Below are 282,769 nucleotides of genomic sequence, written 5' to 3'. Positions count from 1 at the left end.
AGCCTAAGAGAATACACGGTTGAGAAATGCCTTTCATGTCATGCATCCGATGGCAACCCCAAAAACTTCATGGCATGTTTGAAAGCAAAGATTAAACCAACGGTGGGTAAGCAACAACCCAATATCCCCCCAAATTTACCCACTTTATTTCTTTATATATATTGTTGGAGACAATCCATGAACAGCATTTTATCCGTTTTATACTCCTAATCTCATCAAATAGACAAATGAGTCCGCCGTCGTCGAATGGCGTATTACTCATAAGAAGTCGCTTCACTTTTGAAAACAAATTAAGGTTAGTTAGCAGACTATGCCCAGCTTTGTTCAGTAATCGGTCCAATTCACACTCATTTCATGGTTGCATGAGGATGAATAAGATGAATCGGAATTATATCGGGTTTTTTTATTTAAAAATATATTAAAATAATATATATTTTTGTTTTTAAAAAAATATTTTTAACACCGATACATCACATCATAAAAATAAATAGAGCCTCTTGTATATGAAGTGTTTGATAATATTCTAGTGTTAAATTTAATTAATATTAAGAAATAGAATTTTAGGTTATAGTTCAAAAAATTGAAAGAACAATTATCAAAATTAATAAAAACAAATAGAGCCTTTTTCATTTTTAATCTTAAAAAGACATGGAAAACTTAAGTGTAGTCCTTGAAGTTTTAATTTTAACATGTTGATCTCTATTGTTATATGAATTAATGTTTTGTTTCTAAAATTTATTTTTCATGTTTCAATCCCTGAATGATGAGAAAACAGAGAAAAAGAATTTGGTTCATCACATTCTAACCATAAAAAAAAAGTTTTTTTTCTTATTTCAATGGGTTTGTTTTAAAAAAAATTTAAAAGAGATGGTGGTTTTGTCATTCAAACATGCTAGAAAAATTAAACGAATCAATGAAGTTTTAAGGATTTAAATAAATTTTATTTTTTAGAAATGATTATAGAGTGTTTTAGGTTAAAAATTTGATGTATTAAGGTTTATAGGATATATTTTGAGATATTTTTTTTTTTTTGTAAAAATAAACTGAAATTTGGATTTTTAGGTTATAAAACTTGAACCTAAACTTTTTATCCATCAAAGGTGGTAGGAGAATTCACTTGTGAACAACATATCTTCTAGCCAGGTGAACAATGTGTTATTTGCCCTACAGAACATGCCGTAGGTCCTTCAAAAAATAAATGAGACACTCCTAGATGATTTTTCTTTTGGACCAAGCGCTTAGGCCAATTCTCCTAACCTTGATACACACACACTAGAATCTAAATCATTAATTTTTTTTTATAAATATTTATTTTATTTTTTATAAAATTAAATAAAATTAGATTTTCAAAAATATTATTCCATCACAGGCATACTTTCTAGTATCTAAACTAGTGTTGAAATTATAAAAACAAAATATTGAACCTCATCAGTCTTTTACTGTGGGGTTAGATTTATTACATTATGGATTACTACAGTGTAATAACATCTTTGCCTAAGCGAGGTAAAATTATCATTACAAAAATTAGATGGCCTTTCACCAGGTAAAATTGTCTTTTTCAAAGGATTAATTTGGTATTATAAAATTATTTGGGGTATAATAGTCTATCAACTTTTTTTGCATAATAAAATGATATAAATGCCCTTGAAAAGTAAACAAAAAGTTAAACTATAAGAGGCCCTTTTGTGTCATTTCATTTTTTTAAATAGTGAAATTACTTGATTGCCCTTCAAGTAAAAAAAAAGTTAAAGAGGAGATCAAGGGGTATTTTGGTATTTTCATCATAGTTTTTTTTTGTTATAATCTATTTTAATTAGGGGTAAATTAGTCTTCTAACAAATAAAAAAAATAGTTTGCGCGAGCATAGCGCACACAAGCAAGCGGACACCGCTCGCGTTTTTCGAGCGATGCGTTCAAAGTCTTACTACGGCAAAAAAGATTTAACCGCTATGTTATTTGGAATGTGCAATGCTTGTGTAGTTGTGATGCATGTTGTACAATTCATGATGGTTTGGTGTCGATGAGATTTTTTTTCTTCCTCTTTTTTTCTCTCTCCTCTTCTTGAAATACGAGCTGGGTAAGCCAAGATTAATAGTTGTCTTCCTATTTATTTTTTCTTTCAATTGTTGTCCTCTTATATATATATATATATATATATTCTTCTTTTGATTTTTCCCACAACATTTTATTGCATTTATTTTTTTTATGAAATTCTGGTTCTCGTGCTTTTAATTGTTTTTTTTTTTATCATTTTCTTATTTTATAGGGTTATCATGAGTCGTAGATTAGTCAAGTCAACCTGGGTTGTTACACATTTGCTTTTAATGTTTTTTTTTTAATTTTTTTTTCAATTTAACCTTTTGACATTAGGCTATCCAGTCTTAAACTTTCTGATTTTTTATGCTTTTCCTTTCTATATGGTTATCCCAGGTCATGGTTAGTCAAGTTAACACAGGGTGAATCCAGTTTTTTCTCAATGATTTTTTATTTATTTAACTTTGATCATATTTTAGGTTATTTTTTTAAAATGATTTTTAAATTTTGATTTCTTATCACCGATGGCGGGTTAGTAGAATAAACCCCGGTTGACTTTGGTTTTTTTCTTCAACTTTTTTTAAAAAATTTTGATTTTTTTTCAATTTTATTCTTTAAGATTAGATTATTAGGCCTTGAGTTTTGTGGTTTTTTCCACCTTCTATTCTACAAGGTATCTCAATCTCATATCTCATGTGTTTGTTAAGTTAACCTAAATTGACTCAGATTATCATTACCTAGACCTTTTTAATTTTATGTTAGAAAAAATTTGACTCGACCTATAATATAGTGAGAAATCTAGTTATTAATATTTTGATGCATACTAAATGCGCGCCAAGAATTATGCTTGACAAAAGTAGAAAGCCCAAATCCCACCTGATATTATGAGAAACTAGAGGAGTTCATGATCCGGTCCGATTTGATTTTGGATAAAAATTCTAACCAAACTTTTTCTTAATATCTTGAAATTTTGACCTAGACTAAATTGAAAATCGATTCAAATTGATCTAGTCTAGCTCGATTTTTTTCTTTCAAAACCAAAAAAACTCAATGCCTTTAAAATGTGCTTGTTTTTTGGGTTTATAATAAGCCTATTTTAAATTGAACTTTAAGAGTTTTTTATTTGCTTAGTTTTTTAGGCTTTATTAACAAACCTTTTGTATTGAGCTTTTTAAACAAACAAGCCCAACTCCATCCAACCCATTATACAATACCTTTAAATTCCAAAAACTGCAAATTCATTCAGAAAGGAGTGATGTTCTACCTTTCAATATCAAAGTTACCATTTACAAATAAGACATGCAAAAAGATTTACAACCGAATCAAGCCAAGCAATAAAAATCCAAGCAAGTTGCAAACTGAAACTAAAGATATTCAAGAACCACAAGTGCGAAACTGAAACTAATACAAGTGCTCAAAAACAAGAAAATTCAATTAAGTGACTGAGTGCGTGGTAGCGTTTGATTTTTTCTTAGAAATGCATTAAAATAATATTTTTTTTATTTTTTAAAAATTATTTTTGACATCAGCACATCAAAATAATATAAAAATACCAAAAATATTAATTTAAAATAAAAAATAAAAAATAATTTTTTTCAAAAACAATTTTAATATATAAAAATAATTAAACTCAAGCAAAAAATAAAAATAATCAGTTGTCCACTAGTGGACACATTCAACCCCAAGCAAACATAAATCCAACAAGTGTAATTTTAAGTCAGCAAGAAAACCAACAAGTAACTAATAAAAAGATACAGCAAGTAAGATCTAACAGGTAATGTTCGGCATTATATTTTTGAAAGTATTTTTAAAAAAGTTTAATTTTTTTTATATTTTATTAATATAATAATATAAAAAATAATTTAAAAAAATAAAAAAATATATTATTTTAATATATTTTAAAATAAAACCATACTAGTACATTAGCAGTAATGTAAATTTTGTTTTTATGGAGATTTTTTGGACCCTGCAACAAAATCAAATTCATCATTTTGTTTACAAATAAACGAGTGAAGATTAAGAAAGATGAGCAAAAGAAACCCTCAAGATACAACTAAAAAACACAATTTTTTCAAGCTAAATAAATAGGCTTTAAGCACTGAATATGTTTCAGTCATAACAAAAGATCTAAGCATTAAAGTTGATATTGCTGACCTACTTTTCCCATAACCATAATCATAACACGCATAAAAGGGGAAAAAAAAGGGGCATTAGCATAAATCTCAGAAGTTCTATCTCAGAAGTAATTGCAATAATCGAAGAGGAAAAGAGAGGCAGAAACCAGTGATGGAGGCCGCCGTAGCTTGATATTGACAGACCAGGGAGATAGAGACTAGAGATTATGGGTGTCGTTGTCTTTAGCTTTCGGTGAACTGAATTTAGAGTGGATCTCGATGAAGCCCTTGACCAATTAGAGAAAAGGAGATATTAATTTGGTACCACACCGAACAAGCAATCAGATTTAGTTGCCATGGCAATTGTCAAGCTTAGGCAGACGGGGCAACGGGGGAGAATGAGAGAGAGAAGAGAGGGAGAAGTGTAGTGCGACTTTAGTGTCGCTAAGTAATTAGTAGTGATTTAGGATTCGGTGAAACTTCCCTTATATATCCTTTTTTTTTTTTTTTTTGAAGTTAAATAAGTTTGGTTGAACCGATTCAGCTCAATCGGTTTTAACTTTTTGAAATCAAAATCAAACCTGACTGAATGCTTTTTCTTGTTTTTTAATTGGGTTTTTTTTTCTTAGTTTAGTTTTTTCAGTTTTTTTAGTCAATTGTTTTTTAACACCCTTTCTATTTTTCTTCTTCCTGGTCTAGGCGTCAAAAAATGCAATCAAGAATCTATTAGTCTTTTCTGTTTTGCTGTTGCTTCTGCTTGCTTTCGTTTTTTTACAGCAGTTGTTTTGATCATTGGCTAAGAGACACCTACTTTTGAGCTATGTCATTAGCTACTTCATTTGTCATTATGCAGATTTTCAACTTCTTCCAAGTTTTCCAAATCAAACTCTGTTTCGCTGGGAACTTGCATACATTTTCATGCACTTTTGTGATGCTAGGAAATTCTTTAAACACTTTGACATTTCATTCTTCTAGTCTATCACTTGGTATATTGATGCGCTTTGACATTCCATCGTCTTAACTACCACTACATTTGTATCTTCATCTGCTTCTTTTTTCCCTTCCAGAAAGTTAATGTCACTTTCACTTTGCATATGTAAGGCTGCATGCGAGTTCCAAAACTTGCAGGATGTTGGGTTGGTGGCCATTAATGTGCAACAACCATTGACAATTGCAGCAGCTACAGCTGGAGTTGCACCAACCATGTACACCCATCCAATATGTCAAAGGTTGACAGCCACCATTGTTGAAGAAGAGATGGAGTTGGCAGCCATCTTTGTTAAAGAAAAGCTGGAGCTGTGGCACCATTTTTGCCTATAAATAGGCACCGAGAAAGAGAGCAAAACTGAGTGAGGGAGTGCAGAATGTGAGAGACCAAGAGAGAAAGTGAGGGGCTGTCAAGGGCAGCAACCCTGCTGCCATGTGCAGCAGTGTGAGAGAGCTTGGAGTAGAGTTTGAGTGAAGTGATCCTCCTCCTCCATGTGTGTTGTAATCCTTTCTCTATCTGTCTCTAATAATATTGACTTCTCCCGTGGATGTAGGCGGTTTTGCCGAACCACGTTAAATATTGTGTGCCAGTGTGCTTAGCCTCCTATGAGCAATTATCAGTACACCACCGGTCCGCGCATGGGGAGCCGGAATTCCCCAACAATTGGTGGTGTTCTGATAATTGCTCAAAGGAGTATAAGCACACTGAGACAATATTTAACGTGGTTCGGTAAAACCGCCTACATCCACGGGAGATGTTCATTTTATTAGAGATTAGAGAAATGATACAAAACAAATACATGGAGGAGGAGGATCACTTCACTCTAACTCAACTCCCAGCTCTTATTGCTGCACTTGCAGCTGCTGCAATGGCAGCAGCCTGGCAGCTCTCTCTTTCTCTCTACTCTCTTCACATTCTCACAACCCTCTGCACTCTCTCGTCTCTGTCTCCATTTATACAAGAAAGAAGAGTCTTGGCAGCAACCCATGTGCAGCCTAATAAATGCCAACCAACTACTACAAGACTATCGTGGTTGAAAAGGAGAGGGTGGTTGATGGTGGATGAGAAAAAATGTTGACAATTTGCTACACAGGAGTATTCTTTCTTCACTTTTTGACAAAAGTTTTCCTTCAATTCCATCACTAGTGTAAAAAGATTCTTCCACTTTTCTTCCTTTGTTACCATTTCATGCGTTGAGCCTCCAATAACCCACCCTTTGCTGTTATTTTCAAAGATTTCCTTTTTCATTTTTTTCTTTCCAACACAGTTGAAACAGACAGTTAGCCTGTTGTCATGTTCTTCAAGACGTTGTTGTTGCGCTACCCACTGTCACTTTTTCTTCTTTTTTTTGCTTTTTTGGTGGCTGAACAATAGTTTCTTCTCATCCCTTTTGTGTTTGAGCTGAATTGGTATTTGGTAAAGGTTGGGCTTCATCTTGGAATGCTTTTTTGACAACTACCGATTTTTCCAGTTTTCTAAGCTGTACCTACGTACCCCCATGCTTTGCAATCTGTAATTTTGATTTCATTTGTTGCTTGCCACTATCCTTTCCCACTACTACATTTAAATCCTCCATGCTAACTTAGCTTCGCATTCAGACTTAAACTTCATAAGAAACAATAAATCCTGCAAGATTTTTTTTTAACTCTAATTCTTCCCCCACCTCTCCCCTTGTATCATTCAGATATTAATATTGATGGCATTCGAAGAAATTTATCTTTGCTCATTTTTCCTTTTAGTTAGTCTTCAATGAGTCGCACATTGATTTCCATTTTAGCTTCAAGTTGCTCTATGTTTGTGATGTTTTGAAAATAAAAGAGAAAGAATTCTATATGATAAAGTATTAAAATACCTTTGCTAATAGGAAAGTGTTAGTTTTTGTACACATCGTATTCGAATTATAGTTGGTAGGGAAAGTCATCAACCTGTGGCGACTGATCATCCCACAGTCTAGAGCGTCATGCTCTTTACATTTTGATTTTCTAACGAGTCTTACCTTATGATAATTCTTATTATGACTTGCTTGTAAAACTTTTTTGTAAAAACCTAAAGTCAAAATTGTATATGCTTTTCTTTGCCGTATTTTCTCTTATATGTATATTGAACATTATCTATTTATTGAGTTGTTGAACTCACCCTCTTGTTATTTTGTTTTCATGCTTATAGCTGTGTTAGCATGTTATTTTTTATTGAACTTCCATAACTTGTTTTTTTATTTGTAACTTGTTTTTTTGTTTGTAAATTTTGTTATCCATTATGTCTAGTTAGAGCTCTATAATTACAAAATTTATATTAACTTTTGTATTAAGATGTTGATTTATATAATAAAATTAATTATGTTATTAATGTTATGTAGAATTGTATAAATTTGTATGTAAATTTGATTTCGATAAAAAAGGACCCTTGCTTATGTTTCATTTATGGATACAAGAATAAGTCGTGTCACTTTTTGATAGTTTCTGAATTCAATTGCCAATATCTATTTAGCATTTTCTCTTTCACTTGCACCTTTTCACTTACCATGCATGCTACCAACTTCGTTTAAATGTAGGAAAACTTGCTCTGAAGCTTTTGTTGTACGCTTTGTAAATGACTCAGATCAACTTGCTGTGTGTTTTTGCCTTTCCTTGGAAATGGTTGCTTATCTTCACCGTTGACGTTCCAGCTACGGTGGTCATCCAAAAATATACTCCTGTGCCACTCTTCTATCATTGGATTTTATTAGAGTTTATTATTGGGTTTAATTTATATTATTTTGCTGTACGATTTGTTTAAAGAGTTATAATCCTAATTATTTTGTAAACCAATTTTTTATACATATATTAATCAAGATCAAAATATATCATGAAAATTATAAGCAAGTAATGTTAGAACTTATAAATATTACAAATTATTGAATCATGAAGATTCTTGTCATATTTAAAAGACAAAAACAAATCCAAATTCATATTAATGCTACTTTGGATACATAATTGTTTTTACTAGAGATAATAAGATTCACAAATCTAAATTCATGAGCAAGATGACATGATCGATTTAGGCTATACGTACTTGAATTTAGGTTCACAATTTGTTTTTAAATTGTTTTTTATTTTAAAATATATCAAATTATTACTTTTTTTAGATTTTTTTTATAATATTAATACAAAAAATAAAAAATATATTAAAAATATATATTATAATATATTTTTAATTAAAAAACATAATAACCACAATATAAACACACATTTGACCACAAATGGCAAATCAAGCCGCTCCATTCGTGATGATGTCCAATCAACTTACATATTTTTATCAGTAGATACTTGATAGTTAAGCATATTATTAAATCATTACAAAAGAAAATTTGATTTTAATCATTGTCATTGAATAAATAAATAAAAAAACTATCAATTGTGTGCCTCAAATCAATGGAATGTTCACACTTTAATATCTTTCTCCTCTCTTTTTTTTGCCATACTTGAGGAAGTCTAAAATACCCTTATACTTTTGATATTATAACACCAATGGTCATCGAGTCATTGAATTTAAATACAGCAGCAATTTTAATTTTCGAAATATCAATTTTATTCTCCTTCTCTTTTTAGCTTTGTTTTCTCCTCTACAGTAACTTGTTCACAAACCGAAGCCAGCTCAGCATGTTAAGAAGACATAAGGATTAAAAAAGTGGTTTTCTGAACTTGTGATACTAACTTGTTAGTCTCTTAAGAGTATAGGTATTAAAGTGTAATTTAATAAAAATATTCACCCTCCGAGAGTATTAAAATAACAGACGGCAAAAGAGATTCATCCAACTCCTCTCTCTTTTGTACAGGTGCAAAAACGAGTTGGAATCGGACCTTGTTTCTTATATTGGGTCGAATCTCTTTCTGATTTGCCTTTTTGTGTGTGTGTGTGTGTGTTTATATTCCCATTACCACCCGAATCACCTTACCTTACCTGCAACGACCAGTGCCAAAAGAGAGGTGATAGATTTCTCTCCAGAAAACTTCGTTCCCTCCTCGTACACTGATCAGCACTCTCTCTCTCTCTCTCTGGTAAGTTATTTCTTCTGCATGCATCCAATGCATGTAGTTTTTTCAGCGTAGTCTTGTTAGAATCTTTTTCATTGTTTTTGTTTTTGTTTTTGTTTTTGTATTAATGATGACTGATCCTTTTCTGCTTTCTTGAGCGTCTGTGTGGTACATTTGAGGACTTTTTTTTTTTTTTCTATGATCATCTCAAAAAAGAAACAAGAGGACTTTTTCTATTTTTTTGCTATGATATTTTTGTTTTTTGTGTTAACTTTGGGATTTTGGTTTCTGAGAGTCATCACCTCATCTAGCTAGTCTTTCCATTTGCCAGATGGGTTTTGCTCTTTACACTGAAATAAAAATTCTCTGATGCTTTCGGCATGGTTTAAAGCAACTTTTTGTATTTGTGTATCTCTCTTGTTTTTTTATTTTATGTAAAGGTAATTATTCTTGGATTCTATGGTGATTTATGGTTATCTCTTTGTTGTTTTCTAGTGCTATCTATCAGATAAAGATGACCCTATATTATTCTTTTTTATCTGTCTAAAAATAAAAGAAATCCTTTTTTTTATCCAATTATATTGGCATGGGATTTGGTTTAATTGGGTTTGGTTATTTTCTGATCTCTTCTTCTTCTTGTTTTTTTTCTTTTCTTTCCTTTTATATAAGCATGATTTCTGAGATGTGTGCTAAATCTACGAGTACAATTTTTATTTTTATTCTCAACTAGAGTTCCTGTGAATCAGATTCTCAGTAGTAAACTGAAGAATTAGCTCTGAATTAGTTTACTTGGCAAGAAGGAAAAGAAAAATATTGTGAAACTAGCCGGCACCAATTGGTGCAAGCTAAGTCAACAAAGTGAGCACCAATTGATGCCACTTGCCTTGCTCTTGTCTTCTGCAAGACAAAGGCAAGGATGGTTGCCTATAAAAGTGCATCCTTGCTATATAAATCACACCAAAAAGAGAGAAACAAGAGAGCAAGAAGAGAGAGTGAAGGAGAGTAATCCCACGAAGTTGTGAGGTATTTGTGAAATAGTAAGTGAGGTGTTTTCTCCTAGTAATAGAGAGATTTCAGTTGTTCTCCTATTAGTAGAGAGAGGTTGTAATTCCCACATTACTTAGTAAAATCCTTCTATACTTGTCCGTGGACGTAACTAATTGGGTGAACTACGTAAATTCTTGTGTGTCTCATTTCTCATTTTATCTTGTCCCTTACCTTTTATCTTGTCGAGTTTGCATGCCAGTATCCTAACAAATATTACTAGTTATGTGTGATGAATGAATTTATAATTCTGAATATATAGCAAGTGAAATCTGCAAATTATGTTCTCTGTTTGTGAAGTCAGGGGAAAAAAAGATTTGGTTCATGAATGTATGAGTGCATTTTATTGAAATGGCTGAGCTAGTATTCACTGTCTTAATTAGAGTTAGAAATAATTACAATCCTGCTATGTATTTTAAGCATTAGAATATTGTCTTAATTTCTCCGAGTCTAATGTTTGATTTTAAGGACGATCTACTAATTTTATATTAAATATCAAGTCTAACCAAAGCAAGCGTGATGCAGGTCACCAAAAAAATTATGGCACAAGACGATTACTCAAACGATGGGACGGTGGATATCAAAGGAAATCCAGCAAATAAAAAGAAAACCGGAAACTGGAAGGCTGGCCGCTTTATTCTTGGTATGATATTTTGTCGTTATCTTTTCTAGGCCAAATTCCTTGTATCGTATCTGACTTCAGGTTTCCCTTCTGTATCCATACACTAAAATTGTTTATAATTTCCTTGCAGGAAATGAATGCTGTGAGAGGTTGGCATACTATGGGATGAGTACCAATCTAGTGAATTATCTTGAGGACCGTCTCAACCAGGGAAATGTCGCTGCATCAAACAATGTTACCAATTGGTCTGGAACTTGCTATATCACACCACTGATTGGAGCTTTTCTAGCCGATTCATATTTGGGAAGGTATTGGACAATTGCGAGTTTTGTTGTCATCTATATCATTGTAAGTTTGCTTTAGAACAAGTTCCATCTGACCTGTAAATTATATGAAAGTGAACTGAGTTTTCCCATATCTTTGATCAATGTTTTTTTATGTCAGTTTACATCGAGGGTTTCATTTCTGTTTATGCTCTTCATTTTGAGCCATTCTAAAATGTCATCTCTGCAAAAAGTTTGTCTTGGTCTGCACATTATCAAGACATTTTATAGTCGATGGAATACTTATTTGTTAATTTCTCAGAACTTGGTTCCACAAAATTGATTTTCTAACAGCATTTATGCAAAGATTTTTGGTTGAAAAAATCTTAATTTTTGTTTCTCTTTTGGAAATTTTAAGAGAATATTCTCAGGCTTGGTTTTATTTTTCTTGAGATTTTCTCTTTGTTTCTAAAAGTAGATTGACGGTCTTAAGCCATCCTAGAAATTTGGTCATATATCGTGAACTTTCTTTCGAAACTATGTATATGTGGAAATAATGAACTCTTCTTGTAGGGAATGACACTCTTAACATTGTCTGCTTCAGTCCCTGGGTTAGAGTCATCATGTGACAAGGATTCTTGCCACCCGACCACAGGACAAACCACAGCATTCTTTGTAGCACTTTACTTTATTGCTCTTGGAACTGGAGGAATCAAACCATGTGTTTCATCTTTTGGAGCCGATCAATTTGATGAAACAGATGAGACAGAGAGGAAAAAGAAGAGCTCCTTTTTTAATTGGTTTTACCTTTCAATCAACATAGGTGCGCTTATTGCATCTTCTGTTTTGGTCTGGATACAAATGAATGTTGGTTGGGGGTGGGGATTTGGAATCCCTGCAGTTGCGATGGCTGTAGCAGTTGTGTTTTTCTTCTTGGGAAGTAAGCTATACCGAATTCAAAAACCTGGTGGGAGTCCCATTACAAGGATTGTCCAGGTTATAGTTGCATCCTTCAGAAAGTACCATGTTCAAGTTCCTGCTGATAAATCTCTTCTTTATGAGACTGCAGAAGAGGAAAGTCAAATCCAAGGAAGTCGTAAGCTCGAACACACGGATAAATTCAAGTAAGTTCCCTGAAGCCAATAATTTTAAGATTTACAACGCAAGTTGATTGAATCCATAGGTCCAAGTTTAGTCACTTCTGAATTTTTCTAGTTCTTTTTTCGATCCACAAAATTCTCCATGTTGATTTTATTCCTCTCCTATATATTTCCAAATATTTAGTAGCTCAAGAAATTTGTCACGACCCGAATCCCGGATCCATGACCGGCACATAGGCAAGATTCCCCTCCAAAGTTCCATACCTATGCGAACCCAAACTTACACACAAACTTATCCTAACTCAATCAGAGTTCAACGCAGCATTAATAACAAAATCAACTTCATAATATAATTGAATTGTCTTAATACAAGAGTTAATATAATTTCATAGTTTTGGAACACTAACTAGACATAAAGAAAAATGTACAAAGTACAACCAAAGAGCAGGTTCTGAAGGTTCAACAAAAGTGACATGCTATCAAGCTATAAGCCTGAAAAGGTAAATAATGAGATGGTGAGTTCAACAACTCAGTGAGTAGATAACATTCAATATACACACACGAGGTAATAAAACAATGAGAAATATATATACAAGTATGGCTCTAGGTTCTTATCGAAAGGTTTCTCAAATAGGCCATAACAAGAATATCAGAAGGTAAAGCTCGTCAGAAAATCAAAATGCAATGAGCATGAGGCTCCGTACTGTGAGATGATCAGTCCACACAGGTTGGTGACTCCCCCGACCAATTAGGGTTCAGATACGATGTGCACAAAGACTAACACTATCATGTTAGCATGGGTATTCTGACTGACATACCATAGGTTCATAATCATAATCAAACAGACATATTCATATCTAAAGGCTCAACTCATGACATCAATCAAATGAGGAGCTACCAATTCAGAAGTCAATTCAGAATATATATACTGGTTCATATCAATAATTCAGATTCAACAATTGATCATGCTTATCATAACAAGGATAATAATCAACATATATATTATCAAGAAGCATGATCCAATTCATATTAACAAATCAAATATTTATAATATTTCTCATGCATATGAAAAATTATCCACTCACCTGACTTGAAAGCAACAAAACTCAAAGCTGATATCGAAGAAAATCCTACTGACGTCCCGCCGGTAGAATATCAGGATTATCTGAATATAAAGGAGACATATTTAAGAATGACTCAAAAGAATATATATAACCTATTTAATACACTTATCTAAGGGTATATTCCATAACCCTAAATGTTTTTGAACTAACTAGTTATATTTCCTAAAAACCCAACATTTAACGGTTTTCCCGAAATCTAATCCATAATAAAACAAATAATAAAATTGGTAATAATTCACTAAATAATCCTCAATTATTCATCAAACCAATCTGGAAAAGGTAATATTACAGCTAGGGACTAATCTGTAATTATCATATTTTTAGGGCTAAATTGTAATTTTCATCTAATTGAAGGACCAAACTAAAAATATCATAAATCCATTACTATACTGAAATTCTGACCATAATTAGTCCTCATTTCTGTCCATATCATCTCATTATACTCCAAGGACCATTCTGGAATTTTACCAAATTTTTAGGGTCAAATTGTAATTTTTGTCAAATTGAAGGACTAAATTGAAAGTGTTAAAATTTCATAATTATACAGGAATTCTGCCCATAATTCATCTTTTATTCTATTCAGAATCTCGGAATAGGCTCCAGGGACCAATCTGTAAATTTTCCAAAGTTTGGGAACTAAACTGTAATTTTCCAAAATTGAGGGACCAAGCCGAAATTTTCGTCATCTTCAACCTCAAACCCAGAATTTTCACAGATTACCTACTGTTATCCCCTGATTTCTAACACAAATTCACCATTCAAACAAAATCATAACTCAAAATCATCATTTTTATCTACAATCTCTCAAATTCAACTTAACAATCCATTACCCACAACAATCAACCATATAACATTCAATTTAATTCATCAATTAAACCCAAAACACAAATTTTCAAAACCCTAACATTCATCAAAACTGAAATTAAAGCTAAAGAAAACACATTATACACATTTAAGCATATTCTTACCCTTTTTACTTATTTCCTCCAACTCCTTTCTATTTTCCTTCTAATTTCCCTCTTTTCTCTTCTTCCTCTTCTTTCTCCCTTCTCTCCTGCCGTTTCTCTCTCAAAATATTCAGATCTCTTCTTCTTCTTTTTTTTCTTCCTTCTATTTATATTTATCATCTCTTTATTCAATTACTACTATACCCCTCATTCATTTATTCCAACTTTTAAGCCTCCAAGGGCTTTGTAGCCTTTTCCCAACTCTTTTAATTCAAAACATTACAAAATTCCTTCATCAATTGGCTTGTACAAGTTGATCGTAAGAATAAGCATGTCAATAAATCTTATGTTGCAATCGATCGGAAGCGTTTGGGAACGCGGTTCAACCCGCGTTCCCAAAAAATTTGAATTTTTTTTTTTTTGCTAAAATTTAATATGGTTCGTACGTTTTAGATCGTTTTGATGTGCTGATGTCACAAAAGATTTTTAAAAAATGAAAAAACATCATTGGCATGCATTTTGGCACGAAAAGTTATTTGAAAAGCACCCGCAACCACACTGTCAAACACGCTCCCAAACAATGGATGTTTTGGGTACTTAAGAAGTGTGTTTTCTGAATATGACCAAGAAACCAGGCAACGTTGTTAATACTTTGCACCATGAATGGAGAAGGCTGTATTTTGCAACAAAAGTGACTAACGGGAATCTTCACCCGTATTCCCAGTCAGAGTTACACTTATGCTAATTAGCCAACAAGCATAAAGAGCAGTTTTTTATCTTCTTTTACACTTGCATTTCCCAAATGCAAACCTTGCTTTGAAATACTCCTAGGCTGATTCTCATTATCTATCCTTGATCTAATCGAAATTTGTTAAGTTTCAGGTTCTTTGACAAGGCTGCTGTGGAAACCCAAACTGACAATATCAAGGACTTAACAAACCCATGGAGACTCTGCACAGTAACCCAAGTTGAAGAGCTCAAGTCCATTGTCAGGTTGCTCCCAGTATGGGCATCTGGAATAGTCTTTGCAACTGTATACAGTCAAATGAGCATCATGTTCGTTTTGCAAGGAAATACTATGGACCAACATATGGGTCCCCATTTCAAGATTCCATCAGCATCGCTCTCCCTCTTTGGTTACCTCAGTGTCATCTTCTGGGCTCCTGTATATGATCGTATCATTGTCCCATACGCAAGGAAGTTCACGGGTCATGAACGAGGCTTTACTCAGCTCCAACGTATGGGCATTGGCCTCGTCATATCAATTGTCTCCATGATCGTTGCTGGGGTATTGGAGGTTGTTCGACTCAACTTTGTCCGAGAGAACAATTACTATGATCTTGAGTACATCCCAATGACCATTTTCTGGCAAGTACCGCAGTACTTTCTCATAGGATGTGCAGAAGTTTTTACCTTCATTGGACAGTTGGAGTTTTTCTATGACCAGGCACCTGATGCTATGAGAAGTTTGTGCTCAGCTCTCTCTCTTACTACCGTCGCATTAGGAAATTACCTGAGCACTCTGCTTGTTACCATTGTAACTAAAGTTACAACGAGAGGTGGGAAGCTTGGTTGGATCCCTGATAATTTGAATAGGGGCCATCTTGATTACTTCTACTGGCTCTTGGCAATTCTCAGCTTCCTGAACTTCACTGCGTATCTCTGGATTTCAAAGTGGTATGCCTACAAGAAAGCTACAGAGCGTCCTCATTGAGACAGAATGGTTGGTGGACAGTGCAGGAATCACATTTCAATTTGTTACATCTCTTTGCAACATCATAGATGGATGGCCTGTTGTTGTCCATGACCTAGGCTTATTTGTTTGTTCGTGAGGAAGTGGCTTCCTGAAAAATACCTTTTACTTTCCCATGTTTGCTGGAATCGTGAGGAATAAGTTGACGGAATTTATTTTCTCGTCAAAACTCCAAATGACTGGAGGAAACTTGTGCGGTGGAAAGAAATTGCTTGAGATCTCATCAAGTATACAAAATGGTCAAGGGAAAAATACTAATTTGTGGCGGGATTGCTGGCTCCCACATGGTCCTTTATTTAAGAGATATGGCATTCAAATTCACGGTCCTCTCTTGATGCCAGAATTCATGAGGTCATTCAAGGTGGTGATTGGAGATGACGAGGAGCAAGAAGGAGATGGAATGATAATACCAACATATTATTTTATTTTATTTTATTTTTTTAAAAAAAACCCAATCTGTTTAGGCCAACCCAAAGGGCTTATCTCGACCCAACCTAAGAACAAATATATCATTTGGGCCTCGACCCAATATCATGGCCCAACAATTAACACAGATAACATTTCAGATTACGAGTTCTAAAAAGTCAAAACAGTGCCATGCACCACCCACAGACCTACCAATGCTTACAAGGTCAATGCGGCACTTACCTTTTTCGCCAATGGCAATCACAGACCTACCAGTCTCACCAAAAGCTACCATCACCAGCCTATATGTCTTGCCTATAACTACCATTAATAGTAAGTACAATGCCTACCATGTCTAGTGAGTGACGCCTACACTCTCATCAACTCATTTTACGATTACCTGTGCAAAAATGGTATCTCTTCTCGATCCCCTACTCCTTCGTCTAGGAGACCACTTGGTCTCAAAAGCCATGGATATAAATACCTCATGCCACCTACACAAGGCAACAGAGAATAACACAAAGCAGAGCAAGCCAAGTTCCTCTCCCCACATTATCATGCTCCTCATATATACTCCTCCCCTACTCCTCACACTCTCCTGCATGCTCCCATACTTATGCTCCTCACACTATCATCTTATGCATTAATTTACTGTTACATCTACTAATCGGAGGGTTTTTCATTATGATAGAAGACTTGTTTCTGCAAGATAGCATCGACTCATAAACTAGTGGCCAAATCCAATCACCTCGTCAACCCATCGAGACATAGAAAGACCTAGCTAGATCTAATTCAAAGTTTTTCCGACTTCATGAGGAATAATTTTTCTTTTTCCTGATGCAAATGATGAAGTTATCAGAAAGCTCTCTGTTGATTATAAGTTATCATTAAGAAGTGCATGGGATTATGTCAGGAATAGAGGAGTAAAAGTGGACTAGCACAATCTCATTTGGGTGCCTTGGCGCGCATATATCAAAACGTAGTTTTAATTAACTGGCTTGCTAATTAAGCTCAACACACTTTCTACTAGAATATTAAAGTAGGCTAATCACAATTCTGAAGCTGATGTTATTAGTTATTTGAGTTCTTCATATTGCTAAAAGCACATTGACCAACTAAAAAAAGATGTGTGCTTTGAGCTATGCAATTGTTGGCAGTTTTTATTCATGAGTGATTTAGGCTCGTTTATGAGTATTCCAAAACTGTTTATGAGCTGGGATAATTTTAGTATTGACCTCTTTATTAGCTCTACGCGCCTCTCAATGAGTTGGACGAATGATGCAGGCTTGTTAACAAGTTATGATGATTTTTAAATTTAATTAGATTATATGCTTTAATGTTATAAGAATTATGAATTTAGTTTAAATTTATAAAATGAATTGTGAATTGTATTTAATTATGAATTGTGAATTTTAATGAAATTTGAATTGAGAAGTGTATTGATTTTTTAATTATGATAAGTGTTGGATTAAGAATTATTGTATTGGTTTTTTTATGGCGAGGAGTTTGGACACTAGAAAAATAGTTTCATCCATTGATGAGTTTAGAGATGTTACATGTGATTATCGAATTATATTATTTTTCTAAATATTTTTTAAATTTTGTTATTTTCCCTTTTTTTTTAACTGTTAATTTAAAAAAGAAATCCAGATTGCAATGTCAAATTCGAAAGTCAATGGGCAAACTTGAACAAATATTATACTCATAAATAAGGGATAATGTCCACACCCAACGAAAGGCCCAAAATAAAACAACTGCCCATATAACGTCCCTCCCCTTTCCTACTCTCTCTATCTCTCTCCCTCTGAAAAATGTTTTCCCTCAAAGCCATCAACACCTCATTCGCTCCTACAAATCATGGTTTTTTCCACACTAGAAAGCCATCCAACACAAAGAACTCCATCCTGTTCCTTTGCAAGTCGAATGATTCTGACTCTGAGGCTCCCCCACCTGAAGGTGATACTAAAAAACAAGAACTGCTTGCGAAGATAGCCATGCTTCAAGCTCAAAAAGTCCGTCTCACTGATTACTTGGACGAGAGATCAGATTATCTAACTCAATTTGCTGAAGAAGCCAATGCTGAGTTTGATAAAATTGGAGAGGATGCTCTAAAAGGACTTGATGAAGCAGGTGCCAGGGTCTGTTCAACTCCTTCATTCTCAATGCAAATTATGAAATGCTAAAGGAACAACAAAATGGTGTTGCTTAGCACCTCTGTTGATAACCTGCTTCTTATTCATTATTTATGCTTAGCAGATAATGGAGAACATAGAGAGCCAGATGCAAGCTTTTGAGGAATCTGCAGAATTGAACAGAACGGAAATTGAGAAGAACGATAATAAGGTAGCAGATTTTGAAGTTCAAATGGAAAACGACCGGAATGAGGGGATGTTCTTCAAGAGCCTTGGCCAGAAAGCACCAGTTGATAAAGCCAAAGCTAAGGAGGAAGCACAGAAGATTAAAGATCTGACTAACGCAAAAGCAGGGTCAAAAACCAGGAAGAACATTTACCTTGCTTTAATGGGTGTACTAGCCATAGTGATTGCTGATTCCTTCCTCTCTTCTTCACCTGATTGGCGAAAAGTTGCAGTTCTCGGAGCAATTTTAGTGGGTTTGATCACTCAGTTCAGCTACGAGCAGAGATTAGCATCAGACATAGAAAGAGCAGAAAAGGAACAGACGGACAAAGAAAAGTAAAGTCCTCCTTTTTTCTCAGTATAAGGAATTTATAGTGTAAAATCTTAGACATGCCATTTTGAATGAATATAGCATGATAAAATAACCCCAAGTGAAAACTTCCAACTTGGATTTGATACATCAAGCTATTTTCTTTTGCATCATCTACATCTGATCTTGGTGATATTACTGCATCACCAATATCCAAGTAACTGGGTTTTGATGCTTTGCTAACTTTCCTATCACTGTATCCAAACAGCCAAAAGGCCGTAGTACTCACGTTGTTGTGACAATTTTCTGAGAAATTTTTATAATCATCTTCAAATACTTTTTGCTGTACAGCTATTTTTCTGGCTAAGCACTTTCGTGAAATTGCTTGAAGTGTTTATATATATATGCTGAGCAAACCAGAGAAAAGAAGCATAAGAATTCAAAGGTCTAGGAGAAAGATAACATACTTGGGACTTCTAGGAGTCAAAATGTTTGATACTGAACGTTACTCATCCATAATGAAAAAGAAGATTTATGGGCCCTGAATTAAAATGATCAAGCAAAAACTAGATGTTGAAGGGCTAGATTGGCTATCTGGGCCGTGGATGCTCGCTGTTTGCCTAACAGATGGTTGAAGGTTGTGTTCAGGTTTGTCACGAGGAAGATCCAATCACATCTGCAAATATTGTCATGACAACACGAAAACAACATCACCTGCAATTAAAGTAATCATAGTGTCTATGTCCAGCTGAAACCCATATTTGAACATGCAAGCCCACATCACTGATGCCTTTTCACACTCGCTGGCCTTTTAAATCCCGTCCATAAGTGTGTTATGGGCAACAAGATTGGGAAGGCAGTTCAATTCGACTGCTTCATATTTGAATAGAACAGCAAAGCATCTCCAATTTTCCCAGCAGAGCAAGGCCATGCATCAAAATGTTACATAAGGCTCCACTCCCCTTCCTACGCATGAGTTCCCAAACAGAAACAGCTCCACTCCCCTTCCTACGCATGAGTTCCCAAACAGAAACAGCTCCACTCCCCTACTTCAACCTTCCTATATTCAGACAATCCTCTAAGAAATATATTGTAACTAACAACATTGCGACAATTCTCCTTCCTCGTTATAACCCACAACTCAAAACTCTCCTTATAGATTACTCTTCAAAGTTGTTTCCTTTTGAAAAATATACCCCCCCCCCCCCCATTTCTTTATAAATCTTCACAGCTCCATCAAAATTTCCCGCCTCACATAACCCACATTTCAAACTGCTATACTGAAACGAATCCATTCCTTCTTCATCCTCTCCCACATTTCCAAGCTCTCATCAATCCTCCTCATTTTACACAACCCAATAAATCATAACAATATACGTAACCACATTTGAATAAACACAGGACCCTTTAACCAACCTTTCCCAAATCTCTTTCCCCTTGACATATTCTCCTCTTTTGAAAAACCGATCAATCATTATTCATTATACGACAACATATCACATCAGGAACTAAGCCCCTTTCAAACATTTCATCAAACACCTCAAGTGCACGCACCAAACCCTCATTTTAAACCATCTCACAAATCATAGTGCTATAGCTATACACATCAGGCTTTAAATCTTTACCCCACATCCAATCCATGCCTTGACGAATTGTCTCTTCTTAACAGAAATCTTGATCAAAATATTATATGTTTGCAAATTAAGCAAGATACCCACTGTTTCAAAATAATCGGAAAAAAAAAAACTGCTTTTTCTAACTGATTGACTTTGATAAAAGCATTGTAAGATCTTATTCCATGCTTGCACCCAAAAATCTCCTCCAATTTCTTAAAGCAATCTAAGGCTTGGTTTGGCATCTTGTTTTTTGCATAAGCTTTTAGTAGCGTTTGTTTGGTCGACAAAATAACTGTATTTTCCAAGATAGAATAAAATATAAAAAATATATTTTACTCTTAATATATGAAGATCTAACTTGTGGCAATTCTACCCTTTCTTGGTCGGTTTCTTTGTTTATCCTCTTCAGAAATAGCAACCTCTAGTATCATCTAATGCTCCTAGACCTATTAAAAAAATAGATAAGAAAATTATTAAAATATCATTTTAATTATTTTTAATTAAGTAATGCTACAAAATAGATCTACAAAATCTACTTAATTACCTTAAGCCATTTTCATCTTGGATCTACGTTATTCTTGGGCACCGGCTCAGCTTTCGCAAACAATAAGCTTTGTACATGTATAACTAACCATAAAACTTTGATCTCAAGATATGTGGAGTGATATCTTCGGTTGACTTGATTTTGATTAATAAAATTATAAATTAATATTTTTTTGGTGTTTTTAAATCATTTTGATATGTTAATTTTAAAAATAATTTTAAAAAAATAAAAATAATACTATTTTGATATATTTCATTGTATTCCTTTATTCTCGTGACACTACTTTGTTTTCTTAGGATTGTTTTAACAATTTTGAACTATTTGAGTATTTTGCCTGCAGCATGACGAAGATTGACCATGAGTTAAACCTAACATCCTAGCAACCATCTCCTTAAGATGATGACCAATGACAAGAACAAATTTCAAGACTATTGTATAGAATACTTTTTCCCTCTGGAATTACATTGAATTATTATACAAGTCTGACTCACTAAAAAGCCATTAACACAAAATGATGAGTGCCATAATTATTTTATGGTGAATCTCAAATAATTTATGGGAGCATGCTTCATGATGAGCTTTGCCCAGTTAACCCCTACGGCATTCTTTGCTATCTCAACGTTCTGTCCTCAGAGATCGTGTGAGAGATGCTAGATGGGCTTGACATGCCAAATAAATCCATTGCAGATAAGGTGCTTTTGCCAGTGAGCTGAGCCCATTTCAGGACGTGTATTTATTTTACATTATAATTTTATTTATTAATTAATTTTGATAAGAAGATGAGTCGAGATTCCACCATTACTATTAAAAATATCTCAACAAGATAAATTTAACAACATTAAATAACGATGACATGAGAGGGACAAGCTTTTTTTTGCGGCAAGTATGATCCACTCGGGTCACCATTGGTGACTTTTTTAGTGTTGTTGGATTCGTTTTGTCAAGATCTTTATAATAATATCAGTAGTGTCGTAATCAGAGTTTCGATGTGTTGCTGAGATCCTTTTCTTTTTTCTTTTCTTTTCTTTCTCTTTTCTCCTGCTATTTAATATTTTTTTAAAAGATATCATTATTCTAAATAGCGACAAGCTATAAAAATTATAATTTTTAATTATAATAAGTATAAATTGTGCTATTTTATTAAAAAATCAATTATATTATTTTGTTAATATTTTTTTAAAAGTACACTAAAAACAAAAAAAAAAATAGCCGAATTCCAGTTGAAGAAAAACATCACAAGAAAACAAAAATAAAGTGCATGTTTTTGCGTTAAAATTATACGAAGGGCTGTATAAAACCGTTGACAAAATGAGCTTCTACCCATTACAGCCCACAATTCTTGAGAAGCAATATATAAAAATTATGAGTGTCACTGCCCACTTCAAACTTAAGCCTTAATGGGGTAAGTAATAACTTGATATTTCATTGGGTTTCGAGCCATTCCCTTCTTTTCTCTTTCTTTCTTTATATCATCCATGAAGGAGAACATGCTGGGATGTTTTTCTAGTTACCTTTTGACTTTAGAGGCAAATTTGTTGATCATGGAGCTTTTGCAGATATAGAGAAAAAAGCAGAAAAGCATGATCTCAATCTTATTTGATTTGATCGGGTAGACCGTTTGATGTCCAAATACGAGAACAAAAATCTTGTAAATCATATGAAATAATCATTGCTTAGCTTGATTTCTGTTCTGGTAATGGGATTTGAGCCCTACTGATGTTCAAGGAGCATGTTGTGTAGCCCACCACTAGTAAACGTTATGGCTGGATTATTTGGCAATACTTCACAGAGAATTTAAAGCGCTATTAAGCTCTTTCCTTGTCTTCATTTTGCAAGTTTAGGCTTTGGATTGACGGTTGGTTGACATTCACAAAATGCAGATGGTAAAAGTAAAACCACAGAAACTTAAAGCTCTCTCCATGGCTTTGTTAAGGAACAATTCCAACTTCAGAAAGGAACAGCCACCGCCAGAAAAGAATGGAGTAAAAAACTGCGCAGTGTAATTAGATAAACTCCTACGCTTGTGCAAGGCATACTTGTTTGGAACTCATCCACCATGGTAGACAGCAAAACCACAAGCTAAACTGTGAGTACAGCATTCCACGGGAGAGAGAAAACACTGTAATGACTTCACAACAAGTTCATGCACTTACATTACAGGAAAATCTGCTATCTTTTGACAAACCCCAAGTGATCCCAAGTTCCGACTCAACCACCAATGGGGGGATAATTTGACAAAATCACAGGATATAAAAGATGGTCATGTCAGTTGAATTGGATATGACGTTTAGCACAGAAGGAATGGACTTCAAATATACGGGGAAAAAAATAAGAAACGAAGAAAGAAACAACAAATGTTTTTAATAAATGTTGACATGATCTTCTATCCATCCATACAAATGTATTATCAGCGCAGAGGACCATTGAAGCTCCACGATCATAACAAAGAAATCAGAGAAACCTTACTCAAATTACAAAAAGTTGCCTGGTTAGTCAATACTGAATGAATTGGCAGTACATTGTTGATTTGGAAACAGTGACAAAAGGGAGCATGAGCCCACATCATGAAACTCTTTTGTCCCAAAGAAAATGTACTATGCCAAATATTTGAGTAAGATGTCTGAAACAACCTCGCAGCCTTCGCACAGTCCATCAGCAAAATCTTTGCTATGTAGGACAAGGATGAAAAGAAGGAAAAAACCAATTAAATTCAAGGGCAAGAACATCTGCACAAATAGGCACGCATATTCTCTGTCCTAACCAGTTCTGGTAAAAAGACAAATCAGCATAACAAAACGCGAGACGGGAAAAAGAATTCAGCAATTAACAAGAGGGTGACTGGAGACACCGAGAAAAGAACACTAAAAATCTCTTGTTATTAGAATAATTGAAAAGAAGCAATGCAATTCACAGTAAAGGCAACAAATTTAGGGGTGCTTTTTATCCAACCAACCAACCAACAGATGAAGAATACATTAGGCATGTGCGCTTACACAACAAATGCATCAAAATTAACATTAAACCAAAGAAACACCTTATGGACTTGCCGATTCAGTATAATCGCAATACGCTCCTTGCAATGGATTGTGCATGACTGGACTTACTCTTCCCCCAACCATTTCGACGACTGTTCCTCAACGGCGTCAGGTAGAACCTTAACAGTCCATTATCCATGTTGTTTGGTGAATACCTTGCACTCCTGTTCCTCTCCAACACAAACTCATCCCTCTTCTTTCTCCCATTCCCATTAGTCTCAACACTGCTCTTCCTTGCACTGCTAAAAGATCCACCGCCAAAATTATGTGAATTTCTCCAACTAACACTGCTGTTGCTCCTCAACATCTTCGGATTAAAACCCCCCCTTACATCTCCATTTCGTTCCCCTCTCAATTCTGGCCAAGACTCTGAAAAGGACCTCTCTACCCCATTTGCTCTGCTATACCTATCCTCATCCTCATCTTTGTTAACACTTCTTCTGTGTATAAAACCCCAAATACTCCACGCCTTGCTCCATCTCCGAGGTTTCTTGACCCCTTTCCTTTCACCATTCCCCACGACAGATGCATTGTCTCTGAACCCCATGTCAAAATTCTCAGAGCAATCATCCCTCAAAGAATTCGAGTTCGAATCCCTAAAATCCCTATCAGGAACCACCAGCTTAGGTCCATGGATATAATCCACAGTTGCTGGGGTCACTTTAGCATTGGAAACAGCCTTCAACTCATCAATCTCAGCCACCACAGCCGCAGCAGTCTTCCTAATAGAATTAGACCTGTCAAGACTCTTCCTCCTCCTCGATGAAGAATCAGAGTAATAATCCCTAGTTTGGACAGACCCACCAGGGACAGTCTCATCTTCATCATCTTCATTGATTGAATTCATAGATATTCGCGGCGGTTCCTCAACTGGGATTTGAGTATCAGACCTTGAAACAACATTAACAACATTAACAGGAGCATCCTCAACGACAGATACCATTGTAGGCATTCTTGGAAATGTCCTTCCAATCAGATATCCATCCCAAGAAGCACGAGGCTCGTCGAAAGAATACCTAGGATCATCAAAAGAAATCCTCCCAGCATCAAGAGAGAACCTCGGATCCGTGTCACAAGACCTTCTACCAAACCCATAATCAGCAATCTCCGACTGAGTCTCCCTATACTGCCTCCCAATTGGCTTTTCTACAGGCAACGTAGCTGAACCAGGACCGCCATTTCTCTGCTTCTTAAGCTTCTGCTTTTGCCTCCATTTCTGCAATTTCTTGCTGAAAACCGAAGCAGCAGACCAGAAACTACCAGCAATCTCTTTCAAGTCCCTCCCTGAGGTTTTTTTAGACTGCGAATCAAGATCTATATGGTCCTTCATAGTCTTAAGCTCCTCCAAAACTGTTTCGTGAACTGGCTCTGGCTCTATAATAATCCCTTCTTCTTCGTCCTCGTCTTCGTCTTCGTCTTCCTCTTCCTCTATAATTTCATCAATTGGGTTTGCATTCGAATTTCTCGCAGTCAAATTAGACTCCTCTAAAACCCCATTAACCAAAATATCTCCACCAATATTAGCATTGACGCTGGTATTCGCATTCTCATTTTCAGTGTCGGTTTCGCTTTCGATTTCTTCTTCTTCTTTGGACTCAAAAACCGGACCTCGAACACTAGAACAAGAAATTCTGGGCTCAACAGCCTCAATTTCAGGTCCTCCTTTAAAGGGCTCTTTTTTAACAGATGGGTTTCTCTCGTCGTCCTGAGTGAAGAGAGACCAAAGAGTATATCTCTCTCGAACGTCACAAGATTTTCTTTGAGGCTCAAAAACCCCGGAAAACCCTTCGTTTTTAGAGGCAGAAAAGGATTTAGTACGGCGGAGCTCAGGAAAAAATGAAGACGACTTGTTATTGTTATTATTATTATTATTATTATTATTACTGGAGCTAGACAGTTGAGAAGGCTTGAAGATGGCTTTAAGGGCGGCGGTGGCAGTGGGTTTGCGGGAAGAGGAAGAAGAAGCGGCGGAGGAGGTGTTGGGATCGAGCACGGCAAGACGCTCGCAGAGGCATGAAGGGCAAAAACCAGTGAAATGTTCTTCTGGGTGACGGTCACAAGAAGTGGAATGACGGTGGGGTTGCGGTGGTTGGGGTGGCTGAAGTTGTGGTGGTTCAGTGGTGGGATTCATAACCGGTGGTGGTGTGTAATGCACCCTCTGCTCATATTAGAATGAAAGAAAGAAAGAAAGAGAGAGTGAGGGGGGGATTTTCTGTTTGGTTCCAACGGACAGTTAGGGGGGGAGAGAGTGAGAAAAAATGATGGAATCAACGGGAAAAATAAAGAAATGCTAAGAAAAAGAAAAAGAAAATCGACGCGACGAAATTAGAATGCCCCACTCAGACAGTCTTTTTTTATTTTATTTTTATTTTATTTTTTCTAAATTCTCTAGCCTAGGGGCACTCGATTGTGAAAGGACTATTTTGGGGCTATGATTACTCTATATCCTTAATTTCATGTCAGTCTGTCTAGATGTCCAGGTTCAGTTTTGTTTGCCAACTGGTTCCGATAGTGTTAAATCCTGGATAACCTCTTTTCTTAATCAAGCTTTAGAGCATTCCATTCCTGATCACCATGTCTATATCACAAGGACTAGCTAGCTCATATGCATGCCCAAATTCTATTCATTACTCATCATTTCGGAGCTCTAGGACCGTCCATCATCCTACTTTTAGATAATGCAACCTTGTTAATATCCAGTTTTAGGTTTGAATTCTAGTTCAATTTGTAGTAATTATTGATGAAAAATAAGGGGTTTCTGAGCATGATATTTCTAATTCTAGTTCAATTTGCTATCATTCTTTCTTTTTTTCTTTTTTGAAGTGTTCCTGCTTATGTTTTTTAGTATTTTTTAAAGTTTTTTTTTTTTTGCTTTAAAAAGTATTTAATTGATGGTATTTTTAATTTTTCTAATAATTTTGATATATTAATATTAAAAATAAAAAATATATATAGTTTTAAGTAAAAATTATTTAAAAAAAACACTAAAAACCGTATTCACACAAATATACACTTTGTTGAGGGAACTTTGAGATAAAAATTTAAGAGAAGATTCGTATAAGTGGGTGCTTGTTAAACCAATAAATGTGATTAAAATAGTAAAAGAAATGATTAATTAAATCAAAATTCAATATCTAAATATACTTGTAGATCATGTCAGTATCATAGCAACCCTTCTTGAATTTCCATTTTGCAAGCTTTCAGAAAATCAATGAACAACCCATCATGATTTCGGATGCTTGATCGATCAAACATAGTACCATGAACGGGATCATGTCTTTCGATTCTCAATTTCTTTAACTCTTCTTTTTTTTTTTTCTTTTATCGGGATATTTCCCCCCTTTTTTTTATTTTTACTTAAAGGATGCCTTTCGATTTTCAAAGATTCCTGTCGAGAGAAAAAGCAAAAGCAAACCACGCCATCACTAGAGGGAGGTGGTGAAAAAGAGAGAGAGGCTGTGGCCTGTGTGTGTTTTTTCTCTATCCCTCTCTCTCTCTCTCTCTCTCTCTCTCTCTCATTTCGCTTTCTTTTTTCTCTCTTTTTTTTCCATCTTCACTTTTTCTTTTTTCCCTGTCTGTGGCTCTTTTTGTTTTTCCTGCTTTCTTTTTCTCCCAGACATGCTGATAAATCTGTTTTTTCTTATGGTTTTCCCACTCGGATTTATTTCGTGCCACCAACCTGTATGTTTCACCAATGGGTGCGTGCACGAATTATGTACTCTCCTTGTCATGCTCTTACACGAAAGAGACACCAAGACAGGAGGATGGTCAGTCTCAAGAACCAAAACAGAGTTCCTTTGGCATTTGGACCTTTCATTATTCAAACCATGTACGTACGTAAATAGATGTAGTTTTGCCCCCCCCCCCCCCCTTTTTTCCCTCTCGAAATGAAGCTTTGAGCTTGGCTTTGATCACTCTGAGCTTGTATTTGGTAAAAAGGATTCATAAATGGTGCATCTTCTTACAAGGGCTCCATCAAATACACGAATAAGGAATGACAGCATGCTAGGCGAGAGCTACGTACAGGCTCCCCAGCCCGTTTCTTCCAGTGGGAAACTTGCCTTTCCGAAACAAGCACTCCTTTTTCCGGAAGGAAAATATATAATTCCAATCAAATCCCGTCCTGTCACTCTTCTAAAAACAACAACTTGGCATGCATGCATGCATGCATGATTGAGTAAATCCTATTAATTAATTGAGGAAAATATATAATAATTGATTAATTCTTGCTTCTCTTTAGGATCTGTAAAGTCAAATAAAGAGAGCGACGATGGAATCAACATTTGTGGCTGATAACTTCATTTTCGCAGGCAAACAAAAGCTTGTATATTTTACTAGGTGTCTTCTTCCTTTTACTAAAGGGAGAATAAAAAAAAAAGTGCCAATTTCTAAGCCAGCTTACCGGCTCTGGGGCTCCGTTCTAGATAGGAACAATTGAGATCTCGGAAGAAGGGGAAAAAAATTATCTATTAATTTCAGTACATTACAAGAGGAACGCCTAAAACTAAAATTCCTGATATTCAGATAATCCAATAAAGAGCTGAAATGTGAAGAATAAACATACATCTCACGAAAATCTAATTTCTTGGTGTCAATGTTATGTCATTCTTACACTGCTTCTGTCGCTTCTTGATCACTTTCCTCCTCCTCCTTTTTTAATTGTGTTCTATACACACGGGATGTTTTTCATATGCTAAATAATTAACTCGTTGCACATATATTTTATGGGTAGATCGATTTTATAAAACAACTTTGGTTTGGTGATTTGGTTGGATTCACTGTTTTAATGAGTACGCCTATAATAATATTTAAAGAACTAGATTTTCTATTAAATATATATTCATTATATATTCTGATCACTTAGATCTTAATTCACATGATATTTGACACACATATCATATTAATACTCTTTTGAGATATGTAGTGATACTCATCAATTTTTTAGTAAGTTTTATACTTTTTATTATAATTTTAGCACAATTTATATTATACACTATATATGCTAGTATATTGTTCCAATCTATGTTACGGGTCGAATTAACTTTTTTTAATGTAAAAAAATGTCTATGAACTTTTTGGTATTGTTATTAAACCCGATCCAATCGATCAAAACCTCCTAACTCAACTTCTTGTCTAGTCCGAATTTAAAATTAACTCATATAGGAGTTGTCTTAATATGACCTAGTCAACTTGACGAGTCCAAAAATAACCTTAACAACTAGTAAAAAGCATGGTTTGACTTTAAAAAAAATTCAAGATGATTTTTTTTTAATAATGAGACAACAACATATTGTATTACCGGAATTTTTTGATTTACCGACAGAATTTTCCATTGATATTTATTTTCACAGTTCATCGGCACGAATTTTCCCAACGGTCTCACGGACAAAAATAATCCGTCAGAAAACTCTCGTTAGTGATTTGTACGTAGTCTGTCGGTAATAAATTTATCAATGGATTTAATGATTGAAAAAGCGCATAAAAAAAAATTTACTCGCTTTATTCCGTCGGTATTTCCATTGAAGAATATAATATATAATCAACAGAAAAATTGTATGTCATTCCATCGGTTTTTTTTGTCCGTTAGTATTTCCTTTAATGAATTTGACATATAACCATCAAATAGATTGTCTGTTATATATTCTGTTGGTGAGTAAAAAATGGTTGTGACATATAACCATCTAGTCGTCTTAGCACTAAGTCGTTCATAATCAGGAGCAAGATGAGTTGTCCTAGCTTGAACTCACTAGTCTAAAATCACCTCGAACTCTGAAATTTAAGTACTCGAAATCGATTGTGAGCATCCACCAGTTGGAACATTATGAGTTGTTCGCAAGTCTTCGACCGTAGTGTTAGAGAGACCGCACACCAGATTTCTATCGGGTCCACCGGACAATCTTGCCTCCAAGCATAAATTCATATTGAGATTCAGATTGGTCAAATGATCATCACCGTATCTCTCCTTCTTCGGGTGTTCTACGTATCCTGTAAAAAAAAGTTAGCAAATTCAAAAAAATAATAATTTAAGAAAAAATGGTTGAAAACCAACATACCACAAAGTATTGAGCTCGGCTATCCATAAGCCACTACACCCCTTTTTGACGGTCATCAATCTGAACATGCGTTTCCACAAAAAGTTCTATCGGGCTTGACTCACATCCAAGAATCATAGTCTGCAAGAGAAAATTATTGTTGGTTAAATATATTTATAAAAAAAACAAATAAAAAATGGATGTGATTAAAAAATAATCTTATTATTCACTCCGCATACAAAACGAACGGAACGAATCCACTGGTGTGCGTGGTAAGAGAACCGAGAACATGCTAGTTCTAATTCTCCGCACCAGAGTGTGATCATTGCATGAAATGTTCATACATCACGTGTTGAATATATTCCACCTACACGACCTCCAAGACGTACCGCGGTCTGAAATCCTTTCAAACGATCATCTCCTTCCAGCCTGGAAGCTCTATTTGTTCCGTGTATATGTTTGCTTCTTTTTTTTGGCATCTCGTACTAAAAATCACGCAACATATATGACACAAATGAATTATTTGTTAGTAAATGAAAAATAGAATTGAATAAAAGGATTAATTTTTTTTATCTTGATTCCAATCTTACTTAGTTGCAGTGTGATTCTCTCAAACCTTCATTGCAATAGCATTGCCAGTTCTATCTCATTCAAATTGTTTCCTTGTAGTTAAAATTTGTAAAAGAAAAATCCATTAATATTAATAAACTAACCGAATTAACATTCATCTATATTAGATTGGACCTCCAATTTTTGACTCGAACGGTAGATGTATTGGTAGATGTTTTATTAAGTCTAAGAAAGATAGAGGGAATATCATCTCAAGCTTACAGATTGTTTGGATGATATTCATTTCGAGCCTCTCTTTGTGTTGTGTCCGCAACTTGTTGAGGCATATATCTTTAAAGAAATAACTGATTTTTATGAGTGCATCTCATACCTTGTTTGATAATAATCCTTATTTTTAAAATTATTTTTTAATTAATGATATGATAACAAAAATAGACGTTCATAAAATTGACCAACCAACCAAATATTGAGATGTTTGTTTGAAACTACAATAATCTCATAGAAAATGCATAATTAATAAATTATAAAGAGCAATTCAAAATCAACCAAATATTAAAGAATAAAATTGTTAAAAAAACTAAAAAAGATCAATAAAAAAAAGGAAGAGGAAATTAGAGGAAAAAAAACAAGGTTTCCTAGCTCACCTACTAGTAAAACCCTAATTCTTTTTGTTATATGGAAAATACTTGAGTGAAGTGCAAGAAATGATATGTGCTTGATTGCTAATGATATATATTTTTATTGTTTTATTTTTTTAGAATATATATATAGATGAGAGATCAACCTTATTATATATATATATAAAAATTCTTCTTAATTATCAAATCAATCTATTAAAACTAAATAATGAAAATGTGTTGCGCGGTAGGAAGGAAACTCTATATGAATAAGTAACAAAAACATGTTCAAACAAAAAAATTTCTATGGTTGTACATTTATATATATGTACTATGTAGTATCCAGACAAGAAAAACTCGGTGGAAAAAAAATCCGACAAGAATCCTGCTGGAACGGTGCGCTGGCAATAAAATTTGGGCAAGAAAATACCGTATATAGAAAGAATAATAAGCAAATAAGAGAGTACATTTGTCTACGTATATTGCAGAGCAGCAGGAGTGGTATTTTAAAATAGAGGAGTATATTGTTTCGTATAGTATAAGTTATTCTAGTCATTCCAGATTGAGATAGATCGATTAGGATAACGGAGTATTTATACAGAGCCTGTGGTAGTCACGTCTCCGTATCCAAACACCATAAAACATAGGCCCACATAGTATACTCACCTACTTGATGGTAGGGGTAATTATCTATCTATCTATATATTTTGAAAGCTATGCAGATGCATGTGATTTGAAAGTTGTATTATAGTATTCTCACGTGTGGCAAAGGACACTACGCCGTCTGGCGGGAGAAACCATCGCTCCAGGCCAGACACGAACGACATGACATCGTAGTCGTTCGGGTATGGCCTAGATAACAAGAAAGTCTAGCCTGCATAATTCAACCCACAACGACTCATCACACAAGCTATTCAATACTATGTTCTGAGGATACACCTTAGACCTTACGTATCGCTGTGGTTTCTTATTGCGCACCACCGACTGATGCACACCTTCACGCATATAAATTCTCTGTGCATGTTAGAAGCACAACCTTTCTATTAATGGTTTTTTTTTCATTTATTATGAGGGCATTTTTTTATCATTATTTCACTTATAATTAATGAGGTAAATTTAGTAAATTTTATTTTTATATATGCAATTAAATTACTTCGTTATCTTTAAAAACTAAGAAAATAAGCCTTTTTGTCCAGGGATTTTTATGTATTTTTAAATTTATTTGCATAATTAAAGGAGAATAATATCCTTAAAAGCTCATAAGTTTTGGCATTGCAGAGAGGGTTTTTTCGTCTTTGTGTATTTTTTTCTACAGTAAAATAACATGTCTAGCCTTTGACTTTAAAAAATTTAAGCCTGGCAAGGGAGGGCGTTTTTATCTTTGCCACATGTTTTTTTTTTTGTAATATTAAGATGCCCTCAAAGGATTTTTAGTAATTTTAATTATTAAAATATTAATAAATTAATATAAAAGGTTGACGTGTGCTACGCAAGCGTCGGCACGTCATCATCCCCCCGCCAAACAAGAGGTGCATGAGACATATTACAATGGCTAAAATCCACCAACCACCGTGTCATCCGACACGTCAGGTGGCGGCATAACTGTTGGTGTGGCGTGATTGGTGGCGATTCGGTGGCAATGAAAGTTTTGTATTTAATTTGGTCTTCATTTTTTTTATTGCTATTTATTGATCCTTTGCATTACTTTTTTTCCCTTTAGAATTTAATTTAATTTTGTTTTGTTTTCAATTTTGGTCCTTATTTTTTTATTGTTTTTTTTTTATCATTTTCTTCATTTTTTTTTCAATTTAATCCCTAATTATTATCTTTTAGTTATATTTGTTTTTGACTTTATCATTGGACAATAATCTTGATTTTGTTTTTCAATTTCATCATCTAGGTTTGCTGGTATTTTTTTTCCTTCTTTTTATTCATTGATTTTTTATTTTATTTTATGTTTAATCGATTGTATTCCTAGGGATTAATGGTCGGTATTTTTTTCCGTTCTCTTACTAAGATGTGTCGCTGTTAATTTTTTTTCTTCAAAGAAATCAGGTGAGCTCTGAGCGCGCGGACAAACTAGCTAGTACGATGAACTAAAAGTAAAGAGGAGAGACCCTTTGGTAGTTAGTAAAAGAAAAAACTCCTAACTCCAAGCCACGAGCGTAATTAGCAAGCCAGTCCGCTAAACAATTGCCTTCATGAAGATTACAGAGACATCCCCATTCCTTTTTAAGATCATCTCATGCGACGGTATCAACCATCAACACCTCCTCTGCAGACTGCAGCAAACAGACCGGTGGCTACCACTACCGAATCAACCTGACCTTCTGATAGCCTAGCTAGTGGTTGCCAAGCATAATTAAGAAATCCCATAACTCAACTTGCATAGAGGAGAAGATATATGCCAGGATTAATTAGCACCAAAACAGAAAATTAAAGCCATCATTTCCCCTAATCAAACCACCCCTAATAACGTTGCCTCGATTGCTGAGAGTACTATATCCATCCATATTCACCTGAACCCGTCATTTTTTACTACGTAGAAAAATAAAAATAATTATAATAAAGATTTTGCTGGATTTGATTGTTATGATTTTACTTTCTTGTATAAGATGTTGGTCTTGATGATGCGACACAAGCAAAAAACAATGGAATTAATGGTGAGTTTTTCTTTAATGAATCTTCATATAGATTTGTATTTAGAGTTACTGGTTTTATGAGAATAATTAATTAATCATGGTATATTCCATTAATTATATCAGTTGTGAAGATTTGTTTAGCTAATTTGTTCAAAAAAATAAAAATCGAATGAATATTTTTTTTAATTAACTACGAGTTGGCTATTATTTTTATTTTTTAATTTGAATAAATCTTTTATTTAGTATTTGTTGGTTTAATTTTTTACTATTGCAAATTCTTCATATAGAAAAATATAAATAATAGAAAGATAAATTCGAAAACAATTTATATTTTTCTACGTACCAAAAAGTTATTAATGGGAAAGCCAAAATACTAGATATTTTTTTTTTAAGTTCGTAAATTTAAATTGAGAAATTAAAAGATTTAGACATTATATATTTAATTCATTGAAAGCTCATTGAGTGTATTTTGGCTATATAGTATTTGGTATCAACATATCAAAATAATTTTAAAATATTAAAAAAAATCTAATTTAAAATAAAAAAAATTAATTTTTTTTTAAAAAACTCAATATCACCGTGAAAACCAGTATCATCATATAGTGGTAGAAGTTACACCCCCACGTCCCTGTATCACACTCAATCCCTCCAAAGGCTTGAACCTAAGATGTGCTAGTAGGATTTTCAAATCTAAGGGTTAATTGATACATCTACTCTTATATATTAATTAATCAAAATTCTTTTATAAGTATTTTAAATAATTTTCCAGTACTACTATTGAAGAAAAAACTTGATAAATGAATTAGCTTTGATTGATCATATAGAGGTAGAAGTTTCTTTTAAAAAACTTGAAGAAAAAGAAAAGAAAACTGGAGTTTATCCTACCACAAAAACATGAATCAAAGTAAGATTACATGAAAATCGAATACAAAACCATTATCTACATATTGTAGGAAAACTAGGGTCTGAAGAAGTTCCTTTAATATCTCGGTTCTATACAATTAACAACAGACAATTTGACAGATCCATTTAAGTCAACTCACAGGGAGCGGGATACCAGTACTGTTGCATGCACTCTTTGATTTCTTTTGCTTCAATGTGCCATCAATGGCAGCATTCCAGGCTATGATCCTAACAAGAATAGGTGGGAAGGTTCCCTTAAGCACTAGGCTATATATATTCACTCTAGTTAATCACAATCTTTTAAGATTTAATTACTGATTAGAACCATCAATATTGATTGAAGAATGTTCAAGAATGATTCACCATCGTTCTAAAAACAGAAGGAGGAAAAAAAGAAGCAGCAGAAAGACTGATTCACCAATATCATCAGTGCAGTATACAAGTATCAATGCTAACATTCTCGTAAAACATAACGAACGATTAATGTAGATGCACCTTCAATGGAAGGACATGCATGCGCGGGGGGCTTGAAGCCTTGAAGGTGATGCGACCCGCCGCTGAGTCACGAGATAAGCCCGGCAACTTTATTTATTAAGTAGAGCTCCAGCCTCCAGCTATCTACTTCACTTAGCAAGTGGACATGTCTCCCTTATGGGTCCATTCGCCAGCCTCTTTCGGTTGCACATCACGAGGGTCCCAGAAACAAACCCTGGCACTTGCAATTAATGAGGAGAAACCCAAAAAACTATATACAGCCGCAACATATTCTGAGGCTTCCTTGGTGGTGTTATGATATTTTAGTAGGATTTATGTTTCTACAGTACACTATTCTCTGTATAATTTTTCCTATATAAAGAAATGCGTGTAAGCGGCATAATAAGTGATTGAAACTTACATCTGTTTAATTACAACGAAATTACGCTTTTACATAGAATCAATATATATATATATCAAGTAGATTTTAATTGATGACAATAATGCAAGCAAGCACATCCAATGTCTATATAAAGGATTGATGGGATATGATATGAGTATGAAAAGTGAGCAAAGCATGTGGGAGAGGTCCATGCAATTTGTTGTTGGTGATGGCGGTGGTGGGGATCTAGCTAGGCCAAACATATAGGAATTGTATTAATTTGTGCGTGGAATGATTCGTAAAGCGAAACCATGTCCTCTACCTTTATCCTCGTGTTTTCTCAACACAACCGATTTATTAATCTAAAGAACAACAAGGGTTAAGGGTTTGTCTCTCTTTGTTATCCTCTTTAGGGGTTTGTCTTTTTAGGGTTTTGTTTGTTCATGTATCGAAGTGGACATGTGCCAAGAAAGTTTTTAAGTGGGAATAAAAAGATTTGGGACAAGAATTCTCTCCCTAGTGGCCTGTGGCCCCATGCCCATATGATCCCATCACCCATTTTCAAAGTCATTTCCCTCCCCCCCAAAAAAAAAAAAAAAGAGCTGTAGCTATTTTTTCAAATAGCTTTATCCATGTATGATGTGTATGTGTTTTCTAATCTGCGTAGCAAGTTCATGTTGTTTACACTGTTGTAGTCCAACATAGCCCCCACCAAAAGTTATGTATATTAGACAACTTGGCAATCGGCCTGTCTCTCTCCAATCAATCATTGTGTTATATGCTATGGTCGTTGGAAATATTGTTTGCATTATTGCATCTATTACTTGATATATTCTTGTTGTCGCTTAATCTTCACCAGTTGATGTCCAGTATGGACATATGTTAGTGTATTATTATTGTCATTGCAACAAGAACAATGTCGTCTTTGTTTAATCTGTACTTCCCCTGCAGCATTGCGCATAATTACAACGCAGTATCAGATGCCAAAATTAATGGAGTAGTATAGCTAGCGATCGATATGGTGCCTTGGCTCGCGTGAGTATGGGAGATAGAGAGCAGGTTAAGCCATTGGAGGGTTCACGTCTGATGAAAGGGCAGTTTCTCTTCTGTACATGGTGTCGCGTTTTTCCTTGAGATGACATGGAAAGGAGCTGATTAGTACCGTCCAAACATGCAAACAGAAGATTAGGAGGATCCGAAACATGCACCTTTGGATTTCGGAAGACAAATTTTTTAAGTTTGTTCTCTGTTCTTTTGTGAGAACTGAAGATTCTGCAGTCAGACTACTATAATCCTGTCTCTCCCAGGCTTTTATGCAGTGAGAATTGTTTTTTCTTTATTAATTTTTTTATCTTTTGCTATTTTTCTAAATGAAATGCAAAATCAAACCTCAACAAAATATAGCACTGCAAAACCTTATAAAAAACACACACATGACAAGGTCTATTGTGGGGGCATCACTACCTTACTGGAAATCACTCCAGTCTGGGATTCTACGTACAATAATTATGCTGTGGATCTTCCCTTACATCATTAATTCATTATCCCTCTTGCACACAGAACCTTAATAATGATCATAAGCATCCTTCACAACCACAGTATGATCCATGTTAGCACCGAGGGGTGATGCAACGTACATTACTCGAAATTATGATGACACTATATATATATATATATATATATATATATATATATATATATATATATAACAATATAGTGCTTCTACTGTAACACCATTGATTAATTCATCATCCCTCGATCGTCCATGTACAGTTCTTGCTCTTTATAGGGGGCTGTTATACATATGATTAAATGGAGTATCTGATTCTTCGGGTTCATTCATTTCAAGTTTTACTTTTAGAACTATAATAAGGCTGCGAGCCTGCGACTGTGTATGAAAATGTTTTTCAAGTGCATTTGAATTGAAAAAAAAAATATATCAATTTTCATTTGTTTTTAGATGGATTTAATATAATGATGTCAAAGCTATAGAAAACGCCCGGTGATTTTTCAATCCAAAAAAAAAATTATCAAAAATTAAATAGGAAGAGACTAGTCTTGGTGCATTCATTGCGGTGCTGTTTTTTTTTTCCGCAAAAAATGATGTTCAATTATCACAAGTATGTTTTATTTTATAAAAAAAAATATGACACTCGAATTATATACTCAACTGAATTGAATAAATAGGCTTTATTTTAATTAGACAAAAAGAACAACAGTAAATGAATTAAATTTAAAAAGAAAAGTGATAAGAATAACCTGAGAAAAAAAAATTCAAAAGGAAATAAATGATGCATCACAATTCATAGCTTATTAAATACAGAAGAACTAAATGAGATAAGAAAAAAAACACAAAAAAAACCGATCCTGGTTAACCCGAGTTAGCATGACAAACCTGTAACTTTAGTAATCAGGATCGAGCTAACTAGGATATCCTGCAAAACTCACCATTCAAATCATGAGATTGGAATAACATGATAAAAAATTAAAGAGAATTATAAAACATTATATATATATATATTAACTTTTCAAACTCATGACCCAAGTCAGTAGACCTGAAACACCCTGTTTGATAAAATCATGAAGTCCAATTCTCAATTAATCAAATATTAAATAATTAAATTGAAAAAAGTAATTTCATTACAAGGGCATTTTTGGATGCCGGGAGGTGCCACATGCACCGCCCCAAATACATGGGTGCCTCCCACGTGCCTTCTGGTGTTGTACACGTGTCTGTCCTCTTTAAATTTTTTATTTATTTAGCTAAATATCAAATTGTCACTAAATTTACTTAATAATAACCAAAAAAACCATTGTGAAAAGATGTAAAAGCATCTTAACTCTAGTTTTAAGATTTTTGCTTTTAAGGATATTTTGATCGTTTTACTGTGTTTTTTAATTGTTTATTATTTTTTATATTTGATTAAATATCAAATTGTTCCTCTGCTAACATTATAATAATGAAAAAACCATTTTAAAAATATAAAAATACCCGTTGAGATTAATTTTATTCGCTTCACCGTGCAATTGAGATACGGAAATACTTATTTGTTCCTGGGTTAATTTGATGAGGACTATAGTCATGAAAAAAAACTTTAATACCCTTGAAAGTTAGTGTTATTTTTCTAGTGGAGAGATAAAAACTATTATTATACTGTTTCAGTTAACAGTTTAACAGTGTATCCAGATAAGGAGCTACAGTGTTTTTCCATGTAGAACTATGTTATTTTAATGGATAACAAGCTTTGGAGCTGTGGAGCTCGCCTTTAAAATCATGGACATGAAGAGTGGCTTTAGCTTGGCACATCTCTTGTCAAATAATGCAAAGATAAACGTGCGCACCCAATAGATTCCACAAATCTCGCCAAAGCCATGATATTCAATAATGTTGTCTTACTGGAAGGCTTAAAACATTATAGTCCATAATTACTTAAACCGATTTCCTCTTCGTCTTTTAGGAGAGGAGGATTGGAAAGAAAATGGGTTTGCAAATAAATACCACATTCAACTGTGAATAAAAGAGCAAAAGGTAATAAGCACATCATTACAAAGGAAATATGAACGCAAAAAGGACAGTCTAATTGAGAGCCCTTTACCCCACACAGACATACAGCTCATATTTATTCAGAGCCTTTTTTATTTTCCCAGTTTAAAAACAATGTAACAAATGATAGTCCGCTTTAGACAATGCCTCTGTTTTGGACCCCGCATGCCTACCAGTGCAACACTCTCTTCACATTTGCCCATCACTAGGGTTTTATCTTGATTTATTTACTCCATGCGGCATCTTCCCCATAGAAATACAGGGATGGCTCTATCCTTGATGCTTTCCCAGTACAAACCTGTATCATCAATCTGTTTCACGGTACTTTATTCTGGGATTTGTTTTTTGGGCTTGTACATGAGTTATAGTATGAGAATTTGTGAGACTCCGAGAAGTGAAAGACGGCCGTTCCTACGGGCCTCTCTATAGAGTCTAAAATGGTCATGATTAACCTAATCTTTAGGGATTAGATGTACATGAACACAGTTTCTAATCCTTAAAATTCTAGCAATCATAGGTTCGAAAAACCTATGGTAATTATTCATGTGGAGTGAAGGAATCCCAAGAAAGAATTGCGAGTTTGGCATGTTACTAAAGCAAGACAAAGTCATACATACGTACAAGAACATATTTTCCAGGCATACCTTCATAGGGATTTACAAATATTCCAACATATCTCTGCTAGTGTTATCGCTAGTGCTAGGAGACCTACATTATTGACTGACATGCCTTGAAACTTACAAGAATGGTGGCCAAGTCGTGTAGTTTAATATTAAAATCGCACGAAAAATCACAAGCAGAACTAATTCTCAAGGGTGAGAGAGAGGAAAAAGGTAAAGATGATCCTGGCTTTTGCCCTTTTTCTTTTTTTATTTTAAAGTATTGAGGCCCGTGAAATATGCACAAAAGCATGTACATGAAATGTACAAGCAAGAAAGATCCAAAATCTTTCACCATTCCTTTTAGATGGATCTCGGCTTGCTGATTCCAGTGCAACAAGATCATGGCTTCACAAAACTTGTGGCAATGAGGCTATCAATGGGCCAGACAAAGCATTAGCAGGCCCACCTCTTCTTTGAGCCGAGTTGGCAGTTGGTCCGCAATTTGAACCCTTTTTCTTTTACATGGGCTCTCTCCTCAAGTTGTGGGGTCTAGAACCTTTAGTTTTGTGACGTTGAAGGATGAAAAACAAGTTAATCCTTGCTCTTGGTTAGGTTCTTCTTCAGTATCTCGACTACCCTTTCGGATAGACTCTCAGCAAATGTTCCTAACAAAGGTTCCAGTCCTGAAACTTCAACCCTACTCTTGCATGAAATGTGGCTCCTACATTGCACCAGTTCAGCAATTGCATTGAGCTTATTGGCGATTGATGGAAGTAGCTTACCTGCGTCGCCATATAACTTAGCTCCAGGACTGTTTGATATTTCTTCTGTGGAGACCATAGTTCCTAATTCTGAAAATAAATGGACTGCATTGTCAGCTGCATTGTCCAAATTTATTAGTGCTTCCCAGCATGCAGTTAGTCTTTGCTGCAGATCGTTTCCTTCAGTTTCAGGAGTGCGTTCCTTTTGATCCATGGCCTCTGTTAATTTCATGTTTAAAGAATCTTCTGCGAGATCGCAGTTAGTCAATTCACCTTGTGAGAGAGCATGAGTTGAGATCAGCAAGCCCTGTGTTGAGTTCTTTAGGTCCTGCAAGAGGCATAAACAGTCAAAACAATTCAATGTAGCGATCTGGGGTTGTCTTTTCTTTGTAGGAAGTAAGAACACATTAATTCCTTGAAGCTGTTCTTGAAACGTCGAAATTTCTTTTCATATGATTGATTAAGTGCTTCATAATTTGTCTGGATAATACATTAAACCAAAAGAAACATATCCATCTTCAACACATGGTACTTGAATTATCCATAGAAAAAAAAAACGCAAATATTGTTTCTTAGATATAATAAAACAAAACCCCACACGTAATCATCAAAACCCTTACCTTCTACTTTCTAGTTTTCACTTTTTCCAAGGTCTGTTAATTCAAGTACAACAAAAGAACATGAACCATGAGGATTTGAAACAAATTGAAAGACAGACCTGTTTAGAAGATTCTCTCTCTTTCTGTTCTTCCGGATTCTGGGTCATTGGATCCTCCAAGGTAATATGCGGGACAGATTCTGCCTTGTAGGTCGAGATTTTACTGTGAAGATTTTGAACAGGTGTGTCAAACAGGCTCTTGCCTCCTCCAGCATAGTCCTGGCGCACCACATATTTTGCAGAGTACCTTCTTCGAACAAAAGGGTTACTTCCGTCCACCTGTAAACAAGATATTACATGGTGAATATTACTGTAAATCTGTAAAGCTTCACGTCCTAAGTATTTGGGTCAACGAAACAGTGGTATTGTATTATATTTCCTCTGTCCTGTCCTGTTATTTTAGTATGTCATCGAACTCTATTTGGATAAATACCTATCAGTTTAATTTCTCACAATCCAATTCTCAAAAAAAGTGGTCAAAATATCTCCGTTCCTTATCATGTAGCAGTTTGTAACATTTGTGCATACCAAAACCCCTGCCCAGTCCCCAAAATAAGTAGAAATATTTTCCACATATACTGCAAAAAATAGTACCAACCTTGCATGCGGTTGATAAACTGCCAAAATAATGCTTGAAAAAATCACTTCCTTCTGACTTCATATGATCAGCTTCGTCTTCCATTGCTTCTTGAATTTGGCATCCCGATTTATGTGAATGCAACTGCTCTGTCACATGACCAGCAACTGCCTTATGGCATTTACTTGTACTGTGGATGCCAGATAAATTTTCACTTTTCCCAAGAAAGCCATAATTATTGGAACAGGCATGTCTTTTTGAACTAGCTTTGCGCTCTTCTTTTACAGCAAGGTTAGCTTGCGCGGAAGAGCACTCACCATTACTTGGTATTTCTGTTGAATTTTGTCATACAACAAACCAGTTATAAGAAGAAGAAAGTCATTTTAAAACAGGAATGACTTACAATCTCTAATCATGGACTTTTAATGTTCTATAAACTTGGCCTTCAATAGATGCTTGGCAAAACACCTAGTCAGGAGATGCGTATCATATTATAATCACAGCACCACCATTTAGCTTAATTTAGTAGATGCTGTGAGAAAGCTAAAATGAAAACAAAACATTAAATCACAAACAAGAGGGGGAACTGATCTACCTCAAATTAAAAGGTATAAACTCCGAGCCAATCCTTTTTCCATGTCAGCAACACAAAAGGATGGCCAGTATTTACCAGACAAATGTTCCAACAAACAGCAATATCAAGCTTCAAAATGAAATCCCCTAGCACATGATTCAAGCAAGTATAGCTAGTATTTTCCACAACCACAAGGGTCATGACACAGACAGGTTGCAACGAAAGAGAGAACAATGTGATAGAAATGCAAAAGTGGGGGCAATAAAAATAGCTCTCTCTGCACCTAGAACCTTTTTTCCACAACCACAAGGATCATAACACAGACAAATTTGATTATTTAGGCAAAAGGTCTATCAAACCAACTTCATCAATACACCAGATAGAATTTTACTTCAATTAGTGATGGAAAGAACTACTACTGTAAATTAAACCAGCGATGACACAATGGCTCAATTTGCAGACAATGATGTCACCTAGCTAGCACCCATTGAGTTTATCAGTGTTTCGAGACAAACCAGAGAAATATGCTTCCTCCAAAGTCATTGTGTAGCCTCCAAAGTCATTGTGTAGCCTGCTGGAGTACTTAATAACTAGTACCAGTGTGCTACATAATATTGCGGTTCTTATAAAAATAACTATCCTAATGGGTTGGGAAATCACATTTACTGACAAGCACTGAGTAGGAGACAGTGAAGGAATGTTGACACAACCACGTGAATTCATGACAAGGTGATGCATAAAGCAAGGTCTTAAAAGTGTGCTACTTGATATCTGTATCCCCTCTGGTCAACATAATATTTCCTAGAGAAGTTACAGTAGGCTTGGTTTGAAAACTGTCATATTTATCCTCTGTGCCAGCTTTGTTCATCAAGAAAAGTGACTAAGATGTCATGTGGGAGAATAAGATCAGCCTTACTCGAATTTGGTGAGGCAACTAACATGTTCGGATCTGCTAAATGAGGCATCTCCGGAGAATTGAGTGGATCCAAACATACAGTATAAACGTTGAGCCAACGTTTGTCCATGGCAAAGCAACTGAAGCACAAATGTGGCAATGAGAAGGAGAGAATAGAGTGCCTACTATTTCCAACAAATAGTTAATTGACATCACTACTGCATGCTTACCTACGAGTATCTAGAGGCGTTGGTGAGCTTTGGTTGTTTTCACTAGCAGAACTTCCAGATAAGCTACTGATGTATGAATCCCTGCTTCCCACAACAGTACCGAGTGGACTTTGAACTTCTGGGCACAATGCACCACATTCCCCACCGTCAACATCCGGAGGGCAAGTTTTTAGTTCTGGTTGCTGCTGTGGTAGGCATCAACAGTAGGAACCATCAAGGAGAAGATAGCAATCAGAATAAAAAATGTACAGAATATCTATACTTCATGAAACTTGCTACAGAGCTAGAAGAATGAGTACAAACTTCTTGAACAGATAAAGTAAGGGATTTACTTTTAGAAAATAATTCCAACTGAAAGTTTAAGAGTTTTTATTTAGCGGAATCAACAGCATTTGATTGATGAACAACTTAACTGAATATACATGGTATATGAAATCCTAATGTTTATAATGTTGTGAGTTACTACTGATGCCATAAATAGTATGGTCCATTGTTTTCTTAAACATCTCAAACCAGCACAGATATCTGTTATCCAGTACATTCTTAAATTCTATATATAAAAAAATTATTTCTGGAGATTAATGAAGTTCAAAAGTCTCGCTTAAAAGTGTGCTAAAATGAAACATGTTGGGATAAAAATCCTGAAGTGAAATATTATAATGCAAGCAAAGGTGCGAAAAGGAATATGAAATTTGATTTTATTAACAAACAAAAAACCTAACAACACATGTTTTCATATTTGTATGTTGAGGTCCTATAAAATTACCTGAAATGAAGTGATATCTGGATTTTTTGAAACACTATTAGAGCCTTCAACTTTAGCTTGTGCCCATCTTGGAAGTCTCGAAACGCTAAATCTAAACATTGAGATCCGTGGAGACCGCTCTCCTTGATAAAACTTTTTTTCTCCAAATTGGTTGGAGTTTTCAGGCAAAAGTATTTTTTCAGCATTGTATGTGCACTGCTGGTCTTCTGCTTCAGAAAACACGATTTGATTAAAAGCAGATGGTGGGCCCAGGTCTTTTGGGGACAAGGGAACAGCATTTTCCTTCATTCGCTGCAGCATCCTGGAAGACATACGACTCGGTAGTTTCCACACAAAAATACAACTATCGCCCCCAACCTGACAACAAAGTTAGGGATGCGTGCATCATATGAGAAAGGAAAGGCTATGCAAAAGCCATGTTAAAAAAAAAAAAAAATCATTTTTACTAATCAGAAAAATAAAAATCAGTGATCTTAAAGGGGATCACTGGATGGTGCTGTCAAAAAGGTCTTCAGCTAACGAATCGCATGCATGCAAGCCCACACGTCTTGCCATACCAACATGAATGAATTTTCCTATCTACCCTTAGATCTCTTCCTATGTGCAAGTAATGAGAAAAGTTCAGAAGGAACGGTTCCTATTTATCCTAATGCTATGTTATTCAATCAATGACGATCCAATATAGATGCTTTTCAAATCAGGTAAACCTCTAACATGAACCAGAAAAGTGTCATATGATTATTCAATCAATGACGATCCAATATAGATGCTTTTCAAATCAGGTAAACCTCTAACATGAACCAGAAAAGTGTCATATGATTATAATTTGAACTGATTTATGTTGAGAGAGGCGGTATTCTGCACCATTAGATTATAGAAGCCTGATGACTCATGGTGATGAAGCTACAAATATATGCATAATTATGAGTTGGTTGAGTACAGAAGATTCCATAGACATGATGCATGTTAATCAACAACTAATAGGCATGATAAGGACTCACAGATACCACATGCTTGCAGTCAGGCAAAAAGATCACACCAGTTATTACTTCACCATGTCCCACAGCTCGTGTGACCAACTCTCCACTGATTGCATCATACATGCACAAAGACTTGTTAGAGTAGGAGCATGCCAAATAACTGCAGCTTGGGTCCATTGAGACCTGTAAAACATGATTACTCTCAGCTTCTGAACATGATGATGCTGCATTGCCAAGCTAATCATTAATGTAACTCACCTTTATTGGGTCTCCAAAATCTTTATCCTGCTTGAATGATCTAGTTAGCTTCCCAGAAGCAATGTCGAATGTGTTTATCTTCTTATCCTGTTAGGAGATCAACTAAATCAATAACCATGCAAGTTCTGGCATCCAAAAATTAGAGGACTTTGCTACTTGTGTCATAGGCTGCTAAATCAACAGATGCTTTGTTTGCATAATGTAAACACATGGGGAGCAGTTTGATTGGGTGCACTTAAACCGGTAGTGGACACTGGAAGTTCCACTACCCACTCATCATAAAATAATTCACTTCTGTTTAGGAAACTTTTAATGTTAGTTACCTGCCCAACTGTAACAACAAACTCCATTGCTGGATCCAAAGCCATGTCATACACGGTTCCATGAGACGCCATTTGATGATGACGTCGAGAGATCTTACAACAGCTCTCTACAACACAAACATCTCGGAACACTAGTGACCTATTGAAAGAAACCACAAGGTCAACTATGAAAGAGCACCAGCTAAAAAATGTAATAGCAGTCATAATTTGTCTTAAAACTGACATAATGCATGAAAAAAAAAAGTTCATTTCAAATTTCAAAATAGATTGATTTCATTCCATTCTTTTTTTGCAAGCTCTCATGAAAATTAAAGTTTCAAAGGTTTCTTAGTGCATATAAAAAAGTGAATATGTAGCGGCCTACCTATCAGCACTGCAACTGAGAATCTTATGACCATGGAAAGTGAGTTTTACAGAAGTGACGGCGGCTGAATGGTCATCAATACTTCCAATGAGATCAAAATTCCTGAAAAGTAGACGAAACCAAATCAACCAAGAGAACAAACAGGCTGAAAAGATCATGAACTAAGTAAAGTTAACCTTTCGACATCATAAAGATGGATAATTCGATCTCGCCCCCCTGATGCGAGGAAGCAATTGCTATCCACCACATCTCCAGAAATAACATGTTTCTTGCTTGACAAGCTGAAGCTCAATGAGAGGATCTCTGCGTCATGAATGCCCTGCCAGAATAGCCCATATTTATTCATCATAAGTCATACTGTACTTAAACTTCCTCTCATGCGAAAACATAACTTATTGGCTTATATTGATTTATTTCTTGAAGTAAGCATTCCAAAATGATAGTTAGGTGCCTAATTTTTACCTGAAAACATGCATAATCAGAAGTTAGTAGGTTATATATGTGAAGATTTCCCTCGCAATCACCAGCAACCAGGTACTTTCCATCTGAACTAGCAGCCATTGACCGAAACCCTTGAGTGTCAACTCCTGCCTCTGCAGTGTCTCGCTCCAAAATCCCAGAACTTACTGCATCAACAAGGACAACGGAGACAGTTGACCATGCAAAAACACCAAGATGAGTTCAACAAGTAACTACTATAAGGCTTGCCACATGCTCTTAACATTGTTCATGCATCTGTGCATATACATTTTTAAAGAAGTGTGATGGGCATTGCAATCTTGGAAATTTACCTAAACGTGTGCCGCCCATTTGTTTGGCCTTCAAGGATTGTTGATCTGCATCATCCTCTACCAAATTGGATTGCAAAGTAAGATCCCACAACCTAATAGTACCATCTGCCGAGCATGTTGCAAATGAAACTCCACCAGAACAACCTCTTGCAACACATGCTAGAGATGGATCGTGCATGTTTTCACAACAAAGATTCTTGACATCCCAAATGCATGCAGAGTGTGAAACTAATGCATAGCACCTCGTTGCCTGGAAGGATAAGAAAGGTTAGGTTGCAATGAGCTGGCAATCTATGTACAAGTTCCATTAAAATAACTTTGGAAGCCGAACTTGAGCAACAAGCAATCAACATGCATGGAACAGAAAACAAATGAAATGTATAAGCTTTTCAAGCAAATAAACAAGAACTACAAGAACCAAGAATATACATTAAGCAATTACCTCTTTCATATCATGAATATTCCATATATAGAGAGTATGATCTCCATAAACAACCACTACAAAGCACAAAGAGTGGTTATTTTAAGTTGCAATCAAGGTGGATTCACACCAATAAGAAAATAAACACTTACCCAACTTTTCTGAGGTAGAGAATTGACAAGCAATTGCATCAGGCAGAGCAGGCACAAGTTGAGAATCCTTTTGAACTTCTGTAGTCTGAAAATGAAAATTAGTGTCCCCCTGGAAACTTTTGGCATTTGAATATAGCAGAGTTCCGGCATGATTGAGTGTCTCACTAGTAAAGAGTTTTACAATTCCATTACAACAAGCACAAGCAATGAGCTTATCGGATGCAGATAGTGCATAGCCTTGTTCTACCTGCAATTTAAGATTTAAAATTGTAAAACAAAGAGCTGAAATCAGAAAAGAATGATGTATTTAACAGACATTGTGCAATTTTGATTCTTTCCCATTCAGAAAGCTTTAATCTATCAATACAAACCTTAAAGTACCATCAATCCAGCCATTGTAATTTATGGGTCACAACACAGCATTCAGAATAGAAAAATTGAAATTAGGTCTATGAAGAATTTATTAGGTTGTGACCCCTGTGCTTCTATACAATCAGAATCAACTCCTGGGGAATCAAATCCCAATCTACCTTTGCTAAGACAGAAGATGATATCTAGAATCCATCATGAATGTATGAGATAATTATGTAAGCACACCTTTAAGTCCACCGTCTTTCTTACTGACAGCCCAGAATCCACAAGGCATAAAGTACCTGTAAATAAAAGAAGCAGAATTGGACTAACATCAAGAACTCCAGTGCATTAAACATCATAGAGTGATGGTATAGGAAATCCAACCTTCATCCGTCAACACATAAATGGGAAACAAATCACCAGCTTGTTCAGGTGTGTCAGGACTATTATTCATCCCGATTGCAGATGTGACAGAAATGAATGAACTTCCTTTCTGAGGTCCAAGATTAACAGGTTTTCCATGCATTGCAAGTGATCCTGTCCCATTACTTAAGCGAGTCCCTGGAGAAGATCCAACTGTCCAGAATTTCAAGTGCTTTTTTCCAGCAGTTACAATGAATTTCGCATCGGACGAGAAGCTCACAGATGTAACAGCAGAACAAGATGAACTTGCTTTAAGCTTGGTCACCAAAATCCCACTTCTCCAATCCCAAAGATATATGTATCCTCCAACCGAAACAACATGCTCTCCTTGAAATACCAAAAAAAAAAAAAAACAAGAAACACGTATGGATAAAATTTCTAATAAGCTGTGACAGGAACCACTGAGAAACAAAAGCATCAAATTGATTGATTGGAACTAACCGTTGGGTGAGAAAGCAATACATTCAACTCCATAAAGATGACCCTTCAGTTCAGATACAAAACTCATGGTCGAACAGTCCCACACTAACACTGCAGGTTGATTCCCAGACTGCAAAATCATATCAGATGCATACAGATAGAAAAACACCTTTCTTAAATCACAACCTAACTTCTTTGAAAAACTTGTTAAACACATATACCTTGAATTAAACATAATATTTTATCCGATTACAACCCGGACTTTTAATCACTTAATTTTCATTCAAAATCACGAAAGCTCATTCGAATTCAATTCGCAATCACGTCTAATTGGTTGTAATCCAATTTAAGATAATTAAACAAATAACATAAACTAATCAAATTAAAAAATCAAATTTCTATACCTCTCCAGCAGCTATGAACCGGCCATCACGTGACATGGCAACACAAGTCAAGGGTTTGGGCGGTCTATGAGACACCAAGAGATGCGATTGAGTAGTTGAATCCACATTGTAAACAACCACAACACATCCTGCAATATAAGCAAATCTTGCCGTTGATGTATTTGAAGCTAGTCCGTTAGCATTCTTCGTTGTTAATCCAATAATTTCTTCCAAAACCAGCTGAAAATTTTTGAAAAACGCCAGAATTAGGGTTTATAAAAAAAGTTGGGGATTATGAGAATCTTTATAATATTAGTAATGGTTCTTACCTTTGAAGATGACGATGTTTCTGATTTCTTGAGTTTGCGATTGTTGATTTTCATTTTTATTATATTATTTTCAGAAAAAGAAAATCGTGATGCGAGAGAGAGAGAGAGATTTTTTTACGACTAGAGAGATTTTACAGGGTAGGCCGTAGCCGTTAGGCTTTTTGAAGAGGAATGAAGCGGGAATTCTCTTCAAAATTGTAAATGAGAGGAGTTTTTATTAAATTATGCGTTACATATTTCAGGAAAATTGCGTTTGTTTGTTGGAGATAGAATTTTTTTCAGAAAATGATTGGAAATTCTTTTTTGATGTTTATTTTGTATGAAAAATAAGTTTTTTTTATAACAAGTAAATGAAAAAAGATAATGTATAAGAATATACAAATATTACGTATGAGTAGGTATAAATATTAAAAAAAAATTAAGAATATGTATAAATTATTAGATTAGTACTGTAATTTCTTCTAGATTTTTCTAAATATTTAACATTTCTTATTACATGTATATTTATTGTCATAATAAATAATCATTCTATTATATTTTGTGTTCTCATTCAATATAGAAAGTACTATATAGATAGTTCATATTATCTCATGGGTTGGGTTTTTTTTTTTTCAACATAAAAAAAATTATGTTTAACCAATGCCAGTAATTTTAAAGAAACTAGAAAAATCTGAAACTCTAGTTACTGACTTGGTTGAGTTTAATAAATTCGATTAATTTAATAATATGGTAAAAAACCATTAATAGTAAATAAAGCGAGAAAGATTTTTTTTTGCAATAATTAACTATAAAAAATAAGTTGTTAATATCATATCGGGATGAGAAGAAAAAAAACTCATGAAAACTCATCATCGCTCCGATGTGGACACCGCTCCACAACCAGAAAGTGCTCACTAAGATAGTTCTAACACCACCGTGAAAAGCTGCACGATGATACCAAAAAAAATCGCACGCGCCATCAGAGCAATGACCTAGAAAGCAAACCAAATAAAATATCATGAAGTGAGCATCTCATATTTAATTTAATTTAATTCAAAAACAAGGTTTCTTTTTAAAAAAACTAAATTTAACAAAGAACGACAAATAAAAAGACTCAAGATAACCTGAGTCATTTTTAAAATTAGTGAAAATCTATATAAAAAAAAAACAAATAACGGGGTCCAATCTCTGATTAAATAAATGTCGAGGGCTAAAACTGAGAAAACATTAGTTTAAAAAAAGAAAGTAAAGAAAAAAGCAAACACAAGTGAATCTCCTAGACCTAGGTTAATCTTCCAAACTCACAACCCGTAAAATCTTAAACCATGGCTCAATTAAGAAGTTCAATTCTCAACTAATTTAATGTTGAATGATGAAATTAAAAAAAAAACAATTTAAAAAATTTATCAAGGTAAAAAAAATAACAATCGAAAGAATGATGATCAAATCTGATAGAAAATAAAATTGAAGGAGGATGAAATCATAAAAAAATATCTTCAATAAAAAAAATAGGGATCAAATATGAGAAATAAAAAAAATTGGAAAACAATTCCAAGTTTATATATTATTTCAAATAAAAACAAAACGTAATCAAAAGAATATGGATCAAGTATGATGAAAAAACAAATTGAAGGGCTGCTTTGAAAATTTAAAAGGTCAGGTGTAAAAATCAAGAATAAAAGAGAAAAGAAAGTGGAGAAAGGTCACTCGCGTCAAACTGGAGGTCAGTTGGCCACACGCGTTGCCTAAGAATTGAAGGGTCATTGAGACGATTCCAACGCTACCCTAGAAACCACTATTTGTATGTTGAAGACCCCCCTATGTGCTTCCCAAATGGCACGACAACAACCTAAATTCTGATGAGTGCAACGCATCAGTCACTTTTTAAATAATATTATTTATATTTATTAAAATATCAAATTGTCTCTAATTCAACTTGATTATAACAAAAAAAAACTAGGATGAAAATACAAAAAAAAAAATTGTATGCTAGTTAAATAAATTTTGCTTTTAAAGGCTTTTTAGTCATTTTATTGTACTTTAAAAAGTGAAATTATATATATATAAAAAAACCCTTAGATGCTAGTTTAAAAAAATGATTTTAAGGATAATTTAGTCATTTTAGTGTATTTTAAAAAAAATTTAAAAAAACTTATTTGTCCCTTATTAATATGATAATGATTAATGGATCCTTGTAAAAAGATCGCATTACCATCAATAGTTAGTTCATTGGTTTTTTTTAAAGGTAAAATGGTTATTATACTATTCCAATCTATAATGCAATGTGTCTTGATCCACGGTGAAAGATTGACCCCTATTAGTTTTGTTTTTTAAAATTCTCATAATTTAAAAGTTTAATTGTTTTCTTTAAGAATAAATTATTTTCTCACTTTTCTTAATTAGCAAAGTGAGCAAATGCTTAAAGAAAATGTTTAGTGAAAGAATATTTTTTCACAAAACTAATATAATATATTTTTTCTTTTTTTTTTCTCCTAGTAGACATAGGTATTAGTACAAGGTGATGATCTAGAATAACAGGCCATTTAGATGAGACTTTACCTATCAAATGCTCATTATACTCTCTAAGCACTCTAATATTATTTGGTTATCAAGCATGAAAGGTTTTGGATGAGAAATTAAGACAATTGAATGAAAATTAAAGAATCAAAATGATTTTTTAATGGGAAATTTACTCATCAGGTATATACTTTGACACTCTATTATTGTTTGGTTATTGGGAATGAAAGGTTTTGGATGAGAAATGAAGAATTTTTAATGAAAAATAAATAATCAAAATGATTTTTTAATGGAAAAATCACATTGAGTTTCTTATAGTTTGATTGTTTTTTCACTTTGCATCCGTATTTTGAAAAATTATACTTTACCTTCTTGGTCAAACTAAAATTTCAAACCATGTTAAATGAAATTACTACCTGTATCAATTATTTCAAACCTAAGAAAACAACAAAACACTCACTTTCACTCTTAACTCTCCCTCTCTCTCGCCAGGACACTCTCTCTCCATATAACTAAAAAACCTAAATCGAAAAAGATTGTTTAACCAAATTAGATTTTTTTAATCAAATCTCTTAGAATCCCATGATGTTTGTGGTTGAAGAAGAACAAGTCGTCCCTTGAGGTGTTTGGAAGCTCATCTTAAAGTCTAAGATTATTTAATAGGTATGTTCAAATTTTTTTAACCAAATTGAGATATCAAAATCTGTTAGATGTGCATTTTGTTTATGTTAAATATTGTCACTTGATTAATATATGTGTTATTCTCAATTGATTTAACTATAAATTGCAAAATGCCTAGGGATTTGATGAGTACAGACTAAACCTTTAATAAACTCTAATTAATTCAAATTTTTCTTGGATAATGACAATATTGAGAAAATAAAATATGTTTTGGTCATTGTTCATAATTTATCATGTGTTGTTAGAAATCATAAAAAATCCTAATAGGCTAGTGGGTCACTTGGTTCATCAAACCCTAATTTTAAAATATTGATGCAAAATGTGATTAATTGATATCTAATCATTAGATAATATTTTTTTTTCATTTTTTAACTTTATTAAGTAAGTTTAACCCTAAAACTTTAAAAATCTTCAAATTATAGGTGATTGGTTATTGTCCATTAAACCCTAATTGAATAATATGTGATTGTAATTTGTTCACTTGATGTTAAAAGCTATTATAGCCTATGTTCAACCATTGTTTAAGATAATTATGCATGTTTTAAACATTGTTTAACAATATGTAATTTTGCTTTGTTTATCATTTTAGGATACAAAATGTCATATGTTGTTGCTCACCATGACAACTTGTTATATGTTGAAAAAAAGTTGATGTTATGACTATATTGCTTATATGGACATATGATTCATGTACATGCAATTCTTTGGCATAGACTTGTATGGTTTTCAAATAAGGGATGACAAAGAAAATTGAACATTTAATGATGCATAAACGTTAAAGATGTTGAATTTTCACAAAGGCAAAAATGAGATTTATATCTATGTTGATGTTAATCATGTTGTTGGTTATCTAACAATAAGGATGCCAAGGTGTTTCATAGGCAAGTTTGATGATAGTAAGAAAACTAGAAAAAAAATACTTTAAGGACGTTGATGTTGAAAACAAAGTTATTTTTAAATTTTATGCAAATGATTTGGATTTTGATGGTGATGTTGTTGTTGTTGACATCATTATAAATGTTGATAATATTGGCATGAATATAAATGATGACAGTTTTAGTACTAAAAACAAGTGGAAGGATTGATGTTGCAATTTAAGTAGTGGAAGAAGTGAAAGGCTTAATGTTGTCACTTGTAGTGTATATAAGGAAGATGATGAGGAGGAGGAAAATGATGACTATATTCCTCCCGGTGAGAAAGGATTTGAAATTTACTAATAAAACAAAAAATGAAAGAATAAGTGAAAAATAAACAGTGACGAGGATGATTTTTTATGTTGGAGCTTTATCATCTCAACACTAACCCAGACTAGTTGTATTGATTGAAGTATGTACAAGAACATATAGATTTGATGGGTTTTATCTTGGGTTGTTGTTAGATACTGTGAATAATATTTTATGGATCATTTATTAATGTCATGGAATGTTTAAACATTAGATTTTACTTTATGTTTAGTGCAACTCAAATATAAATTTTATAGTGTTATTCATTTCATTTGATCATAATGAATAATATCATAGTTAGAAATATTAAAATTAAACACACTAAATTAGCTATCAATTACAAAGCTAGTCTCCATATTGTGATTCTTAATCTAAACTCTACATAATTCATCTTTAATTTTCTTCATTTTATCTAGTATTTTATTGATATAATTTGCACCTTCTCTTACTCGAACAATTAATTCATTGTCATTAATAGGTTTGCACCAAGAAATGAATGTATAGTCACACGATTTGTCATCATATTTGTAGAATAACTTGTTTTTATTTGCATTTGATTTCGATATCCTAACAACTATTTTATATATATATATTGCACTTCCTATTATTGAACTTTAATCAATCCAAGTTGTTTTAAAATTATAGACTAATAACATTTGATGAATACGATGACATGTATTCAACAACATAGGTTATAAATTTTGGGTTATTGTTGACAATGTGTATTTAGGCTGTCGTTAGTTCTAAAGAGCTAAATTTTATGTTGGCAATATGTGTACTGGGTTTTGGGGGTTAGATTGCACTAATACAATGGTGGATTTTGTGTTGTAATGATGTTGGGTAACTTGATTGAAATGGTGAATAACTATTGAGAAAATTTTATTGGTGTGTTCTTTAATTTGATGACTGTGTTTATTGGAAATGTTAAGGGATGAGAGAGAGCATTTGTTAATGGTTGCGTTTACTATAAATGTTGAGGGAAGAGGGACTGAATTTGTTTTAAAGATGAACATAATGGCCTTTTATAAATATAAAGCCATTGTCAAAGAGCTATTTTTTCAAAATATTTGCCAGCGGTCACGTGGTGGTAATTTTATTATTTTTAAGTGAAATGAGTTTTTTAATTATTAAGTTTAAAATAATAGCAAGCCCGTAAATATTCCAATATTTTTTATTGATGTTTTTTTAGCATCAAAGCTGGAGGATGTAAAGTGTTGTATAATATTAAAATTAAGGATGTAAAGTGTAATTTCACAAAATACAGAGGTAAAGTGAAAAATTGATTAAACTATAGAAGACTCAATGTAATTTTTTATTTTTAACTTGAATACTACGTGTAGAATATTAAAAAAGACTCAATGTAATTGATTAAACATATAGACTTCTGAAAACAAAATACATACACTCTCTGTATTAATTTTTAAAGGGTGGTTTTATTCTCACTCCATGAATTGTTAATCCCACTTCATGTTTATTAAGAGTTTTATTGATAGGTTATATTATATCCTATACTTTTAGTATAATCACGGAGTATCTTGTTTTGATAAAATCAAATATTATTTTATAATATTAAAATTCATAAATAAAAGTTGAAGTTTTCAATATTTTAATGACTCTATTATATTTCTTGCTATAGATATCTTATTGTTGTATAATATTTGGAGACATAAAACAAGAACAAGGTAGTATGACTAAGTTTTTCCTTTAGAATAAATTAAATTTGGTGATAAAAATTAAAGACAAAATTTAAATATCCTGATTATAAAAAAGAAGGGGTTCTAATTTGAGAAAAATCTAATTAATGGTTTGATCTAATAACTAATTGGTTATGAACTGAGAATAACGTCTCCTTCTTATTGTGCTCAACTCATTGTTAACGGTAGTTAGCTAGTCAGGAGGTTAATGGTTCATAATTAACAGAACAAGAGATGGATTGAACTTATTTAGCATTACGACTCGAAAAAGGACCTAATTACCACTACAAGAAGAGTTCAAGGGCTACTGTGTCATCTCTCAAATATGTGGAGTTAAACAATCTGACTCCCCATGCTAAAAGCCTAAAAACACGGATACATGATAATACATTTTGTATATTAATTAACACGTACTAAGTAGTGATTTTGTTTTTTTAATTTAGTCCTTTGAGGTTTTTTTATTATTTATTTTTAAGTTGAAAGTTAGTTGATGTTTTTTTTTAATTTTAATTTTCAATATTGGATTTAATAGGTATTAGATTTCATAATTTATTTCAGTTTACTTTCTATTGTGTTATTCAAGTTTTATGACTCGGGTTTAGCAGGTTAACTCGAGTTAATTGAGGTAATTTTCTTGTTTTTTTTAATTATTTTTTCTTAACTTCATCATTTAACGTTAGATTGATTGAGAATTAAGTTTTATATTTTTTATATTTTTTTATTATGAGTTTATCACGATCTCATGACCAACTTTAACTTTTAAAAAACATGTCAAAAAATATTAAATAACCAATATTTATATGAAATTAAAAAAAGAATCAAAATTATTAGGTGATCAATCTTAACTCTTAAATTTTAAAATGTATTTAAATTGTAAATGACCACAAGAATTTCAAAATTAGATAAAAAAAATCTCAAAACAATAAATATAGAAAAATATTTTACTTTTTATCTTTATTGATTTTGTCTTTTATATCTCGAAACAGTCGAGACAGACCGTAAAAAAAAAAATTAACTTAACATTGATTGATATAATTAAAATTTTTGATTATTTGATAAATATATCTATTTCAATAATTATGCAAATCATGATCCGTAATTCAATAATGCTATTTATGGAAATTAAATGATCCCATTAATATATGTTAAAACCGTGTGCAAGGAAAGGATATGCAGTAATACCAAGGTGAATAAATAGAAAAAGAAAAAGAAAAAGAAAACGAGGAAACAAGATTTGCTTCCCTTTCTGGTTCGAATAATTATTATTATTCTTAAATAGCATCAAACTTCCAAATAAAGTATGCCCGTTTTAGTTTTCTGGCACCTCTTTAAAGGGACTGAGAATACCATGAGACCGTAAAACGAGAGATAAAGAAGTTACAGACTCCGTCCAAAACGATAGAAAAAACGATGGTGTTTTTCTGTCAACATCCATCATGGATATCCTTCATTCTTTTATTTGCAATAAGCTTTGCATTTTGCCTCGCTGAAGTGGACTCATCATCGCCATTGAAGGGCTGGAACTTTGGAGAACTTCCCAAGCATACTCCTATTCCTACATCTGGGCCTAGCAGAGGCAGCTCAGATTTTCCACCACCACCTCCAAGGCTATTGCTTAAGGGTTGGAACTTTGGACAACTCCCTAAATATACTCCTATTCATCCATCCGGGCCTAGTAGGAGAAGCTCAGATTATCCACCACCACCACCACCACCTCCCACCTCCTCGTTTAAGGGTTGGAGCTTTGGACAACTCCCTAAATATACTCCTATTCCTCCATCCGGGCCCAGTAGGAGAAGCTCAGATTATCCACCACCACCACCTCCCACCTCCTCGTTTAAGGGTTGGAACTTTGGACAACTCCCTAAATATACTCCTATTCCTCCATCCGGGCCTAGTAGGGGCAGTTCAGATTACCCATCGCCACCACCACCTTCGTCATTCAAGAATTAGAATTTCGGAATGTAATTTAAAGCTCTGAATAATCGAGGCTTAGTTGCGGTAAAAGTTATGAATTGTTTAAATTGTTTTAACCACATACAAGTGATGTCAGGCGGACTGAAAAACTCAATGAAATGCACAAACTTCCCCGCGTCACCTTAAATAGTTGTTTCAGATCACATTACTGACAATGATATTAAGCTCACTTTTTTTGCTTAAATTCAATTTATGAGTAATTAAGCGATCTAATTTTGGGACCCCTTTTTTTTTATGCTGTATTTGTTTGAAGCTTTATTTGCCCACTATGATTGCCCCTACGAGCATTACGAGTATATTTGTTCATCTTTGCTAATTTTTCATCACAAAGAAATTGTTTCCTTCAATACTCATGGTTTGTGATGGAGTTCTTAAAATTATTGCTTAGTTATTGTCATTGTGATGGATTCAAACAAATAGAGTCGCCTCTAGTTGTGTTCATCTTTTCTGATAATCATCATTATTTTTGTTAAAAAATTTGTGAACTAGTCGAATGAAATTTTTTGTTGTAAAACATTTTATTTTTGCTTCTTTCAAGTTTTGGAATCAAGTATTTCTGTTGGCACACAATGAAATAGCTATTGGTTGAAAAGGAATAGTTAATGGTACACGAGCCAAGCCTTTCATTAGCCAGGTGTATGGATAGGCCTACACGCCTAGTCTATTTGTTTTTTTATTTTTTATTTCATGTAATTTCAACTTTTAAATTTTTTTTAAAAAAATACATCTTTTCATGGTTTTCTTTTTTTAAAAAAAGGTTTTTTTTTTTACTCCAGGAGCTGCTAACCACTCCACCGTCGCCCTCTTGGCCATTCGATCATTTTTTGGACTCACTGAGGGTGCTGCTTTGCCTTCATGGTAATGCCATTCTAGTTTGTAACCCGCGCGTGTTGCATACATGTGTTACATTCAAATAAAATCAGTAATGCTTAACTATGTCCTTGTCTATCTGTGGTTAGGTGGTTTCCAAGCCATGAACGAGCAACTGCAGTCGGAATTTCAATGGCTGGATTTCATCGTGGCAATGTCGTAGCCTCGTAGGCTTATTATTAACTCCAATTATGTTGCCAGCAATTGGATTTTCTGGCCCTTTTGTTCTCTTCTCGTCTCTATGGCTAACAAGATGGGCGAAAGGGGTCACCAGTGATCCAAGAGATGGCCCTTTTGTTAGCAAATCAAAGCTGAGGTTAATCCAAGCTGGTAAAACTGATTCTCCAGCAAATAATAGTGGCCAGCTTCCTCCACTTACGTCTCCTATTATCAAACGCTCTAAGTTACAGGGATATTTTGTTCTTCTATCTTGGATGCCTATTTATTTCAACACTGTAAGTTATTATTACCTCTTATCTTTTATTTTATTAACGTCGAAGGATCATGGTGAGAGCTTTGTGCTTAAAAATCAGCTCTTATGAGACGATATGCTATTTTGAATCAGTAAATAGCATATTTAAAACTTGTATGATTAGTTAATCACAAATTTCTTTTTGAATGCAGGTATTTAATGTGAATTTGAAGCAAGCGGCATGGTTTAGCGCTGTTCCATGGGGAACAATGGCGATTTCTGGTTACATTGCAGGGGTATAATCCGATTCGTTGATCAAGGCTGGCTACTCTTTGACGGTAGTCCGAAAGATCATGCAGGTAATTCCTCTACTCATTAAGGGAAAGTGTGCCTTAGATACTTGGCCTGTGATTCTTGTTTTAATTGGAAAATAACCAGAAAAAGAAATAAATAAAAAGGAAAAAGAGAGCAGGGGGAGCTGAATTGATTGTAAATCACAGTATTAGTGAGCTCTCTTATCTTAGGTATGTTTTTGGAAGACCAAACCGTGGAAGCTCAGATCTTATACATTGGTTTTGAAGTAAAATTTTAACTCGCTTGATATGGCAGGCACCTTTTCATATGACTGCTCGGCTGATTAATTTTTAAATGTACAGTCTATTGGATTCTTTGGACCTGGTGTTTCATTGCTCTGCTTAAATTATGCCAAGACACCAGTGGCTGCAGCTGTTCTAATGACAATAGCACTGAGCTTGAGCTCTCTAAGCCAAGCTGGCTTCTTCTCAACATGCAAGCAAGTTTAACCATCATGTAGCTTGTTAATTAGCTCTACGAGTAGACTCACTGCTTCTCCAGCTAGTTGGATCACCTCCAGTTGAGCTCATTTTCATTTATTATTTTCTTTTTAATCAGGATATAGCACCTCAGTATGCAGGATTTCTCCATGGTAAGTTCAGGGCTCCTTGGCGATGTTTTCAACTAGATAATCAATGTTCTTTTAAATACCTACACTTAAACTTTTGTCACCAAATGTAATGACTTGCTGTACAGGAATAGCAAGTTCAGCTGGAACATTAGCAGCAATAATCTGCGCGACTGGAACAGGTTATTTTGTTCAGTGGTCAGGATCTTCTCAGGTGTTCCTCAGAGTCACTGCAGGGCTCTATTTCGTTACAGCCATCTTTTGGAACTTGTTTGCTACAGGAGAGCGAGTTTTCTAGACTAGACTCGAGTGTAAGTGAAGTTTCCACTATTCTGGAAACAGCTCAGGTCTAGAACTAGGAATAATATCTATGTAAAAGGGTGAAGAATATGAGTTGATGTAGGTTAAAATCTTAAGTCAAATCAATCTAGGCATGAAATGTTTAGAATGGAGGGAATTGGTGGTGTGCAGTCTGTTTACTGCGTGCATTTATGCATTCCTTGTGTTCTTTAGTGGTTAGTTTTCACTTCGATATGTCCATTAGAATGAACTTGTACAAGGAATTAGTGTACACAATATCAAACTGTAAGACAAAATTAGTGTCAAGCAACATAAATAATCATCTTTGTAACTTCTTGTTTATACTGGACTGGAGAGTCAAGTGCTCGATTCCGATTTCAAAATCTGCTATGCACAGCCAACGTCTTTGTTTTTTGAGTGCCTTGAAGGCCTATGGAGCCGATTCCTAACAACATTACTGGATAAATTTCATAATAATTGATTTAATTTTTCCAAGAAAAAAAACAAAAAAAACGTTGAACGAATTATTAAATTTACAAGATGAGTTGATAACAAACAATAGCTCCTTTTATTTTACTTTTTTTTTTTTTTTTGCTTGTATCTTGGTTGGATATCTTATCCCAAATTTTCTCCATCACATAATTTTTTCCCAAATGAGCACCGAACCAACTTTCATTTCTCCACTATTAAAAATGAGACAGCCAGCAACTATTCACCCTTCAAACTCAAAAAACCACTCAACTTATGTTTATTGGTTGTTGGATCTTCAATTATATATATATATATATAAAAGCTAGGTGGGGAGTTAAAGACTCCACCAAAATCCATCTTGAAAACTTTCTCGCTCGAATTTACAGTCAACTCCGCCAAAAAAAAAATCCCTTGCTTTCTGCTTCCAATTATCGTCTCAGCTTTGAAGCCTATAACCTTTACCCAGCACCTTACAAGGCTGCATCCCTCGTTAGTCTCTTGGTAGCCACACCAAGCCCAGATAGAATTCTTGCTGTGTTTCATAATTGGATTTCAAAGATCATCTACCAATCAAGAATTTGAGCTACAAGTCAAAGCAATCAAGATTCGTGAACTTGGTTCTCCTTGTTTTGTTGCTTGTCGAAGATAATGAATTTCAGGAGCTTAGAAGAGTTTTGGTCTTTCTATGTGACTCAACATTCAAAACCATCAACAAGACGTTGGCATTTTGTGGGCACGCTTTCAAGTATACTGTTATTGCTGTACTCTCTTGTTTTCAATTTGTGGTTTTTGTTCTTTGTGCCGCTGGTTGGGTATGGATTCGCTTGGTACAGCCATTTCTTTGTGGAAGGGAATGTTCCTACAAGTTTTGGGCATCCAGTATGGTCTTTTCGATGTGATTGCAAGATGTTTGGATTGATGCTCACTGGTCAGATGGATAGAGAAATCAAGAGGCTCGGAAAGAGGCCTATTTTGCAGGGATTTTGATTATGTTGTAAACACCTTTTCTGTTTCACCAAAGAAATAATCATGCATGGAAATTCTCCATTCCCAATCTTGCCGCCTTTTGACTGTTTCTTTGTTTCTCTCTAATGTAAACATGTGTCTAAATTACATGCTCTGAGTATAGAAATGTGTACATTCCAGAATCGAACCCCTCTGTTTATATTTTTTCGGTCTTTTGAGAATGAAAAGCGAAAACCTTCTAATTCAAGTTTGGTGTTTTTGAATCACGGTACGGTTACTCCCGTACCTACAATTCACCACCGTCATCATCAGTGGCCAATATTGAAGATGAGATTCTAGTCGATCTTTCTATCAATACCCATTGTTTTGTTGGTTGCCCAAATTAATCGTCTTCCTCGCTGCCCAAGTAGCTAGCTAATCCAGCTTGGCCACTATTTTCTTAACCACCATCCTTTACTTGGCTTATTGGTAATGGTTGGGAATGCAGGCTAGCATTAGTTCACATCGTGTAAAGGACTCGCATCCTGGCACCGCGATTCATTTTGTTTACTGCTAGGCAAAGGAAATGAAAAATCACGGGCTACACACCACCGTAAACAGGATAAAACAGGATAGTGGGCAGCATGTTCCGACCCCTCGTAATGTAATGCAGTTAACTAATACGAAATACAATACCAGAAAGAGAATAAAGCGATTACCTAGGGAGCTTCAAAAGTAAATAATCTATTGATTGCCTCAAGGATTGTGACCTCTGACCCTTCAGAACTTGTTTCTGATTTTGGAGAGAACATTTTTGTTCATTCTCCAGGTTTTGGTGTAAAAAATTCAATTCACCAACTCAGTTCAAGTATGTTACAAGTTCCAACATCCTATAGCCCAAAACTCACTTCCTTTGATATTCAACATAGCCAAAGATCTGTGATATCAGCCGCCAAAACTTTTTTCATGGTCATGAATTTTTTTTTTATCTCGACGTCCATTAGTTTCTGGCCTTTGTTCGGCTGAAACTATCATCCCCTTTGGTCAACTTGGCACATTACAGGCATTGAGTAGAAGATGATTATCACAAGTCAGTATTCCTTGAAAATGATGGTAAGGGCATGGCCTCTTGTGGACGAAGGATGACAAGCACACAAAACATTCCAAGCATTGGGAGGACTAGGAGCCACTTCAGCAGTTTATAGTAATGCATGTGAAATGTAAGGGAGAAGTCATCTGAGAAATAGAGCCCGTTCTTATCAACCATCTCCACCAAAACAGTTCCAGTAGTCCTCACTCCAACTGTTGGAAGTTTTACCCGATAATTTCCTGGACGGTCAAAGATTTGGCTTTGCTTTATTCGTCTCTCACCTTGATAATTGCCAGGAACTAAAAGGGTTGTCTGCATTGTTCCCAATGAAAATTGGAATTTTAAGGAGCTCTTTGGATTGCTGTTGAAAACCATAATTTAAATGTACAAGGAGCAACTTACAGTGACATTATAAGGTGCTTGAGACCCAGATGGGAATCTATACTTGTCTACAATCTCAAATTCCACCCAGAAGCTCTTTCCCTCCTCATCACGAAAACTTCTTGATGAAGGTGTGACATAAACCCCTTCACGGTTGTAGCGGTTCACCACGTTGTTTCTTCCTTGATTAGAAGATCTCCAAGCCTGAGAATTGCACAATATGCTTAATACTTAAAGCATATAACATACAAGAAGTCACCACAAATATAGATTCACAACTATCATGCCTTGAGAGGGTGATGTGGAACAGGAGTTGAAAAGCAAAAGACATTCCCATTCATTGTTGAGACTATGAGATCTAGATCATCTCCACCATCAACATTATCTGCCAAGACCATGCTGTATCTGAGCAAAGAGAGACATGATTTGGATAAATCACATAGTGCAATAAATAAATTGAAGAGTCAAAACTTAAAAGGATACAAGCATATCTTACGAAGTTTCACCAATATCAACAACATCAGCACAAGAAGTTGGTCCGTCTATAAGGTACAAATAACCATCAAATGATGTTGTAACAAGTGTGAGTCCCTTGCTTTTCTCCCCACGTTTACTCAAGTCAACGAGAAGAACTTGATTCATCACTCTCCCGTGAGTTCTATATGGGTAAGGCCGAACAATAGAACCATCCTTGCCACTAAGAACGTATATGTTCCCTGATAGAGTAGGAACTACAATATCAGTACGACCATCCCCATCAACATCACCTATAGTTGGACCCTGAGGAATGTCGCAATCTATGTTAGATCACTCATCATCAAACACGCATGCAATTAAATCTTATTTAAACGAAGGAAGATAGCACACAAGTTGCATGCATTCCAAGAATCAAACAGTCTTGTCATATCACTTTATCATCAAACACTCGAGCACTTTTTTGCTAAAATCTTCATTTATGAATTGGGGAAATTTCTTCATTATTCTTGGCATAATAATGTTTATTACATCGTTTCATTAATGGTTACAATTTTTAGGTTTCTTCAAATATGGCTCGGAAGTTCCTGTCCAGGATTATCTTTATTTACCTTGTATTTGAATCCTTTTTTCTGTTTAGATTAGGACTTTAGTTTAATTAATATTTTACTATTTAGAGATCATAATGTCAGATGAATTATATTAGTTGTGTATGTTTTAATTAGGAATCTTTTTCTATAAAAGGTTTTAGGTCTAAAACTAGAATAAATAAGGATGTCTAATTTATTTTGATATTGAGTTTCAGACTATTATTCAGATTTTATAAAACACTACAAAGTTTTCTCTACATTTCTCTACAACTTAGGTTTATAACCTTAGGGCTTATCAGATTTTATAAAATACTATAAAGTTTTCTCTACATTTCTCTACAACTTAGGTTTATAACCTTAAGGCTTAAGAACTCTAGCTTGTATCCACGTTATACGCCGTGTCAATTGGTATTAGAGCAGTTGGTCTGTTTGATGGACAAAGACAATAGCAACCCATTCTGCGATGCAGGAGTGGAGGTCATCTAAGGGCTCAAAAGGCAGCGCAAGGAACCAATCGCAGAAACTAGATTGTTTTGAGCAAACAACGGTGGCAATATTGACTAATTTGGAACATATCATTCGAATGATGGGAGGCACAAATAGGGATCATGAAAAAGAAGAGGAATTTGCCTAGAGACTTACCTCAAGGCAGGCCAAACTCCGAACCTATTCCTGAACTTTATGAGATTCCATTCTATGATGAGAGATTTTCAAAAAAAAGATTTATTAACTGAGATAGAGTTGGAAGCTTACTTTTATTTCAACAAGGTTCCTTATCATCAAAAGATAAGACTTGTCGCACACAAACTTTCTTATGGTGGTTTGAATTTCTAGACTTTAAAACTCATATTGGTATGCTTTTAATCCCATCTTGACAAGATTTGAGACGATCATTAATTTTGGAATTTATATAGGATGATTATGAAGAGATTTTATATAGAATAGATAAGCAATTCGATTGTTATTATTTGTCTTTTATTCAATCTTCTAAAATAGCAAGGAAGGAAATTAGGGAGGAGATGTCATCTTCAAAGTAGACAGTTTCAACATCACAACAGAGACAACAACATTGCTACAAATACTACTCTACTTGTTGATGTTTCATCTACTAATGGTGAAGAATAAATCTAGAAAGCTCATAAATTAGTATCTTGTAGTGATTCCGGAGATCTTGCAAACAAGGAAATGGAGGATATGATAATTTCTGACAATTCTTCTAAAGATATTATGAAAGATTATCTTGAAGTTTTTTTTTATACAAGGGTTGAAGTATTAGAGGTCGTTGATGATGATGAACTCAAGGTTGAAGTAAAAGAATGTGGAAATGAACTACAAGCGGACTCCATAGGAACATAAAGTATTAACATTAAATATGGATTTTTCTTTAGCATACACACATCATAAATTAAATTTTGGAGTTCACAAGTCAAAGACATGCTACTTCATGAATGTGTTGGCTACATTGCTATATTCGAAGTATTTGTTTATTTGAAGTGGAAGAGTTCAATTCTTGACAAATCACTCGAGGGCAAGTTTTTTGGAAGTAGAGGGGACTGACGTAGAGAAATTTCTTCATTATTCTTGGCATAATAATGTTCATTGCATTGTCATTAATGGTTAAGATTCTTAGGTTTTGAAAAGTTTAAGAGTCCATGGTAAATCAAGCATGATTTTTAATCTGACTATTGAATCGAGCTGAAATTTTAACAGAAGATTCTGAAAGCCCTGTTTCCTATTAAATTAAAATTTCATGATCGAAGATCGAAAAGACCTTCAAATAATGCTTAGAAGTTACTACGAGGGAATGTCTTTATTTACCTTTTTCTATTTTGATTCTTTTTCCTATTTAAATTAGGAATTTTAGTTTAATTATCATTTTACTATTTAGAAATCCCAATGCCAAATGGATTATATTAGTTAGGTAAGTTTTAATTAGAAATCTTTTCCTGTAAAGGATTTTAGGTCTATAACTAGAATAAATAAGGATGTCTAGTTAATTTTGAGATTGAGATTTAGATTATTATTCGGATTTTATAAATTACCAGAGTTTTCTCTAAATTTCTCTACAGCTTAGGTTTGTAACCTTAGGGCATGAGAACCTTAGCTTGTATTCACGCTACATGTCACATCAATTTAAATGAAGATTGTACACAAGTTGGGATTCAGTTTGTAGTTTCACATTCAAACCGTTGTAAACACATAAAGTATCATCCTATGATATGTAATTACATGTATGTATGTAGACATGACCATTATATTGATGGTTGGCATGCCTAGCAGTGCTCTCCAAAAGAAGAGGGGCAAGGTCTTGGGTTCAAAACCTACCTCCATGCCATCTACAAAGTATAGACAATGTTTGATTTTTTTTTTTCTTGTGCCGAGTCGAAGGTCAAAAGCATGATTGCCATCACCACCCCTACCCCCACTCCAATCTATATTGTACAAGCATGATTTTAGAATCATAATTTTAGAATAATATTAGACAATGCTCATACACAAAAAGGAGAGACAAACAAGCATATCCTCCATGCAAATAATATTAGAATCATAATTTTTGCATTGAATGACAAATTCCTGTACGAGCATGACTTGCTTCTACAAGATAAGGAATGAAGTTTCTATTGCTCTAGAATTTCACATCCTCTACCGCAAGTAATAAAGCATCATGACACTTGTTTTTGCACAGTTACACCCATAATACAATAACAATTTCTTCGGTGATTTTGTGTGTTTCTATACAAGTAATATGTGGAAACAAAGTACCTTACTTTTGTCAGATTTTGCAAGAATCTAAATCTGGAACAAGACAAGACCCCTTCCAGATCAAGCAATGAAGCACCCATTGCTCAATCTTACAATTGTACCACCAGTAGACCAATATTAACTATGAAATACAGTTAGTGGACATCAAATATAGGAGATCATACTTAATTCATACAGACATCATCATAAGAAGAAGAAAGTAAGAAATAGAGATCCAACTGACCTGGGGAATAAGACTCTTAAGGTTTCTTTCCCAAATTTCTTTTCCTTGTGATGTCCACGCAGCAACATTTCCATGTACATCAGTGGTCACTAGTTCAATTTTCCCATCATCATTGATATCAGCTGCAACTACAGCACCTTGAATTTCAGCCATTTCAAGAGGGAATTTTTCCCTAATATTTCCTGAATAAAAGACGAACTTTAGATTCTAACTTCATTTGGAGAATTGGAACACCACACTTGATAAGCCAGTTAAAATGGAAGAAAATACTCTCAGATTTCTGCATAAACATTATTTTGTTTGCAAGGCATGAAGCTCAAAAGTAAATACATCAGATTTTGATTTGTAAAAATTGTAAGGCATGAAACTCAAAAGTAAAAACATCAGAAATTCCCTTTTCATGTCATTCTAAAAATATATCAGGTAAAATTTAATAGTTCTCTAGATACTGCACAGATTAATAGTTGGATTGCATGCATTTAAATTGAAAAGCAAAGAGTGTTGATATAAGACAGATTTTTCTTGTTCATCTTTCAAACCACTTTGAATTCCCTCAGAGAACTCTAAAACAGGAAAGTAATAATAAATTGATCCATGTAGTGACAAGTAAAAGAATGTATCAGTTGAACAACCACATTCCAACTCAGCAACCAGAAAAAAAGTGAAAACGATCATAAAATGCCTATGAAGCTAAGAGAGTTTCACAATCTATTCCAGAGTAAATAGGCATGATACGAGAGTTTGGATGCCAATTCCTATGTTGCATTTAGAACAGGAAAATATCACATGAAAATTTGTACTCAAGTGATTTTGTATGAAGAATAACATAGCTGATAAAGCTGGAAGATAAAAAGAAAAAATCAATGAAAGCTCATTTAGTAGAAGATAGGATGACATGATACAAAGAGGAAATGGTAAAGAAAATGAAGGACACAAACTCGAGTTTACCGTGATGATCCAGGACATAGAACAAGCCAAATGAAGTCCCAACAAGAATGTCCAAATTCCCATCACCATCCAAATCAACCACTGAAGGTGAAGAGTATATATACGCACGGAAGTTTGCAGTATTTGTACTTAAATCTAGTTCTCGAGTCCACTTAACTAGCTTTGTATCAAGGTTGAATACAACAATAGAACTGGCAACATATTTCCCAACATCTATATCACCGAGTTCTTTCAAATGCTCTGGATTGTCATAATACCTGTCAATCAAATAAAACCATTCGCATGAACTTCATTAACTTAAAATCAACATTACTTCATTGACTGAGAGCGATAGGCTGGTCATTGTTCCAATATTCAATTAGGTTGCTAAAGTTCATTTTAAAAACCAGTGCACGATTAATATCTGATTTTCACTATATAAGAATATGGAAAATATACAGTGGTGACACCATAAAGAGAACTCACTCGTTATCAAAGAAATATGAAACTGCAACAATCATTTCAGCTACTCCATCATTATCAATGTCAGCTATCACCTGGTGAAAACAAGAGAGAGAAAAATGTCATCTGATTGCTATAACTACATCTTACTTGCATCTGTGAACAAAATTCATCTATTGCAATGCATTACTGCTATTAGGTTTTAGACTCACAGGTGTGCACAAGATATGTGAGTCAATATTCACATAATCCTCCAATTTCTCATGTTGCCCTTCTGTCCATTCTTCATCTCCCCACATGGATTCGTCTACGTAATCATTGTAATCATAACTGTACTCATCGGTTAATTCATCACTATCACGGAATAACTCGAAAGATGAATCAGCATCTGCTTCTAACCCTTCATCATTTTCAACAGTTGCTGCATGAACATTTTCATGGTCATTCTCTTTAGATTCTGAGCCACCTTCATGTGAACCCTTTGAATTGTCATCTTCGAGAAGCCTTCTCCCAGTGTTTGTTCTATTTTCTGCATTATTGGTTCCCTTATCTACCGTATTGGTTCCATTATGTGCATTACTGGTTCCACTCTCAGCTTTATCGGTTCCATTTGACCTGGCACCTAGAGAAGAGTTATCCACATGCAAGGGCAGTTTGATAATTGGTTCCGTTTGATTCTCGTTCATTTTCTTTTCAGTCTCACTGGATGCATTTGCTGGATGACTATTCTCTGTTGATGTAGAAATCGAAGAGTCCGTTTCAGGTGTATTTTGATGTGCACTTCCAGTTGTGTCTGCAAATTAAAAACAGTCAACATTTACCAAACAAAGTCAGTTTCTCGAAGTTTCTTGGATTTTTTCCATCATATAATGCCAGATCAGGCTCAAATACACCTGGACAGGGTTCAGGTTATCATATAGATGTTAGAATTTCCTTGAAAAAGAAAAATTGATATTCTGCTTGCACTCCTGAACCAAGCTCAAATAAAAATCAATACAAGAAATGGCAGCACAATATGCATCCAGGCCTAAATGTGTATAAGGAGCCAATTGAAGCTTGGAAAACTGTTGAAGACATTGGAGATTATCACCCATATTTTGCTGCTTTCTAGTTCCTCCTATGCTTAGATTACCACTGAATTGAACGATGTGATTATGTTTTTTCTTTGCCTTCCAAATTAAAAAGAACATAATTGGTACAATTATGATTTCAGCATCTTCAGTACTGTCATCCTTAAGGGGGGCCTGTTTGTCAACTTGGAATAAAGACTAGCAATGAGAATAGATAGGAAAGTTCATTCATTCACATCTCTGGAGGTAGGTACACAATAGTAAAATGGGCATGCGAAGTAGAGAAGAAATGAAAGGACATTCTTCCATATTTTATAACCACTGACAGGATCCAGGTTTTAAAACCAAGGCCAATAACACATCCGCACCACTACACTCGTAACATCCACTCCCACCACCCCTACCCCACCCCAACCCAAAAGGTCAATACCCCTATTCCCTAAGGCTGTCATTACCATCATACAGTCAAATTTATTATTGATGTCATGTAGCTCTAATCTCCTTCCTAGTTCTTCACACCATGCATGTTAACGCCACTCATTTGCATTCAGATTCCCTATCCATCATTCTAGGTTACCAAATGTGCCTGTAGACAAATGGAATGTAATGTCTTAGTTCTAATTAATCATGAAGTGTGATTCTACGCTGTCTCATTTCTTTAGGTACATTTCAAGATTCCGTGGGGTTTTTAGCCATGCAATGGGGAGCAGCCCTTCCCACATCCATAAACCCTCACACTCCCCGCTTAAAAGATTTGAACTCAGGACCTCCAAGTTCAAATTCCAAGCTCAAACCATTGGCATCCCTTATGGACTCTGTGCCATATATATAAACATAAAGGAAGATCAAACCAGCTGAGCAAAGCTTCAAAAGATAAAGAAAACAGGGACCGCAGGCAGCTTACTCAGATGACCAGTAAAAGATTGACGCTAAAGCAAATAAAATAAGCAGCACCAGAGGTACAAACTGTTATGAATCCAACATTTAACTTACGAGACTCGGATTTCTTCTCAGAAGCCTCCAAGACAAGTTGGTCATCGTGAACATCTGGATGAGAACGATCCACAGGATCCAGATCCAGACCCACATACCAATTCTTTTTAACTCTCCTACGAGGTACTTCCAGTTTATCAGTCATCATGTATCCTGACACCCTAGAATGGAAAACATAAATGACAAGTGAGCTCGAGCACACCAAAACAAAATATCCCAAGCCATTAACATAGCATTAGTACAAACATGCCTGAAAAAGAGAACTTCTCCATTGTAGGTAGCCAAAGCAATCTCCCTCACACCATCCTTGTCAATATCATACAAGAGAGGACTTGCGTGCACTGTTGACTGGTGAAATGCAGGCCAACCTGATGAAAACGTTGCAGTTTAACTCCTATTCATAGCATCAAAGTGATCCAATCCAAGATAAACGAAACTTTACCTGCCATTTTGTCTCCATCGGAACCTTCTAGAACTTCAAGATAGTGAACAAAAGAAGGAACCACTATATCAAGTTTTCCATCACTAAAAACAAATGCATACAAATTAACATTAAAATCCAAATAATAATTTAAAAGATAAAGTAAATAAATAAATAAAATGATGGGAGTTGTTTTTATCACCTATTGATATCGGCGATCAACGGAGTAGCGTAAACGCTAGAGCTCACTTCAGTTTGCCACCTCAGCTCTAAATTTCTAGGGCACTGCGTATTCAACAAAGCATCCTCATCTCTAAACACACAGGAATTCAAATTAACCAAAATTATATGTATATCTGTCTATCATCAGTTTAGCAGAACTCATTAAAAAGAAAAGGATTGAAATGTGAACTCACAAGTGAGGGTAACCAAGGGCATCATCGGTAGCTTCTCGGTCTCGAAATTTACTCTTGTTGGATTCCTCTCCATGGATGGAAGAGGTGAATAATAAGAAGCAGACCAAGAGAACCCTAAGCGCTGAGGGTTCCATGTGATCGTGTTTTTGGTTTTTCAATGAATGTACGATTTCTGGATTTAACAGAATGCAGAAATGAGGAATATAAACCCTGCGCCTTGCCCTGGTTAGGGTTCCTTCTATGGGTGGGATCTAATGAGTTTTCAGGATGAAGAAGAGACGAGTAGATTTAAATGTTTATTTTCGAAATGCCCCTTTGGTTTTTTGTTGTGTTATTATTACTATTATTATTATTACTTTGCTATTATTACATGCAGGTAGTATTTAATTTAATAGGGTCAACTGATTTTTTATGCTCCCAGTCCCGGCTACGTTACAACAGTGTCGATGAGAGTATTTTATTTTTTGTTTTTTTAAAATAAAGGGCGGAGAGTTGTTCTCCACAGTCCACTCCGTAGCTCAAATCTAGTGAAAGGAGAAAAGCAACAATTAACCAAAAACAACTAGATGAGCATTTAACTGTTCAAAAACCACTGCACGCACTCCATTTTACTGTTAATTCACTATTATTTTTTTCACTTTCTTACATCTTGATCCCTGTAGTTTTGCACAGTTTATAATTCAATTACTGAACTTTATTTCTTTTCAATTTCATATCTTGAAGTTATGTTTTCAAGGTTTTGAGTGCTGAATTTTGTTTTTAATTTTTTTTATTGATGTTTCATTAAATTGTCTAGCATTAAATTCACGACCAATTTTATGAAACAAAGTTTTAGTTTTTGTTAAAAACGAATTGAGAGATGGAGGACCAAGATTGACATGAAGGAGCAAACAAAACTCTTTCCCACAAAAAGGCCCGCAAAAGTTATATTTGGTCCCTCAAGTTTCAATTTTTTCACATCCCATCCCTACTCTCCACGTTATAATGATTTGGTCTTAAATTTTATTTATGTTTCAATCCTTAAAGGTTAAGTGAAGAGACAAAAAGTCATCAGAATTTTTAAAAAGAAAGCAAGCTCTCGACCACTAATAACTTTAATATTGGTGTCTATGGATTTGATATTGAGAAATGAACTCAATAGGGGTGGTTTTCACATATAATGACGCTTGAAAAAAATGGATTGCAACTCAATAAAATTTAAATTTTGATTTGGTTTTGAGTTTTTAAGATGATTAAAATATGTTTTGTTGTTGAAGTTGAGTTTTAAAGATTTACAAGATTTTTTTTTCATGCTATTGGGTGAAAAAAAAAACCAAAAAGTAGGTATGGGTCTAAAAGTTTTAATCTTGATTTTTTAATAACTAGACTGGCCTCTAATAACCAACAAAAGTTGAAAAACAAAGTTAAAAAAAAAAGGCAATGAGCAAGCAACACACTACTATTTCAATTAAAAAAAATTAGGGGTAGTTGATTGCTGTTTGTCATTTAAGAAAAAAATACTAGGTATGCTTGAGTTTTTTTTATTATGGGCTAGATGTGCTGGCCTATTTTTCTAGCCCACACGCGACTAACCCTTCTTTTTATAATGGTCATTTAATTTTTCTTATTTTTTTATTTTATAAATAATTTAATTTAAATGATATATAGATAATTATTCTATTAAGTAAATGTTTTCAAATAATATTAGCATTTTTATAGTAAATATTACTTTCTAAATAATTACATACTAACTTAATATGCATAGTTTTTTAAAATATTTACTCATAAATATTCAATGCCATGGAACATATTTTGTTATTTTTTTTATTGTAATATTTTATATATATTTTTTAAAAAATTATATTCTTATATTTTAAAAACATTCGCATCAAAATTATCAATTCAAAAAAAATTATTTTTTATTAAATTTTTCTTTTAAAATCATGATAAGTTTCCATTTAAAAACAATATTTCAAATAAAAGAACATCTTGTCAAGTGAAAGGAACGCACAAAGAGGGTTTGGTTAAAAAAAATACTTTTATTTTCTCCTTATTTCAAATCATCGAGATTTTTTTTTCATATAATTTTTTTAATTGCTTTCAATTTCTATGCAATAACACATTGCTAAAAAATATATGTTTTTTGTTAAAAAAATATACATTAACAAGAAAAGGAGAATTTAGAATAAAAAATATATATTATATACTGAATCTAAATCATTACATTTCTTATAAAATTCAATTTTTATTATCATATAATTAAGTAAAATATCCAAAAAAATATGTTATGGCATGAGATAAAATATTTGCATGTGCATAGGCATCTCCTGTTATGTCGTCAACGGGGCCAAATTATTCCTAACATTAAGGATGCTCAAGCATTGCTAGCATTTTTAAAGAAGTAAGAAAAATCTAAGACTTGAATTATTGACTCCAATTAGTTTAATAAGTTCAGTTAATTTAATAATATGATTAAAAAAAGACAACAACGTTAAATAAATCGAGATAAACAATAAAAAAGGCAATGGTTAACTGCAAAAAAATAAATGTTTGCCAATATCATAAAAAGATATCCTCTTGGTATTCTTATAAGGTCTCCATGATCTTATTTGATAACACAACAAAATCAAATGAGAATGAAATAACCTTATAAAAAGAAAAAAAAATAAAGTTCAATTCATAGTAAATCAAATGTTGAAGGACGAAGTTGAAGAAAAAAAAATTTAAAAAAAGGAAAGAAAAACCTTAGTCCACTTGAGTTAGTTTGTTGAATCGCTGACTTGATCGTGAAATCATGATAAACTTGTAGAAAGCAAATTAAATAAACTACAAATCTCAATTCTCAATTCAATCTAATTTTAAAAGATGAAATTGAAAGTAAATCATTGTTTAAAAATTGTAATGAAAAAATAAGACTTGAGTTAACTCAAGCTAACTCGTCAAGCTCACAATCCAAGATTTAAGATCAAGATAACTTTATAAAAAAAAAAGTGAAATAAACGACAGAGCTCACTCCCCAACTAACTCAATGTTAAATAATAAAATTAAAAAAAATCAATTTTAAAAACTTAAAAAAATATTAAAGTCAACTCAAGCTAATCTTCCAAGCCCATGACTTGGGTCATAAGGCCGTGATTACCTCATTAAAAGGAAAACTCAAAAAAATCATGATGATAAATTCTCAATCAACCAAATACTTATGGATGAAATAAAAAAAAATCAAAAAAGATTCAAAAAATAAACAAATAGCAATAAAAAAAATATGGGTTAAATTTGACATAAAAAAAATGAAACCAAATGTTAAAGGGTGAAAAAAAAGCTCAATTAAGAAAATGATCCAAAACAAAACAAATAGCAATCAAAAGAATAATGATTAAATTTGATATAAATTTTAAATGAAACAAAATGTCGAGCGATAAAATTAAAAACAAAAATCAATTCAAAAAAGAATTCAAAACAAAATAAATAGTAAAAGGTATAAAATTTGATGCAAAAACAAAGTGATTGAACACCTTTTATTTTTTAAAAACCAACATGAATCCCGATCAAAGGAGAGAGAAAATAAGGAGAAGAAGAAAGAAAAGATTGTTAGAGTCTCACGACCAATCGATCACCAACCCACGTCAGACAATTAAAAAGATTGGTGCACAATTTCCAACTTAATCTTAGACAACGCTGTTATGTCATTAGACAAAGTTGCACATGACGCTAGAGTATGATAGCTTCACACATATTAGTGTGTGCGTTGCACGCATTGAAAAATTTGTCACGCCTATTCTTTTTAGTGTGTGGAATTGTTTTGGTGTCAAATTGGATCCCTCAAGCCTTAGTTTTTTTTAATCAATAAAATTAAAATTTATTTTGTAAAATTGAGCATCAAACCCATGTTAGAATTTTTCCATCACATCATGGGATCCCCATGTATAGGCAACTGAAAAAAAAAACTATCAATTCTAATAATAATGATAAAAAAAAAACTCAATGTAAAAGGATCAAATTGAAAAACGAAAAATAAAAAAAAAAGTTTTGAATTTCTCCCGTTCCTGTGCAATTCAGTCCCTGGTGTCTGCAAGAAAAAAAGTGCTCAATACTTGTCCAGTGTTACTTTAATTTTTTTGATTCAATTCAATTTTTCCAAATCAAGTCGTTACTTTAATTTTTTTGATTCAATTCAATTTTTCCAAATCAAGCATTAACCAAGAACTGATTTCCTTTCTTGACACCACGAGTAACCAATACCAAGCCAAACAAAGCAGACAATTAACTTCAATTCCAAATTAATAAACGATCAATTAAAAAAAATAAGTGAATGAAAAAAAAAAGATGTTTGAATCCACAATGTTTCCTCTTATAGAGCACAATACATCATCGAGCTCTTTTATTTTTTTATATAATTAGCGTTAGCAACAATTTTTTTTATGATTTATTGGTATGATATATTTTTCAATTTATTTTATTAAACACAAGCATCAACTTTACAATTCATAATTAAAAAATCTTATGGTACTAAAAACATGCTCACAACACCTAAACCTTATTCTTTTGGTTTAGAAATTAACTTCAAATCTTACCCGCGATGTAACTCGGTACTTAACTAGTGTAAAATTAAATTGTTGATATTTTCGTTGTAAAAATGATTTTCTTTCAAATTTCAATAACATCAAGAGATTGCAACTTTACAATCATTTTGGTTTGTATATCTCTAACAAAATTAAAGGAAATTTCTTGTTTGTGAAAATTTCATATCACTTGAAAGATTCTAGGATGAACAAAGTGGCATATAAGCATAGTTGTTAAATTCATCCTGATTAGATAGAATCTAAAATTTAACCGAAGTTAGGTTTTATGTTGAAATTATTGTTATTAAATTAATCAATAACACAGTAATCCAAACTGTTTATGAATCAGTCCCCAATTGGAGTAGACAACCCTGCAGATAAGACACATCTCAATTGGCCACGTGAGTGTACAACATATAGCCGAAAAAGGGTGATGAAAATCCATGCGTCTTCCCATTCAAGCAATTCCTTTTTTAATCCGACTTATTTTAATCGGTTAAAGTGTCCACTGAAAATAAAATATAAAAAAAAACGTGAATTTTAGCGATTTTTCTCTTAAATTTTCAATTCTAATATTATCCCTTCTTTCCACCCCTCTTTTCTAACTAGAATATGTAAAAGGTGGTTTGAGTTTTGATTTCCTATATATCCTGCTCTCTTGTCTAACCGATCTTTTGTTTGCCCTCCCCATCACGGCGTCCAAAAACAAGATCTCCCAAATCCTCCTCCCAACATTGATCACCTGAATGGCCCCACCAAATTAGTGGTTCGAATGAAGGCATACGGTCGGGGATGAGAGTGAGGCAGAAAGACAGCCCGTCTTCCTCATGACCCAATATGGTAGTGTCATGGGTAGCAGCTGCTTGTCATGTCTTGTTTTAGCACAGCGACATCAGCTGCCCTACCAAAAACACAAAGCGACATCAGCTGCCCTACCAAAAACACAAAGGAATAACCGCGGCCAACCATTCAGGCTCGGAAAGAGCTAAATGAAGGGGGAAATAGCACAAGTGAGAGAACCATCGCCACATTCCAAAACATATTCACATCAAGAGATGAGGTGAAAACCATGTCCGGGAACTTGTTTCTACTAATAAAAAATGACTAAAACTTATTAATCACTACATAAAAAGAAAAAAAAGAAGAATATACACGGAGATCCTAGTATCCTAATTCTCCTGATCTGGGCAACTATGACAGACATAATTTGGGTCTGATGCTGAAAACTATTCTAGTGCACTAAGTGCATCATATAACTCACCAGCACAGCACCCACTAGGTGGTTACCATTAGAGCTACAGCTAATTACATAACATCACAGTGACCCTCTAGTTGATAAGCTCCAGTACATACCCAACCTCAACCAAGTAAAACCAGCAAAGACCTAGAGCAAGCAAGCATCAAAGGTCCAGTATTGGGTTCTTCTACTTCTGCTAGCACCTTTAAGCATAGTGCCTACTCACCATTCTGTCCATCACTTACGACGTACCGCATTTGCATGCTGCTGAGCTTTACTCTCAATCCTGATCCTATCAGCATACATGGGCAGGCAAACGATCTCATAAATCTCATTCAACAACACATCCTCTGTTATATTGTCATTGATGCTTCGCATAACCTATGTTGTGCATCAGAAAGAAGCTTCATTTAGTCCACTTGAGGAATTCATCAAATGCATCAGTGTGAAATTGATATGATATTAGCATATAGGTTAAAGCATGGCAAATACATGAGACATACATAAATAAGAATTGATATATACATACAGATATGATCGCATATAAAGGTGATAGAACAGACCTTCTTGTAGGTATTGAAATCATTTGGTGTTGATTTATCAGTCCGGATCCGCATACAGACCCACACACGTTCCTCTGAATCCCAAGAACACTCAACTATCTTCCCAGAGTATGAAGAGGGATCTAGAGCATCTGCAAGTTTTTAAGTCTTCAGATCAAGAATGAAAACAAAAAATGGAAAGCCAGTAAAAAAAACCAAGAAAAAAGAAAAGAAGAAAAAGTAGAAACATATAGCGAGCCAGGAACATGCCCAGAGGAAGAGATACAAGAATATGTGAAAAATGGATTTCAGCTCAAAGCAATGGACACCAATACAAATTGCTAGCATTAACAAGAGATACAGTAACTACCAATCTGAGTGGCAAACTACCACTATCCAAAAACATAAGACCAAGTATATGATTAGCAACAGCTGAAATAGGTTATCAATTGAAATCCCAGTGTTTTCAGTATTAATGCAAGGGTTGCATATATTCATGATTTTTTATAGTAGAATGAAACACATGACATCAAAAGAAAGTTTGAAGGTATGAAAAATCACACCAACCTTTGAAGGAAACTCGGTGGCCTTCCATCAGTTTCTTTTTCCCTCGCTCGTGCAGATAAAGCAACTGACGGTCATCATCATCAACCTGCAACACATGTATTTTCACATCAGGATGAAAACATTAAATGAGAATTTCCAGTCAATAAGGCAAAGGGATGAAGATGGAAAAGCACCAAAACATCAAAGATAAACAGCTAGCTTGGTGGTGAGGTTGACAGACACACCTCAAATAGAAAGTCAACTGAGTTCATTTCAGGATATTTCCACTTCAGAAGGCCTTCATGAGTGCGAGTAACATAGGGATCATCCCAACCCTGGCACATAATATCATGAGTAATCTCTTGTTCACACCAGAATAATTACACTATAAAAGCATATGAGATGACAAGTCTTTCCCTGTATGATATGTAAGAGGTGTAATGTTCACAATTTTCAGGTGGTGATTGTACATGATATTTGTTAGATCATTGACCACGAGCTTCAATATTGGATAAAAATTCTAAAAATATTTTAGAACGAAAATCTCCAGTGGATGGATTGTGCAAAAAGTTCACAAGCAATCCTAATCACCTGAAAAATAAGACCATCTGCATCATGTGAAAGCCTTGGAATAAATTCCTTTAGGACCTTGGTAACAGTAGAAAGCAGCCAGAAATCCTTTCTTCTCACCTGGTAAACAATTCAAAAAAACATCATTAGTTAATAAGATAAAAGAGGAAAAGCATCATATATTGCAAATTCAATAAATTTTCTTCTCATACCCTGAAGGGTTCCAGGTCATATCTATAATTTGGATTTCGACTCTGGTAAATACTTTGGCGTTCAGTATTTCGGGGCTCAATCACTTCTTTTTCAAGCATCTTCCATCGTTCATGAAAGGGCCGCTGCAGAAATTTTGGATCAACGAAGCTCATAATTAGTAGATGGAATGAAGAACATTAGGGGAAAAGCATTTAATTAGATTGATGGTATACAGCATACTGTGGTATGTATTCCTGAAACAGGCACAGCATATTCATCTAAATGTATGATTCTAATTACTCAAAATACTCCAAAATATATAGCTGAAAATCAGTAAAACATAATTCAGAAGAGATCATTCCAAATAAAAACAGAAAAGGCCATTTGAGTATGATTTGCTCCTCCTTTTTACTCCTGGCAAACAAAATTAATTGCCAAACATTTGCTGATCAATTAAAAAAAGTTATCAAAGGATTAGCATACAAACAGCTTTCTCCACATTCCCAGTTATTCTTCGTGTTGTTTGGTAGCTCATATTGGGGCCCACGTAGTTAATTAACCTGCTTCCTATCACTTGTTACACTTGTAGCAAATGATTAGCATCAGCACTCGAGAGATCCGACCCAATTAGTCTAGATAGGATAAAAAAAGTCTGCAATTATTTTTTTAAGCCATTCCAAACAAAATGAAGCTTATTACAAAGCTGCAACAGGGTGAGAACTATTTCCATCAGCCAGCTTTGAACAAAAGCCTCATGTAGCCCTGCTTAGTGCTGATTTTAATGTTAAAATACACAAATAGAAAAATCCTCTCCCCTTCAAATCATCCCTAAATTTCAGGCAAGTAAACCTATATCTTTATACCATATTGGATCTAAAAATATCAGTGCATCCCCAAAAGTAAGCCAAAGATGGGGATGATGTTCAAGAATGAACTGACAAAAGGTTGCCACAGAGAGGTATAAATAATTAAGCATTTCTGCCAACGGCACATGAATGCACTTCATGATTGCACAATATCAATCAGGGTTGCACCACCAGGGGCAGATCCATAGTGGATCCAAAGTGGGGAGATTAGTCCACATTGCCCACTGCCCCCACAAATTACACCATTTTTCATGTAGTTCACCACTAGATCAAAGATTGATTTTAGCCCTCGTTAGATGACCAAATATTGCTCCCAGCACTTGACTTAAAATACATAAATAAATAGCTCTCACAAAAAGCCTGTGATGGTGCATTGCTTTAGGGAAGAATGAAAACAAAACAATAAATGACTTTGTCTGCAGAAATAATATTAATTTCCATAAATATCATTGTAAATCTAACCTCTATGACAGACACTTGGTTGACTGCCATCATATCATAGATAAGGTATCTTCTCTCCTGCTTCTGTGAGTCCGGCATAGTATCAATAATCATCTCCCCATCAAGTAATGTAAAGTGGTGCATCTTATCAGCTGGACCCTTAACAAAAAAAGACACAAGTAGTCATGTCAAAGATCATCCGAACAAGATGCCAACTATAATGATGAGTCTTGAAGCGAGAAACCATCCTAGAAGAAGAAATGCATAGTTACGTACTTCATTGGTGTATCTACAAGGAAATCTCATCTGTACCCTTCGGAATTTAAAATTCCTATCTATCAAAAAGCACCCATCCACTGTAATTAACATCATGTATCTTGTTCCATCAGCCTTCCATGTTGCATAATAATAACGCTGCCTTAACAGCTGTAAGTTGTCCCTGCATGCCACAAAATTGAAATCCCATTCTTATGAAGTGATACTGAGAAGAAAATTGATTAAACAGCCCACAAGCTCAAGGAGCACTGTAGCTGAATTGGAATAAACTATAATGACCCGTGAACAAAACCACGTCTATTAATTCCTAATTTGAAAAGGGCAAAAAAGATAAAAAAAAATTGTTGAATTCAATATCAGTCTGCTGTAAAATTCAGGCTTCACTGCATTCATGGTAAAGCCAAAAAAACACAAATTTCCTTGTCGCAACCACAACATAAACAGCCGTTTTGAGTTAAGCACATGGAAAGGTCTACATGGCCCACTTTTGCAGTTCCCACTGCCCACCCCCTTTAAAGAAAAGGTCAGATATCATATAGCATCAGTATCTTTAGACATTTTTCCACCATGATAGATACATATTCAAGCCACTCCAAAGTGGAAGCAAACAAAAATATATCTTATATATGAAGTGAACCGAGTTATGAATGATCGTTCATTATCTATTTCCCCTAAATATTATTCTTGCTGTAGTACATACAAGTGACAGCAACCTATTCAGTTGTTGATCGTAATGCCAGGACTTCAATTGCTCTACAACACTCTCGCTTCGCTTCTTCATTACTATAAGATTTATAGCTACCATGGAAAATTATCATATTTGATGGTTTCATGTTTTTAACCTAAACCATAGGCATAGATATTAGGGTTTTATATATATATATCCTTGCACATCTAAATCATAGCATAAGAGCTAGCAATTTGAGGCACCTTTATTCCAAGTCGTAGAGATCCTACCTTAACAAACTGAAGCACCTCCACGTAATACATATAGCAAAGCATAACAAACAACACAAAATAACAATGATTGAAGAAAATGCAGTTTAACCTGCTTAGAGAAACGGGGTGTGATCCTGGGAATTGTGAATTTCCTCTTCCCTGAAATTTAAGAAAAAAGTCACTACAAACTAAAGTCTGAATGAAGACATTTCAAGTTCAGGATTTTAACAATTAAAAACCTATGAACAACATATTTTTTCACTTGTGATCTGGACACATTCCAAAATCAAATTTTGAACCTTTTTTATGTGAACATAAAAAAACAATTAATGGCATTTGTACATAAAACCTAGGAAGTGCAGGATGTGAAACAAAGAAAACTAAAATAGAGCAAATCCCATTTCAGTCAGTTTTATTCAATTCAAAGATGACCAAAAGAAAATATTGATAAAGAATAAATTACATGAACTTAGAAGAACCAAAGACTTATATTTCTATGCAATAATTTCGACTAAGGAATTCACCCATTTTGACTGATTGTATCCATTTGGGATAATGCTAATTTATTTTTATTTTTAAAAAAAGATAAGGTTTACAAAAAATGAGATTCAGGAGAAAATGGTTTCTTTAGAAGTGTGGGATCAAACTAGGTATATGTAATACATGTAATCGTTATAAGTCAGCTTTCCTTTATAGATGTTTCTAAAAATGTTTTTAAAATCTGACTGAATACAAGATACAAATGGTTGGCTTATGTTAAAGAAAGAAAGGAATGCATAAATGTAATGTTAGGATAGTTATATGTGAAGATATATCTAATCCGCACACCTATTGCTGAGAATCTGGATAGGGATTCCAATAAAAGCCCTTATGTTTCATTCGTAACTGTGAATTAAATTCAATATTGAATAAAGAAACTCAATCAAGAAAAAAGAACAAAGAACAAAGAATTTGAATTTAAAGAATGGTTTGGAACAAAGAAAGAAATGGAAAAACAAAAGTTTGTATGAATTCTGGGACGACATGATCAAGACAATACATTAGTGCATACATGTAACTGGAGGAGTAAAACAACATGGGTGCCACACCAAATCTAAGATATCACAAATAAACGAGCAGCAGCATACAACAAAGCTTGAACAGAGGCAAAGAAATATTACATTCAACTTAAGTGCTTGGTAGCAAAACTGCCGCAGTGCATCCAGCTGGTCATTAGGTATTTCATCCCCCAGAACATCGTCATTTGTCATTGTGACAGCCATCTCATGATTGCCCTGAAATGACAAATGGCATGCGCAAAATCTAAACAAACAGGACACTGCAATTTTCTACGGAAATTTAAGCTAAATGAGAGGCATTACTTCTGAATTCATGAAGCAAAAGAAAAAGAAAAAGACATGAATCCCCTATCAACTTATTATAGCAATAAACTACCACCACATATTTCATTTCAAAAATTATCTAGATTACATTTTACAGCTGGAAACATTTATGTTTGACTTATAAAGGAAGAATAACACCAACAGAAAACTAAAAATAATTAACAACAAAGCTTTCAACCTAAACTCAGCATCGGTCTCTAATGCCTGCAACCTCCAAACATTTTCTTGCTAGTATGAAGTTAGTATAGAGCAAGAACATCCACTTCACAGCTTCCTAAACGGAATAACTGAGCTTTCTTAAGAAAAAAAAAATTGAATAAAAAAGAACTCTTTTAAAAATTTTGATCATCCTTACTATATAGATCCAGAACATACAAAAAACCACATGGAAAAATTATGGGAAATAGTTCAATAACATGTAGCATTGCCATTTCTTAACTTTAAGCATGCGATAAAGAATAACATGTACTCGCCTATCATCAGACACCCATTATGTTATTGATGTAAAAAAAAACCCCATCAAACTAGAACCTTCTAACTATAAAAGCACCACATTTTAAAATGTTCACTAGATTCAAGAGTCCTTCGGGCAGGCATAAAAGCTATCCTCCCTTAAAACACATGAAGTAAAGAAAAAGATCCCCATGCAACTTGAAACCTAAGACATGTCATTTAACTCTAAAATGCTAGTAAAACTCAAGCAAAGCAAAGAAAAATATTCCACAACACAGAGGCTTTGGAATCAATTTCACATATTAGGATACTCAGAGTCACTATAACTAAGGCCCTTTTTTCCCTGACTTGTTACCAACTCCAAATGAGAGTTTGAAACTGACATGTAGTCAAGTACAATTGAGCAATTACCAACAATACATCTGTCACTATGTCTGCTGCCGCATTTTTCTTTGTGGGCCTAAATAATAATAGTTCTCCTAATGCTGAAGTCAATAGTTCCAAAATCAGTTCTCAGGTAGAAACAGCAACATACACGCAAAACAACTCTCCACAACAACACCAGTTTATATCATGCCACCACAAAAAAATTTGACAACTAGATGTTACATCAAAGAATTTGCATACATGCACGCTAGTAGCTGAACCTCCATCATCATCATCATCATCAGGCACTGCCTCACCATTGAGATCAAATTCAGAAGACCTCTTCCACTCTGGAGTTGGTGGGCAAACAACCGTTATTGGCTTTCTTTCATGATAGAATGAGTACAAGGCATCGATATAATCTGGCTTGTATATTCCTGGAGGACGTGCTTCAGCAAATATGTCTATTGCCTGCGCAATTAGCAAAAGAAATTTCAAAACAATGACTTGTAGAATAAAACCAACTGAGATACACGTGAAAGGAGACATTGGAAACTTACCTGAGTGACAGACATTAGTTGTGAACGCATTAAATAATGAGCTATCATATATCCTGTACGATTATGCCCATGTGTACAATGAACAAGAATATACTTCTTTGTATGTTTCTGACGCAAGAGGAATTGCATGACCTGAAAAAATGATGTACATGCAGGACCGTTGAGTACAATATTACACTCATTCAACATTGTGTGTTTAGGTATGAATGGTTCCTGAGATAAGGATATGCTGCCTTCACATGGATCACTAAATACCCCAGTTCACTGGGGTATTGTAGATTCTGTTTGGTTGGGAAGGGAGGAAGAGGGTGATGGTTTGACTTGGTGACAAGAAAGAATCACAATCAACCATTGCTTGCAACATATGCACATATGGACATATGAGGCATAGGCATGCAAGCACACACATGCACATGGCATGTTCACAAGCAAACTTGTGCTCACATATGAGATTCTCGGTTCGTATATGAAGCTCTATCCTGGCATTGTTTACTACAACTAGAGGTTCAAAACAGTGATAGCTTAATAGCATAAAAGAGCCATAAAACCTTAAAAACTACCATGAAACCAAGCTAATGGCCTGTGCAGCACACAAAATTTGGGAAAAAACATATATGCTACAAGAAGGTCCGGGGGAGGAAAAAACATGAAAAAACCTGAGAAGGTATTGTAAAAGAAGCATACCTCATAAACAAAGGTATTTACAGCTGTATTCTCTGGTACAGCATCACGCCCCTTGCAATATATCTGGAAAATCAAAGAAAAGAAGTTGATAATCAGGTGAGCAACTCTACAATAAAATTAGAGACTGAAGAAAATTAATATTGTCATTGCCAATTCACCTTGACATGCTTGATACCTTCTTTCTTCAAATCTACTGTTGAATAGTAGCGAGTAGTATTTGTCAAATCAATCACCAGACCAAGCTGAAAAATCAGTGGATAAACTTAGAATTATTCAAGATAATATTCTTTTTTCCTGCAGAGAAGAATTTATACTTCATTACTCCTTATGGTAGCAAATTACAAATATTGCAACCTTAATTGTGTAGCAACATAACCCTGCTAAATTGTGGAACATTTCCTCTAATTTGGCTCTATAGATAGATGATACAGATGATTCAGAAAATGCCAGGTTATTGAGAAATTAATTGTGTGGTCATGCCTAGTTTTCCCACTGATAGTAGAAGAGATTTACTAGGAAGCAAAGGAGGTAAAAATGACTTTTAAGTTCAAAGTACTTACTTTCCTTCCTAAAACTCTTTGTTGATGAATGACTTGTTTAAAGGAGTATCTTTTACCAGGAGGAATGCAGTCATTGTAAGCTTCACCGAGTGGAACCTTAGAAGGAACGATACAATTTATTTCCTGGCCAAATGCAGGACAGTCCAACCAGCCTGCAGTTATGGATAGTAAATTATTGAATGAAAGTAATGATACCTAAGATGAAACAAACAGTGTCCTTAAACTAAGGAAAGCATATGAAAAACTGCAGAAACATAGACTAATCAAATGCTTAGAGATATAGTGAAGGGTTAAAAGGATAAAGGAAGAAGACCACAGCTCAGAGAACCATTCAATAATCTCTTTTTATTCTCTTTTCCCCCCTTCTCTGAGTTCTTAAGCTAACAAAGACAATATCCAATCCTCCCCTACCACAGCTTTGCAATGAGGAATACTACCATGCCAAATACCCATCAGCAGAACCATTCACTAGTATCAACAATACAAGATGACAACTAGTTTTCTAATATTTGTGGCTAAAACTATGTTTTATTGACAAAGGGTCCTCAGCCAAGGGAATCACCGCAGTAATATAAGACAAAACTATGACTGACTTCCAGGGAATAGCTCATAAGCATAATCATCTCCAGTACACTTAATTCATTAATTTCAGGTTTTGAGAAATCAATGTCTGCAGTAGTAATAAAAAAAAAGCACAGAACAGTCTTGTTATTACCTTGGTAATGTAGGATGGGAATAGAAGGTAAGGGAGGAGATACGGAAAGAAATGTAAGTGATAAAACAGAGGCGCAGGAAGAAAATGTCAAGTTCTTTCAATAGTCAACAGCTAATTGTCAATCACTAAATAAGTTCCGTTTAAACATAGGATGTGCTCTTATATGGATGCCAAAACTAAACCAAATAGAAATAAGAATTCCTGAAGAGGAAAATCGAAGCAACCAATACTGAATAGGAAAAAAATGAATTCTTGAATCAATACTACTGTGATAGGAAATAAAGCCAAACTCCTAAGTAAATAATATGCCTAACATCTAAGATTCTAAACAACCATGTAACTAAAGAGCAATCTTACAAATGTTGCATGTAAACCACCTTTTTGCTAAGCATTTTGGACATCAAAATTGGTGAAGAGCTAATGATTAAGATCTCTGAGACTCCCATCCTGCGGCCAATCCCAAACAATGGAGGAATAGTTGTGGTGGCCTAAAGGTACCCACAAATACCCCACTGCTTATAAATATCAAAAGAAAAATGACAATTGTTTCATAGCCCTTTTTTCATTTTCAGTAGCAAGCCAGATCCACCAGGTTACGAATTTAACCATCAAACAATCCAACAATAGATTGATATTCAGAAATGTAGCGAGGCAGTATCATACACCTCTAATAGATAACTAATTCCATAGAACAATGGTTTCTGTAAACACCATTTAAAACCATCATAATGCAAGCCACAGAAACCATTTCTGCATAGAGCAATTAGACAAGAAACTTACCAGGAGGAAGTTTGCTTTTATCATATGATTTATAGCGTTTAGATGGAAAAAATTGATCGTGCACTGGTTGCTGAGACACATGTACAGGTCTGTCATCTGAGCATTCATTTCTCAAACGCTTACGTCTTTCTTCACGTTCCTAATCAAGATGAACATAAGATCAACAACCATGCATATAAATGGAAGACAAACAAATGCCCCAATGCCATTATATTAATCATCAAAAAAACATAAAAGGAAAAAAGAGAACCCAGATGTGGGAATGAGCAAGGGAGGGAAACAAAATGTCATCTTACACACAAGTCCACAAAATATGTTGGTACTTTAACCCCAATCAAATAGAGAGTGCCTATGCTTCAGTATTCAAAAACTTCAAGGCATTCCATTTCACAGCACTAAAGATAGTAATGACAACATGTTAGTTGAAGGGAAGTTTTGTGTGCACTCTATAGCTACAGAATAGTCATTATTTTCCTTTGGGACTCAATGATCACAAACAAGTCTTTAATTGTTAAGTTTACTAGCTTTACACTCTTCTCTCCATCTGCCAAGCTTTAAGATTAAACAGCCATTATATCCATAATGAAGCTAAATTTCCACACCTTTGTTCCTAATGTGCTTGCATAATTGCATTTGTATATTAACCAGGAAAAAGTGATAAATTGATTACATTATAAGATCCTCATCCTCAAGTTCCTGCAACTGTTACAGACTTACAACAACTGAAGCAGAAAAGTAATACATCCTACGGCACAAACCCATTCCCAGTATTAAAGTGCCACTCACCAGAGAAAACAACAAAAATATGATTTATAACTTCATAAAATCTTAAAATGATCTCCAGATTCAATCAAAATACTTAATCCAGTTGCTATAATATAACAAATTGGGGCCCAATGCCAAAGTTCCATGCGGCGACGGCAACTTCAAATCCTGTTTCCTGATAAAATATAGCAGCCACAAGGTTGGAATGACTGTTCAGATTACTGAATGATTCTTTACATATAACCAAACCACTTAGGAGTCATAAAAAGAGCCGTCATGTAAAAAAACCAGATACAAACATCACAGCAATATATTTCATTCTTCCAGAATAGCAAAGCTCTGATAAAATCTTTCCTGATTATTATCATTCACCAAAGTAACGCCATAATTTGGAACAAAAGTCGATTCTTCTAATGCAAAATACTGGAAACAGAAAGCAAGAATAGAATTTAGAAATACCCTGCGGGCAGTTTCGACAGCAGACTCTGACCGTTCACCAGCAGGACTGTATTCTTCTACGTGCCCTTCAGAATTATCTTCGTCGCCTTCAGGTACCGGCGACACATTTAAATCCATGGTAACAACCATTCAACATTTACCAGCATGAAAAATATCAAATTCTCTTCTTATAACAGCAGCACCTACTGTTGCAGAACCAAATTAACATATTAAATCACCAATTAAACTAAGTATCAAGTTTTGAGGTTGACCTAAAATCTAATAAAACAAAAGTACCTAACTCATTTTGAGTAATTATAATTTTTTTTTCTAAACCAACTGATTGCACCCTAAATAATAAAATCAGGGAGTGGAAAGGATTTGTAGAAAGCGAGAAGTGAAGAAGAGTTCAGAACCTCACCATTATCAAGAAATCGAGGATAAATCAGGGTCTAAAGGACTAGACAGTGCAGGTTAAGTAGGTGTGGCACAGAGTCTCGGCCGATCAAAACCCTAGAATTATGGAGCGGGAGTTGTATGCGTACGTTTCTGCTTGAAATCTTTTTCGGGTTCGAAACCCTAGAGAGAAAGAGAGGGGTGGGGTTTGTTGGCTTAGAGAGAGACAGGGCGAAGTGAAGATGTGTTTGTTTTTTTCTCTTTTTTTTTTTATTTAAGTATCAAACCCATGTCGAGAGAGACATCACGAGAGAGAGAGAGAGAGAGGAGACGAAATTCACGAATCGGAGCTAAAGTATTCATGGGGATAAATAAATAGAAAAATACTGGGATTATTTTATTATTCAGCCGTGCTTAAATGGAAAAACACAAAAGTTATATATTAACAATTATTAATATTAATTAACAAATGAAAGGATTGCCACACTCATGAAATAGTGTTTTTTATTATTGAGGTTTTTTTTCTTTTTAATTTTACCTTTTAACAATATAATTTTTTAATTTATTTTATTTTACTTTCTTTTTTTAATATTATATTATTTTAAAAATTATATTTTATAATTTTTCTTAATTTATTTTATGTAGAGTTATCATAGTCTTATAATTTTAATTTTTTTTTAATTTCAATGTTTAGCATTGAAAATATTAGAAATGAAGCTTAATAATTTATTTATTTTATTTTTATGAAGTTAGCCTGGTTAACTTGAATTAGTATTTTTTTTTATTTGATCTTATTTTTCAACTCTATTCTTCAATATTGGATTTATTAGAAATTGAGTTTCGTGAATTTTTTTATTTATTTTCTATGATATTATCCTAATCACATGATCTGAACTATGGGTATGGTAAGTTAACTCAGGTTGACTTGGATAGTTTTTTTGTTTTTTTTTAATGTAATATTTTTTTCAATTATATCCTTCAACATTGAGTTAATCATGAATTGATCTTTATAATTTATTTTGATTTATTTTCTACAAGGTTATCATTGTCTTATTACATGGGTTGTAGATTTGACAGATTAATCCAGGTCAATTCAATATATCATCATCTCAATATTTGAAAAAAAAAATGACATCTAATATGTGATTGTATTAATATTTAAAAAGATGTTGTCCAACATGCATTATATTTTGAGTTCATGATTAATTTTTTTATTAGAAAGCATGTTAGCAACGCTTTGATTTTTTTATGTTAAAAAAATTAATCTGACCTGAAACATCGCATAAACCAATGATCTAGTAAAGAAACTAAAAACAAGATATACATTCATTATAGAAACAACATTCTTGTGATTTTTTAAAACTCTTCATCTTTTCTTTTCTTTTTTACATGTTGCACAATTGTGTTGTTATTTATATATTTTTTCTTAACTTAGGTTTCATCCACGTTAGTGTAGGAGAATTATTAATGTTGTGACATGTTTTCCTATTTTTTTTTTCTTTTCTCCTAATAGCCACCATCCCTTTGTTCTTATCTTAGAAGATAGTAGAAGTTTACTTCGATCAGGTTTTATATGCTTATGGTTCTTTTTTCACATCAACAAAAAACAAAAAACATCTTTCAAATTTAATCTCAATTTCAGGTTTTAAATATATGGATTCACAATCAAAAGCAACCCACAATGGTATCATCAATGGTTGTTATTGAATTGTAACAAATCCATCGTCTAACACAACCCACATGTTTTACAGCCTCTTTTTAGATTTAGTTAACATGACCTTGGATGGAGAAGTAGGTCGATAGTTCTGTTTGTTTGCCTCATGCTTTTCACCTATTCTGGTTCTATTTTTCTTTATTTTTCTTATGTTTTGGGATTTTCTTAGCGTTTATATGGTTCCACATAATCTATTGTTTTCCTTTTCTTTTTCCACCTTCTCTACCATTAACGAAAGAAACAATCTGCTCATAAATTGTGTTTCTTTAGGTGGGATGTGTTGGTAGATAGATGTGCTATTTTGTTTAGATTTTTGGCGTGGTGGTGGTCCTCTATAAACAATTATTTTAATTCATTAAAGCTTCCATGTCAAATTAAAATATATGTTTTAAAAAAATCTCGAATGCAATTATTATTTTCTTATTCCTTGACCTTTAGAATAAAGGTTTTTTTACATGGATTTGACATTTTTCCTCTGATTTTAGTTTGCCCTAAAGGATGGTTCTAGCATAGATTCATAAGACATGGTTGCTCAGTTATTCTATATGGTTTTTGGTTTTTCGATTTAAGTTGTGTTGGTCTTTGAAATGAAAGTTTCTAGAATTTTGCTTATGCCAATTTTGATTGTGTGCTCTTACTCCAGATTTGTTTACTATTTGGCCTAATAAAATTTGCTAAAAAAATCTATGCTTGTTAATTTCTAAATATCTCATGATTTTCATTATTATGTCTTGCTTCTTTTAGCAATTATAGGACTTGTATTGTAGTACTTAAATGCTCTTAAATATGAGTTTTTTTCATCATGTTTGCTTTATGCTTTGGTTTAAAAGCTTAATCACGTTATGACCATGCGTTTAACATCTTTTACCACATTATTCATCATTACTTACACCTTTTTACCCCAACTTAATAATAAAAAATGAAAATTAGACCTACACATGTAAAACTCAATAAAACATTATAGCAAATCCTTGATATGATGAGAATGTTAGCTTTAACCAAACTATTATAGTGTACGAACGCATATGTAAGCAATTTTGGTCCACAAGTTGAACACCTTATTCTTGTCTTTAAAAACACTAAAAAAAGTAGATTTGAGGAAACAAAATCTACCAATTTATTTATATCAAAATGGTTGGACATGGCATAAAGTTTTTTTTATTGCTTTTGGATTAAACTAATTACAATATTAGGTATAATTCTTTTTAACTGGGTTTGAATTTACTAGTTTTGCCCAAGTTTGAAAATGCTTTCCTCACAACATTGTTGTCTTTATATTCAGGTGACCATTTGCTTTTTACTTCTCTAAGAAGTGGCATAATTTTTTTTCAACATAAAATCTCTAAGTTGGAATTCTCTAATACATATCATTTTATTATAAGCCTTGGCAATCTTTTTTTATAAAACAAACCATGATAAATGGTAATCAATATCTTTCTACTAATCAGATTCAATTATTCATATCGGACCCTAACCCATTTTGATTCATAATGTTATGCTTTTTTCGATATCCTCAAATATGAGATTTCAACCTCTAAAGGTAAAATTGCTTTCATCCCATGAGTTAAAGAATACGAGGTTGCTCTCGTGGATGTCTTTACTATTGTTTAGTAGACTAACAAGGTACAAGGAAGCGTTTATGCCATTCTCTATGGGTAATCACCATCTTTTCAATTATTTTTTGGATGTTTTTGTTATTTGTTTCTACTGTGTCATTCATCTTAAAATAATAAGAAGAGAAATTCAAGTTTCTCACCTTCTACCGGGTGCATAAATTTAAAATCATCTTACTATTAAATTTGTAGCATTATTAGTGATGATGGTTAATGGAGCACCGTATCGATAAATGATGTTATTCTTTATTAATTAACTAACCACTCGTTGAGTAATATTGGTGTAAGAATATGCTTTTATCCACTTGGTAAAGTAGTCAATGACCATTAAAATGAAACAGTGATCATTGTTAGCCTTTGAATTGATAGGACTAATCTTGTCTAGCCCCTATATTGAGAAAGGCTATGGTGACATCATATTACACATTAGCATAGGTAAAGCATTGATTTTATCATAATACACCTGACATTTGTGGCATTTATAAACATGTTTGATGCAATCATTTTCCATAGTTATCCAAAGTAACTATTTTTGTATTTATCATGACATCATATGCCTATTAGCATGCGTAGCATAAACACCTTCATGAATTTCTTCTATTACTTTATCTAAATATCTAAGAAAAGTATTATCAAACACTTTTTTGTACAAAATCCCTCCATCTAAGTAGAGATTTATGGCTAACCAGCACATAGTTTTCCTATATATCCTGGTGGCTTTATCAGGATATTCTTGATTCTTAAGGAAATTTTTGATATCATGATACTAAGGTTCCTCCTTTGTTTCCTTATCAATGTGGACGCAATCAATAACTAGAAAATTCTTTAATTCGATGCAAAAAAGTTGTACTTGGACCTCCATCATCGAGTTGAGCCATCAAAGCTACAGTTATGAAGCATTGACAAACTAATTCTTTTCCTTCCTCAAGTGTGTGAACTCAATTTCTTCAAATTCCTCTTCTAATTTAGTGAGGTATTTATGATAAAAAACTAGCCCTTCATCTTTAGTTTTTCATTCACCTTTAACTTAATATATAATTAGAATGAAATCCTTGTACATTTTTAACTTCTTCACTTTTAACTTATAAGTCGTTTATAACCCTTAATACATTCTTCATATATAGTTATGTTGTTAATATAAGTGATTGTAGCTTGATTGCAACTAGATACTATTTTTTTTTATCAAGAGAGATGATGATTGCTCTAATACTATTTCTAGATACACTAACAGCTTCATTGAAATACATTGTTTACAAATCACTTTTAACCCTTATTTAGGTTTTAACACTAAAATATCTTTAACATGAATTCAAAATTCAATGGCTTGTAATCATAAACTGTATTATCTACTAAGTGATCAATAATAACATTTCATTTCTTTCCAAATTATATAAGCAATATTGTATTCAGTTAAGGACACCTGCCAACATGCAAATTTATTGGATAAATAAGATTTTTCAATAAGATATTTCATGGTGTAATAAAATATATATTGCCTGAGACACTTTGTACACTACATCAAAGCACAATAAGTTTTCTTTACAGTATTATATCGGGATTCACGTTTAGTAAACTTTTTGCTCAAATAGTAAATGACTTGCTTTTTACTTTTAGAATCATCTTTTTGACTTAACATGCAACCCACAACATTATCTATAACTATTAACTATAAAATTAGGTCTTTTAGGTACGATTGGTACCAATATCAGTGGCTTCTATAAGTACTATTTTATCTTCTCAAAAGCTTTTTAACATTTCTTATCCCAAGTCCCAGGGTTTTTCTTGTAAAGTAATTGGAAGATTGTCTCATATATAGCAATAAGTTATGAAATAAACCTAGCAATATAATTAAACATTTAAAGGGAACTTCAAACCTCCTTCTCTACAGTAGGCACGAACAAAACTTAGGTATCTTTGATCTTTTCTAGATATATTTTATTTATTTTTTCTCTTACTATAAATTCTAATAACTTTCAAGATTTGACTCCAAATAAACACTTGGCTGGATTGAGCCTTAACTTGTACCTCCTTAGTTTTTTAAACAATTTACTTAACACTTGCATATGATCTTAATCCTTTATTGATTTGGCAATCATGTCATCAAAATACATCTTGATCTTCTTGTGTATCATACAATTAATAGAGTTACTATTGCCTTTTAATATATAGCCATGGTATTCTTTAATTCAAATGACATAACTTTGTTGCAAAATGTTCCCCGATAAGTAATTAAGGTAATTTTTTCTTTATCCTCTACCATTTTGATTCGGTTATACCGATAAAACCTATTCATAAAGGAGTATGTTGCACTTTTATCCATATTGTCTACCAAGATGTTTATGTATCGTAACAAGAAATCATCTTATAGGTTTGCATCGTTCAGATTATGATAATTCATACACATCTTGATCCTTTCATCATTTTGTCTTATTAACATAATGCTGGATACCCATAACGAATACTTTATAACTTCAATAAAACTTGCACTCAATTGTTTATGAATTTCATCTTTAAATTTTAATGGTAGTTTGTCTTAATTTCTTTAGTTTATGCTTTACAGGTTTGGAATTTACAAGCAAAGAAATATTATGCATTATAATATCAATGTCTAATCCTAGCATATCAGTGTAGGACCACGCAAAAACATTGGAATATCAACTCAATAAATCAATCAACCTTTTCTTTCTTATGTTGAAACTAAAATGCTTATTTTAAGTTCTTGCTTATTCTCTTTAATGCCAATGTCTATTATTATTCATCTTAGTATGATAAAACAACATGTTCTAATTGATCTATCAACTTAATGAATTTCTCAATTACAATTGTCTTATCGTCCAAATCATTTTCATTTATAATGATTAATTATTCAAGATGCCAAACATTTTTAATGTGAATATTTGATGGTGATCATTTTTAAGATCTCTAAAGTAGAAAAATAGAATTGAAAACATTTTTATTAAAACTGTAGAAAAATAGAATTGAAAACATTTTTATTAAAACTTAAAAACTTAAACAATATATCCATACAATAAGAATAACCTAATTAAAGCTAGGTTCAATACAAAATATTTATTTTTAGCATTTTCACCCTAATATTGAAAATTAAGGAAATGCTATAATGAATCACTTCATTTTGATGATTGTTGGAACCTTTTTTTCTTCCTCCTATTTGCCAAACTTTTCTCTAAGAGTGAACTTCTTGACAAATGAATCAGCCTCAACTCTTTCCTCTACTGTGTTGATGGTCAATAGTGGCGTCATAACAACTCTAGATCTTTCTCTAGCAGCTTTAATTCTTTCATATGTAAAGTATAGCCCATGATTTTTTTACCTGGCTGGATGACATGACTCAAACAAGGAAATATATCTTGGATATATGGAATCACCATCTTTAGATCATTGGGTTCACGTCCCTCCATTTTAGCCATTAGTCTATCCTTCCTTTTCTCCATTATCCTTTGAAAATATTTTCAGCAAGGTCAGAATCCCAGGCCAAATCAGTAATTATTATATATTTCTAGCTTGAATTTGAATAAATCATCTCTATCGGGAGATTCAAGTTTCATCTTGCTTTGGACCATGCATTTAGTCGTCATCCTTGTAGCTTGAGATCATTTTGACCTTTCTATGAATGTATTTTTAGGAATTAAATTGGTGTTGATAATTTAAAAAAAAATACAAATTACCATTGTGAGTTCCTTTATATTATATATAGAGGACATAGGTATTCCTTAACAATATTAAATGTTCTTCAACTTTTACAATCACCAATTACCTTTTAGCTATGTATTTAACAATTTAATGTAATAAAATGGTCATTGCCCTAACAAAGTGCAACAAAGACTTTCCTAATAACATGTTGTATGTTGATTGAATATCAACCAAAGCCTTTCTAGTAACATGTTGTATGTTGATTGAATATCAATTACTTAAAAAGTGATTAGAAATTAATGAGACTTAATATCCATATTAATTTTAATTTTTCCAAGTACTTGTTAAAGGGTGCCATCGTAATCATGTGTCATTATATGGTTGTGCTTTATATGGGATTAGTTAATTGGTAAGCAACCCATGATATGATAAGGCAATACATTAAGTGCAAAACCATTGTTAATGAAGACCTTAACAACGACACTATCTTTATATTTTATAAACATATATAAGGCTAGATATCTGGAAGCCAAAATACTTAAGGAGTATTTATCTGCGAAGACGAGCCTAGATACGAATGATGAACTTACAGACCCTCGGGACCATTTCCAGAATGTGAGGGGGAGTCTAAAACTGGTCATCCATGACAATGACGTGATGTGCAAGATATTTCCCACTACCTTTAGAGGGAACGTGAGAACATGGTACAACAGCCTGAAATCAGGGTCAATTCTAAGTTTCCAGGATCTATATGCTAACCTGGTAGCATGTTTCAGTACCAACATCCCTATGAAAAAAAGCTCCGCTGAATTATTTGGTGTTATCCAAGGCGAGAAGGAGTCCATTCGGGCCTATCTGAGGAGATTTAATGAAGAAATGCTCCAGGTTGAGGATCTCTAGAGCCCATAGCCTACGAGGCTTTAATTAAAGGGGTCAGAAATGAAAAGTTGTGGAAATAACTCCACCCGCTACGGAACAAAATTCTCATGAGGGTGAAACAGATGATTAAGAGTCATATAAGAGTAGAGGAAGCCTTAGCTGCTCATAGAAGCTCTACTCAAGTCCATAAATGAGGGATCAGTGACGAATCCCCCAACAAGAATCATTCCCCTGTTAGACGACAAAAGGCTAAGAAGAAAGGCCCCTTCAGGGAACCTCCCAACAAGCCCGAAAGGGTTTATACCCATGTAAATGCCAGTTACAAAGAGATCTACATGACCTTAAGGGGTCAAAACTTGCTCCAGTGTCCTCCTTTCTTAAAGCCTAATCTCAGCCTTAAGTTCTTCAAGAAGTTCTGCCAATTTCATAGGGAGAAGGGATATGACACCGAGAATTGTTATGCTCTCAAAAAAGAGGTGGAGAGACTCTTGGCACAAGGATACCTCAAACAATGCTTAAAAAAGGATCCATCCCTAGAAGGGGAGGGAGACGAAGCGAGACAACAGGGACCAATGCTCCCAGAGGTCCTTGTCATACTGGGAGGGCTCATCAACCAATGTGGGTGTTGCCAACAATAAGAGAACAAGGTTGGGGGATCAAGACCTAGTTACAATGGGCCAAGAAAAGTTTTGGCATAAACTCATCACATTCACCCCTGTTGATGGACAAGGGATTAAATACCCACATAGAGATGCCTTGGTGTTTTCCATTATAATGGAGGGACACAGGGTTCACAGGATACTAGTGGATAGTGGCAGCTCAATGAACATCCTATCAACCAAGGCTATAACAAACATGGGCATAGATGCCTCCAGAATGACTCTAGTGTCAACACCCCTCATCGGGATAGAAGGGTCAGCGGTGCCCGTAAAGGGAGCAACAAGGTTGATCGTCATTATGGGAACTGCACCTTGTTGTGTGACTCTCCAAAAAACTTTTATCATAATTGATACTCATCCCCCATACAATGCCATTATTGGGAGGCCACTGCTCCATCAGCTTAGTGCAGTAATCAGCATTAAGTATCTGACCCTAAATTCCCAACTAATAAAGGAGTAGTTGTGGTGAAAGGAAATCAGGAAGCCACAGGCAACAGAGAGAGTAGAGGAAAACTAGCTCCAAAATAGGATGGCCTGTTTAGGGTGACACGGGTGACTAGAGCTAACACCTATCATTTGCAAGATCCACAAGGTTGACCTTCCTCATGCGTGGCACTCAGGCCACCTTAAGTTGTATCATTGTTAAATACGTGAATTAAGAATATTTGTTTTACCACTTGTGTTCTTATTTAATTTTACGTTTCTTTCTCAGGAATACTTCCTACCGATCCAATCGGGGTTCCACACCCCTGTGGCATCCGAGGCCCACTTCTCTAGGATGGTAGCGAAGCCCAAAGTGAGCATCAACCTCTATTATCACCAATCGGGGTTTCACACCCCTATGGTGTCTAAGACCCACTTCTCTGGGGCAGTAGTAGGAGATCAATGCTTCACTCTTCAGGGCGGCTTTCAACTCCCCCTCCCTTCCTTCTGTCTAGCCTTTTTAGTTGGAAATAAGAGCACTTGAGTGACCTTATCAAGTCCATCATGTCTGTCCAAACGGCCTACATACCCATGTGTGCGGTCTGGGACCTACATTTCTTCTTAACAACATAAGACCAGTCTTTATGGCATTTAAGAGTGTTGGGCAGCCTTATCAGGCTCACCCCGTCTATCCAACCCGGGTTACACACATTGTATGTGGTCTAGGACCTATATTTCTCCTGGATAACACGGGTACCAGGCTCTACGACATCAAGAAATGCAGAAGCCAGCCCTTCTATAGTAGCGCCTCCTATTGGTCCAAGTAGGGTTATACACCCCTGTGACGTCTAAGACCCACTTCTCCGGGGCATTAGTGACAGTCCAACACTTTTAAAAAAAAGGACTAGGAATATATCTTGAAGATTTGAACAAAAAACTCTCTAAGAACACCATCCCTACTAGTAAGGCCCTAAAAGGGGGAGCATAAAGGACACCCTAACCAAGGTCATGATTGAACTAAGGTTAGTCAAAAATCTCTTTAGTCTTAAGTCTCCCCATTTCTCTAAAAATGAGCAAACTTGAAGGGCTACTAATGGGTCATGGTTTCTCAAATCAACCCCATTTAAAAGACAACACACGAAAGTCATAACCCAAGATGAGATTATATCTTTCTCGGTGCCCAACTCTAAGTTGAGGAGTGGATAATTGTGCCCAACCCCCCTGTTGGGCCTGGACGCGTCCGCGCCCGACCCCACGATGGGTCTGGACGTGACCGCGCCCAAACAAAAGTCATAACCCAAGATGAGATTATATATTTCTCAGTGCCTAACTTTAAGTTGGGGAGGGGGATGACTGTGTCCAACCCCCTGTTGGGCATGCACGCAACCGCGCCCAACCCTTGTTGGGCCTGGATGCGTTCGTATTCAACCCCGTGTGGGGTGAGGGCTCGTCCGCCTGGATGTGTCCTTGCCCGACCCCACGATGGGTCTGGACACGACCGTGCCCAACCCCCTGTTGGGCTTAGATGTGTCCAACCTCGTGTTGGGTGAGGGGCCTAATCCCCTGTTGAGCAGTGACACGACTGTCTCTGATCATTCTTGGGTGTAATCGCGAACTGGGCCCGTTTTCTCCTGGGCTCCAGGTATGATGAGCCCAACACCCCTCAGATTGGGTGCGTAATTGAAGGGTCACTCTATACTAAGCCTCTCATACCTTGAGCCTGAATTAATAATTATGATGCCTATCACATTCTCATTAAATACGAACAAACAGTCCATTCTTACATTAATTAGATATGATGGTTCAAGCAATAAGACAATATTATTTTAATCATACAAGATTACTTTTCTACCCTCCTACGTTGCATGAGGCAGTTAAAATCAAGGGACTTTGTGCAGGTATTTATTCCAGAAGAGTTTTATATCCCCTAAGAGAGATATTTGCCCAAAGAGAAGCCTACGTGGTCTTGAAGTAGAGGTCATTGAATTCACCATAAATGATATATGAGAATTTCTAGGAATAATTCATTCCAGAATATTCCCTGTAATTTTTATAACCTCATCAGGTTGTATTAGTTGTACATAAGGTAGTTAAGCCATGTAATTAGCATGAGGTAACCTATAGATTTGTGGTGTGAAAGATATCTTGTAAGTGATCACGTCTATATTGGGTTAAATCTGATGTGATGCTTATTGTACAGGCATATGATACTTAACATGAGGTTGAGGACTTTCAAACATTTCTATTAAAGTGTTGGTTATGGTAGTGTATCCTTACACTTACCCTTATATATTTAGACAAAAAAAAAAATGCTTGATTGACTATATGTAAGTTTGTTTTAAATTTGATTGAGTTATTCAACCATAATTTGCATAGTCATGATAACTATTACAATATTATTGTGACAAGTTGTATTGGTTGTATTTTCCATATCTAGCCAGATAACCTTTAAAATCAATATTAGAGAGGTTTAAATTCTAATTAAAAGACATACATTTAGAAGGAGTTGTTATTAGTTAATTGGAGTTTGGCTAAACTAGTTGTGACCTTTTGATCATGCAACTAAACCCCTAAAAGGGATAACCATGAGGTTAAACTAAAGGTATAAAAATATATTAGTATACCTCCTAAAATTTGGTAGAGGCAATAATATTGGGAAAGTTAGAAGCGTTATAAACTTTGAGATGTTTTTTGCCCTTCATACTCCTTGAAAAAATAGTTTGGCGCTCGAGAAGTTTTTAGAATCTAGGTTGATATTTCATTTTTGGACTGATTAAATGATAACTTAAGACTATAAACGGGTTTAATGAGGTCTCTAGAGTGTTTATTTGGTGTTTCTGGTTTAAAACTGATGAGAGAAATGGATTTTTTTAGGCTTATTGATGTCTGGCCTGACTTCCAAGGCATTGTATATGGTCGAAAAGTGAACCAATAAACAACACGATACCAAAAAAAACTAATATGGCTCAGTGATTTCCTGTAGTATGTGAGGAGAAACATTGTAGATTCAGACAGCATATTAACCATTATATCCTTCATTGCACTGAACAAATGTCTTGCTAGTTAGGGTAAAGTCGTCTTTTCTAGGGAATCAAAATGTTATTTGTCAATTGATCAGAGATAATTTAGTCATTTAATGTTTTTTATATACATTAAAATCACTTTGTCGCCCTTAAAAGCTAAAAAATAGGATTTTTGTCCAGGTACTTTTGTGTATTTTCAATTTTATTTGCATAGTTAAAGAACGATGATACCATTAAAACCTCAAAAGTATTGACCTTGTAAAGAAGGGTGTTTTGTCTTTACACATTTTTTGTACAGTTAAATGAGATGTTTAACCTTTGACTTAAAAAAAATCTAACCCTGGCTTGGGAGGGCATTTTCATCTTTGTTGCATGTTTTTTTTTTGTAATATTAAGATGTCTTTAAGGGATTTTTAGTAATTTGAAATATTTAAATATTAATAAATCAATATAAAAGGTCGTCAGCGTGTCAACATCCCCTGTGCCAAACTGGAGGCGCATGAGGTGTTTTTGATGGTCAAAATCTATCGATTGACATTTCATCCAAAGCATTAGGTGGTGGCACAATTATTAGAGTGGCGTGTTTGGTCTGGTTCACGGTAGTTTGATGATAATGAAAGTTTTTCCTCCTCCTATTTTTCTCTCTCATATGCCTTGGTGTTCGTGCCGAGCCTTTAAAAAATCAGTTGTGTCCTCCAATTTGTATTTGTTTTAAAATTAGTTATCGTTCTTTTGATTTTTATTTGTTTTTATTTTAGTGCTTCTTAAAGTTTTTTTATTTTAATTTCATCCCTCAACATTTTATTTCATTTAATTTTTTTTTATCCAATTTGGTTCTCATTCTTTTTATTGTTATTTTTTTATCCTTTACATCATTATTTTTTTATTTTGTCCTTTAGAATTTAATTTAATTTAATTTGGTCCTATTTTTTATTGCTTTTTTTTTCATTTTCTTCGTTTATTTTGTTTTTTAATTTAATCCCTGAATATTTTCTTTCAATTATTTTGTGAGCAAGATTTAGTTCTCATTATTTTTTATTTTTTTCAATTTTTATATGATTGAGAATTTAGGTTCGTTATTTTTCCATGTTTGTCTTCTACAATCATGACCCGATCAACGAGTTTCGATGATTAACCATGTTTAAGTTCAGTCTTTTAAAAAAAAATTAAAGTTTTTTTATTTTCATCATTCGACATTGACTTATTGGACCTTAACAATGTGGTTTGTTCTGCTTTTCTTTTTGTGAGGTTATCTCTATCTCATATCATATGTCGCATGTTATTAAAGTTAAGTTGGGTTGACTCAAGGTTTTTTTTTTTGTTTCATCATCCAATGTATTTTCCCATTTTTTATGGGATTTTTTTTTGAATTTTTTAGAGTAACACGAGTTGCTTTGGATTTTTTTTTTATCTTTGCTAGATCTACCTCTTTTAGAAGGAATACTTTTAATTTGATTCAATTAATTTATTTCATTCTTCAATATTAATTTGGTCTGACATTGTCTCGATTGTTTGGTGCTCTTTGTTAGATCTTGTTATTTTAATAAGATTTTTTTGTAATTAAATTAATTTATCTCACCCTTCAGTATTGAATTTGATTTATATTGACATTCTTAGTTGAGTTTATATTTGGAATTTAATAATTTACGAATTTAAGAGATTAACTTTGGTTTAAAAAGTGCACCTACATTTGTTTGGTTACCCCCCTTTTGTTAGCTTATTTTTTTCGATTTCATCCTTGAATGTTTTCTTACTTTTTTCCATTTTCTACGGGATTTTTCATTTATTTTGAAAAAAACACTTTACATAAAGCTCTTTTTTTCGAGCTTTGTTCAATTTAGTTTTTTTTTTAGGGTTTTTGTTTTTGAATTAAATATAAGCATCAAATGTCTTTCGTGCTTTGTTCCAATTACTTTTGAAACATGGGCTAAGCCGACTTAAGCCCTAGGTCCTTTAGATCACGAGTCAATCCGTCAGGTTTAACATTTTGAGCATCAAATAGTGTATTTTAATTTTAATTTTTTCAAAAAAAAAATTCAAATTTGTTCCTCACTCATTTGATTTTTATTTTTGTTTTGAATTTTTTTGTGAATTTGTTGGCTTAAGAATTTTCAATTTTACCCTTCATTTCAATATTTAATGATATTTGAGATTTTCACCCATAATGTTTTGATCTTTAATTTTTATTCTTAGCTATTTTATCAAATTTTAGTTTATTTTTAATTTTTTCATTGGATCCATAATCTTGATTTTTTTTTAATTTCATCACATGGATTTGCTTATATCTTATTTTTACTTTTTTTCATTTATTTTTCTTTCGATTTTATCTTTCATTAATTTAATTCTTGAGAATTAACTATTGTTATTTTTTTCAGTTCTTTTTCTATAATATAGAGTAGTTAATTTTTTTTTCTTTTTTAAAATACACTTGCAGCCTTTAAATATCGTTTTTTTACATTTCAAGAAAATCAACCCAGATTGCAGTTTTTATGCTTCAAAAAAATCAACTCGACTTGTAGCCCAACACAGGCAAGCTATCTATTCGTCTACCATAACATTTTTTAAAAATATTCGATGTACGCATTAATAAAATCAAGCCCATGTGCACATGGCCGCTGAGTTAGGCATGCAATTGACCTGCTAGGCCAACACTTGTGAGTATTTTTTTTTTATTTGCAGTTTTTTTTTAAAAAAAATTAGCTTTGATTTAATTAAATAAAATAAATACAATTTTTTTTGGACATTATTCCATTAAAACAAATTTTTTTAAAAAAATTTGGATTTATTTTTAAATAAAATTATAATTTTTTTTTTGTTGAATTAGCAAGCATTGTATATACAGCGCTTCAAGATTCTTTTATTATTTAACTAGTCTTTGATTAACGTCAAGGTTTTTTTAATATTTTGTAGTGCATATATAATTCTCTTACATGAAAATCGAAAAGGCATCAATAACGCCTACACACTTTTTTTTCTTGTAAAAAAAAATAAAATGGTCTAACCTTTTCCTTGGAACAAAACCCTGTGGTGTACAACAATAATGCACGAGGTTGAATATCTTCTGATAAGAAGAGCATGGTGCAGTTCTGACTGCTTCGATGAAAGGCTGTAATCTCTTCTTTCTAAGCCATCCCCACCAGCTGCATACCTAGAAGGAAAGAGTCGTGAAATGAATGCAATAACTCAACTAGTTTATGCAAATTAAATATATTCCCTTCAGTGCCAGAAATACATAGCAGTCTATTTATTTACTAACTCTTTGAAATAAATTGAACTCTACAATGCCATAGCAAAGGAAAGGCATGCTGAATTATGCAAATTGAACCGAGTCCACTTCGAGAAAGACCACTTGTGTTCTTCATCAGAGAGGACAAATAATAGCATGGCTTAAGAAACTAACACCCTCGGCCTAGAGGATGTACCCTTAAACAAAACTTAAAAGAGAAAGCTATATGTATACTTTATCCATCAGAGAACAAGGAGACGTAAGAATCAAAGAACTCACTCTTAAGTGAAGCTGCGATTTGCACCCAAATTAATTTATACCCTGGATTCATCATACTTGGAACTTGCTTCCTTTAGATCATCATTTTTCAAACTCCCATTTAATCCCCCATCACCTTCTAGCGCTTTGATCTCTGCCTGCAGCTCTTCGTGCTTCTCCTTTATTTCTGAGGAGCTAATGGCAGCTGAAAGCTTCCGCTTTATTTGTTGTTCTAAAGCCTCAATTTTATTTTTTAATGCAGCATCGGGTGTTTTCCCTGCCTTGGCCATTTCCAACTTCAGTAACTTGATAGTGTTTTTAAGATCCGATGACTTCATTAGATTTTCAATTTTCTTGTTAGTTTCCTCCTCTAAACTTTCTACCTTAGCCTTCAAATCTTGATCGATGAGTTCCTTGGCCCTTACAATTTCAACATTCAAATCCATGGACTTTAGGACACTCGCCAATTCCAACTCTATCTCTTTCTTCATCTTTGATATGCTCTCCTTTGTGCCATCATCTAAATCTGCAGCACTGGAAGCCCCTGACTTCTGAACTTCTGCCTTCAGAGCTTGCATCTTCTCCTTCATTTCAGGCTGATCCATAACCTCTTTGAGTTTCTTATTGATATCCAGTTTCAGTTCCTCACCCTTGCCCTTCTTCTCCAAGTTGCTTTTGGCTATAGAAAACTCCTTCAACATGTCAAGCTTATACTTCAGGCTGGTATAGTTAGGAGCAGTTGGCAGGCCCTTGTTAAATTCATCACTGAGTTTTTCAATCCTGTCCATTAGAACTGGATGCATGAGTTGGTCCTGTGAATTTGCTTTTAAACATTCTTCCCGCAAATTCAAAAACCTGTCCTTTAAGCCCATCGCTTCAACAGCTGCAGAATATTCAAGATCAATCTCCTTCTTTAGTTTCTCTATCATCTCATTTAAAGCCAACTCCGTGGGCTTGCTAGATGACTCCTTGGCCTTTGAAATTTGCTGTTTCAGTTTTTCAACCTCATACTCCAATTCTATAACTGGAGTCTTTCCTGCAACGGGTTCTTCTTTCTTCTTCATGTTGACTTTTTTTATAGGATCAACCGGGACCCCTTCTTGAAACCCACCAATTTTTCGGAACTTAAGCATGCGATGTTTTAGTAGTGCTTCTGTGTCCATTTTGTTGAGCTCCTGTTAAAATCCAAGATTAATTTTAGGATATGATATTTAAAATTTGATTCTTAAAGAAGCATTGCAAGTGGCACTCACATCCATAGCTTCATTAATTGCATTCTTTATCTGTTGTGAGGTCCATGATGGATCTGCATGTGCTCCTCCCAATGGCTCCTGTTAAATTTTTTTTTTTAAAAAAACAGAATTCTTCAAGATGTCACAGAAACTAACATAAAGATCCAAAAGCTGAAAAAAACAAAAGTGAAGCAGCTGTTATTTATAAAGGTAACAATATCTAGAGAGGCAGTCCAATATTGTTTTACAAGTAGCATCCCAGCATCATGAATTTGAACTAAAGTTCAATAAGAATGTCTCTATAAGTACATGCATAGCTTCCTGATTCAGCCACCCACCCCCTCCCATCCCGCAGCATACTTTATCATTTGTGAAACATGCATTTCATCATGGATTAATATCTTATCACAGCTTTATAAAAGAAAATCTTAAAAAGAATATAATTACAGGTATGATTCCATCTGCAACTTGCAGCTTGCACAACTCGGGACCAGTGATTTTAAGCTTCTCAGCTGCCTGCAGGAGAAGAAAAGAGGGGGGGTTATTATAATCAATTAGAAGTCCAAAAACAAACAAAGTCCAACAGTCAGAAGACTGTATAAACCTTTGGAGCAGCTTTGGCAGTCTTCCATAAAATTGCTGCACATGCTTCAGGACTGTAACACAAAAAAAGTTTAAAAAATATTAAGAAATATAATATTGATCGGCACATTGGTGTGAAAAATAAAAAATTAATTTGGAGCATAAAACAACATATCCTTATAAAAGAGAGAATGTGGAGAACAGTTGATGCCTTGCAAAGTTGGAGCCTCAAAATAAAATAAAGTTGTTAATCATCACACTTCCTTGCCTAGGCCAGAAATATAATCTTGCTTAACCAGACAACTTCTAATCTAAGTCAACAGGAGAATCATGGCAAGAAGTGAGAACTGCGATAAAATAGACAGTCATCTCGCCAGTGACTGTATGTGCGAATCATGACAAGAAGTGAGAACTGCGCTAAAATAGACAGTCATCTCGCCAGTGACTGTATGTGCACAATGCCACAAATACAAATTGTTATATCCTCCAAATTGACTATTCACTATAAGCAACAGGGTAAAGTAAGTCGTTCAGAAAAAAACCACCAAACCTCAGCACCATCAGAAAATGAAAGAACAACTTAAGGGTAATTTTGCCACCATATTCTCAACTAACAGTGAAAGCCAAAGGGAGTTTGCCAAACATATTTTCCTAAATCCTTTTCTTCTGTACAAGTTATAGGGTACAGGGTGATAATTTCTACAGCTGATTACATGAGCCCCCTCTTTTCAACAAGACAAGACAAGACAAGCAAATGTCCAACAGTAAATTTGCACAAACATTAGGAGTTTGGAATAAATGGAGCGAAACAAAACTAGAATTACCTTGCCACATAGAAAACTGCATTTTCAAGCATTAACAATTTATTAGCACATCCAATTGCCAGAGCACCACCAGAGCCACCTTCCCCAATAACAATAGAAACAATTGGAACCTTTAGGCCGAACATGGTCCTCAAATTATGAGCAATGGCTTCACCCTGTGCATATAAATAGCAGACAAATTAGCTAAATCTATTTAAAGAATGCCTTGAAAAAATTGTTGTACGATTATCCACACACTTGGCCTAGTTCCTCAGATTTAAGGTCTGCAAATGCTCCAGGTGTATCAATTAAAGTAACTATAGGGAAGCCATGGTGATCCGCATAATACATCATGCGTAAAGCCTTCCGATAGCTGTTAAAAAACAGACATCTATCAGTCCATGACAGATACTAAATATTTAACTCTCCAAGTGGATTGCATAATGTGTGGGATAGAAATCATAAACTCACTTCGAAGTATATTAAAGATACATGCATGCATGTGTAATTGAACATACCCATGAGGAGTAGGCATCCCAAAGTTACGCATAATGTTCTCTTTTGTGTTTCTTCCCTTTTGGTGACCCATGAACATGTATCTTCTACCATCTATTGTTCCTATTCCAGTAACAATAGCAGGATCATCATAGCCTGCTCGATCTCCATGAAGCTCTACAAACTGGACATTTAAGCATACATAGATATTCACTAAGATAGTTCTATAGTATCAACACAAAATATCAGAATTAAGAACAGTGCAATTAGGAAAATCTAAAAGTTAAATGAGCTCGTGAGTAGCAAACCTTTTCAGTTATGCTAAATATGTGATCAAGGAATGTTGGCCTGTTCGGATGGCGTGCAATATTCACACGTTGTATAGGAGTCAAATGTGTGTATAAATCCTTAAGAGCCTGAAATCAATAGTTGAAAATCATGAAAATACTCAAAGCAACAGAATCCATTACCAATTTATCCCAGGCCTAAAACCTTAAGACTCTGACAGCATTAAGCAGAATGATTTGTGTTTTTTTTCCTGCTTTCAAAAGAGGTTCTGAAAATGGCAGAAATGCATTAGATATGTGCATCCCTATCATTAATTTCCGTCCCTTCTCCTAATCATACATTCTTATCATTCTGGGGGAAAGCATCACAAATTGTCAGGTCTCACCATGATGCACAGAGAACAATAGACTAGCTCATCCAAATGAATTTTGATAGCTTATCACTTTCAGTTTCAGTTCAGATTTCCCAAATCCACAACTCTAGCAACCTTATCCACTTAGAAAGTAGCAGAAGCACGGAAACAGAAATTTAGACAAACAAAAAAGGGCGTGTCAGGACCACAATGATGAAATCCAAAACTATTAGAAACCATCAACACTCATTCTGGCTGTGATCACATCATGTTTAAAATGATACTATGATCAGATTAATGATATTACACTTGCTCTCAATCCAACAATTTTCATAATCACTGTACCGCAACATAACAAATACGGCATAAGAAGATTTCATATTATCAGTATCGAAATCAACTAATCAGCCTTCGCAAACCTGTTGATATTTATTCTCTAACGAGGCAATCTGATCGCTGAAGTCCAAACCAGTTTCATTCGCCATCTTCCGCACCTACAACAAACAAAAATGCACCAACAGTTAAACCAACCAGTAACAAACTAGCAACTTGAAAATTCAAACTAGGACAAAAGCTTAAAGTGAATTACATCAATGATCTTCTTTTCCAGAGCAACAAGTGGTTTCTCGAAATCCAATGTAACTGGTTTAGGCTTCTCTTTAAGAGGCTTAAAATGCGAGAGATGAGTTAAAACCCCGCCTTTCACATTCGGATCCGGATCCTCAGGCCATGGATACTCATGCTTCTTAACTTTTCTAACCTTCGCAACCACCGATAAATCCCTGGTTTTCACACTGAATCGCGCTTTTCCTAGGGTTCTCAGAGGAATACCATTAGCACCACCACTCTTCGAGCTTCGAAGAAGATCAGAAGCTGTCGTTCCAGTAAATGCAACTGCCGAATTCGATATAGAAGCCATGACAAAAATCTCCAGAGCTGTCAGCCCCTCAAAAAAATCTCAATCTAGATCTTCAGATTTCCAAATTTAGACTCGTGTAAACTCAATTTAATCTGTGAAAACAGAAAAGAAAATAACATATTAGTCCATCTTTTTTTTTTCCAGAAGACGTGGAAGTAGTAGTTTTGGAATAAAAACAAACTGCTAAAAGTTTCCACAACTTTATACACAAAATGGACTAAAAATACATTACTCAGAGGAGAGAAAAGGACAGGTCTGGTTACCAATGAGATCTCTCTAGAGAAGAGAGGGAGGGAGGGAGGGGGGGTCTAAAGAGAAGGAGAGGGTTGTTTGGCAAACAACTAAAGAAATGAGAGGGGAGATTAATATTTATTTAAAGCAGAGGAAAACGAGGGAAACATCGTAGAGATCGTCAATGAGTTAGAGAAGAGAGGAGAAGGCCTTTGTTTGTGTGGTTTGGTTTGTTTTCTGTTCGATACTTCTTATGTTAAGAGAGAGACATGTACTCGAGTTGATTATAAACTCAGTACCTGTGTTCTTTTAAAACTCATTGATTAATAATTACATTATCAAATTATGTTGCTAATTAATGGATCAATGTATCTTTAATGTTTTTTTTTTTTTTTTTTGCCTAAATCCATTTTCAGATGGCCAAAGATAATATGATAATATAATATTTTTGGGCAGTTGTTGAGTATTTAATTAGAATAATGATATTTAATAAATATCACGTTTTTAAAAAGCATGACGTTGTTAAATTATTTTATTTCATTAATTTTATTTTGAAACGGTGTTATTCTATCAAATTTTTATATTAACTAAGCTAATTTTACAAAAAAAAAATCCAATTATATTTTTGATACTGTAATATTTTTTATTTAAAAATATATTAAAATAATTTCTTAAAATTTTCTTTTTATTTTTAACCATAGCACATTAAAATTATTAAAAACACTTAAAAAATACTAATTTAATTTTTTTTTAAGCTAAATATATTTTTAAAATACACCAAAACACAATTTAAAACATAAAAACAAATGGTGCCTAACTATTTTTTTTATATTCTTTATTTTTATAAATTTAAAAGTTTTACATGAAAATATAATTTTCATTTTCAAAACATTGTCAAAATGATTTTGAATTTTTTTGGCAGTAATTTTTTTTTTTTAACAAACACGCCATTCTAGTGGGAAAATAACTGTCCCACCCTACATATTATTTAATCTGTAGAGAGAATAGAAAATTTAACATCTATACTTATTCCACAAATGGATATTTTCTAGAACATAAAGTTTAATACCTCTACTTCGTCTACAACTCCGTTATTTTCGACTCACTATGCAGGCACTTAGAAACAAAACTAATGAGTATACCAACGCTAATTTTTAATGTGAAATAAAAAGGTAATGAAACTGATAAGTAAAAGAAAATATACGTGTAAATTTTACATGTTAAAAAAAAAAGGCTTGTTATAAATTGAAACCTTTAAAAATAAAAATAAAAACACCTTAATTATGAAGAGATATCTAAAATATAAATTTTTCATTCATCAAAGTATTGTTTGTCAAAAAAATAATACAACTCGAAAAAAACTAAAAAGGAAACTCTATTAATACTTAATAGAAAAATACAATAAAAAAATATTCTTTTCAAATTAAAAAAACAAGAATAATTGAGCTCTGATATTAACAAATATATTTATACATTTATGAGTGTTAAATAATAAGATTTGTTATAAATCAAAACTGTCAAAGTCTCATTTGACAAGAGATTATTACAGCTCTTTATATATATATATATAACCCTGTAAAACCTTATTAACACTAAATAAAAAAAAATTGAAGAATTATAAACTTAAAAATAAAAAATCTAAACCGATAAAGGAAAAAATAAAAACATCAAAATGTTTTATCTTGAATTTTATTTTTATTTTATACATTTTCTTTTATAAACATTATATTTGTTACTATAAATAAATCATGCAAAAATACAACTAATTTACGGGAAGAAGTTAATGATAAATTAAAATTATATATTTTAAGTATTATAAAATTATAAAAATAATTCAAAAGATAAATTAATATAAAAAAGTTATTATTAATAAAAAATCAAATTAAAAAAAATAATATTTTTTTTAATCAGGTGTACTGATGGGCTTAGCAAGTTAGGCATACTTGTCTAGTTTACAACTAATTTTTAGCCTCATCCAGTTGCTCTTGGCGGCCTCTCAATTCTAGGGTAGTTGGTGTGGAAAAAAAACATCTGTTTTGGTGTTAATAATTCTTTTTATTTATTTATTTTTTTCTTTCATGTAAATTCCTGTATTTTTTCAAAGCAGTTATTCAATTTATTTTCCCTTCACTTTTGATTTATATTCTTTTGATTACTATTTATTTTATTTGAGATAATTTATAAAATTATAATTTTTTTCAATCTCATTCTTAAATTTTTTCTCATCTATCATATTTAGTCTCTATTATTTTAATTGCTGTTTTTTTGTTTTTTTTCCTTGTCTTGATTTATTTTATTTTTCAATTTTATCTTTCATATTTTATTTTATTTATTTTTTATACCAGATTTGATTCTCATCATTCTGATTGTTATTTTTTAATTTTTTTCTTGATTTATTTTATATTTCAATTTCATCATTTATTGTTTTATTTCATTTAATTTTTATATCAGATTTGGTCCTTATTTTTTTAATTATTATTTATTTAGTTTTTTTTATATATATTTTAGATGATTGAGAATTTTGTTTTATGAGTTTTTTGGGTTTGTCTCATATAGAATAACCTGGTCTCATGACCCGAGACACAGGTTTCAAATATTAACCCGATTTTTTAAAAAAATTATTTAATTCTCACATCCCAAGTTACGATTATTCAAGTTAACCCAGATTAACTTGAGTTTTTTTATCAGTTTTTTTATTGAATTTTGTTTTTTATTTTACCTTTCATTTTTTAATTTGTTTAAAAGTTGAACTCTAATATTTTATTTAATTTTTCTTATACAAGGTTCTTCCGACTTTACAATTGAGTTGTAAATTTTACATACTAACTCGAGTTAAGTTTTTTTATTGTTTATAATATTTTTTCAATTTATCTTTTAACATTTGATTTATGAACTCCTAATTTTTTTTATAAGGTTTCTCATCTAATTTTTTTTTTTTGAAATCAAATGAGATTTTTAAAACATTTTAAAAATATTTAGAAAACATCTTTTTATAATATTGATAAATATTTCATTTTTTAATTAATTTTTATTTTTTTTAATTTTTATATTTTAATAATAATATTATTATTATTATATTAGCCAAATTTAAAACATGAAAATAGAAAAAATTTCAACAGGCGCGCGGGCTACTATGAAATCTCGACTGTATCTTCTCGTCTCTTCTGTTTGGAGATGATAACCAAACTTATTCAAGTGACAATTTTTTTTACACGTGTTAGTCAGTTCTTTTGCACGTGCTATTAACACTTTCATTCATAAATTCAACTTCCAGGCGAAGTGGAAAAATTGGAGAAAAGAGCTTAATATAACTGCAACTGACAATCCAAAAACCTCATATAAAAAAACGCAGAGGAGAGTCCTAGGGTTTCCAATCTCGCGAAATTCGATCAATCAAAATGGAAATGGAAGGAGTGAGCAATGGAGGGATGTTGTACCACGAGGTACAAGAGGCCAAGCTATGCGCCGTACATTGCGTTAACACAGTGTTACAAGGACCTTTCTTTTCAGAATTCGATTTGGCGGCGCTTGCTTCCGATCTCGATTCAAAAGAACGCCAGATGATGCAAGAGGGAAACTTCTTCACCTCATCCGTTGGTGATTACCTCTCCGCCGAGTCCCATAATGTGTCCTTAGGCGGTGATTTTAGTATCCAGGTTCGCTTCCTTTCCTTCGTTTTTTTCTTGTCAATTATTAAAGCTGTACGTTTTTTCTTCTCTAAAAATTAAAGCAAAAGATGAGGGTATTGGATCAACTAGTTCGAGTCATTAATTGTTTAAGAACGAAAAAATCAGAAATTTTCATTGGTGACGCCTTTGGTTAACGTATTGTTTGCTTACTATAGTCGAAGCCAATCATGATTGTGCAATTTTTTCTTATTCATGCTGAGAAACCTGGAATTAAGAAAAGAAGTTTGATGTTAGACGGTACTTTTATTATTATTATTATTATGCTGCCTTGTTTCGAAGTTAACTCAAATTGAGTGAAAGTTGAGGCAGGTTTTGTTAGTATTGCATCAGAACAAACGAAAACCACATGTCCTGGGTGGACAATTATGGACCTTTTTAAAATTTTAGCAATAACTCTGTGTTTAGTGGGGAGGACAAAAAATGGTTTAGAGAGAAGGGAAGTATTAGCACGTTTATAGTCCTTCCTCAGAGGTTCAAAATTTGAGGCATTTTGAGAGATGTAGCTGGGTATAATGAATCATTTAGTTGATTAGTGTGCAAATTATTTTACTTTGGAGCATAAAAGTAGGGATTCAGATTGATGCTTTGACCATTCAGCTAGTATTGGTGAAATGTATCATATGGCTAGTGGAACCTTTGTTGTTGATTTATGGATAATCAGGTGGCTGGTATACTTTTATAAAGCATGCGTGGCTTGAGGTGGGAGATGGAAAGATGGTAAATTTTTGGAAAAGTTGTGTGATTTAGCACTCGCCATATTTTAAATCTCTTAGAGTAAACAATATGATTAATGTCAGTGTGTGGATAAATTCTTCGATAGACTTTTATGAAGTGCATGTCATGGTGTGAGGATAAGATATGAGATCAGCTCATATATTTCAGAAATGTGGAAACCCCTGTGTTTGGTGATCTGGATCACACCTTTTGGATTGCAGTACATTTATGTATGGGATCGAGGTGGTTTGCGATATGGATTGTGAAAATTGGTGACCCATTTTTAATAACAAAAATCTGTATTAATGGAAAGAAATTGAAAAAAAAATCAGACTTCGCTTGATTTTCCTCAAAGAGCTGAGAGAGAAGCCATAAAGAAAGAACAAAAAATTGAAGGAAAAAAAAAATTCATCTGGTGGCGAGAAACAAAGAAACATGCTTGACTTTTGAGAAAGACAGTTTTAAGACAGCTGAGATGTTGATAATTAAACCTAATAACAAGAGAAGTCTTGGCCTTAGTAAAAAGGAGAAGTTTGGACCTTCAGTTTTACTTTGGCCCAATATTCTTTCACACTCAGGTCTGGTTTTTAATTATATTCTGGCAAACCTACTTTATTTTGTATTATTAATCCAATTTATTTGAAAAAACTAAAGTTCTTTCTATTCTCTTATTTATTAGAAATGAAAACAACATTTTTGTTTGAAGTTTTCTTCCTTTATACTATTACCTCATAACGTTTGTGCCATCAACAAACCGAAAAAATGTTCCAAGTGTACAACATTCAAACTAATGTACCAATCTACCCCCTATGCACTGTAAATTAATCAAACTGCATATCCCATCTCTGAAACTTGCACCAGAACCAAAATGTTAAACGTTTCTGGTAATTATGGACCAGTAAATAGAGGAAAGACTCACCTGAAAACTGTTTCAGTGATGGAAGTTTGTTGTAGGTTTAGATGAGGGTGGAAACACCCACTATACAGTGCAGATTAACTGGGAACATGAGCATGCAAAGTTTCATTGTAGGTTTTGCCACTCATTCAGGCACTAATTCTCATTTTCAACTATGCAACCTTTAGAATTCATGTTATGTGTGCGAGTATCCGTTCAGTATGTATGATGAACATTCACTTTTTATTCTTTACATGAGATTCCTTAAGAAATTACTGAACTGGCATGTCCTGGTCATAAATTACATTCATGTTCTCTAGTTTTGTTTTACCGGTGAATTATTAATTACTAACCATGCATGGTCCATGTTGTCATTCACTAGTCGAAAACTTTTTATGTAATCATATAAATGGGCTTATTGAACAGTGCTACTTACATAGATGCATCCCTTCTGAGCCACAAACTGGTATCATACTTGCATAGATTAACTTAAAAGCATATAAAGTATGCTCCTTGTTTTCCTGGTGACTATTTCCTGGTATGCCTATGGAGTTGTACAAACTTAACTTCTTGTGAGAATTCTTGTTTGCAGGTTTTACAAAAGGCTTTAGAGGTGTGGGATTTGCAGGTCATTGCCTTTGACAGTCCAGTTGCTGAGCATGCGCAGATTGACCCTGATCTAGGAAATGCATTTATTTGTCATTTGCATGATCATTGGTTCTGCATTAGGAAAGTGAATGGGGAGTGGTATAACTTTGACAGCCTCTATGCAGCTCCGCAACACTTATCCAAGTTTTACCTTGCAGCCTGCATGGATTCTTTTAAAGATTCTGGCTGGAGCATTTTCCTGGTGATAGGAAACTTCCCAAAAGAGTTTCCCATTGAATCCTCTGAAGCTCCCAACGGTTATGGACAGTGGCTGTCTCCTGAAGATGCTGAGAGGATTACTAAATCCTGCAACACAACAGAGTCTCCACAGACAATCGATTCCACTCAACAGGCATATCAAGAAACTCTGTTAAAAAAATAAGACCAGAACTTGAAAGCTGCATTAGCTGCCAGCAAGATGGAATCTTCCCAAAGCCGTGGCTAGGGTGGAAACCAGTAGTCCTCAAAATGACGAGGAAGATACCGAAGATGGCAATGAAGATAGAAAGACAAAAACACACAATAAGAACTATTCATTTGCATTTAATTTGCAATGAAAACTCATTTGCAAACAAAAAGGTTTTGAGTTACAAGAAGGCAAGAATTTAATTTTCATTTGATTAGAAAATAATGCTCACTGCTAGATTTGATAGTTTACTGACAAAATTTTCTGTTGGTATGTACATTTATAGTTTGTTGATACTTATTTTACCGATGGGATTATGAACAAAAGCAATCCATCCAAAAACTATTGTTGTTAATTTATGGTATGTCAGTAATAAATTTACCGATCGATAAATTTATAGACAGATAAATTACGACAAAAAATATTTATCCGTTTCATTTTATAATATCATTAAATTGAATTTTAACATATCACTGACAAGAAAATCATATTTAATTTTATTGGTGTTTTTATTTGTTCATTGGTATATTCTGAACAACCTTGATACAACTCATGAGTTTGGTTTTTACTATGAATAACCTAAGTGTTAATCAAAGGTATTAATTTCTTTAGCAAGTTTTAAACGTTCGTGTCATTTGATCGTGCCTTCAAATAAATCAATTTATAATGATTATTGTTTGGATATTTAGAGACTGGGGCAGAAAAACTTCATTCAACAAAAATTATGAGTGAACAATAATGCTATAGGATAAATGAACTTGAAAAGGTTATTAACTGTGAGTTACTGTTGTATAAACAAAATGTTTAGCGACAACTTTTCCTAGAATAAGGGTTGGGTTCAATTAGCTAGTGTTAGTGCAGTATTGACTTACACATGCCCATTCAGCTATTCATCATCTTGACTTGATAGACTATTAATAGTCATAAGTTTTGGATTTGGAGTAAATGATTGTAAATATATCAATTCATCAAGCAACTGGAAGTGACAAAGACAATCTAGACTTTAGAATAAATAGATTCAAATTCATACATTCATTTAAGGTTTAATTTATTGTAGCAGATTTATTCTCACTCGTGTAGATAAACCACTAGTTTTAAACATAACAGATCATTAGAAAGAGAAAACAAATGATAATATAACTTATTTTAGATATGAGCTTTAAAGTAATAGTGTCTTACATCTAGTATAATTAGTTTTTTATTTTGAAACTCTAAAGATTATTTCAGGTTTTTAATGACCATAATATAAATTAATATAGGTGATAACTTATTTTTATAAGTTACACGTTATTCTCCATCACAACACAAAAAATTGCAACAATGCCGTGTAAAGTTTTTTTTGTAGTAAAACCCGATTGTGACTAGGCCTACCAAATAATGGTTAAAGCCTTCAAATTAACTAGATCATATATTTAACTCTCACCCAATTTAAACCATAATATTTAAATTGGTTAAAAAAACATTCTGATAATATTAATATTTATTAGTGCATAGAAGCTTTAATTAATTTTATTAAATGTAAACTAAGTTTTAAATTCACAATCAAAATTTTTCTTCCCGTTAGAAAACACATTGAAAACTATTGCACATTTTTTATATATATATTGATCCAACCTACAGTGAGAAGTAGACCAGGTAACTAGTTTTAACTAAGAGTTCCCGTGGGAGAAAAATAAACACAAATAATGCCCATAATAGAGAAAAACAAATACAGGCAGGGGAATGAAGCAAAAACTGGTAGGCTATATAGGCATATAGCTGGTCCAAGCAAGAGTTCCCTAAAATTCAATACAAGGTACAGCAGCAAAACAAAACAATTTCTCTACTCTTGCCCACTTCCAAAACCATCACGGTTCTCATGCTGCCATCCAAAATCAGGTCCCTCATGGCCCATATCCCCAGAATAATATTTACCCCGTTTGGACTGTGATGCATGAGGCAAGGGAGGCGGAGGTGGTGGTGGATGTTTAAAGGGCTGTGGTGCCAATATACCTTTGCCATCTCGATGATCCATATTACCAGCATGTATAGCTTCCATCCCCTTGTTGGCAGTGGGTGGGGGAGGAGGGACCATTGGTAGAATTCCTGGATTTCGTCCATAGTCTCCTTGATAAAATGCAATATTTCCCTGAGAATCTGACGAGTTTGCAAAAGCATCAGGAATTCCCTGGCTCCCTGGTGCTGGTCCAGAATTCCAGGGCTGAGAATAATTTGCCATGAAATTCATACCACCTGCTGGGCCTGGTGGGAAGCCCAACAAAGACCCTTGTTCTGCTCCACCATCTGGTGCTGAATCTGGCCTGGCCATCTGGCCCATCTCATAGGGTGCAACATAGAATGGCTGAGCTCCCTCAGTTTGGAAAGGAGGAAGACCAAATTGAGGAGTTAATAGAGGATTCGAATTCATTGGCACAACAAAGTTTGGTGGTTGAATGGAATGCATAGGCGGGTATTCAGGCATGGGGGTCTCAGATACCATTCCCTGTTGCTTGTCTGCAAACTGGCTGGATTCTTGCTGTGGATGACCCTGTGTGATCTGTTGAAAATGACTCTGTTGGCCAGGTCGGTCAAACCCTGGAGGATGGTTATTATTTAGCTGAGGCTCCAATAGGTAATTTTGGGCTTGCCCAAAATATGGCGGTTTTGACATCATTGGCCTTTGTAGTGGTTCTCTAGGCTGCTGCCGACGAGCTTTGTCTTCAAAATCAAGAAGCTGAGAACTTGAACCAGGTGAAATAACTGGCCTTGGAGGAGCTCGAACAGTGGAATCTGATGCTGTTGGTTGTTTAGTACTCTGAACTTCATACTCGTTGCCCTCATCTTTCACTGCATTTGGTTGTAGAAGGTCAGCATGGCTATCATGAATATGAGCTTCAAACTCAGAACTCTTCAGGAAAGACTTAAGACAATGAGGAGCTGCACAGATGAAGATCCCCTCCATCATTTTGATTGTCTGAATCTTCTGAATACGTTCATCACAACTGTGTTCCATGAAAGATCAGAAACAGATAGTGAATTCTTCATAGATAAGGTAAGAATTTGAATATAGATTGAATTAATGAACCTTAGAAAAATTGCTCTCTTTTGTTAAGTCTACCCCACATAACTACAGTTATAGTAGCATAGTTCTATATTCTCATCAAGACAATAGCAGGCAAACCAAACTAAGGTCATTATAGATATGCCAATAGGAAACAGAGATACTGGCAGCTAGTCTAGCATCAACAGACTTTATCATCCTCCAATGTTTTATATACAAGCGAGAGTCACATCATGTAGATGAAATAAAATGAAGACACAACTATACAACACCAAGCATATCTTCAGGTTTGCTGCAAGAGGAACTTGAGTGGACCTGCCCTTTGATGGCAGCATGTACGGATAAAGATATTAGCAGTTGCTAGAGTTGCAAATTCACAATTAAAGCATAAGAAATAAAATGTTCTCACTCTCTCTGTCTCTCTCTCTGTTTGTGTGTGTTGTTCTTTTTGGAGAAAAGGGTTGTCTCTTAATTTTTGGCTCAGTAAAACAGTTAGGGATTTTTTTCAAGGCTGAAACTCAACATAAATCTGATTTACAAGACACTATAAATTCCAATAAATTCCGATTGTGGTTGAAAAAGGTAGAGGCATGAAAAACTGACATCTTGTAATGATTCACTCCTAGTTACTAAAGAATTCAAGGAGTCTCAACATAAATTCTTAGAAGCCTCCAGGAATTATTTCTCAGCTTCTCACATGAAATTAATTGATCGTCACTCTGAGAAAAGAAGCTCAAAATCACATTTCAAAATTCTGGAAAGCTACAAAAACAACTTCGCACTACATGTATTGAAAATCGTATATTTCAGTGGCACTATACAACTCGTAACTTTGTTGCAAGTATACAAAAGTTCAGAAATCTCCTTACAGATAGCATATTGAATCGCTCCTAGCACAATCAAGACAGAAAGCATGCTCGCAAGGACTCTGCATAAACATAATTTTGTTAGCTCCCACATCAAGCTCTTAGAATAACTACACAACACACAGAAGTATATTATCAAGCTATTATAACACTTCTAGCATTAAACAGAGGATCTTGGATTAATATGCACAAACAGATGTGACCATTTGTTCCGAGACACAGATTGCACTGAAAGGAGCATTGACGATCTGTGCTTCGTACTGGAACACAGTATAAATTTTCAAAACCTCACATATATGAAGCATTACCTTCTCAAATTCATGGTTCAATATAGTAGCCAAACCATTTTGAGTGGCTCTTCATTCAACTTATTAACAATGACTGCCACCTCCACCTACCTACAATGCTTTTAGTTTTCAAACATCCATTTAACATTCCCATCTCCACTGCACTTGTTTTTATAGTCCCTTCAAGTTTTTCATTAATAAGAAAAAAAAAGCTTCAGGACACACAAAAGAAGAGCACAGCAGCCGTTAGCCAACACTTCTGCTCCGACTGGTATCAATATCAATACTACAAACCCGAAATGTTTATTCAGATGGGTGAATATCAACATCATTTAGCAGCCAAGAATCTCGAAAATGTTCTAAGACTATATTACCCCCTACCATGTTTCTTCAATTTTCCCCTTTCGATAAAATTTAAACATTTCTTTATCTAAATTCTCCATTCAGTTTCGATTAAATTGTTAATTTTTAATTATTGATGTCACCAAAAACATAAATAAATAAGACAAAACAGGAACACTCAAAATTAATTTACCAGGCGACCGTAGATGGCAATTGGGAAATCACAGCGGACGCAAAAATGGACTCGCTCGCCAAGCTGACGCCGCGATCTGCGGCCCACAGTCTTGACAATGGTAGCAGCGGTTGCACTCCCAATGCCTTTTGCTACGGGAAGGTCAGCAAGTACAAGGTGGTCTGGGCAAGCAACCGTCACTGTTTCTGCCGTTGAGGGTTTCACGACCGCCCCTCCTCCACCACCAGCAGCACCGCCGCCACCAGTTTCTGATGATGGCTTGCTAAGTCGAATCAGCATCTTTCCACCAAACCCTAAACAATCTGAAATGATAACTGGGATTTTTCTTCAATAGGGAAGGCTCTTTGTATTCTTTTTTGAGTAATTGTAAACGACGGCTCGTGTCGATTTAGAGGTTGCAGCCACTTGTCGTCTGCCAGCTAATAAACAAAAATCCTCTTATCATGTGATGAAACGAATTTAAAACAGTTATTACATTAATAATAAATAAAATAAAAATAAACGAGGATCCACAAATCCTAATTATACAACTAATAACAAGTCATGGAAATCATGAATATTTATTCTGAATTAAAATCAATCAGACACCCAAAAAAAAAAATTACAAAGACAGAAAAAACATCTCTTTTGAAGGTCAAAACTTTTGAGTTTTTAAAGCTATTTTTATTTTTTAATTTGTACAAGGCTATTATTTAATAAAATATTCTAAAAATAAATAAAGTATATTTATTAATTATATTTTATAAAATAAAAAGTGCCCTCACTAAACAAAAAACTCCAAGTACAAAATAAACATTGCCTAAAGTCCCAGTTATTAGATATATATAAAAAATAAAAATAAAATCTTTAATATTTTAAAAAGCTACATTTATAATTTTGTTTAAGACCACCATTCACTTAAGCCTCCTTTGGAGATAATAATGTCCTCTGGTTTCACGAACCATAAAGATCACAAAGGATAGGGATTATTAAATCTGTGATTTAGTTTTGTGAGATTTTGAGTGTTGTTGAGGTGTGAGATTTGGTGTTCATGGCAGAGGAGAAAAGAAATCGCAAAGTGAAATCCATCTATTTTTGGATAATTCATCTAATCGGTGTGTTTTCATGCGTTATATCTATTTTTATGTTTTAAAAATATTTTTAAAAGAATTTAAAATATTTTTTAAATTAATTTTTTTTAATATTTTTAAATTATTTTGATTTAAAAATTAAAAATATTATTTTAATATATATTTTTTTAAAAAATACGACTTCGAAGTTTATAATATTAATATTATAATATTGTTGTACACAATTAATCAAGAAGAAACAAAGTCTGTGTGAGGAAGAATGGGCCAAAACTTAATTACAGATTAGACTTGATAACAATCCAGACTTATGTAAATAACGGGCTGTTTCAGATATGAATGGATCATTTAACAGATACACCCACAATTCGTAATATACATCCATCAAGGCACTTGATTGTGCTATTATTAATAGAGGAACAACTCAATTTATAAAAATTAAAGTTGATGCGTTCAATTGCAAAAATAAAAAAAATCCAAACACTTAAATATCATTATCTTGATTTGTAAAGAGCTTGCCGATAAAGATATGTTTATGATTTATATCCAAGATGTGAGGAAAATAAGCAATCTCCTTGGATAGAGAGATTTCTTCGGAGGAATGGTTAACACTGAGTTGGTGTTGCAGAGGCCTGCGAGGGATCAGGGAAGAACAGCAAAGCCTCGAACCCAAACTAGCTGGAGAACAGTATATTTTGGAAAAATAAAATTGAACATAAAAAAAGAATTCTAGCGATAAAAGAAATAAAATGGTAACAAGTTCATTCTATGATAATTCCAAGTTCGATCCTTTTACGAAAAGGAAACAATTAGGACCCAAGAGGGCAAATCAAGAAGTAAGAAAACTCGAGTACCAAAAAATTATTTCAAAGGTTTTTTGAGTTACTATGATTTCCCTTGCAGGACTCCTCATCTAAAGAAGAGAAATGACAAAGACAGACGAGGAACTTATTGTTATAGGGACTACTTCCATCATCCCCATGCATTGTAGCTTTCCCATCATGTTGAAGCTCAAGATGATTCCAAGTTTCTGACAAATTTCTTTGCCTGACATAGGAAAGAAAAAAAAATAAAAATAAAGTGTTAAGCCACTAAAAGTAATTAGTAGACAAACAACCAAACGTGTGCCTGCTGAAAATAATTACATAAAGAAATGACCGAATATGTTTGAGACACACGCTACCTGAAGGAAGTTGAAAACCAGTGCGCAGGCCAGATTATTAAAAACACCGCAGAAATTGAAAGAAACCAAGCTATTAAAAAGGAGAAACAAATACCAATTGGAGAACGAATTTCTACAACTTGTACCTGCTCTAAAGTTAGAAACATTATCACATTCCAAGATCCCAGCCTTCCAAAATTTGGAATAAAGCCCTTATAGAAAGCGAGCGGGCCCTGCAAAAAACATCATATTCTATAGTAATTCGCTCTAATTACTTGCACATGTAGATATGTTGAAAACATAAAATGGCCTAGAATATTCATGCAAAACAAACGCTTCCCCTTAAAGTTAAAAGCATGAGCATATGCTAGAGATGCTAACCTAGTTTGCTAAATTTCTTTTATTAACTACTAAAGTGACATCTGAGAGATGATAAATTAATAATCAATTTTGATCATGGTATGTATGGAACAAATATGATAGGGCCATGTCATCATGATTTTATCAACTTTCCTATGTGCTGACAATTAGTAAATGATTATTTGCAAACTTTTAGCATCCCTAGCATTACTCGAAACATAAATGTTATTCTGGATTAAATAGAATCTAAGATGCAATAATATCTAACATAAAGTACTTGTACTTGGCTTATGATATAATTAATAGTAAACTTATTAACATGTCAATGACTGGAGAACTAGTTTTACTTTCCAGAAGAGAGATATATAAATTGAAAGGTAATCAATCATACATCATTCTTCAAAGTCTTGATGAAACAATCAAGTGTGCTTTTGTATGCAGAATCTCCCATCATTCTCGACTTGACCTGCAACAATAAATTAAAAAAAAAACAAAAAGCATTAAAACGAGGCATGCAACTGAAATATACTTGGCAGGAATATAATAAACAGGTCATTGACCCAAGAGGCCAAGACCAGTGGGAATGTAAATGAACAGACTAGTTCATAAACAAAAGTTGCTAACTGCATTGTAGATGCTGGTTAATTTTGAACTAGTTATAATTTGAGCACATATTGCATATAATATCCTTATGAAATATTAGTGTTTATACAGATAAAGACAGTTTACCACATCAACTGGGGAACCGATACAAACAGCGAAAAAACCAGCTCCCAGACCAGCAAAAAGATGAGTGACAATATTATCTGTGAATCCAGGAATTTTCAAAATTGTCTGCATTGAATAGTAAAATTAGAAATAGTACATAATATTCAATGCAATTGTGGAAAAGGCATCAAATTGTTGCATATTGAGTTCACCTGCTTCACTTGATCATAGCTGGCCAGTTCGGCAGCATTTATAATAGCATTTCTTGCTACATTGGGTCCAATCCCAGTCCAGAGCGCCCGAACTCCTTCCTGAACGTTAGAAAACTGGGTTAAAACAGACTGACTAATATAAAGGCTATATTTTTCAATTGTCTTTATCTTCATTTCGATACCTGTCTCACAATCGTTGAGTATGCATTCAAAGCTCCAGAATAGCGCCTTGGTACACCAGGTGGTAATTTCCCTTCAGCCTGAAGTCTAACTTTCACAAGATCAGTTGGATTTGCCACAGTGATTCCAATGGCACCTGATTGATGAGAGAAGTGCATCACCAACACGGGAAAAAGAAAAAATCAGGCATCCAGTAATTGTATCAGAATCAAGAATGTACATATTAGTAGACAAATTTTTCTTTCAAGTTATTTCTAAACATTGGCAAATTAAGCTCACCAGTAGTAAGTGCAGCAAGAATCTTCTTGGTCAAAGGAACATCTCCAACAAAGTCACTGCCCACATAATAGTTCTTAACCTGACAACCATCGAGTTTTAATTGTCACAATAATCAGCAATCATACAGCACATAATGAATTAACTCACTACTTCACAATAGAAGACCATTTAGAAACCCACCGGCTCGTATAACCCAATTCTTAACCCTCCAAAAACACATTGTCGATGCAATCCAGGTACAATTCCTTTCCAAAGCGCTGACAACCCTTCTTCCCTAGCAATGGTAGCAACCGTGCCCAACATACCCCTGTATTTTGGCAAGGCCAATCCATCCCCTGCAACAGCCGACTTTTGTAACTGCAGCCTAACCTTTGCAGTGTCCAACGGAATTGTGCATATCTGCATTCATAGACAGTCAGCCTTAATCAGCTCTCTTGACCCAATTATAAAACTTAGTCATTGCTCATCTAGGCTAATAAATAAAGAAAGCGCAATTCCAACAATTTAACTCAACAGATATAGCCTAAAAACAGCATAATTCAAGATGCAATCTGTATGAAAAAATGATTGCACAGTAACCATTGATTTTCAATTAACATAATTAAACTGATTATTATGGATGATAAGATAAAGGAACTAGATTCAATTTAAATGGAATGAGTGATTTGTTTTTTTCTAAAAAAAAATTACAGCAAGTTTTTAACTGATGATAAGAGTGATACAAAAGAACAAAACCGTGTTAAAGGACAAAGATGTAGCTTTCACTAAAATATAAAATCTTCATTGAAAATCTTAATTTCGGATTATTACATTAGATTAGCTCAGATGTCAAAATCTTTTAAACAGAAAGACATGATTAAATCAACAAGACAAAAGCATGATCATCAGGAGCAAAGAAATGGGGACTAATTCATGTATCGTTACCTCAGCCAAACAAGCGGCAAAAGCACTACTGGCAAAAGTTCCGGCGAAGGAGATATCGGATTTACCTTTGGAATCGGCCACCATCTTTGCTTCAATTATTTTAGCTGGAGAGAAAATGAGAAAGAAAGAGGGAAAATAAATAAAGGAAGGGGAAAAGGAAACAATGGGATTTGTGCAAATCGAATCTTGGGAAAAGAGACCAACCAACTCGAGCCAAGCCGCAGGTGGCGCAAATGGTTCTTTTTTGATCTGTCTTGTTCACTTCTGCTCTTCATCGTCATCCCTCATTTATTCTTTTGCACCCCACCACTCAAGATTATTAAGATTAAGAATTAATTAAGAAAAATAACAAAATTGATCAGTATCTCGCTGTGTGAGAGGAGTCTGCGTATTGGAATAAGGATTCCTTTAATATATATATCCCTAAATCATCTATTCAATTTTTTTTTTCAAATTCCTTCTTATACATTATATTGATCGGGATTTTGGGTTATCACGCCTTAAAAAACATATTCAAGACTTAATTTGATGTTTGATTTAACAGAATAATATTTAATCTAATAGTTTGAAAATGATTGAAGCTTTGAGAATGAAATCAAATTTGATATTTAAATAAAATATAGCCTTTTGTTCACTTTTTTATTGTTCGTGAGATTTTTTTTAAATTTAGTCCCTAGAGTTTCTGCATTTTTCTTTTTTGGTCCTTTTAGTTCTTAAATTTTTAATTTTGATTCAAAACTTTATTTTGCTTGTTTTTCAATTTTTAAGCTTTCATTTGACCACTTTTTGGCAATATAAAAATATAAAAGTATGATATTTATGTTTATGATTTTCATTTTACAAAAGAGAAATATCATTTAAATATTTTTTATCTTTTATTTTATCATAATAGATATATCGGGCTTTGGAAATTTTATTTTTTATTTGTTTTTATTTTTTGATTGATTAAATGGTGGTTTAAGGTTACAAATAGGTTTGTTGAGATATTTACAGTATTGAGTGTTTTTCATTTGAAAAATCATTGAAAATTAATTCTTTTTTTTGCTAGACCCTGACTTTCCAAACACCTTTTTGGTAGTCGGATTTTGCACTAGCAAACAACGTGTTCTCTGCCACTACAAACGATGCATCATCTTTTTTTTATGTTTTTAAAAATATCATTATTTGTACAATTAAAAAAATAAAAATAAATAAACCCAGATATACTAGTTTAATCTTACTGACCCGCATGCATAACCTTCTTTGTTGTGGGTCAAAGTCTAGCACATGCAGCCCATGCCTTTGGGCTCTTTCCTTTCTATTTTTATTTTTTTAATTTCAATTAAAATCATTTCAAATAAAATAATTATATTTTTTTAACCTTTTCAAATAAAAGTATAATAATTAAAATTAAAATTTATGTTTTTTTGGATATTATTTCATTGAATACCATTTGATTTTGAATTTCATTTTCAAATAAGACATATATATATATATATATATATATATATATATATATGGCTTTTTTTATAATGTTAATGATTATTTATTTAGTTATTATACATAAATATTAGATTTTTTTTAATGTTTTTGGTCATGAATATTCTATAAAAATGAAGTTCAAGTCATTATAGTTATTGTCAATATATTTTTTTAATTGCTTCTACTTTTTATTTGATGAAATATTTAATGAACTATTCTTTTTATAAATAAAAAAACTTTTTATTGTCAAAAAATGAAAAATTAAATTAATAAAAAAGGATTGGTCAAAAAAATGCATCTTTTCTCTATTATGTTATTCATTATATTTTCTACAAATATTTTTCTTATTATTATATAATTAATTAAAAATTAAATTCTAAAAAGTTTCATTTCATAATTAAATTTTCTCTTGATGCTCGAAAATACGTTGAAAAGGCCTTTACAATTTGTTTTTCGTTAGAAAAAGTTAATCCAATTTACAAAGGAGCACGAGTCAACTTACTATTTACTAGTATTCTTTGTCTGAACAATACATGGAAGTGTCATTTTATCCCATTATGTTATTTACCAAATAAAAATACATTAGATTTATCTACATTGAATATGAATATGTAGTGGCCTAGTATGGTTTTTTTTTTTTTTTTTCTAAAACAAGATTATTTGATTTTCTTAACTATAAAGTTTTTAGCGATAATGTGTAAAAATATTAATTTAATTTAATCTCTAATTCTAGATCTTTAACTATTATGTCATTTACATTCAATAAATATAATAGAAACAATTGATTAAGAAAAACATACTTGAAGATGATAGCTTTCTTGTTTTTAAACAATAATTATGTGCAAAATTTTAAAAACTATTTTCTCTCTATAATGGAGAGAAATAGTGATAGAGTTTTTTATTAAGTCAAATATCCTAATGGACATTATAAACAAAGTTGTAAGTGCATTTATTTATTGACAATCAACTAGTTATTACAAATAATCAAGAATTTAAATGTACTAGGCTAATCTTATGCTCTCTATATGGTTGGCAAATACTTTAATTTAAAAAGCTTTAGTTATAAGATCAACTATCATATCATATGTAGCTACATGTTCAATTATGACTTCTTGATTCTTGATTTTATCCCGGACAACCAAATACTTTATGTCAATATGCTTACCATAGCTCCTACTTTTGATGTTTTTCAAGAAGAAAACAGCTGTTGATTTATCACAGTAAGTCGTTAATGGCTTTGCTGTTGAATCCATAACCCGAAGCCCGGTGATTAAACTCCTAAAACATTTCACTTGTGAAGTTGCTTCAAAACATGCTATAAATTCTGCCTCTATTATGGATGATGCAACAATTGTCTATTTGGCACTCTTATATGATATCACACCTCCAACTAGCATGGAGATCTATTCTGAAGTGGATTTTCTAGAATCTTGACATCTAGCAAAATCTAAATTTGAACATCCAATCACTTCTAGATTCTTAACATGTTTATAAAATAACATGTAATTCTTGGTTCCTTGTAGATATCTCATAACTTTCTTGGCGGCTTTCCAATAAACAATTCTTGGATTACTTTGATATCTATCAAGCATTACTATTGTAAATGTTATGCCAGGCATGATACATACCTGGGCATGCATCAAACTGCCAACCAAAGATGTATAAGGAGTGTTTTTCATTTCTTGCTTTTTTAAGGCATTTTTCATACATTGAATTAGATTAAATTTATTGTCCTTCACTATAAGTGTTGCATTAACTTTGCACTTACTCATCTTGAATTTATTTAGAACTCTTTCAATATAGGCCTTATAAGATAGACCTAATGTCCTTTTAAACCAGTCTATATGAATCTATATGCCAATAACATAATTGAATTCACTCATATTATTTATTTCAAAGTTCTTTGAAAAAAAAATCTTTAGTATCCTTTAGTAAAGCTCATATCCTTCATTATAGTACCTGAATTAATCCACCACGTATTTCATGGAGAGTCTAAGAAATTAGATTCATAACATATAAGGGTAGTATAATTACCTTTCTTTTGAAGCCATTGTTTATGTTTTAAGCAATCTTTCTACTTGTGTCCCCTTTCCTTGTAGAATAAGCAAACTGTTATATTGCTTGATCTAACATGTCCAGGTCCTTTGAAAAGCACCTTTCCCTTATTCTTTTACTATGCATTGTTAACTCATTTTCTTCTTATTTTATTCTTTTTCACTTTATGAGTGACATAGTTGACACTTTCATGTTTTTCATGTTTCATCATTTCCTTCTTTTTATACACACATGATTAAAAGCTCATTAACAAACCATTTCTCTTTATATGTATTATAAAAAATCTTGAGTGGTTTATACTATATAAGGAGAGTGTTGAGTATCAGATGAATGATGAAGGATTCACAAATGTTAACTTCTAGAGACTTAAATTGAGCAGCAATGTCTCTCATTTCTATTATATGTTCACGCACACTCTTTGATTTGCAATGTTTCATCATAGACAACTTATCCATAAAGGTGCTAGCCAATGCTTTATCAAAACTAACAAATTGCTCTTTTGTAGCCTTTATGTAGTCCTTGACCTTATTGCATTCAGGAATTGAGTCTCTAATGTTCTTGCCAATATGGGCCTTTATAAGCATCATACTCAAATGGTTATATCCTCTTACCTTTAATATCTCATTCTATATATGATGAAACTTGATTTCGTTGTCACATGTGGCTCATCCACACAAAATACAAGGTCCAAATCCATACACCCTGATGTTAAAAGGATTTTGTCTTCCCATTTAAAAAAAAATCCCATTCAAAAAAGGAATACGGGAATCATTGTTTATAAAAATATTAAAAGCAGCTATAAAAATCAAGAATTTAAGTAACATTCAGAAACAACATAATAATATGAAAAACCATAATAATTTTAAAAGCAAAATCTAAACCTTCTAGTGAGTAGAGGCGCATTCTATATATAAGATTTACTTCCTTAATCATATACATTTAATAGCTAAATCTAAATATTATTGTGGGTAGATGTGCATTACTGTATAAAATTATTAATTATGATTATTTTAAAACTTTATTAAACCTTCAATGTTATTAAGATTTTGTAGCTATTCTTAATAACAATGATGTTTGCTTAAATGTATTATTACAATTTAAATCTATTTATTTATTTTATGAGTTTAGGTTCTTATATTAGCCTAAGCCTATGTAGTGATTGGATTTAAAAAGATAAGCTCAAAATTAACCATATTAGGTTTTCCTTAGCCCAATCTAATTTCTATAGGTTTTAATTAAACCAAGCCTAAACCTAATTAATTTGAGTTTTAATTTAAACCTAAAATATAATCAGATTGATTATTTCTTTATAAGGCTCAATTTCTATTTGGTTTTTAATTCTAGCCCAATTTAGTTTTATTAGACATATTGATTAATTATTATTTGCCCCAAACCTTAAACTCAATAACTTATATAAAAAATCTAGCCCAACCAAAATTTTAACTAACAAACTTTTATTTTGAATTGGATTTCTATCTAAGCCCAAACCAATTTTAATTTTGCTCAAGATTAAAAATCATACAGCCTTAAACTAAACCTGAATCTAATTAATTTATTTCGGCCTAAAATTAAGACCGAACTAAATAAAAAAATATTTCTTCCCGTAAGCTTTCTATTCCTCTATACCTAATATACCCAAAACATTGAAAATCAATTCCAGAGAAATTTCTAAACATGTACCGATTTTGTTTAATAAAAATCCTAGAAAGTTGAAATAAAATCATATAATAAGAAGCATAATTATCATAACCCACAAATAAACTTAATTCTGAAATTCCTAAAAATTACCAATCAGCAACCATAAACATAAAACTTCTCTAATCAATAAAGAACTTGTAGAAATAATATCACAACCATATATGCAATATTCATAAAATATAGATGAAAAATTAACCACATATGGCTTGTGAGACATCACATAAACCAGAAAAATTGCTAAAATCACCATCTCATATTATTTTCCTTTAGAATTTTTTTTACCAATAATAACAATAATAATTTTTTTAATTAATTTATTCTAGCATATGGTATATTTTTGTGTCTACATACTTCTAAGATATTCATGTTGTATCTAAGTGGTGACTCCTTTACTTGTTCATGGAAAGGTCATGGGTTCAAGTCTTAATAGTCACAAAATAATATTTTTCAAGCAATGTTATGATAGCATATAACAAAAAGAGTTCAAATCTCCCCTTAATTATTGTTTAAATTAGAACTTATACACCAATGTTCAAATCTCAACCTCCTCCAATATCTCTTTTTAATTTCCAAATCTCACTTTTCAATCATTAAATTCTAATTCTCTTATTTAATTTACCAAATCAATGTGCGGGAGTTTAAAAAAAGGTTTGCAGTTAAAATTTCCATCTTTACTATTGTGGCGAAAAAGCAAATAAATTCAAGCACTACTATTTGTAAAACTTTCAACTCTTGATTATTTTAAATAAAATAATTATTATGTGTGTATATATTATAATTTTAGATAAAATTATATTGTGTATGTCGCACCCGACATCGCAGCGGCCCACAAAATAATTCTAGATTTATGGAAAAAGAACAGATATCTGACATCTTGTTCTTTTAGGGGAAAAGATCTTGTTTAAGGAGTCGCCACCTAGTATTATGGTCACTAGGAACCCTAACTGGTCAACAGAGATTCTATGGCTCGGGATTGGTTACGTAAAAGGGAAGATATTATCACCCCTTAAACGTTCTGCCTAAGGCAAACTGCATTGTTGGTTTTGTCTTCAATTGCTAAACATTTATTCGCTTATGCTATGATGATTTGTTTATAATATTCCTGACTCTGACGCCAGTGAATATTCGAGCTCGAATAATTCCAACTCTGGCGTTGGTAAAAATTCGTAGCTACGAAAAATTAGATCAATATTTTTTATTCCCTACTCTAGCGCCAGTGAATAAATTAAAAAAAAATTGATTTTTTATGCATGCACATATTTTTTATTTTTCTAGCTAAATAAAATAAAATACACCGAATAAAAATAATATAAATTTAAACCAGTATTTTTATTCCTGACTCTGGCGTCAGTGAATAAACCAGTAAATTTAGATTATTTTTATTCATGCATACACATTTTTTTATTTTTTCTACCCTTTTTTACTTTTTTTTTTTTTTTTTTTTATTTTTTTGGGCTGGGCCCAGCTCAGCCCACATGGGCTGGGCTGGCCTCAGCAGGCCTAGCCGGGTCAAAGGCTTGACCCGGCTGGCCATTTTTCTATTTTTTTTACCCGCAGGCGTGCGTGAACCGCTCACGCACGCCTGTTACAGCAACATGCAATTAAAATGCAGGGAGGGGTAACGCAACTTACCTGTTGCTGCACTGGAAGACGGGGATGACAACTGACCAGCGTTACTCCTCTCTGTTACTGCTTTCTGTCTACTCCTCTGTTTTAGCTTTCCTTGTTCTGTCGTCTTCTTCTTTTTTGTTTCGGTTTGTTCCCCTGCTAGTCGTCTTCCCCGCTCGTCCGCGGCCGTCTGTGTTTGTTCTTCTCGTCCACCGGTTCTGTCCTCTCTTTTTCATGTTTCTCCTCAGTTTTTCTTCCTTCTCTGTGGCCTTCTCTTGCTTATAAAGCCAGAGAATGGCCTTTCTTCACGCGTTCGTGCCTCACGATCGTGAGGCACGAACGCCTCTGTTTCTTAGAGAAGAAACAGGGGCAGAAAACTTGCTCCCCTCTGTACAGTTTCTGTTCTTGCGTCTTGTTGTGTTCCCGGTGTTACTTCCTCTGTGTAAGCAGGGAAACGGAGACGTGATGGAGGACTGGTGGGCTAGTTGCTTTCTTCCTCCGCTGCTCGTGGCCTCCTCTGTTTCTTTGAGAAGAAATAGAGGAACGAAAGTTTTTTTTTCTATTCTTTCCCCGGTTCTGTGTTTCTCTAGTGGCTTTTCGGTTATGCCATCCTTTCTTTTTTTACCGGTTCTCCTTCTCTGGTTTTTATAACCAGAGAATGCCATGCGGTTGCATGGATTTTAATGCAATAAAGGCATGCGTTTTCTTCTTGTTTTCGGGTGAAGAAGATGAATAGTGCTCTTTCAAACGACGCCGAATTTTATAATTAAGCCCCTGGTTTAAACTGTAATTGCCCCTGCATTTCGGTGCCTTTTACAAGTTAGTCCTTGGACTTTAATCTGCTGCAATCGTATCCCCAATTAACCCCAAACTTTGCTATTTTTTCAATTAAGTCCCTGATTTCATTAATTTAATTAAATCCAAAGTCCAATTAAGTCTAAAACTTATCAATTCTCCAATTAAGCCCCTGATTGGATTAATTAAATTAATTCCAAGCTTAATTAAGTCTCAAAACTTATCAATTCTCCAATTAAACCCTTGATTGGATGAATTAAATTAATTTCAAGCTTAATTAAGTCTAAAAATTTATCAATTCTCCAATTAAACTCTTGATTGGATTAATTAAATTAATTCCAAACTCAATTAAGTCTCAAAACTTATCAATTCTCCAATTAAACCCTTAATCGGATTAATTAAATTAATTCCAAGCTTAATTAGATTAATTTCAAAGTTTAATTAAACCCTAAAACTTCTAATCATGTTGCCCTTAACCCAAATTTTAATTCATTCTTCATTTATCTCATTTTACTTGTTTTTTTATCATTTTTTTTTTTATCATCATCATCATTTTTTTTATCCTTTTCAGTAAATAAAATAATAATAATAATTAAAATAAAATGGTCAAAAATTGGGTTATGACAGTTGCCCCCTCTTTATAATATTTACTATGCAAAGATATTTGAAAATTTTATTTTCTTTTAGCTTTGTGTAGTAAATTTATAAAGAAAAGTAGATACAGAAAGAACATCTTTTTTTTTTTTTTAGTCTTGAAAACTTTGAAAACAGTAGATTGACACACGACCTTTACATAGAGATGTAGAAATCAAGAAACAAGTCATTTGGAAGACGACCTACTTTTTTTGTTTGTTTTTTTTTTTTTTTTAGCCTTGAAAACTTTGAAAATAGTAGATTCACACACGACCTTTACAGAGAGATGTAGAAATCAAGAAACAAGTCATTTGGAAGGCGACCCACTTTTTTTTTTTTTTTTTTAGAAATGGTCTCATTGTGATGGGTGACCTACCCAAGTAAAAAAAGAAACGAAAATGAGGGCTCGAAGGCGCGCTCGAAAGAATGTGAGGGCTCAAAGGCGCTCGAAGAAGAAAGGGAGGGCTCAAAGGCGCTCGAAGGGAGAAAGCGAGGGCTCAAAGGCGCGCTCGAAGGGAGAAAGCGAGGGCTCAAAGGCGCGCTCGAAGGGAAGCGAGGGCTCAAAGGCGCGCTCGAAGGGAGAAAGCGAGGGCTCAAAGGCGCGCTCGAAGGGAGAAAGCGAGGGCTCAAAGGCGCTTCGAAGGGAAGCGAGGGCTCAAAAGCGCGCTCGAAGGGAGAAAGCGAGGGCTCAAAGGCGCGCTCGAAGGGAGAAAGCGAGGGCTCAAAGGCGCGCTCGAAGGGAGAAAGCGAGGGCTCAAAGGCGCGCTCGAAGGGAAGCGAGGGCTCAAAGGCGCGCTCGAAGGGAGAAAGCGAGGGCTCAAAGGGAGAAAGCGAGGGCTCAAAGGCGCGCTCGAAGGGAAGCGAGGGCTCAAAGGCGAGCTCGAAGGGAGAAAGCGAGGGCTCAAAGGCGCGCTCGAAAGGAAGCGAGGGCTCAAAAGCGCGCTCGAAGGGAGAAAGCGAGGGCTCAAAGGCGCGCTCGAAGGGAGAAAGCGAGGGCTCAAAGGCGCGCTCGAAGGGAAGCGATGGCTCAAAGGCGCGCTTGAATGGAGAAAGCGAGGGCTCAAAGGCGCGCTCGAAGGGAAGCGAGGGCTCAAAGGCGCGCTCGAAGGGAGAAAGCGAGGGCTGAAAGGCGCGCTCGAAGGGAGAAAGCGAGGGCTCAAAGGCGCGCTCGAAGGGAAGCGAGGGCTCAAAGGCGAGCTCGAAGGGAGAAAGCGAGGGCTCAAAGGCGCGCTCGAAGTAAGCGAGGGCTCAAAGGCGCGCTCGAAGGGAGAAAGCGAGGGCTCAAAGGCGCGCTCGAAGAAAAAATGAAGTGCTCAAAGGCACTCGAAGAGGAAAGCAAGTGCTCAAAGGCACTCGAAGAGGAAAGCGAGGGCTCAAAGGCACGCTCGAAGAGGAAAGCGAGGGCTCAAAGGCGCGCTCGAAGAGAAAAGCGAGGGCTCAAAGGCGCTCGAAGAGGAAACCGAGGGCTTGAAAGCGCCCTAAAAATGATGATCAAAGGCTCGAGGGTGCATTTGAAAGGAGGTAAGGCTCGAAGGTGTTCTCGAAAAGGGAGGTAGGGTTAAGAAACGCAATACCTTGGATGGTCAAGGGCTCGAAGGCGCACTTGAAAGGAGATAAGGACTTGAAAGCGCCCTAAAAATGATGATCAAAGGCTCGAAGGCGCATTTTAAGGTGATAGAAAAACATAGAGATTTTTCAGAGGGCCTAATTCTCGTGGGCGGCCTGCCCAGGTTGAAAAATTCTCAAAAGTGAAAATTTTTCAAAAGCAATTTCAATCCTGGCCATTTCAAGTTGGCCTTCCACTTGATGGATTCCGTTGGAATTTTCTCTAATGAGATTTGCAAAACTCATTGTCTAATTTCTCAAAGTTTAGATGATATGCATGCATCTTCACCTGTTTTGAAATATAGGCCCCCATTTCTTCTTAGTCTTCTTGTTGCTTGACTGATGAGGACTTGCTACCTCTGATTTGGGTCCTCTTTGTCGCTTGGCTTCTAGCCTACTCGAGTTGGCCCATGTAAGTCTATTTCCAGATTTGTTTGCACAACTTAGCCTTTGTGGTGCCCCATCGTGACCCACTTGCTTGCTAGAGATTTTTTATCTCGTCAAATGATTTGAGAGGATCATTCATTACTCCTCGTCTCACTGCTAAAAACATTCGGTGTCACTTGCTGAAATGATCAAACTGTCTTTCATAAACCAAAATGCCCCATTGTCTTGTTGTAGGAAATGTTCCTCTCTTTTTCTAGAAGAGATAGATTTTCTTTAAATACAATGTTACCCCCTTGTACTGGTCATTGCCCCCAAGTGTGCTATGTCACTGACTTAGATGAATAATGGTTTTAAAAGGCCATTCTCTCATTTCTCTCCTTTTCAGTTTGGTGAAGGCATATGGATCTAGAATGAATCCTGAAATCTTGATCTTGTATTTTGAAAACAAAAATTATTTCGATGTGAGTCTAAAACAATTTGCTTTTGACATCTTGCAACTCCTTGGTTATTTTCTTTCTTGGAAAAGAAATTATTTGCTCTTGTGTTTGGCAATGAGGTCTTCGGTGAAAATACGTCATGAGATGACCTTTTGTTTTTATGGGTTTTCAAAGTGAAGGGCTCGAGAAAAAAGCTCGAGGTTTTGTTTGAGAAAAAACTTGTCTCTTTTTTAACATTCATTTTTATCAGCATGAATAATAATGAGTAGTTTATTCTTGATGTCATGAATCTTATGAAAAAGTATTCTTTGCATTTTGAGAGCATTGTTTATTATTCTAGGTTGCTTGCTTGCTTGATTAGAAAGGACTTCTACAGGCACGTAATGTAGGCTGTGGTTTTTGGCTATGAAAGAAAAGGATTCATAAGGCTCAAAAAGTGTTTCAGGGTTTCAAAGACTGAGGATCACTATCAACAGTTTGACTCTTGACGTCATTCATATTTTTTTTTGCCGCTCTTCTTTGATTTGCTGCTTCTTTTTTTTTATTACTTTGCTAAGGCATACTCACTTTATCTTGGATGTCACTTTTTCTAGTGATTTGGGCATGCCCCCTAGCATTTGAGTTTCTTGAGCTCTTATATCTTTTTGGCTTTCTCACAGCTTTTTCTCTTTTCTCATTGAAATTTTCTCTTGCCTCCCAGTGTGGGGTGTGATCCTAGTTGGGATTTTTTTCATGAAAGAAAAACTATTCAGGCTTAAAAAGGGATCGCAAGGGATGTACTTATTTCAGAACGTGAAAGGGATAACAAAGATGGCCTTTCCTCATTTCAAGCGCAAGCAGCTATGATCAATAAACTTTGACCTCGTCAAGTGTGATGGTTTGATCTTTGCAAAGATGCATTTCATGGGTCATGAGCAACGAGTTCACTACATACCATTATTCATGCATTTAAAAACACATGATTCAAGAGTCATGGGGTGAGGGTGTTTATTCATTTCTTTTTTCTTTTCTTTTCTTTTTCACATTTTTTTTGTTTATAATTTAGTCACCTCAATGATGGAGTTGCTTGATTCACTTGTCATTCTACAAGTAGAATGTCAAAAATATCGTTTTTGAATAAACATCAAATTATTTTTGAAATCAAAACGCCAGATCAAATTTTCAAAACTCCAATAGGAAAACTGATTTTGGTATGAGAGATGAATTGCGTCTATGAGATCGCGCAAGGCTTCAAAGATGTGTTTGTGAGTCTTTATAAGAAAACTCTCTTAATCAGATGAATAATGCTTAGTCGTGAACACGATTGAATGACAAACTCATTATTTCATTGAAGCTTAGGAAAAGAAGTTCAACAACAAAAATCTTATGCCAACATGAACACGATTGAATGGTTTCCCTCAACTATCCTTATCCTCTCTTCTAGGACAGTCCATTTTTCCAAATCCTCTTCTTTCACCATCTTGCCTTTTTGAGATTCCATTTTTCCAAACCCTCTTCTTTCACCATCTTACCCTTTTGAGATTCTTTCTTTGTAGAATCAATGGTAAACGGCATTCTCATGGGGTATGCTGGTTGAAAATGCATGGCTTGTTGAAATTCAGATGACACCCTATTTGCCCCCAGATTCTGTGGATCAAAATGAGTTACATGCATATCTTCAGGCTGAGCTAAAAGTGTTGTTTTTCCAAATTTATCTCTCAAGGCCTGCTCGAGTAGACTAGTAAGCCTTGCGACTTCTTCTTTAAGATTGTCCACCTCTTTTTGATGTTGGGCTTCCAACTGGGCTTTTTCTTCGTTTTTCATTTGTCTTTTTCTTGAACGAGTGTTATAGATGGGTTTCAATGGGGAACCTATATTTCAACCTGCTAAATGTAAATCATGCAATTTATGCAAAAATGTTGATTAAAAAAAATGCGTATGAAATGCAAACTTGTCCTTCACGGGGTGACAACCTAGTGGGAAGATCCTAATTGTTGAGTGCATCAAGGGGTTGGTCATTATCTAGTTTCAAAGGGTCTCTCGCATGCTCAGTGATCGTCCATGAAAGGTCGATATGAGGCTTACAAGTAGTGTGAAAATAGAGGCCCTGAGTAATATCAGTTTGGCATATCAACCACTTCCAAGTAAACAATCAAGCGAGAGTTGGATGGTTTCACGAGTCTTACCCAGGCTAAAGCCATTGGGGTACCGTTACTCCCCCACTTATCCTAGGTTGCAAAGTGTGTGCTATCAACGTGATGCATGGCAACATAAACAAGGATGCATGCTAAAGCAGTAAATGCAGGAAAAATAAACAAATAAATACAACAAACAAACAAACAAACAAAATAGCAATAATAAGACAAAAGACAAAGCTTAATCCTAAAGTCCCCAGTGGAGTCGCCATTCTGTCGCACCCGACATCGCAGCGGCCCACAAAATAATTCTAGATTTATGGAAAAAGAACAGATATCTGGCATCTTGTTCTTTTAGGGGAAAAGATCTTGTTTAAGGAGTCGCCACCTAGTATTATGGTCACTAGGAACCCTAACTGGTCAACAGAGATTCTATGGCTCGGGATTGGTTACGTAAAAGGGAAGATATTATCACCCCTTAAACGTTCTGCCTAAGGCAAACTGCATTGTTGGTTTTGTCTTCAATTGCTAAACATTTATTCGCTTATGCTATGATGATTTGTTTATAATATTCCTGACTCTGGCGCCAGTGAATATTCGAGCTCGAATAATTCCAACTCTGGCGTTGGTAAAAATTCGTAGCTACGAAAAATTAGATCAATATTTTTTATTCCCTACTCTAGCGCCAGTAAATAAATTAAAAAAAATTGATTTTTTATTCCTGACCAAACTAAAATTAGATCAATATATTATAATTTTAGATAAAATTATATTGTGTATTTGAGTCATTTAATTACTTTTTAAAGAATATATTTCCTATATTATAACCTACTAATAACAAATCCACTGTATCTACTAATGGATGAAAAAGGACGACGATAAAATGATAGTTACTATTTTTTATCACTTGCCGTTGTTCGGGTCATCAAGAAAACAAGCTTATCCACCTTTGTTGAGGTATTGTCACTTTTCTATAACAATTCGCTTTTAAGTGTAATTTTCATATATCAAAATTAAATTCCTTTTATTCAGATCTCTTTTGGATTTTGAATAGAACATGTAGAAATATATACTTATTTTTATGAACTCCTTTAAAATTCAAATCTCGTGATAAAATGAAAATCAAATTTATTTACTTCTTGTTGTTAGGTTTGAGTCAAGTCTCACTCATCAAAAATATCTTGGATTAACAAGTTGTGAGTTGACTCAAATAATAGTGAGATGATCAATTATGTTAGATTGACACGTCATGTCAATGGTATTAATATTATTAAAGAATCATCTTATTTCAATAACTTAACCTATTAGATAAGGTCTCAATATATAATTAATATTATTATTCTTTAACACACTCCCTCAAGTGAAAGCAATTTGGATTTGAAACTTGCACAAGATCATTATACATTGTGCTTGATTTTATCAAAAAAATAAAGGTGATGAGATTCGAACATGTGACCGCTTGGTCATCAAGATTCTGATACCATGTCAAATAATAATCTTAATTCAATAACTTAAACTATTAGATCAGTTCTCATGATATAATTAATATTATTATTCTCTAACACACACATAAATATATTTTAAAATATATTCGTAGCAAACTATTAATTATGCATGCAGAGGAGAAAGGGGAGGCCAAACCAACTAGCTAGTTGTACTTTTTCAATATTTTCTCTTAATTTAAACTGAATATGTAACATTAAAATCTTTTGTGCCTGTCTGTCGAAATCAAATCTGATTTGATTTGTTCGGATGATCGAGTTTGATGATCTTACCAATTCCTTAACCTGCTTAACTTCAAATCCAATATTGATTAATTTTTAGATTATTAAGTTTTCGGGTCAATCCATCAGCCGGTTTGACAACACTGCATTTACCAACCAAGCTAAAGTGCTAAACCCCTCTAAGGATAGTTTTGTGATTCGAGAGTAACTTTTTGTAGTAAGCTGTAATTTACCCGTTGGTGCTTATTTACGAGCCGTTGCGGACAAAGTTTTCAACAGTGGCGAGGAAGCCTTGGTTGTAATTGGTCAGAATGGGCAAGCAAACAATGCAAGTAGTTTACGAGGATAGAGCGAGAAATTATCCAGAATCTCGTCGAAATTATAATCCTGAAGAGAGACGACGTGGTTATACACTTGAAAAGACATTCGGGAAAAAAACAATTAGCACTTGTCTTGAATTAAAATTATTTTTTAAAGTGATTTTTATTTAAAAATTTATTAAAATAATATTTTTTTTATTTTTTAAAATTTATTTTTATCATTTACACATTAAAATATTAAAAAATATTTTTAAATAAAAAAATATTTTAAATATTAACAAAAGACAGGTTTAAACTAGATGCCACACAACCCCTTAAATTGGCAAACCAAGTCAGCAATCACTAGTGACAAATATCTTTATAATCTCTCTTCTATGCTAAGAACAAGAACAACAATATCCGAACTTCAATTCCAAATCTTAAGCTTTCGGAACATGCACGATCGTAGTTATTTTCATAAAGAAAAAAAAAGTTTTGATTTTGATATAGATATTGTAAAAGTGTTTTTAAATAAAAAATTGATGTGATATAAGTATAATATTTTCTATAAAAAATATATATGATAACTTATATATCTTTTTATTTTTTGTAAAAAAAAAAATTCAATCCCAAATCTTAAATTATTTAGGAATTGCTGTATGAATTCCTTTTGTGTTGAATGACACATAAATATGATATATTTTTTTATTTTATGTTTTTCAATTGATTACTGGATTTAAAAAAAAAAAATACTTTAATAACTACTTGCAGAAGAGAATAATAGAAAGTTCAAACTTCAAACACGTAGCTTTTGTTCCTGCAAAGGACAATTTGCTATTTAGAGGCTTGTTTTTTCCCATCATGCCAAGGGTATTTTTTTTTACGTTATCACAATAAAAAAATTAATAAAATATTATGATTCAAAAAATATTTTAAAAAAAATATAGTTTTACGAGTTACAAATCTTATCTACGACTCACATATTGCAAGTCTTATATGCAACTCGCGAGTCATATGGGAGGCATGCAATTCTTGCAAAAAGATAATTTTGACATTTTTTTTTTAGACTCTCAATTTCCTGTCTTAAAAAAAACAACATAACATATGCATATAGAAACACAAATCTCAATTTATCTCCCCAACACAATTAAAAAATTAACACATATCACAATTCATCAAATATAACAATTCACAACTCATTATCAAACACAATAAAAATTAACATAATATTTTTTTAAATTTAAATTAAATTTATAATTCTTAAAACATTAAAACATGCAGTATAACTACATCTAAAAATCACCTTAGCTCATGGACGAGCTTAGAGTGCTCGTGGACGGGCTTGCACCACCCCAAATCATTCAACTCGAGGACAAGCTTGTAATGCCCGTGTAGGGATCAACACCAAAATCAACCTAGCTCATGGAAGGACCTGCCTCCCTAACTGTATGTCCCGAATCATGACAAGTGATCTCATCTTCCTACTTCTTCTTAAATCTAGCATGTCATAAATTGAACAAACTGTTAGCCAGGGCATATGCCATCTCATCGACACCTTTGTGAATAGTGGATGCTGTTATCCAAGCCTCCAATAATAAGAAATGAATATAATTAATAAAAAAAAACTAATTAGCACTCATGATATATAATAAAAGTAACCATCATTTATAAAAGTTTTATATCTAAAAAATATATTTTATATCAATCGATTTTGCTTCAGATATTGGAGCACATAATACATCGAATTATATAGACATTTTGGGAAACACAACCATATAAATGCAATAAACCGGTGTGTTATGGGCAAATACCATCTTATATAGGTATTTTGATCAATTATTGGTTGTCGTTCCATAAATAGCCGACCTCTCCTAGCATTTTAAAAATCTAGGTAAGTTGCATGATAACCCACAAATTCCTTTCCCACTGACCCTTTTCTATCAATGATTTCTTGTGTTGATATTTGGTTTCTTTAATTACCACCTAAACCAGATGGACCAACTGCATGTGATGCCTGTGTGGTCCTTTAAGTGTTACTTGGCACTTAAGTGAACTCTATACTATAGAAGTTTCTTTTACCATGTCTATTATTCAATTAGAGCTTTAAAATATTCATCCTATTAATGTTGGTAAACTCAAATATTGAATTTACACTCCTGTTATTACATATGAGTACATCGATATAATAAATTGGACTAATCCCTATTCGTATTATCTTCCAAGTGATTTCAACTTTAACTTCAAACATATTCTAACCAAGTTAATCACATGATATTTTAAATAGCTTATTAAAAGACATATATAATATTGTAGTTATGAACTTATTACATTATTACATAACATTTTAGATAGATAGTTTTTATCCAATTACATATTTCCCCGGGTTTTTTTTAAAGGTTATAATGATTCATTTTTTTTGTTCAATATTGTTGTTGTTTTTTTATCATCTAATTAAAATAAAATTAATTTATTAAACTCGGTAAAACTATAACTCAAATTATTTATTTATTTTTATTTATTTAAAACATGTTTGCAGTGATTATACATCATAGATAAAAAAAAATACAGAACCATAGTGCAACGCAGGCCCATATTTAATAGTGTGGTTGCGGTTGCTTTTCAAATAACCTTTTATGCCGAAATGCATGCTAATGATATTTTTTTATTTTTTAAAAATTATTTTTGATATTAGCATATTAAAATAATTTAAAATATATTAAATTTTAACCAAAACAAATTAAATTTTTTAAAAATATAATTTGTACCGCGTTCCGAAACATAATATACTGTATGTTGTCTGCTCACTCTTTTTAGTTGAGGGAAGAAATGAAACGGTACAAAAATTAAAACCCGCTATATCTGTGGGTCCAACCCGGCATGTGGAGCTTGTGTCCATGTCAATTGAATTGGAAAGATTGACTTCGATGCGATTTGGTTCCTTACCAGCTAAGAAAAAAATAAAATAAATAGAGGTAGTAAGTATTAGTTCATAGATAATCAATCAATCACCAATAATTTCCACTCTCTCTAAAACAATCAATCATGGAGGAACCTCTGTTTTCAGGTACAAATTAATTCCATCGTTCTCTCTTTTTTTTTATGAACTTCTATCGTTTCAATATTATAATTTACATAAGATTTCTGTTGTGTGTGTTGAAGAAAACAGGAGTGAGTTGGGAGAAAGCGAGAAATGGAGCTCCTATCAGTTCGTGGGAAGAACCGGTTCGGTATTGCCCACCGCTTCAGTCAGCGTCGATGAAATCCGGTCAGCTGCTGCCTCTTCCGATTATTACCCGCCCTCCATTCATGCCGCCTTGCTCACCTCGCCTGAACCCAATCCCACCGGTATATATATACATATATTTTCAGTGTATGGAAATTAGATCACTAGTTTCAATTTCCCTTTTCTATCTTAGCCTAAGGTTTTATGCAGTGAATTCAATCGTGCAGTCAATTGTTGTGACTATTTATTTATTTATGAATTGCATCACATGATATCTGTCTTTTGGAAGTTAAATGCATCCATCATTATTTCGATCATGAACGGGAATATTCCTTCTTTCCTTGGCAGAGCAAGAAGCCATTGTTTATCAGGGAGGATATGTGGGAGGTGACTATGGTGGATCTACCAATGAATTTCAGAGGTATAACAAAACCTTTTTACCCGATTTGATATGATGGATTTTATTGCGACTCATTATATGTATGGCTTGCTCGCTTGATTCATTACTGGTTTGGGTTTTGCATTATTAAGCTTGTAATCCTCTCTCTATCCCCGTTATTTTCCCTTTTCACTTCAAGGATTTTACGCTTTCTTCTTATAGCCTCGTTTTGTATTATGAAAATACTAGCAAGATACGACGCAGAGAGTAAGTTTGCACGATACTGAAGAGGTCAAGAAGTTCTTATTTGTCTTGTTATATGTCATGCAGTATTAATTAACTTTGTGCCAATCCATTCATCATTATAACCTTAGATTATGCGAAGATCTAAAGGGAAGTAAGAGTCAAAATAAGACTGTTAGACATCATGTTTACCTTGGTTATTTAATTTCACTGTTGATTTAATCTTATTTTTACAGGCAAATATTGGATGAGGTTGAGATTCGAGAGTTGCTCATTGATCATGTTGGCCATCGTTGCTGTTGGGGAAGTCGTCCTGCTCGGACCTGGAAGATTCATGCCGTGGAAGACTGCAATGTCTATATAGGATCTCTAGAAACTTTCATAGAGGAGAGGGAAATTATTAGAGAAACAGAGCCATATCACGGTGGGAATATTGTTGGAAAGGACACTGCACCTGAACTTGGCGTCTGGGAATTGGATCTAAGATCTCAGTTCCCTGTGCTCTTTATACCTCATAAAGAAACAAGGACCAAAGTTCCTCATTCTGAAATTGTTGAGAAATGCACAGGTATGCACGTTAGTATGTTGGAATAAAGGACTCTTTTGAGTTTATACTATAAAATTCTTGATTCAGTCTGCTCGAAATTATATTTACCTAGGTTATTTACTTTCCCTGCTTTCCTGTACCTCTTTTAGTCTTATTTTTGTGTTTTCCAATTGGATAATCTTCTATCCATGCTGTGCAAGAGGCATCTGGTGCCCGTATTTTAAAATTTCAGTTATTACTGCTCACTTCTTACACAGCTTTACTAAACATTTGCAGATTGTGCTGGGAAGGGAGATATTGTATGTACTACATGCAATGCCAACCAAGAGCCTGGAATTAATAAGGAGAATCAGATGTTTGATTGCCCAACCTGCTATGGAAGGGGTTTGATTGCTCATAGAGATGGGTCTGACACAATGTAAGCTGTTTTTTCCCCTTCCCTATCAGGTTATGTTGCATCGATAAACCAATCTATGGCTTGTGATCAAACTTCTAATGTTCTTGTTGCACATTACATTGTACAATTAACTAGCGTAGAAATTGTCAGTTTGTTGTCCGAGTAATATCCAGTCTGATGAACTCAACTGTTGGTGCTGGAACTAATAGCTACTAACTATATATTTTGTAATGATGTCATGTTTAACAAGGTTGTTGGCTTTGCTCTTACTAATTTTCCTCTATAGATGCACAAAGTGTTCTGGAAAAGGGAAAATCCCCTGTGCAACATGTGGATCTCGTGGGCTGATAAAATGCAAGAAATGCATTGGAAGTGGCGCTCTTTTGTCATGCAATGTTGCCATTGTTAGATGGTACGTATATGAGTTTCTGCTGATACTCTCACTGCCTGTAAAACTTTGATGTTGATGGAATTTCTTTACTGTCTGAACTTTCTCGTCTTTGTTTAAAGAGGAGGCCAGCGTCTTCATTTTTAGTCACTGTTTTATGTTTCATCTACCTACAGTGTATGTTAAAAAAAATAAAATCTTCAACCATGCCAATGGAACAACAATCACTTTTCTATTTTAAGGATAAATAATTGTTGAAGTTATGAATTGAAAATACAACTATTATCATCATATCTCATGCCATAAATTCATCTCTGCTGACGTGGTTCCTCAAAACTAAAAATATCTTAAAGCTAAATCGTTTGAAATGTTTTGTATCTTCAGGATTCTGTGACTAGTAACCCTTTTAGATACTGCAGTGACATACTTTACTTGCTGTAACCTTACAATTGCTTATGCTACAGAATGTATGAAGTTTCCTTGGGTGGCATGAGATATTTTCAAGGTTTCGTTACTATGGCATGTATATAACTAGCTTCCAAGTATGCATCTATATTTTTTTTCATCAGCTTAGAATGATTTGTGCTTATAATGGTGCAAACCTTGCTATCAACAGGAAGACCCTTTCAACTCGCAAAGTTAGCGCAACAAGTGGGGCAGCATCAGTTCCAGATGAAGTTTTTCACAGAGCCAAAGGTGTCCAATTATGCAACACTCAAGCACATCAATGCAGCCCGGCATTTTTCGCTGACTCATTCTTTCTCAATAAGTTTTCATCCGAAGTTATTGCTGAGAGAGCTTCTGTACCTCCCACTGCGAGGGTCATATGTGAGAGGCATGCCATATCTGTTGTGCCAGTGACACGCGTCACCATGACTCATCGTGACCGTTCATTCAGTTTTTACATCATTGGTTTTAGCAGGGAGGTATACTTGAAGGACTACTATCCTTCTAGGTTTTGTTGGGGGTTATGCCCTTGCTTGGAGTGGTTAAAGTTGTAATTAGGCGTATCTCTTAAATTAGAGAATTTGGGATCTCTGATTTAGTATGCTTCCTGTGTTTGTGAGCTTGTTTTCTTTTATGGGTGAGAATAACTAGCGGCCATCCTATCTTGAAGAGATTTTTTTATCTCAGTATCTTGTTGTATATTTTATGTTCCCCGTTACTGAAATGAGATATACAGATCGTGTAACATATAAACTCCTTTCTATTTTTAAATTATCTATATTGATCCTTCCTTGTTTTAAGGATCTTGCAGCGTATAAACTTCTTTTTTACCTAGTATAATTTAAATTTTCGAATTTAGAATTCTCTCTATTTAAAACTCCTTTAAGTTCTTTTTTATCACCATATCTCTTTTAATTTCGAATTGCTTCAAACTCTTCTTCTTAGACCTCTCAATGCTTAGAAAAACCACCAAAACTTCAATTCTTAACCGTGTTATCTCTTTTTTATTTCATCCTAAAAAATCTCTTGAAGTTAGTTGGGAAATATACCTAAATCCTACTCTTCTCTTGAAATAAAATTCGGATTTTTTATAAGTGAAATGTGGCTAATTAACTATTTTTTTTCTATTTCATAGTTTTTTGATGACTTTTTCTTTTTCTGGAATTCATTTTCCAAGAAATTTTATGTCAAAGTCAAACATTCCGATTCTCTCTAAAATTGAAAAAATAAAAAAAAATTGAGTTTTGGATGAAAACCAAAATTCTAAAAACCAAAGGGACTATGAAGAAAGATGAAACTAGGTGGAATACAAATAACTTTTTTTGCGTGAATTTCAAACTAAACGAGCTATTTTGTTGTGTTTTATATTTTGACTCTTTATCTTTTAATTGTTTCTTTCTATAATGAATTATAAGAAATTATTTTTTAATTTAGCCATAAAAAGATGCAATATAGAAACTTAATGACCAAAATGAATTAAAAAAAAGCTACCGTAAACACCTTACACGATTTAGTGTTATAATTAACGATTAAATGGAGGGGTTAAGATTACCCTAGCAATAAAATCATTCACACTAAATATAAGAGCTAACTTGATCGACTAATATGTAAACTATAAAATGTTTTGTAACCTGGTGTTAAAAAAAGAGGAGAAATTACCCCCTTAGTGTTTTAGATTTCCTACTTTAGTCCTTATATTTTTTATTTTTTTCATATATTTCAAATAAAAATACTTCAATTCCCTCAATAATTTTCTTTCTTAACAAATTTATCCTCCTCACTAAATATCTATAATTTTGCCACTTATTATAAATGAGCTCAATTCCACATAAATGTAAGGAATTGAATTCATAATCTCATTGTAGATACCAAAAATACATTATCAATGAATTTTAGGCATCATTTTCTTTTTGTATTTTAATGCATTTTAAAAGTATGTTTGACTTGAAAAAAAATATGAAATTGATGTTTTTTAGTCATTTTCGATGATTTTAATATACTGATGTTAAAAAATTTTAAAAATTATTTTAATATATTTTCAAATAAAAAACATTTTAAAAACATCTTAATAATACTTTTGTAGTTATACTATAACAATATCTCAAGATGGTCAATGTGGTTTATGTTCTTTTCAATTTCACTTTAGTTTAAATAGAAATCCAAAGTTGATTACACCATTCTTGTAAATATTTTTTAAACCAGCTCTAAAATTGACTCTTGAAATGGGTTGTTCACAACTGCAAATTGAGTCCAATTTCTTGAAATCATCCTAAATGTAACAAACTCTGGTCTCCATCCTTATCCGTGAGGCCTCTTCGTGTTCCCTTCAAGATTTCAAACTTTGGGTAAGCGATTGTTCAGAATTCGAATTCTTAAAAAAACATTTTGGCGTGAGATAATGTGTTTCATAATTTTATTAGCCATGTCAAGGACGGCGGCGACCACTCGCGCCGCTACAAATCAGTCGTCGAAGAGGAGAAAAAGGGTTCAGGTCTGCTACAAAGCCTCTCGGCTTTTGCAATTTCATGGGCCGAACTATACATGCTTAGTTACAAAGATGATTATTTAATTAGCTACAAGGATCTTTATTTAATTACCTGCAATGGCTGAGTCTGAAGGATGTTCTGCACAAACTAATTTCATTAAATCTCTTGAACTATACAGCAATTCACGAATCAGTTCCTAACTTTTAAATTTTGCTAGTTTCTCTCCTACCTTTCTTTGATTTAGCAAATCCATCCCTCCTAATAATTTTCTTCGACTTCTACCGTCAAAAACCATGCACAATGCAAGGTTTACCGCTCTCCTTACAGAAAATAACACAATAGGAGACCAAAAAACCGAAAGAAAAATTAGGGAGAAACTAACAAAAATTTGAAGGTTGATGAACAATACGTTAATTGGTAGTATAGGTTAAGCATTGATTTGTAGTTCCCCATATCATTTGGAAGCCTTTTTTCATGTGGGCTTGCGGCTGTTGAGATTAAAGGAGTATCTAATATTCAAATAAATCACGCGCGAGTACGTAAACATTGTCTATTATAAACCAAAAAAAAAAATAATACTATATATATTGAAATAAATCAAGCACATTAAACTTATACCACAAAATTCTTTTACAGAACCGATTCTTACTGTAATTTAATTCAATTATATAGTTTAATTTAAATTTAATTGATAAATAAATCAAATTTAAATGTTTGTAAAAGATAAAACTTAATTATTTTTGTTTTTTATATTACTTTCATTACCAAAAAAAAAAAGGTAAATGAGTAGGTTTTTCATTATCTTTGCAAAATGACAATAGCTACTACGAGTGTGTTTAGAAACGTGGTGCAAATCGTGTTTTTAAAAATTTTGAATTTTGTTTTTGTTTAAAATAAAAAAATTTTATATTTTCAGATCGTTTTGATGTGCTGATATTAAAAATAATTTTTAAAAAATAAAAAAATTATTTTAATATATTTATAAATAAAAATATACTTTAAATTAATATTTTTACTACAATCTCAAACAGACACAAGTGTGTTGATATTGCTCAATTGCTCCTAATTTGCCCAACATGAACAAATTTCGTGTGTTTAATATACTGAAAAGAGACTGCATCCAGCGAAAACTCAAACTATCTTTTTTTTTTTTCTCGAGTCAAGAATTGGATTGGAATCCTCAACAAATCCCAATTTGTACTTTCTAGTGACAAATAACCAACGGTTTAGAGACACGCGGCCATATGGCAGCACCAAAAGACAGAACATGCAAGCTTGTAAAATTCTGCGGTTGATTTTCATTTTGGCGGTCAGCCAGTTGGCACCGGTCATACGCGAGTTTTTTTTACTGAAATAACACACATGTTTAAGAAAGTACGGGAAATATCACAGTTTTATCATAATCGAATATCGGTTATCACAGCCAAATATTGATTGTTTTAAAATTTATATCTCGTTTAAATTAATAAACTTTTACAAAATTTAATCTAAAATTTTATAAAAATTCAATCATCATGAAATAAAATTTAAGATTTAATAATTAAAAAAAATAAAATGATATGCTAGAAAAGAAAATGAGTAAAAAAAAATAAAAAAAAATAAGTAATCAAGATTACACTGGAGTTTTATTTTTAAAACATTTGGTATTGTTAAAAAGATCCTAATGAAACGTTTCAATTATTTTTCTAAAAACAACCAAATAAGATTGTAATTAGTTAAAGGTTAATTTAAGATTAATTATGACTTTATTTGATGTTATTTCAGGTGTAATTAGAATTATCTCATTAAGATCTTTATAGCTATACCGAAGGTTTTGAAAACGAAGACTCAATGTGTTCCCCTGATCCATTATTTTTTTTCTCCTGTAACATCATTTTATTTTTATTTTTTTATCATTATATCTTGAATTTTTTTTATTGATTATTAAATTTTTATAAATTTTAGATTAATTTATATTTAAATCAATTAATTTATATAAAAATATATTTTAATTTTAATTAAATAACTGCTATTGAAAATAGTGGATATATCCATAACTGTGTACAGAACGAATCTACATAGATACTGTCGTGTTTAAACTGCGTCATCTTTCTGATACTTTCCTAACCTACGTTAATATTTACCAAAAAGTGTAATTTTCAAAAAACAATCTGTTTCACGTGGGTTCCATGATTAAAACCCATGATGGACCCACGACGGTGACCCATCAACAAAGTCCCATCGTTTTAACAAATAAGGATGAAATCCATCTAACGGATATAAAGTGCCGGAGTATACATAATATATTTATTAATTGAGTGCTTGCCCCAAGGGAGGGGGGGTAGGCAGAATGGCGCCACGTGTCAGTTTAAGATTCCGTGAAATGTCAAAGGAAAATACGCTGCTCCGCGTATAGGCAAAAGGTACAAGGAAAAAACTGAGTCAGAGAGAAAGAGAGGACAAATCTCGAGGAACGTTCAAATGTATCACCGTTTTGCCCGTAAGAGAATTCTCGTCCCAAAGAGGAGAAAAGGTCCCTTTTGAAATGTCCTAACTGCCCCTTTTCCCTTTTCCTTTTCGAGTACAATTACCGTTTTCAGTTACTATTCCTTGAGATTTTTAATTTCTTATTACTTCATTCATGTGGGTTTCGAATGGTTTCATTAAAGCTAGGTGACCGGTAAAAGGTCATTGTAATATACCGTTATAAAATTAGTAATTTTATATAAAAAAAAATATAATATAGAGATAAATTCTTAAAATAAAATATATATTTTAAAAATATTTAAAATAAAAAAATTATAAATCTTTTACTTAAAGGATTCATGGTATATTTATAACTCATAAATATTGTTCTTTTATGGAGAGAGAAGATGTTGAAGTATAATTTTATTTTTGTGATATTTTAAGGTGTATTTTACTCAAAATAATATGTATTGGATCGATATAAAATATTAAGGAATCCATGTAGGGTCCCAAAAAAACCTCAGGTGTTGAGCTTAGGTCTATTAGATATGAAAAATAGGTTCAGACACGTTACCTGGACCCAAACATATCTGAGCCTATACTCCTTGAACCACAATTGTATATTGGGCTGTGGCTTTATAGCCCGAGCATAATGAATGTTTTTAGAATTTATTTTAGTGGAATTTTTTGGGTCTATTTCATTTGTATCCACAAGTATATAAAAAACTTCTGTTTCCAACCTTGGAAAAAGTAAATATATGTGATTGTTAGGCTTTTGTTTAATTTAATTGGAAGAGGTCGACCGATGGTTAATAAAATTTTCTTCTTCTTAACTTTTTTGTTTTAAACATTAAAATTAATATACAAGAGAATTTATTAAATTTTTATGAATGTAACATTTTATTAAATTTATTAAATTTTTATGACGTGGGGGTGTGCTTTTAAAATTATTAAAGATAAAATAAATTAAAAATTAAAAAAAAAACAGAACGTATTTTTCCAATCAACACAATACTTTGTGTTGTTCCCCTCCTCAATTAGTTGTTGTTAATAAGTATAAGATAATTTATTGTGTGTGTAATCCCTTTCCTATTTGGTTACTAATAGTAAGTAAATTGATCAGTGCAGTTACTTGAAGACAAGGACTCCATTGTCTAAATCTTCATATAAATTGCAATTAATATCCAACTCGAAGTAAATTTCATCTCTTAATTAGTTAATTAATGCATTATTAGATTAATGGTACGTTCCAGTAATTTATCGCAGGAACGCAAGAGTCAAGTTTCCTATTTAACTCATTTTTCTTCTTTATTTTCTTAAGAGTAAAGAGCATAGATACTTCTGGAAATCCCTGAGCAATTTTGTTACTAAATCAACTCAAGTGACCTGCTGAAATCAACGGCTCAAATTACTTTCTAAATCCTTATATAATTTGCATATATAGGCATCGAAAAAAAGAATAAATCTCCAAGTAAATATCTCTTTAGTGCGTTCATGCATTATTAGAATTAACGGTAATTAAATGCATGGAAGAATTGGAACATATTACTTTCGAAATACATTAAAAAAAACAAATAAATTGAAAAGTCACTTAACTATAACAACATGATAACAATATACCATAATTAATCCCATGAGGATTTAAACTAATTATGAGAAGATATTTATGCTGGTCAAGCTGGCTGGCTATGCATGGAGTTTACCAAAGAAGAAGAAAATCCAAGAGGTCAATTTGGTAACTTATTATGAGTGAAAAAAAAGAAAGAGACCAATATGTATTTGTGAAGGAGTCAGACAGTGTCCGAGAGGGAGAGGGAGAGGGAGAGGACAAATAAAACACCAAAACCAGAAAAACGAAAGCGCACGCACCTCTGCTGTCCCTTACATTACGGACTTCCTTCCCTAACTTCCTTCCCTCCCTCCCATCCCAACTAGGCAACTACAAATCACACGCACCAACAAAACGCAACTCTCCCTTCTCTGTAACATATTTTCTTCCTGAATTAAGACCACAATGTCGTCTGGAGGTCCCACCGCTACGTCCTCCACCAATGCCAGCCCAAGGAGCCACCCTGGTCCCACCACCACCAGACGACGGGTTGATGCCATCGCCGCAGACAGAACCTCTAACTTCTCCGATTTCAATCACGATTTCTCTGACGAAGAAGACAGTCTTAGCGGCTCTTCCACTACTGGCGGGCCCCACCACTTTCATCATAATTACCATTGTCATAACCATAGCCACCGCCACCACCCCTTGATAAAGTATCTTCTGCTTCGCAGGAAGTTTTTCTTTTTTGTTCCGGAGTCGTGGCTGCTTGGGGTGGAGGATTTGACGGCTACCATTTCACGTGGTTTGAGATCCGGCAAGAACATGGGTCGTAGGATTTTTGGTGTTTTAATGGTAATGGCGGTTTTGTCGGTTTTTCTGAAGGTCTCGTTTTGGAGTCAAACGGAGAGAAATATTCATGAAAATAGTAATTTAGTTATTTTCAGACATTTTAAAGATGATTGGGCTAGGGCTCAACGTTCTATCATCGAACACCACCCTTCCATTTCCACTCCCCTTCTCCACAAGCTTCCTCCTGTAAGTGACGTGATATTTTTCTTTCCCTTTTCATCTCTTTCCGTTTATTTGGTTCAGGAGAAAGAAAAAAAACTATAGCTTTTGCTTTTCTTTTTTCTTTTTTCCTTTTAATTTATTTTCTTACGGATAGAATTTGAATGTATTTCATGAATAATTAGTTGTGCCAAGTATTTTTTTAATTTTTTAATTTTTCTTTTAGGGGTTGAATACCCGCAAAAGAAAAAAAAAAGGTGTTATGACTTGCAAGAAAATGGGTGGCAACCAATGTTCGGCTTGTACTTGTACTGTAGTGTTGAAATTGTATTTGATTAGCCATTGTTTTTTATTTATAAATATATTAAAATAATAATTTTTATTTTTTAAAATTTATTTTTAACATATCAAATCAAAACATCCAAAAATATAAAAATTTTAATTTTAAACAAAAAAAATCAAATAAAAAAAAACACTCTACATGTTTACTTTTTGCATATAAAATGTATTTTTAAAAATATTTTAATTTTTTTCTTCAATTTTTTTAATAATTTTAAATTATTTTACGTGTTAAAAATAAATTTAAAAACTAAAAAAATATTATTTTAATATATTTTTAAATAAAAATACAGTTTAAAAAAAACAAAAACATTCTACACTATTTACAGAATGCATGTAAATGGGCTGCTTTGAAATGATTAGTCAGATTATAAGTTTTCTTCTTTGCTTTTAATTTTGTCGTTTCTCATGGCCACCCTGACATATGCATGATTATGAATTTTGGTTTGTAAGTTTTAATCCGTGAACAAACATTCTCATTTTTTTTTTCCAATTAGCTTGAATTTGTGTGATTGTTGTTTGCAGATTCCAAAAATCTGGATGAAACCCAATAGCGACGACTTTTATCAGTGCATACCTCCGCCAAGAAATCAAATAAGTGCGTGTTTTGCTTCTGCCTTAAAAACTTGTTGGGCAGTACTTTGCAGTCGATGAATTCTAGCCTAATTTTTTTGAGATTTTAAATTGATTTAGGAGCCAGGAAAACAAATGGTTACCTTCTTGTTCATGCGAATGGTGGATTGAATCAAATGAGAACTGGAGTAGGTTTCAGTATTGACACCCTCTAATTGAGTTTGCTATTTAGAGAAAGCTATCCCGATTGGCGCTGATTTTTTGTAATTTTTTTTTTTGATGTGCAGATTTGTGATATGGTTGCAGCTGCTATGTTAATGAATGCAACTCTTGTTCTTCCTGCTCTTGATCGTGAATCATTTTGGACAGATCCAAGGTATCTTTCTAAGTAAATTCTAGCTGGTGTATGATAAATGTTCTGCTGGTTGTAAAGTTGAAAGTAAGCAATATTGTAACTCCTTTCAGCACTTTTAAAGACATTTTTGACTGGAGGCACTTTATGGAAGCGTTAAAAGATGATATTGATGTAGTTGAGTATTTGCCATCCCAGTATGCAGCCAAGAAGCCCCATGAAAAGGCACCTGTCTCGTGGTCTAAGGTTTGAAAACTTCCCTGTAGTTTTATTTATTTATTTATTTGAGAGAAAAAAACTTCCTCTGTTACTGGAATTATTGCTTTGTTGGTTCATTTTCAGGCCAATTACTACAGAGTGGAGATGGCTACATTGTTAAAGAAGTACAAAGTTTTAAGGTTTACCCACAGTGATTCACGGCTGGCTAATAATGGCCTTGCAGCTCACATCCAGAGGCTAAGGTGCCGTGCCAATTACAAGGCTCTCCGGTATGCAAAGGAGATTGAGGATCTTGGAAAGAAATTGGTTGATAGACTAAGAAATAAAAGCGAGCCATATGTTGCTCTGCATTTAAGGTACTTATCTTCTGGTTTCGATTACCATTCTCTTAGCTGGAAAGATGTGCCATCTGATTTCGTGAGAAGAAAAATTAGCAAATTTACCAGAGCCAATGTTGACTAGCAGATATGAGAAAGACATGCTTGCCTTCACTGGCTGCAGCCACAACCTTACCGCAGAAGAGGCTGAAGAGCTCAGAGTTATGAGGTACAAGACTTCGCATTGGAAGGAGAAGGAGATAGATAGTAAAACACGACGGCTCCAAGGGGGTTGTCCGATGACTCCCAGAGAAGCAGCTATATTTCTAAAGGCTATGGGCTACCCATCCTCTACAGCTATCTATATAGTTGCAGGGCCATCATACGGAAGCGGTAGCATGGCACCCTTCCTTGCAGAGTTCCCAAATGTTTTTTCTCATTTTAATCTAGCAACATCGGAAGAATTAGAACCTATCAAGCCATATCAAAATCGTCTCGCTGCCTTGGATTATATTGTGGCACTTGAAAGTGACGTCTTTATTTATACATATCATGGAAATATGGCCAAAGCTGTGCAGGGGCATAGGAGGTTTGAAGGATTTCGAAAGACTATAAATCCAGACAAGTAAGATAACAAATCTCACCCTTACTCCAATGTTGAATTTTCTTCTTTGTTGGAAATTGGACTTTCAAAATCAATCTAATGATAGAATGCCATGTGATTTCAGACGAAATTTTGTCGTGCTGATTGATCAGTTGGACGACGGTGCATTATCCTGGGAAGAATTCTCTTTGCAGGTTCAGAGTTTACATTCAGACAGGATTGGAGCTCCATACCAGAGGCAGGCAGGCTCATCACCGAAGGAGGAAGAGAACTTTTATGCAAATCCTCTTCCTGGATGTGTATGCAACATTTCCCAGGAGATATTTGTGAGCCCGAAACTTGTCCAAACAGTAAAACCAAGTAATAGGGCTGCATTGAATAGATAGGGGCTAAGTTTGAATTTGAGCTTGTGCAGTAGACTATTTGATGCCCGTTGCTTGAAAGGTGGCGAGTCTGCGTTGAGCAGCTTTTGCCCAGACAGGGGGGGAGGGTAAGAGCTGCCAGTAGGGTCAAGAAGTCTTAAGGTTTCTCACGTGGCAGGAAAGATACAAGTTTCATCTCTTGTTTAGACATGAGGATCTAACCAGAAATTTAGGGACGCAGGGAAAGTCAAGCATAATCCTAGGTGAATCATCTCAGTTACAGATTAGATTATTTGATTTATTGGTTATTATTCTTTATACAAAATTATTATTATATATATATATATATATATATATATATATATATATCCTTCGCTTGGCCATCAAATTTAGCTGTCAAATCAGTAGTCCCCATTGTAGATTGAAAGTAATAGATACATTTCATGAAATTAACTTTTTTATCAGCACGATCACGACAGTGCAGGTATATTTCTTCATTTTGCCAGTGCAGACACATTTACAACCCTCACTGAATCAACATAACTCCACATTCTTCACTCTGCAATTTATGATAAACGTCCTGCTCTGTCGAGCTAACAGTACCAGAAGTCTCACAGCGAGAATTTGGCAGCTCAAAGCAACGGTGTCGTTCCTTGAAAATATGGAACCTGCATTAGAAATCACATATCCTGAACAGAACAACAACCCTTTAGAAATCCAAGCTTCACATTCCATGCTATCCCGCGAAGCATTAACAATCCCTTACTCTTGTCTACCGCGGCGTCCTTAATTTTTTTTACATAAAAAATGCTAAGGCGATGCTCCCGATGAAAAAAAAAAGCAAAAAAAAATTCAAAAACTGGAGTTGTGTTTTAATTAAGTTTAATGTATTAATTTAAATAACAAAAATAAAAAAGCATAGCAACAATAAATAAATTTTTTTAAAAATGATAAAAGGATGCCAAGGTACCACTATTATATAAAAAAAACAAGAAAAATATAAGATTTGAGTCATTAATTTGATAAGGTTTAACATTCGGCATTGGATTGTTGAGAATTGAGAATTTATTATTATTATTATATGATCATCCCCATCTCATGACCAGATCAAGAGTATGAAATGTTAGCCTAGATTGGCATTGGTTTTTTTTAAAATTTTTTTTTTTACATTTGTTTTCTTTCTTGATTTCAGCCATCCCATGACCAAATCAAGGGTATAAGATGGTAGTCTCGGTTGACATTGGTCTTCTTCTTTAATTATTTTTTACACCTGTTTTCTTTCTTGATTTCAGCTTTCGACATTGAGTTTATTAAATATTGAGTTTTTTTGTTTTTTTTTTATATATATTTGATGAGAATATCTCAATCTCACCATTCGAGTCATAAGTTTTTTATGTTAACTCGGAATGGATCGGGGCTTTTATTTTTCATTTTATAATTTCTTTTTATCTTTGTTTTTTAGCATTAAGGTATATAACTCAAGGCACATAATTTATTTTACTTTAAAACATTTTGGCATCGTTTTAGTATCATTTTTTTAGGTTTCAAAAGAAATTCGGAGCATCTATCTAGTGAATTATAACACTGTATTTTTCTCCCTTCTTTTAGTCATTTTTTTTAATTGAGTGTTTTCGAATTAATACTATCCAATCTGTACAAGGGGTTCTTGATTTCCTCTGTTTATTTATTTGTTTATGAGAATTTTCTGGCTTGTATTGCTGTGATAGAAGGACTAATTGATTAATTATTTAAGTTTGGTGATGATTGCAACGTTAATATACTTCATGGACTGGATTGACATCTGGACGAGGCGTTGAGTTGCCTAAGATGTTTTCTCCTTTTTATTTTTCCTTTAAAAAATAAAAACGGAAAAGAGTCAAAAGAATAAGGCCGTCTTTGAAAAATGATAGACGTCTTCAAACGCCCTCAAAGTTAATTATACCTTGGATCAACAGCGTGGTGTACACGTGGCCTTCATAAATGACAGTACTCTTTTTGGTTTTTATTTTTTATTTGTTTTTAAGAAGACGCTCCGGAAATCAAGATTTCGTTTATGACTATTATTTCCTTTTAAGGAAAGACGTCTCCATAAAAGCTCATATATACTTATTATACACACGTGTGTATTTTATTATTTAAAGTTATAAACTTCAAGACTCCAAATGGATTTCTTGAGAAGGGAAAGAAAACTATTGCTGAGATTGATCACAAAAATCAAAGCAAAGAAGAATGATTCTTCTAACAGTTTAGAAATCTTTTGGTGTCATTAATTATTTTTACTTTTAAATTATTGAAATTCATTTCATTATTTTTTTGGTTATGAAATCTTTTATTAAAAAAAAATCAACAACCATTAACAAGTTAAATTTTATGATTGATTGTTGGTGTTTCATTGTTTTTATAATACCATAGTTGAATACTGATAGAAGATTTAATTGACTTGTTATCTGATTTTAGTGAAGATATTGCGTTGTTAGAAAATATTTCACATTGCGATCCAGTTATATTTTTTTAAAATTTTATTTATTTTAATTTCAAAATTTTTATTGTGTTTTTGAATTTTTATGATGAGTTAATATAAAAAATTAAAAAATATTATTTTAATATAATACTAACTTAAAAGACTTAACACTTCTGAACAGGCAGTTGGTGTACTTACAAGGAAATATCTAAACGAGGCGTTGGGATCTCCAAGGCGCAAGACGTTCGGTTTAAAGAGCACAAAAGAGAGAGAAGGAAAACGGCGTGGACGTCTTTGAAGACGTCCTCAGACGTCCGCGGGCCCCGGGAGCTTTTCATTTTTTACTCTATGCTTCTGGGAAAGGTCCTAACAATTGAGAGGGAGAGAGAGATGTATATAAATATAGAAGGCAACTCAATTCCAAAAACAGCACCACCACCACCACAATTTCTTTGAGTCCTAGCCTTGAAGAACGTCTCATAGAAGAAGAGAACAGTAAAGGAAATGGCTGATCACCCTATGCCACATCTGGGATTTGAAATTGAAAGGTATGTTTGAAGCTCTTTGCTTTGGTTTACTCTCTATCTGTCAACATTTTAATTTTCTCTCTCTAAAGTTTAGGACCTTCATTTTAATTTTATTTTCTTATTGAAGACTTCACTCACTTTAATAGTATTTATCTTCTAGCATATCCATATTGGTGCTCCAGTTTCATGAGAGAATTACCAAGTTCTGGTTCATGGCACTGCTTGCCATTTCCCCTGTTCAATTTCTGGGCAATAGGAAATCATTCTGTCCAAATTAAGGAGCAAATATTTAATACTATTTATTATCTACATAAATCGCTGTTCTAATATAATAAATACATAAAGATTACTAAAACAAAAACACTATTTTGGTATCCTAATTTTAATTTTGTTGTGATGGCAGCATCATCACGCAGCATGGCGTTTTTGCTTTCCTAGTCAACACACCAAATGGCCAGATCCAGGTGATGTACAAATCCATGACAGCATCTCCATTTGACACACACGAGGGGGTCATGCTCGCATTCTTTATTGCGTTCTTTATTTACGCCACCGCATCAGTGGCCGAGATCATGCTCCGAGCTCGTGAATCAATCTACCATCCTATTGTTAGCTATATCCGCTTGTTTGCTAGTGGCCTCGCCACGATTTTGCTTCTGGTGATTCTTGACCCCGTTTTGGGGTATATCATCTCTGTCCTATGGGGTTGTTTATTTGCGAGAGTAGCGTATGAATCATGTAAGGAGTTGCAGGAGTTACGAAGCCACACAGCTCAATTGGGACACAGCTTGTGGACCAAGCTAGTTGGAGTCTTGGGATACCACAATGAGGAAGAACCAGATCAAGCTATTCGCCCGGCCGTGTAAAGTCCCAGTTAGAACTTTGTTGTTTTTGCATTTCAAAATTCCTTAGCTTATATTGTACATTGTAATCATGTCTCGATTATATGCGGAATGAAGAACAGAGCAGAGAGTTTTTCTTGTCAAATTAAAGGTTTCCTCACCCTTTAAACGAACCTAACAAGAGTATTTTCTCTTGATTCTCTTAGTGTTGTTTCCTTAATTCAAATGCAGGAGTAAATTGAATGGAGTAGAAAACCAAGAAGAGAGTACGCTTATGTTCATTTGTTTTGGTCCCCAGACATAAGTTTTTTGATTTAGGGATAAACGATGAATGTTTTAATCTGTGCAGATTCTAAAAACAAGGCTCAAGCTTTTTTTAATCCACAAAATATATCTGTTTATAAGTATGTTTGGTTACTGAGAAAATGAAGCAGAGGAAAAATCCAGTTTAACAGGTTTTGAAAGAGGAAAAATCGAGCCAGACCAATCTGTTTTAAACAGTTTTTGATTCGGTCCGGTTCACATTCTCAAGAAATCACAACTCCTCGTTCGGTTAGATTTTTTAACCCAAACCGGACAGGAGCATGAACACCTTTATAGATTACCATTGTCGTAAGGTTATGGTCCTGTTATATGAATATTAATTTGGTCAGATTTTGAATGGCATAGACCTAAAAAGCCCAGGAAAATTCCTCACGAAAAATTGCAAAGGCCCAGCAAGCTAATAAATCTAGACAACTGTTGAATCAAATTTTACCAAAATGAGAAAACAAAAGGCTGTAAAGCATATAAATTTCAGACAAGATAACACAGTTTCAAAGTAAACACATTGATTCTGGGACAGCAAGGTAACAAGGAACGCTCCAATCAGCAAAACAAGAAATCATGATGGTAAATGGATCTCAGGGTGTAAAACATTTATCTTCATTTCATTGTTAGATGCAGGAAGATAACGCAGTAAAATCAATAACATCATTGATCCACAATTAAAAATAAAATTAAAATCAAATCAGAAGAAAACAGAGAGAAAGAGCATCTCAGAGAAATCTGTCCCCATGATTTTCTTCACTGCAAAATCAAAGTGCAAGGATAACGATTTGGCTAACTCATCACTGATGCTCGTATAAGCAAATTTGAACAATTGAAAGCTCACACAATTAAGCACTCAACGAAAATCTTGTTGATTAGTCGCATACGAATATATAAGACACCTTCTTCCAGTTCCACTGTTGTTAGAACAAAACCCTATAATTTGTTAGAAAGGCATGCCCGATGCAGTGCTTTTAAAGACAGCCAGGTTTAGGTTTTAAGATTAGAGTGTGTTTGGTATGATCACCCCGCTCAAGCATCAATGCATGCCATTGTAGATTGAAAGTAATAGATACATTTCAAGAAATTAACTTTTTGATCAGCATGATCACAACAGTGCTGGTATATGTCTTCATTTTGCCAGTGCAGACACATTTACAACCCTCACTGAATCAACATAACTCCACTTTCTTCACACTGCAATTTATGATAAACGTCCTGCTGTGTCGAGCTAACATTACCTAAATTTTTTTGACATAAAAAAAAATGCTAAGGCAATGCTACCATTCATTAAAAAAACAAAATAAAAAAAAATGTTTTGAATGGGTTTAATAGGTTTGGCTAATCTAAATAACACAAATAATAATAAAAAAAAAGCAACAATAAATAAATTGAAAAAAAAGAAACAAAAGAATGCTAGTTAAGGTGACCCTACCGTTTTTAAAGAAGCAAGAAAAATATAATATTCAAGTCATTGTTTTAACAAGGTTCAATAAGCTCCGTTAATTTATTAATATGATTAAGAAATGACATTGACAATAAATAAAGTGAAAAAAAAATTGCAAAAAATAACTATAAAAAATGAGTTGCCAATATAATATCCAGGAGGACAAGAAGAAAACCTCGTTGGAGACTTATCATCTCTCCATCGTGGACACCGCTTTACCACTAGAAAGAAAACCAAATAAAATATCATGAAGTGAGTATCTCATGCTTATATTTAATTGATTAATTTAATTTAATAAAAAAATTCTCTAAAAAAAGATAAATTTAACAAAGAATAACAAATAAAAAAACTCAAAAAAACCCAGGTCATTTTCAAAACCAGTGAAAGTTCTTATAGAAATCAAATAAAAAAAATAATGGAGCTCAATCTACGATTAAATAAATATCAAATGATGAAACTTTTCATAACCCAATTTTGCACCCGAAAAAAATTCTTTTTTATATTTTTAATTTAAAAATAAAAAAATATATAAATTCAAAAATCAAAAATATTTTCAGGACACAAATAGATGAGTTTTTGAACTACAATAGGTCAAAATGCCAGGAGAAAAATGAGATTGAAATATTGTCTACGAGATAGGCAAGATGACTTAATTGAAGCAAGATTAAGTTTGAAAATTGATTTCACCAAAACTAGAAGAATTAATTAAGTTTAAGGGCGTAATTAAACTTTAAATGGGTTTAATTGACTTTATAAAGGACTTAATTGAAAGAAAGTTAAGTTTGGACTCCTAATTCATGTCAATTTGCAATAATTAGAAGATCAAGAGCCCAATTGAACTCTGGAGAGCCTTATTGGTGCAACCAGGGGCTTAATTGAAAGGAATTAGGAGTTTGAAAGGTCAATTGAGGACCAAATTAGAGAATCCTAAGATCAAAGATCATTGTGAAGGAGAAGTAAAAAAGCAAGGGATACAAATGAAGACAGTCAAATGTGAAATTGAAGAAATTCCTAAAAATCAGGATCAATTGAGGGCTTAATTGAAAAACTTAAAAGAGTAGAGACTAAATTGAAGAAGGTATTGTAGACGACATGTCACTCGTTTTTAAAAGAGAAACTATAAACAACGCTTCCCCTAGATACTATTCATTTTCTTTTTTATTTTAAACCCTAAAAAAGTTGTTTAAGTTGTCTTATTTCAATCCAATTTTGACAATCATCCTATCACCAAAATACCCCAAAAGTTTTCCAAAATACAGTAACGATTCCCCTCAATAAGAATTAACCATTATAATCATTATTTTATCTCCAAAAGATAAAAAAAAAAAAAAAAGATACCATAATGACCCGTCCCAATCACAGCTTATGAGGAATAGGTCTGAGTTGCACTCTTCTACACCTTCATGTTTGCATCAATCAGGATCATAGGTGCCCATATCAATGGCCATAACGTACCTATATAATTCCAACCACTCAGATCTTCTACCTATGCTTCCAAGATTCAAGAAAAAATCAGTACAAACTCACGAGAAACAACCTCTATATCATTGCTAGAGTACCACACCATGGCAGTCGAAAAGGAGCAGCAAATTAACCTAATTCACAAAAACCCTATTTTTTTTCCTTTATAAATCTCTAATTCTTTACCCTAACATTTTTTAAATCAATAATTAACAAAAATTAGCACAAATTATATAAAATTCATAAACGAGAAGTGTGTAATACACCTTTAAGTTTTGAATATAGGTAATGATGTTGACAGGTGATGATAGTGGCTGTGCCAGCTGAAACTTGGTGAGATAGCAGAAGTGGAGAGAGAGAGATAAAGAAAGGTTCGTCATGGTGGAGAAAGAGAGGTGATTGGTCTCGTGGTGGCTGAGATGGTGTTTGCTTCTCAATTTTCAATATTTAGCTAATTTCAATTATTTTCTGTCAAGTTCTTTTTAATTTCACCCCTAATTAATTAAAAAAAGATCCATGCATATTGACACCTTTTACAATTTGATCCTTAGCCATTTTATTTTTATTTTTTAGCCAATTTCAACCATTTTTTTAAATTTCTCTCAATTTCACCCTTGATTGCAATTGTTTCTCAATTGCTTTTATCTTTTATCCTCTTTATTTTTTGGATTTTTTTCAAACATATTTTTTGAAATATTTTTCTTTTTTGAATAAAATATATATTTTTTATGATTGAAAGATTGTTATATATATGAGAGAGATTAAAATTAGGTTATGGCAGTAGGTCACCATTTTATACGCCAAAAACATTTCCTACCACCAACATTTCTACTAGCAACCCACACATAAACAACCATGGCATGACACAATAACCGATGACTATCATGACTAACCAATGGTAACAAATCATTGTTTACATTAATGATACATTCTATTTCTTCATAAAAAAATTCCAAGTCCTGGTATATAAATATACTCAGTCGCATGGTAAAATCCATATACAATCCGTGGACAAAGCTCCATTTTAGAGCAAGAAGGAAAACAAGTTTGCACATTCCACCATGAGCAATTTAAGATAAAATAATCTATGGATTATCTTTAGGAATTGTCTCTATCTTTTTAATTTCTCAATAAAATAGTAGTGTTTATCTATGAAAATTTTCATGACGAGATCGTCATGTCTCCATTAAAATTTAGAGCTTAGATCAAAAAGACTTTTTGGTCTTTTATTATGTGTTTTTTGTTAATATCATGTAGAGTCAGGGGCACCTGGGTAATTTGATAAACTAAATAAAAAAAATTATTAGCGCGTGAAACACGCTGCGTGTAGGAGGCACATCCAATGATGTAGTGTGTGTAAGGTGTTTTGTGATAGTTAGATGGTGATTGGACCCCCCCTATTTTCTCTCTCTCCCCCTCGGAAAACATGCCAACCCAACCAAAATTAAAGGTTGTCCTCCATTTTCTTCTTATTTCAATTGTGCCCCTCATTCTTTTAATTATTCTTTATTTGTCTTGGATCTTTTTTTATTATTATTTTTTTCAATTTCATCCCTTAGCATTTTGTTTTATTTGGTATTTATATTAATTTTGATCACCATTCTTTTGATTGTTATTTTCAAAAAATCTATTTTTTAATCCCATCCCTTATCATTTGTTTTGCTTTCTATGACGATAACCTGACTTTGCAATCTAGGTCACACATTTGCCAAGCTAGCTCAAATTCGCTGGGGGCTTCTACATTGTTTTATTTTGACAACACATTTTTTTCTCATTCTTTGAATTGTTTTTTTAACTTTTTTTAATCTTTTTTTTTTCAACTTTCAACATTGGATTGTTGAGGATTAAGTTTTATTTTTTTTTAATGCGATTGTCCTTATCCAATGACCAGATCAAAGGTATGAGATGTTAGCCTAGGTTGACATCTGTCTTCTTCTTTAAACTTTTTTTACACCTGTTTTCTTTTTTGATTTTAGTCTTTGATGTTGAGATTATTAAATATTGAGTTTTTTTTGTTTGTTTTCTATATGCTTTTGATGAGGATTTCTCAATTTCACGACCTGAGTCACAAGTTTTATATGCTAACTCGGATTGGGTCGAAGCTTTTATTTTTCATTTTATAATTTCTTTTCGTCTTTGTTTTCTAGTATTCAGGTTTATAACTCGAGTAACATGATTTTGTTTTACTTTAACATACTTTGGCATCGCTTTAACATCATTTTTTTAGGTCCCAAGTGAAATCTATTCGACTCATGGAAAAGTGTGGGGGCACCTATCTAGTGTATTATAACGTTGTATTTTTCTCCTTCTTTTTATTATTTTTTTAAATTGAGTGTTTTCGAATTAATATTATCGAATCTGGAGAAGGGGTTCTTGATTTCCTCTGTTTATTTATTTGTTTATAAGAATTTTCTGGCTTGTATTGCTGTGATAGAAGGACTAATTGATTAATTATCTAAGTTTGGTGATGATTGCAACGTTAATATACTTCAGGGACTGGATTGACATCTGGACGAGACGTTAAGTTGCCTAAGATGTTTTCTTCTTTTTATTTTTCCTTTAAAAAAAAAACGGAAAAGAGTCAAAAGAATAAGGTCGTCTTTGAAAAATGACAGACGTCTTCAAACGCCCTCGAAGTTAATAATAATACCTTGGATCATAGTTATTAAACCCGGCCCGGGGGTTGACCCGGCCAAGGGGCCGGGTCCCGGGTTTCAGGGGTCAACCCGGGTCAACTCGGGTCAACCCGGATTAACCCGGAAAAATTAAAAAAAAAAAAAGTTTTAATATTTCATATGAAAAAATCCATGTAAATATAGATTATACATATTATGAAGTTTAAAAGAATATTTTAAAAAGTTTTTTATCCCACATTAAAAATATATTATGTTAAGCTTTTAAGTTAAAGTATTTAAACTAAAAAAGTTTTTTATCCCACATTGAAAAAACATAACTTTTTCATTGGAAACATAGAGTATATATACTAATGGGTTTCGAATCCCACATTGAAAAAACATAGCTTTTTTCATGGGAACATGGAGTATATATATGAAAGGGCTTTAAATCCCACATTGAAAAGATACTATGTTATCCTTTTAAGTTGAAGTATTTAAACCAAAAGGTTTTTTATCCCACATTGAAAAAACATGGTTTTTTTCATGGGAACATGGTGTATATATATGAAAGGGCTTCAAATCCCACATTGAAAAGATACTATGTTATCCTTTTAAGTTGAAGTATTTAAACCAAAAGGTTTTTTATCCCACATTGAAAAGACATGGTTTTTTTCATGGGAACATAGTGTATATATATATGAAAGGGCTTCAAACCCCACATTGAAAAAATATTATGTTATCCTTTTAAGTTGAAGTATTTAAACCAAAAGGCTTTTTATCCCACATTGAAAAAACATGACTTTTTTCTTGGGAATATAGAGTATATATACTAATGTGTTTCAAATCCCACATTCGAAAAAAAAAAAAAACAAAACCGGGTCTCGTCCGGGTTCGCCCGGGTCCCGGGTCAACCCACCGGGTCGCCCGGTTTTGGCTTGGCTGTTGCCACAGCCGGTCTTTTGTTAAACCCGGGTCGATCGGGTCCCGGGTCGACCCGCCGGGCCGGGCCGGGTTTAATAACAGTGTCTTGGATCAACAGCGTGGTGTACACGTGGCCTTCATAAATGACAGTACTCTTTTTGGTTTTTATTTTTTATTTGTTTTTAAGAAGACGCTCCGGAAATCAAGATTTCGTTTATGACTATTATTTCCTTTTAAGGAAAGACGTCTCCATAAAAGCTCATATATACTTATACACACGTGTGTATTTTCTTATTTAAAGTTATAAACTCCAAGTGGATTTCTTGAGAAGGGAAAGAAAACTATTGCTGAGATTGATCACAAAAATCAAAGCAAAGAAGAATGATTCTTATAACAGTTTAGAAATCTTTTGGTGTCTTTATTTATTTTTGCTTTTAAATTATTAAAATTCATTTCATTATTTTCTTTGTTATGAAATCTTTTATTGAAAAAAAGAAAAATCAACAACCATTAACATGTTAAATTTTATGATTGATTGTTGGAGTTTTATTTTTTTATGAGAAGGAAAAGGTCGTGGACGTCCTCATACGTCCCCGGGCGTTTTTCACCCATCAATGCTTCTGGAAAAGGTCCTAACACTTGGGGGGGGGGGGGGAGAGAGATATAAATATAGATAGATAGATAGACGTCTTTGAAAAATGATAGACGTCTTCATACGTCCCAGGGCGTTTTTCATTTTTTACTCTATGCTTCTGGGAAAGGTCCTAACAATTGAGAGAGATGTATATAATTATTGATAGGTAGATAGAAGGCAACTCAATTCCAAAAACAGCACCACCACCACCACCACAAAGAACGTCTCATAGAAGAAGAGAACAGTAAAGGAAATGGCTGATCACCCTATGCCACATCTGGGATTTGAAATTGAAAGGTATGTTTGAAGCTCTTTGCTTTGGTTTATTCTCTATCTGTCAACATTTTAATTTTCTCTCTCTGAAGTTTAGGACCTTCATTTGAGTTTTATTTTCTTATTGAAGACTTCACTCACTTTAATAGTATTTATCTTCTAGCATATCCATATTGGTGCTCCAGTTTCATGAGAGAATTACCAAGTTCTGGCTCATGGCACTGCTTGCCATTTCCCCTGTTCAATTTCTGGGCAATAGGAAATCATTCTGTCCAAATTAAGGAGCAAATATTTAATACAATTTATTATCTACATAAATCGCTGTTCTAATACAATAAATACATAAAGATTACTAAAACAAAAACATTATTTTGGTATCCTAATTTTAATTTTGTTGTGATGGCAGCATCATCACGCAGCATGGCGTTTTTGCTTTCCTAGTCAACACACTAAATGGCCAGATCCAGGTGATGTACAAATCCATGACAGCATCTCCATTTGACACACACGAGGGGGTCATGCTCGCATTCTTTGTTGCGTTCTTTTTTCACGCCACCGCATCAGTGGCCGAGATCATGCTCCGAGCTCGTGAATCAATCTACCATCCTATTGTTAGCTATATCCGCTTGTTTGCTAGCGGCCTCGCCACGATTTTGCTTCTGGTGATTCTTGACCCCGTTTTGGGGTATATCATCTCTGTCCTATGGGGTTGTTTATTTGCGAGACTAGCGTATGAATCATGTAAGGAGTTGCGGGAGTTGCAGGAGTTACGAAGCCACACAGCTCAATTGGGACACAGCTTGTGGACCAAGCTAGTTGGAGTCTTGGGATACCACAATGAGGAAGAACCAGATCAAGCTATTCGCCCGGCCGTGTAAAGTCCCAGTTAGCACTTTGTTGTTTTTGCATTTCAAAATTCCTTAGCTTATATTGTACATTGTAATCATGTCTTGGTTATATGCGGAATGAAGAACAGGGCAGAGAAATATCCTCCTCTTTTTTTATTATTACTTGCAAAGTTTAAGGAGATTGACTTTAATTCAGAGAGTTTTGCGTGTCAAATCAAAGGGTTCCAAAGGGTTCCTCACCCTTTACAAGTAATGGATGCTTTCAGGTACAGTTTCAAAAAAACAGTTTATATGTATGTTTGGTTACTGAGAAAATAAAGCAGAGGAAAAATTCAATTTAACCGGTTGAGGAAAAACCAATAACAGATTTCAATTCGGTCCTGTTCACAATCTCAGGAAATCACAACTCCTCGTTCGGTTAGATTTTTTGGCCCAAACCAGACCGGACCTTTATACATTACCATTGTCCTACAATGGAGGTCCTGTTATGGTTCTTGTCATTCTGGCTCTTTCGGTGGTTTTACATCATATATGAATATTAATTTGGTCAGATTTTGAATGGCGTAGACCTAAAAATCCCAGGAAAATTCCTCAAGAAAAATTGCAAGGCCCAGCAAGCTAATAAATCAAGACAACTGTTGAATCAAATTTTACCAAAATGAGAAAACAAAAGGCTGTATAGCATATAAATTTCAGACAAGATAACACAGTTTCAAAGTAACAACATTGATTCTGTGACAGCAAGCAATAGCAATTTATAAACCGAAATCAAGGGGGTAAAACATAGAGAAAACATTCCGAGTCACATGAACAGATCGTTTCCACAAAAGAATTATCGCCTGGTTGAGCGGATGGCAACAACTTTGCTCTACTCCAACATCAAATACCCACCCAATTTCGCAGAAATAAAAAAGACACTGTTACTGTAAAACCCAGAGTGAAAGTAGTCTTCGTATCTGTAGCAGCAAATGAAAAGAGAAAAGAAAGCAATATAAAGGAAAAAGGATCCCAGAGTGTTATATACAGTTGGGATCTCCAATATTTCCCATTCAGGAAGATAACGCAGTTTTTTCAAAGTAAAATCATTGATCCCCTCACAGATAGCAACAAGCTATCAAGGAACGCTCCAACCAGCAAAACAAGAAATCATAATGGTAAATGGATCTCAGCGTGTACAAAATTTATCTCCATTTCATTGTTAGATGCAGGAAGATAACGCAGTAAAATCAATAACATCATTGATCCACGATTAAAAATAAAATTAAAATTAAAATCAAATAAGAAGAAAACAGAGAGAAAGAGCATCTCAGAGAAATCTGTCCCCATGATTTTCTTCACTGTAAAATCAAAGTGCAAGGATAACGATTTGGCTAACTCATCACTGATGCTCGTATAAGCAAATTTGAACAATTGAAAGCACTAAACGAAAATCTTGTTGATTAGTCGCATACAATTATGTAAGATACCTTCTTCCAGTTCCACTGTTGTTAGAACAAAACCCTATAATTTGTTAGCGAGGCATGCCCGCTGCCGTGCTTTTAAAGGCGGCTAGGTTTAGGTTTTAAGCTTGGAGTGTGTTTGGTATGAGAGTAAGTCTATCCCGTGCTCCAGCTGAGATCACCCCGCGCAAGCATGAATACATGCCAAAACTCCTGGGCGTTACCCCCTTCTTATACTATACGACCTCGGAGTTATTATTTATCAATGAGAGGAAATTGTCGGGCGGGACCCGCTAAAAACTTGAATACTTCACAAGTGTTTTACACGCGCGCGCCCACGCACAACACAACACAACACAACACTCCTCATGTTGTATTGTTGTTATTATGAATTTAAATAACTTTATTAAATGAAGTACAAATTTGAATTTAAATAATCTTTTTTTTCTTTGAAAAAATTGGTTTTAGTTATTTGAATGGGTTTAGATATTTTTTTTCTTACCCGGGTATTCTTACATCCTTTTAAAGAGTGAGACTAGTCCCGTTCGGGTTTTGTGGTTGTCCTCCTAATAAATACACTTTCTAGAAATCAAACTTGTGTTCTCATCCTTGTAGGAATATAGCGGTATTTTAATTGTTAGACCAACACTTCATTCGTGAATGGGTCAACATCCGAGTATATTCTTAGTAATTAATGATTTTGTAAATCAGTTTTTCTTGTTTTAAAAAAATAAGCTGGCCACTTGATTAGAGTTTACTTCTAATTCCTTTTTCAAATGCAATTTTTGTTTTATTTATAGCAGGAAAAATTGGAGATTTAATTGTGAATGGCATTTAAATGTATTAACACGCACTCACATCAAGATCAAAACAATTTAGAATATTTATATAAGTTAATTAAACATAAATAAATCACTTCGCACCTAGTTAATGTTATTCTTACAACATTAATCAACCCAATGAAACAATGAAATAATTTGCTTAAATAACAATTTGACCTGAGAAAATGTTACGTGCAATCTTTAGAGCATGTTTGGAATTGCAATAGTTGTTATGGTTGTGGTTTGAAAAAAGTTGTTTTATAAAAATTACTTTTAGTTGAGGTTGGTTTGAAAAAAATAGGTGTTTGGTTAAAACTGTGATTGAAATTGAGGTTGAAGAAAAAGTAGTTTTAATGTGTTTGGGTTAGTAATACTTTTGAAATTGAGGTTATAAAATAATTTTAAAAAATATATATTAATATTGATAGTTTTTAATTTAAATATTGTAGATTTAACTTTTGTTATTACATCATGAAATAAATAATACTTTATATAAAATATTTTTTATTGTTCCATTAAAATATCTACAATTCCATCACGTATGAAATACATCCGACAAGGACTACAGTTTTTTTGGTTTTTTAAGCGCGCAATAACATCAGGTAAAATATAATCAAGAACGAAATTAGGATTGCGATCAAATTCTGCAAATGCTACCTTATCAAGCGATCTCTGTCTAATTTATGTAGTGTCATTAAATAATGTTAAACACTAGTTTTTCGAATAAAAAACAATTAAAAAATTAAAAATATTTTTTATTTTACTGGGTTTAATCTGATTAATGTATTTTAAGCTTTGAACCGGAATCAGTTTGGCCAGAACCGGTCCAACCGGAACTGTATGCATGTTACACTGTTCATGCGAATTAATTAGTATGAACGGTGTAACATGCATACAGTGTACAGTGTATGCAAGTTACACTGTGCATGCTAATTAATTAGCATGCACAGTGCTTAAATATGTGTTGCCCATTGTTTACTGTTGAAACAAAAGCAACCTCCTGCTGCTTCGCGATTACTGAGTTTGTAACGCAGTAAAAAGTGAGACCCATGAATAGCAAACAACGTTTTTTTTTTGTAACCAAACATATATTTGCTGTGTTTTATTTTAACCGCAGCCGCGTAAACAAACGGATTCTTAATGTGCATTTTGTACGCGTGTTGATAGTTTATTTTTTTCATTGGATTTATTACGAATAAATATTATACTTGCAATTATATATATATATATATATATATATATATATATATATATATATATATAGAAAAAGAGAGTTATGTTTGCTAAGATTAGACGGCCACTAAAACACACATAGCCAGCTCACAATAAGTGTCATTATCTTATAAATAAATTTTATATTATTTTAGGAGTAGTTGCTTGATAGGAAAGATAGATAGAATTAGAAGATAAAATTAAAAAAGTTCATCCTAAAAATAAATATATATATATATATATATATATATATATATATATATATATATATAAATATTATCCTAGAAAAGTAAAAAATAATTGTTTGAATGAATGGCAACCAACAATTCATTTGCTGACATTTTGATGAAGCTTGGGAGTGAGTTTCAACTTTTTTTTCTTTTTTTTGTTAAAATTTAAATTTTTCTCTTAATTTTTTTAGTATTTTTTGAATCGTTTTGATATGCTGATATCAAATATAAATTTAAAAAAATAATAAAAAGATAATATTTTTTTTATTTTTTAAAATTTATTTTTTAACAGCAGCATATCAAAACGATACAAACACATAAAAATAAAATTAATTTTAAGCATAAGAAAAATTATATTTTTATGAAATGCGGTGCTGTGTTTCCAAATATCATCTAAGTATCAATTAACAGTTTATTTGGTATTGTGGTAGCGGATGTTTTGATATCAACATGTTAAAATAATATAAAAATACAAAGAAAAATTTGAAGAAAAAAATTTAATTATTTTTTAAAATATTTTTTAAATAAAAAAAATAAACATACTGTAAAGGGATTAGAAAAAAAACAAAAACTAGTCATTCATGGTAACATCCAGCTGTGTCCTCTCGAATTTTGAATTTCAAAAATCTATATGGCGTGGCATCGCATCGCATCCAGCTAAAATCTCCATTCTTAACGTTACAACTCACATTCACTCACTCGCCAATTCAAAACCAGCCCCTTTCACTCCTCACCGTTCATACCCAAACCCACTTCCAACCGTTAGATATATCTTCCTATAAAAGCCCCCCCTGTCCCTACACCCTCCTCTCTCTCTCATTCTCTCCATTTCCTCTGCCGAAATAAAATAAAATATAAACTCCTTCCTAATTCTCATTTCGTTCAAGATGCGTGAGATTCTTCACATCCAAGGAGGCCAATGCGGCAATCAAATTGGTGCAAAATTCTGGGAGGTGGTTTGTGCAGAACACGGAATTGATGCAACTGGGAAATGGAATGGAGATTCTGAGCTGCAGATTGAAAGGATCAATGTTTATTACAACGAGGCAGGTAATGGCCGGTATGTTCCAAGGGCTGTCCTTATGGACCTTGAACCTGGTACTATGGATAGTGTCAGGTCCGGTCCTTATGGCCAGATCTTCAGACCTGATAATTTTGTTTTCGGACAATCTGGTGCCGGAAACAACTGGGCTAAAGGCCATTACACCGAGGGTGCCGAGTTGATTGATTCTGTCCTCGATGTTGTCCGAAAAGAAGCAGAGAATTGTGATTGCTTGCAGGGTTGGTATTTCTTTCTTTCTTTCTTTTTGAAATGGAAATTTGGTTTTGGTCTTGTTGCTAAGGTGGGGTGGGGTGGGGTTTGTTGGATTTGCAGGATTTCAGGTGTGCCATTCTTTAGGAGGAGGGACTGGATCCGGTATGGGAACTCTTTTGATATCGAAGATCAGAGAGGAATATCCAGACCGGATGATGCTTACCTTCTCCGTCTTTCCCTCTCCCAAGGTTTCTGATACGGTTGTTGAGCCTTATAATGCAACCCTTTCTGTGCATCAGCTTGTTGAAAATGCAGATGAATGTATGGTCCTTGATAATGAAGCTCTCTATGACATCTGCTTCCGTACCCTCAAACTCACTACTCCAAGCTGTAAGAACTTTGATGTTCATATGTTTTTAGCTAGGGATTTTAATGTCTTTTATGTTTTTGTTATTTATTTCACTGTTCTTTTCGGCGCAGTTGGTGATTTGAATCATTTGATTTCTGCTACAATGTCTGGGGTCACATGTTGCCTGAGATTTCCAGGACAGCTTAACTCTGACCTGAGAAAGCTTGCTGTGAATCTGATCCCCTTCCCTCGGCTCCATTTCTTCATGGTGGGCTTTGCTCCTCTGACCTCACGTGGTTCGCAGCAGTACAGTGCCTTGACTGTCCCAGAGCTCACCCAGCAAATGTGGGATGCAAAGAACATGATGTGTGCAGCAGACCCGCGCCACGGTCGGTATCTGACAGCCTCAGCAATGTTCAGGGGCAAAATGAGTACCAAGGAAGTTGATGAGCAGATGATCAATGTTCAAAACAAGAACTCTTCATACTTTGTTGAATGGATCCCAAACAATGTCAAATCAACTGTTTGTGATATTCCTCCTACAGGACTGAAAATGGCATCGACATTCATTGGAAACTCGACATCAATTCAGGAAATGTTCCGTCGTGTGAGCGAGCAGTTTACTGCCATGTTTAGGAGGAAGGCTTTCTTGCATTGGTACACTGGGGAAGGAATGGATGAGATGGAGTTCACAGAGGCAGAGAGCAACATGAATGATTTGGTTTCTGAGTATCAGCAGTACCAAGATGCCACAGCCGATGAGGACTATGAGGATGAAGAGGAGGAACTCCATGACATGTGATCTTGATCCATGTTACTATGTTGAATGAAAATGCTTGGAGTTGGGTTGTGATTGAGGTAGTGGACGTTGAAAGAAATGCAAGCCAACATTCTGCTGTCAGTCTCTGGCAACAGAATGGATGATTCCAGGCAGATGGAGGCCATTTTATCGTCATACATATAAATGTTTGTAGTTTTGGTACTTTCTTTCTTTCTTGGGTTTTCAGAAGGGAGGGAACAAGGATTGTTAAACAAGTACCTCTTATATGCGGATACAATTAGAGATGTTAATCTAGCATTAACATCTCTTCTTCAATCAACTGTTGCATTCTAATTATGTTATTATTTCTCTCTAAAGTAACTACATGATGTCTGTTCCTCAAGTGATTGATAACTTAAACTTCATTTGCCATTATACATCAATGATACAGCATTGGACAATGTTGCTTTTGGCCACAAAACATTATGCAATCATGTTAATAAAACTTTCCTCAATATAAGGAAGGCTGGAAAGCTAAGCTCAACTCTGTACACAAATGGAAAGAAACGACACGGTTTCTCCGAGCTTAGAGAGTATCTGGGGATCATTCTATTTTCAGCTCTCATGTAAATGACCACCATGGAGCACACAAAACACGGATTCCTTGTAACCTCTCCAACAATCTCTCCATTAGGTAGGATTTTATTAGTCCAAGCACTTGAGGAACAGACAACCCCTTAGAGGAAGGGCCAAACAAGGGGGACAACGGGTAGGAGAAATGGAGGTTTGGGCTCTAGAGGGATTTGGTGTTTCTCATATTTTACAAGAGATGCTTCCTTATAAATCTGATCATATTAGAGCTCGCCAAGAAGTGCTTGGTACTACGATCAGTGGACGAACAATACCTAAACCTGACGATGCTCCAGAATCTTTTCGATTGCTCGTTCGAGAATTATGATCTTTGGCTCTGGAACTGAAACATTTCCTTATATCTGAGAAGAACTTCCAGATTAATAGGAAGGAAGTTTAATCGGAATGAATCAGAATTTTTCTTCTATGATCGATCGGTATAAACATCAACAACTCCGAATTGGATCAGTTTCGCCTCAACAAATAAGTGCTTTTGGCCACAAAACATTATGCAATCATGTTAATAAAACTTTCCTCAATATAAGGAAGGCTGGAAAGCTAAGCTCAACTCTGTACACAAATGGAAAGAAACGACACGGTTTCTCCGAGCTTAGAGAGTATCTGGGGATCATTCTATTTTCAGCTCTCATGTAAATGACCACCATGGAGCACACAAAACACGGATTCCTGTGAAACTGCACCGCCGCTGTACTTCCACTCCAGTAGATAGCACTAGAAATTAAACCTCTGAAGACAGAGAGAACAAAGGTTGAACTGTAGCAGCTATCAAAGATGAAACGGAGTCTACAATAGCATGGGCCTTGAAGAGAAGCCGAATAAGAAACTTGAAGTTTTGCAGAGATTCACAGATTACTTTTAGCAAGTTCCCGGGCTGTATAACGTTCTGGTCACCTTTAGAACAAAACCTAAAGGTTACAATTTTATCAATAACCACTTAAAACTCAGAGAAAAGGGCTTTCAAGAAAGGAATTTAATCAAAGCAGAAACCCACCGCAACATAGAGTTTTGAGAATAAGGGCTGAAACTGTTTCAGAGTTCTGAAGTTAAACACCAATGCTCCCATCACTAGACAGTGTAACAAAAAAAACCGCATTTGGTCAATCGTTCATGGTACAACAAATGCTAGAAATCTGTGAAGAGCAGCATGAAAAGGACAGGAATTTACACAAAAAATCCAACACAACCCAGAACCTCGCCTCTTACATCCACGGTTGCCCCCTCACAGCTGCTCTTGCCCTCAGAATTATGCAGGTGGGAAAAACACTCCTCTCGCACCAACGGATGCCCCTAATGTCAAAGATCGTTGATTGATGTTAACACAAACAATTCTCCCGGAGTCCACTAGCAGGTACTAAAGAGCACTGCAACATTCTCATAAGACAACTACTCTGAAATACCACAGGGTTCACAGTTTTAGCAAAAGTTAACAGAATAGCTACGAGACACAGACTAGCAATTCCAGAAATCTGCTTCCCAGTAACATTTCTCAAACATAGTAAAACGACTGCCTTCAGCCAACCTTAAATCTGGCAACAGTTCATACCGTATCTAGAGATAAAATGCTATGTTGAGAAAAATCTCAACTCAGAAAAACACCACAGCTATTGACCATCAGGTTATCATTCATAATTTCCACTTTTCACTCATTAAAAATGATAATTAATTGCAAGCTTTTGGTATGACTTTCACCATGTACATAAACTTAGTCTAGCACCAACTGCCGGTATTTAAATCACTATAAGGATCATAATTATAGAATACTCTTAAACAAGAATGACTACAGTAGCATGTGCCTTTGCGGTTTGATAGCTTGCTCTGTTATGCTAAAAGGCAATGACAATCCAGTGGTCTTGCGCATCTTTGTTCACTGCTAGAAAATTTGGAACATAGAGCAAAGCAAGTAAAAACATGACAGTTGATTATAGAATGAATTAGATAAGTGGGATAAACCAAGCACAGACAAGGTTATAAACATAATAAAGGCTAGATTACGCAAGTGAAAATGGCTTCACAAAATGAATTAATGCAAACCATTACATCAATTCAAAGTTAATTTCAGTGCTCCCGTAATTAGACAATATGCCACAAACTACATTTAGATATTTAACTATCAGTTACAACAACACAATAAAACCTGCTAAAACAATTACCAAAAAAAAAGAACAGGGATTTACAACACAGACTCCAACAGATCTAAGCTCAAGCACCTAATGCTTGCCATCTTCGATGGCTTTATCTACAATAACTTTGACTTTCTTGTATTCGAAATCCACTGGGGGGACAGAACACTCTTCTGGCATGACAGGGCGCCTATTGCCAAAAATGGTCCAAAGATACAACACCATGAACGCCCCCATTGCTCCACAAGCAGTGCCAAAGATCATTGCAGTAAGCATTTTTAAAATACAACCACTCTTCTTCTGAACCACCATTGGTTTCTCATGTTTAGCAAAATCCTGAGGGTCCAGTGGCTGAGAATGCATCCAAAGCGGGACTCGCCTTAGCTTAAAGTTCCATGAATGGAGGAAACATGTCTGGGAAGAATTACCATTTGATGAGGTCAAGCCTATCAACACTTTCTCATCATTCCACGTTTTTGACAGGTCAATTGGGTGAGAGAGCAATGGGTCAATTGGCTTTATATCACCAGAATGACTCAATCTAACCTCTAATGTTTTCGAACCAGCTTCATAATCAATCCAAGAATGCAATCTTTTTCCACTATTCAACACCATATTATTAGATGAAACGTCTCTCACTTTAACTGATACAAAACCACCCACATCAATTCCCACATGGTTATCATTCAAATCACCAAACTTAGCATCCCTCATCGTATCAAATTCAACAGCAACAAATTTAGGACTACTTTTCTCGGGTCCTAAATAAAGCCCAAATGGGGTGTTATCAAACACACTTGCATTAAAACCACTAGGAACCACTACAAAAGCTAAACCATCTCCATTATCAGGTGACATCAAGAATGAGAAATAAGTGGAAAAGGAAACCAAATTTCCAGGATTACCTTCAACAAGCTTGATGGGTTGCTTGTACATGACTCGTCCAGCACTTAAGCTCACAGGGCGAGTGAGTTGAAGAGAAGAACTATTACCAACAACCTTTGCATCACCATAAAGAGCAATGCTGGACTCAAAGTTTGGATCTTTATCAAAACTTCCAAATGAAAAGGAGTAACTTGAGACAGCATGTAGCATTTTCAAGTGGAAAATCATGAAAGTTAACACTGTTAAGCAGGTAGAAATGGAGAGCTTGGCCATGGCTAAAGTGGGTTTCCTAAGCTGAATCTGGGTTTGCTTGGAGTAAGATTTCTAGGGTTTGTGAGGTGAACCCATTTACAAGTAGGTGACTATTTTTTATTGTTGTTGGTTGTTGTTATTGTTGTTGTTTGTAGAATGTAGAAACCAAAGAAGGGAAGTAAAGAATATGCGGAAGGTGGGCTTGGAGGTTGTGAAAATTAAATACGTTTACTCCCTTCTGAAACCCTCTGACTCACTTTCTCTGAGCGGATGCTGAGCGAGGAGACATTAAATTATTAATATTATAGAGTGTAGCTTATTTTGCATCCATACCCCTGGATTTAACTGAGTTTGCAAATGTATACGACATCTTTTTGGTTATTCGCATTCCCATCATTCAATGCAAGTTCTGACGGGCAATCAAATACCAATGGATGGATTAAATCCGTACCATAATCACTTCTTTTTCATTGGGAGCATAATTCCTTCCTTTTAGTATTTGTACGAAGCAATAATGTCATAGGTTGCATAAGATTCTACTGCTATATCATTTATTAGTGTAGATCCTCCTCCTATGTCTAATGAATGGATGGATTAAAAACAAGTTTTAGAAAAATCAATTAAAAGTTTAGATTTCTTGCTACTCAATTCTAGTAATAATTATTACAACTTTCTAATCACAAAAATTATAAAACTTTTAAAAGAAAAAAATTTAATAAACTAACTCTTTTTTTTATTGCTTTTAAAAATACTTTTAGATGCAAATCAAAACTAATTCTCTAAACTTATTAAAAATAACTTAATTCATGCTATGATAATGAAATGGGATAATTGTAAAAATTCTTTATAGTTTGATTTTGAATTTTTATTTTTTCTTTGTATTTTTAAAAATTATATTTTTCATCATGTAATCTATATGTTCAATAACAGTTTGCATGCTCAACAATATATTTTATTTGAATTTTTTATTTAATCTAGGATGTAAAGTGTAATTTATAAAAGTATAGAAAAAAAATGAAGTTTAGATAAAACTATTAAAGGATTTTTGTAATTATCTCTAATGAAATTAAAAAAAAAATTCCACAGTATAAAATGAAATATGAAATCCTACATCTTAACAGCCAACAAATACAAAGCAAAATTAAATAGAGCTTGTTTGACATCGTAGTAGCAATAGTGATTGTTTTTTAAAGTATTTTTTAATTATAAATATTTTAAAATAATATTTTTTTATTTTTTAAAATTTATTTTTGACATCAATACACTAGAACATAGTTTTAAAATCCAGCCCCGCTAGGCTAGTAAACCCTGGACCCGACTGACCCGGGGTTGGAACCAGACCAGGTTTAAGAAAAAATAAAAAAAGTAAAAAACTTGAGTGATCTGGCAAGACCCGGTTTAAAAACTCTGTTGTAACCCATTGACTATTTATTTATTTATTTTTAATCAAAACAACGTCGTTTTGATTCATTAAAAAAGTTATGGTTGATCCGGTGATTCAAGATTTAAGCCGGGTTGATCACCCAACCCGATTTAAAAACTATGCACTAAAATGAAATAAAAATAAATAAATAAAATTGTTTAAAATAAAATCAAATATGTTTAAAAGTACACGAATTGTTAGCACGTAGACAGAACTGTAATGTGATAAGAGATGAAATTAATGAGAAACAGAGGTGGGCATTCGTAAATAAAATAACTAAAGTAAGGAATCCAGTTGTCAAACACCTTAATTAATTCAAAGATAGACTTCAACTGTACTCTCAAGTGCTTCCACGCACTTTTGTCTTTCCTTGAACTGACTTCCAAAAGAGCACTTGGACCGACCGGCTAGCGAGTTGCTTACACCTTACCCTGTTTCTCTTCTAAAGCAAAACCCACTCCTTTATTTCTACGAGTCCTTTCCTTTTCCTTTTTGAATATCTCTCTTCTTTTTTTATATTTTTATTTCTTGTTGATAAAAGGCCAAGAATAAGAAAATAAAAAAGGCCAAGGATTCCCCATCTCACAGGACCACTAACCTGCGCAGTGGGTGGTGATACATCAACCTCGTTGGCTTTAATCCGACACGTAAAAACACACCTAGAATGAGAGAAAAGATAATGGGTAGTGGCTGCTTTAGCAAACTCTTTTCAGGCAAAAACTAATATGCGCGTGCTCCATTGTCTTCTTGGTAAAAAATAAAGTAGGAAAGAGCCACTTAGTAGAGGAATATAAAGTCCAAATACCATTAAACTAAGTGGTTCTGCTTGGAGAACCTTCGGCTATGGCTGTTGTCTATCTTTGAAGAGAGTTTTTGTGTGTGTGTGTGTGTGTTGTTCTTACTGTACATCCTCACTAGCTTGGACAAAGCACTCTATTCACCGTAAAAAGGCTTGGCCTTATATTCTGGCTTGTTTGGCGAAGGGCCATGTACTCTCCTCTGTTGGAATAAAGTTGATGCTGAGATGCCATTTATCACGACTCCAGTGCTTGTGGGTCACCTTTTGATGGGTGAAATTCTCTATGTGTACGTTTAAGATTGGCTAGCTACATGGGAATATATATATATGAACACTTACCTAGCTCATGCAGTTTCCGTTACCATAAAAAGACTTGCTAGCAGGTATTTTGAGCACTGGATCTCCGCTAAACTATTGGTATTTCCTCAATGAACATGAAGGACTTTTCCAAACATATAATAATAACGTATCTATTCATGAATGATGTAGAGCTGTTTTTTGAAATTTTATCTAATATTTTAAGGTTTTTAACTTAGTAGATTTTTGCTTTTTCTTGTAACCAGAGTCATTGTGTTATAATGGACCTTGTAGAATTGTTTCCAAGGACTTGTAAATAAATAATTGTAAAATAGGTCGGCTGAATAGTAGAATTTCCGGTTGAACCATAGAAAATCCGATGAATGATGAATCTAACGTGGATCCACCATTATAGTTTCATTGCCATTTTACGTCAATAATCTCTAACGGTTGTGAGTTTGGAAACGCGTTGAAATCGTGTTTTTTTTAAATTAATTTTTTTTATATTTTTAGATTATTTTTATGTGTTGATATTAAAAATAATTTTTAATAAATAAAAAATATATATTATTTTAATAAATTTTTAAACAAAAAAAATTAAACCCCAACCACTTTTACATTTTTAAACATACTCTAACTATGCAATTTCTCCCCAGCGTAGTTTACGTCACGTTCGTAACTTTCTTTTAAAGTATAGTGCAGTAGATATTTGAATAAAGGCGGGGGGCTGCGGGCGGGATGGGCTGAGGCAAAAGGGAATTACAAAGCAGAGCTTGTTCTGCTTGCTTGTCTATTTGAATGTCAGCAGAGGTTAATTTTTAAAATATTTTTTTTATTTTTAATATTAATATATCAAAATAATATTAATTTAAATTATTTTAAAAATAAATTTTAAAATTTTAAAAAAATCAATTCATCTGCATTTTTAAATGACACGAGCTCGTTTGACAGTGTGGTTGCGGTTGCTTTTCAAATAATTTTTCGTACCAAAATGTATGTCAATAATATTTTTTTATTTTTTAAAATTATTTTTGACATCAGCACGTCAAAATGATTTGAAAATACTAGAAACATATTAATTTGAAGTTAATAAAAAAATAAAAAAAAATTCAAATTTTTTCAAAAACATTTTTGAAACGCAGAAAAAAACATAAAGGATGCAAAATGAAGATAAGCTGGAATTCTCATTGTGTTTGTTTTTGTATTTTAAAAATATTTTTGAAAAAATATAAAGAATTTTTAATTTTTTCTTTACTTTAAATTAATAATTTTTTGGTGTTTTTATATGTTGACATTAAAAATAATTTTTAAAAAATAAAAAAATATTATTTTGATACATTACCGAATGAAAAGCAATTACACTTTCAAACACGCTTATATGTGTTTAGTATTGAGGTCAAACATTATTTGTTTAAAATTTAATTTTTTTTATTTAAATTTTTTTTAATTTTTTTATCATTTTAATATATTAATTTCAAGAATAAAATTTAAAAAATATAAAATATATTATTTTTTATAAAAAAATATATTTTAAAAATCAATTTCTACCCTGCTCTCGTCCCATCATGCACTTCACTTCATCGTAAAGCAGACAAAATTTAAAACCATAGTTACCATAGCACGTGACCTTTGCTTGAACACTAAAGTAGAGACATGGGACCACTTGACCTCGTGACTCTTATGAATAATGACCCAGGGACTAATATTGAAAGCTACAAGCTTCGGTTGGTAGCCATGGACCCTTAGCCCTTAGGTTCAACTCAGTCTTTGATCATAGATCCATGGTTTGATGATTACTTTTCAACACGCAAGAGAAGTTTTAGTCGTTGATTTTAGATCGAAAACAGATATACTGGTGTTTTTGAGACAACGACATATCATTTAGAGATTTAGATCAGCTTGAATTCACCTGTAAAATATACTTTCTAGATCATGGTTCCAACTTAATTTGATTACTTCGTTTTTTTTAAGCTATCTTTCATTTAATTATATAATAATAAAGGTAAGTCTTAGTAGAAAAGTCACTGAATATATATTTTTTAATATATATGATCGGTTGCACTAAAAAATATCAACTAAAACAAACAACTATAATTTTACTAAAAAACAAATAAAATTTTTAATGGTATTTAAGAAATTAATAACTTAAATATATTTTAAACTAGTTTGAGAAATTAAGAGATGAGGTGTCGATTGTAGAGTTAGATGACATGTTGTCTATAGAGGTAAAAAACATATCGGCTACAAACCTAGTTTCTAACCACTAGCGGTTGTTGAAAAATTGGAGTAGTTGGATTTTTGTCCAAAAAAACCTAATTTTCAATTTATTTTCACCTAGAAAAAAAAAACTCTTATAATTCTAAGAAACTAATCCCCAAAGTAAAAAAAAAAAAAACACAAAATCAAATATAAAAAACTCCCTCAACCATGATTTATTTTTTTTCTCAAGTGATATTGAACCATCAAACACCTTAATGATACTCATTTCGTTAAGAGATGAATGCTTAGACACCAAGTTTTGCAATCTTTTTAAACAAAATAGAATCAACTAACCTCTTCCTCTCTTTCATCATTTATCAATGACTCTCTTTCTTCTCTCTCAAGTCTAGGGGCTAAAACGCAAAGAAAATAAATTTATGTATCAAAATATAAAAACCTTTGAAAGTAGGGATTAAAAATGAAAAAAAAAATCAAAGACAAAAAATGTACCTTAACTATAGTAAAACAAGAAAACAAACCTAGAATTTTTTTCTGGTGTTTGTTTTGATCCTTAGAGTTTTAATTGTGTATAATCAAGAAAATTATTTTTGATTTTTTCAAATCAAGCATCATTCAATGCCCAAATCATCAATCACGACCTTGAATTAACTAAATGCAGAAGGATCATAATTTTTAACCGGAAATAAAAAAAAAACATTGTCGTGGTCTATAATGCAATGTGAGTATGTCTATAGTGAAAATGACATGCCCTGTATTTTTTTTAATTCTAATTGTAATTCTAATTTAAATAGATGAGCATATTTGTCTTGTTTAAAATTTAAATTCAAACCATCTCCTTCCTTTTTAGAAATTTTGGAAAAGTCATCCATTAACATTTTTTTAATTTGGATTCCCTAACTCTTTTATTGTTTTGTTAGAATGCATGGTTTTCTCGTAAATTTCAGTCGGGGACAAATCAAACAAAATTGAACTGTATAAGTTTTCCATATAACAATACTATGTACTACCTAGTTTCATTTTGAAGGCACTCGTGAGTTCCTCTATTATTTTCAGGCAGTTTATAGCTACTACAGAGTGTTGTTTTTATTCAATTATTCATCAATCATGCAAAATTAGTGTTTTTTTTATTACATAAATGATAAAGCAAAAACACAAAATCCCTTACGAATGGGCATGAAAATTCAATGACGTAATTACTATTTCGAATGTTAAGGTGTTTTTTTTCCGGTGTATATACAAACAAAGATTCCATTAAGATGTCAAATCAAGACACTATGTAGAAAACAATTATTGGATAAACTTTCTGCTGGTTTGTGTTAATCCTGATTGCAAGTCCTTTTTTTTTTAATTTTTGGGGGGGAGTTCTTTTTTCTTACCTAAGTCTCAAAAATTCAAGTTTTTTTTAGCAAACTCGGGTTAAATAATCAGAATCAATAATTTCATTTGTTTTCTCTAATAAAGTATTTAATAGTTTATACTTGGTAGGTCAAGATAACCTGTGCTTAATATCTCCAAAAAATTCTTGTTAGTGCAGATGTTGACTCTCTAATGCTTAAACAAGTATATTTTTAAAGAGAGAAAATACAATAATATTATATAGAGATGCTCTGAAAATATATATACAGTAGAAAATGAAGACTATAAACATTTATTCTAAAGATCTCATAATATATTTATAGCCCATGAGTCTTGTCTTTTTGTGAAGAAAATAGACTAAAGTGTAATTTTATATTTGTAATATTTTAAATTGTATTGTGAGCAGTATTCCACTCATTTTATCCGGTAAAAAGATGGAGACATGACAGGTTATGAAAGACTTTAATATATCTAATGATATTGATGGAATGTCAACTTATTAAATAACCATATTTGTTGAGAAAAATCATCATAAATTTTATATAAAAATTATATCTAGTGTAGGTGAAGGAAGACATGCGAGGTTCTCTGTGTGCATGTGTTTGCAAGAAAAATACAAGAGATGATGTGAGATTGAATGAGAAAAGTACAAGCCCCTCTCTTTCTATGTTTATGGAAGAGTAAATGAGCATAGAGCTTGTTCTTACTAGTTTAGTCATGCGTTTTTATATATCCATGAATCATGTGAATTTATTTGTTATTTAATCATACAGTATGACTACCTTTATTATGGATGGTCGCACTGTCATGTAAAACGACGCGTTTAGGTTGGCAGCCCTGGCACGAGTGTATTTTAACACAATATTTATGTGTTTCGTGGCGATGAGTAGTCATGTTAGCATTAAAAAAGAATTGCATGAAACATGCGAAAATAAGAGGTTGATGGGCTCCTGTTTGAGCCCATTTCCTTTGCATCATTTGGGCTTGGTTTAGAGCCTTTTTTTCTCTTCTTGGGCTTGGTTTACCGCCCCTTTATTCTTTCTCATGTTCTCGGTTTGCAGCCCAAACAAATACGGATACCTACAACTACACTATACTACATGCCTTTTTCCACTGTGCGATCCATTTTAAAAAAGAAGAACAAATCAACATAACAAAGCAAAGCTTTAAAAGCACATGGATTTAGTCCATCTGTGTACATTTTTCATATGAATTTTTAAATGCTACAGGTACTGTATGCTATATCGATCTACAAGAAAGTGGTTGAACTCTAGTGTACCGGCATTTGACCTTGCCGATGTCAGATAAATTTATGGATTTGTACAAATTCAATGGTCTAGTGCCAGCAAACCCCCGTGACATTTCTGTCATTCCGTGGTTTTCCTGAAAAATATGAATATACACATTCTGCCTTTACATATGAAATTGTAATATGATACACTCTGCATATACAACTATCTACATAACAATTTTACTATGCTTTTATCCTGATGGATATGATCAAGATTGCTATTCTGACTGACAATCATGAATTCAGCAACCAGAAATACAATAAAACAAAGAACTCTGAAATTCCATCATTAACTTGATGAAGCAAAGTGCAAAAGAGCTTGTTGTGTTTTGAACCAGGGCAGCTGAGATTTTCCTGGTTACAAAAGTTTGATCTAAGGAATTTGAAACTTTGAACGGACAAAGCAAACTCGCATGCTTCCACACCCATCTCTGTCATCTAGCTGTGTAGGTTGGTAATTCTGATGGATGCAAGTGTCAATTAAAATCTTAGAAGAGAACTGTTTTTGAATCACCATCTGGGGCAGGGCAGCTATTCTACCTTCAGGAAAATTGTTGATCTATGAATAATACAAGTACACCAGAGAGAGATCTTTGAGTTAAGTATCAACCAAAGACAAATTTTATTTAAGCTTTTGACTTGAAAAGCAAGAACCGACGTGACTTGGAGTCAGCACGTTACCAGTTTTTCATATTTAAAACTATGCATGTTACTTGACCAGATGCGGATGCAATATAGTGAGCTAACAGATATGTAATTAAAGTGCACTTTGTAGAGGAGTGGTAGAAACAATCATTGACAAGAGAGGGAAAATCTAATAAAATTAGCAAAACTCGCCATTCAATGATTATCTGGAGAAACCACATGTTTACATCATTTCATCTCTGCTACAATTTCACTGAGATCTAATTCTACTAAGCTCTCCTTGCCGAAGAGAGTAACCACCACAGTTGCCTGCAATAACACAATTTGGCGAGCAATAATATTCAGTGTCTTGAATAAATATGTATACTAAAGACATGGGCTTTTACTAAGTGACACATTACCTAATGCGGTCATTTAAAATAGCAAGTGAAATTAGCTCACGCAGCAAAGAATATACCTTCCCAGTTTTGCGATTTAGTTTCTTAAGGCTGCCAACAAAGTCTGCAAAAGTTCCAGATACAACCCTAACAGTTGAACCTGTTTTTGGGAGGTCACCCTTTTTTCTGGATGAGCTACTCACAAGAGGGCCAGAGATTTTTCTCAATCCCCTTTCGGAATTGGAATCTATAAAAGATTGTGTAATGTTATTGGAACCTAACTTCACAGAGTTAAGGGCTCCCTGTGCTTGCTGCTCTTCCTCAAAACCTATATCAGCTTTTTCTTGTTCCTCTTTTGCCTGTTGGAAGACTGCTTCCATGTCATCATCAGACACTGGTCTAGGCTTGTTGATCTGTCGTTTTCTGCTCAAGTGAACAATGGTTACTCAAAATGAATAAGAAGCACGCTAAAAGAAATAACACACAGTTTATGTAAATCCAAGATACGAGAGTGCAGAAGACACAAGGTTAGATATTTAGAAACTCAGAAAAAGTCAGCATGTAGGAACAAATATCAAACTTTAACATTCATGTCTTGTTAGAATATAACCTCTTTCCCATTTTATACATCAGCAACAATGTGATACAAAACATAATCTATTCTACATCCCCTGCCATATCCCTATTCATATTTTCATGTGCAAGCTCTCATCTGAGACTTTCTAGCACTGGATGATAAAAATATTATTATACCTGAAACATGCTTGAACATTGCAAACAACTGATATTAGCATATAACAAGTAAACAGAACAAAGTAAGCACTCACGTATTTCCAACCTTGGCACCAACAAAACCACCAACTCCGTCGCACTCTCTTACAAAATCATGTATCTCTTTGTTTAGAACACACCATAGAAAAACACAACCTGGAAAGATGGGTTTTGGTTTAACAGAGTAAGTACCATTTTTCAATTTTCTCCTCTCCTTGACAGAAGGAGCATAGACCTGGAAACAAAAACTAGTGCATTGAGAAAACTAAAAGAATCCCTGTGCAAAATTCTTAATCATCAATAGTGTATTAAGTAATAAAACCCTCGAGATATAACCCCTACCCAATGAAACTGCTATTATTATTATTATTTAAATAAAAGAAATAAAGCAGTATCCTAAAGTTAAAAATACTAAAACCATGGTGCTGGTGATTAATATCTACTAAATACCCAGACCAAGAATGAGACAATGTGATACAGTATACAGTTCAATGTAACCAATTACAATTAAAAGGATTTCATCATTAAAGTAAATCAACAAAAAACATGGTATTAAGTTCAGGCTATTTTCTATAGCAGAGAGTTCATATACAGAAAAAAAAAAAAAAAAGTCAATTCCATTCAGATTTAGGCTCTTGGTCATAGCAAAAACAACACCATTTGCAACAAAAGGAGAAAAAACTACTGTATAAATAGCAGAATAAATATAGTACACAATAAGTGACCTTAAAGTCCATTTGAGGGAAGTTCCTAGCGAGTAACCGAGCAAGAACATCAGAAGTTTCATCTCCTCTAATTCGAGAAACCCGAACAATCCACCATTGAGGACCTAAAAGAGCGAGCTTATCAAGATTGAGCTCTTCAGCCATAGAAGTAGTAGGTTTCTTCTTGGGTTTCTTAATAAACCTCTCTTCAACTTCTTCTCGCCAATTATATCCAGCCTTACTTTCTCTCTTCTCATTTCTGAGTTGCCTTCTCTCTCTTGCTGTTAGCAGTTGCTGTTCTTCACGGGTGGTTGTGGAATCAAGAGTTGCTGCTATTGGTGAAAGGGTGTGTTTGGTTCTTGGGATTGAGAGGGAAAGGAAGGGAAATGAGGGTGGAGAGAGGAGAGAGTGAGGGCAAGGACTCCATAGGAGAAGCCCTTGCTTCATTGTTTTGTTTCGATGGGTTTGGTTAGTTGTTGGGGAAGAAGATAGAGTGGGACGGTGGTGGTGGTATTTTGATGATTTTGTAATGTTTTTGGATAGACTCGTTTAACAGGCCCATTGGGCTTTTAAATCTATTTTGAAGTTAAGAAAGATGTCCAGATCCATTTATCGATAGGCATAAATGGGCCTGGACAGATGCATAAGAGTACAGATGCAGAAAAGGCAAAAAAGAAAGAACAGATAAAATGAAAACTCTTGGCTTGTATCGTTAGGCATATGAGATCTTTTATGCAGCTGACATTACTGAATGTCTAGTTAAATTATTTTAGAGATGAACTTAATTTGTTGGATTCACTATAGAAATTCATTTAAAAAAATGATGGAGAAAAATATCTACACATCTCTTGTATTTTTTTTTTATTATTATGTTTTTCAAAATATTTTAATTTATTTTTAAATAAAAAATATTTTTAAAAACAACCTCTACCTCAATTTCAAATTATTATTTATGCCGGAACTTACAAGTTGCCTTGGACCTGGTCATGGATTGAATATCATGAAAAGGCATTGTAGAATTGGTCTCTCTTTCCAATCCTTGATAGAGAGAATGGTTTCACTTTGAAATGCGATGTTTTTTTTACATTGTTAATGTTAATGTCGTGTTCGCATATATTATTAAAAAAAATGTGATGTTTATGGACAAGTAAAAAAACATGATTTTAACCTGTCTTTTTCTTCTTCTTCCTCCTTTCTTTGACAAATACGGGGCGAGATCCTGTTTTTTTTTTTGTCCAAAACAGGATTCCAATTGTCTCCACGGCTCAGCGTCTGTTCGGCTGCTGGCCCATTTGCCAAATACGTTTGGCCAAAAAGTTGTAGGTAAACATACTTCCTTTATATATATACTAACTATTTAATTCGCATTTCAATGTAGGTTGTAAGTTTTTTAAAAAACAATATTTGTTGTATAGGCTATTTTGATGTGTTTTTTTATATAAAAAAATCGAAATGTAAATCAAAAAGTCTCTGTATAGATCTACTTAAATAAATTAATAATTATCTATGTAAATAAATAAATAAAATATTAATAATAATCAAAAGAGAAATTAAAAAAATTAAGAGATGAATGTAGATCAAGATATTCAATCACACAAATTGAGACATTTACCCGATTGAGTTTACTGGACTTATTTAAATCAATAAAAGATAATAGAAACACAAATAAGATTGATTGAATAAACTCACTCTCTAAAAAAATATTAGGCAATGCCGAATATATAAGAATTATTATTTTAAAATGACTATTTTTATTATGAAAAATAAAGTTCATTTGTATAAAAAAAAGAATTATAGATGAATTAGAATAATATATTCAAAAATCAAACATAAACAAAACAATTTAAAAAACTTATATCCAAAAAACGCATGCAAAACCCGTGATCTAAGTCACGAGACTATGATAAACTTATAGAAAAGAAATCAAAGATAATTACAAAACCAATATTATAAAAAATCTAATGTAGAACGATAAAATCGTAAAAGAAAATGAGAAAACAAAATGTCAAACGACATTAACTTTAGACCACACAATTCAGCTTACCTCATGTTGGGTGCGCTAGGGGTGTTAATGCCTTCCATAGCCACAATCAGTCCCCTACCCTTGAATTTTTTATAAGACCAGTACACTCGGGTTTCCTAACGACCTTGAACCAAACAACAACGTGGTGACTCCTTGACCCCCGACGTTGCACACCCGCGTGCGATATAATGACGACTCCACTAGGGATGATTTTACAATTTGAGAATTTGTGATCTCTATACCTCACTCAATAACACTTAAGGGATTTGAAAGTGTTTGAGTGTTGTGAAAATGAGAATGTATACTCTTGTAAAAGAATATAGAGGTTTTAATGCACAAATATGAATATAATTTAGAATTGATGATTTGAAGTTGGTTTTGCTCTTGAAATAGCTTGTGAATATATATGCGCGCGCGCGTGTGTTTCTAGCAAAAACTAGTCGTTTATAGCCGTTATTATTCATCTGACAACTAAAACAGTTGACTAGTACATATTGTCAAGCAAAACAGTCGACCGGTTCCTGCAAATTTTCAAATGTTCATCATGTATGAACAAGCGATCGACTGTTTCATCTGGTATCACCAAACGGTCGACCAGTTCATGTAGAATACTAGATTTATTAGTTTTATTCCTAATGATTTCTTAGAATTGTTTTATCAATTGTTTTTAAATGCATGCAAAGTAAAATGTGTGTATTCATTTTAATTTATGCTATCAAGTATGATATAAAGATTTACATTTAAGTATTAAAATGAACACTTAAAAACTAAATCTTCACTTGTTTTGCATCTTGGACTTGTTGATTGATTCTTCATTCAATACCTTATACTTGTTGATGTGATCTTTATATAAACTTAATCCCATCCAAATATATTATTAGTTCATTTTTATTTAATTGTTATCATCAAAATACATAAAATATTAATATGTGACTCAAATGTCAACACCTTCTTAATTAGGCATTTAGATGTATGTGTTTCTCTCAATTTCTCCATAAATCCCTTGATTTTCTCTTAGTTTTTCTAAGAATTTTGGTGAAAATTTGAAATTTTCCTCTCTTTCCCCTTTGTTTATAGTTGTCGAGCCGAAGAGAAGAAAATCTTCCTTTTTTTATATTCTTTTCTAGGGTAATTTATCAATTTGACCCTCCTTAAGCATAATATAAATTGTCCTTCATTTTTTCATGTCATACTTTTTTTTATGTTTTTTTTTCAATTTTATTTTTGACATGATAATTTTAATTTTTTAAATCTTAATTTAATCCATTTTTTATTTCCAAGTTAAATTTATTTATTGTTCTATTTTTAACCTGAGTTTACTACAACTATATTTTTGTTTAACATTGGTTCTTTCATGCACCATCAATAAGCATGCATCCAAGCCACAGATTAAATAAACAAACACCAAAGATTCCTTAAAATCACTTCTTCTTTTTTTAATCTCCGCATGACCTTTTGAATTTTGTTTCTGGAAAAAATATTAATTTCCTAAAAAAAATCAAAAGATTCATCCTTTCTTTCATGACTCGTGACTATTTTATTTTTTTAAAAAAAGTAATTCATGAATTTTTTATTTTTTTATATATAAAAATAGGATAAAAAATCAGACCCGAAAGTAAACAGTCAACTCGTTGATCAATGAATGATTTACACGTCTTAAGATTATTAAAATCTCAAAAACAAAAAATAAAAATGGAGAGATGGACAGGGCCACCAAATTCAAATACAGAGAACGTGGCTCGTTTCAAAGCACAGACCATAGGGATCTACGACGACGAAACACCATATATTTTTTCAACAATCAAGATATCTTTTAGATCATCTTTTATTTTATGTATCGAGTTTCATAATCAAGTTTTTACAGAGACAATTTACACTTCAATTAATTAATTAATTAATTACAGATGCCAAATGCTCTTTCAAGTTGATTCTCTCCATGCACTTGGACGAATCCTTTTGTCTTATTATATGAAATATATCATTAATCAATCTCATTTTATTTTTAATTAACATGGGTATTCGGGTCAGTTTGCGCGCACCTCGACTAATCCCAAGACCCCTGAAGTTAACACTATGTAAGTCTCCAGTGACTATTATATTAGTAACCACATGGCTCGAATTTAAAATCAATAATTATTATATTAATAATCACATGGGTCGAATCTAGGAAAAACAAACCTTTTAATCTTAAATTTTTACCATTTAACTACCTAGTAAATGGTTTAATCAATTAGACATTTGAATGTAGTATTAGATATATTTTGTTTCGGTATCCGTTGGCCGCAGATCTTATTCTAATTCGCTTCCATTTGTCTGTGTAGAATTGACCCTCAGCAAACAGCACCTTAATGGTAGCTAGTCACGCCTATTTAACAGAAGCAGAGCTCATTTCAACATACTAAGCCATGGAGTGGTTGTGGCCTTCAAACCTTTCCATTTCCCTCAGCCTTTTCTCACTAGCACTCCTATCCCTGCTCCTCCTCCGTGCAAAGTCCAGCCAAAAAAGACACCCTCCGGGGCCATCAGGATGGCCAATATTTGGGAACCTGTTCGATCTTGGTTCAATGCCACACCGGACTCTAACTGACATGAGACAGAAGTATGGTAATGTTATTTGGTTAAGACTCGGTGCTATGAACACCATGGTGATTCTATCAGCTAAGGCTGCTACCGAGTTCTTCAAGAACCATGACCTATCATTTGCTGATCGCACCATAACGGAAACAATGCGTGCCCACGGCTACGATCAAGGCTCCCTGGCCCTTGCACCTTATGGTTCGTATTGGCGCGTCCTCAGGCGGCTGGTCACTGTAGACATGATAGTAACCAAACGCATCAATGAAACAGCTTCTATACGTAGAAAATGTGTTGATGATATGCTGCAATGGATTGAAGAGGAGTCATGTAAAGTTGGGAAGGCTGCCGGAATTCATGTTTCACGGTTTGTGTTCTTGATGACATTTAATATGTTAGGAAATCTTATGCTTTCACGTGATTTATTAGATCCAGAATCAAAGGTGGGATCTGAATTTTTTGATGCAATGATGGGGCTAATGGAGTGGTCAGGGCATGCTAACCTGGCGGATTTTTTTCCATGGTTGAGGCGGCTAGACCTACAAGGATTGAGGAAGAACATGGAGAGGGATCTTGGGAAGGCCATGGAGATTGCTTCGAAGTTTGTGAAGGAGAGGGTGGAGGATAAGATAGTGACAAGTGATTCGAGGAAGGATTTCTTAGATGTTCTGCTTGAGTTCAGAGGCAGTGGAAAAGATGAGCCTGATAAACTTTCAGAACGGGACGTCAACATTTTTATACTGGTAATTCTCTAGTTTTACCATATCTTTCATTTATTTTCCTTGTAGATGAAGTTGGATATTCGCTTAGGAGTATTATAAGTTTATGATGCCTTTGTTTTTTCCCAAGTAGAATAAAATAAAGACGCATCATTTTCTTCCGAGCGATGAAGTTGGACAGAAGTCTTGTCTTTTCTTCGTTGATTACCATGAATTTAATTAGGTCATGTCACACTATTATTTATTTCATGATGGACATGGTCTTACAACTGTTCATTAATCAAATATTAATTGCAAATCCAATTCAGGAAATATTTCTGGCCGGTTCAGAAACCACCAGCAGTACTGTTGAGTGGGCACTGACCGAGCTCCTATGCAACCCAGAGTCGATGATCAAGGTTAAAGCTGAGCTTGCTCAAGTAGTTCGAGCAAGCAAGAAAGTTGAAGAGAGTGACATGGAAAATCTTCCATTCTTGCAAGCTGTGGTGAAGGAAACTCTGCGACTACACCCTCCAATTCCCTTTCTAGTTCCAAGAAGAGCAATGCAAGACACCAATTTCATGGGATATGATATACCCAAGAACACACAAGTTCTAGTTAATGCCTGGGCTATTGGAAGAGACCCAGATGCATGGGATGATCCTTCGTGTTTCATGCCTGAAAGGTTCATCGGAAAAAGAGTTGACTATAGAGGTCAAGATTTGGAGTTCATTCCTTTTGGAGCCGGGAGACGAATGTGTGCAGGTGTGCCACTAGCTCATCGAGTTCTTCACCTTATTTTGGGGTCCTTGCTTCACCATTTTGACTGGGAATTTGAAGCTAATGTCAACCCAGCCAGTGTAGATAAGAAAGATAGAATGGGTATTACAGTGCGTAAATCTGAACCATTAATGGCGGTACCTAAGAGGTTTAATAAGGCGTGAGACTTGAAATGTATCATCTGCTACACTGCTGCTTAATTTGATGCTATGAACTTCATGATCACTCCTTGTATTGTCAGAATTAAAAGATTTTCTTGTTGAGTTGGGTGGGCTTTTGTTATTATTAACTGGATTGGACCTAAAATATATTTCATTCTGGGAGATGCCTTGAATTCCAAGGCCCCAGGACTTGTTTTACTTTCTCTGGATTCAAGGATGAGGCTGCCATCCAAAAAAAGATAAATTTACAATGTTGATTAGCCTAACAATACAATGGTTTTGCTAGGATATGTTAATTTCAATCTGAAATGTTAAAGTTCAAATTCTATTATTAGCTTGGATTATTCCACTATTGGAATTATCCATAAGCTTCTATTTATATACCCATCACAACTAGAAATTGCTTTATTTTGTATTATTGCATTGCGTATTTCTTTCCATGCATGTTTTTTTCATACGTATAATATGGTAGTCCTTCCCGTACAAGATAACACGTCCGAAATTAGTTTCCACTGGATACTTGGCATACGTTGCGCCATTGATCGGATAATTTTTTTTAAATTGTAAAGAGATGTGTATGTGCCACTAACATGGTTTTTAATATATAAAAAAATCAACAATGAATTAAAAATATGATGTAAAAAATATTTTTTTTAATATTAAAATAACAACATAATTGATTCGGACCAACCTTAGTTAGCTTACAAAACTTTCAACTCGAGTCACAAGAGCATGACAATCCCATTGAAAGCAAGCGAAATAAATTAGAAACTCAATTTTCAATAAAAAAATATCAAATGATGAAAAAAATTAATTTAAAAAAAAACAAAAAAAGAATAACTTGTAAACCAGGTCATGAGAATGAGATTATCCTATAGAAAACAATTTGAAAAAAATTACAAAGCCAAAATCTAAACTAACCCATTGTTGAGCGATGTAAATTTGGAAAAAAAAACAATGAGTCAATCATGTCAACCTGACAAACTTGCGACCAGAGACATGAGACCAAGATAACTTAATAAAAAGAAAATAAAAAAAATTACGAAACTCAATTCTCAACCAACCAAACCTGTAGCCTTGGTCATAAGACCAAAATAAACTGAAAAAAATATATTATAAAGTCTAAATCTCAATCAACTCATTGTAAAAAGGAGTAAATCAAAAGAGAAACAATTAAAAAAAACCATAAAACAATAGTTTGAGTCATCCTGAGTTAATCAGAAAAACCCGCAACTTGGGTCATGTCGCCAAAATAACTTAATAGAAAACGAATAAAAAAAATCATAAATCTCAATTCCCAACTAATCACTTGAGTCATGAGAATGAGATTACTCCATAAAAAACTAACCAAAACAAATTACGAGGCTCGACTTTAAACCAACCAATTGTTAAAGGAAAAAATTGAAATATATATATATATATTCTTTTTAAAATAATAATATGAGTCATATTGGATTAGCCCAACAAACCCACGACTGGATTCGTGCGACTGGGACAACTTAATAGAAAGAAAAAAAATCACGACGCCTAAATCATAACCAACTAAACTTGCAACTCAAGCTATGAAAATGAGATTATTCCATAGAAAACAAATAAAAAATATATGAAACCCAGCTCTATGTCAACCCATCGTTAAAGAATGAAATCGAAAAATATTTTATTAAAAAAAAAACCGAGTTAATCCAGGTTATTTTGGTAAACCTACGACCTGTGTCATAAAGACGAGATAACTTAATAGAAAACAAAGCTCCATTCCCGACAAATTAAATGTTGAATGACAAAATTGAAAAGAAAATGAATTAAAAAAAATTCCAGAGAGAGAGGGGGGGGAGAAAGGAAAAAAAAGTTTTAGCAGAATCCAAACAAGTTATGGAGGTCAATTCCTAATCAACCCACTATTGAAGGATAAAAAAAAAAAATGACTCTAGTCAACTCGAATTAACATATTAAATCCGCAATCCGAGTTACGAGAATATGACAACCTCGTGGAAAGTAAATAAAAAAATTACAAAGTACAACTCCCTACAAATCTAACGTCGAATGTTGAAATTGAAAAAAATAAAAAAATAAATCCAAGAGAACAATATATAACTCAACAAAAATAAAATAAAAAGAAACTGCGAAGCACGACTTTCAAAACAACCCAGCATTGAAGGATAAATAATAATAATAATAATAATAATAATAAAAACAGTATGCTCTTACAAGCTGAAATTAAAAAAAAAACTAAACAAGAAAAAAGCAAAAAAAAAAAACAATCCACAAAACACTATTATAATGAGTAATGTTTTTTGAGTGTGACTACAATGAATTAGTTATATTATAATGTTGAATGACAAAATTGAAAAAAAATAAATTTAAAAATGACAAAAAATAAATTGAGTCAACTCGAATTAACCTACCAAACTTGCGACCCATGTCATAATATCGAGATAACTCCATAAAAAATAAATTGAAAAAAATTATAAAGTCTTATTTTCAATAAATCTAATGTTAAAGTTGAAATCAAGAAAAAAAATTAAATCACAAGATCAATATATAACTCAATTGAAAGAAAATAAAAAAATTAAATCAAGAATTAACCATACTCTAATGTTGAATGATGAAATTGAAAAAAATAAATTAAAAATAACAAAAAATAAATTGAGTCAACTCGAGTTAACTTGTTAAAATTGTGATACACGTTATAACATCTAGACAACTCCATAAAAAATAAATTGAAAAAAACTATAAAACTTTATTTTCAATAAATCTAATGTTAAAGTTGAAATCAAGAAAAAAAATTAAATCACAAGATCAATATATAACTCAATTGAAATAAAATAAAAAAAATTACGAAACATGATTTTTAAACACAATCTAATGCTGATAAATAAAAATAAAAAATAAAATAAAATAATATTATTAAAGTAAAATTAAAAAAAACTAAAACAACTTAAAATACTATTCAAATAAATAATCTGATTATTTTGTGAGTGTGACCAAGTGCATTAGCCACACCCAATAGCTTTTTTTTATTATTATTAATGTTAGTTGTTAATTAATATTCGGACATGCACTCTACCAGATACATTCCCAAAAAAACTTTTATTTTTTTTAATTTTATAGACTTAGTTTAATTTTACTTCTGCTTTTAATTGTTTTTTAAAAGGGTTTTTCCTTTTAAAAAATTTAAATTAATGTTTTTTTATTTTTACATGTTAGTATTAAAAATAAATAAATTTAAATTGTTTTTAACATATTTTTAAATAAAAAACATTTTTAAAAAAACCATTACCAGAACGTAAAACACACTTAAAATCGACAGCAATTAGCGCTTAAAATCCAGTATGAGTTTCCCGCGGCGGGAACCAAAATGCAAAGGGCAAAGCCCAAACAACCGCTAAAAACCTTTCACCTCCCACCCAATTATTTTAAAACCTCCCGCCCCCTCTCTACATCTCCTCTGATAAACTCTCCCTCCCACCATCTCATTTACCTCCTCCTCCTTTCGCGCTCTCTCTCTCTTTCCCGCGCTCTCCCTCTCCCTCTCTCTCTCTCTCACACACACACACCCACCCACCCACCCACCTTCTGAAAAATCAAAAGATGGGGAAGCAAAACAAATCCAAGTCGAAAAAAAGCGATTCTCTTGTTGGAAAGGGGAAAGTAACTCCGCTCCAAATCGCATTCATCGTCGATCGATATCTCTCCGACAACAATTTATCCCAAACTCGCTCCATTTTCAGGACGGAAGCCTCTTCTCTCATCTCAAAATCTCCTGTTCGTGAGGTACGTACCCCTTTATTTTTTTTATAAAGGTAATCGATATTCTAGAAACAAATAATCTAAATGTTTTTTTTTTCTCAGGCACCGAAGACTTTGTTGAGTTTGGGGGCGATTTTGAATGATTATATATCTTTGAAGGAGCAAAAGGTGATTTTAGATCAAGAAAGGGTGCGTTTGGAGCAAGAGAAATTCAGGGTACAGAATCTTTTGCACGGTATGCAACAAGTGATGAATGCTTATAATGCTAGTGGAAACGTAGCACCAGCAGCAGCAGCAGCTACACCTATGATTCAGGCTTCTGTTACAAGATCTACGGTTATGGGTCCTCGAGCAGATCCATTTCGTGGATCCCCTTCAGCTGCAGGTGAGCTCGATAAACCCTTTGCATGATTATGTTGATATGATTATTTGAATGTTTTATGTTAACGTGCTACAGTTTTTTTATTTTGGCCAACCTGAATTTGGTGGTTCGAATTTGGGATCCCAACTTTTAAGCCTATATAAATGGCGGATATAGTTTATTTGCTTGATTTCATCTGGTCTGTGAATTGTATGTTTAACTGTACTATTAACTGTAGATTGATAAAATAATTTGTTTGTTTGCCAGGATCTTGTAAATGTTTTTTTTTTTTGTGGAGAAATCAGTGCTCAAATTGGGAATTTTAAGAAGAAAAAGGATCACGTTTTAGTGGCTAATGCCCTAGATGGATTCCATTGTTGTATGCTACTTAAAATGAAGCTTGCTAAATGATGACAAACCTTTGATAATAAATAATTATGGAATAATCATATCAATCACTCCAACACCAATACTTTCAACATATGTTAATCTCGCCATTGTCACACATTGAGCCTTTCCAGTCTCCACGGACCATGGTAGTGAGTTTTTATGAGTTAGTGCTGAATTTGGATAATTGATCATTCTCTTTATGAGAGATTACAAGTACCCTGCATTTGTTAAAGACATGTTTTTGAAGGATTTCTTTGTAGGCTATTGGTTTTCTGTAGTGTTACTATCAATATTCAAAAGAAGTTTCCTTCTCCAAAACAATGAAAGAAAAGGGATTCTCTTACTCTAAAAGGTTCGGGGTTTCTCCTCTTAGGAATTTCCTTGCATCTTCTTCCCTCTATGCTTGGAGAAGGCAGAACAAAGATACGAAGACAATCTCTAGGAAAACATTCAGAAATTAGGAATTTATTTACTCATGTGCTTTATTGATCATCTCTTGCTAGGTTGTCCAGTGTACAAATCACCAAATTGCTTTCCAGTCTCCACACCCTCGAACACTACCACGGAGCATATCAATCTGTCTTCAATTACCAATCAGCCATCAACAAGAAAGCGAATGGGTTCAAGTGCTGTTTCAGACTCTGCTCCAGATGCTAAAAAGTCTCGCAACAAGTTAGCCTCAAGGAAAATACCAAGTAAATGTAAGAAATTCGTGTTCTTGCACATTTCTTATTCTCAAAATTTGAATTTGTTTTTTTTTTTTTTTTTTTTTTTTTTATATATATAACTCGTTATGTCTTCAGGTACACTCAAACAATCTGATAATGATTCCACTACTCAAGAAAATTTTCAGCCCTCTCCAATGATTGGATCATCAACACAAAATTGCACACCCACTGGTCCAATAGTTCTAGCATCCAATGTGGCTAAGAGTTTGTTCCATCAGCCTTTACCGTCCCCTCCAACTAGTTCATCTAATCCCAATACACCACCACAATCATTTTCTCCTCACAATGACAACTCTGCATCTCCAAAGGATATTTCTGCCAATGCTCACTGCAGTAGCAACAATACTCCTCAACAGGTCACTCCTACCAACTGTACAGTGATCACATCAGAGAGAGTTACAGTGAGCCCATTCAAAAACATGACGTATTACACCATGGAGAGAAATCAGTGCATCTCTTCTTCCTCACCAGTCAAGACAACCTTGAAGAGGATGTGCAAGAGGGATTGTGTGAAAGGAAGGCTAGACTTCGATGGTTCTGACGCAACAGTGAATTTGGATAAACCAGTTGACAATGAGTTCTCTACATCCGAGTCTGATAAGGATGGAGACTTTTTTGACTTAGACTTGCCTAACTTAGATGTATTCGGGGCTAATTTCTCCTTCTCTGAACTGTTGGTGGATCTAGACCTTGATTGTGAAGGAATTGCTTGTCCATGCCAGCCAGCCTTGGGAGCTTCTACAGACACCATTTCAGGGTATTGGTTTTCTTTGGCTATATTCTAATAACCGAATACTTCTCTATTGTCTTTTTGACTCCAATGAATCCTTTCTTGGTTTCTTTTCTCTGATATTTTGGCTCCGTATGATATACAGGTCATCACATGAATCTAGGGATGGTAATCTGGGGACTGATCAAGTCATGTCGGAGTTTTCCTCTACCATGACTGAGGTGTTTTCAGGAAACGATATACACATGCAAGGTAATCTGAATGATCTCCTCAACATAATTGACCAGAATGCATCCATCATTGTGCATATATTGAGTGATTTTTTTTTCAGGTCCTGATATAACAGCTGTGAAGTCTATAACAAAATGCATAAGAATTTTAAGCCCTGGTAAGTTTATCACTTCAGCTTCATGCTTTGTGTATTTTCTAAATTTTTTTTATGCTACCTTCCCTATTTCTTGGAACCCTTGAATTATTTGGCCTTTTCTCAATTTGCAGCTAAAAGTCAGAGGAGTTCTTTGAATCAGGAGAATTGTTTGGCTAGTAACTGATTGACTTGAAGATTCAAATGACACTTTAGACTGACCTGTTACCAGTACAGCACTTACTGCAGAAGATTCATAATCCTCTTCACTAGTAATCTAGGTTTATAATCTCGGGATCCTTTATGGCTTTTGTCTATCAGTTGACCAAACCCCAATTTTTTAGCTCATATGTAAGTTTGTGTTTGATGTACTATTCTTAATATACCCACAAAAGTGTTGATTGCTCTGCCAAGACTCATTGCCATAAGCATTCTATGCTACACAATTTAGTTCTGTATCACATGCTGAATTCTTTTTGATAAAAGAAGTGCTGAATTCTTCTGACATTTAGTTTACGTTTTTGATGGAGATCACTCTCATCAATTTTATGTAAGGTTGAAATTCTGTAAGAGTTCTTCATTCAAATGTCATAAGTATTTAAGCATGCTGCAAGAAGGGGAATAAAGGGCAGAATCAAGATATCTAAGCTCAAGCAAGATACTGAAGAAGTTTGTCCACTTCATCTGAATTTCCAAAGAAAATTGGTGTGCGTTGGTGTATCTGCCACAAAATTACAAAGTTAATCCAAAGTGTCAGTAGTTATTTGATTCCCAAGGTTCTTTCTGTTTCTGTGGTTATGAACTGTATGGAAATGTGATTCAAATCATAGTTTCTGATCCTAGCGCTCATAATATTCTGTGATTGTCACTCCCACGGTTGTTTTCTTGCACAATTTCTTAAATTGTGATTGATAATCTAAAGATGAAGCGGTAAAGCTGCAATGCAACGTCTGCCTGCGCTGGCTTGACGTCAAGGATTCTCTGGTGACCATCTGTTGCTTTCTACCAGCTTGTTCCACAACATAACTCATAGGTGTGCATTCATACAGTAGCCTTAAGTTCCCATTTTTTCTGTCCTTTTTCTTTGGGTTTCCATAGATGCCACCATATAGAAGCATCCTCTGTATTTCATCAACAAGGCAGCTTATATAACGTCCAGAGTAACGCTTGCCGTTGGGTGGCCCTGGCTGCCTAAGGCAGCTCTTCGGTTTAGCATCCCACGAGTCACAATTTCCTTAACTGAATGAGTAGATTTTACCCGATTTCGAAATTTTGATATATGTTAGTATAATTCCCTGAATATGGGATCCAAGGTAAAAGCAAACACCCCTTTCCCTATAGATACTGTGAAGACAACCGAGCTTGAATAGAGGCAGTAGCCCGCAGCTAGTAATTTTCTGCCTGGCTGGCAAACGTTGATGATGCACCTTTGTTTTGCTTCATTAAAGCTGTGGTTTAAGCGATGAACAATGTGAAGAGATATAAATTGATGCAAGATTGCAAATGCCTTGAATTGGCTATTAAGCACAGAAATAAAGGATTTGCATTTTGAGAACTACTGCTCATGTTTTCTTGCCTTTGTTAAAGAAAGTGGAAAACCAGATAACTTACTGTGGAATCATCATCAATGTCAAAGAGCCACTGTTCGCCAGGGCCATAAATTCCAAAGATAGATCCAGTAGTCAATGCTATATAAATATTGGATCAAACACAACAATATAGTTCTCAGAGTAAGTTTCCTCAACTGCAACAGGTATATCTTCTTCCTCTGTTGCTACAATTTCCGTGCGGCCACTTCACCTTAAACAATTGCAAAACAGCTAGACATTAAAAAACATTAGCTATGGTTTCACTAACAAAATGTTTAACTCACAAACATTAGCTTGTTCTTTCTTCAATAGCCAAGTTGTCAAGTTTTGAAGCGCGTACAGGCCCTTCTTTCTCTTCTCTTCTTTGATGTCCGATTCAGCTGCTGTAATTTCCACAGCTTTGCATTGAACTCCTTCCAAAAACTGCTGCCAAATGATTGCCTCTAATGGTTAGAGAGGTTATTAACAGGAAAAAAGTGAGGAATAGTGGAAGATCGAGAGGGAGAAAAGGTGATTTGTGAAGAGGAAGTTGGAATGGCCTCAAACATTGGTGTACTTGTGTGTCTGTGTGCTACAGGGCTCTCACTTATCTTCCTTTCCGCGACAGATTTATTTTACTTTTAAGCCCATTTGGTATTGGAGGTGCCTGCAGGGTGCAAGCCTGAAACATGACTGGCACTGCATGTAATGGACTTATTTTTTCTGCATTGATTTATAGTAGTTAAAATCTTATATTCTAGTTATGTCCACGGTATAAAGCCCAACTTCTATAAAAAAACTAGGGTTTTTTTATCCCTAATACGTGCAACTGGGGTTTATTAAAAGAATTAATGCCTTGACAATCTCATCTCGAGTTTCCAAGGAGATTTCTCAGGCCTCAATGTTACATGGAACTTATGATAGCCTTTCAACAACCTGATCTCATTTGGTGCTCACAGATTTCCTTTTGTTCTTATAATATCGCAAGTTGTTGCCGTGGATCAGCAGTATATATATTACAGAAGGTCAATATCTGCTGCCATTATTTGCAGCAGATTTCACGTAGGCAATAAAGATTGAATCCCAAGATTCAGACCTCTTTCCTTATGCATGATCAGTGATGGTAGCTTGCAAGGTTGCCCCAAAATCTTCAGTTACAGTGGTATCTTCAGTAACAATTCCAGTTGTAGAAGAATCTGCAGTTACAGATGCAGATGATTCAATAATCATTAATTTTGTGTTGTTTTTAGAGATTTGTAACTTCAAGTTCATGCATGTGATAGGAAACCCAAACTGGTCAGGGGGCATCGGATGCTCTAATGATACGGGCGAAGACGTAAAGTTTAAATGTGATACGTTCAACGATCAACCCCTCCACTATTTTATTCACTGATGTTAATATTTGAAGGTGAAATCGACTGCTGTATGACTTTATCTAGCTGAAGCTTCTGTTATGTGCAACAGAAGCAATGGCACCAACCAATGCATCAACAATTGTAACTCAATTTACAACAATAAAATAATCCTACTGTTTCTGAAAGCCTGCTATCATGCGTTCCACATAGATTCTTAACATTGAGTTTCAATCTTCCATTACTTTTAAGCGATAAAAAATTGATTTTACATTTGTGACACGACTGACTTTCTGTGTTCTTAACCCAGTAGCGCATTTCCTCAGAAACTGCCATGGCCAATGATAACATTTAGCTTCACAGAACAAAATTACTCTTTGCTTTGTTTTTTTTTTCTTCCCATTTTAATCAAGCTAAATACTTCTCCAATTTCTCCACTTCCTCCACGCTCCCAATGTAAAGCGGAACACGCTGGTGTATCTGGTGAAGAAAACAATGCCTCGGTTATTAACTCAAGAAAGAAGAAATGAAAAATGCTTGAATTGAATGAAGCGTATTAAACTGACCTCAGTAGGTGTGATATCCAACACTCTCTGACGCTCATCTGAACCTTTCCCGCCAGCTTGTTCCACTATGAAGCTCATTGGTGCACACTCATACAAAAGCCTCAGCTTCCCATTCTTGCTCTTTTTGTCTCTGGGGTACCCATAAATGCCACCATACAGCAGCGTCCGATGGAAGTCGCCAACCAAGCTTCCAATGTATCTAGCAGAGTAGGGCTTTCCACTCGGACCAGGGTCTTTAAGGTCATCGATGTACTTCTTTAAATTGTCATCCCATAACTGGTAGTTTCCTTCATTAAATGCATAAATCTTTCCAGCTTTTGGAGTCTGCATATTTTCTTGAGTTAAAACAAATTCTCCATACATTGGATCCAAGGTGAAAGCGAACACGCCTTTTCCAATAGTGAGCACAAAAATCACTGAGAATACATGCAGTAGCCAGCAGCAAGAAGGTTATCTCCTGGCTGGCAAACATTCACAACACACCTCTGTTCCGACTGGTCAAGCTGCAATTACCAAATCTTCAAACAATCAGATATTAGCCATACACTATCTTCCTTTGTGTTTGATAAATTTGAAATGGAACATGAAGAGTGCCCATCAAATTTCTGTGTGTAGTATACATGGACTTACAGCGGGATCATCTCCAATATCAGCAAGACACTCATCATTTGGGTTGTATATTCCGAAGATAGAACAAAGTCAACTCAGGTCAATCTATCAAACCTGCAACCCAGTTTCTAAGATCATGATAACTCCATCAAAAGTAAATAAATAAAATAATGAAACCTAATTAAAAAATATTCAATAAAAAAAAAATAGAGTCACCTGCCAAACTCGTAACTTAGATCGTGAGATTGTGATAATATCATAAAAATAATGAAACGTAATTAAAAAATATTTAATTAAAAAATTCAAAAAAATTCAAAAAAATCTACAAAGCCCCATTTATAACTAATCCAGTGTTAAAGGGTAACACTAAAAAAAAAATTCAATTAGAAAAAGTATAAAAAAAATACAACCCGAATCAATCTAATTTAACATGTTAAATCCTTAACTTGAATCAAGAAATTATAATAAATTTATAAAAAAAAATAAAAAAAATCACAAAACTAAAAATGCAATCAAGTCAAAAACTCATGCAATGCAACTAAAAGAGGAACTCACTTTGATAAAGAATGGGAATCAGTCGATCCAATAAAACTTGCAGAATGTAAAATCCCTCACAGACAAAATCTTGTTAGGATATTGCCATTTAGTGGCAATACCCCACCACTAAGCAAGTGGTTGCTCCATTAATGCCACAAATGGTGGCATGCTTTAAGGCTATTGGCCCCTCCATGTTGACCATGAAATGCCTATAAAGGAGGCTTATATTTGAGAGAAAAGAGTGAGAGAACGTGAGTGTGTGCAAGAGAGTGGAGAGAAAGAGAGCTGCAATGGCAGCAGCTGCAAGTGCAGCAAGAGAGTTGATGAGTTGAGTAGAGTGGATGTAATCCTCCTCTTTTACATGTATTTTTGTATCCTTTCTCTAATCTCTAATAATATAGATTCTCTCCCGTAGATGTAGGCAATTTGTCGAACCACGTTAAATATTGTGTCAGTGTGCTTAAGCCTCCCTTGAGCAAGTATCAGTACACCCCCGGTCCGCGCATGGGGGAGCCGGAATCCCCAACAATTGGTATCAGAGCACATGGTTTAAAGGGGTGTTTGATTTTGCTCAAAAATGAAAGTTGTTAAAATTGTGTTTTGACCATACCACTGTGTAGAGGAGGAAGAGACGAAGCCACTGTGACAGGAGAGCAACCATCCTTTCTCTACCTGGATGTCCAGCCCACTGCGGATCATGAGTCTCCATTAATAAATGTTTCCGCAGCTCTCCCTTTGGCACGAAGATTCGACCCCCCTTTGCATAGAGTAGGTCTTGTTCCAGCCAATACCTCCGTATTGTCCCTTCTTGTACAAGCTCAACCAGTTTCTTGTACGTGCGTCTTCCCCCGCAGCTTGACGAAGTCGACACAGCATGTCCGACTCCACCTGAACAATAGCAAGAACAGTAGCAATTACCTCGCGTCTGCTAAGTGCATCCGCAACCTGATTGTGGCTTCCCGGTTTGTGCTTCCATACAAAATCATATTCGGCCAGGAATTCCTGCCACCGAGCTTGTCGCTGCGACAATTTCTTCTGCGTCCAGAAGAATGTGTTGGCAACATTGTCAATCTTGACAACAAATTTCGGCCCCAACAGATATACTCTCCATATGCCAAGGCAGTGCACTACTGCCGTCATTTCTTTCTCACGCGTCGAGTAATTCTGTTCCGCGTCATTTAGCTTCCGACTCTCGAAAGCAACCGGATGCCCCTCTTGCACCAGCACTCCACCAATAGCCCTATCCGAAACATCAGTATGCACTTCAAATGGCTTCTCAAAATCAGGCAGCCCCAAGACTGGAGCTGACGCTACCGCTGTCTTTAGCTTCTCAAAAGCTTGTTGGCAGTCAACCGTCCATTCCCATCTTCGATTCTTCTTGAGAAGATCCGAGAGAGGAGTTGTCTTCTTGCTATAACCCTCAATGAATCGTCTGTATTAGTTTGCAAGCCCTAAAATGACCTCAATTCCGGGACTGATTTTGGTTCTGACCATTCAACGATGGCTTGAATCTTCCGTGGATCCATCTTCACCTGTCCTTCTCCAATCAAGTGGCCTAAGAACATAATTTCAGCTTTGCAAACTCACACTTTTCTCTCTTTACATACAATTCATATTCTCTCAATCTACTTAGGACTTTAGAGAGATGAGTTACATGATCTTCAATGCCTCTACTATAGATTACAATGTCATCTAAGTAGACTACAACAAAATTGTCTAAGAAATCATATAACACGTCATTCATTAGATTACAAAATGTTGCTGGAGCATTTGTTAGGCCAAATGGCATAACTAGGAATTCGTATGAGCCATACCTCGTCACACAAGTAGTTTTGTGCTCATCACCATCAGCAACCTGCACTTGCCAATACCCTGATCGCAAGTCCAATTTTGTAAAGATTGAGGCTCCACACAATCTGTCCATCAAATCCTGAATTAAAGGAACAAGATATTTGTTTTTGATTGTTACCTTGTTGAGCGCTCGGTAGTCCACACACATGCGAAGGCTTCCATCCGCCTTCTTTTGAAACAAAACCGGAGCACCATACGGAGCCTTGGAAGGCCGGACAAACCCTGAGTCAATCAGCTCTTCCAATTGTTTCCTCAATTCTGCCAATTCCCTTGGCGACATTCGATAAGGGGCTTGAGATGGTGGCTTTGCCCCCGACACCAGCTCAATTCGATGGTCGATGGCCCTCCTTGGCGGGAGTTTCTTCGGTAGCTGAGGCGGCATCACATCTTCGAATTGCTGCAGCACGCTAGCAATTTCTTTCGGCACCTCACCACAATAGTCTGCCTTCTCGTCGACTATTGTCGCTAGAAACACTTCCCTTCCTTTCCGCAATGCTTTATCAATAGCAATTGCCGAGACCAAGCTTTTCCCCCCTTTCACAACATTCGCAGCTGCGACATTACAGCATGGGACAAAACAAGGGCATCCCTCACTCGCAATCATCATTCCATTGAGATATGGCATCAAGACAACCTTGACTTTTCGTAAGAAATCAAGGCCAAGAATAATATCGTAATCATCAAGACTTACGACCAGCACATCCTGCTTACCTCTCCACTGATCCAGCGTTATCAGCACATCGTAAGACATCCCAGCAATCCTCTGTGCCTTCGAGTTTACTGCCTTCATTGATGTGTGGCTGTCACTCAGCCGCAGGCCAAGTTCCTTCACCAACCGATCTGCCACAAACGTGTGGGTTGCGCCTGAATCCAGCATAGCATTCACGTCTTTGCCATTTATCCCAATCTTCACATACATTAGATTGTCCGTAGTCCCTGACTTCCCTTTCCGCAGTGCATCAATCCTTGCCAAGTCTTTATCGACAGGGCGGGTTTCGGCAGCCCCATCCCCTGATTTAACTACCAGGCAGTTTATCACATGCATAGGATTGACGTGCGTAACTACCCCTTCCCCCTCATCGCTATCCCCAGCCCGAATAGCATTCAACTTCTCCCTCTTCGGACATTCCCTCGCAAAGTGAGGACCATCACAAATGAAGCAAGTAAAGTTCGGTTTAGTACTCTTACCTTGTGCACCCATAAATTTCGCCTTGCCCTTCTCCGTGGCAGTAGCCCTCGATGCACCCCCACCGAACTTCTTCCTCGTTCTTTCCTCCTTGTTTCTTCCCTTAGACTTGAAGGAGGTTGATGTATAGCCCTCTCTAGTAGTTGATTTAAAATCAATCAAACTGTCCGCAACATCAATAACGGAGGACAAATCCTTTACGTTATGTCGCCTTAGTTCCGCTTGCGCCCAAGTTTGCAATCCGGACATGAAGTTGAACAGCCTGTCCTCCTCGGACATATTCTCAATGTCGAGAATCAAGGAACTGAAAGCTTTAACATACTCACGAATTGACCTATCGTGTTTGAGCCTTTTCAATTCCTCCCGCGCTATCCAAGATGTGTTGTTCGGAAGGAACTACTCCTTTAGCTCCTTCTTGAGACAATCCCATGTCTCAATCTTTGGACGTCCAGCACTTAAGTCCTCTTTAGTTCTCGTCCGCCACCAAAGCTTCGCATCACCCGTGAGATACATCACGGTAAGATCCACTTGTTCAGCCACACCGATCTTCGCAACGCTAAAGTATTGCTTCATGTCCCATAAGAAATTCTCGAGTTCTTTGGAACTTCTTGCCCCACCAAAACACTTCGGTTCAGGCACTTTAGGTTTAGAAGAACTTACCCCAATAGGAGCGCTTGTCACTGCCTTCTTCAGAATGGCAATCGTCTCTTCGACAACAACTAGACTAAGCCTTGCCTCACCTTTTCGCTCGTGTTTCCTACGACTATGTGTTTCGCTCACCCAAAGAGGTTCTCACAGTAGCTTCGTCGTAAACAAGGAAACCAACACAAGCAAGCACACCGAGGATACAAGAATCCCTCTCAACCTTTATTTATCTCATCAACAAAGGATTACACAACAAGAGTGTGTGTGCTATGCACATAAATCGCATGCTACACAACAGAGGCTTGGCAGCCTATTTATAGACAGATATGAGCTGCAGGCTCCCCCCCATGATCCCCCCATTTTCAGGACATAGTGGAGCACTTCCTCTTACCCATTATCCCATGTTTTCAGGATATAGTGGAGCACTACCTCTCACCCATGATCCCATGTTTTCAGGACATAGTGGCCCGGAGAGCACCCCAATTATGCTCCCACTTTCTGCCTCCCATGAAGCTGCCACTTCCCCCATTTCCTGGCTGTCTACATGGCAGTCCCCACTGCCAATTTCTGCTGCGTCAGCTGCTGACTTAGAAGGTCCATTATCTAAGTCCCCACGTCCATGCTAAGTCGCAAGCTCGCATAGACCATCGTACGCTGCCTGCCGAATTCGTTTCTGCCTCTGCAAGGCTGCCGCTGTCCATCGCTGCCGAATTCTAGGCAGTGTGCTTTCGTTGGCGCGTCCCCGCGCCTAGAGCCCTAACAAACCACCCCCACTAGAAAAGTCCGACGTCCTTGTCGGAATAGACGTTAGGTAGTCTTGTACTTGGTCCTCAAATTGCCATAAATCTGTATCCTTTTCCCACGAAACCTCCTCATTTTTTTTCCATTTTACCAAGAATTCTGTCCGCCGATTCTTTCGATGTTGGCCGAGTCTACGATGATCCATAATCTTGACAATACCATCGTCAAATTGTTTATGAATCGTAGGAGGAGCTCGTTGTGACTTACTTCTTTTCGGATCCTCGTGATCTTCATAAAAAGGCCGCAAGTAACTTACGTGAAAAGTAGGATGAAGCTTCAGCCGTTCGGGCAGCTTCAATCTGTAGGCGACAACCCCTACCTTTTCGATGATCTCGAAAGGGCCATCGTATCTTGGCACCAACCCTCGGTGCTTCATCGTCCCCACAATTTTCTTCCAAATTTGCGGAGTTAACTTGAGTAACACCTTGTCACCCACACTGAATTCCAGCAATCTTCGCTTTTGATTGGCATATTTGAGCATCCTTTTCCTTGCCTTACGCAAGCTATCTTGGGCTTGCTCAAACAGTTCCTGCCGTTCCATCGCAAACCTGTACGTCGCTGGACTCTTCCCACTCGATATCTACACTGCAATCTCCGCAGGAGTTTGGGGTTGGGCTCCCAAAACCAGCTCAAACGGACTTGTTTCCGTTGCCGAGGATTTTTGAAGATTATAGCAAAACTGCACACTATCCAGCAACTCCAGCCAGTTTCGCTGCATCGCTGTCACGTAGTGTCTCAAATATTCCTCCAGCAAAGCATTTATCCTTTCCGTCTGTCCATCAATTTGCGGGTGATTGGCAGTCGAGAACTTTAGCCTTGTTCCCATCATGTTGAACAATGTTGTCCAGAATCTGCCCGTGAATCGCACATCACGATCGCTTATAATGTTAGAAGGTACTCCAAAGTACTTCACCACGTTGCGGTAGAATAATTCTGCGGCCACTTCGGCTGTACACACCGTCGGGGCAGCGACAAACACCGCATACTTAGTGAATCTGTCCACAACAACCATGATTGTGTTCATGCCATCCACCTTTGGAAAACCAACAATGAAATCCATTGAGACCGACACCCAAGGCCTTTCTGGAATCGGCAGCGGCTGTAACAAGCCTGATATTGCCATTTGGTGGCAATACCCCACCACTAAGCAAGTGGTTGCTCCATTAATGCCACAAATGGTGGCATGCTTTAAGGCTTCCTTGTCCCACCAATGCTCACCATGTTTGCCTATAAAAGAGGCATGTTTTTATGAGAGCAAATGAGAGAATTGTAGAGAGTGCAAAGAGTGAGAACGTAAGAGTGGAGAGAAAGAGAGAGCTGTAATGACAGCAGCCTTGCTGCCATTGCAGCAGCTGTAAGAGCACCAAAGTGAGCTGGGAGTTGAGTGATCCTCCTCCATGTATTTATTGTAACCCTTTCTCTATCTCTAATACAATGACTCTCTCCCGTGGATGTAGGCGGTTTTGCCGAACCACGTAAAATATTGTGTCAGTGTGCTTTACCCTCCCTTGAGCAAGTATCAGTACACCCCCGGTCCGCGCATGGGGAAGACGGAAATCCCCAACAATTGGTATCAGAGCACATGGTTTAAAGGGGTGTTTGATTTTGCTCAAAAATGAAAGTTTTTAAAATTGTGTTTTGACCATACCACTGTGTAGAGGAGGAAGAGACGAAGCCACTGTTGAAAACCGCGTCGAAATCGTACGTCGGAAAACTCCGCACGCGCCATCACGCGCCGGCGAGGAGACTGTCCACGCGCACAGACGCGCGCCACGCGTCACACGCGTCTTCTTCACCCGGATGGGCTGACCCGACCCGAATAGTAGTTGACCCGACCCACATGGCTGATCTGGATAAGGACGACGTCATCATGACGTAATAGTGACATCAACATGCACAGTAGGCATGCCAGGATGACGTCAGCATGATGTAAGTGTGACATCATCATGCACAGTCAGCGACCAGTCAGCTGACACATCAGCACATTGGGACCCACCTGCCATGTCACCAAACGCGAGTCGAGGGACAGGATCGAGTGAAGCTGATCCTACGTGCAACCGGATCTGAGATTGAATCTGGGCCGCTTATCAGGCCAGAATTGTTTTGATGAAATCTTAGCCGTCTGAAATGCGATTTGAACAATTTCAGACTTGTTTCCAGCTAATTTGATCGTTCCGGATGCAATGGTATGGTCTGATCATTGAGATTTAAGACCGAAAGTGGTGGTGGTGAATTATTAAAGAGAGATTGCCCGATCAAGAGGTATCTGAAGGTCATCATGGTGGTCGATGGAGATGAAGAAGAAGAAGACACACACATTTGCCCAATTATGTGTGCTGAACTGCTAAGTGGTGGGATTTTATTTTTTCAGTTGCCTTGATGGAAGGCAAAATTGGGACACTCTGGACACCCGATCATGTGGATAATTAAGAGGTGTAGAGTGGAAATTGATCAAGACCAATCTTGACGAATCTAAGAACTGGTAGTCTCGCCAGATGTTGAGAAATCAGGTATAAAACCAGGATACCCCAGATCACTTGTAAAGGAAAGCCGCAACAAAGCTAGCAAATGGTTGTATATACGGAAAGACAGTACGATGGATAGATATGGCCTAAGAAGTTCTGTCTAGGAGATTGGGTTTTAAGCGGGACCAGTGCGACCCCTCCAATCTTTCCTGGGAACTTGCTTAGTGGAAGGATTATCCATACGGTACTATTTTCGTATATATAACAGTTTGTAATGAAACGGTTGAAGACTAGCAGGATGACGGCACAAGAGAACAGTTGGGTTCCGTATGATCAAGGATCAGATGGAGTGGTGATTTCTCCAAAGAAGTTAGATTCGGTGACTGTGATTTCTCGATGGGAGAATTGATGCAGACCCTGATAATGGAAGAGAAATACAGCAAGGGGATAAAGATTGGCACCCTATTTTGACTTGGACAAGTGTTATGACAGGATGAGCTGCTGTCAAACATAAGTAAGGAATAGAGAGAAATCTGGAGAACAGAAATTGCACGAGGGCACACGGAGATTGTGCAGAGTACCCGTAAGATCCAACGAGGTACTGTAATGAGACAACAGGTGCAAGGAGAAGAAGAGTTCCCAGATGAAGCTCAGAGCAGAGACTGTTAAAGTTTGTACAACAGGAAGTCTCTTGTGCTCTTAATGAAGACAACAGGTGAAGACCTTTCCAATGCATGCAAGGATGGAAAGAGAGCTGTTGCAGAGGCACCTAATTGAGGGGGTGCTAACGCCTGTGATAAAAGATGAAAACACCAAAGAGAGTTGGTGTAGGTGGAGCTGTCAAGCAGAAAGGCGCAGAAGCTCCAAACATAGAAATTGAGGTGGAGGATTGCGAGGAGTATACCACAACTTTCTCTTTCTATGTAGTCAGTGGCAGTAATCTCTCCCATAATACACATGGTGGTAGAGAATTTTGGAGCCACTTTGAAGCATCTCAGCTGAAGGAGGATGCGACCGCCCCATGACAACGGGCGAAGACACCTTAGAGAAGGTGTGAGGGCCTTGATATGAGCGCAAGATCAGACCGCCCCATGACAACGGGCGAAGACGCCTTAGAGAAGGTGTGAGGGCCGCGATAGGAGCCCCATTTCAGACCGCCGCATGATGACGAACGGAGACACCTAAGGAGAAGGTGTGTGGGCCACGATATGAGCCCAGTTCAGAACGCCCCAAAGCTAAAATGATGGCTGGATATAAGTGGACAGGTGTATAGCCAATGAAGTGGCTATGATGAGTATGGAGACAAATGCAGGATTGACTTTCATGGATATTGCCCCATGCTAAAGATCAATGAGCTAGAAGACATTTGCCTTGGACAATAAGTGGGTGACTTATGGAGCATTAAGACGCGGCTGCTATGAAAGAGCAGAGGGCATGCGCAGGTTCCGGGAACGAGTTGACTCTTGTCAAGGTGGTGAGCTCGGTGATGGCATTGTAATACTTAGAGTATGAAGACAGATATGGATCAACCTTTAATGGGCTGCCCCCATGGTTAAAGGTGGAGAGCTACCTGGACTCTTACGACTAAGAGCGAGAGACTCACGAAGAAGTAAGGCGTGGTTCCTAGGGTGGAACAGAGGGCAGGCGCAACTCCTGGATGAGTAGACTCTTGGAAGAGTGGTGAGCTTGTGATCACATTGAAATACTAAATGACTGTCGCACTTGGAAATATTTGTTTGAGGGGGTGTTGCAAGCCTTGGTGTAAGGCTTGAAAAATCATTCCGGACCGAGCATGGTTGATACGCTCGAAGGAATGTTGTGTTGAAGACGCTCTCAGAATGGTAAGCTTGGAAGACCTGCAGAATGCAAGCTTGTACTGAAAAAGCAAGAGGACAATTGCCCACATAAATGGCAAAGGGGGTGATTGTTAGGATATTGCCATTTAGTGGCAATACCCCACCACTAAGCAAGTGGTTGCTCCATTAATGCCACAAATGGTGCCATGCTTTAAGGCTATTGGCCCCTCCATGTTGACCATGAAATGCCTATAAAGGAGGCTTATATTTGAGAGAAAAGAGTGAGAGAACGTGAGTGTGTGCAAGAGAGTGGAGAGAAAGAGAGCTGCAATGGCAGCAGCCTTGCTGCCATTGCAGCAGCTACAAGTGCAGCAAGAGAGTTGATGAGTTGAGTAGAGTGGATGTAATCCTCCTCCTTTACATGTATTTTTGTATCCTTTCTCTAATCTCTAATAATATAGATTCTCTCCCGTGGATGTAGGCAATTTGTCGAACCACGTTAAATATTGTGTCAGTGTGCTTAAGCCTCCATTGAGCAAGTATCAGTACACCCCCGGTCCGCGCATGGGGGAGCCGGAATCCCCAACAAATCTCACTCATAGATCATCCTGTTTCTGAAGATGATCTGACGCTATACATCCTCCATGGTCTGGGGGGCTGGTTTTCGTGAAATCTGTTGAAAACAAATTCCAATAAAAAAATCAAGTCAATTTATTCGAGGCAATAAAAAAATATTCTTCAATTCATGCATAATTTCCTCCTAGAAAAAATCAAGTTAACAATTTTGTTTTTCTAATTAGATGTAACCGATGAAGTGTGATAAATATAGAGTAAATTTGATAATTTTTTTTTTTTTTTTTTTGTTGCAAAGGCTAATTTTCTGAATGTTAGATAGACGGATTTCTTGTATTTTTATGAGAGCTACACTTTCTAGAGTTAGTAAAAAGAAAAAGCAGTTTTTTTTTAAATTTATTTTGAATCATGGTAAGTTCTAGAACATTAATAATTAACACAATGATTTGATGATCTCAAAGCCATTCTCTTTTGAACTTTGGAGTAAAAGACTCTGTGTTTTATGGTCAGACGTTACGTAAGAGGAACTCCATGGCTGCTACTACAAGGATGGATTAGCTTTCAATTCAACCATAGCCGCCTTCGAAGAAGACTGCTGCTTTTCTTTGAAGCTCGCTATCACCATTGGATGATTGACATGTTTCATCTTGGACGTGACCGACGGACCAAAATAGCATCACCAAGGCAGGACATGCACGCATCATTTTCTCTTAAATTGTTGGCAAGTCAATTTTTCCTGTCTTTTATTTATTTAATTTTATAGAGGGTAGTTAATTCCCATGCCCGCTAATCATCCTCTGTTCAGGCTTGAGCCGTATTGTGATCCAGGTCAAGCAAAATTTATAATTACTGCTGGCCTCAAATCTGGAAATTGTTCACTTAACAAAATTTGCTGTTAATTTCCTCGTTCCCCCGCTGTTCAACCCGCCATAATTAGTTAGTTCACTTTAAATAATAATAATAACAATAATAACCCCATTTCGTTCATGATTAATAGAGAATGGTGTCGGTTAAAAAGTCACCGGTTCTAGTGTTTCTTGGAGGCGAAGGAGTTGAAGAGCCGCAGAGTCAATACAAATTGGGTAATTTGACATGGTAGACTATAAGAAACTTCTGCATGGTTAGAAAGTCAACCGAACAGACATCCAAACACGTTGTTCTTAGTTTTCCACATCTGAATTTGGACGCACAAGAAACAAGAACAGAGTACTTTATGCCTATATGGAGTAATAAATTAAGGAAAAACCTGCTATGCAAATAAAAACAGCAAATGAGAGCTCTGCCTCATGGGCTGCACGGAAAATATCAATTTAACGCGTTCCAAAAATAGGTTTACGCGTCCTTTTCATAGACAAGTACGAGTATTACAAGCAAAGAACAACCTCAATGCCTGTTTACATTCTCTATATAAGCCATTCATACCGTTTGCCTTTTTTTATAAATTCGTTCCCCTGTATTCACTCTCCCCCCCTCAAAAAACCCTCTTCAATTCTTCATTGTCCTGTCAGTTAAGCAATCATCATCCCAGGAAAAATCCCTATCAATCAACCTTACCGCAATAACATCTTGTATCTTATCAATGGCTTCCTTCAAACTCCCATTGGTTCTCTTTCTCTCTTCTCTATTCCTCCAAGCAGCTTTAGGTAATTATATATACTACATTATGCGCACTTTATATATATTACATTATGCACACACTAGGTAACATTCTTGCTTGTTAATTCGTTGATTTTTTTTTTCTTTGAGTTTTCTTGATGATGGTCGGTTTTTAATTGGCAGCCGAAATTGTATGCGAGGAATTGCCAAATGATATTTGTGCTTTTACCGTCTCATCGTCCGGCAAGAGGTGCTTGTTGGAGACATATGCAAAACAAAATGGTGCCGTTGAGTACCAGTGCAGGACATCCGAGGTGGTTGTTGAGAAAATGGCAGATTACATTGAGACCGATGCTTGTGTCAAGGCTTGTGGGGTTGATAGGAACTCGGTTGGCATTTCCTCTGATGCACTCCTTGAGCCTCAGTTCACCGGCAAGCTTTGCTCGCCTGCCTGTTACCAGAACTGCCCCAACATTGTAGACCTTTATTTCAATTTGGCTGCTGGAGAAGGTATGATCTTACGATACGTGCATGTGTTTATTCGGAGAATTTTGTTTCTTCAATTCCTTTTTCAAAGGAATATTATTTGCTCATGATTAAAAACAAAAGGAATAATGTTAAATACTGGTCTGGGGTTTTGAAACGTAAAATTGGTGAATGCCATGTTCAATTCTTGGTTGCGGCTATCCATTTTGTTTTTGAATTTCCTTTCTTTTTCCTTTTTTTTTTTCATTTATTTGGGTCTCTTTTCGCATCTGAGGTCAGATTTGATAGCAATAAGCATACATATTTTTAGAAAATCAAAATCCGCCTTGGTTTCTTCGAAAATCCGGCCTGTTTGATTATTTCTTACCTTACAATTAAATATCGTTCTGTGGGATGCATAAAATAAGACCAGGTCAAAAGGACAAACCATTGATGGTTATGACATTTCATCTCTCAGAATAGCTGTGGAGCAGAATGTTATCTTGGGCTTAATTAAATTTACAGTAACGTCTTCCTATGTCTCATATTCGAAATTCCTTTCCCTTTTGTGCATAAGGTTGTGCATAAGGGATATATATTAGAGTACTTGTTCATGTTCTTGTTTGATCTTTCCTTTTCAACTAACTAAAGCATTTTGGTGGTTTGCTTACTTCACCTTTAATCAAAGAATTATCCTTCCTTGTGTAAAGCCAAGGAACTCTTAATTTTATTACAGCATCCATCAATATTCTCCCCAATGGCTATTTTTTCATAATGTCTTTTGACACGTGCAGGTGCATTTTTGCCTGACCTCTGTGATGCTGCCCGCTATAACCCTCACCGTTCCATGATTCAGCTTATGAGCTCCGGCGCAGCCCCTGGACCTGTTGCTTCTGAAACCGCATCTTTGATCGCTGCCCCTGCCCCTGCTCCCATGTAATCAAAACATATATTTGGTGTCTTCAAGATAATTTTCTGTGAAGACTAGTTTATATTGAATGAGAAATTATTTATATTATATATCTAGTGAATTAGAAAGACTACGAGGAATTCAACGCGACATATACTGGTCTTCAGGGCTGCAATTTGATTGTATTCTGTTTTTTGAGGATTATTTTATGCGATTATGCCATTGAGTTTTGCGGACAGATAATTTGTGTTCCTTTCTTTATTTGATGAATAAATAAAATTGATCCAATCTTTATCTAATAAACCCAGTGCAATTGGAGCATATCTTCATCTTTCATGAAACATAGCATGAACCAGGAACAAAGTGTGGAGACAGATATCATATCATTAACACTTTGGCACGTATCGAAAGTCTAAAGAAGTGATTTAATTGGACTTGAACTATTATGGAGAGAGGTAGCATAAGAAATTTCGAACACAAAGCACAAATCAATTCAACGTAAATCACTGCTGCACTAGACGATTCCCTAAACATGCACCTAATTAAGAGCCAGTTTAGTGAAATCCCAAAGAAGCTCAACCGTGAGGTCTCGTATTGCTCAAAGGTCGGAGTCGCCAAGAAATCATCAGGTTCCACTACGACATAGGGATGAACGGACTTATGTTGCTGTGGCTAACACTCTAGAACGTGCAGAAATTGAAGAGGTAAGAACAATGGTATATGGGATCAAGGAGGAAGATGTTGAATGGCTTAAGCAAAGTTTGGTTGGTGTTTTTTCTTTTAATATGGATTATGTTGCCATTAAACCAAAGCTACGTACTGCGAAGTGGAATGGAATTGATTGACTTTAGATTATTGGGAGCATCTCAAGCAGTTTTAATAACTTATATGATTCTATGATGACGGCTTTTAAGTCAGATGAATTTGACTGGGGACTATTTTTCGATGAACTCAGGCCATGGAAATGCTCATATAGGGCTTTTGATAAATTTGCATGGGTTACTATCTCTGGCTTACCTTTGGCAGCATATAGTAAGGATTGTATATCCTCCATTTTAGCAGCTCAAGGAAAGGATATTGGTTATGATTTGGGCAGTGTTAGCTACAGTTCCATATCTGGAGTTCGTGTTCTGCTTGCTACATCTTCTTAATGTGTTCATTGAATGACAGAGTTTGTAAACTTGTTAAAACATTATATGATTTATACAAGTTTCTAAACAATAACATGAAAAATTAACAAAGTTATGTTATTAAATAGTTTAAAATAAATGAAGTAGATAAATGTTATATCATTGAATGTTTTTAGGTTGATAACATGCTATTATAGACACGATCATCACATAATCAAATCTACTAATTATCCCTATTTTATTAATAAATTTTTTTAAAATAACAATATCACTGTTAAATCACCAATTGATATAAATGTATATATATCTAAAAATAAAAGTATAAAAATAAACCAATTAAAATATCATTGAATATTTAAAAGCTTATTGTACTTTATGAATTGTATAAGGCTTGATATTGTTTATTCAGTTAGCAAACAGAGTAAATTTACTAGTAATTAAAGTATGAGAGATTGTTTTGAATAATTGTACAAGATTACCATTTAAATTAACTATTTTAAATTTTATGATTCAATTTTGATATGATGATTTTATTCAAATCCAATAATGTCAATTAACTTCTTAAATTTATTATTAAATTTTTATATTTTATTGCCAAAGAAGTAAAAATTGGTATGAATTGCAAATAGACGACGAGATCCCATAATGGATTCAATCAAAATCAAAATGTACAAATATTTTATATGATGTGTAACAATTGTGCTAGTTACACGTGTACAAGTGAATCCTTTATCTTCTCCAGATTTATTTTTAAATATTTGAGGACTTAATATATATAAATTTAGCATTTCTAAATTTATTTTTAGCGGAAAAGCCCACTGGGCCCAAATGAAAGGACAAACCAATTAAAAATAAATAAAAAAATTGCTCGATGCAAATCCAGCTAAAACTCCCCGGCTACTACTAATTAAAGTATAAGATAAATAGCCCTCCGAATCTGCGTGAGATCATGTGGATGCCAAAATAGACAGCTCAACATATTCAAACCACGGCTTATAGTACCTTTCAATTATTATTATTATTTTTTACTATAAATAAGTTGGATGGCTCCCATTATATATTCATCCCTTTTTTTTAAGAGAGAAGTGTATATAATAACCTATTTAAAGTGCATTCAGTTTTATTTACGCCTGAGTTTTTTTCCTTTTTGGTTAATGAAATTTGAGTCAAAATAAATTTAATTATAATTATAAATTTTGCTTAAAGAAAAAAATTTGAATTATCAAATTTGTAAGTAATTTATAGATTAAATTCAAGATTAATTAGTTCCAGCAGTAAATATTTAGAAAACCCAACTTGAATTAATAAATTTGATTAATGAATTAATAAAACATGACAAACGTACTATGCCCCAGTATACATAAATAATTGCTTGAAAAATAATTGATTAGTGAATTCTTGTTCTCTCTCTTTGAAGTACAATTTTAAAATTTGCCCTTAAAAAGTCACTTATTTTTTCGTTAATTTCCTTAAATTAATTTCAAGCACAATTCAAGCCATTGCAAGGACAATTAAATCTGTTCTAATCGTTGGCTTAACTAATCATTAAACTTTTTGGAAAAGGATTATCATTTATTTTATTTTATTTTATGTTTGAAAAGTGTTTTTTTAAATAATTTTTAATATTTTTTTACTTTAAATTATTTTTTTATGCGTTTTTAGATATTTTAATGTATTAATATTAAAAATAAAATTTAAAAAATAAAAAATATTATTTTAAAATTAAACTAAAAAAATAATATATTTCTAAATAAAAAAAATACTTTAAAAATAAATCAATACACCAACAACAGTAACAAAATCCAAATGTATCTAAAGTTGAACTAAAAAACCTACCTGGTATCTGGTTGTCATGAAAGAGAGAGGTCTCCGAGATTATTTAATGATAAGAATCATAAATTTTTCAAGGTATCAATATATGCGTGTACAACACTTGAACAATAAAAAAATAAAACAGCTAAATCACTATATGTATCTGTTCATGGTAAACAAATCTTGCACAAACATCAAACAAAGTTTGCAAAATAAAATTATCATTATGACATTCAATTAAAGAATTTGAACTCGGTGGCACACGCCTGCTTGTAATAACAGAGCATCAACTTTCTTTGCTGCAGTGAAAGAGTCGAAAATGAGTTGTAAGAATGTTGAACAGCTACTAACATTGAGGCAGATCAGCTGGAGGTGGCGGCAAAGTAGAGTCTTCCGTCGGTCCATTCTTAACGACGAAAGCTGTAGCTAATCCCCAGGGCAAGTGCACATCTAGATGACAGTGCATGAACCACACACCTGGATTATTGGCTGTGAATCTTATGACTGCCCATCCTCCCACTGGAACACCAATGGTGTTACGTGATTGTGGATTGACGAGATTGAACTTCTTAGGGTCTTTAACGGGATCATAGTTTCCAAACCCTTGAGCCAACACATGGAAATTGAAACCGTGAAGATGCATGGGATGATTCTCCACGGCAAGAATAGCTGTGTTCTGTAACACCATCTCCACCGTGGAATTATACTTCAACACCTTCACGCTTGTTGATTTAGGTGTAATTAACAGGGATGGATTTAGGGCGTTGATGCTGGCGTTGGTGTAGTCAAATTTTATTGGAGGGGTATCAGGGAAATCAGGAGTGTAGATTCCGCTTACATTGAAAAAGAAGGCTTGCAGCATGGACAAAGTTGTAGGACTCACAAATGAGAAATTGTTCATGCTAGCAGAGAGTCGCGTCCCATTTGAACACGTTGGGCAAATTGAGAGCCCCAAGCCCATTGTCACAAACATGTGCTCATCAATCTGACGTGGGACTGGGACCCAATGAGGCCCACCAGCCAGGCCAGTAATGTTGGTGAAAAACTTATGAGCAGTTGGGGTGTCATTGAAGGCAGGCATTAGAGGCATTATGGGAGTTGCTGATGTGGGTGCTCCTTCGTAGACAACAATTCCTCTAGTCGTCGTGTTATCAAATGGCGCACCAGCAGCACTAGAATATGCGTTTGCAGCCATGTAATAAGATCCCACTTCCTGGTCTGCTGCGAGGAGAACGTCCACGGTCTGGCCGGGGCCGATGACAACAACGCCAGTGACGTAGGGCACCGTGTACCCGGCATCAACAGCAACAACTTTCATATTATGATTGGCTATCTTGAAAAAGAGCTCATTATTGAGTGCAGCGTTGATTATTCGGAGGAGATAAGTCTTTCCTTTCTGTACCTTAAGCTTGAATATTCCTGGGATTGCACGGGCAAAATAAACCATGAACATAATAAGAGCAATTAAAATGAAAATAAATGTGTCACCATTAATATGCTTGGACATTTCATCTTCTAGACGGACCAGTAATATTTATACCATGAATACCGATGATGACTGAGGATGATGATGGCATAATATTATTACTTACTGTTTTGAGAGCAAGGGTAGAGATCCCCGGGGAGTCCATTAATGGTGAAGGCATCCGAAGTGTTAGGCGCTGCACCACTGGCTAGAGCCTGGTTTTCGACATCAACAACATTAGCATTCCACCACTCTCCTGCAATCATATATATAAACATATTTTAAATACCACGCATTGTCATTAATCTTAAATTCATAATAGTTGGAGCATTAATCATGTGACTTTAAATTAAAAATCAAGGGTTACCAAATAAAATGGGAACTTCTTTGTCGGGTTTTGGGAAAGGGTAAGGGTGGCCGGATCTTGGACGGATAATGAGTGCCCCATAAACTGTTGCTCGGAGCCAACTGACATGAGCATGCCACCATAGAGTACCTTCTTGCTTGAGGAGTTTAAATTGGTAGGTATATTTACCTCCAGGCGGTATTGGACATTGAGTTACCATATTAGGTCCATCCGCCCAGGCACTAAGTAATTGAAACACTCCATGCCTGCATAAAAACAAAAAAAGTTCAATAATTAGCCACTAATAATTTATCGAATAATGATAAATTTAAAAGATATAATAATGATATTTATAGAACCCAATCTAATAATTTTTTTTAATCATGATTATATATATTAGCCTGGACGGTAGTTGAAGAATAACTTTCTCAAGTTTTCAATTAGAGTTTTTTAGTGGATAACATGAAGACAAATTTGATATTTTGTCCTCATAGTATCGTTGATCTAAAGAAAAGAATGACATCTCTGAGAAGAGTTAAAAACAGAGCAAAGAGTGACTGATAGAGAGACCAATTTAACAAGAGGTAACGTTATTTTATACAGCCAAGGAGCACGCAGGGTTGTTCTCCCCAGAAGATCTTGTATTCGAGCCTTTCTTTATAATAATAATGAAAAAAAAATTATTTTATACATTATAATAAGTCATGCCAGAATTATTAAATTGCCGATTAATTTCTTGGGAAAATTCCTAGCTGGGTACGATTTCTGACAGAAAATCAATGTGTTTATTTTCTGATCCACTCACTTCTAGCTTCTTATGTAATTAACCAAGGATTTACTATTACCAAAAAACCATGGATTTACCAGTGAAGTGTCATGTTGTAGGGTGACTTGTTAAAAACGTGGACTTTAAGGGTGTCGCCCTCTTGAACGCGAAGTGTTGGGCCTGGTAGGCTTCCATTCACTGCAGTCACCACTTGCTCAGTGCACAGCCGACGAACTGTAAGGTTTTTCACCTAAAACATTCACAACAAAACCCATCATTTTGCAATTAAGGTTTAAGAAAAGTAGAAAATCGTTTTGCCTATATATATATATAGCAGACTTATGTACTAGCTAGAATATGCAAACTTGGTCAGTCCAGAAGAGATGAAAAACTTTTCCCAGTAGATTATTTAAATTATGGGCAGAACTGTGTTGGAAGTGTATTGAGTTGCCGACACCCATGTTTCCTTCCAAGTTAGTAGGCATCTCGAGCTCGAGCCTTTTGTAACGAAAGAAAAGAGTTTACTGAATCTTGGGACGTCGCAGAATCAAATCTTTTTCCTTGGATCCTTTTCATTCAAAGTGTGAACATGATTTTGATCTCAGGAGCTCAAGATGAAACAAAAGCGTATGGCTAATTTGATGAATGTAATTTTTCCTATGTCAAAACTCTAGGTTAACTTCGTAGGAGGATATAATAAACCGGCTTACCATCCTATCCTCACCCCTGATATTTCTAATAATGACCAAAAACCCTAATGCAACCTTTGCATGGCATAATTTATCAAGACGGGAACCTATAAGGACCATTCCACAAAAAGTGTTAGTACTAATGTAAGATAGAAGAGCTTAAAGTCAAAGAATTACATAGAATGAGTGTTCCACAATTGCAGCAGAAGCCACTGAAGAAGCTAGAAGAACCAGAGCACATGTTAACCAAAACAGAAGACGTAACATGTTTGAAGAGAGAAGAGTACTGCTATGAATGAATGGAGAGAAGCTCTAATTTATAAAAAAGTGGCTTTAGCAAATGTTTGTTGGTGCAATTTCGATATCTCAACACACACATATTTATAGAAGAAACATACAAGTTTAGATGGTCATAGCCTCCACACGATTGCGTGCTTAGGCACTTAATTTCTTCTATGGAGTTTTTCAAGTGACTTGAAGTAGAAAAACTCAACGGGTTAGCAAAAACTTCGTTTTCTAATAGATTAAGTTAGGCCATCTAAATATTAAATATACATAAAGAAAGTGCAAGTGTTAAGAATCTTGATTGCTCAAGCAAACCAACATTTTCGGCATTTGTGCTGTGGTCGCGAATTTATTTAAAAAAAAAAAACAATTTCCTAATTCTATATATTCCCTTGCCAAAACATAACGATTATAGAACAAGTATTTTCCATTTCATGATTAGTTAAGGACTATGAATATAGTTAAAAAGAACCCGGTAGTCAAATGACAACTAGAGTTGGCAATCTGTCATCTCGATCGAGTGTCAAACAAGCGCTTAAAGGAGACCTTTCCCATCTTCAATTACGTCTGTTTTATAAAAATCGAATTAAAAAAATGAAGGCGTGATGGAGCTGCTAGAGAAAATAATACTCAAAGAAAATGAGCAGAGGCAGGCCAGGTTGGAATTTTATTTCCTTGAAAACCAATCTAGTGATTAAGTGTCTCTAAAAATATCAAACAAATTAAGTAGCAAACCATTGAATCGAGTACTGAGGGGGAAAACAACTCATGAATTCCAATTTTAATCACAGATTATTCGAACCTTTCGTTACTCCCCATTTGGATGCCGAAGGGAGACGGTGCAATATATAATTATGCTAGGAACGAGGGGGCCTGGCCCCCAGCTGGTTTTTTTTTTATAACCTAGCTTAAAAATACTTGTTAATTAGTAAAACAAATAATTGATAAAAAATAAAAATAAAATAAAAAACATAGTCACCCAACTCTCTCTCTTTACGCGCTCCATGCCAAAAATTATTTGCCCCTCCCTCTCTTTCATCAAAATTAAGAAGGTAATCCAAACTCAAAAACTATATATTATTTTTTCTTGTTTTCATTGTCTTTTGTTGATTTTGTATTGTTTTATTGGTATTCTATTTTGTTTTTATATTTGGATGGGTTATCATTAATTTTTAATTTGATTGAGTTTTTGTGAATTTGAGTGGAATTAAAGATACCAATTTCATCAATTTATGGTCTTGATCTTTATTGTTGTTTTTAATTTTGGATTCTCTTAATTAATTATTTATGGTCGGTGTTCCGTCGGTGTTTGGTTTTTTTTATTTCCGACCGAATTAGGGACGGAACAAGGAATTACCGATAAACAATATTTCGACAGACGGATTTCGTCGGTAAAAATGTTACCGATGAATTATGTGTCTTACACCGACGGAATGAATCTGTCGGTAAAACTGTTTAATGGTGTAGTGATTAAGGTTTACCTATTTCATCTGTTTTGATTTTAGGTTGATATTTTGATTTCAAGTTGAACCATGGATATGATAAGAAGAGAAAAGGAGAAATTTTTTTGATGACTCACAGTCTAGTGAACCAATTTCAGTGTGTAATGTTGAATTGATGGTTGAAGAGTCCTAACCTACTTCAGTTTGCGAAGAACCTGCATTGATTATTAAGCAACCTCATACTAGAATTGTATGTACTAAACAAAAATATTGACATTGTTCATTTAATTTGAGATCCAAGTAATTGACCTCAAATTTAGAAATACCCAGATAATTAACAAGATGAAATTTAAAGGGCTTACATTAATTTAGAGCCATATCAACATTTGATGTTTGAATTTCTGCTGACGGGTAACACATATTTCAATCTCATTAGTTCAAAATGAAAGCTTTTCCTAACATTGATATAAAGAGAAAATGTTGTCTTTCCCTATGCTATTTATTTGCAAGTAAACCAACTGGAAAGAACATATACATTTATTGTTAATGGATTTAATTGTTGGAAGAAAATTAATGATAAGGAATAATGTGTTTTTTTGACTCATATGGAAAAAGGTCCAAATTCAGTTTATAGATTTAATGTTGGATGTTTGGATAATTTGAAAAATAAGTTATGTCATATTGAGAAGGTGGTTGGGAGGAAAACTTCTCAAGAGATTATAAATAATTGATGACATATTAAATTCTTAATAGATATTGTTTGTTAGCTCACATTTCAAGCATGTGCATTTAGAGGACATGATGAACGAGTATAATAAAAAAAATCAGGGTAATTTTCTTCAAATGATGGAACTTTTAGCATCATAAAATGAACAAGTAGGTGCTTTTATTTTTTATAATGCTCCATAAAATATTAAATACACATCACAACAAATTCAAAATGAAATTTTGCATGTCTTCGCTAGAAATATTCAACTTTCAATTCATCATATGACTGGTGATGCAAAATTTTGTTTGATTATTGATGAAGCTCTAGATGAATTTAGAAGAGAGCAAATGACCCTTACGAGAACATTTTGTAAGCATAAGGACATTGAAGTTCCTAATATGGATGATTGTTTTTTTTAATATGGGACGATCTCACCATAGAAGGAATTAGTAACAATTGAACATCACTACCGAGTTGATGTATTTACAGCTATCATTGATCAATAATTGCAAGAGCTAAATAATAGATTTAGTGAGCAGAAAACTAGGTTTTTTTTTATGTTGAGCGCATCTTTGAATCCAAAAAAAAGCCACCACATTATTTAATACTTAAGATATAGGCAAGCTTGTTGATAAGTTTTATCCTGAAGATTTTTCTAACCAAGAAAAAATTTAGTTGAGATTCCAGTTATAAAATTATAAGCTTGGTAGACTTACTCATCCAGAGTTAAAAAATTTGTCATCCATTGATGATTTATAACAAAGATTGGTAGAAACTAGAGAAATAGTAATTTATTCACTAATTGACAAATTAATTTTACTTTTTTTGACCTTTTTTTTATGACAACCATTGAATAAACTTTTTCAACAATGAAGATTGTTAAAACAAGACTTTACAATAAGATGAAGGATGGTTTTCTTATAGATTATTTGATTTGGTATATAGAAAAAAACTTTACTGAAAGATTTTCAATAATATAATATTTGATGATTTATATTTTATGAAAAAAAAAACGAACACAATTAAAATAAATATGTAAGAAACTTTCTTTATTATTTTATTGTTATTGTAATTTATTTCAAAAAATTTACAAAATAAAAATAATACTTTATTTTAGCTAATTAATGTTTCTTATAAACTTTGTATGTTTATATTCAAGGTATGAAAACTAACAAAATTAAAGTGGTGGATCCATTATGAAGATAAAATTAATTTTATAATTTTGATTTAATTTAGTATTGCTCTTAACTTCTTAGCCCATACAAAGATCGTTCTATATTTGTAGTAAGTTTTTACATTGCTTATCTTGTTTGAAGTAAATCTTGCATTGTTCTATGTTTTTCTTTACGTAAAACTAAATTATGCAATCTTTTTTTATTTACAATTAATGTATGGTAGATCAGAGCAATTTATATTCTTAGTATGTCATCGATCTGTAATATTCAATTCTTTCATGTTAAGCTAACCCTTTTGAGTATTATTATATTTGTTTTACTAGACAATGAATTTTCTATTTATTTCTATTTCTATTTCTATTATTCTTTAAATTTTTTCTTTAATTTATGAGTGATATTAAGATATTTCATAAACTTCAAGGATAAAATTGAAATTTGCACACATTTTCCATTACTATTCTTTAAATAAATTAATAGAGGACTAAAATTAGAACAAAAATAAAAAAATTTAAATGAAATTAAGATAACACAGTCAAGAGACAAAATAAAAATTGCCCCAATAAAAAAGAACAAAGAAAGACAAATTTGTCATCCCATTAAATAAATGCAATAAAAACATGCAACAGGATTACCAACTCCTAATTAATTAATGGTGAGTTCATTATATTCTCATGGGTTAAAATGAGGACTCTTTTGGAAATCAATATATTAAAGGTATAAAATTAAAGAAGTTCGTGCTCCATTGGAAGAATTGCCTATATGGTATGTTTGTGCAGTTGATTTTTTAATTTAGTATTTGGTCAATAATTATTTTATTTAAGAATCAAAGTATATAATATTTTTTTTAAAATTATTTTATTCTTGAATTAAGTCAAGGTATATCTACTTTTAATAAAAAAATAAAATAAAAGTGTTTATCGTGAAGAATAATTTTTTCTTAAGAAAATTATATTTGTTTTACAAAGCTTGCTTCTCTCTCTCTCTCTCTCTCTCTCTCTCTCTATATATATATATATATATATATAAGTCTAATTACATGACTTCAATATCAAATTTGTAATCATTAAATTGGCAAAAGCTTTTTTTTAAAAGAATACTAAATAAAGAACTAAAAAAATTGTGAAAAAACTTCATACAAAAATAATTTTTCCTTAACTAATGAGTTTTGGACCTATGTTGATTCTATAAAACAAGTTCATTGTGAAACTTGGTCGGGTGGCCAAACCAAGCTTGAGCTAAGACTCGGTTGAACTACACAACCAAACTCGAGATAAGACTTGATTGGGATATCCACAGGGTTTCAAAATAACACTTCTATGAAAGAAGGAAAAATCATCATTAACATAGTTGACATAGTGGTTGTCAAAGAATTATCTCAACTCAAAAGTTAAAGCTGTTAGGTGAGTCCCCAATATATGATTTATATTATTCTTTAACACACCCCATCAAGTGAAAGTTTTTTGGACTTGAAACTTGTACAGACCCACATTACCTTGTGTTTAATTTTTTATCAAATAAATAGAGATGATGAGATTCGAACTCATGACCGCTTCTGATACCGTGTTAAGGAACCAATTCAACCCAAAAGCTTAAGGTATTAGGTAATATCTCAAGATATGATTTATATTATTTTTTAACAGTGAATTCATCTTAAAAACTTGATACAAAGCATAAGAAAGTGTTGGGAAGTTTTTATGTTTTATGTTTTATTTTTTGCTCACCAGCTTGCTCTACTTTGATTATACAAGGTTTCTCTCCATCTCTTCAAATCCTAGATAAATTAAAGAAATAAAGTCACAGTTATCCTAATTATCCATTATTATATATATATATTACTCTACCATGGATGCTTGTTTCTTATAACAGAATCAGATTTGGCTTTGACCTTTTGAAAACAAGCAATCGAAGGCCTGATGTATACGTAAGGTACTTCTTACCAGTGGTGGATACAACTGGAGAACGAACAAGTCTACGTGTTGTTCTAATGATTATCAATAATTAATTGAAGTGCCCCGTCTCATCAGGTCGTTATCTTTTTTCTTCAGAAGCTTCTAATCCATTTCATTGATTATCTTTTAATAAAATAAATAAATAATAGGAGGAGTAAGACGACACGTTTAGGAATACTTCTTGTTCTTGTGCAAGGTAGTCCGTTGACTATGGAATCTGGCCACTTCCCTTAAGCCTTGAAATGAGAATATACCCCTAACAAATATTTTTATGGAAAAATGGTAAATGACAGCTCACCTCATCCTTTGATTCATAAGTAAATCTTTTTATAGTTAATGTTTAATTATTATTTTGGGATGGAAAACATAAAAATAGTAAGAATAAAAGAGAAATGTCTTAATTTACTTATTTATTTACTTTGAAAGCATAAAAATCTATTCCAAAATTATCTTAGAAATAAGTTTATTTTATGTATCTCTTCAACAAAATATATTTCCTTTATATATATATTTGTTGCTTTTATTCTAAAATGTTACTCAAACTCATTGAGTGGATCATTAGACCTTAAATTACATGTACAATAGCTCCTTTTCTTGAGATATTGGTCTAGATTCTAGGTGGATTTACATCCTAAAATATTGTTATTAAGATTTTAATATAAGAAATTATCATTTAATTAAGCCATAAATAGTGTCTTCACTTTTTAGAACAAAGAGGATCGGCCCATGATCATTGCCAATAGAAATGTTGGTTCCTTGGTAAACAATTGGGCATGCAATAGCTATCAACATCAAACGATGATTAAAAATTAAAACTAAAAGTTAAAATTAAAAATTATACGATTTTGCTACTATTCACCTGCACCTAGCTACGACATGGACTGCACTGTTCATCCACTTTGCAGCAGCCGCTTTTACTTCCCTCTTTTGTGGTCTGATCAGTAATAGTAGCAAATTTCTTAAATTAAGATCCAAAATACTTTAGTGAAATTGGAATCGTTCACACTAACCAGAGAAATTTATCCCATTAAATATTACAAACATTCAAAGCTTGCAAATGGAGAGAAATAATAATAGATACTTCAAAAGTTAATAAAACAATCACATATTAATTAATGCTTACATAATAAAGATTCAGAAAAATAATTCACATAAATAATAAATATATATCGATGATCTCATTTCAGCGATGCAATAATATACAAAAAAATAATTATAATGATGCTCATAAAACTTAACTTTATTCACATAAACATTTACCATCTTAAACAAATTAGTACTGTTACCTAGCACTTGTTTGCTTTTGTCTCATGTTCAAGTCATATTTAATTCATAGATGATTATGGCAATCAATAAGTTCCTCGCAAAAAAGAAATGAATATGACTTGCTATTCCAGACTAAAGCAATATAAGCAACTAAAGCAACAATCAACAGATTATGCGTTTTTGAGTAACCAATTAAAGCAATACATACGCAACAGATTAAATATGCAACAGATTATTTGAAATCTAAAGCAATATTTATGGAATAAAAGAAGTATGCAACAAAAATTTATCTTGCTATCGTTTCTCTAATGAAGACGGTTTGTGTAGAAGTAAAGAGAGAATAAAGATGGAATTAAACGCTAAAGCCTGAAAGATGGAGATGGTTTTTGGAAAAGATGAAGATGGAATAGACTTAGAATAGACTTTCAAACCCACTAAATAAAGAATCAAAGATGAAGATGGAATTTACCTTGATATCGTTGCTCAAATGAAGACGGTTTATGGGAAAGGAAGATTGAGAATTAATTATCGAGAAAGATTGAGAATTTCTCTGGGAAGTGGAAAGGAAGGAGACGGCTTTGTGAGATGAGCATGAGATGTCAGGGAGGGAGGCCGATTAGGTTAACTTAACTATATTTTTTTTTAAATTGTTTAATGGGTCTGGTTTGGTTTGGCCCGGTTTCTGGGTCAAAATCAAAATCGAACCGGACTTGTTAACATTTATGGCTTTTTTAAATCGGTTTAATCGGTTTTTCATTCAGTTCAGTTTTTTCGATTAATTTTTCTTCGGTTTATCGATTTTCTTGGTTAATCAGTTATTTAAACACCCATATACTTGCTCATATTTCCTTAAAATCTGAGAAGATCAATTTATTGACAAGAGGAGATTCTGTGGTGCCCAAAAAATTGGGATTCAAGTACACTGTGCATTAAAGAAATGTCTTCTCAAGATTACCGTATAAACAATTCTAGCCAAATCTTCAAACAATAATCATCCCAAGACAACCAATTTTCCTTTAGTTTTGGTGCGATTCATGTCCTCGCTAACTACCCTTTTTTTTATATTTGCTTCTCTCTAATTCTGTATGACGTCTCTCTCTATTTTTTTGTTGTTGTTAGTTTTGATTTTATTAGATGGTGATTGAGGTCTTATTGTTGTTCTTTCTCTTTCAAATTGATTTTCAAGTTATTCATTTGAACATTTTCATCTGCTTTGGTAAGATGTGAATTATACAAACCATCCTATGAGCATATGAGCTCTGACTGATAAACAAATACCAATTCTTTTTTTGTTTCAAATAAATTTAATTTAAAATTTAGCTTCAAAAGAATGAATAGCAAGCCTCAATTTATTTCTCTTTTTCACCCAGGACTTAAAAAAAATTACCATGGGAGAATATATAAAGTTCTTGACTCTAATATTACATGGATTAGTTGAGATGATAAAGAGTAAATCTATTCATTTGAGGTGTGGCTCTTAATTTATTATTGAAGTGATACATTTATATCTGATTAACTACATTTATAAAGATATTTAAATTTTGAATGTAACATAAATATAATGGAATATTTTTAAATAAATGTATATTCTAATTTAAATTGACAAATTATTCGATTGGGCATCTCAACAAACAATAAGAATGGTGCCAAAAATTCAAAATTATGCTATGGTAATTGGCTTTTGTGACATTCAATTCTACAGACAAGAATCTTGAGAAAATATATTTTAGTCATATTCGTTTATAGGGCAATTATTTATGTTCCAACCAAGAAATTCGTCTATGACACCAATGAATTTGCATAATGAAAGGTAAAAATAGCCAAATATAAGTAATTAGTTTTCTTTAGCTAATTCTATAAATTTTATAATACATTTTATAATATCGTTTTCCCGTACGTGTGGCATTTGCTTGAAAGAGGAGGCAATTTATCAAACCAGTTGTCAATTGAAATTGGTTTGTACTGTGGGACTTTCGGAATGTTAGAGAGTTGCATTTTCCAAGAAAGAAAATAAGACCCTTTATGCCGCTTTATTTCCTCCTTATGATTATCTCCGTTTTTTCTCTCTATTTCTCTATTGGTCATATTAATTATATTTATCTTCTAGTATCAATATAAAATTTATAACTTTCAAAATTAATATAAAAGCATTGAAAGTAGAATTATGATGGTACAAAAAGTTATGAAAGTTAAATGGAATTTCAACCCCAAATTATCTTGCATCAATGGATTACGTTTATGTTCATATCATTAGATTTTTATTAATATAACAAATCCCTTTAAATTATGTGTAATGCCCATATTAACATGATTTGTTGTAATTATGTTCATTGTAATTTCATTTTAGGTACATATATTTAAAAAGAAATAAGTCAAAATCCAACAAAAATGTTATTGCTTCATCAAGTAATAGTGTAAGTGGTCATGACATGAATATGGATGATGATTATAAAGAGGCATTTAATATATAAGTTATCAACCAAGACCCAACCAATAAAAATAATAGAGAAGGCATCCTTTATTTGATAAAATCCATTACATGCAGAATTATAGCAGAAGATGTTATTTATTTGTGTTACTTTATTTTAAGTTTTGCAATTATATGAAAATGATTTTTTAAAATTGATTTTCAAGTTTACTAATATTGAAGTTGTTTGTTCCATCAACTTTACAATGAAGTGGTCAATTGAAGAATCATTGTTTTAATAGAGTCAATTTCATGATCATCCTGAATAAATGTATACCGTAGATGCTTAGTGGAGAAAGTTTAAGGTTAGATAAATGGTTTATAATTAAAGTCATTAGTTTTTTAAATTTTAAAAACTAATAAATGTATAAAATCAATTAAAGAAAAGTCAAGAGCAACAAGACGCTTGTTAGTAGAGTGTGGGAAAACCACGGTGCATATAGGTAAGTTTAAATCAACTAATGTTATATTATTATAAATTTGTTTTCTTTTATTTCATTATCTAATTTCTATTTAATATTTTTTGTACTAGCTTGCGTGTTTTTTTATATGATGCTCACAAACAAGCAATTAGAAAGGTCGATTTAAATGATGTAGAGAAGTGGAAAAGTTATAAACCAAGACATGTCATGGAGAATAATTGGGCATTGTATCAAAAAATTTTGGCTTTAGAAAAATTTACAAAAGCTCACGATCTGGTACACAAAATAAAAATAAATAAAACACATGGTTCAATGAGCAAACACATCGAGTGAGAGATTTCATTTTTTAATCATGCAAAGCACCTAGTAAGACTTTATTGTTATATATATTATTATTTTTCTTGAAGTTCTAATCACATGTTTATTTGTATGACTTTAAACAATCCATTTAATTTGCAATAAAAACAAATTATTTGGATGCTCATAAATAAACAAGCAACTTGGAGGCTATATGAGTAAACTTATATAAAGAAGGGTGATATGGGGACAAAAAAAGAAAAGATTTGTCGATACAAGAGCAAATTGTAAGGTTTTTTTTATAGTTATCATCGGTGTAAGATTGTTTATTTGTATCAATAATCTAAAATTTCCTTACCTAATTTAACTCTTCTTTTTAGGAGACATATAACGCTAGTATGATTGTAAAATTAGGCAAAGACACATCCACCCATCCTCCTCGTGACCCTCAAGTATGGTTGGAGGTTTTTACCAATGATAAACTCAATAGAAATTAGGTTTATGATATGCTACGGAATATTTCATCAGTATTTTATAATTTTATGGTAATCACTAAAGAATTAAGATTAGTTATCAAATAAGTTGTCAATATATAACATTTTATCTCTCTAGCTTTAAAGATAGCATGATTGTAAACATATCATATAATTATTGATCATAAACATTTAGATACAAGAAAAAATAGAGATCCAAACTCTATAATTTAGTTTGTTGAGACATTTTAAACATATTAATGCTTAGATTGAAAAAAAAAACAAACAAACAAGCTCTAAGTAGCTCTAAGAAAAAGTTGTTTGGAAAAGTTCACGCAAAATTTTTCTTCAACTTTAAGCATATACAATTAAAAGAGTAGCCATTATTTTTGCCAAGGAGCAAAAGATAGGGGTAACTCCAGCTCAATCTTCATTTTCTTTTTTCATTGTCAGTGACGAAACATGAGCTTGAGCACGTGCAACTATAAAGATAAAATCATTAAAACAATACTCTATTTTATTCCAACACATTAATTAATAAGCAAAAGTTATCATTGAAGTCATAGTAATTGAAAAACAAATGTTGCAATATGACTAGCCAAAGTAAGGAAAGGATCGAAGTCATGTCGAAGAGAGAAAAAAGGAGCAAAACATTACTCCTTCTTCTTCCTCCATGTTTTTTATATCGATCAGAACCAAGGTACCAATAATGGTTAATATAGCATGGAATATTATCTTCTTCTTTTTTTAATTTCTAATGTACTTCAATCATATGAAATTCAGTCGTATTCTATTGCTTTAGGCCCCGTTTGTTTGCTGGAAAGTAGTTTCTTTTTTAAAAGTAAATTCCGGAGAAAGTGAATTTCGGGAAAATATTTTTCGATATTTGGTAGTGTAATGGAAAATAAGTTGGAAAATATTTTCCAGTGTTTGGTTATGTCATGGAAAATGAACTAGAAAATAACTTATTAATGTTTTATTTTTCTCAAGTTTATTAAAATAATGAGAAACAAATCTTACAAATTAAAAAGTTGAATGAGAATAAAATTGAAAAAAAATATAATTTCATAAATTATCTCAAATAAAATAAATAGTAATCAAAATAATAGAGATCAAATCTAAAAAATTAAAAAAAATGAAAGATGAAGAAATTAAAATAATAATAATTAACATTTCATAAATTATTTCAAATAAAATAAGTAACAATCAAAAGAATGAGGACCAAATTTGATAGATAAAAAATTTCAATAAAAAAATGATAAGGAAAAAACAAATAGCAATTATAAAAATAAGGACCAAAATTAATATAAAAATTAAATTTTAAGAGATGAAATTGAAAAATAAATATTCAAAACAAATTATATATAGCAATCAAAAGTTTGAGGATCACATTTGATATAATCAGCAAATAATGACATTTCTAAATTTTTCACAACTTCCGGAAAGTGTTTTCCGCCCAAATTTTCCAGGAAAACACTTTCCTGAAAACCAAGCCAAATTTTTTTTGACTGGAAAGTGTTTTCCGTTGACCAACTTTTCTAATGGCAAACAAACACATGAAAGTTTGGAAAGTGGTTTCCCGGAAACTACTTTCCGGAAAACAAACACAGCCAAAAGGGAAAACATTTTCCTGGAAACCAAACCAAATTTTTCTTTGACTGGAAAGTGTTTTCTGTTGACCAACTTTTCTAAAGGCAAACAAACACAGGAAAGTTTGGAAAATGATTTCCTGAAAACTACTTTCCGAGAAACAAACATGGCTTTAAAATCATTTTACTTTCCTAGTTTGAAGTTGGATTTTTATGTACATGGAGCATAGAGCGTAGAGTACTAAATTTTAGATAAAATATGTGATGAATTGTTAGTTGTAAAGTCATATTGTCTCCTACTAATAACACACAAAACTCACCAACTATAAGGGTATTTAGAAGTGTTGCAATAATTGTTTTTTATTTTAAAACACATTAAATTAATGTTTTTTTATTTTTTAAAAAATATTTTTGATATCAACACATCAAAATTATCTAAAACCATCAAGAATATATTAATTTAAAATTAAAAAAAAATTAAATTTTTTTAAAAACATTTGTAACTGCAGTATGAAACACTGCCTATAAACATAGAATTCTCTCTCCACAGAGAATGGATGGTCCCAAGCAAGGTCGCCAAAGCACGCCTTTCCTCGTCGCCCCATTTCATAACCTTCCTAATGGATGGCTGAGGAGGGGCAGGACTTTATCCTTTAGGAAGGGTCTTAATAGGGACCGGTGTTATAGAAAATGAAGGATTTTGAGTCCCTTCTTGCTTGTACGAGGAGAGAGCGAAAGTCCCGTTGCCGAACCTAGACACATCCTTGCACTTCCAAAAAGATATCCTAGAAGTAACTTTTCTAGAGTCCATACCAGAAGGCGTACTTCTGTTCGTGGTTTTAACAAAGACTTACACCCTACTTTCTCTTCCTAAATCCTGGCGGTCTCTCCCTAAATCCTGGTGGTTTGAACAAAGACCTCCGCTAGAGCTATCCTTTAAAAAGGTTTGCTGGATCTGGGATCCCCTACACTTACATAAAGGCAAACAATGTATAAGAAATGGGCATCAGCTTATGAAACACAGGTAGAGTAAGTTTCCTACATGTCCACGTACACGTACTACTCCAACTCATGTCTTCAAGTTAAGAGGTTGATAAACATCCAGGTAGTGGTCCAGAGATTGATATTATACTCTATGGTGTATTATTTTCGCTGCTCACATAACAACTTCTCTCTACTTGTTGATCGGGCCTGTTTGGTATAACTAACAAAGTTCAATCATCTAGTTCTTTAATAATATTCACTATCATTAAAAAAAGATATGTTTCTACTAGTATATGCTTGTTAATATACTATTAAGGTATAACTTATATCTAATATTATTTAGATACTTATAATAAAAAAAAATATCATTTCATATTCAACATATAATTTTTTAAAAGAATAAAATAAGTAAATATTTTTTATATATCAGCTTATCTCCATAATATCACATCTAAGTTTTTAAAAATCAATTCTTTGTACTTGTACTATATGATACATATTGTTTGTATTTTATGCTCCATAATGAGTTAATAGTTTATCCTGATAAAAATATTCTACAACTTAAAGGACCAATGAAGTTCACGAATTCGATAATGACAGAAAAAATAAGAATTTCTTTGAAAAGTCGGATGAGTATCTTAAATTATAATATTTCGCATCATCTATATCATGGAGCACTTGTGTTTGGCATCCAATGCTTCTAGAAAGTCTATATTAAAGACTTAACAAAACCATTAAACCAAGAATGCAAAACGAAAAAAATTAAAATTTGAAGGATTGAATGAAAATTATATATATTATAAGGACTAAAATAAAAATACGTAGACTGTATCTTTTTAGTTTTTTTAACAACAAACACCCTCGAAAGCAATACAATAACTTCCAAAATACTAAAAAAAATATAATCCTCCAAAACCAATCAGAAATTTCTAAAATACCATTAAATGAATAATGAAATGAAAAGTAAAAATTAGTCATCTTGGAGATTTTTTTTTTTTTACTTTAATTCTTAATAGTGATTTGTTTCTAGAAGATGTACCACATTTAGCTGTGGGGGCATTGTCTAAGATAAATATTGTGATTGTTAAAAAAGAATATTATAAAATAGATTAATTACTTAGTTTTTTATCCTTTAAATATGAGATTTAACAAAACACAAGTTTCCTTAAATTTAAAGAGCCAATTCCCTATATATATCCAATAATATGAAATCAAGGAGTAAAATTATATGCGCTTAATTGCATTTATGTCATAGATGATCACATGATAAAAACATTTATAGCTAATTGAAACTCTTGTGATATACTTTCATTACTATATTCATTTATAATGGAAAAATAAGAAAAAAATAACCAACACATATATGAATATAAATAACTTGTTTAATAAATCCAATGAATAATTGAAAAAAAAAACTATAATGTTTGATACTTTTATAAGAATCAATTGGTATCAATTAATTTTAAAATAAGAAATTTTAAATCCATTAGATTTTAATACAAAGCAATACCATGTGAATTGTTGAAATACCTCAACATTATGTAATCAATTTTTTTATTTTGGAAACCTTCGATGAACACATCATATACTATATATATATATATATATATATATATATATATATATATATATATATATATATATATACAGCACACCTCACATTTAAAAAAAACACAAATACAAAAAAAAAATTCTTATTATAAAAACTCTCAATTTACATGAAAAATCAATTTTTTTATTATTAGATTCATCTCATCAAATCGAAAGAAACTTAAATATGTTTAGTTATGCTTTTTTGTTACTAAACATTGTATTAAGATTTTTAAAATAAAAGTTTAACTTAAATAAAATCCAAAACAAAAATAAAATAAAAACTTAAAGGGGAAAAACCAAAAACAAATGGTGAGGGGGTGGGGGTGGGCCTAGCTGGTGGGTTGCCGAAGCCCACACACTCCAAGGCTAGAGGTGCCCCTAAACAATTTAAAAAATATATAAGAGCTAATAAATGATGAATCGGTTGAAAAAGCAGATGAGACATCATTTTTTTCATTTTCTCCGTTGATATTCTGGTGATGATAGAAAAGACTCATATCGCTAGAATTCATGAAGGCTGCATTGCAACTGAGTGTAACCGTTGAAAAATCACAATCTATTTTAGTTTTTTTAATGTTAATTACTTTCTCATTTATGGAATCAATTTATTTTTTGGGTGCTGGCAACATTACAGACTACATAAGAAGCAAAACATGGACTAGAAGATTGGGACAATCTACAAATCTACACACGCAAATGACTAAATAATTAATTAAAGTCTTCACACGTTTAGCGTCTTAATTAGGAGATCGGCAAGAGCACAACGTGCAGGTTCGTTACTTGGTCATTATCATCTATCCATATATATATATATATATATATGAAGTTTAAAATTTGGTATTTAAGCGTCAAAATTTGACTTGTTTATGCTAAACTATTAAGCAAATGGTACACTATATATCCTAATATATATTTGTTCATCGAGACAAACCAGAAAAGGAGAAAAGCAATTAATAAATAGTAACGATGTAGCTGTGACACAATTACTTTAATGTTAGCATGTATATATGCATGTATGTGTTGAATAAGCTGTGAGGAGATTTCTTGAGGAGGAAAGAATAAGATTACCAAAAAATGTCTGGTTCAGCTGGTAACAAGTACGCGAGAGGGTTGATGCATGTATATTTAGTCTCTCCGTTTTTTTATTTCTTAATTATTTAGTTTTTCTATTTTTTAAAGTTATTTCTATTATTATCATTACTTTTAAACTCATCCATGTGATTTACGATTGTTAATGATATGCATGATCCCTTTGTCACGGCCATTAGTAAAAGTGCTAATTAATTTTCCGTACTTCAAAATACATATCTTGGTATAGAAAAGAAAATAATTTCATAATTATAGCCCTGGGTTGTAAACTAATGGAAGAATACCGCTATATATTGCTTACGAGAAAATGTCAACAGTATTGAGGTATATATAATTCGATGAATTATCTTTTAAATCTGATGAATTAGAAAGAAAAATAAATCAAGGGGAGACCACAGGATTTCTCCATTTCAAGTACAGGGGGAACTAAAGGTTATTAAAAGAAGGTATTTTTTATGCGCGCTCACGTAGAATGAGGCTCGAGGCCGTTTAAAAATAGGCTTGCGATTTTTTTATCTAACCAGTCTGAGCGCGTTGCCTTCTTGAGCACTGGAAGGGTACAAATTTGAAGTTTGAACATCTCTAGCTCTTGGTCTGCACTTTTTGGAGGTTTGACATTTAATATTCTACATAATAAATCTCCAAATTATTCCATATTATGAACTTTTGGGTGCTCTTGCTATCCTTTTCTTAGACCATATCAACTATACAAGTTAACCTTTAGAAATAAACGAGATATCTTTCTTGGTTATTCCAATAACAAAAAAGGATATCATTGTCTAGAATTGTAAAATCAAAAGGTATATATTTCACGTCATGTTATTTGTTTTATGAAAACATATTTCCAGGAAGGAATAATGATCCATTCTCCAACGCTCAAAGTAGTTCGTTCTTCCATTTGCTGGTAATTTCACCAAGGGACAAACCGCACTATGGTTTACGTACTTTCTTGAGGTCCAAATTAAAGGTGTTCAATCTCCAAGGGGGTGTTAGTGATCCTGTTAGGATTCTAGTTACTCAACCTTCACCACAAGTTATTTCTTCTCCTACAAATACTTAATATTAGCTCAGTTGTATAAATCATTTCCGATAGCATTTTGATAACTTTCAAGTGATGTATTAATCTTCTTATCTAGTTACCTTGTATCTATATATTATAGTCAATATAAGTACACGATGAAGTTGGCGAAACCTTCTTCTCTTTTATTCTTTCACAAGCTTGACGTGCTTTTTGTCAGGTAACCTAATCCAGAGTAGGCATAAGTGACCATTGAAAAAGAACAGACAAAAGATTAGGTAATCCATTTAACAAGCATTAATTCATTTGGGTGTTGTTTTAAAAAAATAGCAGTAATTTATGTGGGTACACATCAGTTCGATCCCCATGGTGGGTGTTAAGGGTGATAATTTGTTGCTTTGAAATTTTATTGGATTAGTCCAAATCCTTGGTGATGAATATCTGTTGAACAAGTAGCATACTCTATTTGCCACGATGCTTGGACAGAGCAGGCACAGAAGAGGACAACAGCTTGCGATTTTGCTCCCACTTGCCAAAAATGTTCCTGCGGCAAGCAAATTAGGAGAGGGAATAGATTGGAGTGGGAGGATTCAAGTAGTGACCGGACCCACCTACCAAGGTGTCCGATCATTATTTGCCGCCCGTTACAAAATCCTCGTCGATGAGACGACCCTAAGCTCTATCTTTATCTATATATCTTATTGTCTCCGTTTTTCTTTTCTTTTCTTTTTCTATAACTCTTTCGAACCCTTCGGCTTTGGAATTTTGCTCCTTTAGGTTTCCGTCGTCCCCCCATTTATATTTCATTTTCCAGACGACTCCTCCTCCTCCTCCTACTGGCCTTTTCATTTGTTCACGTAAAGCCACCATTTCAATACATAATTAATATTATTTATATTAAAAAATAATATAAATTATATATTAAAATTTCATTTAAAAAATCAAGTTATTAGATTAAGATAATTCTTTGACATGGTATTATAATTTAAATAACCAATCAATCACAAGTTTAAATCTTATCATCTTCATTAATTTAATAAAAATTAAATAAAATATAATTTGAGTCTGCAAATTATTAAATCAAGATAATTTTTATATATATAATTAGTGGCACCGCACCCGTCCAAGTGCTCGCCGTCAACTGCTTGCTTCGTGTCCCAGGCGAAACAAATCACATGTTATGCCTCACGTCTCTCTTGAAGCACGCCACCATATCCACCGTTAAATGAAAGGGACAATTTCAGTGCAGATTATGGATCCAATGACATGACACGATATAATAAGCGAGCCCGATTCAAGACTGCTTTGCCTGACTCACTGCTTTTCTTATTCATAAAGAAACAAAAAGAATTGCACGGCAAAAATACAACTGAGTAGCGTATTGGTTAAACAAAGACCTACAAGGACTCCTTTTTCATTTTCTTTAATGAATGGTGACATGAAAAGGACTCCCATTTCACTCTTAAGCGTACATAATGATTAGCGTATTGATCAAACTGAAACCTTATATAATTAGTGTTTTCCATTTTTTACTTCTTGTTTAATTACAAGGACTAACTTAATCAACCCTTTAATAACCGCTTAATTCTCCTTCTTCTTCTTCTTCTTTTAAAAAATAAAAATAAAAATAAAAAGCAAAAGACATGTCCCAAATACCCCCACAAGACCCACTCATCTAATATACCATTTTTATTTTTTTTAGAAAAGTGATTTTGGATTCATGTTCTTGTGAAATTGCCATTACTCTTTAGAAATAAGGTGATGGTGGTCTTAAATTTAAGGCTATGTTGCGGAAAAATGAATTGATTTTTGAGAAATAAATTCATAAAGTTGTTTTTTATATTTAATTATGTTATAAAAAATTAAGTTAGAAAATCCATCTAAAAGAATTAATATGACCTAACATACATTAGCTATCATTAAATATAGCATAAATCTTGAAGGGTTTTTTTTTTCTTATTTATGAAATAAATATGGCTTTGAAACTCACCTTTAAAGGGGATAATTTGTATACTTTTGAGAATAATTTGTGTATTTTTTATTATGAGAATAAATTGTGTACTTGATTAAGAACATGATGATTACTTAAAACAGCCAAAAATTTAGAGAACAACAAGCATTTTCTAATATTAGAATCTTGCTTCAATAATAATAATAATAATAATAATAAAATGTGAAGGTGCTCATGTTATAAGAAAACGATATATGACAGTTTGATCTTGCACATCACAGTAACTTGATTCCATCAGACCGTACCGAATATATATTGGACCTAGATTCCGTTAGCCAAATCTCCCGGCATGAATTTTAAATAAACCTGAATCGGTTCCCCAACTATAAATATATTTTCAATATAATCCCCTAACTAGTAAATTTACCAATCGGACCCATCACAGATATTTCCTTAATTGGACCCTACCACTAATCGATGTCAGCTTATGCAGTTGAAATACATGCACTTAGAAAATGCAGTATCACACCCCTCTGTACCCACTTTCATGATTATTTAGATTTTTTATTCGATATGAATATGAAAGATTATAAGTATATACTTTTTGATAGAGATAGAGTATAAAACCTTAACCATTACCTCCACTAATTAAAGATTTGAAGGGCTAGTCTTTTTTAATCTTTTAGGTAGATTCTACGGTGTAAAAGGCTGTTAAATTTTGTGTTTCAAAAATATTTTAAAAAAATAATTTTTTTTATTTTAAATTAACTTTTTTTATTTTTAGATTAATAAAAACTTTTAAAAATAAACATTATCACAATTAAAAAAAAACAGGTAAATCCATTATAATGTGGTAAATAAAAGATGCTTGAAATGATCGGTTTTCACGCTAAAAATGGCGGTGGAGGATGTAAAAGGGTTTGGTAGTGGCTAATGATAACGTTTAACGATATATATAAGCTGGTAACGGCAGGACCCCGTCAATAGATGGGAGATACAATCGATAAGATCAGTAGTTGGGGGACTAGAATGAGAATCTATTAATGGTTGGAGGGCTAATTTAAAGTTTTCCCTTTTATTCGATTCGTGTAGCGCCACTTGATTATCATAAAACGAAAATAATAAATCTCCTCGCAAATTCTCTGCACACCCACTTCACGTCTCTGGACTCTGTAGTAGCTTTGCAGTTTGTCTGAGGTCCAAACCACAAGTTTTATACGAACAAAAGCACACCAGTGTTTTGTCTCTGTGAGCTTAAAAGGACAACCTTCTGTCCTATTATTACATCCTCTGATAATGATAATCAACATAAATAAGTCTCCTACCTCTGTAATTACTGGCTTTTTTTCTTTTCTTGCAAATTATTGATTTTGGTGACGTTAATGAGTTGCAGCTGTTGTTGTCACCTAATACAAGAATACCCACTTCATCGAATCCTTTGAGTTTATGTCGAACTCCTTAAAAACCATCCAAAAAGTTGCCAAACTTATACTCCATCCTTTGACTGTTTCTGTGTCTCAATCTTTAAAATGTCAGTTCATGAAATGTCCCACCTGGATTTAGAGCAAGGGACACACCACTGCTCCGTTGCTGGAAGTGATATCAGTTCTTTTTCTGATGCAGAAAATGGGTCTTGCTACTCTCAGTTCTATTCAACCACTGCTGGGTCTTATGATGATTACAGTTTCGCTTGTGTCTCTGAACCTGAGGGCATAGACGGTGTGGTTTTGGATTCTAGGAGGGTGTCTTCAGTGTCTGATTGTTCAGTGGAGGTGGAGATTGAGAATAGGGTACCTGAAATAAAGGTGCATTTGAGTAAAGTGGAGAGAGATTGTAGGATTTGCCATCTGGGTTTGGAGAGTAATAGTCATGAATCAGGCGTTCCTATTGAATTGGGTTGCTCTTGTAAGAATGATTTAGCTGCTGCTCATAAACAGTGTGCAGAAGCTTGGTTCAGGATTAGGGGAAACAAGTAAGTACAAGGTTGAATTCTGGTTTTTGTTTTCTTTGGTTAATTTTCTTTTGCCGTTTTGTTTTGTTTTTTTTTTTGTTTTTTTTTTTTTGAATATTTATTCGCGGTGTTGGTACGATGGCTAAAATTTTGGATTATGTTTAATTTTCTTTGTTTGTGAGAAATGGTAAATATCGGCTTTGTGCTTCTTAGTAGTATTATCAAAGTTGCCTGATGAGTTTTGTAAAGTGTAAATGATGCACTAAAGCGGGATTTCATGAAGGGATAATAGTAACTATTTTTCACCAAAGTGGACAAAGGGTTCAGTGCTTGAGGCTTTTGGATATTAGATTGCTGTCTGCTTAGTTTATGGGATACGAAGCATAGTGTGGAAGTTAAGAATTATGATGAATAAAAGGGAAAGTGGAAGGAGATTCTGTTTATTTACAAGTTGAAAGAGTACAGCTTTAAGACACCAGTCCCAATGAAATGTCTAGCTACACCGACAATTTCTTGCCAATCTTTGCTTTTTTGAAATTTAGGAATCTAAATAATGCTCCTTTCTGAATCTCCTCCTCTTGTTGATACCTAGATTAAAGATAATTACTTGTAGGTGCGCAACTTAATATTTGTATTTGTATAATCGCTAATGCAGATTCCTTACTTTCCTCTTCGTCTGATGTGGTTAGCAACAAATGATAATTGACGTCCCAAGACAATATTTAAGCATCATAGGATTCTGAATGACGGTAGAAATCTCCTGATATCTGTGAATCTTAAAACTCATGGTTGCATTTCACAATCAGTGTTTATCTGTCACTCGTGTCTATATCAGGCAAATTGGTTGATACCATACCCCGAAAACATGGTGAAATGGATTATCTTGGTATCCGCTTTAACACATTCATTTCTAAACATATTAGACGTAGACAGTTGATTGGTGTGCTCGTGGATTTAACATTGCTTTAATTTCTGGCTAGAACTTAGAACAACCTGGGAAAACTGAACATTCGAAACTGTTAATTCAAGCACCAACATGTGCTTGTTGATGCATGCATTTAGTGGTTGCAAGGATCTTCTGTTGATCTTACTTCTCCTTGCTGGAATACTGTTAAATGATGTAAAAAAAACCTGTGTGCAGGAACAAGTGATGGGATCTGGCTATTGTGGAGGTTCAATGTAAATTATCCATTATTTGATAGTAATACAGTGGTATCTCTAGTCCTTAATCTATCACCAAATTCTTTGTTTGTCAATCGCAATAGGTATTCTTTATGCTTTGAATTTGAGGTTTTAACTGTTCATATGTTCCTGGGTAAAATTTCCAAAATCACTGTTCTATCGACATATGATTTTCAAATATCTCTCTTTCATTTCTGGTGTCTCTTTTACCTGGTATTCTAGTTTGCAGTTAGCCAGCTAGCCTCCTTTTATCTGGACCAGGCATCTATTTTTTGCCAGCTGTTCTAAGCCTTCTGCTGTTGTACTCGCTGAACAGATGAACTACATGAGCTATATTCCTTTTAGGGGTTGCATTAGTCCATATTACATGATCAATTAGCAGTATTTATTTGCATGTAACTTTCATTTCAAATTCCTAATCCGTGGCAACTATCATGGTATGTCTAATTAGTTCCTTTTGTCATTAAAATTAGTCTCGTATATGTTCTGGTATTTATCTCTCACCTATATTTATTTGGTTCACTTGGTATGTACCAGGACCTGTGAGATTTGTCATTCGACTGCACGCAATGTTGTTTTAGCAAGTGACATAGAATCAATCGAGCATTTGAATGAGACAAACAATGGCATGGATACCGCTACGACAGCAGTCTCAGCATCAATTCCCACTGCAGAAACTCGAAGCTTTTGGCAAGGCCACCGCTTCCTGAATTTCTTGCTTGCTTGTGTGGTATTTGCTTTTGTACTGTCGTGGCTCTTTCACTTCAATGTGCCATCCTCGTAAACTTCTGTAGAAGAGGGTTGAGAGAATAGGAAAAGGAAATAACTTTAGAGGAAAGGCGAAGTAATCTAGAAGAGCTTGCAGAGATTGTTGTGTGATGAGTGAGGAAGACTTCAGTGCTTCATGTGGTTTTATAGGCAATCATAATATTTTCCTTTAATACGCGTAGGAGTTATGTTGATCTATAGACGTACAATGATATTTACCAGAGCTTTGAAAGCCTTGAAAATTATTCGTAGGTGTCCTGATGCTGGGTTGATTCATAGCTCTGCCTTGAAAAATATTTATAGGTGTTTGGAGGTTGCATTGATTCATCTAAATGCTGTTATTTTTATGGTCAAGTTTTTCTTTATAATGCCTCGTACTATGGAGATATAGTTATGTCCATGACAGACATCCCCAAACCCCATTTTGATTTTGTTAGAAAATTTTGATCAGATTTCCCGCATACAGCATTTTGAAGATCCAGCAACCACGAAAATGTCCGTTGTCTCTCTTATTTTAATTCAAGTCTTGGCCACAGTTAGAGAGTATTTGGCATTCTTATTTGGTTGTTTTTCAAATAATTTTTCGTGCTGAAATGCATGTCAATAATGTTTTTTATTTTTTAAAAATTATTTTTCACATCAGCACATCAAAACGATCTAAAACATACATAAAACATCTTAAATTTTAGTAAAACAAAAAAAAATGAATTTTTTAGGAACGCGAAACCGCGTTCCCAAACGACAAACGATTTCAAATAGGCCTTGCTTGACGACAAACGTTGTCTCTCTTATTTTAATTCAAGTCTTGGCCACAGTTATAGAGTATTTGGCATTGTTATTTGGTTGTTTTTCAAATAACTTTTCGTGCTGAAATGCATGCCAATAATGTTTTTTATTTTTTAAAAATTATTTTTCACATCAGCATATCAAAACGATCTAAAACATACACAAAACATCTTAAATTTTAGTAAAACAAAAAAAAAATTGAATTTTTTTGGAACACGAAACCGCGTTCCCAAATGACAAACGGTTTCAAATAGGCCTGGCTTGACGAAAATCACAGTGATGTGTCCCCGATGAATCTTGCATTTCACTAATCAACTACTAAACTCAAAAGATTAAAGAACTGAACTGCAGAAGCATAATTTATCCACTCAAACAAAAATAATTGAAGAATACTGTAATTTTGACACAAGGTCAAAATATGTATGTAGAAAATGAGAAGCAAGAATACATACATGAGCCTACACAAAATTACCAAAATAGTGAATAAAAAAAAGACCTATACACTTTCAGTTTTTGTTTCTTTTGGCTTCCAAGTTTGTGCCATCTTTGAGTGTTTCTTGTGCATCAGTCTCCATTCCAAGGCTGAAAAGGCAAGCTGCTTGAAGGTACGAGGCAGTGGACCACTCAGGAGACACCACTTGGGCTTGCATAGCATCCCCTAGAGCTTCTTGTGGCATGTCACTCATTAAGTAAGATAAGCAACGCCTAGCATACACAGTTGGTGACACCATGGTTCCGCCATCGATGAACTGCAAAAGACAGGAGGAAAACTTATTCTCCTTTCACAAGCCAACATAAAGTTCTATTGCCATCAGGATGCAGAGGATAAACTCGAACCCATATTTTATAACAAGAAGATTCAGTGCTAACAATAAATCTGTGGAAGAGGCTCGATTTAGTGGTGCTATCCTGCTAGCAGCAAGCTGTACAAGGTATTAAGAGCTTTGGCAAGAACAATTTATTTCCCTAACTTGATGTAGGCACTATTAAAATTTTATCAAGGGATAAGATTTATCTCTTGTTCTCTGTTCATAAAATATAGTTCTTCATGTCTGCTAAGCAATCCAATAGAAAATTTTCTTCTCTAACTATGACAAAATGATACTAACTTATCAATGAAGAATTATAACGGTGATATATAATGTCAGTTTCTATGGGTAGTCTTATCTAATTTATAGCTACAGAATATGAACTAATTTTTCGTGTTGGGTTGCTTGTAACTAAATAAGAAAATAAACCATCCTAAACCACAGATTCCAGATTCGACATAACAAGGGAAACTCACTTGAGTGTAGCAATCAATGGCAGTCGCAAAATCCTTTGCTCGAAAAGCAGTATCTCCATGCTTCTTAGAATTCAGGGTCTCTTGCATTTGATTAGTCCACATTTGGAAAGAAAGCTGCAAGGAAAGAGGAAGACAATTAAGAGCTAAGCAAACATTTAAAAACAGGTTACATATTGGGGCCAGAGCAACATAATAAGACTTCCTCCCCAAAGGACCCTGGTATCTAGTTCCTAGGATGAAATTTTTAGATTCAGACACAAAATCCAGGGGAAAAAAAAGGTTAAGAGCTGTAGACATGGTTTTTAATTGACAGGTAGACAAACTAACGTTTTTTTTATTTTTTGAGTATGGACAAACTAACAGTTAGACCATGAGATAATAGTTACAACCGTAGACAGTGTTTTTAATTGATTGTACAATAAATCAATAGGACTTTGTTCTGGCCTTACAGGGCATAGTTATGACTATTACAAGGCAAAGTGGCATGACTCAAAACAAAAACAATTCATTTATCTATTTGTTTTATTTTTATTGCAACGAAATGTGGAAACCACTCATATTTCCTTTTCCTTCAGCTCGCTCACTCTTGATATGCATGTGTTATTGCAACGAAATGTGGAAACCACTCATATTTCCTTTTCCTTCAGCTCGCTCACTCTTGATATGCATGTGACACAGACTACTAATCTTGCTATTTTATTGATTCCGGCGTCAATATGGTTACATTTTTTAGCAACAAAAATGAACCATCAATTACAAACAAGAGTTGGCAAACCTCATTTGCAATCCCCTCATCATCCTTGTATCCAATCTTTTCCAGTATTTCATGTATAGCAGTGAGATCCGTTCTCAAGCATGCCTCACCAAAAGGAGTCAATGACAAAGGCTGAGTTGATGATGCAGTTTCTTGTCGGATGCCCATTAAAACATATGACGGGACCTGCTAAAACAATATTTGATAAGAAAAAGGCGTATTTACAAACTTTTCAACCCAGCAGAAGCAGGCCTAATTTTAAGAAAACTATGCCTGCCTTTCTCCACGAAGCCATACAGCAAAGCCAACTATTTTATATACCTCTGTTTCTTTTTGAAGTGACAAAAGTGCAGTGACAAGGGATTTAGCATTTGGCCTTTCACGAGCTTCATACTGCAAACAACGGGAAGCTAATCTAACCAACTCTGTTCCATCATCTTTTGAAAAATGGCCTTCTAGAGCAGAATCCATCAACATCAGGAAATTTTTGCCACGAATCAGGTCAAGTGCCTATAAAGAAGACAGGCAGTGGAGGAAATCCTCAAGTTTTTTATGCTTAAATGACCATCAATCACAATGCGAATAACAATAGTTCATCCGTACTACAAGGGACCAAGAAACCAATAAGATGGGTTATTACAGCATAAGAAAAGCAAACAACTTACATGACTTGGAGGAATATGTTTGCCACTCAGAAGATCCAACAACAAGGTTCCAAAGCTGTAAACTACACTTTCAGGCGTCACTCTACCTGCCAGGATAACGGAACAATTTTTATCATCAACCATTTCTAATAATTTAATCATTTTCAACCTTTTCCCTAGCCCTTGGTACCCAAAACTAATCAGATTGAGAGGTAACTGATCCATTTATGTACGCAAAGGTCATATCAGTTTATAGTGATCATGAGTTCAGACGCAGACACAAACAGTCTTTACCAGTTCTCAAGTACTCTGGCGGGGTGAAAGCCAAATTTGTACTGTAACTTTTGCCATCACGACTATTCTTCATGAGGCCAAAGCAAGATAGCCTAGGATTACCATCCTGTCAACAGCTGGACCAAAATTAGGACCGACACAATACAGTGGATGAACCAAGCACAGAGAAGATTCTACATCGCAGACAACCACACTTACCTTATCAAATAAGATCCTGTAGGCATTGAGATCATGATACAACGCCCTTCCTTTGCTGCAACAGTATTCCAGAGCTTGTGCCAAGTACAGGGCTACCCTCAACCTCATTGCCCATTTCATGGGCTGGCTCTCCCCTGTAATGACCAAAATATCAAGAATTCAAACAAAGCATACGAGGACGAAACCAGTTCAAAGTTCATTAACTCTAACCCTAAATACCATTATATTCCCTAATCAAATCTGATCAACTAATTTTCAATGTTGGGAATTTTTGGCTACCATAAGAAAAGGGCAAAAAGGGTCTCCTAGCAATAAACAAACAACAAAAGATGAAAGGAAAGAATTTCAACAGCCAAAACAAACACATTAAAATTCAAAAGAAAAGAAGTGCTTACAGTGAAAAAGATGCTTAGCAAGGGTTTCATGAGGCATAAACTCAGCAACTAGCAGCCTCTCCTCTCCTTCACAGCAACATCCTATCAAATTCGCCAATCTCTCACTCCTCAAACTCCCCACTGTTCTCGCTTCCTCCTAAATTACATTTTGTACCGAATCCATTTTTAACTTAAGAGTATATTTAATGATTTCTCACAATTTTAACAAAACATAAAGAAATCATTTAAAAAAAAACTGTTAAAATGAACGTACGAGGAATTGGCGAGAATCAGGCCAGGCGAGTCGGTTAAATCGTTTAACGGCGATCCAACGGTCATTGTCTAGTTTCCCTTTGTAAACAACGTTCGGAGCTTTTTCACCATGTTCCGATACTATGTTGTCCGAAGAGAACCCAGACGTGGCTGCTTTCAGTTGTTCGAAACTGAACTCGGTGAAACTCGGGAATGCATTTCTGTCACTTTTGCCCCCATTTTCTGCACCGAATGACAATATTACCCCAACTATTACCCCTCATTTACAAAAAAATAAAATAAAAAACAGAGACGTAGAAGAGACAGGGGGCTTGAATTACCGAGATCGGAGGATTCGAGGACTGAAGCCTTAAGGTGAGACTGGAACCAGCAGAGAGAGAATTTGGAGCAGCGGGCTCCCATTGATTAGAGAGAGGGAAAAAAAAGAAATGAAAATGATCAGACGGTGACGAGAGAAAGTGAATCAAACGGTTTGCATCAGTTCTGGTGCTGATCCTTGTCTACAAGTTACCGGAAGTGGTCGAATGCTACTTCACAAAAGGGGGAGAAAGCGGGTTGTTGAGGATCCCAAGTTTTTATTGAAGCCAGCAAGCTTTAGGCTTTAGCTACTTGTGTTGTGTGTATTTGGGCAATAAATTGCAAAGGGCCTTTCAGGTTTCAGCTTCTGCCTTTTTTAGCAACCTCTGTCTCACCATTTCTCGCTCTCTCTCGTTTTCAAATTTTCTGTTTTTTTGTGGTAAGAACTTCGGATGGTGTTTGAAGGGTTTTTTTGGGTTTTTGCGTTTTAATTTTTTTATTTATGGTAGGGTAGAAAGTATAATAATAATTGTTTTTTAAAGTGTTTTTGAGTTGAAAATTTATTAAAATAATATTTTTATTAATTTTTTAAAAATATTTTTGACTTTGATATATTAAAAAAATATAAAATAATAATTTTTTAAAAAAAATTAAAACACAAAAAGAATCAAGCTAGCCGTTATTTATTTCTATAAGATCGGGCAAAGCTTAAAAACTAGCATTTTTCAGAGTAAAGTGTATTTTTGCCTTTATAGATTCAGCAATGTTCTACTTCTACTCCCATAGTCTTCATTTCTCAATTTTGTCCTTCTAATTTTTGTAAAGTTATTTTTTCTTGTTTTTCTCTCTTTTTCCTCTCAAATACCCATATATGTTATGCTGTAGTATCTCAACTTAAAGATTTAAAGAAAATGAGGGAGCCTAAAAACCAAATCCAAGTTAAGGGTAACTGGGAGCTTTTTGGAAACTAGAAGGGTAACATTAGAAGATTTTAAACTATAGAGATAGAAGTAGACATTGATAAAACCAACGGAGTTGAGGTGGCAGGCTGATCCGATTGAAATTACGGGTCGACGTCTTTGAAATCTAATTGTGCACATGGAATAATAATTTTTTTTTATAGTTTAACGTGGTGTACGAGTCAGTTTGCGCGTATCTCGACTAATCTCACGGGTCCTGAAGTTAACGATCATGTAAGCCTCCAGTGGCCATTATATGAGCAATCACAGGGCTCGAACCTGAGATCACAGAGGGAACAAATCTCTTAATCCCAAGCTCTTATCACTGTACCACCACCTAGATGATGATTACATGAAATAATAATTTAGCTTGATGAGACCTGGTATTTGACAGGGAATTTATGTGTTAATTAATTTGAGATTAGCTGTTGTGTTTGGTCCCTGTGGTTGTCTTATTGAGGAACCTTAATTGACAAGGACTCTGTCTCTCTCTGTTTTTCGTTGAAATTGAATCTTGCAGATCCTTTGTATTTTTCTAGAGAGCCCTTCTTCTTGTTGTTCGTAGGCTAACTTATTACTCTTCAAAATATAGTCTCTTTTTTTTATTAGAATGATTAATAATAGTAAATTGTTTGTTTGCGTTTTGACAAGTTCAAACTAGGAATTATTCATATTAATCCCTAGTTTCATTTGTGGGTCGACAAACCTGTAGTCAAATCTCATCCGCGTATTGTTAGTGTATTTTCAAGAAAAAAAACATTATAATAAACTACTGCTATATATAATACTGTGATTAAGTTAATTATAATAATCTTTGTTTATTAAATAATGAATTTGGAATGGTGAGTGATGTCAAAGGTTCATTCCTTTGAACGGGGGGAATAAAAAAGCCATGTGATCGCCTGAAAATGAAGGAAAATCTTATACGTAAAAAGCAAGTGTTCCTTTAATCCGTTGCCAGTTGATAGATTACCACGGTAGGGTTTATGTTCCATGGGTGCTTGTCCAAGAAAAAACTTAATCAATGGGAAAAGGTTGCTGCCTTTTTAAAATTATTTATTTTGCACTCGTCTCCATCGATGATAACTTAGATATCAAGTAGTGTGTGAATCATTAGCTACTGAGTAGGGTTTTTATTTTTTTGGATTTTGTGCATCAGAATTAAATTATTTTAAAATTATATTTTAAATAAGTCATTTATACTTACATTCGTAAGAAATTAATATATAAGTATATATTTAATTATCAACTACACTTTACTTTATACTAGAGTATATTTAATATTATAGTAGCGGATATTTTTTAAAATATTATTTTTGCTTTGAAGTGCATCAAAATAATATTTTTTTATTTTAAAATTATTTTAATATTAATACTTATTCAAAAATACTAAAAATAATATTTTTAAACAAGTAAATCAATTTTTAAAAAATCAGTGATTCTGCCACAAAAACAAACAAGTTTTTAATCATCATCTATTCTTTATTCTAGCAAAACCTGTTGGTATATAACTTTAGTAGTGATTGACATTAACATATAAAAATAATCTAAAAGCATTAAAAAATTAATTTAAAATAAAATAAATTTATTTTTTTTCAAAGCACAGCCAAAAAAAACAATCACCGACAAAAAAAAAAGTATGGCCATGAACAGAGAACCTCAGCATGCTATTTCTAACCATTGACCAAATTTATTCCATCCCTCATGCCTTTTCCTTATTTTCTTACGTATTGAAGGATTGGCCTTTTGTTTTATGTTATAGAGATTCTAAAAAATGGCCTCCATTTCCATCCGTCCAACCTAAGAAGATTAACCTCTTTTTTCCCTTCTTCGGTGGCATTACAACCAGCCTGAAAATTGAAGATGATGTAAGCTTCAAGGATCAAAACAGAACAATCCATCACAGGTCAACAAACAAGCTATGCTGTGTTTCCTCGTTGCATATTTTTTAATGTGGGCTAGAAATCTTTAAACTGGAGCCTTGTTCTCCTTTTGCACTTGCATTCTCTACTGGATCTGAAGCATGCTAGCTTTTGATCACACACTGATCATCATTCAATAAGGATAACAACAGGAAAAGAGTAGAGCAAAGCAATCCTTTTGTCTGACAGTTGGAGTTATTATTTGCACCACCCATTTAGGGCTCAAGAGGACCCCTCCCCCCCTTCTTTTTTACAAGGAAAAGAAAGAGCATGTAAAGAGAGAAAGTGGTTCTTACGGACATGCCTCAGTGATGATGGCGCACCACTCACCTTATCATAGTTAGACAGGCCATTGGTCTCTCTCCCTCTTTATTGACTAAGTTTCCAAAGCTTAATTTGCGCCGGCATCACGTTCTGGGCATAGATGGTGGTGGGGCAATGAGTGCCTATCATACTACCATATTATAAGGTGAGCAAGCATGGGGCCAAGCTCATTTGCTGTCAAGAGCAACAAAAACACACTTGAAAGAGCCCACATGGGCAACAAGATCAAATTGCGCTACAGCCCATGTCCCTGAATCATTGAGAATGCATCAAGGAACAAGAAGATGGGCGAGCCTCGAATTCATGTGTTTGATTATCTCTGTGGTTCCTTTCACGTCCACAAGTAGCGTCATGAAAGCTATAACCTCAACACAAGAACACATTTAGAAACGTGGCTGACGAATATGACGTAAGTCTGCTTATTTCTCTTTCACAGCACTTACCCTAAAATTCATTTTTAATCTTTTTCCATTTGATATAATTAAGGGAACTCACTTACCGCGCTTTGCCGCTGACTGCGGACTGGGTCAATTTTTTTTAACTTAAAAAAAATATATTGAAACATTGCTAGCATGTTTTGAAGTATAAAAGAGATTTTGTGATTGAGTCATAAATCATATTGGTCTAATAAGATGGTTTAATTTAATTATTTGACAAAAAACATAGATAATAAATGTATTGAATCTAAAAATAAAAAGGTGATAATAATGACCGGAAAAAAAAACTATTGCCATAAAAAAAATTATAAAGTTGAATTTCAAAATAACTTAATGTTAAAAGATAAAATAAAAAAATAACAAAAAATATATTAAGTCAATCTAAGTTAAGCATGGCAAACTCGCGTCCCGGGTCATAAAGTGAGGCCATCCTTAAAGAAATCAAATAAAAAAATAAAGAAACTTAATTTTCAATAAACTCAATGTTGAATGATAAAATCGGAAACGAAAATCAATGTAAAAGGTATTAAAAAAAAATAATGTCAATTCAGGTTAATCATTTGACCCAGATCATGAGACCAGAATCACCGCATAGAAAAAAATTATAAAGTCCAATCCTCAACAATCTAATATTGAATGATGAGATTCAAAATACAAAAATTAATTTTTTAAAAAAAATCCAAAGCAAAAAAAAATAAAAATAATGAGGATCAAATTTGACATAAAAATAAAATGAAGTAAAATGATGTAAAAGGCCCGAGACAATTCAAGTTAACATGGAAACTCGTGACACGAGTCATGAGGCTAACTATCCACATAGAAAGAAAATTTGAAAAAAAAAAAACAAGAAGTTGAATCTTCAATAAACTCGGTGTTAAATTATAAAATTGAAAAAAAAATCAATGTAAAAAAAAAATAAAAAAAGATCAATGTCAATCCGGGTTAACATTTCATACTTGTGACCCAGGTCATGAGACCGGGATCACCACACTGAAAAAAAATACAAAACTCAATTTTTAATCAATTCAATGTTGAAGGACAAAATTAAAAAAAAAATCAATTTTAAAAAAAATATAAAGATCAAATTTAATATAAAAATAAAATAATGAAAGGTAAAACTTTAATTTATCCTCCATCAATTTAATTAATAATGATCAATAAAACATAAAAAAATATTGTATTACTCCCTAATCAAGCTAACAATCAACAACAATAATAAACTGTATTTATAATGAATTTAGTTTAATCCCCAAGAAAATCATAAAAAGTTTTCCGCATCTGCATAGGTAGGTTGTTGATGCAGGCGCATGAAAAGCATCAACTAGGTGTGTATTTTTTTTTCTTTTGGCAGCAAGGATCTGCTTACATTTTCTAGAAAGCCATAAATAATACATTAAATAGAGATCAATTCTAATATTATTCGGTGCATCTTTGATTATATACTTGGAATTGGTTTTTGTTTGATAATATAAAAAATTATTAATTTAATATTTTTTATTTTTGAATTAGGATTTGGCTGGAGAAGCGGTGGCTGTAGCTGAGATTACGATTTTTTAAAAATTATAAATTATAACTTTTAAAAATAGCACCTGTAATAATAATTTTTAAAGTATTACTAGATAGTAAAAACTAAAAAACCACAACTAAATTGATGATTCAGTAACCAACACTTAAACTGCAATACCACGTGGCTGCACAGTGCTTATCTCAACCAAGAAACCGTTGATGGTAAGAAACAGGTCACTGGTTTGAGCATGGAAGATTCTGTCGCCTAGTACAAACAAGGGGAAAGGTCCGGCATGTCCCGAGTCCTGACAATAAACAAGCATGTGACGTAAGGTGCTGTTTACATTTTAAAATGGACACCTTGGCCAGTCATAACTATGATTTTTTTTTAATGTATATTTTCTTTCAAAATAGTTTTTTTTATTTTAAAATATATTAAAATAACTTTTTTAAATTTTTTTATTTTTAATATTATCACATTAAAATCATAATAAAATACTAAAAAAATATTTAATATTTTTGCAAGATAAAAATACTTAAAAAAAACAATCATAAATACACATCAAATATTATTAAAATGAAGAGACAAATAACCATCTAGGTGGTGACCCAGTGGTAAGAGCTTGGGACCAAGAGGTTTGCTCCCTCTGTGATCTCAGGTTCGAGCCCTGTGGTTACATATGATGGCCACTGGAGGCTTACATGGTCGTTAACTTCAAGGCCCGTGGAATTAGTCGAGGTGCGCGAAAGTTAGCCCGGACACCCACGTTAAACTAAAAAAAAATGCAGAGACAAAGGGTGTGCACATTTTTTTTTATCAAAACTATTTTTTTTTGTTTTAAATTGATTTGTTGATATTAAAAATAAATATTAAAAACTAAAAAATATTATTTTAATTCTTTTTTAAATAAAAACACTTTAAAAAACAAATTCAAATAAAAATAAACAAAAGCACCATCATGTGTTCTTCACACTTCACAGGGTAGATCACTCTATTGATTTGCTTGTATACAACTTTTCTAAATGCTTTGGGCGTCACCACAGCCAACAAAACACCAGGAGGACTCAAAACCCACATTAAGACGCCACTGTTTACCATCAATCTATCCTAGAAATTGATATCTCCACATAGGGAACTTTCTTCGCCCCTGTTTAAATCCCTTTATATTCGAGTTGGAATTTCAGCTCTAATCTGAGCGTTTCCAGAATTCTTTACCAGATCAGATAGCAATATTATATTCTCAGTAATGGCAATAATTTCGCCTATTTGATTAAGTGACAAAGGAAAGGATCAATAAATACAAAGGCTCATTCCTTAAAGTTCATTCACATTCGCAGTTAAATTCTAAACGAGAATAGCCTTCGGCTTTGCAAACAATTATATTCACATAGTTACATACATAAGCACAGTGCAGGTGAGTTTCAAGGGCAACATAAGATGCGGGATGCTATCATAGGAACCATGAATATTGCTACCATGATACATACTGATGCTGGTGAGGGATTTGTTTTAACCATGAAAAAGGAGCAGGACTGCCCGCAGTATCAATGCACAACCCGTGTTTCATTCTCTCTAGAATACAAATCAAATGTACTAGCAGTCTTGGGAATAGAAGCTGACCGCAACAGCTACCAAATCTTTCTATCCATGGTCATTAAGATACGAGCAGCAGTTCCTGCAGCATTATGGCTGGCTGCTATGATAGCAGCCTCCTTCATCTATGCACCGTTCATTGAAGTAGCATCAGCATGGACTAAATTGGCGTCGTCCAGAATCTTGCCATTGACTTGGGTTCTCTGCCTCTGGAAAGGATAACAAGCATCACTATTAAGTACCAATTTATATCACATTTCAGTACCGCGCAGTTTCATGAAAAGAAGACGAAGAAGAATTAATAGATTATTGACTATACCCAATCTGCAGGGTCTACTGAGTTCCCATTCAAGAGCTTGTGGTTCTCTTCTCTGGTCTTGCTATCCTTGTCTTTGTTACTTAATGGCAATAAGAGAGAAGCACCGCCAGTCCGATCAGGTAGCTCTGCATTCAACAACTCAAAAGTTAGTATCATCACTCAATGATGCCCCAAGGAAAAGGTGTAAAGAAAAATTAGAACAAAAAATTGAAGGACAGCCTTACCTGGTAATTTCTTGTCTAGAAAGAATACCACCAAATTAACAGTGTACCTGGAAAGCATCAATTTCAGAGCCAAAATAAAAATCAGAGTGACATAACATTTGTTTTTTCTAATAGAAATAACAACTGCAGAATCAAAAAGATCATACATACCATGCTACAACGACATCCACAGTGTAATGCTTGCGTGATGCTATAATCAAAAAGCTCAGAACTACAGCAATAAGCCAACCTAACTGCTTTATACACCTACAAAAATGCTCCAAGACAATCTGAAATTAGGTGGGCTAGTAAGGGCATTTGATTGGCTAGAATTGTGTACAATGTGAAACAAAAGGGAAGGGATGGTGCAGACTTGAGAAAACCAGACCACTTCTTGCACTATTCTCTAACCAGATTGCTATCACATAACCGAAAATCATAAATTGATTCCCTATTATCGACCAAATTTAAAAAAAATAGGGGGGGGGGGGGCGCAAGCCGGGTAGAAAAGTCTCTTTTTTCATCTGTGAGAAAAAGCAGCATTTTTACAAGCCATATTATACCTTTTTGTGCCGCACTTCTGATATGTGAGAACAAAGACTAGAGTAAATATCATGTGTGATGAGAAAATCAAATCACCGCAACCATGTGTGATGCCCCGAGGAACTGCATGGTCAACAAACCAAATTAGCTCAAAAAATCATGGAAAATAACATACAAAAGATCAAATTAAAACAATGGTTACTGACAATTCATTAAGAGTACTTCGAATAGACTTTGTGGATGTGGCAACCTGGCAAGTTTTGATCCCTGCAATGCAGAAGAGCTACCCAGTTATATATCTTGATTTGAAGCTCCAATTTTTAATTCAAATAAATGAAAAGGAAATGTTCAAACTAAAAGAGCAAGTAGATTGATGTGTTCCATTCATTTAGTCTTTTTCATTTCTTTAAAATAGGAGGAGGAGGAAATAGACATATTAGACATTCTACCTCACGACAATGATAATTTGGACCTGGAAGCTGGGTGGAATAGAATGTGATGATCCGGAGAAATTGAGAAGCCTAGAGAAGAAAAATAAGTCAGAGAAACTGTCAGAAGGCATAGGGGAAATGCATATTCTCCTAAAACAATCTGCAAACCAAAGTGTTTTTAGTGCTAGCTTACAAGTTTCAAATAGCTATCTCGGTAATTTTCCCGGCATGGCATTGTTTGTATATCATTTCAGGGCATACAAGTTTCTCGACAAAAGAAAAAGAACTTAGAAATAGATTGGCACTTACAACTAGAAATGCAAGAACCCTGCACCAAACTAGAACTGTGTAGATCTTTTTGCTCTTGAGGATGAAAGGATGGAAAGTCCACTGCAACAGAACATGTTCCCAATTAAGGATAAAAGAATAAAAAATTTAGCTTTGAAGTCAGTCAAGCAAAGCTGGAAATTAAAGAATAAACACCACAAAAATGGGAAAAAATATAAATATGAATACATAGATAAACAAAACAATGGGTAACTTCACAACTATTTTTTATCAAGCATCACTTCACCTATAATGTAAATAACCAAAAATGTTTATCATGGTTCCTAGCAAGCACAACCATTTAATAAAAGCTGCATGGGCATGACATTGAATAAGATATGGCTTCAACGAACTTGTTGCACTTAAATTCAACTTAGATAGGAAACAGCCCCACATTGAGTGAAAGATAGATTATCAGAACCAGAGGAGATTTTAAAATCATTTTCCTATCCATAAAATCATCAGATATGTAAGGTGGCAGAGACTCTGAAGTATAACCAGACTCTAAGCAAAGGGATTTCTTCACCATGAGCATGTGATTTGAATATACTTTATTGATAAGAACTACTTCCCCACCAATCAACGCAAAAGCTTTTTCAAGAGTACAACAATGACAACACTATTACAGAATTCTAGGCATATGCGCGAGTTAAGTGTAGTTCGACTGCCAATAATAAACAATAAAGATCCCATGATTAAACTATTTAAGGCTTCACCTCTAATAAACAGTGTTACTATCCTGATGACTCTATGATTCAAGAAATGGCAAAGCACATTTGAACTCCATGTGCATTTGATTTTATAATATAGGGATATATTAAATCCAGAAATCCTGATCACAAAGGAGGCAGGAATATAACCTATTGAAAAGAAGTTATCAATTAGGAAAAGTGGACAGGGAAAACGAGGTCAGAAAATTAAACAAGAAGTGGCAGTGGGATCAAAAGTGTAAGGGAAACTATACTGTAACCTTACCACAACAAAGGATAGAAAGACAGTGGTGAACAGCGTCTCACTAATGTAGGCTTTATCTTGCCCAAGCTCCTGAATTATCAAACATGGTTAGACAATGGGAAACCGGGCAAACCAGAAAAGGGAGAGAAATGAAATGCTAGCACCAACCGGAAGAAGAAAGAACCCAACATCCTGCAATATTGGCCCTGGGCGATGTAGATAATGAACTCCTCGGGCAGCCAAACCATGAATGTACTGTGGACAAAAACCATGCATTACAGATGTTAGGAGATAAACATCAAACTAGAATCAGAAGGGCAAAAAAATAAGATGGGGAAGTGCAAAAACACAAAAACTCAACCTAAAAATCTGATGGGACAGTGCATAAAATTTAAGATATCCTATTAAGTAAAATCACATCACAAGTTGATTAAGATGACCATCGAACGCACTAGTAACACATGCCCAGAATATGCAATTCAGCAACTCAAAACAGCACGCACTGTATTAGTGAAATCTCACAAAAATTGTTAATATGGGAAAACAGATGGGGAATTTAACTTATGCTTGTGGTGTTTATTATTCTTTATTGAACTTAACACACGCTTATGCTAAAAGTATAAGTTTTCTCTCAAGGTGGGGCAAACGACGACAATAAACCTTTACCAGATCCTTCACCCTTTTTCACAGTCCTAAAAATCGAACTAACAAATTGACCAAAGAATTCAAACATTAAAGTCATTGAAGAAGAAAAACAAGAGAGTAAGGTAAAGGGATAGCAAACAACAACAACAACAATAATAATAATAAGAGAGAAATTGAATTGAATGGAGACCTGAAAAATTAAACCTCCAAGAATGTATTTCCAATTATCTGCAAGTAAATTGATCTCTGTTGTCGTCTCTGCACATATTCTCTTCCATAACTTCACACACCAAAACAAAACCATTTAATCGAAAATCAAATTCACAAATCATAGGAAGATTACAAACATAAATAATTCAGAAAATAAAAACCTTAGAAGCCTCGCGACCAATGTAAAGACTCATCTTGCTGTTATTGGGTTTGTGTATGTTGGGTTTTAAGCACCAGTTCCATAATACCTCAGAACCCAGCTGTTAAGGTCAACATCATCATCATCATCATCATTCTCCTCAAAATCCAAACATAATAAAAAACCTCTACACTTTTCAACTTGAAATTTGAAACCTCTTCGGTTCTTCACCGATCGAGATCTCCACTGAAAGAGTGAAAAAATCAAATGACGAGTTTATAAGAGGAAAACAAAAGTAAAAAGCCCTGTGCCTTTGGATGGATGTTTTATTTTCTTTTCTTTTCTTTTCTTTTCCTTTTAATGGTTGCAAGTAGAGAGAGAGAGAGAGAACGCGAGTTGTACACGGAGAGACAGATTGACGAGAAAGAAAGAGGAGAAAAGGGAGGGATTTATACTCCACTATTTTCAACTTTCAAGGTTAATAAAAATTGGAAGCTACTGCTTTTCTCCCTCCTTTTGTTAACAAGAGGGGGAGAGTGGGACCCTTCTTATGTACGATGCGATCTTACTAGGAAAATGAGAGAGATTTTCGACAGACATGTAGATGTTAGAGAGAAAGGAGAAGATTCATTAAAACTCAATCCTATCATTGCTTACCACGTGTATTTATTCAAACCTTAATAATTTCCTCTAATTACATGCTCAAGACACAATTAATTAATTAAAAACATTATTTTTTCTGTTATCAAAAATCAAATCATTGAATTGATTTTAATACTATATTTATTTCATGGAATCTGGTATTATTGCTTGGGGAAATACATAGATAGTAGCTGTTTGAAATGTTTTCTCCAACTTGTTAGATATTTGTTTTTAATAAATAAATAGGCTTTTTTAGTGTTTTATTGCATAAAAAAAAATTTAATATTGATTGAAAAGTTTTATATCTTAATAAATAAATTGAGACTCATCTGTGTAAATAAATAAATAAATAAGTCATTGATGATAACTAAAAATAAAACTGAAAAAATCAAGAAATATATATAAATCAAGGTATTTGATCTCATAACACAAATCATTTATCTAATTATATTTAATGAATTTATTTATTAAGATCAATTTTTTATTTAGTTAAAAAATAATGCAAACAAATGCACACAAGAAATAGACTGAATAAAATAAAAAGAAAATGCTATTATACAAGTATGCACATATTATAAATATTATATAAAAAATTATTTTAAAAAAATAATCTATATAAAACTTTAAAAAAATCATAAATAAATCAAAATAATATCTTCAAATATTAAATACAAACAAAATAATTTAGAATAAAAACTTTTATAAAAAAAAAGCTAAATAAGAAAAAATAAAAACTAAAGAGAAGGGATATTATTTGAAACATAAATAAAAAAAATATTTTTAAAAATATGTATTCAAGGAATGTATCAATAAAAATAAAAATTAGAATTAGAATGAAAAAATAATAAAATGATAATCTAGGTGTTGGAAGCACTTTTTAAGAAATAAAAATTAAAACAAGCGATTTAGGTTAAAGCCTGGTTGAGGTTAGTAAGATGAAAATACACCTGCAATGAAGTTTTATAATTATTTGATATCAAGGGCATTTAATTTTTTTTATTGATCGTTTAAAAAAAATGATAGTAGAGCCCCGTAAAAAAGTTCTATTTTTTGTCTGAAATGTTATTTTGCTAATTTTATTGTTAAATAAAATACAAAAAACCCCTTTTACCCTCGATGAATATTTAAAAGATAGATGTGTCTGTATGAAAAGACTATGGTATCATTCATATTGGTCATGAGATCACCATGATCCCATTAGAGGAAAACCTGAAAAACAAATAAGTAAAATTCTTAATCAAACAAATATCAAGGGATGAAATTAAATAAAAAAAACAATGCAAAACAAAATAAATAACAATTAAAAGAATTATAACTAAATTCAACATAAAGACCAGTTGAAGTTAAATGTTAGGGGAAAATTTAAATGTTCAGAGATGAAATTAAATAAAACAAATCAATTAAGAAAGTGATTTAAAAAATAACAATTAAAACAATTGGCACCAAACTTGACATAAAAATTTAATGAAAAGAAATGTTCAATGATGGAACTGAAGAAAAACAAATAAATTAAGAAAATGATTGAAAATAAAAAAATAACAATTAAAGGAACGATTACCAAGAATGATATAAAAAAACTAACAAAATCAAACAACTAGAGACAAATAGAAAATGAAATCTAATTAGAAATAAACAACAATGTAAATAAAACAATTACAATTAAGAGAAGAAGAATTGAATAAAAAGAAAAGGAAATTGAAAGGTTTGGATAATTTTTGAATGGTCAGTACACAATCCGAGTAAGAAAGAGATGGGAAAAAAGAAAAAAAATATCAATTGGCGTCAAACCATATCTCATTACTATACACACACCACTAGGAAGGAAGATGGTGTCAAGATGCATCCAATGACACGGTGAAAGCTTGATTTCAACCACCTTCGTCAATCATATACGTCGTTCGAAAGCGGTAAAACCGTTGTCGCGTGCTAGGCACGCATTGACAACTTATAACTAAACAACAATAACAAAAAAACCCTTATGAAATTACAATCAAGCCCTTGAAGCCAGTGTTGAAAATTTTGAATAGCAAGTGTAATGGAGTAATTTAATTGTTCATAAAAAAATAAAAAAAATCCAAGAACTAAACAACAATAATAAAAAAAACTATTGGAAAATGACAATCAAACTCCTAAAACCAGAGCTAACAAATTTGCACAATAAGGGTACATGTGTAATTCAGTTGTTTATGATAAAATTGAAATTATCATACGTTTTGGATCAAAAGTTCTAATTATTTATTTTTAAGGATAATACGGCAACTGCACTATTATTAAAAAAATAAAAACACGGTGTTACCCTCAAAGAAATAAAAAAAGACAAATTAGATGCGTGCCAAGACTATTATACCCTTCAAATAAATCTTTAAAAATTAAAAGATGACTTGTAAAAGAGTAATTTTATTGTAACCTTATACACGTATTTCATTGTAGATGGGCTACAATTAAAAAAAAAAAAAGAGCACGGGTTTAGTATTTTACTTAATAATGTGACTAGTTTGTTAGTTTATCTAAAACCAGGCAAATAAAATAATTCTCAACCCGTTTTTTATCCTCATCTTCGAGCCAACTGACAGGTATTTTAAATAGATTATTCACAGTAAAAAAGAGACACTGTAATTTCCTTTCAAACTTTAAATAATAAAAACATGGGCCCACTCAACTACCAAAGAGGCTGCAAAAATAAAACTGTGAAAACAAAAACAACAGATATTCTCTCCCTCGAAAGACTACATGTTTTTGTTTTACCTGCTGCGAGGGGGGAGGGGTTAAAAATCCAGGTCCATTCCGGCCATGGCCTGCCTGCAACATCTTGTTACTCTTATTAATTCCGGTTGGAATTTAATGAGATGGAGTGATGGATCAACGAGACTGTTTAATAAAAAAAAGGTAGATGAGGCTCAAGTCACGGGTATCATGGCTCGGCCGACGAGGGAGAAAGAGACGTCCCAGTTTTCAAAATTTGAAAGAGCATGCTTCTCATCTTAATTCTTAAACCGGTACAATCATGTTCATGCACGCCACGTCATTTCTTTTCTCTCTCTGTCTCGTAATCAACGAGGATACACGTACGCGCCCACCACTTGTCATCACCTGATCACTGCCTGCTCCCATCTGTTTAGACGGTTATTTCCCAAATTACTCCCTCCTTTTGCATATTTTAAGATGGGCAACTCCAGCTCATGTAATGATTCAGCGTGCTTAACATTGCCGTGCAATGTACTTTTTTAAAGTTTTTTTTTATATATATATTAATACATTAAATTTATGAAAATAAAACACTAAAAAATATGTAAAAATATTTTTTTATATATATATATTTTTTAAAATAAATACAGTTTTTAAAAAACACATAAAAGAAAAGTCTACAACACTCTCGAATAGATTCTAACTAGTGTATTTGTATATCAATCAATTGGTTTTCAAAAGTAAAACCCTATTTTGAAAAATTAAAAAAGAATATTTGTTGATACATTTAATAATTTTTGAACATTACTAGTTTGATTCTATGCACTACACTGTGAGAAGAAATATTTTTTTCTCAACGCAAAAAAAGTGCTGACATTGTTAAATGTTTTACTATCAATAAAAAATTTATTGCAAGCTTAAAATGTTTTATATGCATTTAATAAAATAAATTAAAAATTATATGTATTAATAAATAATAATAAATATGTTGATTACAAAAAAAATGAGTCTAAAAATTAAAATAAAGATGTTATTTTTTTTTATAAAAAAAGGGTTGAATATTTGTTTCAATTATAATTTAGATCTCAATAGTTTTAATTAGTTTGAATCAATAAATTTTATTTTTATTTTTTCAAATCAAGTATTAACTCAACATCAAAACTTATTATTAATATTGCGAAAGCTATATATAAAACCAACCAAAACAAAACATCAAACTTAATTTTAAGTCAACTTAATGATTACATTGAAAATAAAAATAATCAAATGACAAGAAAAAGTTAGAGAAAAGAAACATTATATGTAATTATTGCAGCTCACGTTTGATTGTGTCTTTCTTTTATTTTGTATTTTCATAATTTTTTTCTTATATTTTCTTAAATATTTATAATTTCAAATATAATTTCATAATTTACTGAGTATTGTATAATTATAAATATCATAATCTTATATTTCATGTAACGTATTAAATAATTAAACTCAATTAACTCAAGTTATCACTATCCAAACAAAATTTTCTTACATTAAAAAAATTAACCTAAATTGCGGCTGCGTAAAGCAGACAAAAAAACAAAGAAAAAATCTAGTTACACATTAGAACGGAAAGGAACCACACATCAAGTAGACGGTTTATACACAGTAGAACATATCATACACATTAGAGTAAAAAAAACCTCCACCTAGCTACTTTAGTGTTCTAAATTCTACCTCCAGGGTCAGGTTATGGTGCAAATTCTGTATACTGGCAACCGCTTCTTGATGATAATAATAATAAAAAAAATTGTATAAATGATGAGAATTCCCTGCTGGAAAGTGTAAAATAACCCACATACCTTCTATTTTTACCACCGTAAAAAACCATGCAAATGTGGAAATTTAACATCATCTTCTATTATCAAACATCATTCCCAAATTAATTAAGACGCAAATATATAGTTCATCCAATGCATATGCGTGAGAATAGACCATGCATGGTTCCAAGACCATGCATGATCTGGTAAAATTGCAGAGTGCATATATGCTTGGGTCATCAAGTGCGTTAGATTGCAAGGTTCGAAGACGACAAAAATAGGAGGACGTCGGGGTAAAATAGGTTAGATATAAAAACAAAACGGCTCTTAAAAAAGGATCAAATTACCTCTAAGTGTTTTTTCAATTAATAAACAGTCAAAATGGTATAATTTTGAGACGGAAGATAGTTGAATCAGTAACAACTTACTCGACACTTTTATTAACAGTCAAAATAGTTGCTTTTACAAGGGTTAATTTAGAACTATTTGTAGTCAAGTTCATGTTGGTTGAGATCTTCTTAGAACCACCAATCCCAATCGTTCAACAAACATGAAATGGTCTTAGTGGAAAAGTTACACATCCGGCCACTGTTATCATTAACTCACTGCTTCCAGCAGAGAGAGAATATTGATCACACACGCTGGCATCACAACCGAGCCTTTTAGAATCGGTTCATTTTAACCATCTAGGTGGTGGTCCAGTGGTAAAAACTTGGGATCAAGAGGTTTGCTTCCTCTGTGGTCTCAGGTTCGAGCCCTGTAGTTGCTCATATGATGACCACTGGAGACTTACATGGTCGTTAACTTCAGGGCCCGTGGGATTAGTCGAGGTGCGCGCAAGCTGGCCCGGACACCCACGTTAAACTAAAAAAAAGAACCGGTTCATTTTTGTGTTTTATGAATATATTTAAAAAATAATAATTTTTTTTGTTGTTTTAAATTAATTTTAAATACTTTAAAAAATAATGCTACTATAATACTAAACAGATGTGTATATATTATATATTAACTCACTACTTAATAATTGTATATTTATTAAGAGGGGATGGAAGACTTTGTCCAAGCTTATATCACATCACACATTATTTTGGCGGTTGATTAACCCTCTTGATGACATGGAATATTTAATTGTCAACCATAGCCATAGTGATATTCATCTAGAATTTTGACTAAATTGCAACTTAACAGAAAAACAACTTGTCTTTTGTTATTATTATTATTATCCTCTTGACTTTTGGGTAGGCATAAAATGCACCGGGTTATTTGAAAAGGCCAACGGAACTTTAATTTTTATAGCCCCTCCCGCTCATGGAGTGAGCAATTACAGTGCTAGAAGAATTTACGGGTCTGTCCATGAATTAAAATAATGTTTGGAAACGTATTAGTAATCTTGTTTTAAGGTTTTTTTTTTTAGAAATACATTAAAATGATAAAAAATTAAAAAAATTAATTTAAAATAAAAAATTATATTTTAAACAAATAACGTTTTGATCACATTACTAAACATCCCGAAATTAGTTGAGCGACATGACTTAGTAGATAATCTCAGAGAGTGTCAAATATGACTCTGTATAGGCATTAGTCAATCACGTTATTTTAATCAATCAATTATAATATAACATTTACCGCAACGATTAATTAAAATATTCACATCAGATTGAATCTATATAACAATTATTGTGAAAAGGATTCACATGATTAAAAATACTTCTCTTCAATTTTATTGTTATCGTGCAACTCCATAAATACAAGCAACCTCTTGGAATATATCATTAATTAGTTTTTGCTTCTTGGAAGTCTACAGAACAATAAACTACACAACAATGGAAATAAAATGAAAGTTTGACGAGTCCAATTGCACTGTAATTGGTACTTTTTTATTCTTGTTTTGAACTCTTTTTTTTCAAGCAATCAGATATTTGAACTCAATGAAAAAGAAAAAGGAAATATGAATATGCAATGCCAATTGCATTGATCATCAAATGATGGAGATGTTTGAGTGCATGTAACTAGCAATTATTTTTTAAAATATTTTTTATTTGAAAAAACATTAAATTTTTTTTTTAAAAAAAATTAATTTTGATATTAACACATCAAAACAATTCAAATATATATATAAAAATAATTTTTAAATAATTTTTTTCAAGCAATGAGATATTTGAACTCAATGAAACAAAAAAGACTATATGAATATGCAATGTCAATTGAATTCATCTAGAGTGTTTGAGTGCATGGTAGCAATTATTTTTTAAAATATTTTTTATTTGAAAATGCATTAAAATAATATATTTTTTATCTTTTAAAAATTATTTTTGATATTAATAGAAAGCAATTAAAAAATATATATATATAAATGATTTTTAAATAATTTTTTTTAAAAATTTAGCCAATCCCATTTAAAATGCAATCCTAAATAGAATCGATATTAGCCCACCATAGAGTTTAAAATAAAAGTATTTGCGTCGGTTGAGTTTAGATTGATAAACAATTCCAAATAGGCGAAAGAAAAAAGGGAGAAGAAATTGTATTGCGTGATTATAAATAAAATTCCAAAGAAGCAAGCACTGCAATTTGGACTTTTAGCGGTCAATGGTCAGCAGGGGCGGAGGCTTGGAGCCATCGAGCCAAGTCTGAGTCATGAGATGGAAAAGGTTTAATTAATGGATGCATCAGTGGTGTTGGAGCATGAAAACGGGAAGGGCGGCTCGGTAAACGTGATCAAGACGTGTCAAGCAGCTTTACAGTCAATTATTCACGTGTTTGTTTTACACTTTTACAAACCTAACCCCAAGTATACGTGTGCTCATGCAGTGCATCCCCATGTATTTGTCGCCACGCTCTCTCTTATCTGAGTCTCCTATATACCCCATTGCCGTAGATGGATACCGCGAAATTGGAATAAATAAGCAGAAGAATTCAATTTCTTTTTTTATATATATTATTAAATCAGATTACAAGTTTTTTTTTTCCTTTTTAATCAGAGAGGAAATTATTGGCCTTGATATGTTTGGTTCATTACCACTCGCCGATTCTCCATATCTCAATTTTTCATAACAAGAAGTATTTTTTTTACTCATGCTGAGCCACATGTCGGATAATATTTTTATAATTCAGGATCAATAATGGTTAACCTTTATAACTTGAAATTGAAGACATGAAAGGTAATAATTTCATAGAATCCATAATAAAATAAATTAAAAAACTTAATTTTAATGAATTAAATATTGAAAGTTAAAAATGAAGAAAAAAATTATTTTTTTAAAATAATTCAATAAAAATAATTCAAGTAAACCTATATTGATGATAGGCGATATGCCATGGGACAGGACAAAGTTTTTTGAACATAAAATGAAGAAGTTAAAGTGACACTAGAGTTTCCAAGCAAGCAAAAACACAATTAAAACTCCGGTTATTAAGTTAATTGTGTATAATTAGCTTTGTTATTTTAAAAATATTAAAAAAATAATTCTAATTTAATAATATGAAAAATAAAGTAAACCAAAACGAATATCCTAAACCTAGGCTAATCATCTAAATTCATGATCGTGAAATTCTAGATCCGAGCTCAATTAAAAAACCCAATTTCTAACCAAATTAATGTTGAATGATGAAATAAAAAATAATCAATTAAAAAAAATTGCCAAATAAAAAAAATTAGCAATCAAATAATGAGGATCAAACCTGATAAGAGAAAAATAAGAAGGATGAAATCATAAAAAAATCAATTTTAAAAATTATCTCGATTAAAAAAACAACAATCAAATTAATGTTAAAAGATAAAATAATAAAACAATCAATTAAAATAAATTGCCAATGAAAAAAAATCAAAGGAATGAGAATCAAATTTGATAGGAAAACAAAATTAAAAAGGATGAAATCGTTAAAAAATCATCTCAATTAATAAAATAGCAAGAAGAAAAAGAAAATTAAATTTGAGAGATGAAAAAATTGAAATTAAATGAAATTAAAAATAATTTTTTAATTGAAATAATTTATTCAAATAAAAAAATCACAACTAGAAGAACATGAAATAAAGTTAAAGAAGAAATAAATTGAAGGACGGATATGAAATATTCTAAAGCTATTGTGTAATTCGAGGAGAGAGAGAGAAAAAATCCATTTGGTGCCAAACCGGTGAAGGTACTATACACGTGCCACCCAAGGAGGCAGACACCACTTGGATGAATTGAAAAGGATGATAAGACTTTTTTTGCCACTAACACATGCATTACCTTAAGATGTTAGAGTGACTCACACGCTGGTGACTGAGCTGCACTCGTCAGTGATTTTATATATATATATATATATATATATATATATATATATATATATATATATATAGTAATTAAAATACCAAATTGCCTTTAAGCCCACCTGAAAATAACAAAAAACAAAAAAAACAATGTGAGCCCCCCCAGGTGAATGACGCCTTGTCCACGGTACTTTTGTTGTGCTAATTAGGTTATGTTAATTTTCGGATTGGATATATGGTAACATACTGGATTGTCCACGCCTTGTATTTATTTAAAATAATATAAAATATAAGCATTTTAAAAAAGATACAAGAAAAGGGAAATTAAGGCAAAAAAAAAAAAACAGTTGATAATTCATCTCCCCTTTCTTACTTCTTAGGGGCCCCCAATTCACAGCTCAGGTCCCTAACTTTCTTTGCTGGCTATTTGTTTGTTGCATCAGCTCCCTTTCGGCAGTGGCAAAGAGGAGCGATGAGGAGCCAGCCAGCCAGCCAGCACCTTTGTTTTTGCGTAAATGGCAGCATCTTACCTTCACGATCTTCGTTATTGGCTTAGAACCACAAGATGCCATCAAAATGTGGAAACAACTTGGTGGTACCATGCATGAATAGTCAATTTAAACTTGAAAATCCCGATGCCCTTAGTCTCAAGGAAATCTACCTTTAATTTCTGCACATAAAAGTTCTCCAGATTGGAAGGTCCCCCCGATCGTGGTCCATAGAACACAGCTCAACGAACAATATTGTATCATCCCCACCACCTTTTCTTGGATAGTGTTGGGTTTCTCTTCTTTCTTTTCAGACGGGGGACAGTGTTGGATTCTTGAAACGGATTGTTATTAATTTATAGCTTTCCCAATACATTAGCATATATGCTCTGAAAAAAAGACATTTTGTGCACAACGTAGAACTTGAGTTGGTCTCATGATTTGTGCTCCGACTGGGTTTCAACTGCGGCCAATTTGAAGCCATGAGTAGCTACTACTTTCACTCGGATTCTTCACAACAACAACAAAAATCAATTTCTTAGAATGATATTCTTAGTCAATTCAATTCCAAACAGCGTCTAGGGTTCTCAGTTTTCATTAAAAATAGCACAGTAATAATGTTTTTTTTAAATAAAAAAATATTATTTTAATATATTTTTAAATAAAAAATACTTTTTAAAAAAACCTTACCAACGCTTTTGAAAAATCTCGTTCTCGACTACCCGTCTGCTCACGTAAACAAGTTCTCTCACATGTTTTGATAGTAGAAAACAATCTTGTAAATTATGTGGGATCGATCCATTTATCGAGAACAAGAATGCTTTTCTACTCATTAGTTAACAGTTAATTGCTCGATCTGCCTTTAGATTAAAAGAAAAAAATCCCTCTCGCTGCTATCAATAAATTAGAAGTTAAAAGAAGACCGGCATGCACATAGAAAATGTTTTTGATTCGTAAAAATAATAATTTTCATTACACCATTGGAGCTGTCAGGTAAGGTTAGCTGGTGGGTTAAGCGAGTGATTCTTCTCTCTCGACTCTCGAGAAGATGGAGTCTGTAAGAATACAACTTTCTGACCAAGTTTTTCCTCCGACCACTTGGTAGTTGGTGCCCATAATATGGTCAAATATTGCAAAAAATATTGACTTGACTTCAAAGCCGGCCCCACACCAACCATCGTTTTCTAGAGGGGCCACGTGATTTGGCAATTTGTTTTTTAATCTTCTCAACAAAGGCATCAGATTGCAAGTATTACGCAGCTGAAGTTTCACAGCTACTGTACAGAGGAAATTTCACAAGGCATTTGGGGTCTTGGCTTGTTGACATGCACGATGAAATGGAATGGATGGCAGCTAAAATCAATGTTTTTGTGTTTTTGGTAGTTATTATTTTTTAATTTTAAAAAATTTATTTTATATCAGTATATTAAAACAATACAAGAACATAAAAACAATTAAAATTAAAATAAAATAAAATTAAAATTAAACATAAAAAATAAATAACCTCTGATCTCATCCATCAGAACTTAATCTGACACCATGTAAGAAGTTTCTTGTAAAGAAGACACATGGTTTATCTACATAAATTCCCGGTGTTCTTGATCTACAAGTAAAAAGGGTGTTTCGTTTTTCAAACTATAAAGCACCTTGATTGATGGCAACATGCTCTCTTCTGCACTACTATTTATCTAGCACGTGTTCACTAATGAGATGTATATGCTTTTTTTTTTTTTTTTTTAAAGTGAGTTTGAATTAAGAATAAATAAAATCTAATGCATTTTCAAATGTTTCTTCATGGTTTTGATATCCTATATCAAAACTATAAAAAATAGATAAAAAATTAATTTAGTTTTTTTATTCAAAATATATTAAAAAAAAACTTCTAAACACAGTCTAAATACATCATTAAACATAATCTAAATTCAAATAAAAAGTAAAAATTATATAAATACACGGGTTCTACGTTTAAAAAGGCTGAAAATATCTTGTAATTTCTCTCTTGTGGTTCTAAACGATCTCCTACAGCCCATGAACGATTGTTTTGTTAGCTTTTTGAGCAGAAATCAGAATACAAAACAGATGAGCCCATTCTATGATTTTCAAGGCAAAGCCCATATGAAAGTCGAGATCTATCATCTTTCTCAGAATGGCCTTAACAGATGCAGAACAACCTTGCCCTCCTCTGTTTCCATTCCCATCTACCAGAACATTCAAAACCCTACCTTAACTCTTGCCACTATTTTAGGTTTTGTCAAAAACCCACCCGAGTCATGGCTCTACATGGATCTAGCTCTTGCTACAAAGTGAGTTTTAATTCTCATTATTACTCTTTTTTTTTTTTCGTATCGTTATCTGACTCTGCTTGTTAATCTATCCATTACCACCCTTGAAACTTCATTTCTTTTTTATTTTATCTTCAAAAGATTTGAAATTGAATGTTCATTTTAATCAACCAGCAAATCCTGAAATTTCATTATGTTAAATTGTGGTTCATATAAGATTATTCTAATAATCATTAGCTTGCACGTTGTTGTAGGTAAATTTTATTGATATAAGAGAGTTTAAGAGACAGCAATGTTCATGGATCAATAGTTTCATGAGAATCCATAGTTTCTCTTCACCTTCCCTGAAACCAAACATATTTTTGTCTGAAAGACATCATTGTCTTAAAAAGTTACACATTGGAGGAGGAACCCGTAAGTTTCTTTGCTTTTCCATCTCTTTTTTCTTCTTTATAGTCTGACCTTGTTATTGGGCAAGTGAACCACAGCACTTACAGATGACAGCAAGTCTAAAACTGCTATTTTTTTAGTTTTTGATGATATCTGATTGAATATATTTATGTCACTTCAGTGTCTCTTCCATATTGATGTTCCAACCTGTATTGTCCTCGTCTCTTGTTGCGGCGGCAAACGTTTAGACATATTCTCAGATGGATTGATTAGCCATTTTTATTTTATGGTCAATGAGCACCCCCCTTCTAACCATGAAAAAAAAAGAAATAAAAAATCCAAGACTAGCGTGATAATTAATTGGCTTATGATTTACTCCTCGCAAGCAAGCGGAAGTGCCCCTAGTTGAACAGTGTTTATTGTGGGTCTGCATTTCTTCCTCTCTTTTTTTGTTTATCAGTTGCCTGCATTCCTCCTGTCTAAATTAGTGCTAGGTTGGAGCAGGTCTCTAATTGTATATTTGTATAGCACAGAACCCTTTGCACAGCCTGCCCGCTTATTGTCATTAAGAGCATGTCAAGTAAGAAGTGAAGATTCAGAGGAAGTGTCAAGTGGTGAAAGCATTGTATTGGATGAGCAGACCTTAATGCGTGAGCTTCAGGTTGCCATTGAAGAAGAGAACTATACCCAAGCTGCAAAAATCAGGGACAGCCTTAAGGTACTCCAGGAAGATAGCAAGGCTTCAGTACTGGCAGCAAATGCTCGTTTTTATAATGCTTTCAGGAAGGGGGATCTGGCTGCCATGCAGTCCCTTTGGGAAAAAGCAGATAATGTATGCTGCGTGCACCCAGGTGCTAGTGGGGTTCTTGGTTATGATGATGTCATGGAAAGCTGGGAGGTTGTATGGATGAACTATGATTTCCCACTAGATATCGAGTTGAAAAATGTTAGAGTGCATTTCAGGGGAGATGTAGGTTATGTTACGTGTGTAGAATTTGTGAGAACAAAAGGTCGCAGTTGGGGGGCACAATTTGTAACAAATGTTTTTGAGAAGATTGATGGTCAGTGGTTCATCTCCATTCACCATGCCTCACCTGTTGACTTGTAAGCTCCTCACAATTACATCACATTACATGCAAAAGATGATTGCCCCTATTTTGATTATGTAGATTCACTTGCATCACAGTTCAGTCCTGGTAATAAATGTTGGGTGCACAACTGCACACGTGCTCGCATGGCTTACAAAGTTTCAGCAACCCTCTCTCAGTGATCTTAACACCTTAAATCTATTACCTATACAGTAGATTGTGAGAAATGTTTCTGAAAATTGCATTTATAATCAGGTTAGATCTTAAAAACTATAGCGTATCGTGTATGTTAAAAGGGTACTGTTATGTTTGGGTATGTGCCCAAAGTATCTCCTAAACAAAGAGGATCATTTACCAGGCATTGGATTGCAGGATATGGTTTATTTAGCGTGGTGTTCTTGACAGAGCCTGGGCAATTGACATCCACTTATTTGAGCTCAAGATGCAATTCCGGTGATTGGATCAAACATTCAAACAGCTGCTATGATTCCATAGTAACATTGTCAAGAATGGGCTTTGATATCCTACTAATATTGTGAAAACTAAGATGAGCAAAATCATATGGTTGATGTTTTCTTTTTGTAGAGCATAAACTCAACACCAGCACATTTCTGGTTAAAAAGAGCCACTATCAAGTACGATGATACCGCTTCTTTCTTGATCATCCCTAGTTCTTCCCCTTTCTAGCCACAACCCGCTTCATTCAGTGTCTTACGAAATTAGATTTTCGAATACTGGCAACAATATCATGATGACTTAGAAAAGCACCGTTACTTTAAGCCCTCATAATTTACCACATCAATCTACAGATTTATCATTTCATTCTAAAATGGAAAGCTTAACATGAACGCCACAATCTTTCCTGTTTCAAAAGAAGTTTTGCACGAGGCACTATAAAGTCGCTGTTCTGTGATGATAACGTATTTTTTTTTGCCTTCTAAAAACTGTGTACTCTCTGAATTTCAGAGCTGTATATTTCATGGCATTGTTTTCTTTACACTCAACACAAGGGTGATATTAGTGGTGATTACAGCTGACGAAAAATCATTCCGACCCAAGTCAATGAAAACCAATGCGATCAATCATGAACGCCCCATCTCTAATCCCTCTTTTGCCATTTCAAGAACTTTAGCAACTATACACCAACAGCAAACAGCCTCCTGGCACGAACCCACTACACCCTTTCAAAAGGGGAAAGAGGGGGGCTTAGAGTGTATTTCACATGTGTCTTCCCTGAGGGCATGGTGTGGATCGTCTTTGTTACATCACTGGAGTTCCTTGGTTCCTGTTGAAACTTTTCACCGGAAGCATTGCTGACATCCAGAAGATCAGTTGATTTTTGACAGCTTATAACCGTGACACCAATGAAGAATGCCTGTAATGAAGAAATTGATGAACTGAATTCAATCGAATACATTCCCTTTTCCACTTGTGCCAAACTGAAGATAGGCTGATCTTGTTGGTTTGCTCCCTGCATGAGTGGATATACAAAATAAGATGCCTGCCTATATAGTGACACCACGAGGGCGGTGAACATAAATTCTCAGCTAAAACACAAATGCAGTACCTCAGAGAAAAGTTCAAAACAATCTGGCATAAGGCAACTTTTGGATGTCCTTGGAATCTCATTACACTGGCTTCCATTGGAGAGTATGCGTAGTTTACAACCAACATCCCAACCTCCACAGTCGCATGATCCACCAGATCTCCACCGATGTATCAATGGAGAAGGAACTCCCTCGTTTGGCAAGCTATGATTACCACCGGGAAGTATGACAGTAGTAGCACTATTTGAGTGTTCAGTTTTTCCCAAGTTACCAGAACATTGACTTTCTGGAAGGCACTGTGAGGAGCCCTTGTGCATCAAGTTATCATTTTGATCAGTCTGCCGCAGGTCAAGGCCTGAGATTTCATTAAGCATTTTGACAACAACTGCTGCAAGCTCCCTATTTGCCACGAACCTTGGCGATGCCTGATCTGCCTGACTTAGGTCGACACCAAACAAAACAGACTCTTTCACCTTAATCTGGCAAATAGAGCTTGGTCCAGTCAAAGCAGAGATAGAAGAGCTATTATTAACCTTCATGCGGCCAATCACATTGTAGATATAGCCACAACTCTTCTCTTTACTACCTTGATTTATCCAGCTACCACTCTTTTTCTTGATTTCATCAATTGTATAGAATGTATAGTCGCAGCCTGAATCATTCTTCTGAGGTGATGATAACTTGTTCATGGTGGCTGCAAGAATGTTGCTATTGTTGCCAACCGCAAATCTGAACAAAGGAACTCCGTTCCTTATTGTAAGTTGCAGGAGAGCTTTTATTCTTGGTGGCTCATGCTTTTCATCCTTAAGTGGTTCAGTAGCATCAAATCGCTTCAAGTTGAAGGAATTCAAGCTATCCTTTAAAGAGTCATTTTCAGCTGAAAGAAGTGTCCTCGAGCTCCTGGACTTCAGCAGAGGATCTAGCATCCTTCTCAACGGGCTGGATCTAGCTCTGTTATGACCACTTGCCTTCTCTCTGTTTGAATTATCCAAACAAGCAAAACCTTCGGATATCACGGGGCCAGACTTCGTGGAAATGTAGGTGGAGCTCAACTGTGGGACAGTTGAACTCTCCTTGAAGCTGAAACTCCTACTCATTCGACTTAAGCTGAAGCTAAACCGGCGATTTGGTGAAGGATGCCTGCCTTTTCTTGCCATCACTTCCATTGTTTCTTGATCCAAAGTATTTGAAGTTTCAATTACACTTCCTTTCGCAGCCCTACCACTGCTCTCTCCTGCAAATTTATCTTCAGACAGTCTAATTGGCATCTTACTTGAACATGCAGATGTGTCGGATGCATCAGCTGACGTCTCTGCACCCCGTGTAACCATTGCAGCGTGCAGCGATTTGTGGGGTTCTGTGTCAGTTTCCTTTCTAGAAATCAGCGAGCATGGGTGCAGAATTTCAGAAGGTTCTGAAGACTGAGCTTCCACATGAGAAAAGACATCTGACAAGCTCCGTCGGTGTGTTTCATTCAAATCCTTATCCAGCGGTGTCCTTGGTTCCTGAAGGGAGCAATTTGCGGGGAACTTTTTTGGTACAAGGAGAACTATGTTGTTCTCCATGGATTGGTGTTGAGGAGAAAGATCAATAGAAGATTCCTGCAACTCCTCTATTCCCTTCTTAGTTTTACCATCAGCAACATTCTTTGCCTTAGAACTGGGCGAAACATCATGGCTTCTCAACTGTGATGATGGAGCTCTGATCCTTGATGTAATCGTCTGATCCAATGGTTTTCTCTTTACTTCTAGCCCTTCCTTCTCCCCAGCTCTCTTCTCGGCCGCACTGTCACAAGCGCTCATATTCACCTTGGACCTGATTGAGATACTGTCATATCTTGAGTTTGAAGACCGACTTCTAACTTTAGAAGTGATCTTCTGATTTACATCTTCTCTTTTCCCCTGTTCAAGAATGACATCTGAATTATTTCTGCCAACAGACTTGTTGGTCCTTCGTACTTTTTTCTGCCCGTTCACACTGCTCTTGGAAGAAGTTTCAAAATCTTGAAAGCATGAAGCATTCTGGATAGGAGGTTTGGAAGCTCGAGAAACATGGTCTCTGTGAGAAGAGTTCAGACTTGAAGAAAGAGAAGGATGCTGCTTGCTTCGGTGAGCGAGAGTGTTATTGCGAACCGCATTTGGAGTAGCGGACTTCATAGTAATTTTACTTGGCAAATTGCTGCTAGTCAATGATGTGCTATTGCTATAACTTGCTGCAATCCTCCATTTCTCTAGACGTGACCAGTCCAAAACTCCAACATTCAAAGCCTTATCCTGTATACTTTCACTTCTCTCCATGCGCTGGAGATAACCTGGCAAATCTGACATATACTTTACAAGCTCGTCATCCTTTCTTGAATTTCTCTTGACAGAGTGCAGCTGGTGGTTGTTCCCTGAAGTTTTTGGTTGGACCAAGATCCTATCATTTGCATGAAGTTTCAGTTCACGAGGCATGTCAACACATCGCTGACTACCATAATATTTTGCTTTCAACTTGTCTTGATGTTTTAGACTCTGCATTGCTTGGGTTGGAAGAGCAGTATCCAAATGTTGCTGCCATCTAGAACTCTTCTTGAGCTCCAAACCGAATCCCCTTTCACTGGAAGGTTCTGAGCATGTACGACTTGATTTCACATCAGATGACATTTTGGACCCTTCCATTCTTCACTGACTCATTTTACCTGCAAAAGCACAAGGAAAAAGGGTTCTGATTCACTCTCCAGCAACTTTAGTTTCTCAAAATTCATAAGTTCACAAGTTGTTAGGAAGCTGAAATAACTCAACCTCATGCCCGCAAGAGAATATGCATACATATGTTTTTTTCACGAAGCAGAATGGAAGCAAGTAAAACATGGAAAAATTGAGAAGTGGCTAGAAAGACAATAGCCCGTGAGCAAGAACAGAGATAAATCCTAGGGGGGAAAACAGCTACTGGGATTTATGGAATTAGGTTCCTGGTTGCTGGGACTGTTTCTTCACCAGTCGTGGAATCCTAACACTAACCCTTATTCTAAATTTCAGATAAAGTAATAGAGATCCCTTCAGATAGTATCCCAACAAATCACCCAGCCCATTTCAAGAATCCACTGTTTTCGTCAATGGCAGTTCATTTCAGTTTAAAAACCAGAAAGAAATAGTATAAATATTCTTTGGCTGTTTGACATGGGAAATCCAAATCATCTTTCAACAAAACAATCGATTTTCAACTTCCAATAATTTTAATCAAGCTAAAATCAATATCACAGTTAATTAAAAGAACATGCATCAGGGAAAAAAAAAACAAGAAGGAAATTAAATCAGAATGGGCGGTCAGGTATCTCCTTGTTGATCTTCGTCTCTAAACTGATGCAATTTTCATACTTTCTTGCTCCAATTCAAACAAAAACCCATGTTCACAATCAAGTCAGAAAAGTAACAGATCTAAACAAAATGCAGGTTCATCCAATAATTTGGCGACAGAGAAATCTAATAGAAAAAGAAGAACCCTGAAAATCATGAGTTTTCCACTAACAATGGAAGCCAGTCTAGCCATTAATCATCATTTGGTGGAAAAGACAGATTAATTATTATATCACAAAAAGAAACATGAATATTTCCACATCCAGTATTTCCCTCCAGTTTCTCAGAAACCGAACAGAGCTAGGAGCGAAAACGAAGACGGGACTAGAAAACATACCAGAAAACAAAAAAAGGAGGAGGAAATGCAGGTTCAAGAAACGAAAAAGAAGAAGAACGCGAGGCCCGAAAAAGATCCGATACGTAAAAAAGCAGGCAGTCGTCTCTCAGTCCTGATGGGGCACTGGAATCATTGTCATTATTTATCTTTCTTGAAAACAAACAAGTGTAACGTGGATTATATGCAAAGAAAAGAATTACTCCTCCGGCAGATATCAACAAACAAAATAATAAGTCTTCCTTCTTTTCTAATCCTCCAAGACGAGGGTTTTTTTCGTATTCCTTCGAAACGGCAAAGAAACAAGGAGAGAGACAGAGAGAACAGCGAGGTGGTGAGTGAATAGAGAGTTGGAGACAGAGAGTGGCGTTTTGTTTCGTTATCAATGGTCAGACGCATAAAAGCAAAGAGCGAAAGCAGAGAGAGTAGAATAGGGCAATACACTAGACTAGACTACAGGGCTTAGCTAGCGAGGTAGGGTCCCACAGGCATGACTTCTTTCCTTGTAGCGAATCCCGAAGCTCAACTGTGGGGACACTTGAGGTGACGTTAGCGCCACACCCCCGCGCTTTTGTTTCCTTTCATTTTGGGATTAGTATTTCTCTGGGGGGAGGTTTAAGGATAAGGCAAAGGTTAATTAAGGGGGGTTTTAATTATTTGTTTTACTGCTAATAATAACTCTGCTTCTAGACGTTTCAGATTTTTAACAGCTGAAGGAAAAGAATTATATAAAAGTTTTTTTTTTATTATTATAGTAGTGATTATTTTTAAAAATATATATATTTACTGTAATTACGTTTTATTAGCAGTTTCAGGGGTTGCCTTGAGTATAATTTTGAACAACTTTCCTCTTTAATTAATGCAATAAAACATTATAAATACGAGTTTAAAACGCTTTTTCCCCCTGTACAGAGAAAGGAAAAGGGTAGAGAAGCTGCTTTTACATCCTGCAAGACACAGTAGTACTAATCTCTTCGAGCTTTTTTCTTTAAACAAAAAAATATCTCAGTGTGTTTCAGAATAAACATTATAATTACGACAATTTAAATAAATTACCTTGACTAGAATAGTATTATTTGCAAGTATATAATAAACATAATAATAAAAAATGTAGCAACATATTAGGATTTGTCCGGTTATAGGAAGATAGATATTAAAGTTATTTACTCTTGCTAAAGAGATAATTACGGAGACTTAACTAGTCAATTAGCCACTAAATTATATATATATATTTGCTGGTAGCTAGCAAAGTCATAGCATTTTCCATGTTCATTGTAAATTAGATCATCCTAGTTTGAAAAAGAGGCAGTCTACAAAGGAAAGCAGTGGCCTCCTTTGAATAAACAAGAGCATGCTAAAAACCCCACATGAAATATTTGATTGCGGGGAATCTTGTGCCCATTTTTCCTTCCTTATCTAATCCCCACCTCCTTCAAGCTTGTCGTATACCAATCTTGGCATGCATGCTTTCATTTTCCATCCCTTTATTGCAAGGCGTTTTGTTTTGGGGCCGATCCGATCGATCTCGACTTTGATAAAGAAGCTTAATGTGAGGAGGTTTCCTCGTACAGTGAATTAATTGCGAAAACAAGTTCCTTTTTTCTAGTGAAATGGACAAAATATGCAGTTGCAAGGGAGAGTTTGTTTTTCCTTAAGGATCAGTGCCCCTCTTTCCTATAATCATGTCTTTTTCTGTCGAGGGTTATCATTCTACGCAGTTGTCCAGCTTGTGGTTTTCCATGTATATGATTTCTATAGTAAAGCCTATGGTGATAAATTCACAGCACAACTTGCCGGGAGTTTCGTCGGTTTCTTTGCTACTTGAGCCAGAAATCACCATGCACCACGGCTACTAATAGTAACGATGCTGACGGGTCAGCTTAGACACCATTAATTGTGGAATGGTTTCTTTCTTAACCTGTGTTACTATTTGTCATTTTCGGTCTTGCGTGAACCGTTTCTGCAGTGAGCCTGTTCCCTTTGTTGATCTTTTCTACACTGCCTTTTTTTTTATATGGCTTGACTATATATATCCAGTTTTGTTTTCCCAGGGGGTTTGTTCCCTCTTTGTCTTCTGTTTATCCTTTACATGTATTTGAACTTACTGGTGCATTGTGCTCTCGGTTTATAAATATATCCTTTTACAAAAATTGATGACGTCCTGGAAAACTTCAAACAAAGATAAATTTTCTTGGACTGCATCCGAGAGTGTGCCCAAGCCTTGGGCTGCAAGCTGGATCAGGCCTTTTGGTCCTTTTTTTCTTTATC

The 282,769-nt window shown here is 34.1% G+C and overlaps 27 protein-coding genes, 3 long non-coding RNA genes, 5 other non-coding genes and 1 pseudogene across 48 annotated transcripts; 15 read left to right on the top strand and 21 right to left on the bottom strand.

Moving 5' to 3' along the window:
- The first annotated feature begins 8,936 nt into the window (after nt 1–8,936).
- LOC7487298 (protein NRT1/ PTR FAMILY 8.1) lies at nt 8,937–16,171 on the top strand. Of its 2 annotated transcripts, XM_002309084.4 has the most exons (5): nt 8,937–9,173; nt 10,719–10,836; nt 10,946–11,163; nt 11,652–12,202; nt 15,132–16,171. In XM_002309084.4, exons 2-5 carry the CDS (start codon nt 10,734–10,736, stop codon nt 15,961–15,963), a joined length of 1,704 nt encoding a protein of 567 aa, XP_002309120.3. In that variant the 5' UTR covers nt 8,937–9,173; nt 10,719–10,733; the 3' UTR covers nt 15,964–16,171. The 2 variants fall into 2 exon arrangements, with proteins under 2 accessions (XP_002309120.3, XP_024459145.1); XM_024603377.2 differs by lacking the exons at nt 8,937–9,173; nt 10,719–10,836 and having other exon boundaries at nt 10,988–11,123.
- On the bottom strand, nt 12,484–14,379 carry LOC127905416 (uncharacterized). The gene is made up of 3 exons (XR_008059397.1): nt 14,271–14,379; nt 13,264–13,343; nt 12,484–12,670 (listed from the first exon to the last, which is right to left on the bottom strand). It is a non-coding gene; the product is annotated as an uncharacterized LOC127905416 (long non-coding RNA).
- Nucleotides 16,172–18,083: 1,912 nt separating the features above from the next.
- LOC112327856 (uncharacterized) lies at nt 18,084–21,342 on the bottom strand. Of its 2 annotated transcripts, none has more exons than XR_008059641.1 (3): nt 21,235–21,342; nt 19,542–21,136; nt 18,084–19,037 (listed from the first exon to the last, which is right to left on the bottom strand). It is a non-coding gene; the product is annotated as an uncharacterized LOC112327856 (long non-coding RNA). The 2 variants fall into 2 exon arrangements; XR_008059642.1 differs by lacking the exon at nt 21,235–21,342 and having other exon boundaries at nt 19,542–20,082; nt 20,125–21,131.
- On the top strand, nt 18,219–19,222 carry LOC7468042 (uncharacterized). Its single transcript, XM_002309083.4, has 2 exons — nt 18,219–18,545; nt 18,664–19,222. Exons 1-2 carry the CDS (start codon nt 18,219–18,221, stop codon nt 19,102–19,104), a joined length of 768 nt encoding a protein of 255 aa, XP_002309119.1. The 3' UTR covers nt 19,105–19,222.
- Nucleotides 21,343–24,090: 2,748 nt separating the features above from the next.
- On the bottom strand, nt 24,091–26,533 carry LOC7487297 (protein OCTOPUS). Its single transcript, XM_024604712.2, has one exon. It carries the CDS (start codon nt 26,398–26,400, stop codon nt 24,286–24,288), a length of 2,115 nt encoding a protein of 704 aa, XP_024460480.2. The 5' UTR covers nt 26,401–26,533; the 3' UTR covers nt 24,091–24,285.
- Nucleotides 26,534–39,992: 13,459 nt separating this feature from the next.
- On the bottom strand, nt 39,993–49,857 carry LOC7487296 (uncharacterized). 3 transcript variants are annotated; one of them, XM_024603263.2, is made up of 20 exons: nt 49,695–49,857; nt 49,387–49,605; nt 49,004–49,112; nt 48,524–48,889; nt 48,383–48,438; nt 47,786–48,032; nt 47,655–47,710; nt 47,213–47,462; nt 46,884–47,047; nt 46,598–46,740; nt 46,422–46,523; nt 46,058–46,196; nt 45,735–45,821; nt 45,498–45,659; nt 44,497–44,853; nt 43,731–43,915; nt 43,522–43,640; nt 42,053–42,363; nt 41,515–41,733; nt 39,993–41,124 (listed from the first exon to the last, which is right to left on the bottom strand). In XM_024603263.2, exons 1-20 carry the CDS (start codon nt 49,746–49,748, stop codon nt 40,627–40,629), a joined length of 3,843 nt encoding a protein of 1,280 aa, XP_024459031.2. In that variant the 5' UTR covers nt 49,749–49,857; the 3' UTR covers nt 39,993–40,626. The 3 variants fall into 3 exon arrangements, with proteins under 3 accessions (XP_024459031.2, XP_024459032.2, XP_024459033.2); XM_024603264.2 differs by having other exon boundaries at nt 43,731–43,912; nt 49,695–49,856; XM_024603265.2 differs by lacking the exon at nt 49,695–49,857 and having other exon boundaries at nt 49,004–49,093; nt 49,387–49,527.
- Nucleotides 49,858–58,793: 8,936 nt separating this feature from the next.
- On the top strand, nt 58,794–60,636 carry LOC112327838 (probable anion transporter 3, chloroplastic; annotated as a pseudogene).
- A 335-nt stretch (nt 60,637–60,971) lies between these two features.
- On the top strand, nt 60,972–61,893 carry LOC7468040 (uncharacterized). The gene has a single exon (XM_002309080.4). It carries the CDS (start codon nt 61,389–61,391, stop codon nt 61,725–61,727), a length of 339 nt encoding a protein of 112 aa, XP_002309116.1. The 5' UTR covers nt 60,972–61,388; the 3' UTR covers nt 61,728–61,893.
- A 520-nt stretch (nt 61,894–62,413) lies between these two features.
- LOC18100002 (protein DEFECTIVE IN EXINE FORMATION 1) lies at nt 62,414–71,815 on the bottom strand. The gene is made up of 13 exons (XM_006381172.3): nt 71,496–71,815; nt 71,282–71,392; nt 71,101–71,183; nt 70,909–71,026; nt 70,659–70,819; nt 68,808–69,388; nt 68,620–68,690; nt 68,155–68,411; nt 67,207–67,388; nt 63,653–63,936; nt 63,444–63,561; nt 63,178–63,360; nt 62,414–63,087 (listed from the first exon to the last, which is right to left on the bottom strand). Exons 1-13 carry the CDS (start codon nt 71,627–71,629, stop codon nt 62,770–62,772), a joined length of 2,601 nt encoding a protein of 866 aa, XP_006381234.1. The 5' UTR covers nt 71,630–71,815; the 3' UTR covers nt 62,414–62,769.
- A 5,229-nt stretch (nt 71,816–77,044) lies between these two features.
- On the bottom strand, nt 77,045–89,062 carry LOC18100001 (uncharacterized). 2 transcript variants are annotated; one of them, XM_006381170.3, is made up of 18 exons: nt 88,767–89,062; nt 88,367–88,551; nt 87,143–87,281; nt 85,648–85,799; nt 85,246–85,329; nt 85,088–85,150; nt 84,404–84,535; nt 84,105–84,314; nt 82,803–82,916; nt 81,752–81,801; nt 80,704–80,866; nt 80,449–80,586; nt 79,141–79,263; nt 78,950–79,048; nt 78,604–78,693; nt 78,380–78,464; nt 77,834–77,964; nt 77,045–77,651 (listed from the first exon to the last, which is right to left on the bottom strand). In XM_006381170.3, the coding sequence occupies exons 2-18, from the start codon at nt 88,493–88,495 to the stop codon at nt 77,508–77,510; spliced, it is 2,046 nt and encodes a 681-aa protein (XP_006381232.2). In that variant the 5' UTR covers nt 88,496–88,551; nt 88,767–89,062; the 3' UTR covers nt 77,045–77,507. The 2 variants fall into 2 exon arrangements, with proteins under 2 accessions (XP_006381232.2, XP_024459502.1); XM_024603734.2 differs by having other exon boundaries at nt 88,367–88,548.
- A 14,478-nt stretch (nt 89,063–103,540) lies between these two features.
- Nucleotides 103,541–109,343, bottom strand: LOC7487293 (acetyl-coenzyme A carboxylase carboxyl transferase subunit alpha, chloroplastic). 3 transcript variants are annotated; one of them, XM_024604534.2, is made up of 12 exons: nt 109,091–109,343; nt 108,529–108,950; nt 108,359–108,433; nt 107,608–107,715; nt 107,323–107,483; nt 107,063–107,177; nt 106,826–106,980; nt 106,024–106,075; nt 105,867–105,935; nt 105,441–105,518; nt 104,209–105,362; nt 103,541–103,851 (listed from the first exon to the last, which is right to left on the bottom strand). In XM_024604534.2, exons 2-11 carry the CDS (start codon nt 108,856–108,858, stop codon nt 104,244–104,246), a joined length of 2,262 nt encoding a protein of 753 aa, XP_024460302.1. In that variant the 5' UTR covers nt 108,859–108,950; nt 109,091–109,343; the 3' UTR covers nt 103,541–103,851; nt 104,209–104,243. The 3 variants fall into 3 exon arrangements, with proteins under 3 accessions (XP_024460302.1, XP_002308204.1, XP_024460303.1); XM_002308168.4 differs by having other exon boundaries at nt 109,122–109,343; XM_024604535.2 differs by having other exon boundaries at nt 103,541–103,843; nt 109,122–109,343.
- Nucleotides 109,344–112,260: 2,917 nt separating this feature from the next.
- Nucleotides 112,261–115,834, top strand: LOC7468037 (ataxin-3 homolog). Its single transcript, XM_002309078.4, has 2 exons — nt 112,261–112,745; nt 114,980–115,834. Exons 1-2 carry the CDS (start codon nt 112,488–112,490, stop codon nt 115,415–115,417), a joined length of 696 nt encoding a protein of 231 aa, XP_002309114.1. The 5' UTR covers nt 112,261–112,487; the 3' UTR covers nt 115,418–115,834.
- Nucleotides 115,835–117,013: 1,179 nt separating this feature from the next.
- Nucleotides 117,014–120,563, bottom strand: LOC7468036 (E3 ubiquitin-protein ligase HAKAI homolog). Its single transcript, XM_024604337.2, has 3 exons — nt 120,170–120,563; nt 119,351–119,409; nt 117,014–118,422 (listed from the first exon to the last, which is right to left on the bottom strand). Exons 1-3 carry the CDS (start codon nt 120,446–120,448, stop codon nt 117,264–117,266), a joined length of 1,497 nt encoding a protein of 498 aa, XP_024460105.1. The 5' UTR covers nt 120,449–120,563; the 3' UTR covers nt 117,014–117,263.
- Nucleotides 120,564–121,972: 1,409 nt separating this feature from the next.
- Nucleotides 121,973–125,478, bottom strand: LOC7487292 (mitochondrial uncoupling protein 1). Of its 2 annotated transcripts, XM_002308166.4 has the most exons (10): nt 125,266–125,478; nt 125,062–125,165; nt 124,318–124,536; nt 124,138–124,216; nt 123,861–123,994; nt 123,679–123,777; nt 123,488–123,592; nt 123,150–123,224; nt 122,545–122,631; nt 121,973–122,283 (listed from the first exon to the last, which is right to left on the bottom strand). In XM_002308166.4, exons 2-10 carry the CDS (start codon nt 125,143–125,145, stop codon nt 122,248–122,250), a joined length of 918 nt encoding a protein of 305 aa, XP_002308202.1. In that variant the 5' UTR covers nt 125,146–125,165; nt 125,266–125,478; the 3' UTR covers nt 121,973–122,247. The 2 variants fall into 2 exon arrangements, with proteins under 2 accessions (XP_002308202.1, XP_024458733.1); XM_024602965.2 differs by lacking the exon at nt 125,266–125,478 and having other exon boundaries at nt 125,127–125,150.
- Nucleotides 125,479–142,773: 17,295 nt separating this feature from the next.
- Nucleotides 142,774–146,320, top strand: LOC7487291 (uncharacterized). Its single transcript, XM_006381167.3, has 7 exons — nt 142,774–142,941; nt 143,037–143,222; nt 143,449–143,521; nt 143,959–144,290; nt 144,546–144,687; nt 144,953–145,078; nt 145,671–146,320. The coding sequence occupies exons 1-7, from the start codon at nt 142,920–142,922 to the stop codon at nt 146,053–146,055; spliced, it is 1,266 nt and encodes a 421-aa protein (XP_006381229.2). The 5' UTR covers nt 142,774–142,919; the 3' UTR covers nt 146,056–146,320.
- A 5,932-nt stretch (nt 146,321–152,252) lies between these two features.
- LOC7487289 (O-fucosyltransferase 19) lies at nt 152,253–156,102 on the top strand. Of its 2 annotated transcripts, none has more exons than XM_024603547.2 (8): nt 152,253–153,019; nt 153,857–153,929; nt 154,025–154,092; nt 154,192–154,280; nt 154,370–154,502; nt 154,599–154,831; nt 154,941–155,417; nt 155,521–156,102. In XM_024603547.2, exons 1-8 carry the CDS (start codon nt 152,447–152,449, stop codon nt 155,780–155,782), a joined length of 1,908 nt encoding a protein of 635 aa, XP_024459315.1. In that variant the 5' UTR covers nt 152,253–152,446; the 3' UTR covers nt 155,783–156,102. The 2 variants fall into 2 exon arrangements, with proteins under 2 accessions (XP_024459315.1, XP_052309623.1); XM_052453663.1 differs by lacking the exon at nt 152,253–153,019 and adding an exon at nt 153,723–153,779.
- A 2,504-nt stretch (nt 156,103–158,606) lies between these two features.
- On the top strand, nt 158,607–159,709 carry LOC7468035 (uncharacterized). The gene is made up of 2 exons (XM_002309074.4): nt 158,607–158,767; nt 159,150–159,709. Exons 1-2 carry the CDS (start codon nt 158,724–158,726, stop codon nt 159,610–159,612), a joined length of 507 nt encoding a protein of 168 aa, XP_002309110.2. The 5' UTR covers nt 158,607–158,723; the 3' UTR covers nt 159,613–159,709.
- A 773-nt stretch (nt 159,710–160,482) lies between these two features.
- LOC112328090 (small nucleolar RNA snoR27) lies at nt 160,483–160,573 on the bottom strand. Its single transcript, XR_002982741.1, has one exon. It is a non-coding gene; the product is annotated as a small nucleolar RNA snoR27 (small nucleolar RNA).
- Nucleotides 160,574–160,618: 45 nt separating this feature from the next.
- Nucleotides 160,619–160,710, bottom strand: LOC112328088 (small nucleolar RNA snoR26). The gene has a single exon (XR_002982739.1). It is a non-coding gene; the product is annotated as a small nucleolar RNA snoR26 (small nucleolar RNA).
- A 6,352-nt stretch (nt 160,711–167,062) lies between these two features.
- Nucleotides 167,063–168,255, top strand: LOC7487290 (uncharacterized). The gene is made up of 2 exons (XM_002309076.4): nt 167,063–167,272; nt 167,655–168,255. Exons 1-2 carry the CDS (start codon nt 167,229–167,231, stop codon nt 168,124–168,126), a joined length of 516 nt encoding a protein of 171 aa, XP_002309112.4. The 5' UTR covers nt 167,063–167,228; the 3' UTR covers nt 168,127–168,255.
- An 841-nt stretch (nt 168,256–169,096) lies between these two features.
- On the bottom strand, nt 169,097–169,191 carry LOC112328093 (small nucleolar RNA snoR27). Its single transcript, XR_002982744.1, has one exon. It is a non-coding gene; the product is annotated as a small nucleolar RNA snoR27 (small nucleolar RNA).
- A 62-nt stretch (nt 169,192–169,253) lies between these two features.
- Nucleotides 169,254–169,344, bottom strand: LOC112328091 (small nucleolar RNA snoR27). Its single transcript, XR_002982742.1, has one exon. It is a non-coding gene; the product is annotated as a small nucleolar RNA snoR27 (small nucleolar RNA).
- Nucleotides 169,345–169,395: 51 nt separating this feature from the next.
- Nucleotides 169,396–169,487, bottom strand: LOC112328087 (small nucleolar RNA snoR26). The gene has a single exon (XR_002982738.1). It is a non-coding gene; the product is annotated as a small nucleolar RNA snoR26 (small nucleolar RNA).
- Nucleotides 169,488–172,590: 3,103 nt separating this feature from the next.
- Nucleotides 172,591–174,519, top strand: LOC7487287 (tubulin beta chain). Its single transcript, XM_002309073.4, has 3 exons — nt 172,591–173,079; nt 173,174–173,443; nt 173,534–174,519. The coding sequence occupies exons 1-3, from the start codon at nt 172,686–172,688 to the stop codon at nt 174,202–174,204; spliced, it is 1,335 nt and encodes a 444-aa protein (XP_002309109.1). The 5' UTR covers nt 172,591–172,685; the 3' UTR covers nt 174,205–174,519.
- A 603-nt stretch (nt 174,520–175,122) lies between these two features.
- Nucleotides 175,123–176,054, bottom strand: LOC112327914 (uncharacterized). Its single transcript, XR_002982402.2, has 3 exons — nt 175,979–176,054; nt 175,805–175,878; nt 175,123–175,718 (listed from the first exon to the last, which is right to left on the bottom strand). It is a non-coding gene; the product is annotated as an uncharacterized LOC112327914 (long non-coding RNA).
- Nucleotides 176,055–176,801: 747 nt separating this feature from the next.
- Nucleotides 176,802–178,354, bottom strand: LOC7468033 (L-type lectin-domain containing receptor kinase VIII.1). Its single transcript, XM_002308164.4, has one exon. The coding sequence runs from the start codon at nt 178,089–178,091 to the stop codon at nt 177,021–177,023; it is 1,071 nt and encodes a 356-aa protein (XP_002308200.3). The 5' UTR covers nt 178,092–178,354; the 3' UTR covers nt 176,802–177,020.
- A 7,917-nt stretch (nt 178,355–186,271) lies between these two features.
- LOC7487286 (uncharacterized) lies at nt 186,272–188,460 on the bottom strand. Its single transcript, XM_002308163.4, has 4 exons — nt 187,975–188,460; nt 187,306–187,484; nt 186,559–186,901; nt 186,272–186,410 (listed from the first exon to the last, which is right to left on the bottom strand). The coding sequence occupies exons 1-4, from the start codon at nt 188,398–188,400 to the stop codon at nt 186,330–186,332; spliced, it is 1,029 nt and encodes a 342-aa protein (XP_002308199.2). The 5' UTR covers nt 188,401–188,460; the 3' UTR covers nt 186,272–186,329.
- Nucleotides 188,461–192,290: 3,830 nt separating this feature from the next.
- On the top strand, nt 192,291–194,387 carry LOC7487285 (cytochrome P450 76A1). Its single transcript, XM_002309071.3, has 2 exons — nt 192,291–193,293; nt 193,578–194,387. Exons 1-2 carry the CDS (start codon nt 192,382–192,384, stop codon nt 194,190–194,192), a joined length of 1,527 nt encoding a protein of 508 aa, XP_002309107.1. The 5' UTR covers nt 192,291–192,381; the 3' UTR covers nt 194,193–194,387.
- Nucleotides 194,388–197,699: 3,312 nt separating this feature from the next.
- On the top strand, nt 197,700–201,114 carry LOC7468032 (uncharacterized). Its single transcript, XM_024603396.2, has 7 exons — nt 197,700–197,960; nt 198,039–198,321; nt 199,191–199,388; nt 199,491–200,172; nt 200,291–200,397; nt 200,477–200,533; nt 200,644–201,114. The coding sequence occupies exons 1-7, from the start codon at nt 197,778–197,780 to the stop codon at nt 200,694–200,696; spliced, it is 1,563 nt and encodes a 520-aa protein (XP_024459164.1). The 5' UTR covers nt 197,700–197,777; the 3' UTR covers nt 200,697–201,114.
- A 14,765-nt stretch (nt 201,115–215,879) lies between these two features.
- On the top strand, nt 215,880–217,732 carry LOC7454974 (uncharacterized). The gene is made up of 3 exons (XM_002309069.4): nt 215,880–216,101; nt 216,238–216,564; nt 217,314–217,732. Exons 1-3 carry the CDS (start codon nt 216,038–216,040, stop codon nt 217,457–217,459), a joined length of 537 nt encoding a protein of 178 aa, XP_002309105.2. The 5' UTR covers nt 215,880–216,037; the 3' UTR covers nt 217,460–217,732.
- A 2,702-nt stretch (nt 217,733–220,434) lies between these two features.
- On the bottom strand, nt 220,435–224,004 carry LOC7454973 (laccase-7). The gene is made up of 5 exons (XM_002308160.3): nt 223,815–224,004; nt 223,047–223,198; nt 222,204–222,448; nt 221,964–222,092; nt 220,435–221,790 (listed from the first exon to the last, which is right to left on the bottom strand). Exons 1-5 carry the CDS (start codon nt 223,902–223,904, stop codon nt 220,718–220,720), a joined length of 1,689 nt encoding a protein of 562 aa, XP_002308196.1. The 5' UTR covers nt 223,905–224,004; the 3' UTR covers nt 220,435–220,717.
- Nucleotides 224,005–243,471: 19,467 nt separating this feature from the next.
- LOC7468029 (uncharacterized) lies at nt 243,472–246,601 on the top strand. Its single transcript, XM_002309067.4, has 2 exons — nt 243,472–244,318; nt 246,017–246,601. Exons 1-2 carry the CDS (start codon nt 243,876–243,878, stop codon nt 246,261–246,263), a joined length of 690 nt encoding a protein of 229 aa, XP_002309103.1. The 5' UTR covers nt 243,472–243,875; the 3' UTR covers nt 246,264–246,601.
- Nucleotides 246,602–247,365: 764 nt separating this feature from the next.
- Nucleotides 247,366–251,608, bottom strand: LOC7468028 (serine/threonine-protein kinase BSK6). The gene is made up of 10 exons (XM_002308159.4): nt 251,176–251,608; nt 250,857–251,077; nt 250,604–250,739; nt 250,209–250,342; nt 250,011–250,116; nt 249,738–249,823; nt 249,394–249,582; nt 249,094–249,258; nt 248,319–248,432; nt 247,366–247,782 (listed from the first exon to the last, which is right to left on the bottom strand). Exons 1-10 carry the CDS (start codon nt 251,255–251,257, stop codon nt 247,540–247,542), a joined length of 1,476 nt encoding a protein of 491 aa, XP_002308195.2. The 5' UTR covers nt 251,258–251,608; the 3' UTR covers nt 247,366–247,539.
- A 6,003-nt stretch (nt 251,609–257,611) lies between these two features.
- LOC7454972 (phosphatidylinositol:ceramide inositolphosphotransferase 1) lies at nt 257,612–262,156 on the bottom strand. Its single transcript, XM_002308158.4, has 12 exons — nt 261,688–262,156; nt 261,507–261,596; nt 260,840–260,926; nt 260,693–260,761; nt 259,700–259,780; nt 259,409–259,480; nt 259,166–259,226; nt 258,980–259,082; nt 258,588–258,683; nt 258,438–258,484; nt 258,214–258,338; nt 257,612–258,103 (listed from the first exon to the last, which is right to left on the bottom strand). Exons 1-12 carry the CDS (start codon nt 261,718–261,720, stop codon nt 258,020–258,022), a joined length of 948 nt encoding a protein of 315 aa, XP_002308194.1. The 5' UTR covers nt 261,721–262,156; the 3' UTR covers nt 257,612–258,019.
- An 11,430-nt stretch (nt 262,157–273,586) lies between these two features.
- On the top strand, nt 273,587–275,379 carry LOC7468027 (uncharacterized). Of its 4 annotated transcripts, none has more exons than XR_008059499.1 (3): nt 273,657–273,825; nt 274,059–274,218; nt 274,723–274,871. XR_008059499.1 is itself a non-coding variant. In XM_024604166.2 (3 exons), the coding sequence occupies exons 1-3, from the start codon at nt 273,682–273,684 to the stop codon at nt 275,300–275,302; spliced, it is 879 nt and encodes a 292-aa protein (XP_024459934.2). In that variant the 5' UTR covers nt 273,657–273,681; the 3' UTR covers nt 275,303–275,379. The 4 variants fall into 4 exon arrangements, 2 of the variants coding, with proteins under 2 accessions (XP_002309102.4, XP_024459934.2); XR_008059500.1 differs by having other exon boundaries at nt 274,699–274,837; XM_024604166.2 differs by having other exon boundaries at nt 274,728–275,379.
- Nucleotides 275,380–276,231: 852 nt separating this feature from the next.
- On the bottom strand, nt 276,232–280,908 carry LOC7468026 (uncharacterized). 2 transcript variants are annotated; one of them, XM_024604164.2, is made up of 3 exons: nt 280,505–280,908; nt 276,850–279,509; nt 276,232–276,753 (listed from the first exon to the last, which is right to left on the bottom strand). In XM_024604164.2, the coding sequence occupies exons 2-3, from the start codon at nt 279,487–279,489 to the stop codon at nt 276,457–276,459; spliced, it is 2,937 nt and encodes a 978-aa protein (XP_024459932.2). In that variant the 5' UTR covers nt 279,490–279,509; nt 280,505–280,908; the 3' UTR covers nt 276,232–276,456. The 2 variants fall into 2 exon arrangements, with proteins under 2 accessions (XP_024459932.2, XP_002308193.4); XM_002308157.4 differs by lacking the exon at nt 280,505–280,908 and having other exon boundaries at nt 276,850–280,487.
- Between the last annotated feature and the right edge of the window lie 1,861 nt (nt 280,909–282,769).

The sequence above is a fragment of the Populus trichocarpa genome, chromosome 6, assembly GCF_000002775.5.
Source record: "Populus trichocarpa isolate Nisqually-1 chromosome 6, P.trichocarpa_v4.1, whole genome shotgun sequence".
NCBI classification, from domain to species: domain Eukaryota; kingdom Viridiplantae; phylum Streptophyta; class Magnoliopsida; order Malpighiales; family Salicaceae; genus Populus; species Populus trichocarpa.
The sequence above is the reverse complement of the archived record's forward strand: the minus strand, read 5'-3'. Positions and strand labels throughout refer to the sequence as shown.

Excerpts from the sequence above, each read along its gene's own strand:
- LOC7487289 (XM_024603547.2), top strand. The coding sequence starts at position 152,447 with ATGTCGTCTGGAGGTCCCACCGCTACGTCCTCCACCAATGCCAGCCCA. Across the intron at positions 154,093-154,191 it reads TGAATCAAATGAGAACTGGA|ATTTGTGATATGGTTGCAGC; the intron begins GTAGGTTTCAGT and ends TTTGATGTGCAG. Across the intron at positions 154,281-154,369 it reads TCATTTTGGACAGATCCAAG|CACTTTTAAAGACATTTTTG; the intron begins GTATCTTTCTAA and ends AACTCCTTTCAG.
- LOC7468032 (XM_024603396.2), top strand. The coding sequence starts at position 197,778 with ATGGGGAAGCAAAACAAATCCAAGTCGAAAAAAAGCGATTCTCTTGTT. Across the intron at positions 198,322-199,190 it reads TGGATCCCCTTCAGCTGCAG|GTTGTCCAGTGTACAAATCA; the intron begins GTGAGCTCGATA and ends ATCTCTTGCTAG. Across the intron at positions 200,398-200,476 it reads AAACGATATACACATGCAAG|GTCCTGATATAACAGCTGTG; the intron begins GTAATCTGAATG and ends TTTTTTTTTCAG.
- LOC7487285 (XM_002309071.3), top strand. The coding sequence starts at position 192,382 with ATGGAGTGGTTGTGGCCTTCAAACCTTTCCATTTCCCTCAGCCTTTTC. Across the intron at positions 193,294-193,577 it reads ACGTCAACATTTTTATACTG|GAAATATTTCTGGCCGGTTC; the intron begins GTAATTCTCTAG and ends AATCCAATTCAG.
- LOC7468033 (XM_002308164.4), bottom strand. The coding sequence starts at position 178,091 with ATGGCCAAGCTCTCCATTTCTACCTGCTTAACAGTGTTAACTTTCATG.
- LOC7487298 (XM_002309084.4), top strand. The coding sequence starts at position 10,734 with ATGGCACAAGACGATTACTCAAACGATGGGACGGTGGATATCAAAGGA. Across the intron at positions 11,164-11,651 it reads TTGTTGTCATCTATATCATT|GGAATGACACTCTTAACATT; the intron begins GTAAGTTTGCTT and ends CTCTTCTTGTAG. Across the intron at positions 12,203-15,131 it reads GAACACACGGATAAATTCAA|GTTCTTTGACAAGGCTGCTG; the intron begins GTAAGTTCCCTG and ends GTTAAGTTTCAG.
- LOC7454972 (XM_002308158.4), bottom strand. The coding sequence starts at position 261,720 with ATGAGTCTTTACATTGGTCGCGAGGCTTCTAAG. Across the intron at positions 259,083-259,165 it reads CGAAGTACTCTTAATGAATT|TTCCTCGGGGCATCACACAT; the intron begins GTCAGTAACCAT and ends TTGACCATGCAG. Across the intron at positions 258,104-258,213 it reads CAGTAGACCCTGCAGATTGG|AGGCAGAGAACCCAAGTCAA; the intron begins GTATAGTCAATA and ends TATCCTTTCCAG.
- LOC7468036 (XM_024604337.2), bottom strand. The coding sequence starts at position 120,448 with ATGCTGATTCGACTTAGCAAGCCATCATCAGAAACTGGTGGCGGCGGT. Across the intron at positions 119,410-120,169 it reads TTGCCATCTACGGTCGCCTG|AGTCCTTGCGAGCATGCTTT; the intron begins GTAAATTAATTT and ends ATGTTTATGCAG. Across the intron at positions 118,423-119,350 it reads AGCGATTCAATATGCTATCT|TTGTGATGAACGTATTCAGA; the intron begins GTAAGGAGATTT and ends CATGGAACACAG.
- LOC18100002 (XM_006381172.3), bottom strand. The coding sequence starts at position 71,629 with ATGGAACCCTCAGCGCTTAGGGTTCTCTTGGTCTGCTTCTTATTATTC. Across the intron at positions 71,184-71,281 it reads TTGATCGCCGATATCAATAG|TGATGGAAAACTTGATATAG; the intron begins GTGATAAAAACA and ends ATTTGTTTTTAG. Across the intron at positions 68,691-68,807 it reads CACATATCTTGTGCACACCT|GTGATAGCTGACATTGATAA; the intron begins GTGAGTCTAAAA and ends TGTTTTCACCAG.
- LOC7468040 (XM_002309080.4), top strand. The coding sequence starts at position 61,389 with ATGAATTTCAGGAGCTTAGAAGAGTTTTGGTCTTTCTATGTGACTCAA.
- LOC7487292 (XM_002308166.4), bottom strand. The coding sequence starts at position 125,145 with ATGGTGGCCGATTCCAAAGGTAAATCCGATATCTCCTTCGCCGGAACT. Across the intron at positions 123,995-124,137 it reads TCTTGCTGCACTTACTACTG|GTGCCATTGGAATCACTGTG; the intron begins GTGAGCTTAATT and ends CTCATCAATCAG. Across the intron at positions 122,284-122,544 it reads TGTTTCTAACTTTAGAGCAG|GCAAAGAAATTTGTCAGAAA; the intron begins GTACAAGTTGTA and ends TTCCTATGTCAG.
- LOC7487287 (XM_002309073.4), top strand. The coding sequence starts at position 172,686 with ATGCGTGAGATTCTTCACATCCAAGGAGGCCAATGCGGCAATCAAATT. Across the intron at positions 173,080-173,173 it reads GAATTGTGATTGCTTGCAGG|GATTTCAGGTGTGCCATTCT; the intron begins GTTGGTATTTCT and ends TTGGATTTGCAG. Across the intron at positions 173,444-173,533 it reads CAAACTCACTACTCCAAGCT|TTGGTGATTTGAATCATTTG; the intron begins GTAAGAACTTTG and ends TTTTCGGCGCAG.
- LOC7487296 (XM_024603263.2), bottom strand. The coding sequence starts at position 49,748 with ATGAAAATCAACAATCGCAAACTCAAGAAATCAGAAACATCGTCATCT. Across the intron at positions 49,606-49,694 it reads AAACATCGTCATCTTCAAAG|CTGGTTTTGGAAGAAATTAT; the intron begins GTAAGAACCATT and ends AAAAATTTTCAG. Across the intron at positions 43,916-44,496 it reads CAGATATCACTTCATTTCAG|CAGCAACCAGAACTAAAAAC; the intron begins GTAATTTTATAG and ends TGCCTACCACAG.
- LOC7468026 (XM_024604164.2), bottom strand. The coding sequence starts at position 279,489 with ATGGAAGGGTCCAAAATGTCATCTGATGTGAAATCAAGTCGTACATGC. Across the intron at positions 276,754-276,849 it reads GTTTTGAACTTTTCTCTGAG|GGAGCAAACCAACAAGATCA; the intron begins GTACTGCATTTG and ends CCACTCATGCAG.
- LOC7468042 (XM_002309083.4), top strand. The coding sequence starts at position 18,219 with ATGTTTTCCCTCAAAGCCATCAACACCTCATTCGCTCCTACAAATCAT. Across the intron at positions 18,546-18,663 it reads TTGATGAAGCAGGTGCCAGG|ATAATGGAGAACATAGAGAG; the intron begins GTCTGTTCAACT and ends TATGCTTAGCAG.
- LOC7468028 (XM_002308159.4), bottom strand. The coding sequence starts at position 251,257 with ATGGGAGCCCGCTGCTCCAAATTCTCTCTCTGCTGGTTCCAGTCTCAC. Across the intron at positions 249,583-249,737 it reads AACATATTCCTCCAAGTCAT|GCACTTGACCTGATTCGTGG; the intron begins GTAAGTTGTTTG and ends TCTTCTTTATAG. Across the intron at positions 247,783-248,318 it reads CCATTGATTGCTACACTCAA|TTCATCGATGGCGGAACCAT; the intron begins GTGAGTTTCCCT and ends TGTCTTTTGCAG.
- LOC7487286 (XM_002308163.4), bottom strand. The coding sequence starts at position 188,400 with ATGAAGCAAGGGCTTCTCCTATGGAGTCCTTGCCCTCACTCTCTCCTC. Across the intron at positions 186,902-187,305 it reads GGTGCCAAGGTTGGAAATAC|AAAACGACAGATCAACAAGC; the intron begins GTGAGTGCTTAC and ends TCACTTGAGCAG. Across the intron at positions 186,411-186,558 it reads TAAATCGCAAAACTGGGAAG|GCAACTGTGGTGGTTACTCT; the intron begins GTATATTCTTTG and ends GTGTTATTGCAG.
- LOC7454974 (XM_002309069.4), top strand. The coding sequence starts at position 216,038 with ATGGCTTCCTTCAAACTCCCATTGGTTCTCTTTCTCTCTTCTCTATTC. Across the intron at positions 216,102-216,237 it reads ATTCCTCCAAGCAGCTTTAG|CCGAAATTGTATGCGAGGAA; the intron begins GTAATTATATAT and ends TTTAATTGGCAG. Across the intron at positions 216,565-217,313 it reads CAATTTGGCTGCTGGAGAAG|GTGCATTTTTGCCTGACCTC; the intron begins GTATGATCTTAC and ends TGACACGTGCAG.
- LOC7468035 (XM_002309074.4), top strand. The coding sequence starts at position 158,724 with ATGGCTGATCACCCTATGCCACATCTGGGATTTGAAATTGAAAG. Across the intron at positions 158,768-159,149 it reads CTGGGATTTGAAATTGAAAG|CATCATCACGCAGCATGGCG; the intron begins GTATGTTTGAAG and ends TTGTGATGGCAG.
- LOC7487297 (XM_024604712.2), bottom strand. The coding sequence starts at position 26,400 with ATGAATCCCACCACTGAACCACCACAACTTCAGCCACCCCAACCACCG.
- LOC7487293 (XM_024604534.2), bottom strand. The coding sequence starts at position 108,858 with ATGGCTTCTATATCGAATTCGGCAGTTGCATTTACTGGAACGACAGCT. Across the intron at positions 107,716-108,358 it reads TAGAGAATAAATATCAACAG|GCTCTTAAGGATTTATACAC; the intron begins GTTTGCGAAGGC and ends TATTGATTTCAG. Across the intron at positions 107,484-107,607 it reads TATTTAGCATAACTGAAAAG|TTTGTAGAGCTTCATGGAGA; the intron begins GTTTGCTACTCA and ends TTAAATGTCCAG.
- LOC7454973 (XM_002308160.3), bottom strand. The coding sequence starts at position 223,904 with ATGTTACGTCTTCTGTTTTGGTTAACATGTGCTCTGGTTCTTCTAGCT. Across the intron at positions 223,199-223,814 it reads TTGTGGAACACTCATTCTAT|GTGAAAAACCTTACAGTTCG; the intron begins GTAATTCTTTGA and ends TGAATGTTTTAG. Across the intron at positions 222,449-223,046 it reads TACAACATGACACTTCACTG|GCATGGAGTGTTTCAATTAC; the intron begins GTAAATCCATGG and ends GTTTTTATGCAG.
- LOC7468027 (XM_024604166.2), top strand. The coding sequence starts at position 273,682 with ATGCAGAACAACCTTGCCCTCCTCTGTTTCCATTCCCATCTACCAGAA. Across the intron at positions 273,826-274,058 it reads GATCTAGCTCTTGCTACAAA|GTAAATTTTATTGATATAAG; the intron begins GTGAGTTTTAAT and ends ACGTTGTTGTAG. Across the intron at positions 274,219-274,727 it reads ACACATTGGAGGAGGAACCC|AACCCTTTGCACAGCCTGCC; the intron begins GTAAGTTTCTTT and ends TGTATAGCACAG.
- LOC7487290 (XM_002309076.4), top strand. The coding sequence starts at position 167,229 with ATGGCTGATCACCCTATGCCACATCTGGGATTTGAAATTGAAAG. Across the intron at positions 167,273-167,654 it reads CTGGGATTTGAAATTGAAAG|CATCATCACGCAGCATGGCG; the intron begins GTATGTTTGAAG and ends TTGTGATGGCAG.
- LOC7468029 (XM_002309067.4), top strand. The coding sequence starts at position 243,876 with ATGTCAGTTCATGAAATGTCCCACCTGGATTTAGAGCAAGGGACACAC. Across the intron at positions 244,319-246,016 it reads TTCAGGATTAGGGGAAACAA|GACCTGTGAGATTTGTCATT; the intron begins GTAAGTACAAGG and ends GGTATGTACCAG.
- LOC7468037 (XM_002309078.4), top strand. The coding sequence starts at position 112,488 with ATGGAAATGGAAGGAGTGAGCAATGGAGGGATGTTGTACCACGAGGTA. Across the intron at positions 112,746-114,979 it reads GCGGTGATTTTAGTATCCAG|GTTTTACAAAAGGCTTTAGA; the intron begins GTTCGCTTCCTT and ends TCTTGTTTGCAG.
- LOC18100001 (XM_006381170.3), bottom strand. The coding sequence starts at position 88,495 with ATGGTTGTTACCATGGATTTAAATGTGTCGCCGGTACCTGAAGGCGAC. Across the intron at positions 80,867-81,751 it reads CACCCCGTTTCTCTAAGCAG|GGACAACTTACAGCTGTTAA; the intron begins GTTAAACTGCAT and ends TGTGGCATGCAG. Across the intron at positions 79,049-79,140 it reads ATGACCTGGAACCCTTCAGG|GTGAGAAGAAAGGATTTCTG; the intron begins GTATGAGAAGAA and ends ATTGTTTACCAG.
- LOC7487291 (XM_006381167.3), top strand. The coding sequence starts at position 142,920 with ATGGAGGAACCTCTGTTTTCAG. Across the intron at positions 142,942-143,036 it reads GGAGGAACCTCTGTTTTCAG|AAAACAGGAGTGAGTTGGGA; the intron begins GTACAAATTAAT and ends TGTGTGTTGAAG. Across the intron at positions 145,079-145,670 it reads AATGTTGCCATTGTTAGATG|GAAGACCCTTTCAACTCGCA; the intron begins GTACGTATATGA and ends TGCTATCAACAG.